General features: G+C 36.1%; 12 protein-coding genes across 18 annotated transcripts in view; 5 read left to right on the top strand and 7 right to left on the bottom strand.

Moving 5' to 3' along the window:
* The window catches only part of LOC121406801, a gene marked incomplete at its 5' end in the record, with an annotated part of 3,700 nt that extends 461 nt beyond the window's left edge, over positions 1–3,239 (top strand). The window contains 2 exons of the mRNA XM_041597671.1: positions 1–1,204; positions 2,534–3,239. The exon at positions 1–1,204 is cut by the window's left edge and continues 9 nt beyond it. Of these exons, the coding sequence (XP_041453605.1) occupies positions 1–1,204; positions 2,534–3,015 (1,686 nt within the window). The remainder of the gene's footprint in view (positions 1,205–2,533) is intronic.
* Positions 3,240–16,752: 13,513 nt separating this feature from the next.
* On the bottom strand, positions 16,753–21,456 carry LOC121409453. The gene is made up of 3 exons (XM_041601384.1): positions 21,044–21,456; positions 19,518–19,727; positions 16,753–17,287 (listed from the first exon to the last, which is right to left on the bottom strand). Exons 1-3 carry the CDS (start codon positions 21,300–21,302, stop codon positions 16,902–16,904), a joined length of 855 nt encoding a protein of 284 aa, XP_041457318.1. The 5' UTR covers positions 21,303–21,456; the 3' UTR covers positions 16,753–16,901.
* A 9,607-nt stretch (positions 21,457–31,063) lies between these two features.
* On the top strand, positions 31,064–67,154 carry LOC121408030 (vacuolar protein sorting-associated protein 35-like). Its single transcript, XM_041599334.1, has 17 exons — positions 31,064–31,151; positions 35,099–35,197; positions 35,830–35,926; positions 37,137–37,260; positions 37,623–37,805; positions 38,295–38,517; positions 42,082–42,165; positions 42,683–42,792; positions 43,693–43,789; positions 46,511–46,659; positions 50,048–50,318; positions 61,138–61,227; positions 63,195–63,317; positions 64,028–64,207; positions 65,119–65,358; positions 65,671–65,814; positions 66,461–67,154. Exons 1-17 carry the CDS (start codon positions 31,149–31,151, stop codon positions 66,635–66,637), a joined length of 2,394 nt encoding a protein of 797 aa, XP_041455268.1. The 5' UTR covers positions 31,064–31,148; the 3' UTR covers positions 66,638–67,154.
* A 3,687-nt stretch (positions 67,155–70,841) lies between these two features.
* On the bottom strand, positions 70,842–82,020 carry LOC121409452 (cystine/glutamate transporter-like). The gene is made up of 6 exons (XM_041601383.1): positions 81,906–82,020; positions 81,327–81,430; positions 76,058–76,154; positions 74,722–74,868; positions 73,201–73,375; positions 70,842–71,019 (listed from the first exon to the last, which is right to left on the bottom strand). Exons 1-6 carry the CDS (start codon positions 81,975–81,977, stop codon positions 70,943–70,945), a joined length of 672 nt encoding a protein of 223 aa, XP_041457317.1. The 5' UTR covers positions 81,978–82,020; the 3' UTR covers positions 70,842–70,942.
* Positions 82,021–82,609: 589 nt separating this feature from the next.
* LOC121406800 (b(0,+)-type amino acid transporter 1-like) lies at positions 82,610–89,353 on the bottom strand. Its single transcript, XM_041597670.1, has 4 exons — positions 88,378–89,353; positions 86,657–86,782; positions 83,296–83,398; positions 82,610–82,658 (listed from the first exon to the last, which is right to left on the bottom strand). The coding sequence occupies exons 1-4, from the start codon at positions 89,024–89,026 to the stop codon at positions 82,610–82,612; spliced, it is 927 nt and encodes a 308-aa protein (XP_041453604.1). The 5' UTR covers positions 89,027–89,353.
* Positions 89,354–94,491: 5,138 nt separating this feature from the next.
* Positions 94,492–97,197, bottom strand: LOC121408029 (Y+L amino acid transporter 2-like). Its single transcript, XM_041599333.1, has one exon. The coding sequence runs from the start codon at positions 96,584–96,586 to the stop codon at positions 95,087–95,089; it is 1,500 nt and encodes a 499-aa protein (XP_041455267.1). The 5' UTR covers positions 96,587–97,197; the 3' UTR covers positions 94,492–95,086.
* A 7,487-nt stretch (positions 97,198–104,684) lies between these two features.
* LOC121408027 (solute carrier family 66 member 2-like) lies at positions 104,685–119,999 on the top strand. Of its 2 annotated transcripts, XM_041599331.1 has the most exons (6): positions 104,685–104,922; positions 106,465–106,959; positions 108,346–108,479; positions 110,338–110,484; positions 112,144–112,360; positions 112,761–119,999. In XM_041599331.1, the coding sequence occupies exons 2-6, from the start codon at positions 106,721–106,723 to the stop codon at positions 112,963–112,965; spliced, it is 942 nt and encodes a 313-aa protein (XP_041455265.1). In that variant the 5' UTR covers positions 104,685–104,922; positions 106,465–106,720; the 3' UTR covers positions 112,966–119,999. The 2 variants fall into 2 exon arrangements, with proteins under 2 accessions (XP_041455265.1, XP_041455266.1); XM_041599332.1 differs by lacking the exon at positions 110,338–110,484 and having other exon boundaries at positions 104,694–104,922.
* Positions 120,000–121,161: 1,162 nt separating this feature from the next.
* On the bottom strand, positions 121,162–138,603 carry LOC121408025. Of its 2 annotated transcripts, XM_041599328.1 has the most exons (12): positions 138,477–138,603; positions 136,960–136,980; positions 135,711–135,993; positions 133,721–133,896; positions 133,251–133,352; positions 132,707–132,828; positions 131,624–131,863; positions 129,720–129,838; positions 128,837–128,898; positions 124,663–124,813; positions 123,816–124,122; positions 121,162–123,251 (listed from the first exon to the last, which is right to left on the bottom strand). In XM_041599328.1, coding segments are annotated over exons 2-12 (2,292 nt in total). In that variant the 5' UTR covers positions 136,962–136,980; positions 138,477–138,603; the 3' UTR covers positions 121,162–122,523. The 2 variants fall into 2 exon arrangements, with proteins under 2 accessions (XP_041455262.1, XP_041455263.1); XM_041599329.1 differs by lacking the exon at positions 136,960–136,980.
* Positions 138,604–139,047: 444 nt separating this feature from the next.
* Positions 139,048–145,846, top strand: LOC121408026 (6-phosphogluconolactonase-like). The gene is made up of 4 exons (XM_041599330.1): positions 139,048–139,478; positions 141,035–141,250; positions 142,383–142,523; positions 143,894–145,846. Exons 1-4 carry the CDS (start codon positions 139,218–139,220, stop codon positions 144,011–144,013), a joined length of 738 nt encoding a protein of 245 aa, XP_041455264.1. The 5' UTR covers positions 139,048–139,217; the 3' UTR covers positions 144,014–145,846.
* A 1,276-nt stretch (positions 145,847–147,122) lies between these two features.
* Positions 147,123–172,714, bottom strand: LOC121408024 (HEAT repeat-containing protein 3-like). Its single transcript, XM_041599327.1, has 17 exons — positions 172,457–172,714; positions 169,664–169,836; positions 169,005–169,092; positions 167,231–167,343; positions 166,563–166,672; positions 162,865–163,008; positions 161,810–161,958; positions 161,307–161,369; positions 160,218–160,317; positions 159,538–159,641; positions 158,869–158,931; positions 157,976–158,058; positions 155,683–155,819; positions 152,696–152,784; positions 152,225–152,368; positions 150,374–150,550; positions 147,123–149,909 (listed from the first exon to the last, which is right to left on the bottom strand). Exons 1-17 carry the CDS (start codon positions 172,616–172,618, stop codon positions 149,781–149,783), a joined length of 2,028 nt encoding a protein of 675 aa, XP_041455261.1. The 5' UTR covers positions 172,619–172,714; the 3' UTR covers positions 147,123–149,780.
* A 172-nt stretch (positions 172,715–172,886) lies between these two features.
* LOC121408023 (importin-4-like) lies at positions 172,887–221,827 on the top strand. Its single transcript, XM_041599326.1, has 25 exons — positions 172,887–173,069; positions 176,947–177,033; positions 182,636–182,712; positions 183,522–183,563; positions 185,463–185,595; positions 187,559–187,695; positions 188,201–188,243; positions 188,493–188,660; positions 191,663–191,746; positions 192,438–192,587; positions 193,134–193,297; positions 194,086–194,336; positions 194,735–194,839; positions 196,034–196,159; positions 198,151–198,274; positions 198,927–199,038; positions 202,944–203,071; positions 205,037–205,114; positions 208,314–208,474; positions 211,423–211,616; positions 212,389–212,574; positions 213,456–213,664; positions 214,897–215,029; positions 216,522–216,696; positions 218,690–221,827. Exons 1-25 carry the CDS (start codon positions 173,004–173,006, stop codon positions 218,821–218,823), a joined length of 3,267 nt encoding a protein of 1,088 aa, XP_041455260.1. The 5' UTR covers positions 172,887–173,003; the 3' UTR covers positions 218,824–221,827.
* A 6,390-nt stretch (positions 221,828–228,217) lies between these two features.
* LOC121408022 (epithelial splicing regulatory protein 1-like) lies at positions 228,218–270,590 on the bottom strand. 5 transcript variants are annotated; one of them, XM_041599322.1, is made up of 15 exons: positions 270,194–270,587; positions 269,700–269,846; positions 267,727–267,855; positions 258,102–258,324; positions 241,987–242,082; positions 239,534–239,588; positions 237,834–237,944; positions 237,479–237,611; positions 236,383–236,425; positions 235,904–236,001; positions 234,908–235,114; positions 233,987–234,247; positions 233,542–233,725; positions 232,663–233,087; positions 228,218–230,338 (listed from the first exon to the last, which is right to left on the bottom strand). In XM_041599322.1, the coding sequence occupies exons 2-15, from the start codon at positions 269,823–269,825 to the stop codon at positions 230,204–230,206; spliced, it is 2,226 nt and encodes a 741-aa protein (XP_041455256.1). In that variant the 5' UTR covers positions 269,826–269,846; positions 270,194–270,587; the 3' UTR covers positions 228,218–230,203. The 5 variants fall into 5 exon arrangements, 4 of the variants coding, with proteins under 4 accessions (XP_041455256.1, XP_041455255.1, XP_041455257.1 ...); XR_005968977.1 differs by adding an exon at positions 231,684–231,816 and having other exon boundaries at positions 230,313–230,338; positions 269,700–270,590; XM_041599321.1 differs by having other exon boundaries at positions 269,700–270,586.
* Between the last annotated feature and the right edge of the window lie 17,768 nt (positions 270,591–288,358).

Genomic DNA, 288,358 nt, shown 5'->3' with positions numbered 1-288,358 from the left:
CCAACTGCAGAAGGAGAAAGTGAACCCGAACCAACTGCAGAAGGAGAAAGTGAACCTGAACCAACAGCAGAAGGAGAAAGCGAACCTGAACCAACTGCAGAAGGAGAAAGTGAACCTGAACCAACTGCAGAAGGAGAAAGTGAACCTGAACCAACTGCAGAAGGAGAAAGTGAACCCGAACCAACGGCAGAAGGAGAAAGTGAACCTGAACCTACTGCAGAAGGGGAAAGTGAACCTGAACCAACTGCAGAGGGAGAAAGCGAACCTGAACCAACAGCAGAAGGAGAAAGCGAACCAACTGCAGAAGGGGAAAGCGAACCTGAACCAACAGCAGAAGGAGAAAGTGAACCCGAACCGACAGCAGAAGGAGAAAGTGAACCAGAACCAACAGCAGAAGGAGAAAGTGAACCTGAACCAACTGCAGAAGGAGAAAGTGAACCAGAACCAACAGCAGAGGGAGAAAGTGAACCTGAACCAACGGCAGAAGGAGAAAGTGAACCTGAACCAACAGCAGAAGGAGAAAGTGAACCAGTACCTGAACATGAAGGTGAACCAGAACCCTTTTCAAATTCAACCGCTGAACCAGAACCAGAAGGAGAGCCTTGGCCCGAGCCTGGACCAGATTGGAATAAAGCTTTTGACTTGCTTGGACCGGCTTGGGGCTTACATATATATGGTTTTGCCATCGGGTTTATACTTGTTGGGACGTATGCCAGTCATGTTGTCATGAGTGTCTTTGGAGACAGGCATCGTACGGGCTCCAGGTCACTTACTGCAACCTTAAACACACTTCTCTTAATATTTGGGGTCACTCGGTCCATCTCACTCTTTGTAAATCCATACGGAGCGCGAGAAAATACACCAATTCTCCTCTCCCGCATGATGTGGTCCATTGGGTTTCCTTGTCTCACAGCTGTTCTTTCCACACTGTTACTCGTTCTTATCGATACAACAAAGGTTTCTTTGGCGCCTCCTCGCTTTCAAAAATTCTCTGCTGTTGCACGAGTTTGTGGTGTACACTTCTTAGTAGTTCTAGGAACGGACGTTCTCGTTTCATTTTTCATCGACATGAAAGGGTTGCTGCTTATGTGTCAAATAATCTACATAACATGGAGTGCACTTTTAGCGGTTGGTTATTTCAGGGTCAGTCAACTCATCAAAGCGAATTTCAAGTCTAGTTTGAGTCAGAAGAAAAACATGCAAGGCGAGTATACAATATTATATATTTATGAAGCTACCAAAATGATGTTTGTTAGTTGAGTTCGGTTGTGAATATTTTTCAATATTTATATGTATATATATATATATATATTACAAAGGAAACAAGCATGTTTGCTGTGTAATTTTTCCCCATGTTGGGCAAAATGCAAATTTAAAGTGTAAATGTCAAGGCAACATTGCATAAAATTCACAAAGTGTTTGGTTCTATTTTACCCAGCAAGTATACATGTATCCATTTCACCCGATGTTGGGAAAACTGTTTTAAGAGTGCATAGATTGCGGGTGCCTTTTTTTTTAGTTGATTGCTCTATTAAACTCCACACCAGTGAGGCATACATTTAAATCACCATGGAATATGATTATCAATTCCTGTTTTGATGCTTATACACTATTCTCAGTTGTTTCAAATTGGCTCTCCAAACACAAATACACCCAAAATCACAAATAAACTCACACATGCACCGCACATGCACACTCCTACCCGTTTACAGTCTTAATTTTCGAGCGAAGTCAGTTTTGGAGTGTAATGCAAACTAAAATGCCAACATGGTGAGCTAACTCAATGACTGGAGTTGCTAGGTTACTGATATTGGTATAGATCATTTGAATGTGTACTTGATGAGCTAACCAAGCACTTCACCGTTTATTTCAAATAAAAACACTTTCCGTGGATGGCCTAATTCAAACGGCATTGTTCAATAATCTCCCTACCATTGTAGAAGTTTATACACCTTTCCCTTCTCTGTCTGTTCTAGGTATGTCAAATAATCAGACCTTGTTATTACTCAGTCGTACCATTAAATTAAAGATGACTCCACACAAAATATTCAGTCTGAACTCTGTCGTTCTATACTATAAATGCATTGATATGATATTGATTACCTTTCGGGTATAACTAGTAGATCAATATGCAGGTGACTCGCATGTGTCGTGTAGACAGTATAACTACATGGGCAAACTTGATGGATCTCCTTAACGATGCATCGAGAATCCCACATTCACACGAATTGTGAGGGACAAGCTAAATAACATGGTCTGCATTGCAATTTAAGGTCATAGCTATGAGCATCAGCCATGCATTATCATGAAGTATGATTTTTATTATTCAATTTTACTTGATGAAGCAAATAAATCGACGCCACGGAGAAATATTTTTGGGTAGATTTTTGTCATATAAAAAAGAAAAAAAAGAAAACAAATTTGAAAACTAACTTAAAATATAATTACACGTGAAATATTGACTATACAAGGATTCTAAAGGCAATTATTATTATTAATACTGTTATTGTTGTTGTTGTTGGTTTTTATACAGGAAGTCAAGATAAGAAAGCCATGCGTCTTCATCGCAACATCATGGTATGCAGTGGGATAGCCGTTGCGAGCTGCTCGACTCACATATACGGTGCATTTGGTGTGTTTGGTATCTTCTCTGACCTGGTGGTGGTACCAGCCTGGCCTTGGTGGGCGTTCCAGAGTCTTATGAGACTTGAGGAAATCCTCATGGCTGTTCTTGTATTTATACTCGCGGGTAAAGCGAAGAAGGTGAACGACGTCCGAGACGCAAAGAGAACTGGTATCTCCAAGATTTTCCATTCAGCCATTGAGCGTTTCAATCCTGGCGGGAGATATGCCAGAAGAAAGCAGGTGTCGCCACTGACGTCAGCAACAGAGTGTAGAGGGACGCCCTCTCAGGGTAGGGTTAAGAGGGCCTGGCCCAAGGGAAAAGAGGTTACTAGTTGTGTTGGTAGTGTTACTGTTGGAGACTTCGGTGCCCTACCTCCTGTTCGGTCATAGGTGCAGCTGAAGAGACATGTTTACCAATGCACTCATTAATGACTACCTTTTAAAACCAACGTTCTACACGACAACCTGAAATCTAGCCATAGACTTGCCAGACGTAGCAACGGGTAATATCATATTGAAATATGCTTACTTGAGTTCAGCACGGATGTTCTGTACCATATTATCAATGCGAACCCCACTCTCCAAAATAAAGATAAGGGCACTTTGGTTGAATAATTTAAAGGAAACCAAAACCCAAGAAGAGAAGCAATCTTATTGGAAAGAGTAAAATGAGAGAAACAATTAAAAAAAAGTTTCATCAAAATCGATTATGAAATAAGAAAGTTACGGACGATTAGAAAGTCTTGTTGTACTTACTATGTGGATCCTCAAATTGGCAAACGTGCTTCAAAATGGCTGAGTTTGTGGACAACTCTCCATTTGTGTTCTACACAAATTTTCAGATTTCCCCCTCTATTTTACATATTTCATATTTTCTCCTCCTGACCTTGACATATATGGTGTGGATTATATTTTCCCATGACATCTTGTGGTGCTCAGTAGGAGGCAAGATGTAATTTGAAAGATAATGAGGAAACTCTGAAAATTTGTGTACAAAACAAATGGAGAGTTGTCCACAAAATCAGCCATTTTGAAGCACGTTTGCAAATTTGAGGATGCCCATAGAAAGTTCAACAAGAGTTTTCATACTCCCATAACTTGCTTATTTCATAACCGATTTTGATGAAACTTTTTTTAAATTGTTCCTCTCATTTTACTCTTTCCAATAAGATTACTTCTATTCTTGGGCTTGGGTTTCCTTTAATTGCATTACATTCTAAAAAAAAACCTATTGGGTAAGAATACTCCATGAGGGTAATTATGTGTCCAGCCAACATTAGGAATTTCTTTTTGGCATTTTTATCTATCCAGTGTAATGAAAATTGTGCCCCTTCTGAAAAAATTCCTGCTTACTTTTTAACCTTACTGGACAATATTCTTCCTGCATTGGGTAAAGTACTGCCCCTAATTGGTTGGACACATAATTACACTCGTGCAGGTTTAATATTACCCAATATTCTACGTTTGTCTTTCAAAAGCTGGCAAATCTTACTTTTCTGATGAAATTGAAAATAACAAAGATAATAAAAATTCATTATGGAATTCTGTAAATGAGATTTTAGGTAAGAAAAAAGAAAACTATGATAACATCAATTTCGTAGAAAATGGTCAACACTTGCGAAACCCAAATGATGTTGCTAATGCCTTTAATAACTTCTTCAATAATATCGGTCCAAATTTAGCTTCAAAAATAGTATCTAATGATAATGATTTTTCTGAATACTTAAACGACTTTCCGGAACATTCTTTATTTTTTAATCCGACTAACACTCATGAGATCTTAGAAATTGTTAGGTCTTTGAAACCAACTAAATCTTTAGGGCATGATGGAATAAGTGTCTGTTTATTAAAACAAATAATTCACTTTATAGCTTCACCGCTCATGCATATTTTTAACCTCTCTCTGTATCATGGCATTGTTCCCGATTCACTTAAGATTGCAAAAATAATACCAATATATAAGAAAGATGACCCATGTCTCACTTCCAACTACCGACCAATATCTTTATTACCGAGTATCTCTAAAATTCTTGAAAAAGTAGTTTACAAACGATTGTATTCCTTTTTGAACAATAACAATATATTATTTCCAAATCAATATGGTTTCAGAGAGAATCACTCAACCAATTATGCAATTTTACAATTATTCGACAAAATATCTGATTCTCTCTCTAAAAAAGAACACAATGTTGGGGTTTTTATGGACTTATCAAAAGCATTTGATACTATGGATCACCGCATTTTACTTTCTAAATTAAAGAGATATGGAATCAGGGGGGTTGTTTTCACTTGGTTCAAAGATTACTTAAGTAATCGACGCCATTATGTTTCTTTCAAATCAAACACATCCAATATTTGTACTATGAAATGTGGAGTACCACAAGGATCGATTTTAGGTCCCTTGCTATTTTTGATTTATATGAATGATATTGTAAATGCATCTCGAGAATTAACATATGTTTTATTTGCAGACGATACAAATGTCTTCTATTCCCACAAAGACTTAAGTATACTCGTCCCGACACTTAATTTAGAATTAAAGAAATTATCAAAATGGTTTAAAGCTAATAAACTCTCCCTAAATATAAGCAAAACAAATTTTATGTATTTTAAACACATTCAAACTAAACATATGTTCCTTAATATATACATAGATGACATCCCTATCATTGAAAAACAAGAAACCAAATTTTTAGGTGTATGGATTGACTCAAATTTAACCTGGAACAGTCACATTCACAATATTTGCATGATGGCATCCAGAGGAATAGGAATTCTGTTTAGATTAAAATATTATCTCTCCCAAAAATAATTATTTATGCTTTATAATTCGTTCGTTTTATCTCACTTATCTTACTGCAACTTAAAATGGGGGTATGGTAGTAAGGTAAAAATAGAAAGGATTTTCCGTCTCCAAAAGAAAGCACTCCGCATATGTACTCATTCACATTTCATTGCACATACTGATCCAATATTTCACAACTTAAAAACATTGAAAATTGAAGATATTAACATTTATCAAACGGCCATATTTATGTTTAAATTTTCATCCAATACAATCCCGATTCCATTTCGCAATTTTTTTGTTTACAACAAAGACATTCACAATTATCCAACACGGCATTCAACAGATCTCCACTTAACCAACCCAAGAATATTACTCGCTCATAAGACGATACGCCACCGTGGCCCAGACATTTGGAATGCATTGCCACATGATATAAAACAATGTACATCTCTCTATTCGTTTAAAGCTTCGTTGAAAAAATTTCTTATTTCTAAGTATACCTAATTTAATTCACCTGCACTCACCCACATGCACACACTTGCACTTCTTTTTACCAATTTTTTTTTTATATACCAATATGTATATATATATATATATACAAATCTTATATTTCGTGACGATCAGTTTATCAAATATAATTTATGATGGTTTTCATGTAGCCCCCTCTCCTGGTTGCTATTGCTTCAAGCACCTCTGTGCTTATAATAGCTGGCCCCTGTATTTTACCGAACTATATCACATGCTTAGGTATGATTTAATTACCAGTCTTGTTTGTATTATTTACATTGTATCTTTTAAATTGTCACATTTAATTTGTATTCATTCAATTATGTGAACATGTTAATCTATCATTGATTTCTGAATAAAATGCAGAAACTCCTGCAAAAAAAAAATAATAATTCGCGTTGAATTTCCATCTGGCCTAATGGACCTAATTCTATAATGTTATTTCGCCGGGGAATCTTTTTGGCCATTTGCTATTTTTTTCAACGTGTCTAAAGTTATTCAGAAGAGTAAATGAATATATATGTTTTGTAGAAGCCCTTCATTAAAGGATTATTGGGGTGTGACGCTAATTTGAACACTGGTGAACATGACACTGGAAAGGATGATGCGTGTGCTATTTTCCATTGGCAGCACCCCTTGGAAATCTGATAGGCATGATAAATCGCAATAATGTAACCAAAATGTCAATTTTTTAGGGACCAAAATGACATATATTTGATGGTAAATCTTTATTTTTCCGCTTGTCAAATTTCTTGGCACCAAAACGACCTTCATTTTGTTGTGAACTCCTTTTTTCCTTTTTTACTTGTCAAAGTTACTTGAGAACCCCTGTAAAAGAAAATCGTTCCCAGAGCACTGCTATTGAAGATATGAAAGATGCCCAGGTGAGAAAATAATTTGAAATAAATAAATGGCTGAAATTTTCATTTCCATAGGATTACCAAAAATGATAAAAATATGGAACTTTCAAATTTAAAGGAAAACGGCTATATAATTTTCAGAATGGATATGCAATGGGTGGTTATTCTTATTCTATGAGTAACATACATTTCAATGAAATAAAGTTTTGAGTTTCGGGTCGGAATGCTGCTTTCATAATAGCTTGATTAGCGGGTCTATTTTATTTGATTATGTGTTTTGTAGGTTTTTGTAATAACAATGTTTTTAAGAAATAATATCTTTCAACCTGTTGACTTAAGATGACTTAAAATACCATAACTACGTCATATTTATTGCAATCAAATAGGGCCTTAGAGGTGTGCTCCCTTTGCGTGCCATGGACACATTTTCGTTAAATTATCTTTACACTCGTAATCATGATAAAAATGTTTTTTTATTATTCTTTATATTATCTGAACGATTTAATAAAGACATGTAAAAGTGGGATCATGAAGTAAAAAGATAAAAGTCACAGAGCAGAGGTGATCATTGTTTTAATCAAGCGAGCAATAAATGTTCACTATTCATATTTATCATGCTTTGAGAGAGTTTTGTTGGGAAGATTGTTTTACCTTTCTTCCGTTTAACCTTTTAATTTTCTTTCCAAGAGTGCTCCTATGTGAACACGAACTTGATCAATTTAGAGACTACACTAAAATCGAAATGTAATGTTTACTCTTTATAAATGCAGTACATGACTGTTGCAAATTCACCTCGCCTATCTAAAATAAAACATGTCACTTTGTGAATAAAGCAGCAACCCCAACACCTTTTTTTCCATCTTCTATCCATCGTCGCATTTTAGTTTCAATTGATCAGTCCTTTGAATTGACTTCTTCGGAAGATTACAAGCAGGTGATATTTTGAAAGCTTTCAAATCAACCGATGAAATCTTTGCACTTCTTAACCTTATATAATTCAACTGACTGAGGTCGGGCTTTGATTGTTACTTCGCCAACGTCGGCTTGGGTCGAGAGACGTATGTGTATGTCTTTTATTCCAAATGGTTGTGTTAATATCTCGAGGGCTTTTTTTTATTATTCAACGTATTGTTTTGTATAGACCTTATAAAAAATATTGTCACCTAACAAAGTCTTGTCCGCCACCTCGCTCAAATAGAAACATTCTAAGCCCATCTGTCGTGTTTTTTTAAATAGCTGTATTTGACAGTTGTTTCTTCAGATTAACCTCTGTTTTCTCAATTTCGCAAACTTTAACAGGTTTAAGATAACAATTTTACCGTTCTTGTTCTTACTCGTTTGAATTCTTGACGATTTCTTTTGTAACGTAATACAGTTCGATTCAACCTAGTCAGCCAATTGAAAGCTAAAGACTGGCTTGAAAGTATCCATACACTGATTTTAAGAATATCGTCGATAAATAAGTCTTTGTTACTTCTACAGTGTGGTCAAAATTCAAACTTGACGCTTAACCAAACAAAATAAATATTAAGAAAATAACATGTATAGCAAATGAGAAAACCGTAAAACCTGTACGTTCAAAACCATATACTTTGAAAACTTAATAACTCTCATTAACAGAAAATCCTATCCCTGAAAGAGCATTCACAACGTTGTACATTTAGAGTATTGTTGTGGCAGAAGTGATATGACATCTTTTTTATATCATGGATAAAACTTACGTTAGGGACCTTTACACACGTTTTCGGTCATATATTATTTCTAATCAGATTGATTTAATCGCCACTGAGCCCCTGAAAAAGATATCATTCCAATCCCACCACAGTAAAAGGGATATAATTCACCCGTTAGACCATTCTTGGTATACAATCACATTAGTCATGTTAGTATACAATAGATCCACTTATTTTAAGACACCCTTAACTGTTGGTGTAGAATCACATCAGTTTACTTACTGAATTGATCCACTTATTTTAAGATACCCTTAATTGATGTTGAGTATACAATCACATCAGTATATGTACTGAATAGATCCACTTATTTTAAGTCACCCTTATTTGATGCTGGGTATACAATCACATTAGTATACAATAGATCCACTTATTTTAAGACACCCTTAATTGATGTTGGGCATACATTCACATCACTTTACTTACTGAATGATCCAATTATTTTAAGACACCCTTAATTGATGTTGAGTATACAATCACATCAGTATATGTACTGAATAGATCCACTTATTTTAAGTCACCCTTATTTGATGTTGGGTATACAATCACATTAGTGTACAATAGATCCACTTATTTTAAGACACCCTTAATTGATGTTGGATATCACATCAGTATACTTACTGAATAGATCCACTTATTTTAAGACACCCTTAATTGATGTTGAGTATACAATCACATCAGTATATGTACTGAATAGATCCGCTTATTTTAAGACACCCTTAATTCTTACTGAATAGATCCACTTATTTTAAGACACCCTTAATTGGTGTTGGGTATACAATCACATCTATACTGAATAGATCCATTTACTTCAATACTCTCTTTTGATGTTGAGATATATTTGTTACAATGCTACCCATAACGCTGTTTCTATGATAATAAGATTGATGTACAGAAGGTTTTGGATATTATTCATCAATATGAATTATAAGTTCACATCTTGATTAGATTGTAAAGGGAAGCTAAGCGTTTCAAAAATATTTTAACACAATACTATGCTGTATTAAGAGATGGCGTAGTTAACATTTTACAAGCCATTGTTGGAGTTGTATAAAAATTTGATTCTAGCTTCTTGGGAAAAAACAAATTTATCATATTAATTTTTCAACCAGTGCATCTTTTTTTGTCATTAAGGCTTGTCATTCTATCTCAATTCTGATAGTAACGTATTGGCCGGTATCTAAAAAAAATATTACTTTGCAGCAGAGCATCGGTAGCATTGGATAGAGGGCTTTGTCGTAGTTTTTTCAGCAATTAGCATTAAAAATGAAACATGTGTATTAGACTAATTGATGGATAAAATAAAAATTCCGAGGCTAGACAGTCGATCTGTCTGTAATAACTCTTATATAAGCAACACATTGAATATCCTGGAACGACTACTTTGTGACGCGAATCGTAGTATACATTCAGATTTTGCTTCCATTGTAATATTATTTTTTCACATTTAAAAACATTGATATGTACTGTTCTTTAGATAATCATGATTTAATTATGGTTTCGTATAAATGTCTGCCAATGACATCCACCTACAGAGCTCAAGGATGATACATTAAGAGGTGGGTGTGATGCTAACGTGCGTTAGAGCACAAATTTCCCCACATTTTCTCTTTACTTTTGTTTTTCCAATAACATTTTTTTTAATACTCGAGTTATCAGGCATGTCGGAGTATCAGAATGGTATCCAGTGACAATCAAACGACAAGATGAATTCTAGAGGTTGTGTAATACTAGAGACAACAGATATATAATAGAGTGGGACAGCGTAATGAATCACCAGCAAAATGCATACACGTTTACTTGAGGAATTCATAGTCACCTTTCACAGTAATTTATGAGAAGTCAAAATTTTCAAAATTTTCAAATTTATATTGAACTTTACTTATTGGTTTTAACGATGTTGGGGTTGTGGCTAAAAATTAAATATACTGTAAATGAGTAGAATTTGAATGCGAGAATGTGGTAAATGCGAAAGAGAATTGTATTCTTTTCGTGAAATCCGGTTGACATTTTAAAAGGCCTGTAAACAAGATGATATCGGCTTATGCGGTAAATATTATGTAAGCAACGTCATTAGGAAACCAAGTATCTATTTTCATTCTCATTCATTTCTTCTTCATTCCTCCATTTTTTCCCAATGCTTTCCGCATGGTGAGCTCATCAGTTAGCCTTCAAAGAACTTCTAGGTGCAATATATCGGTGATCAATCCCCAAATCACTTGTCAGGAAACCAAATCCCCTTTACATAGTTGCATTCACATAACCCCTGAAAGAGATATTCAAAGTGCCTATATAGGTTCAGTGACAAGATAATCACTTAGTTCATATATCAGTGAAATATTCATAGTCGCATCGATTTCTTTACTTAAAAAGTTAAAAATGTGAAATCTGCCCTTATGTTGTCACAGTTCTTCGTAGCGTCAGATGTACTTGTGACATGTGTGAGGTATTAATAAAAAGCTGAGATAAAAGTGATATTGGTTATGTTGCAGCTTAATTCAAATTCTTAAATGTCTCATTATGTTCTCCCAATATCCCAATTTCATTTAAATTTAGAATGAACGGTTCTATTGTAATACAGACTATGGGACTGTGCTATTTTATACCATTAAGGCGACCGCACACCTTACGATTGGTCTGCGACCCGATTTCAGAATAAAATGTAGTAGAATTTGATGCTAATATTGAGACTTGGAATATCTTACTGTGCAATGTTTGAAATCATCGTACGAATACCCATTTTCTAATCTGTGACTATGCTATCACCCTTCTTAGAATAAAAGCGAATTTTATATCTAGCCGTAATGACGTCATAAAAGTCGTTTGATTGGCTACGATTTGAAACCAACTCGGCCTTTACTCCAAAATAAAGGCTTGCAATCTTTCAAAATGGTTATATTAGTATTCTTTCAATTAATTTTGTCCTCAAATAAATTGATATGTTCCATTCACATTTTCAGAAAATGAGAAAAATGCAGAAAATCCTATCCCTGAAAGTCTTCAGCATTCACAACGTTGTACATTTAGAGTATTGTTGTGGCAGAAGTGATATGACATTTTTTTTATATCATGGATAAAACTTACGTTAGGGACCTTTACACACGTTTTCGGTCATATATTATTTCTAATCAGATTGATTTAATCGCCACTGAGCCCCTGAAAAAGATATCATTCCAATCCCACCACAGTAAAAGGGATATAATTCACCCGTTACACCATTCTTGGTACACAATCACATTAGTCATGTTAGTATACAATATATCCACTTATTTTAAGACACCCTTAACTGATGATGTTGGTGTAGAATCATATCAGTATACTTACTGAATAGATCCATTTATTTCAATACTCCCTTAACTTAAGTTGGGTATAGGCCTACAATCACATCAGTTTACTTACTGAATTGATCCACTTATTTTAAGATACCCTTAATTGATGTTGAGTATACAATCACATCAGTATATGTACTGAATAGATCCACTTATTTTAAGTCACCCTTATTTGATGTTGGGTATACAATCACATTAGTATACAATAGATCCACTTATTTTAAGACACCCTTAATTGATGTTGGGCATACATTCACATCACTTTACTTACTGAATGATCCAATTATTTTAAGACACCCTTAATTGATGTTGAGTATACAATCACATCAGTATATGTACTGAATAGATCCACTTATTTTAAGTCACCCTTATTTGATGTTGGGTATACAATCACATTAGTATACAATAGATCCACTTATTTTAAGACACCCTTAATTGATGTTGGATATCACATCAGTATACTTACTGAATAGATCCACTTATTTTGGGTATACAATCACATCTATACTGAATAGATCAATTTACTTCAATATTCTCTTTTGATGTTTAGATATATTTGTTACAATGCTACCCATAAACTGTTTCTATGATAATAAGATTGATGTACAGAAGGTTTTGGAAATTATTCATCAATATGAATTATAAGTTCACATCTTGATTAGATTAGGGAAGCTAAGCTTTTCAAAAATATTTTATCACAATACTATACTGTATCAAGCGTAGTTAACATTTTACAAGCCATTGTTGGAGTTGTATCAAAATTTAATTCTAGCTTCTTGGGAAAAAAAGTTATCATATCATTTTTTAACCAGTGCATCTTTCATTCTATCTCAAATCTGATAGTAACGTATTGGCCGGTATCTAAAAAAAATATTACTTTGCAGCAGAGCATCGGTAGCATTGGATAGAGGGCTTTGTCGTAGTTTTTTCCAGCAATTAGCATTAAAAATGAAACATGTGTATTAGACTAATTGATGGATAAAATAAAAATTCCGAGGCTAGACAGTCGATCTGTCTGTAATAACTCTTATATAAGCAACACATTGAATATCCTGGAACGACTACTTTGTGACGCGAATCGTAGTATACATTCAGATTTTGCTTCCATTGTAATATTATTTTTTCACATTTAAAAACATTGATATGTACTGTTCTTTAGATAATCATGATTTAATTATGGTTTCGTATAAATGTCTGCCAATGACATCCACCTACAGAGCTCAAGGATGATACATTAAGAGGTGGGTGTGATGCTAACGTGCGTTAGAGCACAAATTTCCCCACATTTTCTCTTTACTTTTGTTTTTCCAATAACATTTTTTTTAATACTCGAGTTATCAGGCATGTCGGAGTATCAGAATGGTATCCAGTGACAATCAAACGACAAGATGAATTCTAGAGGTTGTGTAATACTAGAGACAACAGATATATAATAGAGTGGGACAGCGTAATGTTTCACCAGCAAAATGCATATACGTTTACTTGAGGAATTCATATAGTCACCTTTCACATAAGTAATTTATGAGAAGTCGAAATTTTCTAAATTTTCAAATTTATATTGAACTTTACTTATTGGTTTTAACGATGTTGGGGTTGTGGCTAAAAATTAAATATAAATGAGTAGAATTTGAATGCGAGAATGTGGTAAATGCGAAAGAGAATTGTATTCTTTTCGTGAAATCCGGTTGACATTTTAAAAGGCCTGTAAACAAGATGATATCGGCTTATGCGGTAAATAATGGAAGCAACGTCATTAGGAAACCATCTCTTTTCATTCTCATTCAATTCTTCTTCATTCCTCGATGTTTTCCCAATACTTTCCGCATGGTGAGCTCATCAGAAAGCTAGCCTTCAAAGAACTTCGAAGTGCAATATATCGGTGATCAGTCCCAAAATCACTTGTCAGAAAACCAAATCCCCTTTACATAGCTGCATTCACATAACGCCTGAAAGAGATATTCAAAATGACTATATAGGTTCAGTGACAAAATAATCACTTAGTTCATATATCAGTGAAATAGTCATAGTCGCATCGATTTCTTTACCCAAAACGTTAAGAATGTGAAATCTGCCCTTATGTTGTCACAACGATTTATTCAGTTCTTCGTAGCGTCAGATGTACTTGTGACATGTGTTAGGTGTTAATAAAAAGCTGAGATAAAAGTGATATTGGTTTATGTTGCAGCTTAATTCAAATTCTTAAACTCGTTAACTTATGAGCATAAGCTCTTTCATGCTCCTAATTTCATTTAAATTTAGAATGAACGGTTCTATTGTAATACAGACTATGGGACTGTGCTATTTTATACCATAAAGGCGACCGCACACCTTACGATTGGTCTGCGACCCGATTTCAGAATAAAATGTAGTAGAATTTGATGCTAATATTGAGACTTGGAATATCTTACTGTGTAATGTTTTAAATCATCGTACGAATACCTATGTTCAAATATGTGACTATGCTATCATCCTTCTTAGAATAAAAGCGAATTTTATATCTAGCCGTAATGACGTCATAAAAGTCGTACGATTGGCTACGATTTGAAACCAACTCGGCCTTTACTCCAAAATAAAGGCTTGCAATCTTTCAAAATGGTTATATTAGTATTCTTTCAATTAATTTTGTCCTCAAATAAATTGATATGTTCCATTCACATTTTCAGAAAATGAGCAAAATGCGATTTGTTCCAAAATCGGATCTCGAACACAGTCGTAAGGTGTGCGGTGGCCTTAATACGCCTCAAGATGTCAATATACTACTTGAACCAAATTGTTGAATATGTATTATTTTACAATATTTTATGAATAGCTTGAAATTTGTATGTGTAAATATACGGTACATAGAGATGTGAATAATCAGTACTAATAGTACTAATAAAGTCCTTCCCTTGTAAGTATTAAGAGTGGATGTATTTATTGGATATTTGTAAAATTAATGTACATGTCTTCGGCAGCCTGTATAAAACCTAGCATTGATGGCAATACAGTGAGGCGTGTATTTGATTGGATGTTCGAATGATGTTATTGTAAACACCATTGACGGCTTGTGACGATCGTCTGCGTTAGCGGAGCGGGGATGGCCGCACCTGTCATTTCGACAAAACCGGGTGAGCTTTTCTCGAAAGGGTTGGTTTAGGGAGGGGAGACAAATTAACGCACCAGTCCTTTTCGAAACAACCGGGGGAGCTAATTTTCGCGAAAGACTGTGCTGAGTATTCTATCAAATTGGTTTATTTTTGTAACTTTGTAAGTAAACTTGTGCGTGGGTATGGAGCAATTAGGTTAGGGTGTGTGCGTGCGAGTGTGTGTGTAACATTGTGTGTAACTAGGGAAGAAAAGAAGACGAAGAAAAAAGTGCATTTTAGTTTCAGGCTTATTTTTCAGTAGTCTCGGCGGCGCATACACGGTGTGGACTCGCCGGTATCCGCCGGATTGCTACACATGCAAACTACTAGCAGCTTGCGATGGAAGCCAGTTTTAAGGTAGTTTGCTTCACCATGTTCACCATAAATTCTATCAGTTCTATGCAAATAAACAATTATTCAAAATAGAAAACACGCTATTTCTCTTAATCCAACTTTGTTGAATTGTAATTTTATTCAAAAGCAAGAACACTACAAGTTCTCTTCTTTTCTCCTAACAATCAATTTATTGATAAGGGGGCCAGCTACGGTGTTTTGGGAAAAAAAATCACATTCTTATTGCAAAAAAAATTGTATCAGATTTCGACAAAATATTAAGAAAATATTATATTTCACCCCCCCCCCCCTCTCTTTCCTTTTCTTTTTTTCTTGGTCGTGAAAAATTTGGGAGGGTAAGCACCCCAAGCCCCCCATACGCCACTGCCAATAATCTATCAATATTATTGTTGTTTATTATATTGTTATTATTTAATGAATAGTTTTAATAGAACCGACTGGTTCAGAAAAATACTAAGCACAGCTTTTCGATAAAAGCTCCCCCGGTTTTCTCGGAAGGGTGCGGCCATCCCGCTCCGCGAACGTAGGCGATCATCACAATCAAGCCCCATTGACGATAAAACATGCTACAGAATAATCATTATTAACTGAAAAAAAAGATTTTTTTTTTCATTTTTTGCACTCTATATCTGTTTGAGCCCAAATAAATTTAAATCATGATTATAAAGCTGAAGATCTAAGCGTTAATATGATATAGATTGTATAAAAAGGGGTGTTGGAAATGGAAATGGGTCAGGATCCACCTATTAATAGGCCAAGTACATTTTTACAGCTTAAAAGCAAGAATACTGCACTCTGATTGGTCATAGAGACCCCACACCCACCGAAACTCCAACGGCTTCCACTCCAGGGCCTCTCCAAGGTCACACTTACCACGTGGTAATGTTGTGATCTTTACCCAGCCAATCAGAACTCTAGATTTCACGCTACTCAGAAATTTCAAAAATCTCGTCTTGTACATGTATATTACTGTTCATTGCTAGCTGGATTCTGACCAATTTCCAATTAAGATGCAACATATCAAGAGTGACAGTGTGAGAAAGCGCATAGAATGAGCTATACGATAATATAGATAATAAATTGGCTCAAAATGAAAGTTTCGCACAATTTGCAAGAGAAAACAGAGGAAGGCAATTCTGTTTTAAGATATCATTCCAGGCCTAAAATTCATTATCAAATTATTTCATTCAAAATGAATGACAATTATAAGAGTAACATTTACTCTTTCCAATGATGCAACAAAATTTAATTTCACTTGAAGATAAAGTGGTTGCAAAATTCCCTACTGTCATTCAATTTCTTCATCCTGCTATTTAAGGCATACTTGCGTATCATCTTGCTTTGAAAATTCGCCTATCATAATGAAAGAAATGAAAGGCCATTTGATTAAAATAGTCCATGAAGTAAACTACGAACTGGTTACTGGTCTATATATACGCTATACACCATGAAATCGCAACGTAGAAATGTTAGTATGTGAGTACTTTTTACTTAAACCCGGCAGCCACCTGTTTTTCGTTGCCACTTTTTTTTTAATTTTCTTTAATTTCCTTTGACTAAATATAGATTGTTACTCATTAAATCTACTTTAATCTCATTTGGAATAGCTTTTGATAGAGAGGCAAAGCAGCTCCGATGCATTCTCTTAAATCTGTTGTCCAACTGCTTTCATCAAATGATTTTTCCGTTCTGCTACCAGACGGAGTAAACTTCGAACTTTTCATAGCACTATCAAACAGTCCAATTTTATCGAAATCTGGCATACTCTCTGCAAAGTGCCAGTTCAATTCTTTCACATTGGTCTTGCCCCACGACAGCATCTTCGGGTTGTACTCGAGTCCTGCAGCTCGGCAATACATCGGAAGAATTCGGTCAGGTTCGGAAAGCAGTTCGTCTGCATCAATAATGACAGGTTTTTGTCCCAATGTTTCCTCGACGTATTGCATGACATCAATTATTTCTTGATATCCTGAAACAAATATTAATGGATTGTAAGTAAATGTACGTTATAAATGAACCTACTTTTAAAGATATCATGAATTGTGATGGTGCCGATATTAAAGGGGGAGTTCAAATCAACAAAACACGCAGAATGACGAAAAATAGAAACGTCAACCAAGCTGCACACAGAAAATTTCATCTAGATCGGATTTAAAATAAGAAAGATATAACAATTAATTTTTCGCTTGAATAAACAAAGTGATATGTACACCCTTGTAGGTATGCAAATGAGGGAAACAATAGCATCGCCCACGCGCTATACTCATTTTGTATTTTATGATATGAAATATTTTTCTCCTATCCCCCTGCATTATGTTTGTCACTGTTTTAAACTTGTGTGGTTCAATCAAGAGGGTCCATTATTGTCAAATCTGCAAAAATAAAAATATTGTACAATTCATACATTAAAAAGATTAAAGAAATAGAGAGTGATATCGTCGAATCTCTTATTTGTAATCACTGACTTATACGTTATAATTGGTTTGTGTTAAAATAAGCGAACTTTTGAAATATCATAACTTCTTATTTTGTTCCGATTTTGATTATCTTTTAGCATTGAGCTTAGATTTATTTCTCTATTGTTTCAAATCAATCATTTTCTTGGGCGAAATTGGCATTTAATTATAATCATGAACCAAAAAGGTCGCTAACATCATGTGTATCAAACTATCAATCTATTCATAGCCAGGGGCGGTATTTTGAACATTGACTTTTCTCCATATTCTATCTCATCTCAGAGATATGACAAAATCGGTATTCAGGGGAGCATTTCATCAATATTTTCATCCGACAAATTGTCAAATCTGACATCTTTCCATGATTTTGATTGGCTCAGAGGCACTGTTCCTATGGTAACTGTCGGATAAAATGGGATTTGTCGGATAAAACGTCTGACAAGTCCTTTCATGAAACGCCCCCCTGGTGGATGTCATAACTTTTGTCACAAAAATTGTCGTAAATTTTGTCTCTTCTCTTTAGCGCGCAGCAAAAATACGCGGCTTTAAATGCGCGTAATCCTTTTATACAAGCAAAAGATATGACAAAATTTATGACAGGTGAGTAGCAGTCATAAATTTTGGCATATCTTTTAGTACCAAATATCCCGATACCCTGCCGACTGAATGTCAAGCAAATAATTATATTATTTAGATTAGATTGTGGTATTAGTTTCACTCATCTTCCATGACAATTTTAAAAATTATTTTTTCATGCTACAATTAGTTAGGCCCTACATATTAATTCCTCCTTTTTTTCTCTGTTTTCCTTACTTTTCTACTTCTCTAAAATTCTTCACAGCTCCCTCAGTCTCTCTTTGTAATTAAGCGCATCAATATACGCGTAGTTGCACGATGCCAGCAACTGTTTCGGGGATACGCCCTACCTGCCATGGGGCTTTCCTATTTGCTAGAAGGGTTCCAACTGGGAACTAACGATGATTTTGATTGGTTCGCTTCCGAAAAGATGGGTGGGAACTTTGAGAGATATGTCGACAGGGAAAAGACAATGTTCAGAATACCGATTTGTGACAATCATAGCGGTGTCACATCTCGGAGAGAAATGACAAAATTTATGACAAAAGTTATGACAGAGTTCCAGAATACCACCCCAGGAATGTATGCTAGAATACTAATTTCAAAATTCACAACATAATAAGATATAAAAAATTGTTTTTCAGATAGTTTTACTATACGTGTTATGTTCAACGTACACTGCTTGTAATGCATATGTATGCTTAAAAATGAAATTTATGATGGCCGTCATCAAAAGATTCGGGCTGCTTGATACCGTTTAGTTCGTGACGTTCGGACCTTTCGTTAGAGAACGCAAACGCTTATTTACTTATAGGGTCTTGAGGTATTGCTTGCTGTGATTTCTACTGGCTCTAGGCATATACAGTATATTTATAACGATTTTCAGGTGAGCGTTTCATCAACATTCGTGTCCGACAAGTTGTCAGGTCTGACATCTTTCCTAGATTTTGATTGGCTGAAAGGCACTGTTGCTATGGTAAGTGTCGGATAAAACGTCCGACAAGTCCTTTCATGTATCACTCCCCAGGTTAAAGGTTTTCTTTCAACGATATAATGCTTATTCTTTAATGGTCATCGAACGGACGTGCGCGGCCCCTGAATCGGTCACAGTTTATTTTAAAAAGTTGTGAATTAGAAAAAAAAATCCTAGATGTCGAAAATCGTCACCTTTTCCGTATTCTTTCTTCACATCAAAGCGATGTTCCTCGGGCAAGGTATCTGATAACCGCTGGATAGAGAGGAATGTCTTCCTGGGATCTCGGATGAGAAATGTATGTCGGTAGGTCTTAGGAATGAACTCAAACTTTCCCATGATACTAATAGTTACGTCCTTGGCGAACAGAAGCTTAGCATCAGGGAAGTCCCCTTCCAAGAAATCTGCGTTATAGGGAAAAGAGTAACATTTGTAAAATGTCAAGGATGGTGTGTAGTGTTTCTTGCCCACGGCGCAATATAACTTCTCCAAAGAAAAAAACACACACAATTATCCAGAGAATCTATTTAATCCGTTCAATTTTGTACTTTCTTCTCCCCCCCCCCATGCGAGCGCGAAGCGCGAGCTCAACACTTTGGATATTATATATTACTGTGTATATCGAAACCAGAAAAATTGAACATTCTGAATAGCTTTTGTAACCATGAACTAGATGCGTATCTAATACCCCTTTCACAAACCCAATTATGCGGATAATATCCGCATAATTTGTTTAGGGCAATCAAATGTATTGCTTAATACATGCGTGACCAAAATAAAAAACGCGATTAAAGTGTTTTTTTTTTCAGTTTTGGACGCGGGCCGCCAAAACACCGTTGTTATGAAAAAAATCATGGTTTTGAAAAACTGGTCAATTGTCAATCGCGGGGTCAAAAGTATTTAGATTATTTTTTTAAAGAATTGCCAAACGTGCTGGTATGCGTTTTTTCACCAAGCTCCCCCCCCCCGGCCCTCCTTTTATCACACAGAGTTATTTTGGGGTTATTTTGCACACAGAGAAAAACTCAGGCATGTAAACTTGGCATAATGATATACAAGAAATGTGTAAACTTCATGACATTAAGAAGAAAAAATCATTGGGTCTGTGTTTTCGATATTTTGAATAGACTGTATAATTATGTGCGTATGTCAGTTTGGGTGCTTATCTGTTCGAGGCGGTGGTCTGGGCTCTGTGTTTTCATGACCCCCCTCCCTCCCGGTATTTTCACAGATGCATTATAATCACCGGGGGGGGGGGCAGTCAAATGTAATGCTGTACACACACGTGGCCAAATCATTTCCAAACACCCCCGAAACTATTTTTTCTCTGTGTATGGAAATAACAAAATCAAATTTGCGGGCTTTATTTACACATTTTAGCCCGTTGTCGCCAGAATGCGACCAAGGGAAAAAGCTTGGGGGAGGGGAGGGAACATACCCTAAACACATTTGGCTAAGCTTTAGAAAAAAGTACCCTAAATATGTTTGGCGCTGCAGTTTGAGTCTAGTTTGCCATTGACCAGTCTTTTAAAACTAACCCCTTTTTTGAAAATTGGTGTTTTTTAGTCCAAGCGCGGCCCGCTTCCAAAACTGAAAAAAAAACACCCAAAACGTGTTTTTGGGTCACGCGTGTGTACAGCAATACTTTGGACTGTCCCCCCCCCCCGGGGGGGGGTTATAATCAATAAAATAAGCTTATATTATAATTAGTATACTCTACCTCTGACATAGGCGAATGTATATTTCTCTTGAAGAAGATGAGGGCTGTCATTCGCGAAGAAATGTCTTCTTTCCGGTCCGTAGAATTCACTAGATACAAAAGGCTCCCAGAAAATTTCAACATTAGGTTTCCCAAGAGCTTCCATACATCGAGTGAATACTGTAGTACAAGAGCGTGGCAGACTCCATAGGAATACGCGATTTGCTTGCTCCTCTGTTGCAGACGTTTCACTGACCCGTTCATTCAAAGCAGTCGCCATATTGTTTCCCAAATGTAGCAAAATAATAATATGGGGTAAATATGGTGTTATATTCGCTGATGAACTATGCCCTTAGCATTCGTGATTCACTGCACATGCCGATAAAGGCAGAAAACAAAAGGTGTCGTAAAGTGCAAATAAACCCAGTAATGGCTCAAAATTGACTATATATGATTTTCTTCGGTTACTGGCTTATCGATATATACACAGAATATGATTTCACGGTTGCTTAAACTTGTTCAAAGGTTGTTCGACCGGACGAAGGTGATATAGACCATAATGTAGGGCCTATAACAGACAAATTAGTGTTCAGTGATATCAACTTCAGTACATAATGGTTAATTTTGTTCAGGAAAACGGATTAATAATGTATCACTTTGAAAACAATCATTAGCTTCAGTAACTAAGACCATGGACCTATTTGTAATAGGTCCATGCTAAGACTCATACTCGCTCAGATCCTGTCATTGATATAGGTTGAAAATATTTAGTTCAATCTGATTTCAATTAATTTTCTTTTATGAATATTGTGTGTGTATGTGTGTGTATTTGAGTTTTGTCTGTATCAATCAGATATGATTATTTACGTCTGGGACCGACCTTTAACGTCACCATCCGAAAGACGTGACCAGGGCTCGAACCTCGAACCTCTGCATCAATTTGTAACTTCCCCACAGCTTGGATTAAAGGCGCACACCACAACGCCCAGTAAAAAATGAAATGTTAATTTAATGCTCAGCATTCAAAGTTTCGTAACAGTGAAGAACGTAGAATAGTGTATAATAGGGAAATTCAGTAATCGTTTGTAATCGATTATGTAGGCTAAATAATGGCTCTCCACTCACTTTTACGAATATCAATTCGATATATATCTATCCAGGCGCGGATCCAGGAGGGGGCCGAGCCAGGAGGGGGCCGAGCCGGCCCCGGCCCCCCTTTTTTTGACAACCTGCAGAAAAAAGTGTACTCTTTATCTTGATAGAAACTACGAAAAGCAGGAAGAAAAGTAAGAAAGAGCTATTATACCCATGATGTGTAATTTACAGCCTCGTACCGGCCGGCCCGACCCCGAAAGGAAACAAGAAAAAGATGAGCCTTTATATAAAGAAATTTCGCTCGCGCATCGCGCTCGCATTGCCTGTGTAATGAATCCCATTCAAGAGGATTAAATGGCACTTTATATATCCAGTTCTGAAATCAATTTGCACACAATATTTTAGCTCACACATCAAGCTTTCATTATTTTGTTTGATTTACACAAATTGTTATATCAAAATTTTCAGCTCGCGCGGTGCGCTCGCATTGTTTTATTTGTGAGATACCTATCCTCTTTGGAAATTCTTTCCAAAATTTGTCAAAATGCTCCTGTATCATGTCAGTATATCAACAAATTAAGCTCATGCTTCGCGCTTTTATTTAATTGTTTGAGACACACAAGCTTGTTCTTTAATTTTAAATAAAAACGCGCTTAGACCGTCCAGTTTTCAGGTCGGAATAATTTATCACTCTCATTATTTAATTGGTGATTGTATCCTCTTCATTAATCACTCAAAGCAGTCCTTATTGAGTCCCTTAATTTTCACTCTCGCATTGTTTAGTTGGATACTTATCTTTGTTCATGATTATAAAAAATGCTCAGAATCTTCAGTTCTAAGGACATAAAATATCAAAGAATTTTTTGCTCGCGCTTCGTGCTCGCATTATATATTATGACAACATGAGATACCTTATCTTGTTTATAACAATAAAAACTAACATATACTTAAACCTTCAGTCTTTAGTTAGGACTACCCCCTGAAAAAACAACAAAAAATAGAATTATGGCGGCCAATCGAGAAAAATGTTGCTGAAAATATTTTTCGGCCCCCCTATTGGCGAAAGCTGGATCCGCCCCTGCTATCTTTATATATATGTATATATTAAGATCAAAATCAAATCCTCACACAATACACACTCACAAATGCACCTACTACACTCTTTCAAATGCATTGATTTTTTATTTCATCCCAAATCGAATATATGAAGTCAAAATAAATAATGACAACAAAGTTTATAATTTCCATTTCATATTCCTAAAAAAGTTAAATCCTTTTGCAAGAAAGAACGGTTGACTAATGATCCCCCCCAAAAAAAAAAATAACAAAGAAGAGAAGCATCCCAAAAATAACATACACAACAATTTCTTTCCCGTTCTAATTCCCACAAAAACTTCATCTTATCGAAACGAAAAGGGGTAAACAAATAACATAATTACAGTTTAAATCGAATGATTAAAAGTAATTTATCAGTGTCATTTCCATGTACTAAGCAATCACAACTTAAAAGACTTGCTATGTAAGAGGAAAAAAAAATTCTGAAAATTAATAAAATATTTATTTGTATCTATCCCATCACCTTTTCTCTAATTACTCCCCTCCGATCCCCTTTTACCCTCAAATTCATACCCACTTTTAATACTGACATAATATCATTACATACCCACAACGATATAGACACGTCATATCTATTTACATTCATATCCATACTTCGAATTCTCCATGATTTGTTTTAGTGTAAGTTTAAGTTTAAACTTGCTTGTTTGGTTTCATTGTAAGGCCCTCAGACTTTATTTTAAGTAAAAAAAAAAAGATTCATAAACGCTATGAAGAAGAATTAAAAAAAATAGGGGGTCTACCTGAAATTTTGTGATGGACACATGTAAAAAAAATGACAAGTAAAAAAAAAACGGTCATCAACCTAAATTTTAGGGGGGGACAAGAAACATTTTAGGAAGGGTCCACCAGAATTTAGGGGGGACGCAGGAAACAAAATTGACAAGCAAAAAAAAAAAAGGTTATCAGCTAAAAATTAAGGGGGGACCGCCCCCCACCTCAAATTTTTGGGGGACCTGCCCCCCCCCCGCTTCCGCCGCCTATGGGAGGTATGGATAGCCAACCTGTTCACAAAATGCATGTAGTGACGCCAAGAGTTTAAGACGTATCAAATGACAAAATCGCGTAATCACCATGATCAAAATACAGTCAAACACAAAGTGACTTGCGCTTGTTTCTTTATTTTTGAATCTGCTGTGCTCAAACTTGGTTCAATTGGATCGTTCCAAATGTTTCTTGATGAAGATGGGGTGGCCATTCGTTATCTAGGGGTCAAAAGGTCAATTTTTGTACATCCTATAATATGCTTGTAAACGTTTTCAGTGGGTAGTAATACATTTTTGATGAGGGTAATTAGGCCTATATATTCATTCTTTTTTTTTCATGTTGCTGCAAAAATTTAATATGGTGAAAGATTTTATTTTTACAAGTCTTCCCCTCACCTACCTCCTCGAGGATCCTTTTCCCTTCTTTTTCTTTCCCCTTTTTTATTTGCTCCGCAAATTTGGGGAGGGGGGCTCGGACCCCCTGGATTCTGATGAACAGGATACATATCTATTTAAAAAAAAACGTGCGCGCGAGCTGAAACCGGGGCTGAAACTTTTGAATTAAAGGCCGGAAAAGAGGCCTTTTTTAAGGATTGTTTGAATTATTAAGAAGCTCCGTATAGCAATATTACCTTGATCATAATAAATTCCCTTTCACTGATAAAAAAGGGAAATAATAATAACATACAATAAGACCGGGTTACCTGTTTCAAACGCACATGATACAGGGCAACAAACATAAAACAAGAATGAATACATTACCGGGGGGGGGGCACTTCCATTGATGAGTGGATTGATTGATTGCATTTATTCTCTTTCATTCCAAAATTTAACAAAAGTTACAATGTAACGCATAACACAAAAATATCATGTACAGAGATGAAAAAGGGGAACCCACTGGAAAGCAAAGCTTGTTAGTATGGGTTCCCTGCAATAAATAGTTAATTAAAGTATATCTTTGATCAATGAAATTCAATTCGTAAATTAAAAAGGTTTGTACAATGAAAAAGAATACCAGTGGGGTCAAACTTTTTTTATGTTTACTCACTAAGTTACGATTAACAGAAAAAAATGTTATATCATACCCCTGCTGTATAAAAAAAACCTGAGTTCAGGAGTGTGTGAACAGACAATCACTTGGACAAGACAGGACGAATACTAAAAACAAAACAAATGGATACTATATGCGCGACCATGGGGTCTCGAAAAGCACGTACCTAAGACGTATTTTCCATATTCTGAAAATGCACCACTTATCAAGTATAGCGTGTAAAACCCTCCCCTTAAGGTCAAGTCCACCTCAGATAAATGTTGATTTGAATCAATAGAGAAAAATCAGACAAGCACAATGCTGAAGATTTCATCAAAATCGGATGTAAAATAAGAAAGTTATGACATTTCAAAGTTTCGCTTATTTTTAACAAAATAGTTATATGAACGAGCCAGTTACATCCAAATGAGAGAGTCGATGATGTCACTCACTCACTATTTCTTTTGTTTTTTATTGTTTGAATTATACAATATTTCAATTTTTTACGAATTTGACGATTAGGACCTCCTTGCCTGAAGCACAAAATGTTAAAATAATGGAATTCCACGTGTTCAGGGAGGAATGAAACTTCATTTCACATGACAATGACAAGAAAATCAAAATATTTCATATTTCAAACAATACAAAACAAAAGAAATAGTGAGTGAATGACCTCATCGACTCTCTCATTTGGATGTAGCTGGCTCGTTCATATAACTGTTTTTGTGAAATGAAGCGAAAATTTGAAATGTCATAACTTTCTTATTTTACATCCGATTTTGATGAAATTTTCAGTGTTATGCTTGTTGTTTTTTTCTTATTTATTCAAATCAAGTTTTTGTTGGGGTGGACTTGTCCTTTAACAAGTATTGGAAAGAAAACAATACTCTTGCCAAGTATTCTGTGCATTGACCCCGGCCTAAATAAGTAAAGCGATATTTTTGTTATGTCGCGGACGTCGGTCGTATAGGTCGTCGGTTTTAGCTTCACCTATATCACCCTCGCAAATATGACCCTAAATCACGCCCACTAGCTTTCCTAGCGAAAATACATGCCCTTTTTTATTATTTTAGTGTTTTTGACACCCTTCTTGCGTTACGTACGTAACGTGCCCTATCTTGAAATAGACATCCTTTTTACGTGTTCCGGGGGTCGCGCATGGTATCCACTCGTCAATGTAAGTGCCCTCTCCCCGGGATACAGTACGATAGGCATATAATCATCCTCCTCACCAAAAAATGAATTATTACAATGAAAACGTTTACAAGCATATTATAGGACATGCAAAAATTGACGTTTTGACCCCTAGATGAAAAATGACCTCATCATCCTTATGCAACAAACATACAAACATGCGATACTACCCATTTGTACCAATTAATTTTGAGCACATCAGATGCAAAAAACAAACAAACGCAAGTTATAGCTGCAGTAAATACGTCACGTTGTGCCTTAGATACGTATCTGTGTTATAGGCGGATCCAGGAGGGGTGCTGAGGGGCCCGCCCCTACCCCCTATTGGCGAAGCAATAAAAAAGAAAGAAAAAAGGAGAAAGAAAGAAAAAAAAAGAAAAAGACGGGAAAAGAGGTGAGAAAAAAGAAGGAAAACCATAAGAAGAGGAAGACGAGTGAATAAAATAAGATGAGGGGAAGACTTGGAAAATAATTTTTAAAAATCTTTTATGTCAATATATAATTTTTTCGCTCGCTCTACGCACTCGCATTGCCTTTTGGGTGATTTACATATCTTGCTCAATATAGAGCTCAAAATATCAAACTTTGAAGTCAATATACAAAACATATTTCAGCTCTGAAATCGAACTTTCATTATTTTGTTTGATTAACAAATTGATTTTTAAAAAGTGTTCTGTAAAAAATTTTGTTTTATGGTCTGAATGTTAACATTTCTGCTCGCGCTGCGCGCTCGCAAAATTTGATTTGTCAGGTACCTATTATTTTTCTGTATTCCATAAAATTCTCAAAACATCCCCTTCGGGTCATATTTTCAAAACGTTTCAGCTAGCACTGCATGCTAGCATTTTCATTGGTGAGTTATGTTCATCTCAATATTATCAAAAATTTCGGCTCGCGATTTTCGTTCGCATTGATTGCTGAAAATATGTTAACTCATGCTCCTTTAAAAAATTACGAAAGTGCTTTAAATGTCAATTTTCAGGCCATAATATTAACAGATTTTAAGCTCGCTTTATTGATTTTCTTGATAAAAAGGGCATTTATAGAATGATCAGATTCTAGGTCGTAATCTAACACGCGTGCGCATGTTTATTCAGATACGCAGCTATATTTAAATCATTATCCAGTTTCAGATCATAATATCAAAAATTTTGTTATGAAATAATGTAGGAGAATGTCCAATTACTCAAATTTTTCATTATTTCAAAACATGAATAGATTTTTTTTCGCGCTTCGCGCTCGCATCAATAGTTTAATTATATACTTATCCTTTTCAAGGTTACAAAAAGTGCTTAAAATTTCCATTCTTCAGGTAGAAATGTTAACATTTTCAGCTCGCGCTTCGAGGTGGCATTATTTGATTGTTGAAATATGTAACGTCTTCATGGCTAACTGCAAGCAGCTTTTGACAGATCCCCTTTTCATCAGATCAAAACGTATATTAATAATATTCTGCTCACGCTTCGCGCTCGCAGTAATTCTTTAGTTGGATACACATCTCGTTTAGGATCACAAACATCGCCAAGAATGTTTAAATTTTCTCGCACTATAAGGCTTATGAGATTATTATATATTTAGGTTTATTTATAAGAATAAATTTAGAAGTATATACTTTGAAGACTACCTCTTCAAAGTATACTTTGAAGACTACCTCTTCAAAGAACAAACAAAAATCAACTTCGAGCTGCCGATCGGCAACAATGTGGCTTAAAAATCCCCCCCCCCTTTTGTGAATGCTGGATCCGCCCCTGCTGTGTGCTTTATTTAGCACCTATTTGCATCTATTCATTTAATACGTATTGGTGTGTTATTCAATACTTCACGTTGTGCAAATTTTATTTGATGCTGCGTCACTTTGTGTTTTACTGTATTATACTATACTCGTTCTGCACCTTTTCAGCAAAGTTGAAGCTTACTCGCACCCCTATTCCTGACTGAGAACTTTTTGCAACGAAAACTTGTGACGAAAAAAGGCAGCCAAAATAATTTTTAGCAGTTGACTGCAAACTGCGCAGCAACATCGGCATTATGAGGCAATAAAAAATCATTCTTTGTTGCATCAATGCCTATCCCCATCATTCCCAAACCAAGGGTTGAAATCCTTGGTTTAGAGTCAGGAATGTCTTTCCATGTTTTGGGTCAGTGGTGAGAGGGGTAAAGACAATACTGCAAATTTTCGGCGCGCTCTGCGCGTAAGATTATAATGCAGAATTTTGCACGTGAAGCACACCAAAACATTTATAATTTTATATCTTTGATGGTAATTTATGTCAAGTTCGATGGTTTTATAGCGCTTTCAGATGTTTTCCAATCCTAAAGTTCATCTTGAAGTGCTCCACTTGCAATTCACTTCAAACATTTTATCCCTGGTAGCTATCTGGTACATTCCCTCGTAATATTTTTAAGGGGTATCCAATGGGCCGCAGAACGGTTTTCAAAGTGGGGGGGGGGGGGGGCTGACCATGCAAAAAATCACAATCATAATGGTCAGTTATACGTTTTTGTACACGGTTTTGGAGAACAGGGGGGCTGAAGCCACCCCCCCCCCCCGCACCCCCGCTTCCTCGGCTCCTGCTATCATTGGCATTAAAACCCCATATCTTACCATGTTCTCTTTCACCCTTCTACGTTCAAAGTGTCTAAATTTTGAGAATAAAAGAGTTGCCAAAGCTGTTGTACAGTACACTCTAAAAAATGAAGTGCTAATTCATCTCTTAAAGAACGTGTATAGTGACTGCACTTCGGAGTGCTGATTTGTCTAGTTCAAATTTAAACGAGAAAAATCAGCACTCCGAAGTGCAGTCACCATACACGCTCTTTAAGAGCTGAATTAGCACTTCATTTTTTAGAGTGTATAACTTCACACATTTTTATACTTTCTCCCATACGTATACTGTATCAAAGCAATATAGCTTTGATCCAGCTGAGGCATGGCGGCTTGTCATTGTTCAAAACCCACCTTCACCCGACAAAGGAAATTATAATTGGTATGGTGTCAAAATGTCTGACTGTTAATCGGATCGGGGTCGCCCTAGCCACTAACCCGTCTCTGTGGTCTAGTGGCTAAGGAACCGGCGTTCAAAGCTGGGGGCCCGGGTTCGATTCCCGGCAGATACAATTTTTTTCGGCATCACCAATTTTGCAAAGGGTAGATAGCTCTGGGAAACCTCAATTTAAGCTAGGCCTACCATATTGTTCTCTTCATCCATTTCTTTACAATATTTAAATAAAAGAGTTGCCAAAGCTTTTGCTTCAGCATTTGCTCTGTGAATTTTACTCTGTTTATTGAAATATAAATATCTTCAGCCTGGAGCATCCCTTATAATCAACACCTCTGCTATACCGTAGCCACTGGGCTGCATGCATGAGGACGTTAAAACTGAAATTTCAATGCCATTTTTAAAGACAAATCCAGATCGAAACAATCGGATTGTATTTAAATCCTTTAAGTTTCTTTCTTTTATCAAATAATTTACATTCAAATCCTGAAATTGTTCTAGGATTTGGCAGTTCAAATGTCATTTTTATATCATAACCCATAATTAAGTTCCTGATCATTCTTCAAATTTAACCGGGTATATAATGATAATAATAATACTCAATATTTATAACGCGCTTTTCCCAAATGGCCCAAAGCGCTCACAATATCAGTTAACATAATTCATGCAAACAAAAATCAGAATGACATGAAGACATGTTGCCTAGAGCAAAAGAGTTTTAAGGGACTTCTTAAAGGACTTGATTGTTGGGGATTGTCTTATTGTGAGAGTATATTTGACTTTGTCAATTTATGTTTGCCTGTATCGTGCTGTTTTGAAGTGTACATTACAAGAAAAAAAAGCATAACCGAGAAATAACAACGATGATAAATTTTTTGAACTTAGTTCAATTTTTATGTTTAAAAATAATGAACCGGGCTGAAAGGGATTCGACGGCTACAAAAGTACTATTTTTGAATGCATGGATGATTTGATACTCGAGTATATATATCTTATGTTGTCCCGATTTAAACGTCGATCTTATTATAATATTTTATTTCAGTTTTCATTGGAGAATATGTTCAGCGGATCAAAACTTTCCTCTGCTATATATAGACAAAATCCTATAAAGGCAGCCACACCTTACGATTGGTCTGCGACTCAATTTTGGAATAAAACGTATTAAAATTCGACGCTAATATTGAGACTTGGAATGTCTTATCGTGTTCGAAATCATCGAACGAATACCTCTATCTGTTCAAATATGTGACTATGCTATCATCCTTCTTAGAATAAAAGCAAATTTAATATCTAGTCGTAATGACGTCATAGCAGTCGTACGATTCTCTACGATTTGAAAGTAATTTGGCCTTTACTCCAAAGTAAAGACTTGCAATCTTTCAAAATGGTTATATTAGTATTCTTTCAATTAATCTTAACTTAATTCATTCACATCATAAAATGAGCAAAATGCGATTTGTTCGGATTTGTTCCAAAATCGGATCTTCTTCTTCTTCGCGAACAGTCGTAAGGTGGCCTTAATGAACTGAGAAAATATTGTAAAAGAAACCATCGGCCCATGAACCCGCCCCTTCTTATTTTGCATGAATATCATATACACAGTTAAGTTAGCTATAGCCTGCGCCTACGCACGGTACGTGCGCATGACCCTCGTTTGGTATTGTGACTGGTAAAGAGATCGGAGATTTTTCCCCGCAATCAACAAGATGGTAAGACTTATTTGGGATTATGTGTATTTTGAATAGGTTGAGAAGATCTTGAACAATTAATACTACTAAAGTATCTATTTATGAAATATGTATCCCGGGCTGTAATTTTAAGGCGGGGCCGGGTTTTTTGTTCATGCCATGCATGCACAGCGAGCAATACAGCGGACAGTGCAGTGCCGTGTATGTAGCGGCAGTGGCCGGTGACATGGCAAGCGATGGTTCGTTACATGTATATGGGGGTCGGGTGTCCGGACACTTTATACACTTGAAGCCTTCTTTTTTATCTTTGGAATATGCTAAAAAATATGAATTCATTGGTTGCAATCATCTTCTATTTTGTTCTCTATGTCGATATTTGGCGCTATTGCAGTTTCGCACCGGCCGATTACCAGCACACCTAATCACCAATACTTGTTCCCAAAATGTCATGACAAGTCTCTCACTCAGTCAATATATCCACCACTTTGTGATCGGGAATGGCTGTATTTCGGCTTCGATCTCAACGTCGTTGATCGACACGGCGTAGACATCGCTTCGTGGATCGCTTGGATTCACCGTGCACCGTAATGTTGATATGAACTGAAGTTAGCAACCAAATCATGCGAAAATGTGGCGAACGAACTGCCAGCATGCTGCATGCGAATCTATGTTCGCATGATTTGGTTGCTAACTTCAGTTCATATCAACATTACGGTGCACGGTGAATCCAAGTAATCCGCGAAGCGATGTCTACGCCGTGTCGATCAGACGATCAACGACGTTGAGATCGAAGCCGAAATACAGCTATTCCCGATCACGATATTTTGAAAAGTGGTGGATATATTGACATCGAAATGTGACTGAGAGACTTGTCATGACATTTGCGAACAAATATTGGTGATGAGGTATGCTGGTAACCGGCCGGTGCGAAACTGCATTAGCACCTGATATTTCCTAAATATTGTACCGGTACTGAAATTGAAACTTCACTAACCAGTGATTTTTTTCCAAATCCAAATCCGATACTAGTTTAATTACTACTAATACTAGGAAGCAATACAGTGTGGTAGTACCTAGCCAGGCGGCTTCTTGAGAGTAAAAATCATTTACTGATGTAGGCCTAGGCTTACTCTCAATGAAGCCAGGTCTTCCTTCTCATTCACCTACACAGAGGACGCCAAAACCTGAAACTTTAACCCCCGAGATTTCTACTTTCTAAATGATCTAGCCCTCAATCATGTATTGGATAAAACATTTCCAACATTTCTAAGCTCGTTGTTATTTTTGAACAAGAATTCATTAAAAAAAATGAGAAAAATTTCCTATTCTTCGCCAACGTTACAGATGTGTGCGTCGGGTAACGTTGGCGAAGAACAAAAGGAAAATAAAATAGACCAGGAGTCACAAACATATCAGATCACTTGGAATGTGATGCGTCCCGGAGGTATAAACCAGGGTATGAATTATAGTCTTAAAATTGTTGAAGATTCTTAACATATTTGTAAAGAGTTTTGATGTGATATCAACATGATTTATGACATAAAATCACTCTCTGAAAAGCAAAGTGAAGCTCAGCTCACAGCCAAAGCAAGCGATACCTTGTTGGTCATAAGGTACATTGCATAATACCTTTGGTGACCCAGCTGGGCCAGATCTGTCATCAAGTATTCAAGACAACAAATTGAGATAATCTGCCGAGATTTGCTGAACCATTAAATCAGGTAAATTCACGATAAAAATTGTTTCTTTTGAGACTCATTTTGGCAGCCACTGAGGTGAGATTAAAGCATGAACCATGCAAGCAATTGCTTTGGGTGGTGACGGACATTTCATTGATTTATTTTTTAATCAGCGACTTTACAAAAAAAATTATACAAATTCCAATAAATTTTTAAAACTTCAATGATGGATTTTCCTCAAACTTTCACTAATTTACTTATTATTTTTTCTGCTATCTTTACAATAAACTTTTTGTCTGGATGAATTAACACCCCCTGTTTGGTCATTTGAAAATGACACCTACGTATCATGAACGCGTGTTTCAGTTGGGAAAATTTTATCTTTATCAGTTTTATTTTTTATATAGAAAATTGAGACCTCGAAAAATTTGTTTTTGACCATTTTTCATCATTTTGCAATTCAAATTTCCTTTAGAAAGATATTGCAAAGGCCTAATGCATATTTCTGATCTGTATGGTGCAGCATCTTTGGGGGGGGGGGGGGGGGGGGGTGCTGCCCCTAGAACATTAATCAATAGGAGAAACTGTACACTCATGTGAAAAACAATACAAGAAATTATAGTCTGTTTTAGATGAAAGAAGGAAAAACAAATGTTGAAAACAAGCATTTTAGCCATCAAACAAATTACATTAACTCTTGCCATACGTCCAGCCAACACTTATTTAGTAGTAACTTGTGACATGACAGCGGATCAGAATGACATGAGAAATTGAGAATGAATGTTAAGAATATATTCAACTCACTATTGATGCAAATTTCATTTTGTAAAAAGACATACATGTAACAAAAAATATTGCAGAAGAGTAGGGACAGTGATTTTTCGCGATAGCGGAAAACGGACGGAATTCACGGAAAAGGCCTTTTGAAACGGAAAGTGGCATTTCAAACGGAAAGTGGCATTTCAAACGGAAAACGTATTTTCCCTCAAAATACACAGAATAGCAACAGAAATTACTCCAAAATAACAACAAAATGAGAATACTAAATGGCCACAAAACCCCAGAAAACACGATCTCACTTTGCTACAAATCATGACAATTCACACATCGTGACTGCTCTTGACATCAGCACACTCGATAGTACCCCGCGCCCGTACCCGGGTTGAGCTTCACATCACTTCATATCGCTCTACTGCACCGTCTGCACGGTCGTGTGTTGCTGCCTTCTACGTTTGAAGATGTAACAACACGACGGATTGGCGAAAGTCGTTGACTGATGATAACAATGTCCAAAAAACCCCAAAATTATCGATGAAATTTGATTTTACCGTAAAATAATGCTAATAATGTGAAAGGTGAGGATGTATGCATGCTAAATGTCTTTAGAAAATTAGTAAATTCACGCGCATAGATCAGATTAGAACGGATTCTATTGTGTTGTTGGTACATAAGCAGATACAAATTTTGGCCAGTGCGAGTGTACATGCTGTGATTTTGCTATTAATGTGTAAAGGGAAATGTCTCTTTCCGTGTGTACATAGTCTATGGGGAAACAGAATTTCCGTTTTCTGACATGCTGAAACGGAATTTGAGATTTTCTGAAACGGAAAAGGCCATTTTTTGAAACGGAAAATCACTGTCCCTAGAAAAGCTTTAATACATGTCGAATTTCAGCAGGTCACTCTGGCATTCAATGAAGAATCATGGCATTAATTTTATCATCTTGAAATTATGTGCCATTGCAAACCATATTGAGAGTTGTGATCAAACGCAACTCTAAAAATAAAAAGCAACTTGATTCTTAGCCACAGATATGCATTGGGCTTCTTGTAGCTAGTTATGTGCTCGAATTGTTTAGTTGCGTTTTGACACTACTCATTCTGCAACAGGCCTTGTAAACATGCAGTTATTTTTGGGGGGACGTGCAACTGATACAAACGGGAGCGTTTTATCAACATTTTGGTCCGACAAGTTGTCAGATCGTACACCTTTTCTTGATATTGATTGGCTGGGAAGCACTCTTACTAGTATGGTAACTGTCAGATAAATCGTCTGACAAGTCCTTTCATGAAACACTCCCCAGGTGTCTGGTGCTTTTGGAGAATAACCTGGGCAATCTACTGTAACTGTAGACAGCACCGGTACCTGACGGCAGTGTTCTCGATGGGCTACAACAAACTAAATTCTTGGAAGGAAAATGAAAAATGTCATCAAAAGACAGTTCATTGATATAATTTTCATAGAAATTATTAGAACATTGATGTTCCACATGTTTCCTTTAATGTCTAGCCTCCAACTCAAGCTGTAGGTTCTGAGGATCAGGAGAAGCTGCTGGAGGAAGCCCAGCAGGTTGTCAAGGTTCAAGCCTTCCAGATGAAGAGATCTCTTGTAAGTAGTACAGTCATGCAGTCAATGATGATTAAAGCAAATATATTTTTTGTGGATTATGCATATTTATTTCATTATCATCACATTGAAGCAGATTGTTGCCCTGATCGATATGATACAATTTTTAAGAAAACCTGGTGAAAATGGGACAGTGAAAAAAAAAAAAAAAAAATTGTATGAGATAGTTAACATATTATTGTATGAGCAAATCAAGCACCTTGTAATTTGTCATTGGACTAATTGAAATCAAATGAAGTAAAATTATAAATAATCTTTAACAGTCACTTATATAAGACAGTGCATTGAAAAGTGCGCTCAGCTAATTAGATGCTGCAAAGATTTGCAGTAGCTTACAACATCTGTGTGAAAATTTCTGACAAATCTCTTTATGATATGCTCTAGGTTCTCCAGGTGGGTGTTTCATAAAGCTGTTTGTAAGTTGAGAACAACTTTAAGAACAACTGGTGATCCTTTCTTGTGGTAAATAGTATATAGAATTGGCGATGGTTTAGCGCATAAGAAGGGTTCACCAGTCGTTCTTAAAATCGCTCTTAACTTACCAACAGCTTTATGAAACGACCCTAGAACTAAGATTCATCTTTGTTTTTTCTCTGTCTCTATTCGCTCTTCAGGATAAAGGAAAGTTGATGGACGGTTTGAAGAATGCATCCAACATGCTTGGAGAGCTACGTACGTCTCTCCTCTCACCCAAGGGTTACTACGAACTATGTATCCTACCTACCACCTGCAAAGTCTTTGTGTTGAATTAACACTAAATAAGAATTTGTACTGTTATTGTTTTGATGAAATAGATATTTGATTGATAAATTTGATATTTAATTCAACATTACATGTTTGATTTGATATTTGACTTCATATTATTAATTTTATATTTTATTTGACATAAAGTGTTCATGTACAGTAATTGTACTGTTTAAAGAGAAGTTGAGGTGGGAAAAATGAAAATAATTGTGTGCTTTTTTTTGGGAGGGGGCGGCAACACAAAGAGCTCAACCGTGATAGCCATGTTATGAATTATTAATGCATACTATAGTGTACTATTTTTATCTAGAAGCCATCTATTAAATGTACTGTACCTAGAATAAGAAAGAAATTACAAGAAATGTTTTTTTCTTGAAATGAGACATTTGAAGTTAGTGTTGATCCCATACTCTACTGATTCCTAATTCCTTCCCATTTCCAGGATAGCTATATAAAAGTTTAGACATGCAAGTTGATCGATACATTTAGCTCCTGCCATATACGTGTAACCAGTAGTTCAAAATTGCAAAGTATTCATGTTTTTTGTATGATAACTATTCTTAAGACCATTGACTGGCTTTGAGGGAGATACCCTATATATTTCCCGAAGTAGTCTCGCATTAATGGAGTCTTGACAAGGGCAATATGGGCCTCCTGAGGAAAATAGAATGTGGTATCTTCCGAAAATTAAGCCAGTCAATATTATTATTACCTATAGGCCTGCAGCTGTATGATGTGTAATATAAGCTTTTATTTGTAGCAATTGATGTCCGTTTGCCTGTTGGTAGTTGAGAATTCAGATTTTTTGTGAACTGGATAAAGTAATAATCCTGACTAAGTAATTGTACATTAAAGTGTAAACAGCACAGACATGCATCATGCATGGCACGCAGATACACTTCACGCATACACAAGTCTTGCTCTTCAGTTTGATGAAATGGGAATACGGAGAGAACAGGCCTATAATTTTTTTACTACGAAGGCGCAATAGAAGAATGACAAATTAGTGAAGTAGGGGTGTGGATATTATGGTCCCTAGTCATTCAGCTGAACCCTGGCTGGACCATTGTGATGTAATTTGTGTTGAGTTAATCAATCAGACAGACAAAATACACGTTTATATACATGTACCTCAATCAGGTAATATATTACTGCCTTAACAACCATGATTTTATAGATATGAGTGTGTGTGATGAATTACGTCATCTAGAACAGTACCTCCTTGATGAGTACCAGAAAGGTCACAAGATTGCTGACCTCTACGAACTGGTCCAGTATGCAGGCAACATTGTCCCTCGACTGTAAGTATTGTGCATTTGCTGTCTAAAAATAGAATGTTTATTGATTGTAAGGCTATGATGCATAATGATTGGCAGCTTTATCTGTGCTGACTGGTAATAAGTTTTCTGTCAGGACTGTGAATTCATTGTTTTGATTTTTAGGACCTGATGTATTAGCAGTGGTAAGGTATCATGTGCCAAAAGAAATAATCTATTTTCATGTTATTGTTAAGCACTGATTCAATCTGAAAATAGTTTTAACAACGGGTCCAGTTCCAGGAATTCTGTGTTCTTCCTGAATCAATTCCATGAAACTCATTCCATTTTCCATATTGCACATAACTGGGGCCTTGAAACTAATGCAATTGCTGTGCTTCCTCCAGGTATCTGCTGATCACAGTAGGTATCGTCTACATCAAGGCGCACCAGAGCTCTAGGAAGGACATCATGAAGGACTTGGTAGAGATGTGCAGGGGTGTTCAACACCCACTCAGAGGACTCTTCTTGAGGAACTATCTCCTGCAGTGCACCAGGAACTACCTGCCAGACACTGAAAAAGATGAAAGGTAGGCCAGCCAATCTTTGATTTATGATCAGGAGATGATTGTTTTCATGAAACAAATAGTGACTTTCACTAGCTTTTAGCCAACCATGTGCAAGGATTTCAATAGCTTGGGTCGCAGTGTGCAAATGTGTGAAAACAGAATTGTTTACTTTTAAACTTGAATGTTGTGATAATAGCAAATACTAATAATAATATGTTTTGAAATTATTGAATGTCTTCCAAAATTCATACAGATCTGTTGCAAAGCAAAATTTTGTATTGACTTTGACATCTCTTCCAGTAAAATTTAGTTATTGATGATTTTTTAGCAACCATGAAAGGTGCACTTCATGATGCCACTCTTCAAGTGAGGCCTGTTGATGATATGGTAAAATGAATGTGTTTTCTGAGTGACTGAGATGGATAGAGAACTTTTCCTATTACCAGTCAGTTCTATTTCTCTATTAACCTAATGCAAAGAGAACATGTCTGATTTTCTTTTTTTTTGTAGTGATAATCCTGAGACTGCTGGAGGGAACATTGAAGACTCCATTGATTTCATCTTATTGAACTTTGCCGAGATGAACAAGCTTTGGGTGCGCATGCAGCATCAGGGTCACTCTAGGGATTGGGAGAAGAGGGAAAAAGAGCGTAACGAGCTCCGGATCCTGGTGGGGACTAACTTGGTCCGCCTCAGTCAGCTGGAGACTGTTGATGTGGAGAGGTATAAGAAGGTGAGTTATGATCCCTTTCTTTGGATTGTGGTCCTGGTTTGGATCGATCTGATCTGACTTAGCTGCAGCCTATAGTATAGGAGGAGGATTCCACTATATCTTTACTGTTATGCTAATCGTAAGCGATGTGTTGGACGCAGCAAGAGTATGAAAAGTTGCTGTGGAGTGTGGAGCTGTACTGCCTATACTCTCTCCTGCTTTAGTTGTTTTCTCTTTATGGACTGTGATTTGATGCAAAAAAGATATTTGACCGATATTTGTAACCTAAGGTTTAGTGAATAGGCAGTAGGTGCCTCGCACCCACTCTTGCATCCGAGGTGTCTTAATGCGTTAAACGTAACATCAAAGATGGTGCTGCACCGTACACCTAGATTATTGGCTAGCTTTAATAGCTAAAGACCAGCAATGTTGAGAGGTACAAGAAGATTGTTATGAGCCCTACAAGATCGAAAAAACACTAAATGTATCTTATTAGATAAACTGGTAATATACTAAATGGTTATGCGATAAAACAAAGGCATTGAGATCACAAGTTGGGTCAAATGAAATTCACTATATCTTGTAACAAGACAATCTAGGAATTATTCTAAGTGGAGAAATTTCTCTCTTTCTGTTTCTGAACACTGTCGATGTCGAGAGGTCCAAGAAGATTGTTATGAACCCTGAATGTTAAATACCACTATAAAGTATTTACGAAATTCTCCATAGTGGATGACAAGACAATGTAGGATTGTACCTGCAGTCAGGGTTCCCACAGTCATGGAAAAACCTGGAAAATCCTGGAAAAATTTGTGGTCCTGGAAAGTCAGGGAAAAGTCAGGGAATTTGGAATATTTGTAAAAAGTCATGGAAAAGTCATGGAATTGCATTTACCTCATGGCTATGGCAGCGTTCCGTTTTGTCGTGTCTCGCAAACTTCTCTCATACTTAATTATATCCACCGGTGATATATGATTTTGGTGTCTAATAGTTTCAAGGGTCAAATTATATATAAGGACAAGCTACAACGACACAAAGATGGCTTCCGAAAATGGAGTACAAAACATCTGATGTTACTTTTTTTTTTATAAAAGGACCTAGTTTGTTCAATATCTGTCTGGGGAATATAGTGCTGTTGTCGGGAACAAAAATCCATGTCGACATGTCGATTAAAAATTAATCCCGACATCGACAATGTCGACATGAAAAAGGGACCGTAATTTAGCCTAGGGCCTAGGCTCCCTGTAACAAAAAAAATCATTCGATCGTGGAACATTCAACATAACACTCTCAATCAAACGTATTCACCTTGACACGAATGATATCCCCACACTAGATCTATATAATACAGGCTCAATTCGGGAAAACATATTTTCACTAAGCTAGAGTGAATTCACTTTCGAAATCACCGATTTAATCCACATCTTTTTCTGGAGAATCAAGTTTTGTACCACGATCCGGTCTCGAAAGCATTGTGCAATAACACTCGGAGCCAATTTGAGAATCACCAATTACAATAGTGATCATTGCGTATTATACGCTGGTACACATGTGCTGCAAACGCAAGCTCCTCAAATTGACAGTAAAAAATAATGAAAATCGACCGATAATTTCAGTATCACTTCCGCGGCGATCCGTGCAACGATCTCCAAACGAAGGAAGGGAAGTTTTCTGTGACTTCGTGATTTGAAATAAGCGCTCAATTGCGGCGGTCACAACTTTGACAAAAACGTTTATGTGAAAAGTAATGCATTGAGGAGCATGAGCAACGCATTATCAAGCACGGTTAATAGCGATGGGTACAAATGGATGGGTACAGTGAATGCTAACTACGCTACGCTAGCTAGATCTAGAGCGATCGTCGAGGGGCAGCTCGATCGGGCAGGCCGGCCCACACTCAGGCACTGACGTATTTCTGCTGCCGCCTGCCGCGCAGCTCGCAGGTATTCTTTTTTCATTTAATGTGCCGCTGAATAAACCTTTTAATCGCGCCACTTACTGTGGATAAAAGCTTCCAACTTTTCAGCTAAGCTTTATACTCGTGACTTTAGGCTAGACCCCTTTTTATTTTATGTTTGCATGTCGATGTGGGTGCGTGCATGTCGACATGTCGGAAACATTGAAAATCCTTCGTATGTCGACATCAATGTCGATATGAGGCCTATCGACAACAGCACTGGGGGAATATGAGTTTGGTGTCTAAACCATGGTTTAAAGGGTCAAGTAATACACAAGGTGTTAGTTACAAGATGAGTCAGTTGTCTGTATGTTAAAAAATCCAAGATGACTTAGTGTTAGGGAAATAACATTTAATGAAAAAAAGGTTTTTGTGAATACATGTATAACACAGCCACAACCCACATTCCTCACTCAAAATACTCGTGGCCATGAATAATTTGATTGCTCCTGACATTAAATTGGGACATCCAGACTCCAGAAAATTTCATCTTATTTGCATAATTGCAATGATATAAGATGCAAATCAGTCAATGTATTTTTGATATGTCCCATTTTGTAACCAGTTTTGCATTCTTAGTTGTTTTTAGAGAATTTGAATTTCAAGTTTTGTACAATTTTACTCAACATTCATGGCAATTAGTTGACATATCAAGTCGCAACTGATCAAGCACTACCAGCATGGCTATCAGAACACAATACATTCAAAAGGTTCTGAATCTCTTAGTTACACAAGATGTTTCAATTTGCTATTTTAGCATCAAATAACGTGTCCTCTCTGGAAAAGTTACTTGAATATGAAGTTTAATGAAATACCAAAATAGGCATCAAATGTCCAATTTTCAAGATATCTGGAGTATATAGAGATATACACTAGTTAATTTAGCTGGTGTCCTCAAGTTGTATCACAAATGGCCTCATTTTTTTTGTAATGTAGAGTGAAATGCAGCACTATGTTGAGAATTTTAGGATGAGGATGCCTTTGTTAGCCCTTTTTTTTCATGTCACATTATTGTAAAACCTAAATGTCACTCCTTTGTAATAATTTGCTCATGTGTGACATATGTAAAGTGTTTCATCTTCATATAATTAAGGGTTCCCCCAGAAATTTGAAAACAGAATTCCATGACTTTCATGTGGAAGTTTTGTAGTAAAGGTGAATTCAGGATCCTAATTTCAATGTGCCAGAAAAATTTGACATTTACATCTACATGTATTGTATCGTTCACTTTTGTGACAAGATCTGAATACTATGCTCTGAAAATTTGGAAATAGTTCATGGAAATCAGTCAGTTCAAGAAATTACATGAGTTTGTGTTCAAGACAATGTTGAATTTTGATGTTGGTGAAACGAAAAATGGTACTGTACCCTGGTCAGAAACAGACCATATACCAATGGTAATACATCTATGTACATGTCATGAGTAAGGTAGTGGGTGGAATGGATGGCTGTGAGGGGAGGTTATGGAGGCCATCATAATGTGTCTGATTTTGAAAACGGTGCCAGAAAGCAAGTCATGGAAAGCAGCAATTTAGTCATGGAAAAGTCATGGAGTTCTGTTCTCAAAATTCTGTGGGAACCCTGCTGCTGTGGAAATCGCACCTTTGATATCTGTTTATTTGATCCAGGACATCTTGCCTGAAGTGATAGAGCAGGTGGTTAGCTGTAGGGATACCATTGCACAGGAATATCTCATGGAATGCATTATACAGGTTAGTAGACAAATAGTACACACCTTAAAGGGAATTAATAAGAAGTGCAGGTAACTATGATAATGCCCAAACAAGGTGATTTTAATTACATATTTTATGAGATAGTGATGCGGATCCGTGGTATTTGATAAACCATCCCCATCTCAAAACCCTAGCCGGGACACATATTGAAAATTATATGTTGAAATATATCTGTTTAGATAGGGGGAAAACTGCTTCATAGAAATAAGTATCAAGAACTCTTATCCAGTACAGGTGATTATATTTCATATTACAGCTGTGCAATACAAATTTATGAATAGATGAATAATTTATGAATTTAAGAATCAGAAAGATCCTTCTCTTGTCTTTCTTTTTTTTTTTTGGGGGGGTAACCTCCAACAAAATCATTGTCACAGTACTCATCCTTTAAACTGTCAATTTATTTTATTTTAGATTTTTCATAGATTAATCAAAGCATGTGTGCAGACACAATTGAAGTATCTGGAATAAGTACATTTTTTTATCCCATTTGTAGGTATTCCCAGATGAATTTCACCTCCAAACGCTGAGTATGTTCCTGAAGGCATGCGCTGATCTTAATACTGCTGTCAATGTCAAGAATATCATCATCGCCATGATCGACAGGTACACTTCCTATTTGGAAAAAGGGATTATTTTGGTGATATTTTCTCTTAGAGTACAGAAAAGTAAAGCCTGCATGCATAATCCAACTTTTTAATGGGAAAGTATTTAACTTACAGAAGCATTTTTCATACCAGAATTTAAAGAATGTGTCATGTACATCTTCATGTAAGTCTAACGTATATCTCTTGTCCCAAGAGATTTGATTTATGTAGATTCTGCCAAAATTAATGGGTTTATGACTAAATCTTGAGTTACAATTTGCAAATCATTTTGATTTTAAACACATTTAAATGGGTACTCAAGCCAGAAATCGATGTGAATCTTCTAGTTGATTTAAATTAATTATAAGTGGATGAAAATTATTGAAGTTATGGTATTTTATTCATTTATTATTTTTTGGAGAGGTCCATGCATGACATCCTGGTTTATGCAATGTACGATTAATGAATATGTTTTCTCCCCACCTTTTGTTTTGCATTTTATCTTATATGAAATTATAATAATTAAATCCTTTGGCTGCAAGTTGCGGAGAACAAGAATGGCACTGGTGTGTCTGTGTTTGCATGCACTGAAGTAAATCTTCCTTCTGTCACCTTTTGGTGGAGTTTTATGGTCCAGTGGATTAATTTCTGGACTTTGAAACAGAGGGTGCTGGGTTCAAATCACAGCCATGGCATAGTTTCCTTGAGCAGGACATCATCCACATTGTGCTGCCTTCATCACCCCAAGTGAGGTGAATGGATACTTGACAGGAATTAATTCCTTGAAATCCATGTAGGTTATGAATGGCTTCCATGGTGAAATGCCAAGATAATGGTATTCAAGTACTTTGAAAGCCCTTAGAGATATTATTTGATCATACTATGATATGCACCATATGTTCTTGTGTCCTCTTTTCAGGTTAGCATTGTTTGCCTGTCGCGACGACACTGCAGGTATCCCATCTGATCTCAAACTATTTGACATATTCTCGCTTCAGATTGCTGGAATCATCGAGGTAAGTTACACCCCCTCAATATTTTGCTCTGAGCCAATCAGATGCTAGAATTTCAGTGCCTTGTATCAAATAGACCATGAAAATTACTTTTTTTTCATAAAATGCTACCATATATTGTTCTCTGCGCAATAAAGCCTGGGTCCTTGATGACATATGAATAATATGCAATCAGTTGTAGGCCTACAATTTAAAATCACAGAGCCTTCGGCACACCTTGGTCAAAAACTGAAATGAATTGTAAATGATGAATAATAATAAAGAATATAGGATTTGTATGGTGCATGTGGTGCTCAAGGTGCTTCTTTAATACCCCAGCTAAGCTAGTCTACCTATTCCGGTGCTCGTAGCTTTTAGGGGAATTGCTTCCTGCTGGTACCATGTGGGCAAATTTCTTGCTGAATGAAAACGCGCAATGGGTAGGAGTTGAACCCGCATCCCTTAGATTGTAAGACGAGAGTCTTAATCACTGGACCACGACGCCCCACATATTGATTTAATCTCTGTATTCTACACCCAGGTGGACCTTGTAACATGAAAATATACAATTAATTTTCCAATTTAGTTTAACGAAGTCTATAGCACACCATGTACAAAAACTAAAAAAAAACAATTGGAAATATCAATTGTATAATTTATGTATGCTACACCCCTCATGTAATCACAAAGCATTGTTTTGACAGCCAAATGCCATAATTCTGTATCCCTCCCCAAACAAAGTTTGAAGTGGGTACAGGCATATGGGAATCCCTGTATGGGTGGGTGGATTGGCAGTCTATTCCTGTGTGTATTTCAAGTCTTTGTTTGTCAAACCAATTCCTCAGGTCCTTATGCTCGTGAGACTTGGCACATGCAATTATTCGGAGTGAAAAAAAGTATTGATTTAGGTTTAAAAATTACATCACAGGCAATACGCTGCCAACTTTCATTTTGATTCTGCAGTCAACAGCCAAGATCGTCCCCACACTTGTTTTAGGTGTCAAAGTGACCAAGTCTTCTTTAGAGAATAAGAGATATGTGCATTGTAAACTGAAGAAGTCTTTCTCCTTTATGGATACTGCATTAGAGAACAATCTGCCAGTGCCTAAGTATATTGATTATATTTTAAACAAGGAAACAAATCAATGTTTTCATTTAAATAATGATAAGTATATAAATAAAAAATTGATTTATTTCCTTATTTCCAAATATGATTTCACGTAATGACATAAGAAAAATGAAAGTGGGGATACATACATTTAATATTTATATAGCGCTTTTCCATGTAAACATGCTCAAAGCGCTTTACAGTATCATATTATAATTATGTTTAAAATTCTGCTCTCCAAGTGCTAACAATATTAATCAAATGGATATTACAATACAAAGAAAATAAATAGGTCTTTAGTTTGTTTTTGAATAATTGCAGTGAAGGACATGAGCGGATGTTGATAGGGAGATTATTCCAAATACTGGGACCTGTGAAACCTATCCATTGTTGACCTTTCTTGGAGTTCATTCTTGGGACTTGTAAAAGAAAAGGGTCTGTTCTAGAACGTAATGAATATTGACTTTGTTGAACTGGAGAAAACAGACATGATATGTATTGTGGTGTTAGGTTATTCATGGACATGTAAACAAGCAATGCAATCTTATATGTAATTCTCTTTCTTACCGGTAACCAATGAAGTTCTTTGAACAAAGGAGACACATGATCATATTTTCTAGCCATTGAAATAATACGAGCTGCACGATTCTGAATTCGTTGTAGTCTATCTAAGTCGGAAACATTAATATTAATCAAAAGAGAATTTGCATTATCCAGACGGCTTAAAACCAGGGATGATCATGTGACATCATAAGCCCACCTGATGAAATATTCATGGTGACATGCATATAACTGTTTGAAAAAAATATTGCTAAACTCTAAATTCAATAACTTTATTATTTGAGTACCGCTTTAATAAACCAATCAATAGTAATAAAAAAAATTCAGTGAACAAAGGAGTTATTTTATTGTGGAGTTATACCAGCACTTTTTTAGAAAGTAGATTATAAATCATGCTGAGAGTGTGGGCTAAAAATAAACCTTAAGTGGCATATCTCAATTCATGATACATTGTTCTATGAAATATTTATAATTTGGGGCTGTTATTTGACTCACATTTATGAATATTGGTATAGATATTAATCACTTTCATGGTTCATAAATTTCAGTGTTTATGTTATTTGTGCTAAATAATCAACATGATGAGGATTATAAAATTTGAAATATTCTGTTGCAGTAATGATAAGAAACACATCAGGACTAATCAGGGGATTTACAGAATTGATATTCATATATCGTTCTAAAAAGAAGTCATTATTGTTTCTGTTATGAATGGAGTATAATTGATGGCAGACATAAAGTGACATCATAATCATGTCACTTTAGTAAGCCTAACAGATAGACACGCACATTATGAAGTGCTGGATCGCACAGAAAACTCTTGTTGGAATAGACTTACCCTTTGGGTAGGTGTTACACACCCTATGACGGTTTTGCAATGAAGTTGCTTCAAATTTATGGTGCAGAACATCTTTTTGTGTTCTATTAATAGGCAATGGTACGTCTTTATGTGCAATATTTTCTGTATAATGCATTAATCATGCATCACTCTGTTATAGTCATGTATGTGCTGTGATTGTTGTGAACACACATGAAACAATAAATGAATAAAAATCATTCTCATTGTGTATTTCCAGGCCCGTAGTGACATGCCCACCGAGGACATTGTGGCCCTCCAGGTTTCCCTGATAAACCTGGCTCTCAAGTGCTACCAGGACAGGGTAGATTACATTGACAAGGTTCTAGAGACGACGGCAGCCATCTTTGAAAAGCTCAAGCTAGAACAGTAAGTATCACTAAATAGTGCTGTAATGAAAAATGTTAGTATGCAGAAACCGACCATCGTTATCTGTAGTACCAAGTCTCAATGAGTTCTCTCATGAGCTTTTAATCCATGCCCAATTTTAATTCAGTATTTTCAGCTTAAATGTTTCTTTATCTGTATATAGTTTTGTTGTCTCACCTGCGAAGCAAAGTGAGACTATAGGCGCCGCTTTTCCGACGGCGGCGGCGGCGGCGTCAACATCAAATCTTAACCTGAGGTTAAGTTTTTGAAATGATGTCATAACTTAGAAAGGATATGGACCTAGTTCATTAAACTTGGCCATAAGGTTAATCAAGTATTACTGAACATCCTATTAGAGTTTCATGTCACATGACCAAGGTCAAAGGTCATTTAGGGTCAATGAACTTAGACCATGTTGGAGGAATCAACATCGAAATCTTAACCTGAGGTTAAGTTTTTGAAATGTCATCATAACTTAGAAAATATATGGACCTAGTTCATGAAACTTGGACATAAGGTTAATCAAGTATCACTGAACATCCTGCATGAGTTTCACGTCACATGACCAAGGTCAAAGGTCATTTAGGGTCAATGAACTTTGGCCGAATTGGGGATATCTGTTGAATTCCCATCATAACTTTGAAAGTTTATGGATCTGATTCATGAAACTTGGACATTATAGTAATCAAGCATCACTGAACATTTTGTGCAAGTTTCAGGTCTCATGATTAAGGTCAAAGGTCATTTAGGGTCAATGAACTTTGGCCGAATCGGGGGTATCTGTTGAATTACCATCATAACTTTGAAAGTTTATTGGTCTAGTTCATTGAACTTGGACATTAGAGTAATCAAGTATCACTGAACATCCTGTGCTCATTTCAGGTCACATGACCAAGGTCAAAGGTCAATGAACTTTGGCCGAATTGGGTGTATCTGTTGAATTACCATCATAACTTTGAATGTTTATGGATCTGATTCATGAAACTTGTACATAAGAGTAATCAAGTATCACTGAACATCCTGTGCGAGTTTCAGGTCACATGATCAAGGTCAAAGGTCATGTAAGGTCAATGAACTTTGGCCATGTTGGGGTTTTTGTCTCACCTGCGAAGCAAAGTGAGACTATAGGTGCCGCTTTTCCGACGGCGGCGGCGGCGGCGTCAACATCAAATCTTAACCTGAGGTTAAAGTTTTGAAATGACGTCATAACTTAGAAAGTATATGGACCTGGTTAATAAAACTTGGCCATAAGGTTAATCAAGTATTACTGAACATCCTATTAGAGTTTCATGTCACATGACCAAGGTCAAAGGTCATTTAGGGTCAATAAACTTAGACCATGTTGGAGGAATCAACATCGAAATCTTAACCCGAGGTTAAGTTTTTGAAATGTCATCATAACTTAGAAAATATATGGACCTAGTTCATGAAACTTGGACATAAGGTTAATCAAGTATCACTGAACATCCTACATGAGGTTCATGTCACATGACCAAGGTCAAAGGTCATTTAGGGTCAATGAACTTTGGCCAAATTGGGGATATCTGTTGATTTCCCCTCATAACTTTGAAAGTTTATGGATCTGATTCATGAAACTTGGACATAATAGTAATCAAGCATCACTGAAAATTTTGTGCAAGTTTGAGGTCTCATGATTAAGGTCAAAGGTCATTTAGGGTCAATGAACTTTGGCCGAATCGGGGGTATCTGTTGAATTACCATCATAACTTTGAAAGTTTATTGGTCTAGTTCATTAAACTTGGACATTAGAGTAATCAAGTATCACTGAACATCCTGTGCGCGTTTCAGGTCACATGGCCAAGGTCAAAGGTCAATGAACTTTGGCCGAATTGGGTGTATCTGTTGAATTACCATCATAACTTTGAAAGTTTATAGATCTGATTCATGAAACTTGTACATAAGAGTAATCAAGTATCACTGAACATCCTGTTCGAGTTTCAGGTCACATGATCAAGGTCAAAGGTCATGTAAGGTCAATGAACTTTGGCCATGTTGGGGTTTTTTGTTGAATAACCATCATATCTCTGTAAGTTTATTGGTCTAGTTCATAAAAAGTGGACATAAAAGTAACCATGTATCACTGAATATCTTGTGCGAGTTAGAGTAGTATTCAGAGTCAGCAATGCTGCTATATTCAACCGCGTGATGCAGGTGAGACGGCCAGAGGCATTCCACTTGTTTGTTGAATAACCATCATATCTCTGTAAGTTTATTGGTCTAGTTCATAAAAAGTGGTCTAGTTCATTAAACTTGGACATAAGAGTAACCATGTATCACTGAACATCTTGTGCGAGTTAGAGTAGTATTCAAAGTCAGCACTGCTGCTATATTGAACCGCGTGATGCAGGTGAGATGGCCAGAGGCATTCCACTTGTTCTTTAATATATTCCTTTTATCATGTATGATCAGTCACAAAAATCAGCCCCACAATCGATCACTATGCTTTTTATTATTTCTCGCATAATTTGCAGGCCAAAATTCTGAAGTCATATTTAATTCAAAATCTGGTCTCAAGTTGTGGTTACAATATGGATTGCCAAATGTGACACAGATCTCTTAGAGTAGAGGTTCAATTTATCTACTAATGTTTCAGGTGGTAACTAAAATAGTTTCATCCACCATTGGATTATAAGGAAAAAGCACAAGTAAACGTAAGAAACATAAGTGATAGCAACATTTTCAAGGTTTTTGGCTTCCGAGAACTTTTGCACAGAGCGAGACCGTTGCCAAAGTTAAACCAGACTTCAAGTAACGGGCCATAGGTTTCCCCTACTTTTCCTCCACATACATGTAATCATTACGAGCTGATTTATTGTCTCACCCACCAGAGGTGAAGGCGAGACTTAGGGATCCAAATGTCGTCCGGCGTCCGTCTGTCACAAACCTGTAATGACACATAACTCCACAACCGTAAGTCGCTTTTCAACCAAACTTGGATGGTAGATGGACTTGGGGGACCTGCATGTTATGCTGCAGTCGGAGGTCACATGGTTAGGTCAAAGGTCATTTTCAGGTCAACGTTAAAGTTTACATGCAAGACTCTCTTATGACACCTAACTCCGCAACCGTAAGTTACTTTTCAACAAAATTTGGATGGTAGATTTACTTAGGCGACCTGCATGTTATGCTGCAGTCGGAGGTCACATGGTAAGGTCAAAGGTCATTTTCAGGTCAACATTAAAGTTTATGTGCAAGGCTCTTATGACAAGTGTTATTCCATCCCAGTCATTTCACAATGAAGTTCCGATATTCTCTTCCGTGCCCTCGCAAATTACAATATTTCTGGTTATTTTCATAAGTGGGCGAGACACAAAATCAATTTTGCCTTGTTAGAAAATGTTTTTCAATTTCTTCTCACCCGATGCAGTCTGAAATACAACAGTGCCGTTGCCAAGGAGCTGCAGAGACTGCTGAAGATACCTGTGGATTCCTACAACAACATCCTGACCCTGCTCAAGTTACAACACTATGTGCGCGTGGTGGAGTACCTGGACTACGAGGGCCGTAAGACAATCAGTGCGTACATCATCAACAATGCCATTGATAACAACCTTCCTGTGCCCAGCCAAGAGCAGGTTGACCAGATCTTGACATTGGTGGCGCCCTTGGTGAAGGATCAGCCAGATCAGCCTGACGAGGTGAGTGCTATAGTGTGCAGTGTGGAAGGGATAGTGGTGACAATTACTGTTATCAGGGAGGTGTATTAAGGAAGGAGCTGGGTCAAGCTGCTCTCCGTTGATCCCATGCTCCAAACTGCTAATAATTTTAATGTGCTAATCTGCATCTGTTAACCAGGTGGTTAGATAACAGAACACATGAATGATGGATGTTTAAAATCCTGCACCAGAAAAATTGTATCATCTCAACTGTTTGCTTTTCTTAATGATTCCTTTTCAATGGTCAAATATGTAATGTGCTTCATGAGCAAATGCAAACATGTTTAATGTTCTTATATGCAAAAATAAAGCAGAAACATGCACAAGCAAAGTTCCTTCTATCAAAGATTTTAAATCATAGATTAAATGACAGGTCATTAAAATGTGTGCAAAAGAGCTGAGGAGCATTTCATCAACATTTTCTGTCAGACACTTTGTCAGATATGACGTTTGTCCTTGATTCTTATTGGCTGACAATTACTGTTAAAATTGGTTGCTGTGGGATAAAACAGGTTTTGTCAGATAAATCATCCGACAGGTCCTTTGATGAAACACTCCCCCAAAGTTAGGACTTTCTGCTCCGATGGATTTTTTTTAGTGCTGTCAAACATATAATACCTGACCTCAAATCCATCCCTAACATCATTCCTAATCCTTATCCTCATATTATTTTGAAATAAAGATCCTATCACAACATGAACCCTATATCTTGTAGGGGGAATTTTCATGAAGAGTTTTTGTCAGTTATTTTCATCAACAGATGTTATAAGCTTCTGCAAATCTTGGCCTCTGATTGGCTGAGAGCAAATAGTCAGCAAAAATAAATTTGATTCAATTCAATTTATTTCCACTTTAAAAAGCAACAATATATAAAAATCAATACAATGTTCAATATATCTCAATACTAGTATAGTGGGGGTTATTAAAATCACATATAATGGCTTATTAAAAATGACCCCTTACAGTACAAGTAAACATACAAAGATAAAATAACACGAATGACAACAATGTATAATATAAAATAAAGGAGGGAAAGGAAAAAGAAAGATAGAAAGGAAACATTCGGTATGTGCATTCTGAATCAATCAGGTAAAGTAAATAGGAGGTGTCTTTTATACAGATGTTTGAATTGTTTTTCAGTCTTACTATTTTTAAAATGAAATGGGAGATTGTTCGAAAGCATTGGACCATTAAAGAAACTTGACCTTCGTGCTATCGATGTGTGGTTAAGAGGAAGATGAATATTTCTAGCATTCCTGATATTATGACTATGAATGGAACAGTTCAGAGTATCTTATCTTTACACCTTTCAGTTTCTTTGTCTTTCCTTTCTGCATCACTTTTCAACTCATTCACCTTGAATACTTTCTATGCTTGTCGTAGTTTGTCCCATTTTTTGTCTCACCTGCGAAGCAAAGTGAGACTATAGGCGCCGCTTTTCCGACGGCGACGGCGGCGGCGACGGCGGCGGCGGCGTCAACATCAAATCTTAACCTGAGGTTAAGTTTTTGAAATGACGTCATAACTTAGAAAGTATATGGACCTAGTTAATAAAACTTGGCCATAAGGTTAATCAAGTATTACTGAACATCCTATTTGAGTTTCATGTCACATGACCAAGGTCAAAGGTCATTTAGGGTCAATGAACTTAGACCATGTTGGAGGAATCAACATCGAAATCTTAACCTGAGGTTAAGTTTTTGAAATGTCATCATAACTTAGAAAATATATGGACCTAGTTCATGAAACTTGGACATTAGGTTAATCAAGTATCACTGAACATCCTACATGAGTTTCACGTCACATGACCAAGGTCAAAGGTCATTTAGGGTCAATGAACTTTGGCCGAATTGGGGATATCTGTTGAATTCCCATCATATCTTTGAAAGTTTATGGATCTGATTCATGAAACTTGGACACAATAGTAATCAAGCATCACTGAAAATTTTGTGCAAGTTTCAGGTCTCATGATAAAGGTCAAAGGTCATTTAGGGTCAATGAACTTTTGCCGAATCGGGGGTATCTGTTGAATTACCATCATAACTTTGAAAGTTTATTGGTCTAGTTCATTAAACTTGGACATTAGAGTAATCAAGTATCACTGAACATCCTGTGCGCGTTTCAGTTCACATGACCAAGGTCAAAGGTCAATGAACTTTGGCCGAATTGGGTGTATCTGTTGAATTACCATCATAACTTTGAAAGTTAATGGATCTGATTCATGAAACTTGTACATAAGAGTAATCAAGTATCACTGAACATCCTGTTCGAGTTTCAGGTCACATGATCAAGGTCAAAGGTCATGTAAGGTCAATGAACTTTGGCCATGTTGGGGTTTTTTGTTGAATAACCATCATATCTCTGTAAGTTTATTGGTCTAGTTCATAAAAAGTGGACATAAGAGTAACCATGTATCACTGAACATCTTGTGTGAGTTAGAGTAGTATTCAAAGTCAGCACTGCTGCTATATTAAACCGCGTGATGCAGGTGAGACGGCCAGAGGCATTCCACTTGTTTCTCAATGGCATTACCAACAGTTGACTCCAGTAAGCAGATGAACTCTTGAATCTCATTTCAGTCTCCTTTCTCCACACAAACAAAAGCAAACAAAATTGTTTGTTATACTTGTAATCAATTTGTTTAATTATTGTTTTACACTTGGGAGAGTGCGGTCACTGACACCTCAAAAACAAATAATAATAAGATCATTCTCAAATTAACGACAGCTCAAAAACATAATGCAACAACTGACGTCTAACACAGCTTGCATGCTGATTTGAATTACTAAGACTATACTAGTAATTGTCAAATTACATATTCTGAAGTTGCTCTCATGTATAACATGTACCATGCTTACATATTCATGAAACATCAATATTTGAGATATTGGTCGTATGTCAATCACACTGATCGATTACGTGTGAATTTCCTTTATAGTTAGAATGATGAAACGATAATCAGAATATTAAATTATCGAATTTTAGAAATTGAGTTATCATTCAATTTGATAACTACTAAGATTTTGCTTGCATAAACAAGCAAAACCATGATCCTTGAGATAGGCGAAAACAGAGATCAACCTAATAAAGAAAATTCTCTGAAATTCCTATCTGACCCCATTAAGGCGATCGAGCATACACAGAAATTAGCTCCAAGGTCAACCTAAATTTTTCATTAACCATATCCGTCATTTGAAGGTATATAAATTGTTTGACCTGCTGAAATACGGTTTTATAAATCTCCGTAATAAAAGAAGTAAGGGGGAAAAAATGCTTCTGTCCTGTATGGTGTGATGACCGCGACTGAAAGCTAACCCGAATTCTCCTTTCCACCTAACATAGCAACAATAACATGTTGCGTAATCACATGCAAATCAACATTCCCCCTCAAATGAGATAGCAATTCTCTTTCTATACAATGCTAAGAGAATTTCACATTCTTCAGCAAGTCTTGCATGACTTGACTAGCAACAGCTGCTATCTGTCTTTGACTAGCAACAGCTGCTATCTGTCTTTGACTAGCAACAGCTGCTATCTGTCTTTGACTAGCAACAGCTGTTATCTGTATTTGACTAGCAACAGCTGATATCTGTCTTTGACTAGCAACAGCTGCTATCTGTCTTTGACTAGCAACAGCTGCTTTCTGTCTTTGACTAGCAACAGCTGCTATCTGTCTTTGACTAGCAACAGCTGCTATCTGTCTTTGACTAGCAACAGCTGCTATCTGTCTTTGACTAGCAACATCTGCTATATGTCTTTGACTAGCAACAGCTGCTATCTGTCTTTGACTAGCAACAGCTGCTGTCTGTCTTTGACTAGCAACAGCTGCTGTCTGTCTTTGACTAGCAACAGCTACTGTCTGTCTTTGACTAGCAACAGCTACTATCTGTCTTTGACTAGCAACAACTGCTATCTGTCTTTGACTAGCAACAGCTGCTATCTGTCTTTGACCAGCAACAGCTGCTATCTGTCTTTGACTAGCAACAGCTGCTATCTGTCTTTGACTAGCAACAGCTGCTGTCTGTCTTTGACTAGCAACAGCTGCTGTCTGTCTTTGACTAGCAACAGCTGCTATCTGTCTTTGACTAGCAACAGCTGCTATCTGTCTTTGACTAGCAACAGCTGCTATCTGTCTTTGACTAGCCATTGTTCCACGAGTCTATCATTCCAGTTAGAAGTGAAGGGTTGAAGGGTCATTGAACTTTGAAGATGAGCTGATTCAATGTGGTCCATGTACTTTTTATTTAGATCAAGGCCTCGTGGATCTAAATTGGAGAGTACATCACAGAATTGTATGTATGGGACCAAAGACATAAACCAGCAGTCTCACAATGAGGAGTCCCAAATCTGATCCAAATTACTCCACACTGACTGATAATCTAAAGATGTAACATTGTTCTAGAGTACTAGGATGTTATTCCTTTGAGGTAGTCAGCATCAAAATATGCATCACAGGCTATACAATGTTGAAAAGAAGAATGAAACAAGAGCAAAAAAATGGAGCAAACAATGTCAAACTCTTCATGAAAAGTTCTGCTGATAGATTAAAACAAGAAATTGTCCCTGACCCTCAAGCAAATGTGATCGTGAGAATAATCATAGTCCACAGTATCTTTCTTGTTCATATCTGTCCTAGATGTAATCTCTGTCTTTTGACAGGTGCAATTTCAAATTAAAGCTGTTTTAATAGGAATGTGTGCTTGATTTAAAGTGATGCTTTAGCTCAAATATGTAAACAGGTATTTTTTTAACACCATAACATTATTATCCATAACACAATCTTTTGTATTCTGATATCTGATTTAATAATAATAATAATGTGCGATATTTATATAGCGCTTAATACAAATGACATTTGTCTCTAAGTGCTGCATACTATTACCCTGGTTTAGCACGGCTATCCTGATCGGACGTTCGAGCACTCAAGGATACTCATTCACTACACCTGGATGGAGAGTGGCAAATGTAGATAAACGCCTTGCTAAAGGACGCGAGTGTTCCGGTGGGATTTGAACCCCGGACCTTGCCATTCAAAGTCCGGAGACTTATCCACTGAGCCACTATACCTTTTATAATATATATCTTGTATGACTAAATTCATTCCTTCATAAGTGTTGGGCTGGGGTTGAAAGATATGGATGAGTCATGATTTTCATGAATTGTGATACATTTCTGAACACCCCCAAATACTGAAGGTTCATCATGATAATGATGAATTAATTGTGCTCAGAGTCTCAGACCCCATGTCGAATAGAGACCTGCTACTAGCATGCCAACAACTTGATTTCTGTGCTAATTCAATGCAGTAGACTTTATCTTTTTTTTTTTTTTTTTGATTTGTCATTTTGAAGGTACAATCATAAATTTGCGCGAACATGGAACAAAATCACAGATTTCTTCATTTTTAGCACATTTTTGGGCAAACCAGCTTATTAAATTTGAGCTAAGCCACCGCATGCTCTGGAAATATGGCGCAGATTCGGCATTTTTAACATAAAATTTTGACTTTTAAAATGAGATTTTGAAGTTGAAATCGAAATGGACTTCGCACATTTTACCTTCCGAAAAATTTTCAAGCCCTGGTACCATTTGCTGCCGGCATCCCTGATCTTTAAAATTTCTTGAAAGTTTATAAATTTCATAATTCTTTAGGTAAATTTTAGCTGGTTTGATTCTTCAGAAGTTACATGTTAAGATGTGACAAGCAATCTTTCTTTCCAAACAATTTTCCAGTTTTGTTGGTTATCTGTAGTTTTTCTTAATGCAGCATTGTTTCATAATCTATGTTAAATTTTGGTATAGTGTACAGATGGTTGAATGTTGTATTTTGTCATACCAAACAATTTCTACAATATGCATCCTCATACATACATACATGTAGTATTCAGTAGTAAAGCAGTGTAAATGACCTTACTGTTATTACTGTATATAAGTATATGTATTCAAACAGTAGGATATGTGGTGTCGACTTGAATGTTGCTTTTCTTTGTTTGAATTTTAAGTGAAATGCACTTCAGGCAAATTACGTGTAGGCTATTATTCATTTTAACATTCCAATAAATGTGTTAGGCCAAAGTAGCAATGTCTTTGTAAGTGCATGTCAGAAACCAATTTAATTTCTCTAAAATGTGATTTCATGGACAAATATCCAATGCATATTGTTTTTCTTGCCAGCCTTCGTAATACATCATTATTTATATTTTGCTGATTAAAACTTATTTGTTGTTAATGATCAGAATAATATCGACAACGATTTCCATCGAAAAAATTAAAGCAGAACAACCGAAAGCGAAATAAACCCCTCAAAAAAAAGTTTGGAAATCTGTGTTTGGCCATTAATTTCTCCCAACTCCCAATTTTACACAATGCATGTTTTATATCATTCAAAAGATTGTTGAATTCTCTTTAAAATGATACCATGCTTGTTATGATCATGCCATCAGAAAAAGAGCAGGATTCAAAAGTGTTGGATGATGTCTGAATTGAAAAGCTGCAAAACGAGCAAAAAAGGTTTGGAAATCTCCGGGAAATCTGAGTTTGACCATTAATTTCTCCTAACTCCCAATTTTATACAATGCATATTTGATATCATTCAAAAGATCATTTAATTTTCTTTAAAATGATATCATGCTTGTTATGATCATGCCATCACAAAAAGAGCAGGATTCAAAAGTGTTGGATGAGGTCTGAATTGAAAAGCTGCAAAACGAGCAGAAATAGTCATGATGGGTCAATACAGAACATGATTCTTTTGTCTGTGTAAAAAGAGATGAAAATCCATTCAAATCAAGTCAAGCCCCCTGCGTCTGTATAGTGATGGTACTGTGAGTCGTGGTTTTAAATACCCATGCCTGTTTTTTGTTTGTTTATTTGTTATGTTTTTGCTTGTGCAGAGGTGTGTTTGATTCCATGTTAATGGTGATGTTAAGGTGCATGAAAACTTTTAACAGAAACTGCTGAGTAACTCACTCATTACCACTGAAAAAAGAACAGTAACTTTCACTATTGTGTCATTTTGCAACTTTTGAATTTTGACCTTGGCCCACATTTCAAGGCACTGCACCTACATGCGAACCATAATCATATCATGTAGGGTATCATTTTAAAGAAAATTAAATGATCTATTCATTGCTATTAGTAACACATTGATATTTACTAAAAACCGATGAGGAATTATCGATCAAATTAAAAGAAAAACGCTGAGAAACTCACTCATCACCACGAAAAAAAAGAACAGTGACTTTAAGATTCAATATTGTGTCATTTTGCAGCTTTTGAATTTTGACCTTACCCCTTATTTCAAGGCACTGCACCTCCATGTGAACCATAATCATATCATTTAGGGTATCATTTATAGAGGGAAGTAAATGTTCTATTCATTGCTATTAATAACACATTTATATTTACTAAAACCAAGGAGGGATTATCGATCAAAGTCAGATTTCCAAACTTTTTTTGAGGAGTTTACATATGGAACTTTAACAAACGATAGAATACCGGGTACATTTTTTTTTTAAAGAAATCATTCATGTATTGAGGGTTTTTTTTAATTACATATGATCAGAATTCCTTTGAGTGTCTCAAAACAAAAGTAGCTCAGGGGCTTTATTCATAGATTTTTGTATTCCGATTTCAATTTTCATGCTTGAATCAGTCAATTTCATAGAAATTTTGTGAAATTTGGTTTTACAACCCTGTAAAACATGCCATTTTCTACTATCATACAAGTTTTTTTGTACCAAGTAGGCCTACAAGATAGGCATAGATTATTTTTGGCAGTAGACAAATTGGCAATTCACCATTTTCAAGTACTGGTACTTTTTGAGTACTGTTGGCTAGCTAGGAGTAGCACCCCTGCATGACCCTGTTTGACCTGTTGAATCCCTGTTGAAGAGACTGGTATCCTTTCTCTGTTATTGTTCGGTCCCACCTGTTCTCTCCATCACAACCCATAATCCCCACAGGAACCCTAAACCCTGTAGTGATATGAACTTTCACCTAATAACTGCTAGTCTCAGATTGCAAACCCTAATACACCAACCAGACATTTTAAATGGGACATTCGACCCGACTATAATTCAGATTTGATAAAAGCAGAAAAATATAACAAGAGTTATGAATTTCTCAAGTTTTCATTTTATAACTTCACAGATGAGAATAGCCCCTCAATATGTTGTGTGTTATGAATTCCTCAAAATGCAGTTAATTAAAAAAAGTGAAAGATACTTAATCAATTCGCAATGGCAGTGTTGAGAGCTTTTCTCTTATGACCATTGACCAAAAATGCTATTCAAATTTGTAGAGCAAAATTATTCCCTGAAGGGCTTGACTAAGGAATTATTCAAGTTACAGCATATTTTGGGATATGCTCTGAAATGCGAAGTCCACTTGAAAATTGAATTGAAGTAGTAAAAGGAGTAAAATGAAAGGAAATCGAAGGATTGATCAATCATCAAAGGCCATTACACTCTAGGTTGTTGTATCATGGTTACATTTTTTTCATTATCCTGATTTTCAACATTTCATTCTTCTGTTAGCCTAGTTCCAATATGCCATGCACTGTGGCTTTTATAAACTACCATTTCGCAAGAAAAATTTGAGATGATTTATACTTGTGCATTCAGCTGTAATCATCTATAGTTTTGCATTTATAGTATATATGTAGGCCTACATGTAGATACTATTAAGGGGAGGGGGACATAAATGGTAATTTATGGATTTTTTTTATACACATGACAGATGGAGTGTACAGTGCTTCTTATACCCCTTTCATATTGTGCTTTTCACCGGCGAACTTCGCCAGCGAAGGGGAAAGTGCCCAGTATGAAAGGTACACAGGAGAACTTCACCGGTGAAGTTCGCCGGCGAACTTCTCCACCTCTAGAGGTGGAGAACTTTGCCAGCGAAACTGTTTCACTGGCAAAGTTCGCCGGTGAAAAGGCCAGTATGAAGCAAACCGGAGAACTTCTCCTCTTTAATGACTTCAGAGGTCAGTTTTTTCTCTCCCAAAGTCCCCTGTACCGAGATTCCGTGTGCGATAGTTGCAAGCTCAGCTGAATGCTATGGCCAAGTAGATATCCTTGAACATATATATATTTTTTACTAACAATATGTATTAAAAAGCAATTTTTACATGTATAAAATGCGCTAAAATATAAAAAACAAGGTGATATTGTTTGTTTTTCTCGTAATACTTCCAAAATATGTTGTAATTATTTTTTTATACCTTTTGTAAGTAATGTTTACAATTTTTTTTTCGTTTGTTCTGCAATCGCCTGTTGACTTTCGCCGGGGAAGAAATGTCAGTGCGAAAGGGTACATCTTTTTTTTCGCCGGGGAAGTGAGGAATGCGAGGCGGAGAAGTTCACCGGCGAAGTTCGCCGGTAAAAAATGAAGAGGGCAGTATGAAAGGGGTATTACAAGTGACGTTGGAAAATAAAAAACTTAAGTAACCATATCTCATCTACATGAACATGTACATTACCTGTAGATAGAAATCTACATAGATTTTAGAATTCAGATTTTCACCATCAGCATGAAGGGTTCTGTTTCAGTAGACTAAGATGATTTCCTTTCAGTGAACTTTGTACAGAGTAAACCAAATGAAGGTTTCTTTTCACTTTACCTCAGAAAGTTCTTGTCCAAGTTTTAAATTACTTTTCATAAACTCTCTTGGGTGTCTTTCTTTTATCTGTTCTCATTGTAGAGAGAACAGCTCATGTATTCTGATATGAGTATGGACCTGTGCATCAAGTTCATGATGTCTATTTTTATCATCATTGAAATGCTCAAGTTACATTTTTTTATTGGCTTTCAATTTTATGTACAGAGGTTTCTTATGCTTACATTTGTATTTTTTAAGTAAATTAAATTTTATAGGTAGGAAAGATATAAAAATTCTACAGATATCTTTCTATTAAATTTCCGGTACATAACTGAAAGGTTCAGGGTGTGTAGAAATAGAAAAGGCCTTCTTGTTCTACCAGAAACTACAAACATGCTTCATGAAAAGATCTATTTTAAGCACCTTGAAGCAGCACTCACACTGGAAGAAAAAGAATTTAAAAAATTCACCAAATAAATGTGCATGAAATATCTGTAAATCACCCCTTGGTCACAGGGCAGAGCAAAACCTTTAACAGCCATTCAAACAATAGCATGAATGTTTGATCTTGTCAACCATTTTGACCATTAGAAAAATTACTGTCCCCAAGTTTGCTGAAAATTTACATTACACATCACATCCCTAAAATGCCCATCTATTGTCCATACATATATTTCCTCAAAAGTATTTTGATTTAGGTGGAACCTACCAAGAAAAGAGGAATGTTTATTCTCCTCTTTCTTGCTTTTGAAAGATTGATTTGGGTAGTTTTAATAGAAGTTAGACTAATGACAATGAATGTGAGTGAGGTCAGCCCATAAAATTCTAAACATGCATGTAGGGTTTACATCTGTCATGAAAGATCAAGCTTTGCTAACCTTTCAGCTTTGTGGGCATTTCACTTGTGTGAATGAAATTTTGACACTGTATATTATATACGAGTCAAGAGTAATTAGTTTGTAAGAACGAGAAAGGCTGTTTCCAAAATCCATAGCAACACTATTTATCCAACAAATAAGTAAAATTGAGATACATGTATCATCACTCAAATACTCTCCAAATATGTATAAAAAGTAAACATTGACTTATGACCCAATTTTGGCTATTCATGAGACCATGAAAAAAAAATATTTCTGTGATTTTCTGCCCAAACAACACATCTTTTTCATTTTGCTTTGAATTCTCTTGGTATTGCAGGAGGACCCTGAAGATTTTGCAGAAGAGCAAGGCCTGATGGGAAGGTTTATCAATCTTTTGCAAGCAGAAGATGCGGACCAACAATATCTGGTGAGATTTTGTATTTTATATTAGAAGTCGTTCTCATTTGCCTTTCTAAAACTAGTTTACTGGAAACCGGTTCAGGAAACCGGTTTGGAAGATCGTTTGCTAGCATTCCCATTTGATCACATGAAAGTGGCATTCTACACCTGTCGTGTGGAGGAGCGCAATCAAAATGTGCGAATATCGCTACGCGAAGAACAATCGTGTCCTCACACTAAAACCAGTTTAAGGAGACAAAGCAATCTTGAAAACTACATCGCGAGGTGGTTTTCTTGAACCGGTTTGGAAGATCACTTCTACAGTTCTTACTACACATTTAACTAGTTTCCAATAAACTAATTTTAGGAAGGGAGTGAGAACGGTGTCTTGGTTCCAGGGAATCCAGGCAGGTAAAGGGGTAGCCAAGCAAACTCTGGGTTTATAGTTCACAAGAGATTTATGATGAAGCTCTTAAAACGTGATGACAAGGATCATAAAATTTGCTGGTAAATGCTCACCTCTTGACATCAATTGTGATTCTACCTCACACTCGATGCTTTCATACCAACCAATCACAAAATTTACCCGTTTTTTTTCCCCTTGTGAAAGCAAAGTAATCTTGGTATCCCCCGAAGAATATGAAGAAAATAATAGCAATAAGAAGGGGTTTTTCTTTTTCCAAAGTTTGAAAAGTTTTGTGTGGTTCCTTTAAGACACGATCTGACCAATGTGGTCAAGCCTTTTATACCGTACACAACTCAGTTTTTAAGTGCAACTTGAAAACTTAAGATTTAAGTCGTACTTAAATCTTTGCGAAACACCCCCTGGATTGCTAGAGCCTTGCTACAGGTTCATTACTAGTCTGCAGGCACAGACCCTGATTAAATCTTTGATCAACACAAAGACAGCACATACAAAATTTGCTGTTTCAATTTTGACTGAGGTTTAAAGTTGTGGTTTAAGTATGGATAGCCACTTGTCACTAACATAAAGGTAAAAGTATCATATTTCAGCTCATTTGGCTCTTAAATCATTCATAATTGTCTAGGAAGTATGAATAGATGATTGTCTTCACCATCGGTGAATCAGGAAAGAGCACAGTAAACATAAGAAACATGCAACATATTTTTAACACTTTTGGCTTCCCATACTTAAACCACAACTTTAAACCTGAGTTTAAGTTAAACTCGACTTGAGAATACGGGCCAAGGTGTTTATCTGGTTCAGGTTGGTGTGAATGGGTGAAATCATGGAGGGTGTTTGAACAGGCCTGAATGAGTCCTCTTAATTTATAGGTATTTTCATGATCTGAAGGGTGTGGATAAAACTGCTGTTGCAAAGATTAAAATGAGTTGTTCAGAGTTAGTTCCAAATTCAGGGATGGGTTCTCCTTTCTGAGATAAATTTATGGGGTATTTTAATTCCATAGATTTAGGAGGGAATTTTATGAAGATTTATTCCATGCTTCGTGAGCAAATCTTCATAAAACATCTTTCATGAATCTATCAGAGAATTTGCCGCAACATCTGCTGACTTTTTTCTTGAAGCCTCTTGTAATCAGGTACATGATCCCAAATTTATGTAACTTTTTGTAAATGTATATCAGACCCATAAGTCAGATGAAGTTTATTACATTTTACTGGTGGAACTTGCTATTTTTTCATGGTGAGTTTTACTCAAGAAACTGCTCTTGTTTCATTTTTAGGGGGTATGGTAATAAAGTCTATGGTTTATTTCATACATGTACAGTAGAAATAGATGTGATATGTGAATGTTTGGAAGAAACTCTTTTTTTTTTTAAGTTCATATTTATTGGAAAAAGGTGTGTCATCTTATTAGCTGATGCATAGGGGTTTGATAAGAGGAAGGTTAGATGACTCGTGTTCTTTCGTTTTTTCTTTGTTTTGTTCAATTTTTTCCTCCTTTATTCAAATTATATCATTTCCAAGGCTTGATTCCAACTTCAAATGTCTGATGCCTGAATTCTCTTTCAGATTTTAAACACAGCAAGAAAACATTTTGGAGTAGGAGGAAACAAGAGGATAAAGTACACATTACCACCCCTGACCTTCTCTGCATTCAGGTTAGCTTTCAGATACAAGGATTTGGCTGAAGAGGTGAGTTCTCCATCGTCATGTTTGTTAATAGCGGACGATGTCAAGTTTGGTGTTAACCTTTTGGTGTTTGGTGTAGGGTCAATTTACATCAGCACAGCACCACAGTTGATTTGAAATTGATCCTGGGATGAATCTCATTGGGTTTTAGCTGTCAATAGTGAAATTTGTATCATTTATGTAGACTAATACCTTGTTCCCATGCCTCAATTGACCTTACATAACTGATCGCAAAAATTTTTGAACCGTTCAAAAAATTTCTATAACCAATGCAATTGCCATGACGATCTGATGCAGTCAGTATGATTATTCCACAATTAAGACCATCATTTCAATCATGGCGCAAGTCATGACAGCGGGAACCAGGTATTAGGTGTTGGAACTGGGAAAGGCACTCAAAATGTTTGCTTCCAACACACCAATACACGTACCTGCACAACTCCTGCACCATTGCCGAAATTGAAATTACCTCAGTTAATGTTTGCTAATTCTATGACCATCAAGGATTTCTGATTTGATATTGTTTACACAGAATATTTCATATCACAATTTTCAATGATGCTTTGTTTTTTCACAAAATATTTTTCTCTTTGTAAACACTATTATTTATATGTGTGAATGATAAGAATTTCCAATACAGTATGCATTATACATCATGGAAAATAATGATTGAATATAACATGATATGATGATGGTTCTTATTTGTTTATCAGGATGATAAATGGGAGAAGAAATGCCAGAAGATCTTCACATTCTGCCATCAAACCATCACAGCTCTGATCAAGGCCGAGCTAGCGGAGCTTCCTCTACGACTGTTTTTACAGGGCGCCCTCGCTGCCGGGGAGATTGGTTTTGAGAACCATGAGACTGTTGCTTATGAGTTCATGTCACAGGTACAAAAAAAAAACTTTGCTTAATTGCGTACATTTAAAAAAAAAGTTATCTCTGCTGCCTACAGCAAAATAACTATTGAGTCTTAACTTTTGTTTAAAGGGGAAGTTTACCCTTACAAAAAGTTTATTGTAAAAATAGCAGAAAAAATAATAAAAAAATTTCCGAAGGTTTGAGAAAAATTCATCGAGTAATTAAAAAGTTATTAGAATTTCAATTATTTGATTTGTGACGTCATATGGGAGCAGCATTCCTACGTAGCGAATGGTAAAAAATCAATGAAATGTCATTTTCTCAGAAAATTGAAAATGGTTTTCACTGTAACTTTTGTATATCAATAGACAAATCGTTTCACACCCGATCATGAAAAGAAAACAAAATTACGTCACCAGGAACCATACAAAATTACGTCATCAGGAACCATACAAAATTTGAAATTCATGCATTTTATATTACATAACACATGGGGCAGCTGCTCGTTTATGACGTCACAAATCCAAAACTTTGAACTATAATAACTTTCTTACTCTTTAATGGATTTTCCTCAAACCTTCACCAATTTTTTTACTATTTTTTCTGCTATTTTTACAACAAAGTTTTCTTCAGGGTGAACTTCCCCTTTAACTCTGTGAGGTATTGTATATTTCTAGCTTTAAACTTTTATGTAACTTGTCTCTAGATGAGGAATTGCTAAATAGCACTTTGGAGGCATCCCCCCCCCCACTTCTGATGACATACATGTATTATTTATCAAAATGGCCCAGCTTAATTAACATGCTCTTGCTTTCTCCCTCTTCTTTATCCTGTCTCTGTCTTTCTCTTTCTCTCTCTCTTTAATTGTCTCTTTATCCCTCTCCCTTTCTCTTTCTCTACTCTCACTGCCTCTGATTATCTGTCTCTGCCCCTCTGTTAGGCATTCTCTCTGTACGAGGATGAGATCAGTGACTCCAAGGCCCAGTTGGCTGCCATCACCCTCATCATAGCAACCTTTGAACGCATGAGCTGCTTCGGGGAGGAGAACCACGAACCCCTCCGGACACAGTGCGCCCTCGCCGCTTCCAAGCTTCTCAAGAAACCCGACCAGTGCCGTGGGGTCGGCGTCTGCTCCCATCTCTTCTGGTCTGGAAGGAGTACGGAGAGCGGGGGTGAAGAGGTGAGACATGCACTGATGTCTTTGTTGCTTAGGTCTAGTTATCAGAAGCTAACTTTTTTCAGACTGGACAACGGAATCTACCTGAACTTTGCATATTAAGACAGTTTCTGTTTCTTATAATAATAATTGTATTTACCACAAATTCGCAAATTCCCCTAACCGTTTGAAGTATAAAGGAAATAGATATAGATATACTTTGCACAACAAAATGTATCAAAACTAATATTACAATTTACAACATTTTCTCACCAGATCATGAATAAAGAAATACCATCAAATGGGCCAATAAACATATGATATGATTTCTTGTAGATCCATGATGGTAAGAGAGTTGCAGAGTGTCTCAAGAAAGCCTTGAGGATCGCCAACCAATGCATGGACCCTACTGTTCAAGTACAACTCTTTGTAGAGATCCTCAACAGATATGTCTACTTCTATGAACGTGGGAATGACCAGGTAAGAACCGAATTATGTAGCACAATGCATAGCGATCGATCTTACACTTGAATTTAATGACGTAGTGCATTGTGGTAAATAATATCAGTTGTAAATATTTGTTCTTGATCAATTGCTAAGCTTTGTGTTACGGGCCCAGCATAAATGTTTCGATAATTAAATTGTCATATCATGATTTAAAGGGGTTTCATTATTTGAATAAAAGGTACCTGTCCCCCTCTGCCACCTTAAGCCCAGCAGGCACTGAACAATTGGTTGCAATCCAATTTTCTAAGAAATTGTGATAGCATTTGATACTAATATTACAGCCTGTCATATCGTGGGGTTCAAAGTTCAGAGTTGTGATATCAGTACTAAAAAAAAACTGAGCCTACTTGTAGCCTCCCTGAACAAATGAAAGCAACTTAAATTTCAAATTGTAAGAATGTCATCAGCTGCGACTTGAAGCAAAGCAAAAATTGTGGTTTAGTATTCCTAGCATTGTGCCAAACTTGAAATAAAATCATTTTACTTCTTGGAACTTTCATATTTAATGCAAAATGTGATTTGTTCAAAACTTGCATTGTAGTCGGATCCTGTAAATGTGCGGCGGGCTTCATGTTCAGTTAAATTCCATTCTGGATATTGTTCTTGCTTTGCTGAACAGATCACGATACCAGTGCTGAATCAACTCCTTGACAAGATCAGAGAGGACATGCCGAACCTTGAAGACAACGAGGAAACAGAACAGATCACCAAGCACTACAACAACACCATCGACCATCTTAGAAATAAACAGGAGAGCGGAGAGGATGGGCCGTCATTCGAGGGACTGGCGCTGTAGGAGAGGCATAGGGATGAGGCAATCATACCGTGAGTTTTCAGCAACGGACATCACATCACCGTCACGGTCGCTCGTAGCTATTATGGACACCAGGTAGGGATGTAGCTGAGCTTGTGGAGGACTCTTTAATACCTGTATTAATGCTTATCTAGAAGGAGAATCTCATTTGGACTGAAATGTGCTGATCGAATCGGAACATATTGTATTTTCTGAACATTTTATGGAATGTAAACCTAGTCCTTGAGAAAATAAGGATGGCAATTTTATGGTGCATCAAGAGGACTAAAAACACACAGCTAAGCGATCAATTTTGCTGTTGATTTAATGGGATATATTGCACCTAACAATCAATGCAATCATTCATCAATGATAGCATTGCAATCAATTACTCAGCTTTGTGTCACATGACCTCATGGGGATCGAGGCTTCTTGATATTCTTTGTACAGACTGCCACTTTGTAATAATTCTTTTTTCTTCAACAATGTAAATTGAAAGAAAGCACTACGTTGTCAAGATCAAAAGTAATCAATTATAAGTAATATCCCTGGGGTAACGGCTAGACATCGTATCGGACATAATGGCTCAGTGGTTAAGTGCCCCCCTCATGGGTCATGGGTTCAATCCATGGCCTACTGCTGGGCATGATGGTAGCCCAGCTAATAGCAGAAGTGGCTACCCTAGGTAAATAATCATTAACATTATTTATTATTATTATATATGTATCACAACTGTGAGTGAATTATGTTTTGGTCCCATTGGGTTTATGGAGTCTGATTGACTACTAAATCATCTAATTCTTATAGACCTCATACAGAAACCCCCAGATCCATTGCACAGTTGGTATACAGGTATAATTAAATAATGAGGTCAATTGAAAGCTTGCCCAAATCCTGGCTCTCTTATTTGAAAAATAATGCTACCATGCATCAATGGGAATACATTTCCATTGGATATAGTTTTATGGCAGACATCATTTTGTAACCCTCCTAAATGGTAAATCGCCACTTGGTCCACTCTCGCTTCGTCTACTTTCCAAATGGTCTTGTCCCACATGGCCTGATCGTAGTTCGTCTACAATCAATTCGATTGCTGGGCCATTTAGCCCTTTTACCGTTTGGTCTAATATCCAATTGTTCTAACACCACTTGGTCTGTATTATTTGATGAACTGTTTGTGAATCTTCTGAATGTTTCTATGGCGAAGAAAAGTGTAGTAGGTTTCACGGTGCACCATGTGTCTTCATGGGGCAAGTGTTGGTACTGAAAAGGACCACCCAATGTTGATGTTTCGACAAGTGTGTTCTTGTCATCAGGAGAATGAGCAAAGTTTGTAAAAGCTGGCCTTATATACTCTTGTCAAAGCATGGCACCTTGTACCATGAAACCTACTAAACTTTTTGTTTGTGAATCATATTCTTATTTTTACAAAGTTCAAAATAGTAGACGAAGTGGAAATTAGACCAGCTGGATATTAGAGTAAATGAGAAATTTGAGTAAATGGTTATCAGACGAAGTACAATGGCATGAACAAATGATATTTTTCTTGTATATCCCAGAGACTAAAGCTTGCCATTTGACCGATTCGTAGGCGTAGTCTTTCAGCATTCCATAGTTAAAAGCTCTTTTATTTTCCATGTAATACTAACATATACATAATCAAATGAACTTGCAATATGTACAAATTGAATAGCATGATGAAATGAGATTTTTTTCTTATAAATTACAGATTTTGGTAAGTCAGGAATGAATATGGCAAATTAATATGCAAATCTGTAGAGGAGTTTATTGAAAAGTATTACTTGTATTTAACATTGACTGGTATAATTAAATAAGAATCCCATATATTCAATTTTTTAATAAAAAAAGTGAAATCAATTTCAGCTGAGAGTACAAATATCACTTTTTTTTACTTTCTGATTTTTTTTTATTTTGTGAATTATGTCATACTAGTGTATGTAATGTTCAGTCATCAGGAGAGGAAAATATGATACTATGAAAGCTAATTGGATATGGTGGATTTCAGCCCATTCGCATCATGGAAACGTCTTTTAAGATAATGATTATGAATCGAAGGTGAATTGTCTGTGATGTACAAACACAGTGTGCATATTTTCTTTGCCAACAGAAAGAATAGGTTTTTCACTTTGTATGTAAGCAATACATATTAATGGTTTTCAAAGCTTTTTTGAGATAACCAACATTTCAGAAGTTTTCAGTTTTTTCAAAAATGACATTATTTAGGAATATCCAAGTACTTTCTCTTAAACTTTTTTTCAAACCAAATAAGATTTTCATCTCACATGATTAAGTTAAAAAAAAGGAAATGTAACGTGACAAGCTTCTTTGTGTATATATATTTTCAGCATATATCTATATTTCCAATTTGATATTTTGTGTTTTAAATACATATTGATTATTATTATTAATAGTGACATGGATGTTGTAAAAATGTGTTTCTGTATAAGACAGGAGGATGCCAAGATATTTTCAAATAAAGTATATCAGATATATACTTACTGCGTTCCTTTTTTATTTGTTTTATTTGTTATGAAGATCAGGGGAGCATTTCATCAACATTTTCGTCTGACAAGTTGTCAGATCTGACAAATTTCCCTGATTTTAATTGGCTGAGAAGCATTGTGTTACTATGGCAACTGTCGGATAAAACGGGACTTGTCGGATAAAACGTCTGACAAGTCCTTCCATGAAACGCTCTCCAGGTCCCCATCTTATAAAGAGTTATGATTGTTCCAATCAATCCCAACTCTATGGAAATCCATCTTTACCATAATTTTTTCTACCTGTATTGAATTCCATCTTTACCATAATTTTTTCGACAAGACATTTGCACAAGTTCCTTAGTAAACAGAGAATCTCACTGAATCTTCAAGAGGACAATGAAGGTACATGTATGAATATACATCATGTCTATAAAATATTTGGAACAAATTGTCATTTTATTTATGTTGATGTTGCTGGCCATCCATAGTTGTGGTTGATTGGATCAGTAGCAACTCTTTGTAAGATGGGCACCCAGATTTTTAGTCTAAAGTGTATTTTTTTCTGTGTTCAACAGAAGTTTTGGACATTGATGCATGTCGCATCATATATGTGAGACTCAGAGCCAAGTCAGGGGCCTGCTTCATAAAACTTGTTAGAATTACAAATTTGCAATAGTTTAAACCTACTGAAATCATTCAGCCCCCTTCCCCTCCCCCCACAGAAACATATGCACTAACTCACCCTCACACAAACACACACACTCAAACACCACACACAAACACAAGATCTGATAAACACATTTTGCATTATCTAGAGTGCATTTTATTCTCTTGATCTTTATCACAGAATTGTCAAATTGTGATATTTTTGTCACTGTTATTTAAAATGTCACAATTGTGCTTTTCACTATATTTTTGTATTTGGTATGTTTATCAGTCAGAAAACAATGATAATTTATAAATCTTAAAGGTTAATGAATATTGTTGTACAAGAAAAAATACCAGGAAAAATTATTAAAATGCCCCATGAGAGGAATGTTATACAAATAGCGAATAGTGTGATGGTTCGAGATTTCGCATGAGGCAAGTTGAATAGTGTCTCTTTCTTTCACCCAATGTGATATGTCGCACCATTTCATTTATAAGAATGTTCACTATTTGTGTTGTACAACTCCTGTTAATTTAGCGAAAATATGAAGAAAAAATTGTTTTTTAGTCCCTGCATTGATCTATGAAAAAGGAGCAAAAATATAGAAAGCGAAAAGCAAAATCCCACAATACAAGCACGCATGACATCTAGGGCAGCATTTCGCATTCAAACAGCAGGCCATACACCTATTGCGCCTTCATTTTTTACTGAGCGCAATGAATTGAGTCATATTGAGATGTCGCCTCCTAATGGACGGTACAGAATGTTGCATGTTCGGCCTTCTCATTTGCTTGCGTATAAGCTAAGCAGGCATTGTGCAATATAAAATGGCATACGCAATTATTGTGTCGCTCGCTTTCAATATTTGGGAGTGATCAGATCAATCATACTCCTTTTTGAGACACAGACCTGGTGGGTGTTTCATAAAGCTGTTAGTAAGTTAAGAGCAACTTTAAGAACTACTGGTGATCCTTTCTTGTGGTAAATGATATTCATCATAAAACATTCATTGATGATTGTTTAGCATTCAAGAAAGGTTCAACAGTTGTTCTTGAAGTCGCTCTTAACTTACAAACAGCTTTATGAAACGGCCCCCAGGAAGCTATCAAACAGGAAAAGTTCTGAGTGAAGTACCAGTCTGTTCCCTTCTCTGGATTAAAGGTTTATGTCTTGCCCACTATCATCAGGTTTAGCAACCAGAAGCAGCTTCTGAAGAAATCGGGTCACATTTCCTGTAAATGTGAGGGAAACCAAATACGCACAGATTCACATCCAAATTGTTCATCTGTCAGATGAACAATTTGAATTATACAACAGTTGTGTCAGAACAGAAATGCAAATCAGGTGACGTCCTATAATTGGGAAGTTCATAGTTCTATGCTTATTTGGTTTTATACGGGAGGATCTCATCACATGACCATTCCATTAAATTAATGAATTTTCTTTTGTTATTTCAAGTGTGGAAAATACAAATTAATCTGAAACTGAAAACGATATACTTTGAACACAGAATAATGAGAAATGACTATACAGTGCGTCCCAGAATAAACGAAACCGAGATTTAGCGATCATTTATCATAACTTAATCATAAATAGAATAGACAAATGACCTACCAATTTAAAGCTTAGAATATCTTCTTTCATCTGATATTACTTAGGTTATTTCTTATTCACGCATGAGTGAGCAAAAACAATTTGAAGAAAGGATACCAAAACTCATTTGGCGGGGGGTATCTGGGTTTCAAAACGAAAACCACATTTCTGAAAAGTTCAATATCCGCTCTTTAATTTGGTACCTAAAGTACAGAAAATGGTCAAGAAATAAAAAAGTTCTGGTCATTTGAAATAAGGCTTGTATTTCCATAATTTTATGAGATAAACGTGTTTTCACTGGTTTCCCACAGAAGCTTTCGCATGGTGAACAACAGATTTAATGCATGGCTGATCGTCAACAAAACAGAGTGTCGAGTGAGTTTGAAAGCCAGCCTGGAGAACCTCTTTATTTTATGAAATTATTGAAATTCAAGCCTTATTTCAAATGACCAGAACTTTGTTATTTCATGACCATTTTCTGTAATTTAGGTATCAAATTAAAGAGGAGATATTGAACTTTTCAAAAATGTGGTTTTCTTTTTGAAACCCAGATACCCCCCGAAAAATGAATTTCTGATATCCTTTCTTCAAATTGTATTTGCTCACTCATGCGTGAATGAAAAATAATCTAAGTAATATCAGATGAAAGAGGAGATTCTAAGCTTTAAATTGGTAGGTTATTTGTCTATTTTATGTATGATTAAGTAATGATAAATGATCGCTAAATCTCGGTTTCGTTTTTTCTGGGACGCACTGTATATACTGTTGAAAGTTGTCAGCTTCATTGAAATGTATTTCAGTAATGTTTGAATATTTCTAGTCAAATTTTACAAGAACACAGTTATTTTTTACAAGAAAGTTTGACTAGACATATCACATCGCGTCTAGTCAGTCGTTTTTCTTTGTGTTTAGAGTGTATTGGTTGGTTTTGTTTCAGCAGCAGGTTCATATTCATTTGTATTTTTCACAATGAATATAACTCCTTCACACTTCAATGACTTAATTAGAAATTATTTGAAATGTACCTCAATTCAACAAAGTGAACTTAATAATCCATCTTTGTTTTCTTCATGTACTGAAGCGCACAGAGACAGAGTTAAATTATTGTGATGTGCGCTATGTAAAAATTGACTAAGGTATAATATTATTTTAATGATATTGGTTACAACAAGCTGACTAGTCATTTTAACTAGTGATAGGGATGCTTCAGGTTAAAAATAGTATGATATAAACAGATAAATAAAAATAAGGCAAACAAAACAATGAAAATTTGATCAAAACCAGACAAGGAATAACAAAGATATGGCATTTTAAAGATTTGCATTATTCTAGTGAAACAGTTCTAGGCATGTCTACATGAATTTTCAATGAGCAAATTGTTGATGTCATATCCTCACTTGTTCTTATGTATTTTATTATATGAAATAAGGTTCATTCACATTTTTTTCTACCAATAACTGAAAAAAATTGGATTGAAAACTGATTTAATGCATTTGATATTTATTGCCGCAACTTATAAAGGAGATACATTCTTCACACATGTATATGAAAAAATGAAACATTTATGATTTCATGTAATAACATAAGAAAAAGAAAAATGGGATGTGACATCATCAGCCACCTAATGAATAATCATGATGATGCACATATAACTATTTTCACAAAATATTGCTCAACTATTCAATAACTATGTTATTTGTTATCCGATTTTGATGAAATTTTCAGCATTTTGCTCATTGAATTTTACTCAATTTATTTAGATATAAACATTTTCAGCCCTGAGCATCATCCCTTTAGTATTTTAGTGCATCCTCACTCACCGACAGCTCTTAGAAATGTTCTTGGTCTTTGGAGTCTGATGAGGATGATCTGAAGTGGGAAGGCCGGGGCGATGATAGCAAGAACTAGGCCAAGAACACGAGGATTGTTGTAGATGGCTAGCGACGTCAGAAATATACAGTACAGGATGTAGATGAAAGGAAACGCCCAAGGAACCTATAAAGTAGATCAGACAAGATTTGTTTTGATACTTCTCTTTCAGATTTCTATAATTATCTTCTCTCCTGCTCCTGCCGCTATATAACTCCTCTCACCGACTCGAGCCAGCTTCTATCATCTAATCAAGCGTCTGTCACCTCTCCAACTCGTACCAACATTTTACTTAAGCCTTTCATCCTACCTACTACACCAGCTTTTCCACCCTTTTCTGGTTTACAGTTCTTTTAAGGACTATACTCCAAAATATCCTCTATTTTCAAACCTCCACTTTCTGGCATCTTCATTTCTCTTCTACGTCTATCCACTTCTCTTAATTCTTTCAGGACTTAACATAAATGCATGGTATACCACAAACTACTATTATTGGTGATCTAACGTCTTTTTCAAAATTTAAAGGCAGTTTTGTTACAAAAATAAAAATATGGGAAAATAAGTTCATAAAATCTGCATTGAACCGCACTTTACCCTGAAAGTAGTATGTCCATTTCAAACATTCATGATTTTGGAGTTGAAAGCAGCCAAACAATGAAATTATGAATAGGTAAATAAAGAAAATATGATAGAGTTCAGTACTTAGGACTAATAGAATAAGTAAATATTCAAAAATTAATACAAAAAAAAGAACCTTTAAAGTAGATCGGACAAGATTTGTTTTGATACTTCACTTTCCGATTTCTGTATCTTCTCTCCTGCTATATGACTCCTCTTGCCAGCTCAAGCAAGCATCTCTCACTTAATCAAGCCCCTCTCACCTCTCCAACGTATTACAGCCTTCTACTCAAGCCTTTCATCCTACCTACTACACCAGCTTTTCCACCCTTTTCTGGTCTACAGTTCTTTTAAGGACTACACTCCGAAATTACTTTACTTTAAAACCTCCACTTTCTGGCATCTTCATTTCTCTTCTACCTCTATCCACTTATCTTAGTCCTTTCCCGGACATAACATACATGTATGGTATACCATAAACCACTATTATTGGTGATAATTTCTTTTTCAAAATATAAAGGCGATTTTGTTACAAAATATGGGGAAATAAGTTTATAAAATCTGTATTGAACCGCACTTTACCCTGAAAATAGTATTGACCATTTCTTACATTCATTATTTTGAAGTTGAAAGCTGGCACACAATGAAATCATGAATAGGTAAATAAAGAAAATATGATATAGTACAGTAATAAGGAATAAGTAAATATTCAAAAATTAATACAAAAATAAAATCTTGGATGAATAAAATATGGCTTATTGAATATCCATAATTTGAATACAATCAAAATAATGACACAAATCGAATGAAATATAATATTGCAGAAAACTTTGAAATGATATAAGTCGTTATACCTTAAATGGTCTGTTCCGGTTGGGGTATCGTATTCTATAGATGAGAAGGGTAGCCACCACCATTGCACTGGTCAGCCATTGGAATGGACCAAGAGTGGACAACACTGGACTGATGTCCACTACCAGGAGAATGAGAGCTATGGGCAGCTAGAAGAATACAAAAATAGTAATGTCGGATAAAAAAATATTGGTTACATTACTAATAAAAGTGGTATTATATCCCTTTTCCCTCAATACCCAGCTGAATATAAGGCTGAAATAATCATTTGTGCTCATCAGAAGTATTTGCTATAAGTAAAATCAATAAACCAACAAATTAATAAAAAATACATTTAATTACACATTTGACAAACCTTTGATTTCACTGAACTGTTTTTCTGTAATATCGCTCTTTTCTAGAATAAGTCTGAAGATATCAGTACAGAATTGGAGGGGAGATATTTTTAACCTGAAAGCATGCAGGTTGGAATATACAGTTAAACTTTTGCAATTGTGATATATATATATATGTTGACACCGGAAAGTTGAAAGGCAAATTTGATTTTGACCATGGTATAAGAATATCAATATCATAGTATACTTTGTTTTTTTTGTTTTTTTTTGTTTTATTTCCGTATATAAAATAACAAATACAAATACAAAGTACATTCTCCTTGTGAAAAGAATGTTATCCAGATACTAAATAAAAAATTACTGCTGGAAAGAACTGTGTCCACAGTGTGAAACACAATTAGAAATTATCCTTACACTGTTAAATTTGAGCAGTCATATTTTCAAATAATCCATAATGTGAGCACACTGTGAATATTCACCCACTAGTGGTGTCCACAGTGTGAAATTATCTCCATGCACACAGTTAACTTTGAGCATTCGGATATTTTATTGTCAACTAGGTGCACACACTGCGAACACTCACTTTCTAGAGGTGTCCACAGTTTTGAATATCATATCCACAGTTAAATTTGATAATGCACATCTTCATATAGCCCACTTTGTGACCACACTGAAAATGCTCTCCACATTGTTAATTTGAAACATTCACATTTTTAAATAGTCCGCTATGGACGCACTGAGAACTCGCATTCTAGAGGTTTCAACAGTGTGGAATTATTTCCACATATTTATATATTAGCATTTTACATGTTTACATAGTCCAATATGTGAACTCGCTGTGAACATTCCCATCCTAGACATGTCCACAGTGTGAAATTATCTCCACATTTTTTAATTTGAGCATTTTAGCTGTGTAAATTGCATATTTACACAATCCATAATGAAAACACACTGTAAATACCCTGTGTGAGTCCTGTGTTCTGTCCAGTAGAGGGAATCTTACCATAACCAAAATAGCAGGGGATGGGGTGTTGTACCGTACATTCAACATTGCCCAAAGACTAGGGGACTGCCTCTCTCTACCAGCGGAGAAAAACATCCTAAAACAAGAAGATAATTATGAGGTAAAGGTAGCATTATTATACCATAGTCAGGGGCCTTAGGCCCGAAATTTGAAGTTTTGGGGACAGAGTTTACAAAAGCACCAAACTTTCCCTATGTTACTATTAGGTCAATAGCTTTATTTTTTCCCACAGAACATGGTGCTGAAAATTGCATCTTCATGCAAATATATGCTAATTTATGTAAATTAGCAGTAATTTATGCATGAAAGCCATATGCCAATAGGAATTAATTAATAAAACTTAATAAAAAGAAACCAAACTTTAGGAAAATGTCTATCAGGTCAATAGCTTTAATTTTTCCCACAGAACATGGTGCTGAAAATTGCATCTTCATGCAAAAATATGCTAATTATGTAAATTAGCAGATGCATGAAAGCCATATGCCAATAGGAATTAATTAATAAAACTTAATAAAAAGAAACCAAACTTTAGGAAAATGTCTATCAGGTCAATAGCTTTAATTTTTCCCACAGAACATGGTGCTGAAAATTGCATCTTCATGCAAAAATATGCTAATTTATGTAAATTAGCAGTAATGCATGAAAGCCATATGCCAATAGGAATTAATTAATAAAAGTTAATAAAAAGAAACCAAACTTTAGGAAAATGTCTATCAGGTCAATAGCTTTAATTTTTCCCACAGATCATGGTGTTGAAGATTGCATCTTCATGCAAAAATATGCTAATTTATGTTAATTAGCAGTAATTTATGCATGAAGCCGTAATGCCAATAGGATTTGATTAATAAAAGTCAATAAAGAGATACCAAAATTTAAGAAAGTCTCTTTTAGGTCAATGGCTTTAAATTTCCTTATCAAACATGATATTGAAAGTTGTGTCTTCATGCAAAAATATGTTAATTTATGTAAATAGGAAGTCGATTTATGCATGAATAGTAAAAATTAGTAAAAAGGAATAAAAGGAAACCAAACTTAAAGAAATCTCTATCAGATCGATAGCTTTATTTTTTCTTATCAAACGTGCTATTGAAAATCCCGTCTTCATACAAAATATGCTAATTTATGTAAATTAGCAATTATTTTGTATGTATAAATTAGTCCCATTCCATTGGGTATAAACAGTGGAAAAGGGGCCAAACTTTTGAAGTACCTTTATTAGCTCAAAAGTTTCAATTTTACCAGGAAAACATGCTATTGAAAATCCTATTTCGATGCAAAAGTGTGTTATATTATGTAAATCAAAAATAATATAAAATTATGTATGAAGCTGTATTCTAATGATTAAACAAATATAACATAAAGCATATAGCCGAATGCCAACCCAAACAGTAGCAAAAATCGAGCCAGAGCAGGCAAGAATCGAGTCAGAGCAGCCAGAATCGAGTCGAATCAGTAGCCCGAATCCTCTGATTATTGCCAAATGACGATGTGAATAACGATCCTAATCGAACGGCTCTGCCCGAATTCGCCAAGTACGCCACCGAATTTCCCGAAAATGCGCCAGATTCTTTCGAAATGGGCTTACCGATTCGGCAGCTATTCGGATGCAATTTTTTCTAATTTCTGGTCAATTCGTCTCGTCTATTTTCTTCTTTGTATTCGAGTAATGATTCGTACGATATGGGGAGGCAAGAGTCGGACCTTTACGACTGATACGAATAGGTCTTAATCTTCCCAGAGTACCCCCAAATGCCTCCCAAAATCCAGCCGAATTCCATCGGAATACATCCCGATGTGGCCCGAATGGAATTTGTCGTAGCCACATTCGGGAGTATTTTGGAGGTATTCGGCTGGTTTTGACCATTTTCATAACGAGCCGAATTCCTTCAAGAATATCTCCTAATCCCTCCTGAACTTTCCTGCATTCGGGGAGAACAGAGTGCTCCAAAGTCCATCCTTATGTGTATTCGGATGGATTTGCTGATTTGGTTCCGGTTTAACCCATGTTTTAAGTAGGCAATCCATTTCTAGATGACAAACCAGAATAGGATGCAACTGTGGTGAACAGTCTCTGCAAACATTCAGATGATAACCAAAGTACAGTCGCAAGAATACATTACGTCAGTCCTGGTTTAAGCTAGGTTTACACCAAAATCTAATTCTCCCGAATAAATTCGGACTGATTCTGCCTGATTCACATGGATTAGAGAAGTTCCCCCAAATAGAGAAGAATGGGTCCTGAATATGTCGCGATTCAGCGTAGAATCGCCAGGAATTGACCAAATCAATTTTGGCCATCCCCCAAAAAGCAGAATGCCAACACGAATAGTGGAAGACAGTGGTTCGGGACAGTTATGTCCAGAAATAAAACAAATCGTCCGAATCTGTCCAGACTCCAAATGCCTCCCCGAATCCAACCGAATGTCACCCGAATACATCTCAAATGTGGCCCGAATGAAATTTGTTTTGGTCACATTCGGGAATATTCTGGAGGGTATTCGGCTGGTTTTGAACATTTCAAAATGAGCTGAATTTCTCAACGAACGTTCCCGAATTTTCTCGCATTTACGAAGGCAAAACAGAATATTTCTGAAACCACCAAAATACGTGTATATGGATGGATTCGCAGCTGATTCGGTTCCGTTCTAACCCTAGCTTTAAAGGGGAAGTTCACCCTGACAAAAACTTTATTGTAAAAATAGCAGAAAAAATAATAAAAAATATTGCCGAAGGTTTGAGAAAAAATCATCAAATAATTAAAAAGTTATTAGAATTTCAATTATTTGATTTGTGACGTCATATGCGAGCAGCATTCCTACATAGCGAATGGTAAAAAATCAATGAAATGTCATTTTCTCAGAAAATTGAAAATGGTTTTCACTGTACCTTTTGTATATCAATAGACAAATTATTTCACACCCGATCATGAATAGAAAACAAAATTAAGTCATCAGGAACCATGCAAAATTTGAAATTCATGCATTTTATATTACATAACACATGGGGCAGCTGCTCGTTTATGACGTCACAAATCCAAAACTTTGAACTCTAATAACTTTCTTACTCTTTAACGGATTTTCCTCAAACCTTCACCAATATTTTTTACTATTTTTTCTCCTATTTTTGCAGCAAAGTTTTCTTCAGGGTGAACTTCCCCTTTAAGCAAAGGGTTACACCAAAACCAAATTCTGATCAATTCTGCTCAAAATGGCCTGGATTCAATACTTATTCATCTCGGATCCGGGGAGCTCCCGGAATCGATTCGGAAGGATCCGGGACTATTCTGTTCTCCCTCAACATCGGGAACATTCGTGGAGGGATTCAGCTTGTCTTGAAATGTTTAAAACCAGCCGAATATCCTCCAAAATACTCCCGAATGTAGCCATGACACATTTTATTCGAGCCACATTCGGGATGTATTCGGATGGAATTCGGTTGAATTAAATTTGGGGAGGCATTTGGACAATTATTTTAGGAAGTCAGTAGCTCTGATTCGGGAACTATTCCAGACCGAATTGACTCTGATTCGGTCTAAAATTGATTGGGAGAATTTGGTTTTGGTGTTACTTAGTTTTAGAGATAGAGATCAATTCATTAGCCAATAAAGAAAAATCACTGAAATTATTCAGGTCACCATCAAGGGACGACAGAAAAAGAAAAAGGATCAGGTCTCTTTGCTCAAATCTGATGTGTCCCTGTTCTAAAAAAAATGTACATTGTTGTCAGAGGGGCAGACTTGGACAGCTTTTTCTGACATGAGAATCATCCATATACCCTCCTCTTTCTGACAGGGGAAAACTCTACTTGGGAAAGAAATCTGACCTCTTGATTTGCTTTGTAAAGAAAGATGAAATACTGTTTATCTTTTCCATATGATTTCGGGGGTTTTTTTTATTGTGAAAGGGGTATGCACAAGATTTATAATTTGCATAAATTTGCATTTTAAACATGATACCCTCCTCTGGTTGCATGGAAAGTCACCATAATGAATGACTTGTGTTACAGTGTCTCATATGCATGGTGTTGTGCTCGTCCCTCGGTTCAAAACCTCAAAATATGATAGTTGATGAATTTTACACATATTTGCATAAATTTTGCATAAATTTGCATTAATTAACATTGAAAATTGATTCTTATTCTGGAACTGTATAGAATCAATCTAGATTTGATGCCCCATCAAAATAAATCCAAAATACCCCCCCCCCAAAAAAAAAGAAAAAAAAAAAAGAAATAGGCTTCTATAGAAATGTTTAAGTCTGTACTATACACATACAGTAATTTACGTTGAATAGTGTGATTTTGCATAATTTTGCATAAATTAGCACTGTGAAATATGATTCCAGTCATTGATATCGAGGCATCCTATCAAGAATTAATGCTTTTGATACCGGTGACACATATGGGAAAAAAATGTGATTTTGACAATTCTAAATGTCGACATATGATAAAATATGTGTTTTTACATATCATTTGCATAAAATTTGCATAAATTAACCTTAAGAATTAACTGATATTCACTAATGTTTTAAAAATCTACCTGCAGTTGAATATTTAGCAAAAGAAGACCCAAATACACAAAAATTGGGCATTCAAAAATTATTTTAGTGAGAAATGGCGAATTAGGAGTTTTTTGCATAAAATTTGCATAAATTAGCATTTAAAAATAGGGTGCCCTTCACCGATTTGGGGGCACCCTATCTAGAATTAATGCTTTTGATACCAGGAACCCACATGCAAAAAATGGCGCTTTTGTAAATCCTGTCCCCAAAATTTTGCTAAGGCCCCTGATTACCAGGGGAATTTCGTAGACAAAAGTTATGTATCAACTGGATGATTATTTTCCAATTACAAATCTTTAATATGAATCAATAAATTTGTTTTTCAGTAATTAAAAAATAACGATAACCTGCATGCTTCATTTTAATTCTCACTTATACAAATGATCAATTATCTTTCTTTCTCAACAATTATTGACTACCAGATTGTGTAATACTGTTTGAGTCATGCTATTTGTAAAACATCTCTATGCATTCAAATCATATGAAACCGAATGCATTGATATAATAAAAGGGATTTACATACTTATCAATATAATTTTCTTGGGTAAAATGTAGGGTTTTACGTTTAGGGATCAATAATTATCTAGTTCCTACAATCAAAGCCTGGATAATTATGATGTATTTATTGTAGAGTGCTTGGAGACTTCAATTTTAATATTTTGATGCAAGAAAGGGGATGATTTTCTAACCTTGAAACTATTAAGATGATAATGTTGATATCCGAAAGGGTGCAAATTAAGATAGGTAGATGAACCAACTTAGACCATGATCCTAGAACTTTATCACCGATCAACTAGAAAAAAAACACGTTTCACTGATATTTAATTTGAAAAAGACTATGTTACAGAGAAAACATAATGAATATACAATGAAAAATAGGAGTTCCAAGCATATAAAGTATAGATGAATTAACCAATTTGAAACAGTAATGATTTTCAGAGACTTCAAGATGAAAATGACATAAACATGGGCTTTACTAAATATTGGCAGATACACATAGTATGTCTGTATTCACTGTGCGTTCTTTCAAGGGATTTGTCCCAATGTAATCATTTTTATAACCATTTTACTATTTGAGTGTTTCTTATGAAAGTGGAAGTTCAATTCACTTTAGTGAAGTATATACACATGGACATGAGATCTAAGGTGAAAATATGGTCGGAAACAATAGGCCTATACCTTGTAAGGAGTATCTTTTAGTCCTATTTCAGATTGAATTAGGTTTTTTTATTTACTCTATTTATTTCATTTCATAAGAAAAACATTACCATTATAATCGGTTGTGATGAGAGTAGCTCTTGAGGCGTCAATAAAGTGGCATAGGATATGTTAAGAGCCATACATAAACCAATAGCAATCAGAACAGATAATGACGTCACGTATGGGATGTTTCTAGAGAGTGAAAAGACGAATCCGAAGTTAATAAAACATTTCATTTGTTTATTTCCTTCCCACAAATTTTAATGGTTAGAAATTTATTATAGGAAGGGAATTTCTGAAAGTTTCTAGAACGTATCGTTAAAGAAGCTCCATTGTAGGCCATATTTTGATGAGTTATGGTTTCTTTTGTTTGAAGTATGGGTCCATTTTTTCCAAAGAAATGTCATTGAATAGAAATTCATTTCTGGTAACTTAAGAAGATTTTTCTTACAGGAATATGTATCAAGGCTTCAAGTCTACATGGTGTCTCGCCATGAAGCCTACTTGAGAATTCGTTGCAGGGTAGCGTTTTATCCGATAATACATGTTATATCCAACAGTTACCATAGTAACAGTGCTCTTCAGTTAATCAAATCGAAATCAAGGAAAGTAGTCAAATACGAAAAATTTTCAGCCGACAAATGTTAATGAAATTCTGATCAGACGATTTGTTTTTCTGTTATGATTCATACATGAAATTCATATATCGATATGACTGACTTCGCTTGCCATCCTAATTTAAGCAAAATAGTTTATAAATCAAATTTCAAACTCACTTCTCTGGTTTCTTGACTTCTTCGGTCACAAAAGTAAGACTCTGCCTGAATGGGATATAAAACAGAACGATTTCAAAATTAATTCAAGGTACAACTTACAGCCGGGGCAATTAGAATCAGTGGTGTATCTTAAGAAAAATGGAACTTGGGGTCTCCCTTTTTTATTCGTTAGTATTTTTTCAACAAAATAAGAGATTGTGCCCTTTCCAAAAATCTGACAATAACATTAATTTCTTAATTAAGATTTTCATTATACAGAGTCAGACCTCGATTAATACCCTCTTTAAGAATGAATAAGGAAATGAATTAAACATATCTACGTTTGTTTGCAATAACTAGAAGGGATCTCTGATTAATAATATTATACATGTAATTGAAACTACGTTTATAAACATTTAAATTTACAATACTTCTATCAAATCTTTTATCATATTTCGTCAAATCCCAGGCCTCATGGACATAATCTTCAATAAATATGACATTATTGCTGCGGTAGTGTTATGACATGTGCGTGCACTTTTGCCGGACCTTGATCCGAACTCTAAAAAATGACGGGGATGATGATGAGGCTAAATGAAGATGATAATGATAATGGTGATGATGATGACGATGATGACAATGATGATGACGAAGACGACATTAATGATTGTGGAGGTGGTCTGATGCACTGCTAAAGACTTACCATCCCGTGAAAGACATAGAGGTGACAGCGAATGCTACCATGGGACTTGCCTGATTGGTCGGTAAGGGATACCACATGTTTTCTTTCAAGTTTGATGTCCGTCCTGACATAGAAAATATAAATGTATTTACATGGTGTATTTCAAGAGAGTAGGCTAGGGGTGCACGCTCCCGCTGAGGCAGAGGAGTTCTGACACTGGCAAGCAAAACAAAATTTGTACCCCTTCTGCTTTCAACGGCTGATTTTCACCTCACCAAGATGTGCACCCCCGTAATAGTTCCACCTCCCCATCAAGCCAGCCTATGCCCTTGTATTTCATATCCCATCAATACTGAAACACTACTCAAATATAACGAAGGGCATGGTATAAAAGAAAGTACATTCTCCTCTCCATCAGATCAATGCAGGAAAATACACCGTAAAACGCTGTTGAAGCCCGTCACTCAAACAACTATTGTTTAATGTTTAAACATGTTGTTTAAAGTTTTAAACAAGTTGCTTACAAGTTCCCCTCATTTTGCTAACATTTCCCCTCAAAAAAGTTCAACAATCGTTAAAAACTTTAAACAACTTTTAGGTAGATGACGGGCTTAAACAACGTGCTTAAAATTTTAAACAGCGTTTTACAGGGTAACACTTTCTTGCATGATCCTGTGCAATAATATGTCAATACAGGACTTTCTTTGAATTTATGTAAAGTAATATAATAACGTAATTGCTTTTAATAACCTATGTTTGACAGTGTTTGATGAAACATGACGAGGTCCCTACTAAATTGAAGTTTAGTAAATCCTCTTCACGTTGTCAAAATATCAAATCACATTATCTACAACGGGTGAATTTACTTCGGATGTTCTTAAATCCAAAAACTGTAAGATTGACAAGTTAAGAATAAATCGACCCCCCCCCCCCCAGTGTCAACAGCCCAGTCATCCTTTTCCCTGCAGTGAACTAAATCCAAGCAATGTTGTCCTTTTTTTTCATGTACAGCGCGTCCCAAAAAATGTCCCTCTGACATAGGGCTGGATTAATTTTAAAATGTGGTAGTATTCTCAAATAAATGTTCATGAGTAGAAAGTTCATTTCATGATCTAATTTCTATGAAAATTTAATTGGTCGCGCTTTTGAATACACACTCTGTTATGTAACAATGGTGCATTTTAGCCCATTCCAAGTTTGCAGCATTGATGCATTTCTGCATCGTCTATGGCATGTTAACCCCCATTTTAAATCCAGGATCTGAGCAGTGACATTTCCCTTACCATATCCAGGCTCATCAACTCATGAACTTGGGCATGTTCAGAAGGACAAGAAACATAGAACAAATAAGTTTGTATGATTATTGACAAGGGGAATCATTATCATCACCAACTTGACAGAAAATGGGAATGATGGATGAGTAAAATAAGTTGAAAAAAATAAAGGGGAATCCACAAGTTAATCACCCTATGTGAAGAGGATCTTTACCAGACAAAATCTTGACTATTTTCTTTTAAAAAGTTGTATTGAATTAAACTGACCTCAGTAGCTTATTGATTAAACAACTGGAATGCCTCTGGCCGTCTCACCTGCATCACGCGATTCAACATAGCAGCAGTGCTGACTTTGAAAACTACTATAACTCGCACAAGATGTTCAGTGATACTTGGTTACTCTTATTTCCACGTTTTATGAACTAGACCAATACACTTTACAGAGATAGGATGGTAATTCAACAAATACCCCCAATGTGGCCAAAGTTCATTGACCTCACATGACCTTTGACCTTGATCATGTGACCTGAAACTTGCACAGGATATTCAGTGATACTTGATTACTCTTATGTCCAAGTTTCAAAAGTCAGATCAATAAACTTCCGAAGTTATGATGGTAATTCAACAGATACCCCCATTATGGCCAAAGTTCATTGACCTTTGACCTTGGTCATGTGACCTAAAATGCGCACAGGATGTTCAGTGATACTTGATTACTCTTATGTCCAAGTTTTATGAACTAGACCAACATACTTTTAAAGTTATGATGGTAATTCATCAAATACCCCCAATTCGGCCAAAGTTCATTGACCCTAAATGACCTTTGACCTTGATCATGTGACCTGAAACTTGCACAGGATGTTCAGTGATACTTGATTACTATTATGTCCAAGTTTCATGAATCAGATCCAAAAACTTTTAAAGTTTTGATTGTAATTCAACAGATACCCCCAAATCGGCCAAAGTTCATTGACCCTAAATGACCTTTGACCTTGGTCATGTGACGTGAAACTCATGCAGGATGTTTGGTGATACTTGATTAACCTTATGTCCAAGTTTCATGAACTAGGTCCATATATTTTCTAAGTTATGATGACATTTCAAAAACTTAACCTCAGGTTAAGATTTTGATGTTGATTCCCCCAACATGGTCTAAGTTCATTGACCCTAAATGACCTTTGACCTTGGTCATGTGACATGAAACTCTAATGGGATGTTCAGTAATACTTGATTAACCTTATGGCCAAGTTTCATGAACTAGGTCCATAACTTTCTAAGTTATGATGTCATTTCAAAAACTTAACCTCAGGTTAAGATTTGATGTTGACGCCGCCGCCGCCGCCGTCGCCGTCGGAAAAGCGGCGCCTATAGTCTCACTCTGCTATGCAGGTGAGACAAAAACAGTAATGTAAAACAAATGCAATATTGTTTGAATTAGGCATGAAACAGACATGACCCGGTGTCTCAATTATTGTGCATCTCCCGTTATCAAATATGAAATGAACTGTCAAAATACTGTTTTTGCCATTCTGAACATGCTAAAGGTTGTTATTTGATGAGCCTGGTTAGATCATGGAGATTTCCCTTGTCAGATCTGGGAATTCCTTGGTCAGAATGGTCAAAGGGGGTTGATGTGCTAGAGAGTGCAGAACACACAGCAGTGCAGCATGCATGCAAACTTGGAATGGGCTAAAAAGCACCACTTTTACATAATAGACTGTGTATTCAAAACCACCGAAACGAAACCAATGAAATTTTTGTAGAAGCTAGAACCTGAGATGAGCTTTCTAGTTCCATAAATTTCATTGAGAATAATTTCTATTTTTAGAAGTAATTTGGCCGCATATCAGAGGGACTTTTTTCGGGGGACGCGCTGTAAATGAGATGCTGCCCGCATGTGACGTCACATATTTATCATAACCGATATTCTGAGAATGATTTTCTCCAATGAATGACTATGCTCCTGTCATTATTCTACTTTGTACTTTAATATTATATAGGTGAACTTCCCTTTAAATTTTCTGAACGCGAATCATGAAAAATTAATTATAAGGACTGATCATTCCGCTTTGCCCTTGAATATCCTGATAAAGGTGTCATCTACCTACCGGTGACTATGTGAACGAATCCGAGAGCGATGATAAAAGCGAATGATCCTAACTTGATACATGTCATTGATACCTGAAACCAGGCTGACAAGAGAGAACTGCGACAATGCATCATGATTAGTAAACCTGAAAATAGAAGAAAGCTTCACCCAATAAGATCGCATTACAGCCATTAAGCATGATGGTGTTATCATTCTTAAAACATAATGCAAGTTAAGTCTATTCTACTTCCTAAATTCTATTAAATATGATAAAACATAGAATGTTATTAAAAAATAATTTCTACGTTCTTGGAACCTATTTGATTGATTGTCAGCCTCTCTTAAAGTATTAATTATATTTTGATAATATCCGAAATCCCTTTGGCGGCAAATGTACGTTTAACGTGATACGCGCTATAGGCCTACACTAATACTTTGGAAAGTTATGCCTCAAAGTTTTTCGGCATGTCCCTCCAGGAGCACATCGCAGAAAAACCAAGTTAAAAACAATCCTTTCTTAATATTGTCAAAATCAAAGGCAGTACACGTATAGGCCTACCTAATACAGGTTGAAATAGGAACTAATATTTTAAGTGATTGATATCAATCAAATCAAATTATAATGGGGTATAAAAGACTAAAGAGTACCTATTTTCTGACTTTAGCACACCAATGCTGATTATTCACTCTTAAAAATATTGGGTAAAAATGCTCCATGATGGTAATTATGTATCCAACCAACATTGGGCATTTCTTTTGGGCATTATTATTTATCCAGTGTGATGAAAATTTGCTCACTCTAAAGTAATTTCTGCTTATTTTTTAACCTCACTGGACAATATGCTTCCCGCATTGGGTAAAATACTGCCCCAAATTGGTTGGATACATAATTACCCTCGTGCTGGTTAAAATTTTTCCCAATTTTTTTTTACAGTGTTCGAATTATATCAATACAAAAGAAATCAGAAGTTAAGTTTGTTCTTAGCATGTCAGAGTAGTAGGTACATGTTCTAAGCAAGGCAATTAAAGGGGAAGTTCACCCTGACAAAAAGTTTATTGTAAAAATAGCAGAAAAAATAATAAAACATATTGCCGAAGGTTTGAGAAAAATTCATCAAATAATTAAAAAGTTATTAGAATTTCAATTATTTGATTTGTGACGTCATATGCGAGCAGCATTCCTACATAGCGAATGGTAAAAAATCAATGAAATGTCATTTTCTCAGAAAATTGAGAATGGTTTTCACTGTAACTTTTGTATATCAATAGACAAATCATTTCACACCCGATCATGATAAGAAAACAAAATTAAGTCATCAGGAACCATACAAAATTTGAAATTCATGCATTTTATATTACATAACACATGGGGCAGCTGCTCGTTTATGACGTCACAAATCCAAAATTTTGAACTCTAATAACTTTCTTACTCTTTAACGGATTTTCCTCAAACCTTCACCAATATTTTTTACAATTTTTTCTGCTATTTCTACAACAAAGTTTTCTTCAGGGTGAACTTCCCCTTTAATGCTTACGGATTTGGCGTGTTCATCCCTGAAAGGATTTGTTGCTACTGAAAGGGATTCAAGGTCCAGGGTATATAAATAAACCAAAGGAATGATAGATAAATCCTGGCAAGTGACTTTGCCTAGCACTAAGCAACCATTAAATTGAAAATTGTGCTGATATTATTAGCAGACTGTAAGGACAATGATATAAATATTTAGTATAATTACTCACATATTATGAGGGCTGCGACAATGATGACAAGCGGTGAACTCCTGTCGATGCCATCACATCGTCTGCACACCAACTTAAGAAACTGGACTCCGCCCATCTTCCCAAGCGCCGAGATCGTCGCCCCAGAACCCATCACCAGTCCCATCCAGACCTGCATGAAGGCGGGCATGGGCGTGGGAAGGGCGTGGTAGAGGTACACAAAATCTCCACCCGACTTGGGAATGCATGTCGCTAGCTCCGCGTAACACTGCGCCCCGACAAACATCATCGCTCCAGACGAAATCCAAACAAAAAGGGCGGGAATGAGACCGCCACAATTGATGAAAATTTCCCTTACTGAAAAGAGCGAGCCGAAGCTAACGAGGACCCCCAATAGGATCGCTGTACAGTGCAAGGATCCAAACGTTCTTTCGACCACGAACGATTTATCCTCCGTTTTTCCTTGATCAGATTCTAAATAATGATTGGCATTATCCTTGGCATTTCCATCGGGATTTGGTCGACACTCGACGTCGGTTTCTTGTTGTGAGTAATCGTGTTCGATAAGCTCCAGGCCACCTGTCGACGTCGTACCATGTCGCTTTTGAAGTCGACGTAGACTGGATGACAGTGATGTCCGACGGTTGAATTCATTTTCGTTTGAAATCATTTTCACTATAGGATTCGATTGATATTCTTCCTCTTTTCTTTATACAAGAGATTGAAAGATGCGATCCATATCCAGGCCTGTCAGAGCTTTTCCGGCCGCAAGTTATTTGGCTTTACGAATAAAATCCCGAAACTGATTGTAAATCGCTAATAATGGCAATTTCTCCTCATTAAAACACGTTTGATGAAAAGCACTAATTTATGTGAGGCAAATAGAAGAAAAGAATGGCCGGGTTAGTAAGAACGGAACTCATTACACTTTAGTTTCTTTCTTTTTTTCTCCCAAAACTATGTATATTCATCCACGCTAGCTCCAGCATCCATGTCGGCTTACGTTGCCTCAACCTCAAAAATCTTCGCCAGTGCACTGAGAAGTCAAAAAAAAACTTACGTCGTAAAGAGAACATGAAATTCCAGGTAACTAGCCCGTCTTTTGACATTTAGTGACTATTCCATGATGAGTGTTTTCATAATAGATTTCATTTCTGAAATGAGGAACACATGCTTGAATTGATGATGTGTTCGGATACCAGTCTTTCTCCTGAACGCAGCGACTCATGGCTCGCATCTGCTCTTTCTGTGAAAGATCCATCGCTCCCATCTAATTTTCGTTTTATTTTGCCCCCCCCCTCTCTCTCTCTCACTCTTACACACACACACACTGCCACCCATTCCTCTCTCTCTGAGTTTGGGGGGCCTGGGTATTTGAGGGGGGGGGGGGTGATTAAGACAACCTGAATATTGCGTAATTTACTTATTATTATCATTATTGTCTTCTTTATTGTTATTAATAATATCATCATCATCGACACCAGTATCATTACTATCATTTTAAATGAATGATTTAAAATGTAACTCAGTAGTCGGTAAATGCTGCCATACGCTCTAAAATACTATTTCTCACATTCCAATACTTTCTCGCATATTTCTGTCCGCGCTTGCCCCAAACATTTTCTTAGCTTTCCACCACCCCCACCCCCCCCCCCCCCACTTTAAATATCCTGGTGCCGCCACTGATGAAGAAGAAAAATCAGTGGCTGGAAAGATGATGAAGTTCATCATCGACGAATCGAATTTTGAATTGTGCTTCAAGCTCCTTGAAGAAAGACCTGTAAGAAGTAATTCGGAATGGACTAGGAGAAGAGGGAGAGAGGAGGCGAGAAAGAAAGAGATTAGTTTCGTTTTAGCATGGACCTAAGGGAAGAAAGATCGGGAGATGGGGAGAGACGAGAGAAGAAGGCGTGGTCTGCAGAATTGGGGATATGGAATCGCACGGTGGGCTCCAACACTATATTTCGAACGGTACGTCACGCTGGCACTCAAGGCCTCCTCCATGAAAATGGCCATTAATTGACATGCTCAAGGGTTCTTCTTCATACTTGTTTCACCCCCCCCCCCCCCTCCGCCTCCCCGTCTCTCTCCCTCTCTCACTCGCTCTCTCTCTCTATCATTCAATGTGGTCTTCATAAACACACCCATTTCCTTCTTATCCAGAACTATTGTGAGTCAACTGGGCGATAATAGAAACAATATAGAGCGTTCACATAATTATTATTATGACTTCACTACTCATCGATTGTTCATATTTGTGCATCTACAGTTTCTTGATGCATTCTACCATCAAGGAAGGAAATCGACATTGTTTGCTGTGTCTTCGTAATATAGTGGCAGTAGCCTATATTACGAAATCGAACGCTTCCTTGCCACAACTATATTTTAACTATAAACCATCATAAAAATTAAAGAGTGTTACACTTTTCTTGAACAATCAATAGGGGTGGTGGTCTAGTCTGCAGGCGCAGACCCCGATTTGAACTTTGATCAACATTTTAGTGTTCATAAGTTCAATTTATTTGTCTTCCAACTTTGAATTTGAATAAACGATAAAACAAGTATACATAAAACAGAGTATGCAGAAAACATTGTTTTTTCAATACATTATTCAGCTTAAGACAGAAAAGAAATAATTTTAAAGGAAGGAAGTGTGCCTCCACGCAAAGACTAGCACATACAAAACTTGCTGAGCGAGAGAGCCTTCAGTACACGAGGCATGATTAGGCTGCACATTCAGACCCTTTGCCCAGCAGACTAGTGATGGTCCTCCCTGTCGATCATAGCCCGTCTTATCTCGGCGACCTGAAGGTTTAAAAAAAAATGGAGGAAGGGTGATATCGGGATAAAAAATAACACATTGGGCTTGCACTCATTTGCCACCGCTGACAGTGTGTGCTCTCCCGGTGTTCTTTCAGATGAGAGTGACTGAGCTATTTTCTGCCCTGAAGATCGAGCAATATCCTCCGCTTGTATAGCGAATGGCCTATTATAGCATGGACCATGCATGGGCCGAGTACTACAGGTCCATGAATAGCCTGCAGGCACATACCTGTCCTCGGCTTCAGGTCAGGTGAGGTCGCACGCGACAAAACGACTAGTTATCGCCTGTTACGTAACACGATGACAGACTCTATTGACGAGTGAGACACTAGCTTTGGACACTAGACTGATGCACGCATAAACAGATCCGTCATCAGCTTGAGGTCAGGTGAGGTCGCACGCGACAGAGAGGCCGCTATCCCTATTATCGCGGCTATTGTGTAACACGATGATTGACACTCTTGACCAGCGAGACCCTTGATTTATGCCAAAACAGATTTGTCCTCAGATTGAGGTCAGGTGAGGTCGCACGCGATAAAGAGGCTGTTATCCATATTATCGCGGCTATTGTGTAACACGATGATTGACACTCTTTTGACCAGCGAGACCTTTGATTTATGCAAAAACAGATCTGTCCTCAGCTTGAGGTCAGGCAAGCCCCGAGGCAAGCGACAGAATGATATCTATCCACCCCAGGGGGCGGCAGAGCGAAGTTGAAGGGAGGGGGCTTAGGGGAAAAGGGCGCATTTTCATTCGAAAAGGCACTGTAAAAACAAAGAAAAAAAGGCTTATCTACAGTGGCATAATGAGCCAAAACTTTTGAGGGGGTTAAATTTGTCGTATTAAGTAAAATTTAAAAGAAGTTCTTCGCTCGGAAAAATGTTGACCTTTTTTAACGAAAATCAAACTTTGTGATAGAGTTAGACATAATTTAGTCAGAAAATGATTCACCCTTCACCCAAGTTTCACCCTTCTCTCTTTCCTTTTCTCTTTTTCTTGGTCTTGATTTTTTTTTTTGGGGGGGGGGGGGCAAGAGCCCACCAAGACCCCACCCATCTGTACGTCACTGCTTATCTACCCCCACGTACATGACTCAAGAAACTTATGGCACATACTACTTGGTTTTTCCTTCATAACTACAGTAACATGTAGGCGTAAATAATGAGAATATTGTTTTCTTGTTTCAAAGGGGTTCTCGTTAACACATAAAACGGGTCCTTCTCGGGTGAAAGGGCACAGAAAACGTTCGTGGGTGGCACTTTAATTTAGTCAAATAGGGCACTGATTTGAGAAAGTGCACTTACAAGGAGGCAAGGGGCACTTGCTTACACATAAAGCGGGTCATTATCAGGTGAAATGGGCACAGAACACGTTCGAGAGGGGGCATTTTTTTGTAAAAAGGGCACTTGTTAACATCTAAAACGGGTCCTCCGCAGGTGAAGGGGCACGTTCGTGTGGGGTATTTTTCTTGCATAAAAAGGGCATTTTTCTTGCTTAAAAAGGGGATTTTTCAGTACTACAAAAGTGGAAGCATTGGGCCCCCACCCCCCATGATCGCCGCCCCTGATCCATACTATAGGGAGAATTTGGGGGTTGATGCCATTACATCCCCGGATGCCACACCAGTTACCTTATAACAAAACTGATCGGACTCCAAACCTCATGGTCCTGGGAATTTATAGATTATAGGATAAAATGTTAGAGATATGACCCAATTTTTTTTTTTTGGGGGGGGGCTTCTTATTTTTTTACCAAAATCACCTTCAATTTAAGGTTAAAGCCTTTTATTTATCTATTTATTTCTTTATTTATTTATTTATTTATTTATTGATTTATTGATTGATTGACTGATTTATTTATTTATTTATTTATTTATTTATTTATCATCTATCTATATATCTATTAATTCATCTCTTTATTTATCTATTAATTTATTTTTTCATTCTTTTTGGGGGCGGGGTAGTGCTAACAAACCAGCCCCCCCTCTATGAAAATCGTTCCCAAGCCCCTGCAAAACCAACACCATTATATACCACAATCGGAAACAATTGTTTTGGTGACGGCTCAAAGCGTGGCTGACTTTATTTCATTTCCACTCAATATCACGGTCATTATTCAAGGACGAAGAAGGCCTGCTAGAGACCGCAAGGTCTTTAGGGAAGATAAGTAAATCAAGGGAAAAATGACCTCCCGATTGTGATTGTATGCATGGTCTGCCCCCCCCCCTCCCACTTTCAAAACCGTTCCGCGGCCCCTATACTGTGGTTATATTTCGATCGCTGAACTCTTGTTAACATAATACACTCTTGATATTTTTTATTTCATGGGCCGAAAAGTCACCAAATCAGGGGAAATCTTTAATCAGGTCGACAGAACAAGCTTGAACAATATTTTCACTCAATAAAAAATAGACAAGTTTAGGCAAAGGATACTATTGAGAATACCATGTTTGAAGTTGGGTAGAAATGTGTTGGTCTATGAATTCTGCAAGTGTACTTACTGCATGGGTATATACAGCACCGAGAAGTAAAACATACATATCGAATGCATAAAATTAATTATCAGATATAACAAAAGGAATGGTTATAAATAAATCTACAAAGATTTTGTCACAAAATGCATAAAATCTTTATAGGGTGAAGTATTTAATATTTTTTAAAAGATACCTTGTATCAATGAAAACTCTATTCGCTTGAACCAAATTGATATTTAAGTAGGATAAAAGGATTGAATAACATGATGCGATGATGGTATATACAGGAGAAGACTCAGGCCTTGTTCATGATATTGTTGCATCGTAGTACGTATATGTTACACTCATTGTAAATTTTACACCTTGATATAGTTAGGGGACCCGTTAACAATCGTGCTACACTGGGGTCCCAAACCTATTATTCTGAGTTCTTTTATGTTATGTATTAAACTATCATTGTGATTGTCTTTGATCTGAATGGGATAAATTATACTAACTTCTTTTCTCAAGGGATCACAGAATGTTTGTTAATTTTCTTTTTATAGGAGTTAGAATAGAATCTACATCCACACAATGAGTTTTGAGAAAAAAGGTGAATAGCAATTCGTCTACCGCCAACTCGTCCACTGACATGGTCTGCCTTCATTTTGTCTAATGCCATTCAGTTCATCAACATTTCGTTTAACAACCATTTGGCCCAATCATCACTTCGTCTAATCACCATTTCGTCTATGACTTTTCGTCTCATAAACAGTCGGTCTAATATCAATTTTATTTTCATTCATTTTGCACAATTTAGCACTTAGATCAATAATTAGACCAAATGGTATGTGGACCAAATGGCCATTGGACCAACTGGTTATTAGACGGAAATAGACTAAATGAGAGTAGACCATGTGGTGAGTGGACGAACTGTAGAATGTAGACCAAATGCTAGTAGACGAGTTGGCAATGGATGAATTGGCAATAGACGAGTTGGAAATAAGGCAATAATAGGCTATACAGCAAATGGAGGTGAATGTTGGCAAAATATTTCCTGGGCAGTTATTGGTCGATTACAAAATCATAATTATCTTCAGCCTTCACTTAAGTAGCTTTATGAAGAACGTACTTCAGACTATTTTATTTACCTTCACTTGTGGGGCAGATTTCATTGGCGGATGACGAAACAAAACTGAATTCATTATGTGAAGAATAATTACGTTTCTTTATATTCTTCTGGTGAATCCAATAAAGTTTTTGTAGGAAGACTGATATTTCATTTCGCAACTGTCATTAAGAGACGTATGGATGACGAAAGCATTATGATTTAAAATTCGATTTAGAAATACTACGTTTCTTTATATTCTTCTGGTGAGGCAAATACATTTTTGTAGGAGGTTTGGTCATAGATGGGTGACGAAAATATTTTGATTTCAAATTAGATGAAAATTGTTATGTTTCTTTACATTCTTCTGGTGAAACAAATAAAAGTTTCTGTAAGAAGACTAATATACTTCTTTTCACGCCCTTCGCCCATTTACCTCTAGGGCTCGGTTGATGCACAAGCACAAAGTATATGGGAATACCGCTTATGATGATCGCAGTTGCGATGAGTGAATCCATGGGTGCCCCGATGAATCCTAGGATTGTTAAACAGATACACACTACAACAAATGTAACAGGGAAGAAGATGTTGACCTTGAAAGGTCTAGGGCGATTTGGTTCTTTGATCCTCAGATAAATCAGACCGGTGACTGCACTTCCGAAGAAGAACCACTGGACAAAGCTAAAGAAGTTGATAATGGTGAAGACGCTATCTACGAAACACCATGTTATTGTGATCATGGAGTTTAGAATGACACTAGGAATGGGTGTCTTGTGGTGAATCCCAATTGTTGATAGGAAACTGGGTAGGTGTCCTCTTCTAGCTCCAACGAAGAACTCCCTGGATGAGGATAGGATGGATCCGTTGAGACAACCTAGGGTTGACAGGACGACCGTGATGGGGATTATGACTGCAAACTTTCCAAGGACGAGCTGTGCGTAGCTGAAGGCTACAGCGTCAGAAGCTACCAACCCTGAGGGAGACAGAGCGGTGAAGTAAGCAACGTTGGTCAGAGTGTACACAAAGGATGTTATCGATATAGAAATGATCAAGGAAAGTGGAAGATTCCTTGAGGGATTCTTAAGTTCTTCAGTCACGACGTTGATTGACTGCCAACCATCGTAGCCGAACAGAGAGGAATAGAGAGCAGTGCCTATCCCGCTGACATCAGTGGACGCAAAGGGTTCCTTGAAGTTTTCAGTGCTCCCCATACCAATTTTCACAATGCCACTAATGAGTAAGATACACAGTGGAATCAGTTTACATATAGACAGAGTATTTTGTAAGACTGTCGTAAGTTTGACGCTCCAGCAATTGAGAAACATAGTGAACGAAATGCTCAAGATTGCAAAGAGTTTGATGGCCATCTTCGGAGGTGGGCAATCCGGGTCCGGATAGAAAGGTTCAAGGCAGTAGATTGAAAACATCAAGGCAACGACAGCGTTCGATGATGGCGAAACAATAACGGTATTCGCCCAGAAGTTGATAAACCCTGCAAAGTCTCCGAAACAAACTTGAATGTAGGTGTAAGTGCCCCCTGATGCAGGGATGGTGGTGCCCAACTCGGCGTAGCATAGTGCACCAAGGAGCGCGATGACTCCTGCAGCCACCCAAACACAGAGGGTGGCCCCGACGCTCTCTACCCCGGCAGCTACCCCCTTGGGCGATATGAAGATTCCAGTACCAATCATGATGCCGACGTTGATCATGATACCGTCGAAGACGCTGAGACTGCGTTGAAGCTGGACGATGTTTTTATCCTCACCATCCTCTTGAACGACATCGCTATCGATGCTTCTATGGCAATTACGAGTTATTTGGCCTGTCGATTGAATCTCCACATCCATGATTAGTGATCAAATCATGGATCCTAAAACCCTATAGTACTGTTGTATGATGACGTTGTGCTGGATAACCCTGACCATCAGGCCTGGGCCTGACCCTGACTGAAGGACGTGTAACGCATTTCCTGGATCGATCATTGGAACAAAGAAATTCGTCATTATAGATATAACTTACCACCAATTAGTAAATTCGACAAGGAGTTAATTTGAACTCATAATGAAAGATAGGCCTATATCTGATACCCATAACGCACATGTGCTGCATAGTCAATTGAACCTGACCTTCTTTCACTTCAAACTCGTTTCCAGGTTCCTGTCAGATGACATTTAATGTTTGTGGGCTATCCCGATGATCATAATGAAAATGCAAGTGTATTATTCATGTATATTAACGTGCCTTATTGAAATTGATATTTCAGTTAAGTCATGATGTACAAGTAATATCGCTTATATTTTTGTCGATTATTTTACAATGAGAGTCTCCATTGAGTGGACTTTAGACTAAACTGGACATCATGCATGTCATGAATATTCCAAAATGGTTAACTGCCCTTTGTACTTGGACTTCGAACTTTCTGCATCAAAACGGTCCAAAGATCGACCGTTCATTTTTAGATCCCGTGTAGGCCTATTATAATTATGCATATAGCCCCCCCCCCCCATGGTCTTAATCAGTTATTACAACAGCTCAGTGGTGTTTAGGCATGCGTGCATGGAGCCGGGGGGGGGGGGGTTATTATGTGCGGGCGTTAAAGGTGCAGCCCGGAATATTGCAACAAAAACGAGAGAGACAGACAGAAAAGGAAAGAACTGAAAATAGCTTCATTAAGGAGAGATGATTTTTATTTTGTATCCACACCTTCTAGGGGTTGTGGTTCTCCTCAGTCATTCTGATCAAGTTAACTCATTCAGGGGATCGGGGTCGGAGGTGCGTAGGCTCCCCCCCCCCCACACCCGACAAACACATTTTGAAGGTGTTACATGTACATAATTTATAGATTATATGCTGTATAAAAGAGCCAAATCACCCCTACAGGGCTTATACTAGACCTACGCCCAAAGACACAAGGTACACTTACATTGACGAGTGGATACCATGCGCGACCCAAAAAACACGTAAAAAGGATGTCTTTTTCACGATAGGGCACGTTACGTACGTAACGTGATAAGGGTGTCAAAAACACAAAAATAATGAAAAAAGGGTATCTATTTCGTTAGGAAAGCTATGTGTTTAGGGTCACATTTGCGGGGATGATAAAACATTTTAGAGTCCGATTTGCGCGAGGTGAAAGGTGGGGCCGTTCTTAACCAAATGGTGTGTAAAGGTAAAACCGACGACCGACGTCGACGGACATATAACAATAAAATATCGCTGTACTTGTTTAGGGGTTCATTTCAGGGAATACTTGCCAAGAGTATCGTTTTGTTTCCGAGACTTGTTAAGGGTAGGGTTTCACACGCCATTACTTGTTAAGGGTTGCATTTTCAGAATATGGAAAATACGTCTTTAGGGTGCTTTTCGAGACCCCTTGGTCGCACATGGTATCCACTCGTCAATGGAAGTGGCCCCCGGGACAAGGTATCAGCTAAAAAAATCAAACGCTAGCAGGGGCGAAAATCTCTCCCCAAAAGGTAGGGGGGACAAGGGGCTGGAAAATTTGACAAGCAAAAAAAAAGGGAGCATCCCAAAAATAAGGTCTTCTCGTCCTAGAATAAATGATTTATTTAGATTTTGAATTATGTATTTCTTACCATCATAGACCACAAATAGTAGGGGGAGGACATTTGATATTGTGTCCCCCCTACTATTTTGAGTGGGGGGTCCCCCTGTCCCCCCTCCCCCCCAGGGATTTCCGCCCATGAACGCTAGAATCCTACGTTAGGCCTAAAAGGGGAAAATAATCTGACCACAAAGTTGGGCGGCTTGGTGGGCCTATAATGACATTTTACATTTTTATTCATTATTTTTGCCCAATTTTTGTTTATAATACTTCCCCATATGAGAAGTTTGATGGCTGAAATTTTGTTGTTGATGTTTTTTAATCTTATTTTCCCAACTCACCAAGTAAAAGGAAAAAATCAATAATTATTTTTGAATGGTTATGCGGGTAGTAGTAGTAAAATGGTATTTATTGGCAAAAACAACACATCGCAGCCCAAAGGCTGAATTACATGAAGTTTACAATTGTAATGTTACAAATTTGATTACACATTATTTTCAAGATTCAATTACGTAATAATATGAAATAACTACATCTTAAGACTAAGTACAACTTTTAACAGACTAAGGGTTGAAAGAATGGCATAAAGAAAGAGAGCAAGAGAGAAAGAAACATAGAAATGAAGGAGAGGGATGAAATATATGGGATGAGGGGGAGGAGAGACAGAGAGAGAGAGAGGGGTTAAAGGACAAAACATAAGAAACAAAAGTGGACTTGGAATAGTTAATGGTCTGCTCGTCTAACTGGAAAACATGTACACAAATAAACATTGTAAATCATGCAAACATAGGAATATAAAGTAAAAAGGATCATGAGAAGTATGATAAGTTTGGTAAATTGATTCCGTCAAGAAAAAATCATTTAATTCCAGGGAAGGAAATAAGGGGTAAAACACGGCGAGGAACTCGAGGAGGCCGTAGAAAGAACTCTATTACACGTGATATTAAGCACCCAGGATCGTCATCATCATCTTCGAATCTTCAACTCTGTTCTGTAAACGTACAGTCTGTACGCAATAAGACTGTCCTCATTCACGATTTCATCTGTGACAGCAAAGTAGACGTGGTTGCCATTACAGAAACTTGGCTTAATAGAAATGACTCAGCAGTTCTGCACGAACTTACTCCCAATGGGTATCAATTTGTTCATCATCCACGAAGTGGTCGCCGTGGCGGCGGGACTGGCCTTGTGTTTAGAGAGACAATTGATGTCCGTATGGCAGCTGCTGGTGAGAAGAACTCTTTCGAGTTTGCTGAATATCTTGTCTCGTATCAGTCATTTAATGTGCTATTGATTAATATTTACAGACCGCCATACTCAGAATCTCATCCTGTAACAGTTTCATCATTCATATCTGAGTTTAATGATTACATCCAATGTCATTTGTTGTCTAATCTCCCATTGCTAATTGTTGGGGATTTTAATATCCATGTGGATACCGTCAAGGCAGAGGCAAGAGCTTTTTCGGATCTGCTCGAGTCTCTTTTTTGCACACAATTGGTCAATTTCAGTACACACATTCATGGTCATACCCTTGACTTGATGATTCATCGACAGTCAGATGAAATTATAGTTGGCAAACCCTGGCCACATAGTTCTCTTCTGTGTGATCATATTCCTGTTATGTGCACTCTTAACTCATACAAACCTCCACTGCCTTCTAAAGTAATGTCATTCCGTAGGCTTGGAGTAATTGACATTGATGCGATGAAGTTTGATATAGCCAGTAGTGATCTTTGCAAACATACACCTTGTGATCTTGAGGAATTTGTCTCATTATATGATGTAACACTAAATAGTATCTTAGATAAACATGCACCTGTTGTAACTAAAAAAGTTGTTCTGCGAACTCAAGTACCTTGGTTCACTGATAATGTAAGGATTGCAAAAATACAGAAAAGGAAAGCAGAAAAGCGTTGTTTAAAATCTAGGAAGATAAGCGATTGGATTAGGTATAAGTCACTGCGCAATCACATGTTGCATGTGTTAAATGAAGCTCGCAGAATCCATCACAATGATTTGATTATGGAAAACAAAGGTGATCAAAAGCAGTTATTTCGTGTGGTGAAGTCTCTGTTGAATATTGCGAATAAACAACCTGTAATACCATGCATTATTGACAAACAGGGCTTTGTGGATGATTTAGGCAAGTTTTTTCAGAACAAAGTAATACAGATCCATGAAGATATTGAGTCAAGATTGAATGCAAGCAGCAATCCAAAGACAAATTATCTTCAGGTCTCCTCCCATGACGTACCTGACTTTATTAACTTCACTCTTCTGTCAGAACAGGATGTTAAGAAACTTATAACTAAGTTCAGCAAAAAGTCTTGTGCATCTGACCCAATGCCCACAAAGATTCTTTTACAGTGTACGGACACACTGATTCCCACCATTACATCTCTAATTAATCTCTCATTGTCATCTGGTAATTTTCCTTCGCGGTGGAAAACCGCGATAGTTAAACCATTATTGAAAAAACCTGGTTTGGAAACAAAATTCTGTAATCTTCGGCCTGTAAGTAATCTGAAGTATATATCAAAGCTTGTGGAAGGTGCTGCATATACGCAAATAATGAATCACCTCGACCGCAACTCTCTTCTTCCAATTAATCAGTCAGCCTATAGACAGTATCACAGTACTGAAACCACACTGTTAAGAATTAAGAGTGATATTCTCATGGCTATGGATGATAAGAAAGTCACCTTATTACTTTTATTAGATCTTAGTAGCGCATTCGATACCATTGATCATACTAACCTATTGCATACACTAAATAGACACTTTGGTATTAAGGGTGTAGTACTTGACTGGATAGAATCATATCTAACTGACAGATGTCAGCGGATCCAAATTGATGAAACTGTGTCTGAAATTTTCTCAGTACCTTTCGGAGTCCCGCAAGGATCCCGTCTCGGCCCTTTACTCTTCACTTTATACACAAGTCAACTCATTACAAATATACATAGTCTATTTCCTAAAGTATCTTGTCACTGCTACGCAGATGACACACAGGTCTATCTGTCTTTTACGCCAGACTTGCTTGCTCAGCAGCAGAGCATCTCTCTTCTAGAAGATTGTGTTGGTTACATACGTGAATGGATGCTGCATAACAAACTTATGCTTAATGACAGTAAAACAGAATTACTAGTTATCGGCACATCTAAACAACTGAATAAGCTAGATTTTGACGGGATATCAGTTGGCAGTTCAGTCATAGAACCAAACTCTAATGTAAGAAATCTTGGTGTATTTTTTGATTCGCAATTGAATATGGAAGCACATATTACCAATGTGTGCAAATCTTCATTTCACATGATATACAACCTCAGACGTATACGAAAATACTTTGACAATGAAAGCATGAAAACAATTGTCCATGCATGCATTATTAGTAAGGTAGATTATTGTAACAGTTTGTTGTATGGGCTCCCCTCATCTCAAATTGGGCGTCTTCAGCGAGTACAGAACGCATGTGCACGGCTGATTTGTAGTCAATCTAGATTTTCAAGGATTACCCCTGTATTAAAAGATCTGCACTGGCTTCCAGTTCGCCAACGAATATCTTTCAAGATTTTGCTAATTGTATACAAGGCACTAAGTGGTCAAGCCCCCAGTTACATTTCTGAGCTTTTACAAAGAAAAGTTCACAGACATTCTCACAACCTGCGTAGTTCTAATGATAATTTGCTCCTTCACATCCCCGCTCGTAATACAAAGATAACTTTGGGAGATCGCGCTTTTGCCTGTGCAGCCCCAAAGTTATGGAATGGTTTGCCGTATGTTGTGAGATCCTGCCCATCAATAGAAACGTTCAAACTTAAATTGAAAACCTATCTGTTCAAATAACTCCCATACATTTCTTTTACCCCCCTTTTCTAATTCTGTTTTTCAAGCATTTCACCAGCTCTAAATTGCAGCGCAGTAGAATATATGCACATAGTTTCTGCGCTATATAAATTAGTATATTATTATTATTATTAAATACAGTAGCATACAAAACAAAACAAACGTAACAAACCATATATTGAAATCACATTTTTATCTCGGCATATGGTGAGCTAAAACTGAGTACATTATTACTTTATTATATTTAAAAGAATTGTTTTGATTAGGTTTCATTTAGTAGATCGATAAGATAGGACAGGGAACTATTAAGATAGCGGTTTGTTTTGCATTTAAATTGTTGGAATTTGGGGGTGTTTCTTAACGTCATGTAAACTTTCTTTTTAGGTGGTAACCAAGTGCAACAATGGGTGTTTTCTACCAGAGATTTGGCAAATTCGGTGCATAATATTTTTCTTCTAGATTCCAAGGTATCAAGGTTACAAATTCGGCAAGCATCGGCATATGTAGTATACAATGATCCAAGCATAATTCTACAGACTCGTTTTTTAATTCGTTCGAGGTCAGTGACTTGTTTTTAGTGAGAGATCCATTGAAGACAGGTACACAGTATTCCATGATTGGGCGAATATACCCCATATAAACTGTTTTCATATCATATAAACAAAGGCCATATTGTTTTACCATCCTGAACATGTACAATTTCTGGTTACACTTTTTGAGAATTTCTGATATATGCAAATCCCATGTAAGACTAGATTGTATTGTGACACCAAGGATCTTCATTGACTGGACATTCTTAAGGACTGAGTCATTGATAGAGAGAATTGTAGAAGGATTGGGAGTTTTGAGGAACTGAACATCTATGGTGAGACATTTTGTTGGATTTAGACTCATGTGATTTTGAGCTGACCAGTTCTCAAGATCCGATCCAGTACAACTTGCATCAATGAAGGATCTGAATGTTTACGCCAATCTAACAAGGTTAGGTCATCCACATACTAAAAATATGGTAACGTTACATTCATACAGGCATCATTTGCCATGACAAGGAATAAAATCGGTCCGAGTTTAGTACCTTGGGGTACCCCGGCATTACTGGTCATATAATCGGATAGGATAGACTGGTATTTTACACATTGTTTTCGAGATTTTGAGAAGCTGATCACCCATTCAATGAGACATGGCCTTACTTTAAGATCAATCAGTTTCCTAACCAAGATATTGTGGTCGAGCCTATCAAAGGCCTTACTAAAATCTGTGCACACAATCGTTGACAATGACTTTGGCTTGTCATTAGAATAAATAGATTGCTAAGAAAGAACGAAAGAAAGAAGTGAATAAAGAAAGAGAGAAAAAAAGAAAGAAAGAATGAAAGAAAGAAAGAAAGAAAGAAAAAAAGAAAGAAAAAGAAAGAAAGAAATTTTTTTGTTTGAATAATATTTTATTTTCTTCCTCTTTCAAATCAATAAGTTCACAATTCATATAAATAAAGATTCTTTTCATATATACAATTAATAAACAATCAAACAAATAAATATATCAATATCAATGAGATTACAAATATTTCTATAATGATTACAAATGAAATTAAACTGCCAAATGTCTCTTCTATAACAATGTGAAAGCAGAGGGGAAAAGCCATATCAATCGACAAAAAAAATACTTTGTAAAAGATGACCCTTTTCCCTGAAAAGAATAGAAATAATCTCTTTTGCACATATTAATAATTATTGTACAAGAATAAAAAAAGATAAAAGATTATTTTAAAGGTTAATCAGAGGAAGGTCAGTATTATCCCAAACGTCCCTACACACTCACTTTACCCCCACACCCCCTTCCCCTCATCTCTCTCCCCCGACACTCACACAAGCTCACTTCAACTCACCACCACTCCCAGCTCCCAATCCCCCCCACCCCTCTTCCCCGTCACAAAACTCACACATCCATCTACACACGTACACTCATATACGACGCATCCTACTCTGGTACAACTATCTGCATTTGAACAAATAAACAAAACAAAACAGAAACAAAATGAAGCAACCAAACATAGAAAGGTATATGCATAAATGCTATTTGATATTCCGTATCTCTATACTCTTTAACCAAATGTGTCCGACTTTTTGTACGGTTGGCAATATTACCTGTTTTCTTCAACTAAAAATGATATACTTAATTAAGAATATAATACAGTTTATTAAAGTTACTCTTGTAGTATTTCCAGATATCCCCATGAAAATTGTTTTCCAACTAGTCACTGCCAAGTTCATTCAGTTGAAATATTTTACTCATATCTTCCCATAATCGCTTAACTTCAGGACAATAAAAAAATAAATGTTGGTAAAACTCTTCTTTTTTACAAAAGGAACACAAATTATCTGTCTCGAAACCAAATTTAACATTTTCGTGTACACAGTCCCTTTGAAATTTTATGTGTTTATTGCATATAGCATTGCACATTGAGAAAGAAAGAAAGAAAGAAAAAAAACATTTGTCGCCCTCATCGTTTCAAACTCTTTAGGCGTGGCATTATTTTTGTTTACAAATGCTCGAAATGAATCGAAATATTACGTGTGTGCATCGTGGCAAAAACTAAAGTAGCAGATATCACGTCGGGTAAAATGTATGGCTAAATGTATTTCAAAGAATATCGATTGATGCCACATACATAACGAGGATCCACACCAAATAAATTAATACTTCTGGAAGTTCTGGAGAACAGAATTTAAGGAATGCAACTGCAAGCGGGAAATATTGGCAGCTCAATTGGTGAGTCAGTTTTTGACTTTAGTTTGAGTGGGTCGAGAGACATGACAGATGAGGACTCAGACTCAGAGGAGCTCCCCCGCCGCAGGCGGTGGAGTTTAGTTTACCTTAATGGCAGTGTATCCGGCGCTAATGCAGTTTCGCACCGGCCGGTTACCAGTATACCGATCGGGAATGGCTGTATTTCGGCTTCGATCTCAACGTCGTTGATCGACACGGCGTAGACATCGCTTCGCAGATCGTTTGGATTCACCGTGCACCGTAATGTTGATATGAAGTTGATGTTAGCAACCAAATCATGCGAAAATGTGGCGAACAAACTGCTAGCATGCCGCATGCGAATCTATGTTCGCATGATTTGGTTGCTAACTTCAGTTCATATCAACATTCCGGTGCACGATGAATGCAAGCGATCCGCGAAGCGATATCGATCAACGACGTTGAGATCGAAGACGAAATACAGCCGTTCCCGATCACAATATTTTGAAAAGTGGTGGATATATTGACATCGAAATGTGACTGAGAGACTTGTCATGACATTTGGTAACAAGTATTGGTGATTAGGTGTGCTGGTAATCGGCCGGTGCGAAACTGCATTAGCGCCGTGTATCTATTGCCGGACACCTTTATTTCAGTGCTTTAAAAATGACAACTAGAGGAAATACAATGAAGAAAAATTATACCTTGCTATTCCAAATATTCTGAAAATTATGAATATGATGAAATTATTTTATATTTTCCAACCTTTTTCTTTGCACCGCACTTGCCGCATACCCCTCCGCGAAAAACAATTATTTTCATGCGTGACAAATTACCTCATAATTCCGGACGCGTGACGGACGGGTAAAAATATTCTTGATTATAATGATGTAAGAAAGAGTTGGTGTGATTTTTTCATGATATATCATCTCATGAGTAAATTCTAAGTTTTTGTTTGCTTTCTTATTTCAATTTTGAGCAGACCATCACATTCGCAATCAATTACAGTATCGTCAAAAACATCAGAATTTAAAAGGAAAAACTTTTTTCTAATTATATAAAAAATGTTGATTTTTTTTTCAAATGAAGAGTCAGCAGTATAAAGAGTCTGTTGAATGATCTAAAAAATCAATTGAAATCATATATTTTTTAAGATAATCCTCTCTGAAAGCAAAGCCTCACGCAGCCCAACAGCATGAAATCTCATGGCAGGACACACGCACCCAAAATCATCCTTCCGTCATGCTCAACTATTAACTTTGTGATGCCATGCACTCAACATGCCACTCGTACCTCCCGATGCCCACATTTCAACAAAATAGTGGTACAAGTTTACTTAACAAGAAAAAACAATTCTAGGGAAAAATATCAAAGTTTGCAAATTTATATGAATGTGATTGGTGTTCCCAAAACATTTTGAAGGGCATTGTAAATAATATTTGATTGTATGTTTGGATTATGTTATAATTATGGTATAATCATTAGATCTACATTTCTATTTATATGATTGTTTTATATTTATTTATACTGTACATATCTAACATTGCTTTGAATTATTGTTTTCAGGTCCTGATCAATCGCGGATATCCAGGTCTGCAGGTCTGAGACTTCTACAGATGAAAGCATCACCAAAACTAAATATTGCATAGATTGCTCTCTACATTCTTAAAAAAAACCTTCAAGAATGCATTACGCATACCTACATTTCATAAAAAGCATTTTCTAAACTTACACTTGGTACTTCGCTGGCCACTAATACCTTAATCATTCCCAACTCACTCGAAGTCGGAGTAAACACAGACAAAAGGATTAAAGTGAAATCATGGAGGATGACTTGATTAAGGGGTTTGCTGACCTAGCAGAGAAAAAACTTCATCAGGTGCCGGAGTTGACACTGCTTAACCTGGTGTCATGGGGTGCTTCGGCAGCGATGATCTTTGGAGGAATTGTTCCATTTATTCCGCAATACTTGGACATCAGACGTTCAGAGAACACAGAGGGATTTTCAACTCATGTCTGCCTTGTTCTTCTTGTTGCCAACATACTCAGGATTTTGTTTTGGTAAGTTTTATTTTATTGCCTCATAAGAGCCCATTCCTAAGAAAGAAACCAATATAATCTACGTCTTCAGTCAACTTACTGCGATACCGTACACCAAACGATGGCCTGTACTTTGCCTGAAGATACCTACAGAGTTTTCCAGGTGAAAATGAATACTTTCTGGGGCTGGCTTTTTAACTCACCAGCCCCCCACCCCAAAGCTACATTCCATTACAGTTCCATTACAGTGGAACCTACATGTTACATGTATGGGAATTTCAGAGGGTCTTTTAGTTTTTCAGGGCTCTTTTGGGCATTTTCCGGGGGGGGGGATGATTGGAGATGAACCCCTGAGTACTGGTAAAATGGCATGTCAAGACAGTCTCTAATATGTGGTCACAACACCCATTAAAATAAGTACCGGTAACTGGAAATATTGTAATAGATTGGAAAATAAATATTTAAAGAAATCAGAGCGATGCAAAACCATGAAAAATATATCTAGATCATGAAATTGTTGACAAGATGGTACCCTCTTGATTTTTTTTTCAATTTGATAGCTTTCAAAGTAAATTGTATATTTTTTACTTGTGAAAGTAATGAATTATTGGAGTTGTGTCTTCGTTTTTTGTCTTGCCTGCATAGCAGAGCGAGATTAGGTGCATCTTTTCCGAAGGTCAAGTTTTTGAAATGACATCATAACTTAGACATAAGGGTAATCAAGTATTACTGAATATCCTGCCTGAGTTTCAGGTCACATGACCAAGGTCAAAGGTACATGTAATTTAGGGTCAATGAACTTAGACTATTCTGAGGGAATCAACATCAAAATATTAACCTAATGTTAAGTTTTTAAAATGTCATCATAACTTTAATAGAAAGTATATGAACCTAGTTAATGAAACTTGGACAAAAGGGTAATGAAGTATTACTGATTATCCTGCCGGAGTGTCAGGTCACATGACCAAGACCAGAGGTCATTTAGGGTCAATTAACTATGGCCAAGTTTGGGGTATTTGTTGAATTACCATCAAAACTTTGAAAGTTTATGGATCTAGTTCATAAAACAAAATTTAAAAAATTGAAAACAAAGCTTTTATTGGTAGGGTGTTTCATGATAAAGTCTTTTTATTCCTTACCAATTTCTATGCAATTCAATTCTAAACTTTCACAAAGAGAGCATGCACTTCTTTTATGTATTTCCATTTTATGTAAATATCTCCAGATATTCTTACTTGAGTGAAGTATATTTTTGGATTATGCCTCTCTGTAAAATCACATTTTATAGAGAAAAGATGGTGTATACAGGTACATGTATACATGGACAATTGTTAGGGGTATCACATGAAAAATTGTAGTCTTTGGTGAAGAAAGTTGAATTGTATCATATTTTTGTTTTCTTTCAAGGTTTGGTCATCCTTTTGAGCTTCCACTTCTAGCACAGAGCATCATTATGATATTTACTATGATGGTAGTATTACAACTATGTACGCGAGTAAAGTCTCTTCACAGTCTATCTTCAACCAAGAGATATGTCACAGGTGTGTGTATACATTCTGCACAATGGCTTCAATTTTGAGATCATATTGTTGTCTATTCAGTGTTATTACAAAGGAAAGTTCACCCTGACTATAAATTGGTTTCAATGAATGCAGGGAAAAATGAGAAAAATAATGGTGATGGTTTTATTAAAATCAGTCAAAGGATTTCAGAGTTAGGATTTTTTAAAAATATTTTGATCTTATGAAATCACAAAAGAGTATACTCCTCCATATGTCAGGTGATATATCCCCAAAATACAATATTGAAAAAAATATATATAATATTTTCTTTGTTCGGGGGATGTATCATTGATGCATCAATTCATATCCTCTTCTATATGAAAAATATTTATATTCATCATGAACCATGGGGTACATACATGTATAGTTGCTGGCATATGACCTCACACATCAAAAGCCCTAGAAATTTGTATCTTCACCAAGCCTTCACCAACATTTTTCTCCATTTTGTCTGCTTTTCTTAAAACCGACATCTTGTCAGGATGAACTTGCCCTTTTAAGGCGTTACAGGTTGTAGTTGTTTTAGTTGGTAAGTGTAGGTAAAATTGAGCAATAATGCTGTTGGTGGACTTTCACGGGTTTTAAGGGGAAAACGCATAACCAAGTACAGGAAGTATTAAACAAAAAGTCTCTATTCCTCAGAGGAAAGAGCCTTTGTTCTCTCAACAACCTGTTTAGTTTTTCCTCTTTGAGTTGGGATAAATGCATACAAAAACGAATGCTTCACAACTTTGTTCAGGAGAGACTGTTGATAGTGATGGAGAACATGTGAGGTCAAGTTGGGTTGTAATCTTTTCATTGATAACAGCTGAACAAATCATGACATAATTTAATGAATCTTTGATATGGCCTGTAAACATATGATACTCAATGTTATTGGGTGTGACTTCAGGCCAAATCCGCCTGCAGTTGTTCAACCCTGCAGTATGTACTCTACGAACCGACATGATTAAAGACATATTGGTTGATATACATGTATAAGCCAAATATATGAAGAAAACAAAGAGATTAAATGATTAGATAGGAAAATAAACTACTTTAGACTGCAACAAAACCCTTGAAATAATTTCAAACTTTTGCATCAATTTCTTCAGTGCTTTGTCTGTCAACAATGTGGTGTATGGATGCACATCAAATTATTTTTATTTATTTTGATGTTTTCCTATTTTGTTTTAAAACCTCGACGTTTAACTACAAAAGTGAAAGATTTTCTTCTGTTTATATTGTGGGAGTACTTTGTAGGTGTACATGTACAATTATCAACTTATTAGATTTTATAGGGAACAAGATTTCAAAGGTCAGTGGGTCAGATAACAAAGGTCACAAAGTTCCAAATCTTTTAAATGTCCTGAAGTTCTCTGAACATTTTCTGAACATTAACACCATTTACCTTACACTTTTTATCTCTCTTTTATATTCTCTCCCTACCTATCTATAATCAATCCATTTCACGCATGCATATCGCTTTCTGCCATGTTTTACTTCTCATTTTCACACCAATACTACCCTCTATGTTTTCTTCCAACACATATTTTTATTTCAAAACTAATTTTCAATTAATTTTCTGAAATCACCCATTTTCTCCTTTTACAAACACCTGTATTTCTTTAACTATTATGTTGTTCATTTTTATTTTTCCTGATAATGTCTTTCTGCTCATTCAATTCTTTGGACTACATGTGTATGTTATCAATAATTAATTTGATTAATTTCATACCCATCCTGAAACCATTGTATTTATCCCATGGCCCACCTACATGTACATCCTGCTCGTAAATACTGAAAAAAATGTGCAAATATATTTATTGGCTGAATGCATTGTGAAAACATACTGTAGCCGTAGATACTAAGCCATGTTCAGATCTACATCCTACCTGTATGACACATGGGGAAGGGCGGGTACGTCATTCCAGCGGCGTGGGAACACACTCTACTAGCAAGGATAAAGAGTTGGCCCAACGGGTCGAGAGGAGAACCCTATTCGGTATGATCATGGTAGGATGGTGTATTCAAACCTCTAGCAGTGATCTAATTATTTAAAGGTCAAGTCCACCCCAGAAAAATGTTGATTTGAATAAATAGAGATAAATCCAACAAGCTAAACGCTGAAAAATTATCAAAATCGGATGTAAAATAATAAAGTTATGACATTTTAAAGTTTCGCTTATTTTTCACAAAATATGAGTCAGTAACATGCAAATGAGAGAGTCAATGATGCCGCTCACTCGCTATTTCTTTTGTTTTTTTATTGTATGAATTTTAAATATTTCATTTTCTACAAGTTTGATAGTAGCCATCATTTCTATTGAACCATAAAATATTTCAATAGAAATGATGGCTACTATCATATCAAACTTGTAGAAATTGAAATATTTAATATTGTTACAATAAAAAAACAAAAGAAATAGCGAGTGAGCGGCATCATCGACTCTCTCATTTGCATGTTTAGAAAGGAACAAAACTATCTTTTACATGGCAATGAGGGGAAAATGAGTTTTATTTCATTTAGTAAAATACAAAAGATATATTGAGTTCGTGACGTCATCAGTTCCTTCATTTACATACAGCCCAGGGGCCCGTTGCAGAAAGAGTTGTGATCAAACGCAACTCAAAAATCTTGCGCAACTTGATTTTCAACCAATGAAGCACCCGCATTCGGAACTTGCGCTTGTTATTTTGACTTGGGTTTAAACGCAACTCTTTCTGCAGCAGGCCTCAGGGTGTGCACATAACAATTTTTTTAAATCAAGCAAGATTACAAAATATAACTTTCTTATTTTACATCCGATTTTGATGAAATTTTCAGTGTTATGCTTGTTGGATTTTCTCTTTTTATTCAAAACAAATTTTTGTTGGGGTGGACTTGTCCTTTAGTAATGAAAACAGGCCAATGATACAGTGGGACTAATTAGTTACACTTGTGGTCAAAAACTTGGGCATGGTCAAACCGGCGGATTCTTTCCAAATTTTGGTTGTGGGTGTTTTCCATCATGCTCTTTTTCAGACGTGTTATAAAAAACAATGAAATGCAAAGTCTGTTTTGTAATAACATCACATTTGGTACTCTATACATGAGCAGCATGAGAAAAAGGATCAAAACAGTTTTCACTAGTTTCCAAAGGAGTTCTTTGGAATGATTTAAATTCTAAAATTACTGTTGTTTACATGTAGATATTTAGTAGTTGTTTACGTAGAGCATTAAGTTCTCTTATCACATAAAATGGATGAGAGAATATGGTTGGTATTCTTTTCCAGACTGGAAGCTTTTCAGCTGAATTTTCAAATTTTTTTTTTGTTCTGTTGAAAAAGATTCATTTGAAACATGATTGATTCATATAAGGATCGGACATTGTTGCTGCCTTGGTAGTTACGCATGTGTGTGTTGTACATGAAGATGCACAATTGCACATCTTACAAAAATATATCGAATTTAATAGAAAATGCTCAGTGTCTGCTGTTAGTCGCAGGTTATACAGCAATGTAGAGAGATAGAGTAGTAGGACTAGAGTATGCATTGATTAATACTAATTGCTTGAAATAAAGATACTGTGCTGTTTCAGCAGTGACTTTAAATGTTTTTTTTTCCATAGTTGCAATATTTGTATCCGGTATATATAATATGATTTTATCTTGTATTCTGCAGATCTTGATTGGCGTTACTTCTGGAAGTGGACTCGGTTTGTCGACTATGTCCTCTTCATGGCGATATTCTGTATAGCAGGGGGTGTCGTGACGTACTTCCTGTCTTCCTTCAGCGTTTATGTAGAGACGATAGGTTTCCTGGCTGTATTCACTGAAGCAATGTTAGGATCACCGCAATTCTACCATAATTTTAGAAACAAGTCTACGCAGGGAATGAGGTCAGTGTGCCACCCATCGATAAGGATCGCATTTTAAAGAAATTGTAATAACATTTAATATGAACATTTCAACCAATAAAATCTTTGTGATAAGAGTTCAGAAGCTAGTAGGACTACTGAAATCGAAATTCACTTATTTCGAGCCTCCATTTGGGAGTAACAAGCAAATTCAATTCCAAATCTTAATGATGTCATCATCGGCTGTGACTTGAAGCCGATATTGACTTTATTTGGATGAAAGGGCTTGTCGCAAAGCAAACATATGACTTATTATTCCTAACGTTATGCCAAACATCAAATAAAATAATTTTACTTCTGATTGCCTTTTGTCTATTGTCATCAATGTTATTCAAACCATTTATGATGTCATTTTCTCTTTATGTTTTGTCTCCACATGCAGTGTCAAGATGGTGATGTTCTGGTTATCTGGCGATCTCTTCAAGACGGGATATTTCTTTGTGAACAGCGCCCCCATCCAGTTCTGGATATGCGGTATACTGCAAGTGTCTATTGATATAGCTATCCTGACACAAGTCGTTTACTATGGTGCTAGACCACCTATCAAGCTGGCAAAAGTTTCTGCACCGGCAGAACATATATCATGATCAAGAATACATATATCCCCTGTATAACAGTTTTATACGTTTGATGTCACCAAACACACTGCATAGGGGGGAACCAGTATTAGGAGAGTGTGCTTTGCCGTGTTTGTTTCATATAGAGATTGGTTACTCTCTGATGTGGGAGAAAAAAATGTAGAGAAGACTTCTTTGAACAAAGTAGAGGAATTGCACATTTCCAAATTGTACTAATTAATCAAAATACTGGTAGACGTCTTCTAAGGGTGGAAAGTTTTTGAAATTTGAAATACAGGACACCCTCGATTGACTGTTGTGTGCAATAAAGGTTGAACTCAACGTTGTTTGTGCCAAAGTTAAGCACATCTCTCTGATAGTTTGGTTTTACTCCTATATGTCAGAATGATGTAGATATTGAAAAAGTGGTCTGAAGATTTTGAGTCCTACTACCACCACCACCATCAGTATTTATTGCTACTAGTTGATTTAGCCAGAGTACGATAGCATGTGGCAAGTCATTTTACATTCAATCCCATCTCTTGATTACTAGAATTCATTTCTTGATATCACAAAATAAAAATAAAAATTCTTCATAATGAGAATTCATATTGTGTTATGAAAATATGGGAATTACTCGTCATGAGAATATATTTCTAGATATTTTCTTGAAGATATAGTGTATTAAGTGAAAGAAAAAAAGGCTTACCATACATTTGTCAGCATACGCTGGCTAATCTGTTCAGGTGTAACAGCCACTCTAGGAATGGTTAGGTGTGAGTTCAATTAGCAGTCAGTAGAAGTCTGAAGTCTAGTTTTATACAGACCACTTGAGGTCTAACTCTGGGCTAAAATTATGGGAAGCCGAAAGTGTCAAAATTCTGTGTATATTGCATGGTTTTCATGCTTACGTTGTTCTTTTTTCATTCTTTGTTGATGAAGAAATCTATTTTAGTCATTATTCCCAGACAGTTAAGGGATGATTTGGGTGTCAAATGTGCTGAAAATCAAACATAGACTGTCACATGTTTGGGTCACTAATATGGCTTTCCATAGTTAAACCACAACTTCAGACCAGATTGAATTAAACCTGGTTTCAGAATATAAGCCTTTGTGTTACATACGATCAGGCATTTAATTGAGATTGCCCAAGGGAAAAATTCTGCAGATGAGTTTAATAATCTGATTAGCCATGGGAATCAGACGTCCAGCTTCTTGAGAAAAACATGTTAATGACTGCTCAAGTGTATCATGTTATTTGTCTCTTTTCATGGTGATAACACATGGAACCCATTTCATTAAGACTTGTTATATACAGTGCGTCCCAGAAAAATGAAACCTGTTTTCAGAGATAAATTATCAAACATGAATTTGATACTTATGTTTAGGAGTATAATCTCATCTTTATTTCGATACTAACAGCTTAGCAAATCATCCACACACAACAGATTACGAAAATAAACATTGAGGCCTGTCAGAAACGATTTGCGCAGAAACTCACATAAGAATCTGCATCGACTCTCATTTCAGGGATCAGTGAGAGAAACTTGACAAAGAATACAAAAGAAATGCTAATGAGTCAATTGTCGAATAGGCAAAGTAGTCGTAGGATGAAGCAATCTTGTCAAAGTTTTCTGCGCAACCTGACTTGAAAGTTTCAAGCTCTTCTTGTTCATTAATGTGTGAAGGAAGACTTTGTCACATGATATTAGGTATCAAAATATAGAAGAATAATTGAATTGTATGATGATATAAATGAAATATAAGCAATTTGCCTTTGAAGAAACAAGATGTGGGAATCCTGGTTTCCTTTTTTATGGGATGCACTGTAGACATAATAAGTGCAATATCTATAACTAGTTTTCTAGTATTAGCCAATTAAATCAAAAGATTTCAGTAATAGCTTTGAACTGTTATTAAAAAGTTGTTATTATAACACGTTTTATAAAACAGGGTCCATATCCAGTCCAGGGAATAATTTTCCTGGTATCACATCGCAATTTGCTCAACAATTTTGAAAGACTGCTATGCATTTTTAAAGATAGGACTGTACATTACTTAGTTGAAAGCTATTCTTTTATGACCAAAAATGCTTTTCAAATTAGTAAAGTAAAATTATTCCCTACAGCCATCTGGAGACTGTTCCATGAAACCAATGGCAAGACAATGGAAATTCAGTGAAACTCAAATTAAATGAATAGATAAAGGCAAAATATATATGTATATATTGGGTAGAAAATAGCAATAGTAGATGCAATATGTATTTAAAGGCCTTGTAGATTAGAACATTAAATTCTGTAGAAATGCAAACTTAGGTCACTTCTAAAATCAGTACTTAACAGTTAAGATGTGTACATGTACATCAGATTGACGTAAAAACTATACGACGGGGGGAATTGCTTATACAACCATGTACTGAATTATCTCAGATATATACAAAAAAATATATCGGATTTTTTAAAGAAATAATGGGTTGTAACAAGAATGTATTTGCAATCATATGAAACTTTTTTGTCAGAATCTTTCAATTGATTGCTTGTGATTAATTGGAAGACATGATTGATTTGGGATCCTGAAATAGATTTACAATTGATTGTAAATTTCCTGTTGCAATTTTACAATTGATCAACTGCAATTAACTTGGAATACATGGTGATAGACTTCGGAACCCCAAGTAGATTTGCAATTGACCATAATAGACTTATGACCACCTTATGTAATAAAATGTAGGTCCTTGATGTTACACTTAAACTGTGCATATGCAGCTTGTATGAATTTCAGGATTACTGGATCAGTTTGCAGGGTCATTGCTATGTCAGTAAAGCCTTACTAAAGGATTACTAGTATTGAGTCTATGATAAAATAAAATGCTGCTGGTAGTAGTTAGGATATATTTATTTTTTATATCGAGTGTATGTGTGATGTAAATATAGAAATCAATATAATTTGAAACATTTCCTGGAAATTTATTTTTCTGTAACCTGCAAACCTTTGATTTTTTTAAAATTAATTAAGTGCCTTTCTTTTTTATGCTAGAAATGTTGTCAAACAGTTTAAACTGTTTCTGGTTCTTCAGAATGCAGAGGCGGTGGAACGTCAGGCTCATACAATTAAGTGGAGGGGCACCTATAGTTTGGCAGACAAAAGGTGCCCCTACACTTTCTTTGTCTGAGCCTGATGTTCTGCCGCCTCTGTCTGAATGTTTACCAATCACCCATACCCCCCCCACCCAATAAAGGGGATAAATTGCTGTTTGTTCAGATATGGCTCTAAAGCTAATAAGAAAGGATATGTCATGAAAGTAGGAAACACTTTTATTGGTCTCCGGACTTCAAACATCAGTGGTCCAATCCATTTTTTTTTCTAAAGTAGTTTTATCCAATGGTACAAGAATGAACCTGTGTCATCATCAAAAAAAGTTTAACCTTGGATTTTCAGACAAAGAGATTTTTCACTTGAGCATCAACATGTTGAATGTGCTCATGAAAAAAAAATCAAGATGAACGTTCACTTCCTTGAAGTACCACCTCTACTATCGCTATATTCCACAAAGCATCAGCTATTACAATGAAATTCTTTGAGGTTTCTTCTGACATTTATTAGCTTTTTAAAATTTGTTTTGTCCAGGTGCAAAATAAAACTTCAGACTAAGGGGCTACACATTTCATATTGAAATCAAATTGCCATCAGGTTAAACAGAAAAATTACATTTGTCAGTCTTTGGGGGCACCAAGAAGGACCTCCTTTTGCCCCTGTGGCAATAGAGACCACAAGTTTATGTGTGTGTGTGTTTTTTTTTTGGGGGGGGCATAGGTTCCTTGAATTCCTTGTCTTTGTTCAATTTCTCATTGAGATTTGATATTATATAACCCATGAGTTTGGATAGTCATTAGAGCAGTAATCCACCAATACATACAATGTGAATGTTGCATTTCATGATTTTGAACAGATTATCGTAATATTTTTTATACATTTTTATGTTGTGTGCCTAATGATTTACTTTTATATTTGTATTTAATTGCTTGTATTAATTTACTACTTTATTTATATGTATTCTCAAAGTGAAACAAAGTATTTTTTATGTATATATTCTTAAACGAAAGCAAATTCAACAAGTCTGTTGTAAGCTAGAATATTTTAGTGATTTTAGTCGACAGGGCCCTGTATTGCAAAACTGAGCAGTTGATTGTAACACTGATTTGTATGCTTGATTGCACATGATGAGCAATGTTATCAAGCATAAAATCAGCGCTATGATCAAGTTACTAAGGCTTTGTGATACTTGGACCAGGTGTTCAAAGTCATATAATGCTCAAGGCTCAACCTCATCCCGAGTTTGCAAATTATCCTACTATTTCTGGGCCCCATCTTACAAAGAGTTACAAATAGTTACAAATTTAATCAATCGCAACTCCATGAAAATCCATCAGTGTCATAATTTCTTCTACATGAAATTAGCAAAATGTCCTTTGTAAACAGAGAACACATCAAATTGTCAAGAAAACAATTAATTTATGAATGTACATATCTAGAAAACATTTTGAACTAAAATTCATTTTAGATGTTGATGTTGCTGGCCGTCCAGTTGTGGTTAATCGGACTAATCGCAGCTCTTTGTAAGACGGGGCCCCGATCTGTAAGGGCCCTTTAACATGAAGCTTAGTAATTGATTGCAGGACCAATTTCTTTGATTGATGGCATTAATAATAGTGTATGATCAACTCTAAATATCAGCCATACGATCAATCACTAAGCTATTTCATGGGGCTTGGAATATCAAGATTATATTTTCAATGCAGATGTTATTAGCTGGATATTTTTGTTGGCTTCATCTCAGATTACAATCCTGATAGGGCCAAGGATTCTGGTCTGAAATAGCACAGTATATGATGAATCATCCAGTCCCTTTGCAAAAGAAGATGCACTGGGCTATTGGCTCGGGTATCCGTTGCAGAAAGAGTTATGATGGCGCTTGATTTTTTTGCATTTTAACGGCCCCTTCGATAATCATTCATATTACAATACTCTCTACTCAAATGATAAAATTCAAAGAATGTGAATATTGATCATAAAGGGAGCAGATTGCGCTCATTTTACCCTGTAAAAGAAAAAAAGCTGTGGCAAATGCAGATGCCACCGTCTCTCATTCGATGAACACTTGATACATGTTTGCTTGCTGTATCACAAATGTATTGTGACGATGTACGTGTGAAAATATAATTAAAATAGATCCAATATGGATCATCCAATGCAAGTTTTTGTTAAGGTTTGGTGTGTTCTGTGGAGGAATTCCTTGTACCCTGAAATTGTGTTTTAGTGTAATGCTAAAATGGAATTTGATAAAGATATAAAGAGAGCGTGTAAATTTGTGTTGGGACAAAGAGGGAAAACGGGAAATAAATATATGAACCTACTGCCCCCCCCAAAAAAAAAAATGGACAAGTACTCTTCAGTATATTGAAAATCACTTTGTTTATTCAAAACAAAACGGCAAGAGTCAAATGATTCATATTTACACAATAAAAGTCTTGACCAGAATGAGTTAAGTAAGAAAAATAAAATACAATCATCGTAGAAACAATAAGCATTTGCAAATTTTCAAATGGATGAATTCAATGTCAAATTATGTAATACATTGTCTACCAGTAACACATAGAAAATACATGCTGGTTTGGTTTTCCACCTCAGGGAAACGAATGAATCAAAATACATTTTTGAAAATAAAATGATAAAAGTGTTATCGTTCAATAATAATTAACAAAATTTGAGCATTCCCCAATACATGCAACATCAACATTCATCATGATGAGAGGCCTCTTTTTCAACTTGCAAGTCAACATTTTTTCATTGATAGCGTGCACTGCAATGCAAGTGAGAATACAAAGTTGAGGTTTGTAATCACAATAGGAGAGAAACAGAATTGGAGATAACAATTGACGAACAACCTCTCAGGATTTAATGAGCAGGAATGATGTTGCAAGGAAGATGCAAAGTGCAAGCAGGATCATGAAAGCTCTTAACTGACCTGTTACCTTTCGAGAGGGATGCAAAATGAAAAGCTAATCTATCACAAATAATTTCTATTCCTTTCCATCTCCTTCCTTTCTGCTTTCACCTGAATGGATGTCTTGATATAAAACGTATTCATAAGGTCCTTGCCACAATAGGCTACTAGGAATACAGCCCCTGGGGGCCAGTCAAATGTATTGCTGTACATGACCAAATTATTTCCAAACAACCGCTAGACAAGTTTTTTCTCAGTGTGCAAAATAATCCCTTTAACAGGTTTTTTGCAGGCTTTATGTGCCCCTAAACAAATTGTTGCCAGAATATGACCTTAATCGGGGAAGCTTGGGGAAAAAAACATACCCTAACTATGTTTGACCCCGCGATTGACCACCGACCAGTCTATTAAAACCACCCTTATTCTTGAAAATCTGTGTTTTTGATAACCTTAACGAGTGCACACCCAGCCCGCATCCAAAACTGAAAAACAACCCTTTTAACACGTTATTTGGTCACACATGTGTACAGCAATATATTTGACTGCCCCCCCCCCCTTGCAGCCGTTCATTACATACCGACATGTCTGGTAACCTCTTTTTTTTGTCTTTATAAAAGACAATTTTCATGAAATATCATGCATAGATACATCTACATGTATGTTTAAAAATCATTGATTTTGTTTTTCATATCTGCGATAATGTTATATATAGTCACACAAGCGTTATCGAATTACAAGCAGAAATTTGACCCTGTTCTCCGAATAATGGTCTACAGTCACTCGGTCTACAAGCAGTGAGATCTATATGAATAAGGCCCAGTATTAGCAGTATAAAGCTAGACACATGTTTTTGTCTGTGTACAAACAAGGATTAGACCATGTGGTATGAGCCCAAACAGCATGCAGATAGCATGGGTGTAGACCAATTTGCGATATAATACCTGAATAAAAATCAGGAGAGACCTTTCCTGTTCCATCTCCATGGACTGGAAATACATTTGATTAAACACATTACCACATAAATGTGATAATTTATCCATAAGTGGAATGCCTAGGGAACGTAAGTAAGTAAAATTCATAAAATACCATTGAAGGACAAAGTCACCCTAACAAAAAATTGACTTGAATAAAAAGAGAAAAATACAAATTTCATCAAAATCGGATGTAAAATAAAGTTATGACATATTCAAGTTTTGCTTAATTTCACAGATTAATATGCACATCTTGGTCGGTATGCAAATGACGGAACTGATGACATCACTTTTTCTCATTGTCCTGAACATGTGGAATTAACATTTTTTGACAATTTATGGTTCAGTCAAGTTGGTCCTTTTTGTCGAATCTGTAATAATAAAAATATTGTAGATTTCAAACAATAAAACACAATAGAAGTGGTAAGGGACATCTTCGATTCTGTCATTTGCATGTGACTAAATTGTGCATATAACTACTTTGAGAAAAATAAACGAAACTTTAAAATGTCCTAACTTTCCCATTTTACATCCCAGTTTGATGCAACTTTCAGCATTATTCTTATCAGATTTTTCTCGATTGATTCAAATTCAACATTTTTTGAGGTGGACTTGACCTTTAAGTTGTTCCCAAACTACATGTATACTATTCCTCAGTGTGCATTATCTTTTAAAAAATCAGATTTCAAACAATAAAACACAATAGAAGTGGTAAGGGACATCGTCGATTCTGTCATTTGCATGTGACTAAATTGTGCATATAACTACTTTGAGAAAAATAAACGAAACTTTAAAATGTCCTAACTTTCCCATTTTACATCCCAGTTTGATGCAACTTTCAGCATTATTCTTATCTGATTTTTCTCGATTGATTCAAATTCAACATTTTTTGAGGTGGACTTGACCTTTAAGTTGTTCCCAAACTACATGTACTATTCTTCAGTGTGCATTACAGAGAACCCATGCATTTGCTTGTTTTTATGAAATCTCTTCTGCTTCCAGGAATAATTTTTTTTTTATAAAAAAAAATATATATATCAGGGTGAATATAAATATTATAATTTCTTAAATGATTTTTTGACATTTACATTCATTATCTCTGTAATTATATAATCTTTAGTACTGTATACTAATAAATCTCATTTCAAAGTGATGTAAAAAAAAAAACACAAGAAAAGCATGCATAATGAAGCTTGGAAAGGCTAGATCATGCTAGTAGATATAGCTACTTTGTGAAAACATGAGTGTGGATATGTCAATAAACAAGAAAAATAAAAATTTTTCCTCTCTATTTTTCTACCCTCTTCAGACTGCAATCATGAAATCACAGCACATATATGTAAAATAATTATAACAAAACAAAACATAGATGATTCTTAAATTATAATTACAATACAGAGAATTTACAGTATAAAAATGTATACTTTCAAGGCTTAATTACAAGAACATTGCACAGATAATTCTTTGGCAGAAGGTGTCACTGGTTGCTCATTGACACAAGTGAGAACATACATGTACATACATATTTAATAAATAGAGATCATGGAATCAATTTACACTATGTACATGTACACACAGATTTGAGTTTTCCTGGCTTTGAATGCCCTTGTATTGAAACTACTAAGGTGTGACATCACTTTCATAAGCACATTTCAGAAGAGCACATGATGAAACACATCCAAACAACAAATTTGACACAAAAAGTTTAATCACTAAACCATGGGGGACTAAACATGAAGTGGTTTATGGTGGCCCAAGTTATGGCGGAATGAATGCCTAAAAAGCCCATTAAAATCAATATTAATTGGCCTAGTTCACAATGCTTCAAAACCAGGCAAATCTACACTAATTTCTACGACCACATCTTAGGGCCCAATCGACCGATTCCTATCATATTTCGGTTGTGGATGTTTTTCATCATGCTGCGCCAAAACCACAAGCACAGAAATGCAAAAAAGAAAAGGTTTTGGTGACATCAACGCTTCAGTAACATATTATTCTTTTTCTTTCGCACGAAGGTCAATGAAAGACAAAACAACTTTAATTATATTCAGCAATTAATCCTGAAGATTATGTTAGAAGGAAAAGAAAATTCAAAGAAGCAGAAAAGTGAGTTTGTAAAAAATAGGATTTTATGAATCTTTTAATGTAATATAAGGTTTTAATCACTAAACTATGGGGGTTAAAACTACCAACTCTTTGTTTTTCAAACAAAAGTCTAGCATTGAAAGTATTTCACAATTTAACTGTCAGTTATGAGGTTTGATTGGTTTTAATTGAATGCCCCTGAAAAGTACATGTAAGCCAACGAGGGACTGATGGTTTTACAATGTCTCTTAAGAAATTGAGAGGGAGAGGGGGGGGGGAGCAGTGATTGTCATTTGATATCAAATATCATAATTACATGCAGCATGTATATGACACAGATTTTATGGCACAATGTAAATTCCATTGAGATTATTTGATTGAGAAGACATCAAATAAGCCTGGAAATGATAATTCAAAACCCCCTTTTCTGATACATTATTTCTCCAAAGTTTACAGAACAGAGATAGACTCTAATCTTAATGGTTCCAGGAGCCTACAGGTTTATATAGCATTGATCATGAGACCTCATCTCATGAGCATAAGGGATCTCCTTCTGTTTGCTGCCCTTAATAAGCTGTCATCATCATCCAGGTTGGTGACAGAATCATTAGGAGGGGGTACCGTCTTACTTGCTTCTTGGGAATCTTTGTTCTCTTCACTCGTCTTACTGTTGTCCCCCTCATTGTCGTCGTCCTCATCTTCCCCCCGTAACCCACTGAGGTCTAGTAAGGGAACAGTCGGTGCAGACGACTCAGGCTGTCTTTCATCGGCTGTGGCTAGCTCATGATATCCTTCACTCTGGGGGCTCCGGGATGCCTTTGAGTCAGTGACATCCCCACCCTGTTGCGCCTTCCGTCTGCTATTGCTCTCCTCCTTTTTTGAGTCTGCTGGAGATTTCTTCTTCTTCAGTTTCAATTTAAGTTTTGATTTCTTTTTCTTCTCTACAGGCGAGGAGGGGTCAGGAGCGATGCTCGTCGGTTCGCTCTGGATTCTCGAGGGGCTACGTTGGGCGGGTGGGAACGATGCAGAAAGGTCATTGGCTTCCTGCAGCTTCTTGAGGGAGGTTGTATTCTCTGATGTTGCTAGTTCATGGAGGGATTCAGCAGATGAGGAGTGGTAGTCTACGGCAGCAGTTGGTGGATCCAAGCTGATCTGCCTGGTGAGAGGTGGGAGAACTGCCCTACTGCTGATGGGGACGGGTGGGACTACACTCCTAGCACTGATGGGCATTAGTTCATTCACACTGTTTGAGGCTGAGGGGCAATGAAGAGAACACAGAATGTTTGAGAAAAGATATCAACAGAAGCATTTATTAGATGTGTTTATTAACGGGTAAACTCATGACCATAACATACCTTTTTCTGCAATGCAGCAAAGTTGATGTAATATATTCAAACATAAAGCATGAGAAATGATAAGTCCAAACAAAATAAGAGCGAGGGAGATTCATTCCATTATATTGACAAGAAAAACAATACAAATGAAAGAAATGAGAACCTGAAATTTTTCAGTGGCTGCTATTATTTCATAATCTGAATTTTGCTTCATCTAGGAATGTTCTGACTTGGAAGGAAGAAACTTTCGTAAGAACACTCTTCCTTACAGCAATATTGGCTAATAAAGCATTTTTCATAATATATATTTTTTCTCATTAGAAATCCTTTTGCTTTATGCCCCCTGAAGAGGGGAAAGAACTTCAATACATAACACACTTGATCTTTCCTACTTAAAAGACAAAGGCTTGGCTCCTTATTACAGTCTCATCTCTCTACTACTTTGGAATATGTATACAATGTAGAAGTTTCGAAGTGACTTACTATGCAGTGGAAAGGGCATAGGTGTAGCTCCGCCTCCACCCTGGACCATTGGTATACTGAACCGCCGCACGATGTGCTGCTCTATGTACGTCTCTGGCTGAATCATCCCTGCCCCCATCTTGCTCCCAAGCACCCCATGGGGGTACATCCAGGTCTCTTCTGTGTACGGCAGGGGGGAGGGGAGGGGGGATGGTTGGGCGGGGTCCCCTGAGGTCTGGTATGGGTTGAAAGTGGGTAGGTGGCGCTGGGGCTGGGTAGGGGGCGGGGGTGGCAGGGCTCTGGGCGTCGGCTTCTTCCGCTTCTTTTTCTGCAATCGACACAAAATAACTAAATAACTTTCTTACATCTCACACGGGAGAGCTTCCCACATTCATTATTAAGCATTTGTCAGTGACATCAACATTTAAAAATCTGGAGTTTATTATACATGTACATCAAGTATTTACATGTAGGAGTATGCATCATTACTGTATATAAACTATATCACCCATTCATCAAATGATTTTCCAGAACTACTGGGGCAGAGCTGCTGACCTGAAAAAGAACATTTCAGTATTCTTAAAGTTGAAAATCAGTATTTCGGTGAGGAAATCAGTATTTTCAAAAAAATACCATAGGACAACACATAAGGCTGAAACTTTCGAAATCAGTATTTTACATTAAACTATCGGTATTCTTCTCACTTTTCAGTACTAAATACTGAAAATCAGTACTACTTGGCAGCTCTGCTGGGGCCTTTTCAGCAATTATTTTATAAAAGTCCTGCATAACTTTACAAACCACCTTATAAAACACACTCCTGTTACATTGTCTGAATTTTTGTTGTGATAAAGCTCAAAATTATTACCTTGGTTTTACTTGAGGTAGATCTTGCACTCTTGGGTTCTTTGCCCTCCCGATGAACCATGACAGTGGTTTCTCTGGAGATTTCTACAATTGCATTTCTTTGATTTCTTAGTGGTCCTTGATGATTCTCCCTAGATTCTTCTGCATTGTGTCTGAGAGTGAAAAAAAGGATTATATTTCTAGTAAAAGAAACACTATATCTATAAAGACATGATAGCTCAGTTGGTAAAGCGGTGACCTTGTAATTCCCAGCAACCCCGGTTTAACACCACGTTGGTGCACTAGTGCATTTATCATCATTACCAGGTCCCCTAGAAGAATACTTTATGCCAAGTCATCTGCTTGCTTAATAGCAGTCAGGCAAAACAACCACTAACCATTATAATTTGGGCCTTAAATTTCTTTTTTTTTTAATGCAAGGCAACTTGTCCATCCATATGGTACATTTTATATACACAAATGGGGGAAAATTACCAAATCACCAAGGCTAATGAGAGGGGCATTTAAGTCCAGTCAATAGGGTACCCAACCATGGCCGTGGTCTTGATAACCTTGGATTAATTCAAGCCCTGATGTTTTTGACATGAACAGAAATGTTCCAGCCAATAGCGTATATTTCAGGGCTAAACAGTAATTGACATTTCTATATCAAATTTATCTTCAGCAATGTTTGATCCCTGGTAACTAATTGTCAATGTCAGAGCTGCTAACCTTAATTGTGAAAGAATCCTATTGAATTCTTTTTATCCATTTCACACCTGAAATCCTTCTTTCAAAAAACCTATTTCTAGGGGAAAAGTCTTATTTAGTGTCACCTTCCCCTTAAAAATTCTACTAAACAGGATAAAGTCCTACTAAATGGCAATTCTGCAAAGTAAAAAAACCATTTGTTTAGCTAAGGCTATTATATAAAGGCCACCGCACACCTTACAACCCGACAGGTCTACGACTGGCTTGCGACTGAGTGAGTAGACATGAATCACAAGGTAGTCATAAGCCTCGACACCAGACACCTTGCAATCCGACTACCATGCTGTCTGCGGCTCACGCATGTGCTTTTTGCCATAACAACTGAGAAAATGGTGCATACTACAGCATATGTGCATTGTATATCATATACGCGTCATTCAACTCTACTGTCTGATTGGCTGGAAGTTAGAATGAGCTTGCAATCCAGTCATAAAGATTCGACATGTCAAATCCTTACAATTTTCCTTGCGACTTGTCTCTGACTGGTCTGTGTCACAGCTGACAAGAGCTGTGATGTCACATCTCCCATCACTCAGTCACAAGCCAGTCGTAGACCAGTCGGGTCGTAAGGTGTGCGGTGGCCTTTAAACACATAGAATGGAGGGGGTGGGGCAAGTTGGTTATAGGCATGCCACTTTCGTGACCCTTTTAACTCTGATGAGAGAAATGATGCTATTGGATTTAACAGTGAATAACGCATTTTTGACAGATTTATGATTTCTCCTCTGAAATTTATCAAAATCTCAATTTTGTTTGCAAAACAATGAGAAGTGATACCAAAGATCAGCTATTTCAGAAATCGTGCAGCCTTTTGTTCTTTTATGAATTAATCTTATTATCAGCAAGTCTCATGTCCAGTTTGACTAAGTACATGCTGTCTATTAATGACACAATAATCCTTTAAATCCATTGCTGCTAGATCAACTAGTCACTCTGTATAATTCCCGATTGGGCTCAAGGTCATTTGGCTACTTTGGTTTGCTGATTCAATCTAATCATCATTTGTCATACAGTATTCTTAACCCTATCTAGGCCGGGGGGGGGGGGGGGGGCCTCGGAGGCCCCCCCACTCAACAAATCGCGCGATATTTTCACATAATCACTTAATAGCGATTCGCATGAAATAAATTACTGCACAATCTTGTAGATTATGTCCCAGGCAACCCGCGTGCCAATTTTCGGCGGGACCGTGCGGTCGACAGCCGAGATCTTAGGGGGGGGGCCTGGGAGGCCCCCCCCCCCCGGCCATAGGAACTCCCCAAATACCCCGGCCTAGATAGGGTTAAAAGGTTGTTAGCTAGAGGACAAGTGAATTTTATCTTTAAAAAAATATAATGGGCACAACCTATTGATGAAAATTAGACAAAACTGATAAAAGGCAATTAAATTCAAGATTGCCAGACAACTCGATAAGTAGAAAAACATATGATAAGACCAAGTGAAAAGAACTAGTAAATGGAATTTAAGTATTGTTCCAAGTGGCAATCTCATCATCATCATCTAAAGTTGTTGGTGTCAGACATTAGTTTGTAAGAATATTCAATGATTGTACCTACAGGTAACTGGAAAGACCACACATAAGTAAATCTAGTTGGGCAAAAAATAATTGCCTTTAGGCACAAAGGTGGATTAACTTTAACCAATATGTTAAATCCCTCAGTGTTGACATTTACAATACACAAAAAAGTGGATTATATAGGTATTCCAGGCTGAAAATAATATGATTTGAACCGATTTAATTCAGACAAACAAAACAGTAAAAATATCATCAAAATTGGACAAGGAATAACAAAATTTATGACATCATGACAAGTTTGGCACTATTTTGGTGAAAAGTTCTATGCATATCTTTATGAATATGCTATGAACAAGCTGATGACATCATATCGCATCTTAGTGTACATGCATTTTATTATATCAAATTATTTTTATTAAAAATTTTTCGTCCAAGAATGACAAAAAAATTGATCATTGCTGTAACATTTTTTGTTACAAGTGAGACATATCATACACACATGTATGAAAATATAACATGATTATGATTTCATGTAATAAAAAAATGATAAAGAAAAGTAAGGAATTATTTAATCGGCCAAGCTATTGCTTATTCATGGCAAAATGCAGTGAATCATTTTCACAAAATGTTGGTAAAATTTCAAATTCAGTCTTCTTCTTTTACCTTCTATCTCATATCAGATTTTGATTGAATTTTGTTAGTTCAATTTGACTTTTGCTAGTTCAATGACTCTATCTATCAAGATATTACGATCTTTAGCCTGGAGCTCCCCTTTAAAATTTGTTCCGTAGGAGCAGATATAATGAACAATACGAGAAGAAAACATGAGGTCAGTACCTATTTATGTTATACGGTTGACAGATGATTGGTACAAGTATGAGTTAGTTTGTTGAAACCCCACTACTACCAGGGTTAATGTTAGGCTGAGCTGAAGATTGTATCTCATTAGTAACACAATAATTGGTGCTAGCAGTGCTGTAAAATAGGAAAGAGGAGTGCAAATCATGCAGAAAAAGGATAGAGAATAAATTGATACAGGGAAAGTGTAGAGATTCTTAAGCAGAGAGATTATAGACAATTCTTCATCATTTAACAGAATTTACAAACTTGCCACAGGTAAAACTTTTCTTCATATATATAAACAAAGAGCAAAGCTGGCAAGAGTAATATAGACAGAAAATATGCAAGTACACACACAAACACTCATAAAGAATCATGATATATCCCCCATTCCTTGTAATTATGCTGGCAGTGTAAAATGGAGAAGAACGACCATAAGTAGAGAAAATGTTTAATGTAACTATGCATGTATACCAGTATCTGGCCCATAAAAGATCACATTTTTCAGTATGTTCAATTCTGCTATTAGAAAGTGCAGTGTAGAGTTTAATATTTGTATGGGTCTGATAAAATACACTTATCTGACTGTGGTATTAATAAAAGCAAATGATCTTGAAAAACAATAAAGAAGAATGATATTAAAAGCAACAGATGATATGTCCTAATTGTCATTTACAACTATATGAATGTGGACAAAATGCCCTGATGTCATCTGGAAAAGTACATCTACCAATCAAGGTGACCAGGGGTCCATTGCAGAAAGAGTTGCGTTTAAACGCAAGTGAAAAAAATCAATCGCAAGTCCCAAAAGTGCGCTGTTGATTGGTTGAAAATCAAGTTGTGCATGATTTTTAGAGTTGCAATTGATTGCAACTCTTTCTGCAACTGGCCCCAGATGCTTGTATCCTCATGGCTGAAGCGAAAAGGATGCACTTTATTAGTTTGCAGGCATTTTAAAGGTCACAGGAGTCAAACATTAATTAAAACCATGCTACACAATCACACAAGTGCAGAGTTGTAATGTATACAAGGTCTTTGGAATTTCACATATAAATTATTGAAGCCTTACCTTCTTGTGTTTCTCATTTCTATGTCTTCATTGCTTCCTTGAGTTGGTGCAACTCTACCACTCTGTAAAAAAAAAGAAAATAACGGTTCTCTGACTGATATGAAAAAGTAAGAACTCACCCCCTACGAAACAAATAAATGAAATAAAGGGATTGAACCTACATGCATACCTGAACATGATGTATAAATATTTCAGGTACACAATAGCACAGGAAATTAATATGCTGGCAACATGAATCTGATTTCTTGGGGATATCATCAAAGCAGACATGAAAATATATTTGAGTTCCATACCATACTTTCCATGTAAAAAGTCATTGAATTAACCTTTACAAGTTCGCTTTATTTTACAAAATAGTTATATCACATCCTGGTCTGTATGCAAATGAGAGGACTGATGATGTCATCCACTCACTATTTCTTTTGTATTTTATTATATGAAATATTCTAATTTCCTCTTCATTGTCCTGTGATACAAAGAAAAAATCCCCCTGAACATGTGGAATTAGCTTTATTTTAATACTATATGGTTCAGTCAAGTAGGCCCTTATTGTCAGATCTGTAAAAATGAAATATTGTATAATTCAAACAATTAAAAAAAACAAAAGAAATAGTGAGTGATGGACATCATCGTCTGTCTCATTTGCATGTCACTGAGTTGTGCTGATCACTGTTTTGAGGAAAATAAGCGAAACTTTAAAATGTCATAAATTTCTTATTTTTACATCTGATTTTGGTGAAATTTTCAGCAACATGCTAGTTTGATTTTTCTCTATTTATTCAATTCAACATTATTCTTGGGTAGACTTGACCTGTAATAATTAGCCACGGACAATCATTACATCTTCAATGCAGAACGATCGTAGCACTAGCTTCCTACTTACCCTTTTTCTTGAGCAGCACCCTTTGTTCTCCCTTGGTAGAGACTCAGATCTTGATGATTCCTCCTCTTCTTCAGCACGCTGCTTCATGATATAGTCGTAAGTACCTAGGCCTTGAGACACTGACAGTAGCAACAATATGAAACAATAAAATCATTACTGATGACAGATATAAGTATAACCAATTTTTTTTTTCATGTAAAACGTAGGAATGGTACAAATAATATTGACTGCTAACAGGAGCATTCTATGAGCATGCAACATATTCAGAGAATCACAGCAAAAATATGATCTACAGAAATTACCATATGTAATTAATACATTTGGCGAAACTAAAAACAGCCAAGCAGATTCATCACACGTTACCATTGTAGCAATTAACAGCAATCAGGGGTGGCCCAGATCGAGTGGCCCTGGAAATTCCCACAATTATGGATATTTATGCATTTAATTTCTTACAGAGTATATTCCATCATCAGGAAAACCAGCTATTAATAACACTAGTAGTAGCATCTATTGCCTACATGTATTTTATCCAAGTAGGATTTTTTTGTGCAATGTAAGTTTGGAAAATCAAGGCCATTCAACAGTTGTGGCTATTTTTTATGCATTGAAATTTCTACAATATCTACAGGTACATGCATTCCATCATCAGGAAAGCCAGCTGTTAGTAAGAGTAGCATCCATTGTTTACATGTATGTTATCCATATGGGAATTTTTGTGTGCAATATTACTTTGGAGAATCCTGGGGCCGATTGCACGAAAGGGTCTTTGCAAGGACGGTCTTTCGTGTCGCCCATCTTTTATGATGCGCCATGTGAAACGCATTTTAAATAAATCATCTCCAAACATATATCATTTGTCCGTTAAAATTAACAGAATACTTGTTTATAAAATGATATGATATCTTATGAAATTGTATAAAATTTGATTTAAAAGCAAGCTAACAAATCTTATTCTTTATCATAATTTCAGAAACACCCCGCTTATAGCGTATCATAAAAGATGGGCGACACGAAAGATGGTCCTTGGAAAGACCCTTTCGTGCAATCGGCCCAAGGTCTTCATTGGAGCAAGACCTCTATATTCTACACTGATGAACATATTTTTCAATTAGGTTGCTAACCATAGTTGAATACTGATGTTATTGAACTCCTTTTCACATTTGGAGGACTTATTACGGATTTCTGTGTCAAGCACATTAAGGCTGGTGAGTCTTGTTGTAAAAAAACCCAAACACTATATATATATATATATATAATGTAAGGGGGCCCTCAGCACAACGAGTGGTGCAGGTACTCATCATCTCATAGATACTTGGAAGACAAATAAATAGACGAGTGAGACGTAGCTCTCTTATTTCCTTTTATTTACGAGCTTTCGGCCATCATCGGCCTTCGTCAGGCCTACAAAAAACAGAATGAGATAAAACGAACATAACATAATTTGGTACGATTATCATATATGTATATATATATAACTTGGGTATAATGTTACATTTGTTTATAATGTTGCAGAATTACGTTTAAGATGTTTGCATAAGATATTTACCGTGATTTTATATCTTATGCAAACCTCTTAAACGTAATTCTGCAACATTATAAATAAATGTAACACTATACCCAAGTTATATATATATACATATATGATAATCGTACCAAATTATGGTATGTTCGTTCTATCTCAATCTGTTTTTTGTAGGCCTGACGAAGGCTAGCCCCCCCCCCCCCCAACTAATAAGTTCATTGTCAAATATGAAGTTAATCTGTAGATCTTGACAGTTCTTGACTTATCACAAAAAGAAAAGAAAAAGGAATAGTGGACAGACAACCCAGAAATATAAAGCCTCAGGGCACAGATTTTGAAGCTCCCTGCCTTTTTATTTTAAAAAAATGATGAAACATACTTAAATAGAGATGGAAGCCTAGAAGATGACCTAGAAGTAGCAGGCTGATGAGGAGAAGGACCACAAGAACAATCATGACAGCAAAGAAAGCTTGTCCAGACACTGGTCCAAAGATCTTCAGATTCTGGTGGAAGTCGCACACAGGAGTTGCTTGAGAGGTGACCGATTCATTGGTTGCAGTTGTTGCAGCAGGAGTTGTAGGTGTGGTTTGGCATGAAAGTGGTTCCCCATTCCTGTAAGCTGCAATTCCAAAGATGGGCAGATTCCATCAACTAGACTTTTAACATGTCAAGGTTAATAAGACTTATGAAAAACTTTAATTTTCGCTTTCATCCACAATAAAGGAATAATAAACAAGGTTATGATAATAGTCATCAATGATCCCTGGGACCCCCCCAAAGAAAAACAGTTACACCTTACGGAAGCGTCGTGGTGTAGCGGTTCTGACTCTCGCCTTGTAATCAGAGGGTCGTGCGTTTTAATCCCACCATGGCCTAGCGTCCTTTGGCAAGGCGTTAATCCACACTTTGTCACCCTCCACCCAGGTGTTAAATGGGTACCCGGTAGGATGTGAAAGCCTATATGTAGTATGCCTAGCAATTGAGTCTTGGAACTCTTGTTGGAATGCTCCCCAGAGAGTGGAGAAGGTGCATACATTGTATGTGGGCATGCAAGGATCCGATGGCCGGGGTAATATGTCTGTAAAGCGTTTAGAGACGTCGCTCCGATGTATTAAGCACTATATAAATGCGGAATATTATAATTATTACTGTGAGCAGGATCTGCATACCCCCATAAACACATGTGAAATAAATATTTTACAAGGCACAGATAGGATACATAACAGTTCTTTATGTTTATAACATGCAATTCTAAATTGAGTATGAACTGAATGTACAGTCATGCATTAAAGCTTAAATATGCAGAGCATTTTTATATTGACATAATTTGAAAAATTAAAAGATGCTGATTTCACAAGACTTAATAAAATGCTTAAGTGAAATGGAGTGACCTTCTACGCATGCATAATTAGTATATTACCGTAGTTGAAATAAGAAAAAGCAAAATCGCATATAGACTCACCTTTTAATTCATTTGGGTGCAGCAGCAATGGGTTGACTTGATACACAATTGTAATATACAAAGCTACTATACAGACCAAAAGACAACATACGAATGCTGTCACTAAACATCCTATAAATAACCTGCATAAAAGAAAAAGGGAATGTTAGATGCCATAGCGAATAACAGATTGCATGAACATTACATACAATACGTTCAGAATAATTGAATTTTCTTAGACTGATAATACAATCAAGAAGCTTTTCACTGAATCACAAAAGTTAAAATATAATGGCGATTCAACATGTTCAACCTGGAGTTGAAGCATGTTTTACGATAAAGAGAATAGAAAGTTGACATATTTCAGATAAATAATGCAATGTGATGTCCTTGGTACTACTACTGCCATTTGCATACTGCCTCAGTTGTGCATAATCACTGTTTATAAAATGAGTGAAACTTTTTCTTGTCTCATTTTTCTTTATTTATTCAAATGAACTTGTTGTTGCGTGAACTTGGATTTTGAGGTAATCAATTGAAGTAATTACAAGTAAATATGTCTTACCTATAATTCCTGGAACCGATGCAACTATTCAGCCACTTACAATGGTGGTCAAATCCAATGACACATTTATTACATGCACTGCAATGCTTTGATGATTTATGTCTGTAGAATGTAGGAAAAGACACAAAAATTACCGTACATGATAAACCATTTTCATTTTGTAATGCAGAAGATACCAAAGATGACCAGAATTATTGCTGTAGTTTTCAACTTATCAATGTTCTATCTTATAGTGAATGGAGTGGAACTTTGTCTTGGTAACTATCATGGCAAAAAATGCTAAATAGTCAATTGAAATAGAGGATACCATGAAAGTTACCATTCAATGGCAAAGTTCCCACAATAGTAATCCTACTTCTTTTATAGTTCATATCAAATTTACTCAAATAAATCTTTGTTTTTTAGTTGACAAAAATGAAATTTAACCAATAATATTCATCCTTCAAACCAAAACGCTTTTGAAAACTTACACATTAACTTCACAAAGATAACAGTGGTTGTTCTCTATAACATGTGCATGCAGCTGACGGTTGAAAACGGGCATCTCTCTTTCCGTACTCCTCTTGAAAGTGTTGGGGTCAGCAGGGTTGATTGTAAGACAAGTCACATGACTGATCACATGACACAGCACAAAAATGCCTACAATCTGGATTCAAATAAAAGGAACTGGTCAAGGATGTTTAACTTGTTAATGCTGACAAAAACATTAGTTTAAGTGTTTTTCAAAATAAACAACACATTAAAAAGCGGTACATTAATTTCACTTAGATATTACAGTGCTATAATTTGTCATTCATCTAAATGTCATGCATTCCCATTTTTTTTTCATGCGGGTGTGTGGGTGACCTAAATTGAAAAAACAGCAGACATTACAAAACCTCCTATACTTTTGTACAGACAAAGAACACAGAAAAAAAATCTGACTCTCACACCCCTCTACATGATAGCTGTTAGAGGACCATTTTTTTAATCATTCATCATGACGATGATATTTAGAAATTCTAGTTGTGTCAGTATCATTCCTATTTTTGTTGTCAACAACAAACTTACCTGATACAAATATACATCAAATACACCAAAATGGGAAGGGGAATTACAAATGTATTTGGAAATTTAAACACTGAATAGGATGTATACCTTTGAGGCAAAAAAAAAATCTATTTTAAAGGTCAAGTCCACTTCAGAAAAATAATGATTTGAATCAATAGAGAAAAATCAGACAAGCACAATATTGAAAATTTCATCAAAATCGGATGTAAAATAAGAAAGTTATGACATTTCAAAGTTTCGCTTATTTTTAACAAAATAGTTATATGAATGAGCCAGTTACATCCAAATGAGAGAGTCGATGATGTCACTCACTCACTATTTCTTTTGTTTTTTATTGTTTGAATTTATATACAATATTTCAATTTTTACGAATTTGACGATTAGGACCTCCTTGCCTGAAGCACAAAATGTTAAGATAATGGAATTCCACCTGTTCAGGAAGGAATGAAACTTCATTTCACATAACAATGACGAGAAATTCAAAATATTTCATAATTCAAACAATAAAAAACAAAAGAAATAGTGAGTGAGTGACATCATCGATTCTCTCATTTGGATGTAACTGGCTCGTTCTTATAACCATTTTGGTAAAAATAAGCGAAACTTTGAAATGTCATAACTTTCTTATATTACATCCGATTTTGATGAAATTTTCAGTGTTATGCTTGTTGAATTTTTCTCTTTTTATTCAAATCAAGTTTTTCTTAGGGTGGACTTGTCCTTTAAGGGGCTACTGAGTAAATCTGCAACATTTAATGAGCTATGTCAGCTTGTATTCAATGAAAGAATGTTTTCTCTTGTCAGATTTCCTTTTTCTTCTGGGAAATTATGATATTGTTACTTCAAGGTCCTGTCTTACAAAGAGTTGTGATTGATCTGATCAATCTCAATACGGAAATCCATCGATATCTTTTTTCTATGCACAGGTGATTTTCATTATGTTCTTTGTAAACAAAGAGAAGCACACTTAATTTTCAAGAAAAAGATGAATGTACGAAAATACACCATATCTAGAAGATATTTTGAACAACCATGCATTTTAGAAGTTGACATTACTAACTTTCTATAGTTGTTGTTGATTGGATCAATTGCAACTCTTTGTAAGACGGGACACTGATATTGAATATGGAACCAAGTTAACTAGGGCTTATGTCATATAATCCAAGACTGAATGGGTAAAAGTGTCTTATCCAAAATGGATGGAGGTGAGACCCCCTGGTAATCTTAACTAAAGACAGCCCAGGGGACCATTTCACAAAACAAAAATTCAATGTTTTTCACTGACAACTAATATAATGTGCTCCTGAAATCCTGTTATCTGATTGGCTAAGAACATATCAGTGAATTTGTGTATTTCATTAAACACTCCCCTGGAATAACCAATAAGGTCTCACTCATTCTAAAGGATACAATATACCCAGCTGGTTGCCACTCATAGGGAAGAACTGGAACCATCATACCAAAGTAGAAGACATTGAAGAGAAGGAGAAAGAACCAGGCCACAACTTGGAGGACATGAAGGGGGCAGCTCCAGCCATTTTTTCGAGGTTTTCGCCGATAGGGGGATGGGGATACCGCCTTTCCGTCTCCACCACCACCACCATCCTTAGTGCCGTTTGGAGCTCCGGATCCACCTGCAGCAGTTTTTCCATCTTTCTTCCCCTTGGATTTCATCATTGAACCGAAATGATTCCTGTGGCAAAAAATGAACGTACAAGGTACAATCATTTCATCATTTCAAGGAATCAAATATTCATTGTTGCTGATCACCCAAACTGACTCTTCATAGAGTTATAACTGTGCATCAGTTATCAGCAAAAAAAAAAAAAAGGAAAAGAAGGAGACCTGAATTTGAGTTGCACCTAACTTGAATGCTAGATGAACATGGCACCACTGACTTGTTTGAAGCAATAATTGTTTTGTTTTGTACAGGACAGCACAGGGGAGCATGTCATGAACCAAAAACTTAATGTTTTTCACTGACAACTGGGTTTTTTTTTTATTAGGTTGTTTGCAAATGTCTAATCGATGTTTCAACTTTTAACTGGTGGGGAGTATAAAAAAAAGGATTTTCTGTCATCAAGACAACTATAAATCATAAAATTAAAGCCAAAATTCTAGCTCTATTTCTAATAAATATGTAAATTCTAAACAGCTGGCAACCGTCTGTTTCGAGGAGTTAATAAAAATTGTAAACATTTTTTTAGCGGAGCCAACGGCAAACAGAGATCAGCGAAAAACAGAGACCGGGGCTTCTTGGTCTAAAATCTCATCATATTAAGTTAACTAGCACATCAATGATGTAGAGCTCATTCGGCATCTTCCAACAAAATTTAACACGATTTCAATTTCAGCCCAGTTGACACTGTAGTGAATTATATTGGTGACATTAATTGAGGATATAGAATTGAAATTAATGAAGAAATGACATAGAAGCATTTTTTGTGATCTATGAATAAATTTCATATAAATTAAGCATAAATGATTTTCTAGTAAAAATTTCTAAACTCCGTGTAGAACCTGGCTTGGTGAACCTCATGTAGCTCTCAGATGGAACAAAAATAATAAAAAACAATCAACAAATAAATAAGTATTTTTTTTAGTTTAGAAAATATGAATACATTAGTATATTTAACGAGTTTCAAAATGTTGCGTTTACATTTTGTATCACCACCTCGAGCTATCAGAAAAGCAAACAAAATTGAAATTGATCAACAAATGAAGAAGAAAAAACATTTTCTGTGATTTATGAATTAATTTTGCATTAGAATAAATAATTTTCTACTGAAAAATTCAAAAATGGTCAACAAATGTAGAAGATGCATTTTTTGTGAATTTTGAAAATTGTGCATAAATTAGCATATTTAATGAATTTCAAAATTCTGTGTAAAAGTTTTGAATCCCCCACCTAGTGCTATCATATAAAGCAACAGAATTGAAATCGGACTTGAAATGGCGAAGATGCCATGGCAAGCTCATCTGGCCCTTGGCTTTTGCACTCATTCAATGAACAAGGTTATAATATAACCTTGTTTCAGTTATATCTCCATGTGTGACAAAATAAGGGTGGCAATGTTTGGCTTATTTTCTCTTTTTCTTTGGGACAAATGCTTGATTTTGTTACACTGACAGTTTCCATTAGACCTGTTAATTCATACTGCTTGGCTCTTATTTAAATTTGATTCTTTATATCATTTATTCTTAATTAAAAATAGAGATAAAAAAATGAAAATTTTCTTTCCATAATACTTTCCACCAATAGAGGGCGTACACAAAAATATGCCCAAAATTCAAGTTTTTGAGCGCTCTGGTGAATACAAAAATTATTCCCACATTACTAATGATAAATAAATTGCAATTGTATGGAAATTAGTAAGTTTGGTCACAAAGGTGATATTTTAATAATTTTTTGAAGTGTGTGCTCTATACAGCATTGGCATACCATAGTCCTACCTGTAGATTCTCCACAGGCCAGATGGTAGCAGTGCCAGTGAACAAGTGGGCTTTTGGCCGGATGAGCTACTAACAAATAGGTCAACACTTTGGAATTGAATAGACCAAAAGCTTCTGTCTCTGTAGTTTAGTTGTTCCGCTGAACATGCGCCTACTCAACTGCACTGTTGGGTCATGTAGTTAAATGTCAGAAATTGTTAAATAATCCCCAGCCCAGTAACAACGGTTATTCCTGTCTAACTCTAAGTTACACTTGGAAGTGGAGCCAGGGCTTTACCAATTGCCTTGGCTTTGGAGCCCACTCCCTTTTTTTGGTCCTAGGAGTAGGACCTAGACCCTACTTAATAAGTTTATTTTAGTCATGTCCCCAGCTAGTAAGTTAGGCTATTAAAATAACTAGAAACAGTCGCCATTAAAAACATGTTCAAAATTTCTAATTACTAATGGGGTTGGTTTCTCGAAACCATCGTAAGTATAACTGTTCCGACAACCGATCCGTGAGGCGTTACTCTTAACGCATCTGTAAATGGGAGGTCCGGGAACCTAAACTTACGACGATTACGTGAAAACGACACCCAAACCTGTGTATGTAATTACACAGAACCTACCGCTGGTTGCCTAAAAAATCACGTCGAAACCTCAGGGAATCTATGATAATAATATTCAAAACAATTGCAAGCAGATGTTCATATATATACAGAGACCACATGTTGCTATATTTACCTCGTATAAGTATCATATTTAGATAATTTGGTGGCTAGAAATATAACAACAAGCACCGCAGTTCAATTCAGTACGGATTCCCAAAACCATAACATCCATATACAAACGCATTACTCACCTACATAGGTGCATGGTAGAAATAAAATAACACTGTGTGGTGGTGCAATTTTAAAACGTGATCTTAATTTCACATGATCAAGAAAATATGAAAAACAAACTACTTCGATGGTTCATTCTAAATAGGTTGGTTAAATGATAGATGTAAAACTAAAAAAGTACAAATGCAATTTTGCGGATGAATATTATAAGTAATTTTCCCATGGTATTTTTAAGATAGGGATAGCACGAGCGAGGTCAGCTCAGATACAAGTCGATTCGATTCAAGCTAAATAGATTTATGAACAAAGATTCTCAGATAGTCCTGTGAACTATATCTCAATAATCGAAATGAAGTTGAATTCATTCATCTTTAAAATAAGCGTATAATTTCAGGGCAACATTTGCCTTTTTGAACATCAACTTTGCACATTTTTAATAAATATTTGTCCCTCCAAAATATCCGTTAACTTTACCCCCTTGAGAAAGTTCACGTTCCAGGAAGGGAAATGACAAGACTTACTCTTTGGAAATTGTGCTGAATTCGGGCCTGAATTAATGCAAATTTGGTCGTTATTAGATATTCCTTTGAAGCAGTAACTTGGTTTTCCGTGAACAACACTGTAACTATCTAATTCGTAGAGCATGGAATGCAGAAAGGTACATATTCTGCCCACAGAAGAAATTCCTGCAGCGGTCTGTTCTTTTGTAGCAGAAAGCAGCCGAAGTGCTATCGCAGCTAGAGGTGCTTTCTACCTGGGAGTTTCGGGAGGAAGTGTGGCGAAGTTCTTGGGAGACGGACTGCCTGGAATTGGTGACCTGCAGTGGGATAAATGGCACATCTATTTCTGCGACGAGAGACTGGTTGCATTTGATCACGCAGACAGTACATACAGAATATATAAGGTAAACTGTGATAATGTGGTTACAGGAATTTTAACAAAATTTGCGGCTAGCCTGCTTGCTTGCGCGGCGGCGGCTTGCGCCTTGCCTGGCTTGCCAACTTGCCTGGGGATGGGGGGGAGGTGTGCCTTACAAGACTCTAAAAATTAAATGGGGTTCTAAATAGAATAAGGGTAAAAATTAAAATACAGGGTATTGGGAACTAAAGCAGGAGGTGCAGTAAAGGAGGCTTCGTAAAGACCTCTTCTGATTCTGTTAGCTGTTTTTAGCCGCACATATCGTAGTTTTGTAGAGATTTTTTCTCGCACTACTCATCTGGGCACTTGACAAGGACAACAGTCAACAAGTACGATGATATGCCAATGGCAGTCTGTACTTAATACAGGAAGGAGAAGAAGAAATATGGTATATTATACAAATATATGGCAAGTTCTGCCCAGTCCCCCTTGTCTGCGCACACACGTGACGTATCTGCGCGATTCTTGTAAAAGTAGGTAGGCCTATGCATTGAACACAAATTTTACACATGCAACATATAAACAGATTCATTAAAAAATCCAACTCAAAATGGTGGAAAAATAATGATTTTGGGCATTTCATGTGACGGCCTCAAAAATCAAAATGCAGCCTTTCTCATCAAAATATCTGAATCGTGTGCAAAGTGAATGGGTGCGCAGACATGGGTACCATTTTTTTTCAATCTGAAAATGACTGCCCAAGGTTTTTTCCAAGAAAATTCTATATTTCTTTGAAATATTTATGAGATATTTGGTACTCATGATAACCTAAGGAACATTATTAACAGAAAGATTTTGTAAAATAAAGAAATTCATGTTAAATCTTAACTCAAATCGTTAGGTGCGCAGACTTGGGGACCACCATCATACTATATATACAATTTCGGCAGGGCCAGGGCTAGGGAACTGATGTTTTGTAACCATGGTAACGTGGGTCTTGCGAGGGGGGAGGGGCAGCTCTTGCATGGAATTTTGTCATTCAACTGGGCGGAAGTTACAAGCAGATAATAAAAGAAGAAGATAACAAACTTAGGTGGTTTTGTTGTATATTTTTTTTTTATTAGTGGAGGGGACATATGGAAGTCTTTCCAAGGTCATTTTGGGTCAATGAACTTTGACCATGTTGGGGGTATTTTTTGAAAATTGATAAATTTGAAAGTTTATGGATCTATTCATGAAACTACATAATGTAATCAAGTATCACTGATTGTCTTGCAAGAGTTTCAAGTCAAACGATCAAGATCAAAGGTAAGGTAACTTATATTCAACAACTTTGACTATGTTGTGATATCAGCGTTAAAATCTTAACCAAGGTTAAGTTTTGAAATAGTATTATAACTTTGAAATAATGTAAATAGATCTATTGCATGAAACTTGGACATGATCAAGGTCAGATGTCATTTAATGTTTTTTTTTTTTCATTATTATTCATCTTAGTTTTTTCCTAAGTCTGCTATATTGAATCATGTAATGCAGGCAAGACTGCCAGAGGCATACCTATTGTTTTAGTAAAGGTCATAATTTCTTTAATTTATAACTCAGGAAAAGTTGATCGGAAAGACTAGTCTACCTGAAAGTCAGTTGTATGCTGTCAAACCTGAACTGCCTGTGGATGAAGCAGCCAAGGACTACGCAGAGATGATCAAGAAAGTTCCATCTGCAGAAGGATCCCCTTGGCCTGTATTTGATCTTCTTGTGTTAGGCATGGGCCCAGATGGACATACATGTTCACTATTTCCTGGTCACAAAGTTCTTGAGGTACATAGCCTACTGTAGTTTCACTTGCTAACCCATGACTGATTATATTGCAAGGTTAGATTATTCACCATTGGGCAATGAACTAACAAGGTGGGTATTTCATACAGCTGTTCGTACATTTACGTTAATACTATTAATAATAGCGACTTTACGAATGACTGGTGATTCTTTCTTAGGAAATAAATCAACGCCAGTGGAAATGTGGTGTGTATCATTTACTACAAGAAAGGATCACCAGTCTTTCGTAAAGTCACTTGTAACTTCCGAACAGTTTTATGAAACACCCACCGGAACCAGGATCCCGTTTCATTATACTTATTATCATTTATTAGCATGTTACAATCAGCTGAAATCATTTAATTAAAATTGTCAAGCACCCTGCGATTTATCATTAATTCCTTAACTTATGGTAATTACCTAGAACATATTTTATAAATTGCTCAGCTTTACAGGCAATACATTGCTGTACAGTATTCACTATATTGCTTCAAAGTAATATAAGATTGTCCAAAATGCAGCTGATTGCTGTTCTGCAACAATATTTATCTGTCAAATTTACTCCTGGTCACATTTCCTTAGCTCGGTTTCGTTTCACACTACATATCATAGCACCGCAATAAGCCAGCTAACCCTGCTTTTTTGCAGGGCCAGATAATACTGTACAATTTACAGTGCCAGCCCTCTTTGGTAAAACATAGTGTGAAACCGAAGTGGGCTAAGCTTAACCCTGGGAAATGGGGGGGGGGGTCGTAGTCCCCAATTTCCCAGGGTTAAGGAAAATGTATGCAGTGTGAAAAACATATAGGTGAGTGACGAACCAACCATTCTCATATGTGTATCCTTTTTTAAATTGTGACTATATGTGTATCCTTTATAATGTTACTATCAGCAGTAGATAGGAAAGTACTGATTTCTTATGAATCTTGCCATCATGTTTATGGGGTCCATTGCTGAAAGTGATTCAATCGAAAGCAGCTCAAATTTTTTTATCACCAATTCATTTCGTATTTGCATTTGAAGTTTTATTTTTGAACTGCATTTAAATGTAATTCTTTATACAAAGGGCCCCTGGATATATATTTTTTGTTTTTCATATCTCCATATATTTTCATTCTGTGTCATCTATTATTAGGAAACAGAATTAGTAGCTGCCCCGGTCACTGATTCTCCCAAGCCCCCTCCTTGCCGTGTAACTTTGACCTATCCAGTCATCAATGCAGCCAGAAGTGCCATGTATGCATCCGCTGGGGCCGGCAAGGCAGCGATACTTCAAGTAAGATTTCTTCCCCCTTCCACATCCCTGTCCTCTTTTCTTTTTTCTGTTAAATTTGCAGCCATCTTGAACTCTCTCCTATCTCACTCTCTTGATACTAGAGAAGAAGATTCTGGACACTACACTTCAGTTCAGTTGAAAGGCTTGGGAATATTGTTTATACGTCGTTACATATTCATGTAATTTCTGTATATTTCAAGTCATGATGCACAGTCAACCATGTCTATTCAGGCCATCCAAGGGGGAATAGAAAAAGTGGCCTCTGTAGACAGACGGCATGTATAGACAAGGGGCCCGTTGCATAAAACCTTTTACCTGAGAAAACTCAGGTTGTTTTTACCGGAGTTTTTGCACTGTGTTAAAGTCAATGGCAGAAGTCAGACTAACCTTAGTTTTCAGTTTTTACCAGAGTTTTCTCAGGTGAAAAGTTTTATGCAACAGGCCCAAGATATCCCTTCCCATTGGGACACAGTTTTGGTGGCCACTAAAGACAGGCTTTACTGTATGGAGTTTGATATAAAAATTTATCATATTGGCCTTGACATCGGTCACTGGTATGGACTAGTCTAAGGGCAAAGACCTTTGGCTTTTACATATTGCACAATGTAGAGTCTGAATGAGTGAGACTAGACTCGCAATGCGGCTGCTTCTGTTTGACACAGACATGAAGCTTGGAATCTAGTCTTCACTAGATAGACATCAGTTTCAAGGGGAGTGAGTGTGTTCACTCGCTACTGCTCGCCTTAAACCATTTCATGTAGAGTGAATTATTGCTCGCCTCAGCAAATTGGATTTCTTTGTGATAGGAAATGATAAATGCAGAAAAATTAGAAAACAAGCAACATCATACACATTAAATTGTTCGTACATTTCATTTCAATATGTTATCTCTGTTCTGACATCACATACCTGAATGTAAAACAAGAGTGTAAGTCATTGATCAAGCTGTGAAGGCCAACCTTGAAAGCATCTTTCTCAGTCAAATAAGAAGAGACACACACAAAAAAACACAACACACATTGCAAGAGTGAGTGACAATAAAAAACTCATTGATATAAAATATACATCTGATTGCTTTTCTCCTTAGTTGTGGTTTGTAACTTATTGTGTGTTCCTCAATTTATTTTGTAATCAGACAAAGAAAGTTCTCTTGTATGTCAAAGAAGAGCTTTGTGCAGTGCTTCCCTACCGCTCCCCTTCAAATTTATTGCTACCGTCATGATTATAAAACCGAGTCCCTGAGACATGGTATAATTTTCTTAAATTGTCAGATTTGGGTATGTGCTTGTTATGGATTGCAATGTACAATGTACATATATGTTCAACCTCTGTACCCTAATCTGTAGCTCCTGATTCTCATTTTTTTCCAGAGAGTTCTTGAAGGCAATGAAGATCCCCCTCTGCCTGCTTCAAGGGTAAAGCTAGCGAATGGAGTTGTACACTGGTTTATAGACCAACCAGCTGCAGCAGAGCTAAAGGCATCATATTGAAAATGAAAGTAGTTCTTGGGGTGTTTTATGGAGCTGTTTGTAAGTCATGCTTGGCTTTTCAAATGACTGGCATATATGAAGTGATTAGAAGCCCAAAGTTTTTCACGATACATTATAAATAGTGTAGGGTATCTTGAGATATCTGTGCCTAACTTGTGGGTAACTTAACAAATTCATAAAACAGCCCCAATGATTATCAGATTGTTGATGCCATTGGTAAATCCAAAATAAGCTTTCACCAAGGACCAAGATTCAGTACAGTGGTTCTGGTTAGAAGTCACTTTTAGTTCTGAACACAAGCTACTGAGCTTCTATGTTTATGTAGTCCGTCTTTAGCCCTTGAGGTAAACATGAAGAAAAATGGAGTACTAATAGTGGATTGAAAATACTAATGGGGTGATATAGTTCCCTTTTGTAATTGTAAAACATTATATGTCAAATGCTAGGAATCCTCAAGCTTCTTGTAAACATGAAAAAGAAAATGAGTCAACCAGAGAATAATACTCATAAATTAAGGTGTAACATTGAGGGATGTAAAAGAGAGATAGATTAACAGGTAATTGGAACTTTTTATTCATAGTTTCCCATAGACTTAAAGAACTGCTTATTGAATTGTATAATTTGTGTTACAGGGCACTTAACTTTCAATTATCATTGTATTTTTGGATGGATGCTTCAACCAAGGACCCTAGGAAGCAGTTTTATCAATGGTTTTCTCATGGATAGGTTTTGTTATGGTGATCAGTACTACTGTATGCATGTGATAGCCAGTCTGGTGATAGCTGAAAGCTGTTTTCACTTATTTTGATTTGTAATACTGGACAGTTATATAGCGCCATCTATCTCAACATAATATTTTATTTTGAGAAGCACAAGAAAAATAGAAAGCAGAGGCCTGTATTCTGAAGTCAGGCTTAATTTTAACTCGGGTTAAAAGTTGTGGTTTAAGTATGGATAGCTAATTGTTACATAAATCACTAACAGTAGAGATATAATATTTCAGCTCATTTGGCTCTCAATTCATTCACAATTGTCTAGGAGTATCTATAGATAATTGTCTTCACCATCTATGAATCAGGAAAGAGCACAGTATACATAAGAAACATACAATTTAATAACAGCTTTGACACTTTAAGCTTCCAATAACTTTAGCAGAGTTGGACCAAGGTCTTAGAAGTTAAACCTGACTTCAGAATACGGATCAGGGAGTTTGGATAAGTGTCATAGTGCTAAGTATTGTTCATGTAAAAAGAAAAAACTTCAGTTGGATTTGACCTTTTTAATGATGATAAGAGCCACTTGCAAGATTATAGATCTAGTAGCTATCCACTAGTGCTTTGGTTGGATATTTTGTTCATTTTGGTGGGTGTCCCTAGGGATCATTTTGTGAAAGGACCTGTCAAATGCTTCATCTGACAAATCCTGTTTTATCAGACAGTAACCATGGAGTGTATCTCAGACAATCAAGAAGAAGAAATTGTCAGATCTGACAACTTGTCTGGTGAAAATGTTGAAACACTCCCCTGGTACCAGCCTCTCAAAATTTCCTGATTGTATAACCAGAAGTTTCTTCCATGATCTAATCATATGCAAACACAAGTATCATGATGTAAATAAAGTGTACAATAAGATGTTAAAATTTATGTCAGATATGAATTTTAATATATTTTGATAAAATATACATGTATGTACAGCGTACAGGAAGAAAACTCGTTTGCAATATTGGGCAAGCTTTGAATTGAAAATTGCTTTATTAGGTTGTTTTGTTTGTACATGTGCTTTTTGTAACAATTGTTAAACAAATTGGCTTGATTAAAGAAGATAGAGCTTCTATTTTTCTGTTTTGTTTTTTTTGTGTGTGAAGAAATGCCCCAGGTGGCATCCCCCCCCCCCTGACTTGCTACATAGTTGAAGGGAATACTGATTACTAACATTACCCATTTCACTTCTTGTATGTTGGATTTATTTCCTCTTTATTCATATTTGCTCGAGGTAGTAAACAATTATGCTTGACATTTCGTCGCACGCAACACGAACCGTCTTCTCTGCGCACTTCGATGCGAAAGTTAGTTTGGCAGAAAACGCATCTAAAGAAAAGCTTTTTTAAAACCAGCAATAAGTGCAACTACAATGATAGCAAATTTACCGGTGTCTTCGTTCGATAGTTCACATTCTAAAGTTTCATCCCGTATCTTTTATTTTCTTGAAGTGAATTATTTACGCTACAGTGGGCATCGTAACAGAGCGGACGGTTCGTGGTGAAATCGCGAGGCGCAATAGCGCACTGTATCTTTTCCAGAGACGACGGTTCGTGGTGCGTGCGACGATTTGTAACACAATCCCCCCTCAAAAAAAAAGCAAACATAAATGATAAGTGCAATAATATTTTTATACACTTTATTTGAAATTTCATGTACATTATATATATATATATATATATGAACATAAACATACCAGTATGTTCTCTCTCTTATGCACGTTATTGTGAAACTTGCAAATGGATTAAATGACACGTTTAAAGCTAATTATGAGCCAACACTCGCCTTATCTCTGGATGTTTGGAAACAGCCTGCTTTTTGCCTCATCCTTCCAACAGGTTTCACAATGACACTGGCACACAAACACCACATGAAATTTGAGGATGGATTTTGAAATAAAAAGTATATATGTATATAACCGAATAATTCGAGGTGACCAGGGTCCCGTAACCTAATGCTTGATCATGGGGCCGACTTCTGTGATTGATCATACGTAATAATACATGCAATCAATTCTGGAAATTAATCCCATAATCGCTAAGCAATGTGTTACAGGGCCCTGGGTAACCTCTTTGGAACAGTTTAAACAATCAAAATCTCTCTGAGAACTCTGATCATTATGATCATCATAATGATTTTCTCAGGCAGTAATAAGACCCTGTAAACTACTGCTCTCCAGCAGTACTGCCTTTCATCACCTGCCTTTGTCAACAGTTACTGCTTCAGATAAAGTCTGAAAGGATTCACTTGTAGGCTAAACTCCATGTTCTGCAAATGTAAAAAGCAGTATTGTGACTTTACACACAATTAGAATCACATTTAGTTGAGACTTATGCAATGGGTTATTACACACAAAGCAAAAATAAAGTTGTGGTATCATTCATGATTTTCTTGTTTGGGAATCCTAGGGTAAAGTAACGAAATATCTCTACAGCCATCTCAAGACTTTGTATAAGTTTTCTTTACTTTCCAAACTCATTACTGCAACTTCACCACCGGTGAGTGTACTATTATCCATACAAGTCCCTCAGTTTTGCAAACATTGACTGACGTATGAAGATTACTAAACACATAATTTTGAAGAAATTTATTTAAAATTCAACTTTTCCAAGATTAGTTTCATTCAAATAAGCAATTTTGCCAATCATAGATTCAAGTCTAAAAGTTTAAATGTTTATCAATTCACTTGTAAGTATGATGATACAGTCTGAATTTTACTCTTTGATAATACTGGTAGCCTTCCATTAATAAGGCAATTGAGGCATTGGGGGATAGACAATATAAAATCAAATTAATGATAAGGTTACATGATGACAAAGACAAACCTGCAACTTTGACATTAGCAATCTATACTTCTACCCATTTTTGTCAATGATATACCAGAATCCTCATTTAATCAACTTTTAATCTTCAAATTGGTAGGACTATATTTCTTACATTGCTACATAATTTATTTTAAAGTTTAGGTACTTATACATGATACATGTATCAATAAAGAAGATGTTAATGTATCAAATATTTGCCAATAGGCATGGATGAACAATGATTTTTCTTATCACATTACCAACTTAGGGATTTCAGTAATTATTGTGATTATTATTTTTTTTAAACATTGAACAAAACCTGCTAATGTGGCAAAATGGGCACACTCTCTGTAGAGATTTGCTTACCCTTTCTCTATTCACTTTCTATGACCCTACAACTCAACATGTACAAGTTCATCAACAGTTGTCATGCAAAATCAGAAAATGTGGTCACCATTTCATAGACGGTTTAACACATTTCAAAGCCAGAAGACGATTGCCATCGTGGCAGTCTAAGCATCACTAATTCACACAAAATTCAAACTACACGTAAACTTGTCCATTATGTAAAATTTCAAATACCTCTTTAGGTTGAATCTCTCCATGTTAAACGGACATCTGTGGTTAAAATAGATTTGACATGGGCAAACCTACTGGTCAGTACTAATTAGAATTTTACATGACACCTCATAATCATCAATTTACTTATAGTTCGCAATAGCATTCTCAAAGTAATATGGATTTCCCACATGACATCTAATAAATAACCTTAGATTCATTCACATAATAGTGAATCTCTCAATCTTCTTGCAATACTATAACTTTAGGGTGGTTTCATTTTTGTGATTTTTCACAACTGAACTCTACCACCATTAAAACATTCACTTCTGTAAATAGCCATTAAAGCAAGCTCAAAACCAATAAAAACTAAGTCCTGTATGCTGAAAATGGTAAAAATTTAAAATACCTGAAATAAAAATATATGTATGTACAATATTGACAATGTATATTCAATTTGAAGGACATTCTTTTGCTGTAATGAAATAACTAATAAATAAACCCAAAACCTCATAAAGATATGACAAAGCTCAGCAACAATTTTTAGGGTGTTCAGATATATGTTAACAATATGTGTTACACATATATCATTGACTTTAAACCCAAAATATTGCTAAGCTATGCTGTGCCATGAGTGAAAGACAAATCCATTCATAACATTATGCATAACTTTATTAAAGACGTGAATACAAAATTCTATAAAATGAGATACCTCAAGTTTTTAAAGGAACAAAAATACAACATATTTTCAATTATTCCATTCAGATTGTGGCCAAAAAATACACCTTGTATTATCAATGCCTGCGAATCATTAACAAATATCAATCAAAATGTATCCCTGCATATTTCATGACTGCCAGATGCGGTTCAATAATTGAGAAATCAAATTACAGCTAGGCTTGCTATATTCAACATCATTAAAAGTATGCATGATTGTATGCAAACTTTCATTTGAAGCAAACCCTCCCCTGGTCACATTCTCATTATTACTTGGATTCTTTTTCATAAATTATTTACAATAATGATCTCACACATATACTTATACATGGAAGAATTAAGCCTGCATAAAACTGACTCGGGAAGCTTCTGTTTGGCAATGAGAAAAGTTAAAATATATCTCTTTTTACTATTCATATTTACAATAAATATTGCTTATTTACACACTCAAAGAAAAATCCAAACAGATTTAATGATAGGAAGTGGTACAGCGGTATCTAACTTGTACATGGTGATTAAAGGATGACAGGAAAAAAAGAGGGATGAAAATGATGAAAAGAACATCAGGACGTGAAAAGAAGAGTAACAAAAGGAGAAATGAAGGTTTGAAGGAGGAATCCAATAAGGTGAAAAAGAACAAGGGAGCATTTCATGAAGCAGCTATGTCAGTGATTTTTATTAGCAACTGTAATAAGCTACTGAAATCCTTGGATCTGATTGGCTCAGGACAAATTGGTGAGAATCACTTGCTTTATGAAACACTACCCTTGAGGGAATATAAAATTTGAAGACTGACAATTTGAGGAAGAAAATGGAAAAAAGGAATGAAAGTGAGCAAAAACAATGAGGAAAAACACAAGTATGAGAAGTGGGGGAGGGTTGGGAGAGAAGGGAAGACTGAAGAACTGGTTGAGGGAAGGTGTGACTGGTTTAAGCAGATGGATAGGTGCCAAGTAGAAGCTCTTGATTCTCTTTATACTTGATGAACCTTCCTAGGTTTGTCCTTGCATTCATGATGATGGGCAAGTGTTCACCCAAGGTTCCTCTACATTGCCGTAACTGAATAGAAAAGAGAAAGAAGGTGATTAAAGATTGGAAGGATTTCTTTCATATGAATTCTGACTGGGAAAACAGACACAGAATTGCTTATTATGGACTACAAACAACTTTTGGCCAGAAGCTAATTTGAGAAAATTGCCATATTTTTTAATATCAGGGTATCTTGGGAGTAACAATTTGAAGATCACAATTTTATTAGAACATTTCCCCTATTAACATGAAAAGAGTTTGAAATCTACCAATGACCATTTTCATCTTTCTCACATCTTCATTTCTTCCAACCTACAACAGACTCTTCATAAATCAAACTTCCATAAGATAAGGCGAATTATCACCAACTTGATACACAATTTTGAGAAAAATGCAGAACATGTAATAATAACATCTTCTAAGTAACATTTCACCTAAATTGAACAGATTCCTGTGGTCCCCTAAAGATTCAACTTAGGAAGAGTAAGCTGTACCTTTGATTTGAGCTGTGGCACCAAGGCTTTCAGACGAGCAGTCAGTCCTAGTTCGATGGCCACCCTATCGGCCATTACTCCATCACCAAAGGTATCAAAGATTGCATCCAGGGCCTCTGCTGCTACCCACAGAGACCCATCCTTAGTGGCCACTTCTAGCAGCTGGTTTCCAACAGCCTATAAAGATGAAAATCACCAGATCCTGTATTTAATAGATGTTCATCCACACATACCCATCTCCATCCTAAGGCCTGTTTTATAAAGAGTTCAAACTAGGGTAATTACCCTGGTATTACCATGGTAACAGGACTCAGCAGTCATTCACAATCAAGGATTTCATGGGCGTTACAATAATGCCAGTTACCATATCTGCGAGTCTTTAAGAAATGGGCCCCAATTGTAAAGTGTATACCAGGTAGATGTTTCGTAAAGCTGTTCATAAGTGAAAAGCGACTTTAAGAACGACTGGTGATCCTTTCTTGTGGTAAATGATATACACCAAAATGTTCAATGGGGATGGTTTGGCGCATAAGAAAGTTTCACTAGTCGTTCTTAAAGTTGCTCTTAACTTATACTTTATGAAATGGCCCCCTGCTACGTGTTTCATAAAGCTGTTTGTCAAGTTATGGACGTCTACACACGACTGGAACACATTCTTAGGTGCTATGTCAGCTACTTAGATTATCATGTACCATGAGAAAGAGTCACCAGTCATGTGTCAAGTTATTCGTCAGTTACGACCAGCTTTATGGAAACACCCAGCAGGTATGATGCAATCTTCACTGTTGTTGGCTAAGCAATATGAGTGACTTGACTACTCAAAGGAGTGGAGATCGGGGATCTGATGCAGGCAGACAAGCCAGGATCAAATGACCACATAGTTATATATATCGCTTCAAGAGCCATTTTATGAACTCAGGTTTAAATTAAACCCTGGTTTAAAGTTGTGGTTTAACTATGGAGAGCCAATTGGGGCACAAATCCCTAACAGTACACATTCCACTTATTAATTCATTTGACACCTAAATTGTTCATAATTATCTGGGAATGATAACTGAAGTATTTTTCTTCATTATGAGAGCAAAATGAAACAAAATATAAAACGTAAGAAATATACAATATTAACAGAATTTTTTAATTTTGGCTCCCCATAATTTTAGCATAGTTAGACCCGACTTCAGAATACAGGCCCTTGTTTGTAATGCATAAAGTAATACATAAACGCAGGATATTCATCATTACAGAGAGATAGGCATCAGCTTTCATGGTAAGGATGTTTGCTGACCACACACTTGATAAAAAGCATTGAACACACCTGTAACAGAGACATCTTTGGGGACAAGCAAACTCTGTGTACCAGCGAGAAATTCTTTGGCCAAGCCTGCTTTAGCCTCTTGCAACTCTCTCCGGCCAGGGAGTGAGATATTGACTTACCATAAGGCAATCTCCAATGGCATTCCATAACGTCTGCTGGGGCCCGTAACAAAAAAGTTGCGATTAATTGCTAAATGAATTGGCCTATCAAGATCATTGATGCGTGCGCATTTTGCTCTGTAGACTGATGAGATACCAATCAGAATGGTTCTTTCAAATTAATGAGTGATTGCTAACCTTTGTGTTACGGGGCCCCGGTCATAAATCTCATTCCAATCTGGGTGATTTATATCCTAATGATGTAAAATTCCCCATGAAATCATGAGAATCTTCCTTTAAATACAAGAGCAGAGAGATGTATGACACAAGTTGCAAAATGAGATGAATTAGCTCACGCCTTTTTAGGAAGAATTGAATTGGCAATGTGGCAGAGGTTTGAATACATAGCCTCACTTAAAAAGAGAGAAGTTCACTCACCGTGAGCAGTTCTTCTGTTCTATCTCTTTTAGCCAAGACACTACCTATGCTACCAAGCACTCCTACAAGGTTTACTTTGATTCTATTCGATGCGTTAGCCTCACCAAATGAACATAGCCTGGTCAGGTGTACCTCTGTCAATGCCTGATAAAACAAAGAGACAAAGAAAGCTTCAATACCATGATAAAATCTGACACTTCTTTTCAGGATACCAATTTAGAACCAATTGTGAACAGTTGAAACCAGATGAGGCTTACAGTGTGCAAGAAAATTGAAAATTGATTGCAAGCCTTTTGTCAGTAACAAAATCAACTGTTTTAATCATTTGTTATTTGACTGCTGGACTGCTTTTTCTATATTGATTTACTGTAGCTAAATATGACCAATCAATTTTATATTTGCAACAGAACAAATATTAATAACAACTTCATGATCCATTGTCAACAATTCAATATGGATTTCAATATTTACCTCTGGGACGTAATTATTTTGAGCCATTTTCTGAAGGACAGCTCTCAGTGCACTAGTCAAAGCCTCTATCAATTCACCACCAACTGGAACTGGGGAAAAAATACTCAATTACTCACAAACATGCTTCCATACATGTAAATGATGTGAAAGAATAATTTATAGTCAATGGTAAATTCCAAAGTACAAATCATCCAAAATGCCATTTCATGTGAATGGGAACAAATATATCTCCATCTCGAAATCAAATGTAATTTGGAAAAATAAAATTCCTAGTCATATCATAGTATGAACATGGAGAGGCATAATGAGGCAAAACAAATTTGAGGGAACCAGATATGGCATTTCCGGCAAAATTCATTTAAAATTGTTTGTTTTAATCAAAAAGTTGTGAGGGAGCGAGGCAAGCGAGCAGAAAAAATTTTAATTACAAAAATCCAATTTGGTGATAGATTTTGACATACTATTCATATCATATTTCACGTTTCTCTTTCCTTTTCTCTTTTTTTTCTTGGTCTGTACGCCACTGGCTGTGAACAAGATTTTTACATGATTGTGCGTGAGCATTAGGCAAAGCACTATGTGGCACTAGCGTGAGGAGTTCCAAAAAAAAAAAAAAAAAAACGGGCACAGTATGGCATGTGGCAAAAAGTTGCTTAAAGTTAAATTAAGAAGACGATTGCAAATATTGAGATATTTACATTAATAGCAACCTTACAACCCCCAAACACTAAGAGGTGATTCGAACCCCCCAATTTCTTGTTTTCAAAATAGTGGATTTGAACGATTTATCCCTACTAATTTTTCCTGAGTTCGCTCCTGCAATGCCTACCGAGACGGGTGTTCTTTGACTGTGACGTCATCTGGGGTATTCGGTCCCGGTGTAGTAAACAAGGCAGCTTGTTTTGTGTACTATGCACGTACGCCTTCGATCATATTTACCTTTGTGTCAAAACTTCATTTTATCGCTATTGATTTCATGTGAACGATATTGAAAGGAAGTAATAATTATTCAAAGACATATAGCCAATAATATGTCCCTACATTGTTAAAACTGTTCTTCTTTGTTGCGATTTTTAGACGGTTTTAATGCCTTGTTTTCGTTCGGGACTGTGTCCGTGGTCAAACAAGTCATAATGGAATAAACTGCAGTTGAAGTTGTATCTGCAAGCCGGAGAACTTGCAAAGGGGTAATGATTAAAAGTATATTTATGTATGTACTATTATTCCAAATATATAAATTTCCTCAGAATGGTACCATAGACCCTAAAGGAATAATTTCAAGGCGAATAATATGAAATTTGATCGAGACCTTCTCACCAGTCGATAACGTAGCAGACGTGTTATCATGACATATTTATCCGCGTGTGACGCGGCTCTTGAAAAAACACGGTTGCGGAATTGCTTTGTGCCGACCAGCCGCCCGCTCCGGTGCAGCTAGCTGTCGAGCTACCGGTACCGTATACCTTTCTTGCTGTCTTCAACTCGCTTGCGAATTGCGTTTGTATGTGTGACGGTGACGGTAATTAAATATAGAAAACAACTCGGAAGGCCGAGAAGAATAGTACGTACGTTTGATTTAAGATTGTTCTGTGGAATGAGTTGTGATATGATCCAGAGTATATAAAAATGGAGTCAAAGACAAAAGGAAAGAAAAAAAGACGCCAGGGGATCACTGCATGGTCATGAACTGCGGGTCGACAGTACATACCAGACCACTACAGACCCCACTACATACAGTGCACTCAATGCCTGGCCGTGTTGTGTGTATTGTATAGGTGTGCAGCACGCACAGAGCTAAGCTAGCTAGCCGCCGGAATTACTTTCCAGCTACTCACTTGATCGAACATCGTGATAAAATCAATGAGAAATAGTGAAAATATCATTCAATAACTCACTGTTTGCAATCTTACATCATGATTTAAGAGTTCATGATAGTTATTCATACTGTTTTTTTATACAGGGAAAGTAAAGATTTGTACATATGATTCCTCTTTGTTTGATTTGAGTTGCTTTGAAAAAAAAAATTAAAATCATCTTTGTCTCTCTGCATAGCATTTCTGTATTACACCCCGGCACCTCTTATCCTAAATTCCCCCCGGTGACGTCACACTCAGAGTGATTTTTCTGTACACTCGTCTCTCGGGCTCTGACAGGTGGCTAATTTCATAGACTTTCAAAGCAAAATATCGAGAAGGCAGAGGATTTTTGTGACATGCTATCTGTTTGAACAACTGATATATACTATATATTGTGTGTGGAACCCATATTTATGGAAACTCACCCCCTTCTTAATTCAACTTTAATATAAGTCACAAGCGAGCGAGAAACAAAAATCACCTTTTAATGTGAATCTAACTTTGAGATAGATTATTCTGTAAATATAATATTTTACACTTTTTCTTTTGAAGAAATTTGGGGGGCCATGGTCCAAACCACTCCATCTGTACGCCAGTGATATGTGGGTGGGGTCCGGGAATGGAGCCCCCGGAAACTCTTGCTAGGAGTCATTTTGAATATTACAGATGGCAGCCATTTTAATCAAATCACTGGTATAGCTTTCACACAACACATTGATTCAATGCAGTTGCATAATAATCCAAATATTTTGAGGTGACACAACATAGCAAATGTTTGAAAATTTGTAAAAAGTCACCAGCGAGCGAAGCGAGACAGACATTTTTATGTCTTCCTTTTCTTTCCCTTTTTTCCTTCTCCTTTTTCTCTTTTTCCTGTGTTTATAAAAAAAAATTCTGGTGAAATCCGCCAGGGAAGAGGGCAGTATGCCCCCTCCCCCCACCTGTTATGCCACTTGGAATACAAAATATGTCACTGTTCAATGTCTGAATCAAAAGCAAATCCACCATCCTAATTTCCACCCCACCCTCTAGTAGATGAAACTTGTGTAGACTACTCAGCAATTTACTGATTAACTATGATAAAATTCCATTCCTTAGAACCATTAAGAGTATTTTATTGTAATTGTATACCTGGTTCATTCATTGCTAGGACAAGGAGCTTATCTAGAAGCAAGGCCAGGGCTTGTTGACCCCCTAATGATTCCAGCTCCATCGCTGCAACCATGTTATGAAGACAAAGAAGGGCTCTGCTCTGGACTCTAAGGAGGCTTCAAAGTGAAAATAAGAAATTTGACATTTTGAGAATTAGTAATATTTACAATTTTATTGATTGATTACACTTTTACTTTTAAATTTATAAACATTATAATTATTATCTTTAGAGAAATTATCTAATTTCTTTTTTTATTTACTACATCACAGTATTTTTTTTCACTTTGCCTCTTCCTTGCGGATTTATTGTTTCAAAATATTTACAAATATACATATTTACATGAGAATAACTTTTTCACAAATTGATGTAACATTTATAACAGGAATTACAATATATCAATAATTTTTTGACCTCTAATACACAAAATTGTTTAGATCCGTAATGATTCAAATAAAACTTCAAATATGAAACAAATTCCGTGATCAATCTCTTATTGCTATGATTTAGTTTTTGAAGGTTGCATTTTACATAATGATTATAAACTACAAACTGGGCAACATTGATCGTCAAATTAATAAGATCAAATTTTGGGTTGTCTATTTTATACCCAATTAACAATGTTTTCACACTTATCACCATTTCTTCTTTGAAAATAAAATAAATCATCCTCGATATGATTTTCCAATAAACTACATCACAGTATGTTTACCCCACCCCTGTCAGTCTATAACATGCTTCAAAAGAAGTTATCAAAAGATTTTTCAGAAATGAAAATACAGCATTCTTATAATTTATAACCAACACTGCTGCCTAATAATGCCAACACTATATACTTTGGAAAACACATCACCATTAGATAAACACATTTGAATTAAAACATATTTGAAGAACTTTTAAGCAAGATAAGCAAATTGCAATCAACCATAACCACCGTTGATTTTATCTGGATAATTTACATTTTTTTTAAATACATGGACTTTTTATTTAATTAAAAAATATGAAATCAAAGCAATTCACATAGCTTTTATGCACCTCACAGTTGATACTTGGTATGATGTTCCTCCGAAATACTCTGAAAATAACTGGAGGTGTGTCAGAGAGTGTGGTCTAGTTTTTGTATATTATTGGGTCTTTAGTAAGGGCATTTTTTAAAGTTGTGGTTAATGGCTGGTCTACAGTTTCTGGTAGAAGGCCAGTTGGCTAAACTGATTTCAAATATAGTGCTTTCAAACAATGTGAATGATTTAAAGGGGAATGAAACCTTTGGAACAAATAGGCTTGTGTAGAAACAGAAAAATAAAAGAATAAGAAGAAAGTCTGAGAAAAATCGGACAGATAATGAGAAAGTTATGAGCATTTGAATATTGCAATCACTAATGCTATGGAGATCCTCCCATTGGCAATGCGACAAGGATGTGTGATGTCACTGATGAACAACTCTCCCTTTGGTGGACTATAAAATACCCTCAAAATGTCTCTTTTTGCTTTTTCTTATGATGATACAAACTCTTTATCCATGATGTATTCTAAAAAAAAAAATTACATGCCCTCATGTAGAAAGAACACATGATCTATGGATAGATGTGATAAAAGAGGCAATTCAAGTGAAATATATACTAAAGTAATGGGGAGAGTTGTTCATGAGTGACATCACACATCTTTGTCGCATTGCCAATTTGCTATCTCCATAGCATTAGTGATCGCAATATTCAAATGCTCATAACTTTCTCATTATTTGTCCGATTTTTCTCAAACTTTTGTTGATCTGTTTCTTTGATTTTTCTGTTTTCACACAAGCTATCTTGTTCCAATGGTTTCATTCTCCTTTAAGAATTGCCAATTTTGTGCATATTTTTTTTTTAATACAATTATGTAGAACTATGGCATTAAAATTCGGCAGGAAGCTTAAATGACCAAAATAAATGTTTGCTGAGAGTGGTTTATTACTATCATTTTCCTTCATTTCCTCCATTAACCAACCAATACAGATCATTTGTTTTTCTCTGACAAGTCTACACTCTATCATGTACAGAGGCATACTTGCCGAAGATTAATTTTTAAAACTAAAGACAACAGTCATTCCATTTAACTTGGCACCAAGAGCTTAAATTAAAAAAAAGTTTAAGCAATTAGTGAACATCCAGGTTTATTAAACACAGCAACATCAGAAAGCATTACATCTTGCGAGTCACAAATGAAAATGTGAGATATCTTTTGCAAGACCATAAAATGGAAGTTTACTAAAAAAAACATGAATAAGAAAATACCTACCCTTTGAATAATGGCTTGCCTTCCTTATGTGATATCAACTTTTGAAGTAGTGTTCTGTCAGGAAAATTTATTTTCTCTAGGATCTAAGTAGAAATAAATCATGAGCAGAATAAGCAATTGTATGGCTACTTTTTCCCTTTAGTCAAGATGATCCATATAAATTGGAGAAATAAGACTGGGGGGTATGTAGAAGCAAAATTAGCACGTCTTGGTTTGTAGAGGTGCTATGGCCGAGTGGTCTAAGGAATCTGAATAGACCGGAGTTCGATTCCTGGCCATGCTACCTATGTCTATGAACAAAGTCATTTAATTGACAGTTATCTTTTATCCTACATTCAAATAAATGGAAATGCTATATACTTTCTTGGTAACTAAATGTGCACTTTCTTGGTAACTAAATGTGTTGTTGTTTTTTTAATACAAGATGGCACAGAGTCTGTGATTAAGATATCTTTTACATTTTTAGATACATGTGAAACTTTCAGAATTTCTTTGGTGTATACAACTGATTGGATTTTCAACAGAAAAAAGAAACAATGAGTGTTTCCTCCATCAGATTTAAACCTCTAATATTCATATTCAAAACATCATTCCAAAGTGAATCATATCATGTATTTCCCCCTTGATTTGATGGGATGGACTTGCCTTCTATCATAGTCCTGATATAATCTGGATACTAACCTCAGAAGATATACACTGTGTTGTGCATGTAACAGCTTTGCGAAACCAAGCAAAACTTGATATGCTACAACAATATCTTCATCTGATTCTCATGATATTTTCAGCATTGTGCTCCTTTATTTTTTTTTCTCTTCACTTAAATCAACTTGTTTTGGGGTGGACTATACTTTTATCATGATAATCCCAGTTGTGAACATAATTTGAATACTTGCCTTAGTTGGTATACACTGGTCTGATAAAGCACTGTGAATTTCGGCTGAGAGGCATAAAGGAGACTACAAAAAAGACAAAAAATATCAAATGTATTTGACCTTCAATACAAATGCAATTCATACAAAATTATGTACATGTATACAAACAAAAATAAATTTGTGGTACATACTCACTGCCAACAGAGTAAACCATCATTAGTTGTAGTAAACACAGATTTCACAAGAAAGTCTGTAGAGCCACGATTAATATACAAATATACCAGGATATGAGGAAGTATAGTGGGAATTATCTGTCTGAGGTTGGACTGGCATTACTATTTTTCCCCGAGGGGTATTTTGAATGCTGGAAATATTGCAAATCTGGTCTCAAAAGTTGCGTGAAACTTTTAAAGATAGACTCATTGGAGTCCATGTGGTTTTCAATTATTTTCTTGAAAGAAAACAGTCATGAAACAATGCAGCATGAACATTTCACAAAGTGGGGGGGGGCAGTCCGTTTAAGCACTGATCAATGAGCTTTGTCCACATTCTGTGTGCAATGTTAACAGATGAGCTCAGAGCATGCAGATTTGATGAAGGTGAATCCCTTCAGAATACAATGAACATTCCACATCATATACTTTATATATAAAAGTAATGCACAAAATAAAGAATACACAAAAAACATACCATGATAGGTGGTGGTGCTACATCTTCTGTTCTTTCTTGATTGTCATCACTGCTACTACTGCTTGTACTACATGACTCCATATCTTCCCAATCATCATCATCATCTAAAACAAAGCAGATATTCAAAGCATTATCCTTACATCATAGATTTCAAGTTATGTAATTGCAATTGTGGGTGACGGGGTTCATACACTTCACTTGATGATTCATTTTTTTTAAGGTCTTCATAATTTTGACCATATTTGATATTTAATGTGAAACAAACACAATTCCTTAAATTGACTAATTTTTAGTGCAAAATAAATTACGAATAGTCCTCATGTTTAGTAGTTATTGCCCTCAGTGACATCATCAATCTATTTCGCTATTTATTGCAGACAAAAAATAATTAAATAAAAGCTGCATTAGGATTGTACCAGACGTGGGCCCCAGAATTTACATAATTATTTTCAAAGTGAAATTTTACAGAAAAAAAATGCCTTTTGTCAGCATAAAGCAGAGCTGTGTAACTGGCCATTAGAACACTCTACTGACTGCATGTGATTGTGTGTGTGTGCGTGAGTGTGAATGATTTTTTTAAATTGCATGTCCATGAATAGGATAACCGTGAACAATCATAAAAGAGCTTGTAGATGTATAGACATGTACATATCGCATGACTACCAGGGACAGTGACATACCTTCAGGACAGCACATATTTGAGATGATTTCTAATGCAACCTGCTGGGCTTGAAGTAGGGCCTCTGCTTCAGAAAGATCACTTTCTAGTTTCCATGGCAACTGAAAGACAAAACATGACCAATTAACTATTTCTTAATTGATTTAAATTGATTCGACGTGATATATTGTTTTCTTCTGGCATTAATAACAGTTCTGAATCATAACTAAAATGTATAGACTTCACCACCGGTCTGCATTAGGCTTAGGTGATTCCAAGTTTTTCCAGAAAAGACTCCAGTTCTGAGAGGAGTCAATTCCACTGTCACTTATTAACATACTAGTGAATTTCCAGATTACTCACTGATCTCGTTTCATGCCCGAATAGTAAATGGACCTAATGGCCCGTATTCTGAAGTCGGGTTTAACTTAAACTCAGGTTTAAAGTTGTGGTTTAAGTATGGACAGCCAATTGTAACATAATCGGTAACAGTAGAGATATCATACTTTCAGCTCATTTGGCTCTCAAATCATTCATAATTATGTAGGAAGTATAAGTAGATGATTGTCTTCACCATCGATTAATCAGGAAAGAGCACAGTAAACATAAGAAACATACAACTTAATAAAAATTTTGATACTTTTGGCTTCCCATACTTAAACCACAACTTTTAACCTGAGTTTAAGTTAAACCCAACTTCAGAATACGGGCCAATGTGTACACTACATATTCCAACTACCTTACAGTGAATCCATCGATTAATGCCATGAAACAATTAGGGTCGACTTCTCGACTCTGGTGATCAGAATCAGGTAGAATCAAGTACTCAGCCCATATGCCCAAGCCTAGTCTGCATCTACATCTAAATCTGCCATTCTCATTTTTTTCTTGCAATCCTAAAGCTTGAATGTACTAAATTGTTAATAGCAATATCATGAATTGTCCCAAATATGCTTTGAATTGGTATCTTCTCGCTCTCAGCACAATCTTTCACCTCTTCATTGAGAATATTCAATCGTGTAATTTATTCACAAAATTTAAATCCAAATTTTCATGACAGACGCTTGACCATCTGAAAACAATTTCTTATCTAAAATGAAATAATTCTTACCGTTTTACTTGTTGCTGCGTCGTCTTCTTCTTCTTTTCCTTTCTCAACTTCTCCATTCTGAACCTGAAATGAAATGAGCATCAATCTCTCTGTTACACTTTTATAACATGTAGAACTTGTATACAGGTTGACAAAGAGACAACCTTCACTTTTTAAGTGATTTTGAATACTTATTTTCCACCAGAGCAAAACTATTGACTTGTGGTCGAGAAGTAGCATAGATCAAAATCTCAAAATGGCCAAATATAGCTCTCTTTACTGGATGACACAACATTATTTGCTCCTGCAGCAATTGCTCCAGGTTTAATTTTATTTAAGATATAGAGTTAAGGTTGCAATAGTGTTTTATAATAGGTTTAGGGTAGAATACACTGTAAAATTCAGGGTTGAAGTAATTCATTTGATTATTGTGTGGAACTTATAGCAGAGCAATTGTTGCCGGAGCAAATGCATTGAACCTTTTCTGGTGGGGGGGGGGGGAGAAAGGGGGAACAAATACTTACATTTCCATTTGTTTGAATGCCAGGGACTAGGGATGAGATTGCCGCACAGTTATCAGGCTGAAGTGTTGTAGCAAGCACCTTCACGAGGGCTTGGAAACTCTGCCCTCTACTGGTGGCCGGCAAACAACCCCTGATATTGAACAAGATTCCTTCAAAAAATAATAATTAAATCATTCTATCAATGACCAATTTAAGTGATCTATGTCCTGCCGAACAGAAATTTCGGGAAAAAAGCATTTATTATTCTCCTAGGCACAGTTAAAAACCAGTGTAATTTTCAAACTATGGATCTGATGATTCAAATCTAAGTTTATTGTGCTATCTTATATATTTGAGGACTTTCACACATTAATATTTCACCATTATTGCAACTTATAATTTCTTTTTTTTTCAATAAAAATTGTGTATATAAACTTTTGTTATTCAATCATCACTTTTTGGATGATTAAGGTAAATGTTTATATTGTAATAAGAAGTAGAGCACCTCTGGCAGTCTTGCCCGCATTACGATATTCAATATAGCAGTGCTAACTTTGAAAATGACTATGGAACAATTATTCACCAAAAACCAGCATTCATAATAATGAAATACTATGTTCATTGACCCTAAATGACATATAACCTTGATCATGTGACCTATGGCTTGTGCAAGACAATCAGTGATAATTGTTACCCCTACGTCCACATTTCATAACCTATATCCATAAAATTTCAAAGTTATGATGGCAATTCACCAAATACCCCCAATATGACCAAAGTTTTTTTGTTATGACCTTTGACCTGAAACTCAGGCAAGATATTCACTGATACTTGATTACTTTCATGTCCAAGTTTCATGACCTAGATCCATTAACTTTAAAAGTAAAATGGACTTAACCATAGGATAAGGCTTCAATGTTGAAAACACCGCTGTCGGAAAAATAGCGCCTATAATCTCGCTGTGCTATGCAGGCCAGACAAAAATCAATATAACTATATGTTAAATTTCCAATAACTTTTCAAATAAAATAATATTTTCCATTTGATTTTTCTCATCAAATTTTAATGACTCTTACCAGCAGTCAGAGTCTGAAGTTGCGTCAACTTCATAGAGGAGTTCTCACACATGAGTGCACTCTCTAACACGGCTAGCCGATCTGGCTTGCAGAGTTCTTGTGCAGCCAATAGGTTGTCCTCTGTGAAGGTGTGGAGACATTGTGCTGTATAATAGACAAAGGAAATAAAATTCTGAATACGATATATAAATTAACATTTTTGAGCAGTAAGCAATCAGAATTAAACCAATTCAATACAATGACAATCAGGTAATTAAAAGGTAAACAATATGCAAGAAAATTCACAGAATATTTCACAATCTGCACGTGGATTTTGACACATTTGCAGATTGTTGAAATTAAGGAACCAGTGAATGATCTGATTATAAGAAGGAATCGCCCCGGGGGGGGGGGGGCACTCGACCCAAAAAGTGGTAGGGGTGTGCCGCGGGCGAGACGAAAAACGGGGGCCTTGGAGCGGGCTTATTGTAAAAAGGATGGTCCTCGGAACAGGCTTCGGAACTACAAATGTTTGTGAAAACGGGGGTCCTTGGAACGGATCGCCGAGTCCGTATGCATCCCCATGAAACGGGCTGCCGGGTGCGCTCGCGCAGAGGGCGATGGTCGGATAGCGCTCTGCGGCCGCTTTTCACCAAAATTGCAGCTCACTGCAGCAAATCAATGCGACCGGAACGGCGGAACGAAAAATATGCGAAGCTTTGGAGTGGATTTCTGTCTTATTTTTTTCTCGATAAGAAGAAAATGGTATGCCTTGGAGCGGCTTTTTTAGTGCTCTTTCTCAATAAGACAAAAATGCTATGCCTTGGAACAGAAATTTGAGTGTAAAAATGGGGGTTCCCTCCGCGACACATACCCACTATGCATTGTATACTGAGTGCCCCCCCCCCCCCGGGGGAATCGCAAAGTTCGGAATACATTTCACATTGTATGTTTCATATTTGAAATAAACTTTCATAGAAGAAAAAAGCCAAAAGTTCAGCAACCAAACATTATCTGTAAATACACATCTCTGCCAAAGTGACATTTGATGCAAATTACCAGTGCTAATCTTTGATGACTAGAATTTGCATTAATTCATTTAGCATGCAGCATTATTTTCTTATGTAAATTGCTAGACACATGAAAAAAAATACAAATAAGTGAAAGTGATACAAATTTCCAGTCTCAACTAAATTTCTCTATTTTCATACGCACAAGTGAACAAAAGAAGTGACTACAGCATCTAATAATAACACTATTCATGCTTTTAGACCGAAATAAAGATAAAAAATAAAATGCTACGCTAGATCTAATGGATTTATGTAATCAAGCTTTGAAAGATCATTCTCACTTGCATTCAATTTTTTCATTAAAATTTCAATTAGTGCAAGAAAGGTCAATTAAGACCTTTTTAAGGTCAACTACCACTACTGTACATAAAATACTGCTTAAATGAAAATATCCCATGGTCCCATTTACATCAATTTATAAAATCTAGTAACACTTTTGAATATAAACTATGCAAGATTCTATCTCAAACAAACTGACCACTCTTAGACAAATATGAATGTTCAAATAAAACTTAGTACGCTTCTCCCTTATATGTGTACTTCACACAGCTAGAATTAAATCCAATTAACTAATACTGCAGTGCTAGGTCTACATTTATGAAAGTTCAAATGAAGTCTTCTCACTCACATTATCAACTGCGCACTGCTGGTTGTATAAAATCAATCCTCAAAATATGACCTCACCCAACAAACAGAATTGCTTGGACATTCACACAAATCACCAATGACAAGCACTGCTTCAATCTGACTGTCCATGTGCGTTCACTATTACAACCTAATCACTTAACGATTAATCAAACGTTCTCTCAATGGGTGAGCGTTGTACAACACAAAGGTCATATCCCAAACATGTCCGGACTTGTCGCAAACTACAGTATATGAATGGAGAACAGAGCTTGAACCAAGATTTCACTATGCAAGTATCTGAATGTTCAACTATTAATTTATCTGTGGCTAGTTTACAGAATCAGACCCTTGCCTACATTTGAAATTAGGTCAATCTATTTGATGATTACAGATTTTTGTTTAAAAGAAATATTTCATACAACATCTGAAATATAAGAAAGTAGGAAAATCAGTATAAATGCAGTTTTCTCATAACTCTATTGCAAATTATACATTTATTGTTAAAGACAGAGGCCTTGTATAGCGACCAAGGTCTGAAGAATTAAGACTAGGTTGAGCGCATGTGCGAAAATAACCGAATATTTAGGAAAGCTATGAAAATTAGAAAAAGGGAAGGCTTGCAGAGTCCTTATTTCAATTATTCACTGCCTCTCTTAAAAGGATTTATAAAAACAACCAAGAATACTTTCAAGACGTGGTGAGTAAAGAAGATTTTCATAAAGGCTCTGCAAATTAAATTGAATGCTCATATGTTTGGTAGCTAAATTGCACACTGTCTGCACATGCGGCCAGCTCTGGCATGTAGGTGTATCATATATTGTGTACATAAATGTTTAATGCAGCTTGTATAAATCGGTCTTCTTCTTTTTATATCAGGTGAAATTAAATAGCTATTTCTCCTGCTTTTTTTTCTCTTTGTATTGTATTTCTACAAAACAGCCTTCTGTTCATTCAAATTACAAGTACTTCTTGGGTCTGTTAATGGAAAGACTTTTTGAATGGAATTCTTGGAAATTAAAGGAGTGAATATAGCTGACTGTACAAAATTATTGGACAGTGCACATATATTTACAATCGATGCACTATTTCACTGAGAACATGTCTTTCTTGTGAGAGGTTCATCTGTCATATTTTTCAAGCAGAAATAGCTCCCTCTACTCTTTGGGTCTATCATGTTATTTTTCTACTCAGTAATTGGGAACTACCTACATGTACGTATATACCTGGGCACAAAATGACCTTGGATTAGGTACATGGCTACTGGGAATGACACAATTTCAAGGTATTAAAGGAATTAACTATGAATTTCAAGAATTCAATTAACTACAGGTAGTCATTCATTCCGTATTCATACATTTGTTTCAACTTTGCATGGTTCATTCATTTATTCAACAATTAATCATATTCATTCAGTCAGTCAATTGTCATTTATTCACAAACTAATGAATGATTTACTCATACATAATTTATTCAGTAAACCGAACTGTCATTTATTCATTCATTTAGTCAGTCAGTCATCCATTTATTCATTTATTTCTTTCATTCAGTACTTAATCATATAATTAATCATACTATTCATTCAGTCAATCACACAGTCAGTCATTTATTCTTTCAATTAATCAAAACATTCATTTAGTAAGTCATTTATATATTTATTCATGCATGCATGCATTCATTCATGCATTCATTCATTCCAGATAAACTTGATTTAAATGAAACAGAAAATCCTTTTAAAATCACATTCATAGGAATCTGTTGCAAAAATGTTCAGGCATTTTAATGTTTCTTCTTAGATTTACAAAATAGCGATATAACATCCAGGTATCAGGTCACACACTCACTATTTCATTTATAATTAATACTAAATATTTATACTCCTTGATCAGAAATTTTAAGGAATTATAACAAAACATAAAAAAATATTACCTTGTTCAGAGCAAACCAAGAGAAAAAATATGCTGGGAAAAAAAGGGAATGTTTGGTATCTCTTTAGTTTTATGAAAGGGTGTGAAATAGACGTACCTGCACAGATGGCTAGATCCACCATAGTTTGGTGGGCTTGAAGACAGTGGAGGAAGACTGTGACTAAACCTTGTTGATTAGCTATGGCTACTGCTGTACTGTTACTCTCACTAAGAAAAGAGGAAAGTTCAAATCACAACCATGAACTTTCAAAAGAAACTTCACAACTCATAACTGGAATGAAATCTTATTTCATTTCATTTTTTCAAGCCTTTATTTTATTTTATTTTTAACAAAAGAAATGAAAAAAAGGGAGACAAATGGAAACAAGGATAGAGGGGGTGGGGGAGGGAGATTAGTAGAGGAATCGTTTGACCTCTGTCATATCATCATCACCATTGTCATCCCAACCATCACCCTGTATCATTACCCTCTGTCATCACCATCACCACCACCTTCATCATCATCATCATATTCATCATCATCATCATCTTCATCATCACCACCACCACCACCACCCCACCACTTCCTCCATTATTTTCACCATCTCCATCATTATCTTCATTATTATGATTATTGTGATCATCATGATCATAATCATCATAATCATCAGCACCATCATCACTATGATCATCATCAACATCACCACCTCCTTCATCATCAGTATCATCATCATTCTTACCACCACCATCATATATACAGTCCACAATGAAATCTAAAATTCTTACCATAAATTCCAGACAAGATGTACAGCTTGCACTAATGCTTCCAAACTTGAGTCATGCTGAGGCATCTTATTCTCTTTATGCTTTGTAGAGGTCTGTGGAATTCCATCTGAATACTTAACATAATTCATTGGCAAAAAGAATGACATTGCATATGAAGATCTTAGTTCTAGTTTATATTATAAGCTGTGACAGGACAAAATTCTGATTGAAACCCATTAAATTTTCAATTGGTTTCAATTTGGATTCAATTATTATCAATGGTTTTCAATAGGTCCAATGGGTCCAAATTGGATACCAATTGAGGTCCTATTGTATGGTCAATTGGTCTCAATTCGGCCAACTGGCCCCATTAGAATTCAATATGGGGACCGATCAAAGACCAATAACCATTGAATTTTCAATTGGTTTCAATTTGGATTCAATTGTTATCAATGGGTTTCAATAGGTCCAATGGGTCCAAATTGGATACCAAGTGAGGTCCTATTGTAGGGTCAATTGGTCTCAATTCGGCCAACTGGCCCCATTAGAATTCAATATGGGGACCGATCAAAGACCAATAACCATTGAATTTTCAATTGGTTTCAATTTGGATTCAATTGCTATCAATGGGTTTCAATAGGTCCAATGAGTCCAAATTGGATACCAAGTGAGGTCCTATTGTATGGTCAATTGGTCTCAATTCAGCCAACTGGCCCCATTAGACTTCAATATGGGGACCGATCAAAGACCAATACCCATTGGATTTTCAATTGGTTTCGATTAATTTTAATTTGGATTCAATTTGTATATGGGTTTCAATAGGTCCAAATTAGATACCAGTTGATCCTATTGTAGGGTCAATTGGTCCTAATTGGGCAAAGTGGCCCCATTAGAATTCAATGGGGGGCCAATTGAAGACCATATTCAGGGATGCCAGTCAGTTTTACTCACTGGGCCTGAAAAGCCAGAACATGTTAAAAGCCCATATGTTCCGTACAAAATAATAAAAAAGCCTGAAATGATAACTTGTCAGAGCCTGAAATCAGGCAATAGCCTAAAGACTGACATCTCTGACTATTGATGTATAATGGGTTCAATGGGTCCAATGTTTCTTCAATGGGTCTTAAATTGGTCCCTAATAGAATTATACTGGGACCCTGCAAATGCCCATTGTTTCACTTTCCATGTACTCACAATTGAAACCAATTGGTATTCAATTTGGATATTCAATGGGAATTCAATTGGAAATTTGTCCTGGGTACTGCTCTAAAATTATCATGGCATTAACAGTTTGTGGAGTGAAGTAAAATTGGACAAAAATGGGGATTGGACAGGTCTACAAAAAGGTTGATCATTTTATGGGATTATAACAGATTCAATGTTCATCATCTGATGTTGTACACTTTGCTATCAAGTTAACTGTACAAGGGAAATTCTCATCAATAACCCTGAAATGGCAAATAAGTAGATTCTTCAACAATATTACATCCTCATTTAACTGTTATGACAGAAAGACCAAGAGACTACTCTTATCACATTCCAACTAAGTCAATGTCTTAGTTGAAAATTCATTAACCTTTCATGATACTCCATAGCTTGAAAACTGACTAAAAAATTTGACCTGACCCTGCCAACAAAGTATCAACAACAACAACAAATGAAATGAACTTCATGTAATGAATGAATGAATCAATCAATCAATCAATAAAATGAAAATAATAATGAAAGAAATGAAAATAAGTGAAATATAATAATACATAAACTAAACACATTAACTCAACTCATGGATACTTACTTGAAGTAGGAATGCAACTAGAGGGGTCATGATGTCTTCATCTACCATATGGTCACAGATATCATGTCCACCTGCTACAGTCAGATTCCTGAACAATATAGAGCAAATAAAATAATATTTCATGATTCACATTAAAACAATCACTTGTGAATTTACAAAATTGGTAAATTTTCTAATTTGAATTTCAAAATTCTTCAGAAATTTACAAAATGTGTAAATTCTTCATATTTATCAATCCCTAATACCCCCTTTACACCAGACGAAGTTCCCGCTACGTTCTTGAAGTTCAGAAGAAACCCTGGGACGTGGTGCCAACTTTGTTTGAATTTCTCGAAAGATGTGAAATTGTCACGTGCGTGCTACGTCCGCATCACGTTAATGCTGCGTGTGTAGTGTGCCCACAAAGTTCATTTCTGCGTTCAGAAAGTACTTTGGTAGATTTAGTAAGAAAATTGACCCTCGAGTGCTTTGCAATTGCATTTTAATTTAAATCACTAGTTTTTTAACCCTTAACTTTGAAATAAGCCTTGGAAATTAGGACCATCTGCACACACATCCTAAATACAAGTAAAAATTACTTCTTCTTTTTTTCTAAAAGAGAGAGAGCAAGAGAGACAGACTGGGAGAAGAAAGAGACAGAAAGATAGAAAGAAATTTACCTCAAAGCTCCAGCTGCAGCTTCTCGGATACCTGATGATGGGTCTACAAGAAGAGGACCAAGACTACGCACTGCTTTCTGTTGGACCAAGGTCTGCAGTGCTTGGGGATCCTGGACCAAGTTTGCCAGAGATGTGCAGGCACATTCTCTCTCCTCAGCAGAGCTACTTTGAAGCTGAAAATGAAGACGGAAAAAGTTGTCAAGTGCATCCCAAGAGTATGTTTATCAGATTGTTGCATTTTATACCCATTTTTAGAACTACCATTTTTCTGCATTGTTTTTTTCCTTCGATTTTTTTTCAATCTGCTGGCCTGGACTAAAGGAGGAAACAAACAAAAAAAACATCTTCCAGACATATTTCAGCAGACTACTAATGACCAACATGACATTCATCATGTTCACAATTGATCAAAAGATCTGGCATATATGACTTTTGTTTTTTAGACTGATAAACATAGATGTGCTGGTCTAATAATTGAGATTGTCCCCCAAAAAGAAGGATACTCTCATAAAATGAGACAAATCATGTCTTGATAAATTTTATTTTCTACTTCTCCCTGCACAGGTGCAGGACATAAACCAAAATTAACCCTAAATCTCCCGGGGTATTTTTATTCTTGTCATTCCCGGGGGGGGGGGGCCATTATGGCCCCCCCTTAAGATCTCGGCCGCCGATCGCGCGAGCGACGCAAAAATTTGCACGCTGGTAGTGTGCGATGTAATCTACAAGGCTGTATGGTAAAATTTTCCAAAATAATGAGATTTTATTTTATATGAATTAATGATGCTAATTTATGCATAAATCATACTTTTTGCTCTAATTCACTAAATATAGCTCCTAGAATGCTAATTTTTGGTAAAAATTTTCTTTGTAGCATTCTTAACAATCATAATTCAAAAAAACTTTGGTTTGGAAATAAATTTCTTATTTTATTGTTTTATGAATTTCTTATGTATTTCTTTGTTTTTTACTTTGTTTTTTATTGTTTTTTCAATGGAAATTGTTCCAGACATAATTCTGATCGTAAACAAGGCAAAATTAATTAAGTTTAATCAGTAAAAGTAGAAATAATGAAACATTTATGAATTTTGGCTAAATACGCAATTTGCATTGGATTTGTACATGAAATCACGTTTATGAGCAATTTTGGGTCTGACATGCACTTGCATAATGTTGCGTAATGTCGTAACCGCGTATCCGGGCGTCACAAATTTGGTCTCAAAATTTGCGCGAGACTTGAATGTAAAAAGTCAGTGAGCTGCGAGGTGAAAAAATTTCGCGCAGCAGATATATCGCGAAAATTGTTGAGGGGGGGGCCATTTTGGCCCCCCCCCCCCCGGGAGAATTAGGGTTAAGGGGATTGAGAGTGCTAAAAATAATGTAGATTCGAGACCCTATTGTCGCGCATGGTATCCACTCATCAATGGACGTGGACCCCCCCCCCCCCCCCCCCGTTCTTAGGTAAATAAGTCTTTTATTCAAGTATTTTTTCTGAATTAGAAAAAAAGAGATTGAAAAATGAGAATTTTCTTAAAATTTTACTTTCAACCAATATAGGGCCCCGGGGGGGGGGGGGGCACTCAGTATATAATGCATAGTGGGTATGTGCCGCAGAGGGGACCCCCATTTTTACACTAAAATTTCCATTCCAAGGCATAGCATTTTTGTCTTGTTGAGAAAAAGAACAAAGAAAGCCACTCCAAACTACCAAAGCATAGCATTTTCTTATCGAGAAAAAAGAAGAAATCTGCTCAAAAGCTTCACATATTTTCCGTTACGACGCTCCAGCTGCATTGATCTGCTACAATGAGCCGCAATTTTGGTGAAAACCGGCCGCAGAGCACTTGTTCACTGCTACCATCTGGCCTGTGGAGAATCTACAGGTAGGACTATGGTATGCCAATGCTGTATAGAGCACACACTTTAAAAATTCATTAAAATATCACTTTTGTGACCAAAATTACTAATTTCCAAATAGTTTTTATTTATTTATCATTAGTAATGTGGAATAATTTTTGTATTCACCAGAGCGCTCAAAAACATGAATTTTGGGCATATTTTTGTGTACGCCCTCTATTGGTGGAAGGTAATATTGCAAGAAAATTTTCATATTTTTATCTCTATTTTTAATTAAGAAAAAATGATATAAATAATCAAATTTAAATAAGAGCCAAGCGGTATGAATTAACAGGTCTAATGGAAACTGTCAGTGTAAAAAAATCAAGCATTTGCCCCAAAGAAAAAGAGAAAATAAGCCAAACATTGCCACCTTTATTTTGTCACACATGGAGATATAACTGAGAACAAGGTTATATTATAAACTTGTTCATTGAATGAGTGCCGCAGAGCACTGTCCGACCGTTGCATCCGCGCTAGTGCGCCCGGGCTAGCCGCATGCACGTATGCCCGTTCCATAGGGATGAATACGCAATCACACGCAGGCGACCCGTTCCAAAATCCCCCGTTTTCACAAACATCTTTCATTCCGAATCCAAAGCCCATTCCTTTTCACAAAATTACAATAAGCCGCTCCAACTCCAACTCCAGTCCAAGGCCCATTTTTTTGTCTCGCCCGCGGCGCATACTCAATTAGGATTTTTGGTTTTTAAACTGGCATTTTAATCAATTTTTAAATCTTAATTGAACACTGCAGTGATCTACATTAGATCACACTCGAGTCAAGGCAGGGACAGGTGGGAGCAGCGCGACCCCACCCAGCCAGCCCGGCCGCAATCACGTCTCTTGCTCTCGACTCGACACACATAAAAACTACCGGGGCGGGGCCCCGCGCACCTTCTCCAACACTCCGACTGTCTTCAGCTGTACGGTGTCCGAGGAGGTCGTGGACGTGCCGCTGCCGAGTTCTTCTTCCTCTGCTTGTATTTCCTTCACACTCTGCAAACCAGTCGGCTGTGCCTTTTTTGAACGGAATCTCTTATTCTTCGATTTTCCCATATTTGATGCGTCGAAACCTCCTCAAAGTTACAATCTTACAAAGTCTGAGGGAAATACGTCGGTGTCAAAATAACATTAACCATGTGGACATAATGACCTTTGAACTGTTAAGACGTAGATGTGTTACCAGTTGTTTTATCATTTGTCGCTTGGTTTACACTCACACAGTGCATGTGCAAATACGTTCCGGTTTCTCATTTTTTCTTTGAAGAGTCTAACTTACTCATCACACCCGTGCATGCATACAGCAGCACACTTTCATTCACTTTACGTGGAGAATTGACAGGAGACAGGGTTGGGAGCTAAGCTCGCACCGTACTCGTATATAGGAAGTGCATTGGCATTTGAGTTTGTGTCAGGGAAGGAGGGAGCTTAGCCTGGAAAAATGTCGTCAGCACTTGAACAAATTCTTCTGAAACTTCTTGTGCCTGACAATGTGGTAATACAACAGGTAAGGAATACAGGCAAGATGTAGTAGCCTACGCCTTTGCCAAAATTGCTCAGCCTCAGCTCACTCAGGCTCAGATCAGACAAGACATTAGTAATACTAATAGTAAAATTAGAGTCTCACTCTCAGTCTCAGCTCCTCAGACTGACACTGTGAATCCTGATCTGCTGATTTGGGTTTTTTTTGCATGATGATTTCCAGCAGAACTTGAGAAGCCGAGGCTGAGACTGAACTATGTGTATGTCTGAGAGTGAGACCTGATTTTGCTTCTGTGACTGAATGATGATCATGATGGTGATGGTGGCGGTGGTGATGATGAGGATGTTGATGATAACGGTAACCATGATGTCATATGATGTCTGTGCCTCTGGCTCTGTGGTGATGATGATGATGGTGGAGATGATGGTGGCGGTGGTGATGTTGATTATGATATGATGATTAATCATAATTGTGATGGTGATGATATTGATAATGCAGATGGTGGTGGATATGCCTATACATGGAGCTATTTCATTTGTATAGTGCTAGTCATGTTTAACAATTTATTTTTTTACCAACACTTGGTGGTGATGTTGATGAAAAATTAATCTTGAAATAATGTTTTTTATTTATTTTTGAGCTTTGCCAAAAGTGTTCAACGTTTAGATCTAAATTCCTGATGAAACTTCTTTGTTGAAAGTTGGGTGAGAGAGTTATAGGCCCTACTTTCTTTACCTTCAGATCTCCACAGTACGAGCAGTATCTACATTTGTACGATTACGTTCTGGATTCATTTAAAATACAGTAACTGAACAATATTGATTGCAGGGAGATTTGTCTCTTATTTCAACTGAGGGGTGGGTTTAGTTGGGGTCAAAACTTAAGATAGGCTACTCTCGCAATAAATGTGAGTGCTTTTCTAAAGGTCAAGTCATCACAGATTGATATCAATTTGAATAGAGAAAAATCAAACAAGCATAACACTGAAAATTTATTTGAACATTCAGTTATAAAATAAGAAAGTTATGATATTTTTAAAGTAATATTTTTCACAAAACTCATTGACATGCAAATGAGAGTCAATGATGTCTGGCACTCACTACTTTTGTTTTTTATTGTTTGAATTGTAAAACATTTCATTTTTTACAGATTTGAAATTTGACCAATAAGTTTCAAATTGACTGAACAATAAAATGTTCAAACAATGGTAAATACCACATGCTAACAGCTCTAGAGTAAAGCTGTGTTTCACATAATCACATGACAATAAGGAGAAATTAGAATATTTCATATTTATAATAAATAAAATGCATGTACAAAGAAGTAGTGAGTGGGTGATGTCATCAGTCCTCTCATTGGCAGGATGTGCATATAATTTTTTTTTTGCAATAAAGGGAAGCTTAAGAATGTAAAAAAAAAAATTTATCTTACACATGATTTTGTTAACATTCTCAGTGTTACACTTGTTGGATTTTTTTTCTTTTTTTAATTTTTGTTGGACTTTTCCTAATTAGCTTTTCATTCTACATGTATATTGATATGTGAAACTAACTGAGAATGAGAAACTTCTTTGGTTCATTTTTTTTATAGACAACCTGAGGATGATCTGATCACCTTATAAAGTAATCAATTTATGAATGATGATAAAATGATGTTGGAGAAGGGAGATGATATAAGGAGAGGGGGATGCCCCTTACAGGTCAAGTCCATCCCAGAAAATATTGATTTGAATCAATAAGAAAAATCATAGAAGCAGAAAGCTGAATATTTTATCAAAGTTGGATGTAAAATAAAAAAAGTTATGACATTTTAAAGTTTTGCTTATTTTTCTAAAAATAGTTAAATGCACAACTCAGAGATATGAGAGAGTAGATTATATCCCTCACTATTTTGTTTTTTACTGTCTGAAATATACAATATTTCAATTTTTACAGATTTTACAATAAAGACCAACTTGACTCAACCACAAAATCTTAAAACAATGGTAATCCCACTTGTTCAGGGAGGACTAAAACTTGTTCACATAACAATGAGGAGAAAATAATTTCAAGTAATAAAATACAAAAGAAATAGTGAGTGAGTGATGTCAGCAGTCTTCTCATTTGCATACTGACTAGGATGTGAATATAATTTTCTTGTGAAAATGAGCAAAACTTTAAAATGTCATAGTAACCTTGCTATTTTACATCTGATTTTTATGAAATTTTCATTGTTATGCTAATTTTATTTCTCTTTTTTGTTTATTCAAATCAACTTTTGGTTGGGTGGACTTGTCAATGATTTCAAATTTGATCTAGAAGTTGTATTCATCCTTCCTTTAAAATTGTTTCCTTATCTTGTTGTTTTTTATTATCTCCAACACCTTTCATCAATGTATTTTATGATTTCACCTAATTATATTCAATTATGTTCACCAAACCCTTTTTATCATCAAACATGTTTTCTCACTACTGGTTTGGGGGATTCATGTATTCCAGATAAGTTAGCTTGTTTGTTATTGATATGCTATTTATTTTTGTAGTTGAATATATATGAACTCTTAAACTTTGATTCCTATTATCAGAAACAGACGTTCGTTGAACCAGTTATAAATAGAGATTTGTTTTTGAAAATATGAAAATGGCAGAAAATTTGAAAATTTTAATTTTTCATCCAATGAGATGAAGTGGTCTAATTTTTTCAAACTTAATAGCTGTGATTGTGAATACAGAATATTCAGTTTCACTTTCTGAAACATTTCATATTCAATTTTTTTGTGTGTAATTGATTTTCATGAATTTATTCAGACTCTCATTATATATTTCAAGCTTTATAATGGCCTTTTTTATCCTAATGGTCCTCAGTATATGGAAGTGTTATGGAAAGTTAGAGATGTAACTTGAGAGATTGTTGGGTGTTGAATGCCTTGATCTTTTCCACTTATTGAAATTTTTATTGCAATTTCACAGACTTGTACCTAGTTTTTTAAAGATAAATCATTAACAACTTAAGAAATCACCCATGAATCCACACCTGATTACGAACATACATTTCCATCCTGTTTTGTTTCAACCATATTTCCCTTTCATTTTATAACTTTATTTAATCTACAGTTCTGTTTCAAAGCTTTAATTATTGTCAGATAAAGATAATGTGAAAAAAATGAAATGTTTGAAAAACTATAAATGTCATAAAACAAAATGTGTGAAAGATGTGCAATAAAAATGATCACATTTTATAATTCTAATTTTTTATTGATAAATTTCCATTATGATATTTTTTCACTACAAAAACTGTACTTGGCATTACCCATTTTTTCCTAATTTTTCTTAATTTCCTTTGCAGTGATCTGAGTGATTTTTTTTTAATGTTCAATTTCATTATTTCCACATGGACATAATTCCACATGCTACGTCATTCCCTTTTTAATTTACCATGTTTTTTGTTTTCTGATTCAATCCCTCCCCCACCCCATTTCAATGTGCTTCATCACTTACTCATTTTCATTCTTTCTTTCTTTCTTTCTTTCTTTCTTTCTTTCTTTCTTTCTCTCTCTCTCTCTTTCTTTCTTTCTTTCTTTCTTGCTTTCTTGCTTTCTCTCTCTGTCTCTCTCGTTCTTTCTTTAAAAAAAATCTTTCTTTGTTTCCTCCCCTATCTCTTCCACCTTGCTCTTTTTGATTTTGATATCCTACTCTTTTTTTCTCATATCTCTTTCCTTGTTTTCTATTTGTCAACTTTGTTTTTTCCTGCCATTTCCTTCTTTTTGTTCACTTTTCCTCCTCTACCCCTTCCCCCTCTTCCTCCTCCCATCCCCATTCCCTTCCCTCCCCTTATGTCTTCCTCAACCCTTCCTTCTCCCCTCCCATCTTCCTCTGCCCCTCCTCTCCTCCTCCTCATCTTCCTTCTCCTTCCCCCACTGCAGGGCACAGAAGAACTGAAGCAAGCTTTGAAGAGCCCTGGCGTTGTGCCAGAGCTATGTTCTGTCCTTACGACGTCTCAAAACCCACAGGTACAATTTAGCCCTTTGCTAACCTTCTCCTTTCCTTCCGCCATTCTTCCTGTCTTTCCCACAAACTTCATAGACATGAGATGTTCGCATACATGAAGATTTAAGGGAAAACATTAATCTTGTACGCTGCAATCAGTTAAAGGTATAAGAGCACAAAAAGGGGGGGGGGAGTTGATAAAACTCTAGCATTTCTGCAATACCAGTCTTGAAAATCTTGCTTTCCTATACTAAAAAAAGGGAAGTTTTTTATTTTGTTTACTGAAAGTAACATTTGCTCATTTTAATTTGAAGCAACCTTAACTATCCTGTTTTCTCTGTTAATGTGAGAGGGAATCAAAAATACTTCACAGGTAATTATATTTTTTTGCATTGTTTCATATTTCTGCAAATTCTATGTCCCTGATTTTACCATTAATTCTCCCAAGCTTTATCAAAAATGCTATACGACTATTGGGCTTCATCTGCATCAATAAAAAAAATTAAAATTTATTTGATTGGTAAAATTTATACCCTTTTCAGTACATTGATTTCCAAACGTCTACGAAATGATCCCCCCCCAAAAAAAAAAATACTCTTAAAATGGGCGGGAGGGAGGATACATAAATGCCAAAATGAAACAACTAAGGAAACTATTCATTCTGATTTCTGGCATTTTTTCACCTCAGCATTAAAATTATCACATGAATTCCACCCACCAACCAGCAAAGACCATCCTGTTCAATGTACTTATCTGGTAGGAAACGTAAGCAGCAATATAGTTGTGTCTGGTCCCCACCAGGCACTCATATATCCCTGATTATGCCTTTAAGCTTTCTGAACTTGGCAAGGCAGGTTGTGAAACCTTTATTTTTGATGACTTCATAAACTTTTCTCCTGTTGCCGCATGGATTGGATTAACCAGTGTTTTCCCCCTCCCTCACGTTGACCCAGTTGCCATTTTCTCTCTTGGGGCCCTGCACTCAGATTATTTGTCTTGAACTAATTGTCAGGATTTTCATCATAGAGTGGCATGCTTACATGATTTCTTTGGTCATAATCTGTTCAGTTGAATTAGTCTGATTTGTGATATACAGTGCGTCCCAGAAAAAAGTGAAACCGAGAATCGTAGATGATTTATCATAACTTAAAGGTCAAGTCCACCTTAGAAAAATGTTGATTTGAATCAATAGAGAAAAATCAGACAAGCACAATGCTGAAAATTTCATCAAAATCGGATGTAAAATAAGAAAGTTATGACATTTCAAAGTTTCGCTTATTTTCAACAAAATAGTTATATGAACGAGCCAGTTACATCCAAATGAGAGAGTCGATGATGTCACTCACTCACCATTTCTTTTGTTTTTTATTGTTTGAATTATACAATATTTAAATTTTTACCAATTTGACAATTAGGACCTCCTTGCCTGAAGCACAAAATGTTAAAATAATGGAATTCCACGTGTTTAGGGAGGAATGAAACTTCATTTTACATGACAATGACGAGAAAATCAAAATATTTCATATTTCATATAATAAAATACATACATGTACAAAAGAAATAGTGAGTGAGTGAGTGATGTCATCAACTCTCTCATTTGGATGTAACTGGCTCGTTCATATAACTATTTTGTTGAAAATAAGCGAAACTTTAAAATACCATAACTTTCTTATTTTACATCTGATTTTGATGAAATCTTCAGTGTTGTGCTTGTTGAATTTTTTTCTTTTTATTCAAATCGAGTTTTTGTTGGGGTGGACTTGTCCTTTAATAACAAATATAATAGACAACTGACCTATCAATGTAAAGCTTAGAATCTCTTCTTTCAGGGGCCTGTTGCAGAAAGAGTTGCGTTTAAACACAAGTAAAAAAAAATCAATCGCAAGTCAAAAATGCGCGCTGTTGATTGCTTGAAAATCAAGTCGCGCATGATTTTTGTCTCACCTGCGAAGCAAAGTGAGACTATAGGCGGCGGCGTCAACATCAAATCTTAACCTGAGGTTAAGTTTTTGAAATGACGTCATAACTTAGAAAGTATATGGACCTAGTTAATAAAACTTGGCCATAAGGTTAATCAAGTATTACTGAACATCCTATTAGAGTTTCATGTCACATGACCAAGGTCAAAGGTCATTTAGGGTCAATGAACTTAGACCATGTTGGAGGATTCAACATCGAAATCTTAACCTGAGGTTAAGTTTTTGAAATGTCATCATAACTTAGAAAATATATGGACCTAGTTCATGAAACTTGGACATAAGGTTAATCAAGTATCACTGAACATCCTGCATGAGTTTCACGTCACATGACCAAGGTCAAAGGTCATTTAGGGTCAATGAACTTTGGCCGAATTGGGGATATCTGTTGAATTCCCATCATAACTTTGAAAGTTTATGGATCTGATTCATGAAACTTGGACATAATAGTAATCAAGCATCACTGAAAATTTTGTGCTAGTTTCAGGTCTCGTGATTAAGGTCAAAGGTCATTTAGGGTCAATGAACTTTGGCCGAATCGGGGGTATCTGTTGAATTACCATCATAACTTTGAAAGTTAATTGGTCTAGTTCATTAAACTTGGACATTAGAGTAATCAAGTATCACTGAACATCCTATGCGCGTTTCAGGTCACATGACCAAGGTCAAAGGTCAATGAACTTTGGCCGAATTGGGTGTATCTGTAGAATTACCATCATAACTTTGAAAGTTTATGGATCTGATTCATGAAACTTGTACATAAGAGTAATCAAGTATCACTGAACATCCTGTTCGAGTTTCAGGTCACATGATCAAGGTCAAAGGTCATGTAAGGTCAATGAACTTTGGCCATGTTGGGGTTTTTTGTTGAATAACCATCATATCTCTGTAAGTTTATTGGTCTAGTTCATAAAAAGTGGACATAAGAGTAACCATGTATCACTGAACATCTTGTGCAAGTTAGAGTAGTATTCAAAGTCAGCACTGCTGCTATATTGAACCGCGTGATGCAGGTGAGACGGCCAGAGGCATTCCACTTGTTAGAGTTGCAATTGATTGCAACTCTTTCTGCAACGGGGCCACAGATGGTATAACTTAGATCATTTACGTGTGAACAAGCAAAAATAATTTGACGACAGGATTTTCTTTTAAAGTCACTTGTTGGGAGGGGGTATCTGAATTTCAAAAAGCAAATTTTATTTCTGTGAAAAACTTTGTTCTTTATTTCATAGATTGTGAGGTGTTTTGGTAGTTAGTGTTTTGCACGATTTATTTTTTAATCTGAATTGAATGTGAATTCAATTTTTTTAAACATGCTACTCATGAACAATAATTATTCACGAACAATTAACATTATTTAAGAGATTATTGGCAAAATTTCTGTTTGTCGCTTGTACATGTATGAATAGAATATTTTGTGTTTTTATTTTGTACTTACAGTACCTAGAAATTAATTCACAATCATGATTTTATATAATAATGACATTTATGTATTTTGTAATTACTGTACCTCGAAATTAATTCACAATCATTTTATATGTTAATGATGGACATTTATGTAGAATGAAGTTATGGACTTCTCTACTGTATATTACCGGTAACATTTTCACAATTTACATGACAACAGCTCTCTGCCGCCAGAAAGAAAAGAGGAAATTTGGTTAAGTAAAGTCACAATGATGTCCTTTGAGTGTCTTTATTTGAGTCATAACCGTAATGGAAATGTTTTCTGACAACCACTCAAAGTGACATTAATCACCCGTTACAAAAGCACCAGAAGCCAAGTGCAAAGAATTAGCCTGTTAATGGGGTGCATGTGGGTCTATTACTCATCAGACAGACATTGTTTTCCCCCTCCCCCATCCTACTTAGTTGCAGACTCAGACCATAATATCGTTTGTTGAAAACAAGTGTCTGAAAATCATGCCATGCTAAGCCAGTAGCCTGAATTAAAGGGGTACTCCATGCTGAAAATAATATGATTTGAATGGATCCGATCAGGTGAAATGAGAAAAATAAAAGACTGAAAATTTCATCAAAGTTGAACGGAATTAAAAAACTTGCATTATTTTGATAAAAGAATTCTCTGCATGCCTTCATGAATATGCAATGAGCAAACTGATGATGTCATATCACAACTTGTTCTTGTATATTAGTAGAGCTTCAGTAAAGCTTCAGCCTCTGTGCATTGGTTGTTACGCTGAACTTCATTGGCTCTACTCACCAATGCAGTAAAATGTAAAAAATTGTTAAATAAATCCCCCAAAATGATGGTTATTCCTGACTAGTATACTAGAGTAAGTGATGTTTTTAACAGAAGGAAAGGGAAAGTGGGGACATGACATCATGCAGCCCACCTATTGTATTATGGCTTCAAGATCTGTTTTTGAAAAAAAAGACATTGCTGAATTTTAGAATTAAATAACTTTATTACAGACATTTCGATGAATTTTTCAGCATTTTGCTTAAGTGAATTTTACAGGTACTCTATTTCATATGTAAATACAATTGTTTTTATCCTGGAGTACATCTATAATAGGCATTCATTGCAATTTGGAGAGGGGCCTTCTCTTTTCTAGAGCCCGTAATACAAAGCTTAGCAATGATCGTAGAACATCTTGTAATGATTGATTGCATTGACTACAATGTACAATCAATGATTGAAATCAAGCAAACCTTTGTGTTACAGGACCCTGGTCTCTCACTAGCATTTTTTTGTTTATTTACATGAAATTCAAATTCAATTCATTTTTTTTAAAATGAAGTATGCAATTACTTTACTGTAACCATCAAAGCATACAGCTACAATAGTTGGTTCATTATCTGTCCTAATTATGCTCAATCTCTTCTATTCCTGATAAGCCAGCAGCCTAATTGGGGAGGGGGCTCCCCTTTTCCGGACTCTCACTGGCAAATGCAATGTCACGATACTGCACATCTGGTATAGTGCCGTTAACTCACATCATTGTCATGTAAAGTACAACAGGACAAACTTTACAAATGAACCACATTGTGCCTTGTGGGTTGAAGCTTGAAAATCCCTATAGGAAGAAGAGCAGAGGTCACTCTCCACAGTGCTGTGGTACTTTGGAAAATGGAAGCAAGTTAGAAAAGTATCATTGTCATAAATGAGCAAGGTGTGTTCGTCATTTACATACATGTAGGCGTCAATGCAATTTAACCGCACATTTTCTTCAATATCTGTCCATATAGAACGATCATTTCTTCCCAAATTTTGCCTGAATGTGCAACATACAAAAGGTGTTTCAGAAACAACAACTCAGATTTCACTGATGTGTCACTTGCTTCCTTTTGCCAAAGTTGGATCCATGTAGGGGCACATCCAGCTCATGCCCCCCCCCCCCTTTCATGAGGAACATAAAATATTTTTTTTATTGGAATATGCATACAAAAGTGAGAACTTTTTTTTTTTGCCGGGACATTTGCTGACCTGCAGTTTGTATGGTAGTGAAAGCCTTTTTTATCTCTTTTTTCTTTTTTTGCGCGTCAATTTTTTCCTGTACAAAAGTGCCCCCCCCCCCCTTTGGAAAATCCTAGATCTGCACATGATGTAAATGATCACAAGGAGGTATGAAAGTACAAGACTAATCAGTCCTGCTTTCTATTGTCGTTCCCATGGGGGATCCAGGTTCGACAATTTGCAGCTGTGCTTCTGAGACGGCTGGTCCGAAGATGGAAAAAATTCTCTCCAGATTTCCACATTAGGTAGGATATCCTGATAGTGGAGTAGAATGCATTTCAGGGTCTCTAACATAAAGCTTAGTGATTGATATTTGGGACTGATTTCCTTGTCTGATTGCATTGATTGTTGTGTAAGATCAATCTTTCAAACCAGCCCAGTGATCGATCTTTAAGCTTGATGTTACAGGGCCCAGAGATGTGTCTACTTAAGTTTGTTGTCATCCTGATACTAATTCCCAACATCTTTTCTTTTGTTTTTCTTTCATTGATCAATGACATCCATTATTATGATGCTGCAGGATAGTAATAGTTTCCTTGATAATTTAGAGTGAAGTGCAGAAGGTTATTCTTGTGTAGCATGTTTTTCTGAAACATTCCGCCATTTTTTTTCATTTTCTTTGATTCGTTTTTCAAAACATTTTCTTTTGAATTCAAACTGATTACAGATTTATGAGTAATTATTTAATCCCTCTTTAATTGTTAACAGGAAGCATTTCTGTCTAGAATTCCACACATCTATCACTGAGAAGAAATCAGAAATTATTTAGCGCCCCAGGTTTTTATCTGTTGATGCTCTATGTCAGATATTGAAATAATATTCAAAGGAAAATGTTAAGAAGTTCAATTACGAATGAAACAATGGCTTTAATTCAACAACACCATGAAGATTGAATATTTAAAGAAATGTCCCAATGCAATATTTTTCAGGTGTGAAAATGTTTTTCTTAATATTTTGAGTCTAATCTATCTTGATGATATATACAAAGTGTATGTTTCATCTAAAAATTCTATTGAATCTACTGACAATTCAATTTGCCTCATTCATGTTGCAGCCTGAAGCAAATATCATTGCAAGTTTTGCAGCATGAAAATGAGTGAGTATTAAACTTGAAATAAAATTGTATTTTATCAAAATGTAATATTTTGCTGAGTGTTGTGGACTGTATCTATTATGTATGAATAATTAAATGATGATAGAGGAATCCTTTTCAAATTAAACTTAAAGTTAATGTCATAATGGCAAAACAAGATTTTTTAACACTTTGAATAAAGCATTTCTGAATGCCTTTGTTATTACTTAGTGCCGAAAATATCTTTCACATATATGAATGTCTCAACTTGTTTAATTTTTGTCTTGAAATAAAGTCGCATGATTGAATTTTGTCTTAAAATAATTTTTCGCCTTAAGAGCAGAAGGGTTAAAATTTAATGAATGTTTTGAAAATATTCAATCAAATCAGATGAACTTTGTATGAGATGACCGTTAATGTCACAAATTATTTGATTTGATTGAATAAAAAAGTGTAATGCAGGCAAGACTATGAGAAGCATTCCACTTGTTAGAAGAATGTGCCTCAATGAATTCCTGGAAATCAGACTTCGGAAACATTAAATGTGCAGATGAGACTCTCGACAGTGCATGCCTCGAACTAATCCATCAGGCTGCCATACAATGAGTCTTGCCAAGATTGGGGTGGGATTGATACGTACATTTGTACTGGGAGTATACTTCCTCATCATTCAAAAATCAAAAGGCTAGGTTAATCGTTCTAGGATTAACAATTTCGAAGTGTTTAGACTTTTTAAGATGTATTGAAATGGAGTTGGAGGAAGTGTACATGTATGGAAATAAAAGTAGTTGAATGTAGGGGAGCATTGTGCACAGCCTTTTCAGAAAAGGTTATTTTTTAGAACCTAAAAGTATGCTATACATAACAGTATGAAGTTAACTAAATCTCACAGACTGGATTTTCCAACCATTTCAATTCTTTGTAACTACGTCTCTGGGAAGGGAAATTAACTTTGATCTGAAGTTCAGGTCACCCCCCCCAAAAAAAAAAAAATTGTTTGAATATGTAGAGGGGGAGGAAGGAAGTATATATGACATTGAACATTTCATTAAAATAGGATGTAAAGTAAGAAAGTTGTGATATTTCAAACTTCACTTTTAAGTTTTTTATAAAGATTCTGAGGGGATGAACTTTGTTTACCTTATTTATTTATTCATGTTTAACTGATTTTACAATAGGCTCTTCATTGAACAGTCTACAATATGGCAATGCTTCATGTTCATGGACGGAACAAACTTTGTTTCTAAAAAAAATAAAATGAAATGGTCAGATTTCATATGATTGAAGAAAAATAGTGAATGCATGATGCTGTCAGTTCCTTCTTTTGCATACCAACCATGATGTGCTTTTAACTTTAATATATTTCTTATTTTACATCTAATTTTTAATACAATTTTCAGTGTATTGCTTGTGTAATTCTATTGACTCAAATCAACTTCTTAAGGGCCGTTTGCACCAGCCAGAGTTTTCAAATTAGCATGCTATTTCTGATCCAGCAAATTATTCCAATCTGAACAATATTGCGATTATTTGTATTGGAGATGTAATTATCGCTCCAGTTCACTGGATTAATCTAGAGATTGCAATCCCAAGTCAACTTGGGATTATTTGCAAAATAGCGTGCTATTTTACAAAATATCCCGCTAATTTGCAGGTGCAGATGCACTCAGGATTATGTATTCACGGCATCACACCATAATGCAGCGATGCCTCACTCGAGAACCAATCACTCTTCTTGCGATGGTCGAGACGGGGTTTGTTGAATCTTGAGATTAATCACGAAGAGGGTTGATCAGGCTAAAATCTCGAGATTGAGAAAACTTGGGCTGGTGCAGCACTGCCTTTATTGGGGTTGGCTTTGCTCTAAAGTAGCTTCCTATGTGGTATATTTACTTTACTTGGGTTATGTTTTCTTGCTTGTAGGAGAGTCGTTCGTAATAGCGTGGCACAGCTGGCTGCGGCAATCGCACGCTATGAGCTTGCTGATCAGAAATGGCCAGAGATTCTACAGTACATTCAGGAAGGTGCCACCAATCCAAACCCACAACAGAGGGAGGTACATATGAAACTTTATCCCTTCTATGAATATTCATGAGTATATGGGCAATTCCATAAAATATTTGTGTCTGCCCCCTTTATGTTGGACCTTCATGGAATTTTCTATCTCTGATTCCTTTGACAGCCTTTAATATTCTCAAGAGACCATGACTTGGTCAGTTTATGAAATAAAGTAAGACATGAGAAAAATGGGGGTCGGACGTACAAAAGATTGATCATTTTATGGAATTGCCCATATATGATAGGTCATTTGGTGCTCATGTGATGAAATATATTTTTCACTTTTTTTCCCAGGGCAAACCTATTCAGAGCTCAATGAAATTTTGAGCTTGCTCAGTTCTCCCCTGGCAGAAGAATATAAAAAAATATTTGGAGCTCTTGCTCAATCGTGAAGAGAGTGTTGTCTCTAGTGGGGAACCCTTGCAATGTAGGGATGCTGACACTGATCAGATTACTGAATTAATTTTGTCTACAATAGGAATGCAAACCAATGGGGAAAAAATAACAGATTTATCCATCAAATTTAAAGAAGGGATATAAAGCAAATGTACCAGGTGTTTCTTTCAAAAGTATTAGTGGGAAGCATTCATCATCGGTTGTACTGGCAACAAAACTATTTTTTCCTCAGGGCTTCAACGGGAAGTTCACCCTGACGAAAAGGTTATTGTAAATATAACAGAAAAGGATTTTAAATATTACCAAAAGTTTGAGAATAATCCATCAAAGATTACGAAAGTTATTAGAATGTTAATCATTTTATTTGTGACGTCATATGCAAGCATTTTTCCTATGTATCGTATGGTAAAAAGTCAATGAAATGTCATTTTCTCAGAAAATTGAAAATGGTTTTTACTGTACCTTCAGTATATCAATAGACAAATCATTTCACACCCGTTCTTAAAAAGAAGAAAATTAAGTCATCATGAACCATTAAAAAATTGAAATTTATGCATTATAAATTGCATAACATTATGGGGCAGCTGATTGTTCATGACATCACAAATCAAAAACTTAAAATTCTAATAACATTCCTCAAACCTTCACCAATATTGTTTTTATAATTTTTTTCTGCTATTTTTACAACAAACTCTTCTTCAGGGTGAACTTCCCCTTTAACTCCTCTGAAAGAAGTACATGTAGTACTTGCCATTCCAAACTTGGATTAACAATTTCCCAATTTACTTTTACATTAGGGCCCCGTCTTACAAAGAGTTGTGATTGATCCGATCAATCGCAACTATGGATAGCCAGCAATGTCAACATCTATTATGCATGTTTGTTCAAAATATTTTCTAGCTATGATGTATATTCATGCATTCATTGTTGTCTTGAAATTTCAATGTGCTTATCTTTGCTTACAAAGGACATTGTTCACATTTCCTGTAGAAAAAATTACGACACTGATGGATTTCCATAGAGTTATGATTGACTGGATCAATCGTAAGTCTTTGTAAGACGGGGGCCCAGGGCTCTGTTTCATGCAATCAATTGTACAGTTAAGCATAACTTTTTAAAGTCTTTGTTAAGTCGTGTACAAGATCCCTATTATTACTTGTAAATACAAAGCGCATCTCTTTTATATATCATAAGCAAGGTAATTGCAACTTGTAGAGAAGTTAGGTAGATGGAAAAAAACAGATAAATAATTTCAACAAATTTGACTGCAAATAAGTCCAAAAGATATCCATGCCCAGCTGAAATGTCTAAGTAAAATTTCAGGCAGTTTTCCTTTTATATGCAAAAGTCAATATTTATCGTATATACCAGGGGGCCGTGGAATTGATGGGGCCTCTGAGGGGTAAGTGGCAAAATCCAAAACGGTAAAAATTACCTGCTGGTTGTGTCAGGTTTTTTTTTTTTTTTTGCTCGTTCCCCCCCTTACTTTCAAAACCATTCCATGGCCCCTGTAGATCACAACTGAGGTCATCCAATGTATAAATAGATATTTCTTTTAATTGCAGCTTTCGAGTCTTCTCCTGAGTTGCATCGTGAGTACGTCCGCCAACCATCTGCGACCTTTCTACAAGGGACTCTTCCACATGTTTGATACTATGCTTGTAGACACTCAGAGTAAAAATGTTCCCTTCTATGCAGTGAAGTAAGTGATAATCCATTTCATTTAAATGGAAAAGTGCAGTCAATATTAAGAATATGGTGTTTTATGGTAAATCCCCCTCCCCCTTGACAAAACAAATGAAATTGGGAAAGATATATATTGAAGTAGGCTCTTCCACATGTTTGATACAATGCTTGTAGACACTCAGAGTAAAATTTTCCCTTCTATGCAGTGAAGTAAATAATAATCCATTTTCTTCAAAGGGGAATTCCAGGCCATATTTTGAATTTAGTTATTCATGGTACATCCCCCCCCCCTTGACAAAAAAGAGTATACAATCCTCCATTTAAATGTAAAATTGTAGTCAATATTCAACATTTTAATTTGGGATAAATTTCTACTAGGTTGTCTTTAATAGGTACCTATAAACATGTTTTTATGCAGAAAATTATTCAATGCAAACCGAGGTAGTTGATAAATCAGGCTTGACTCTATTTGTATCTTATTGATTGTTGTTTGCCTATTTTTTTTTTACTACCCATGACAGGACTATGACAGCCTTGGTTCACTACACAGGAACAGATGAAATAGTAAGTTCGTATTTTTTATTTTGCTTTTCCAATATCTTGAAATCTAGTTTTACTATGATCATGGCCTATTGAAGCAGCTAACACGTAAGAAATCACCCACAAGATGTTTTTCTATACTTCTATCATAATTATTTGCCATTGTGGCCTTGTTCAGACCCTATTGTGTGTACAATATCAGCTTTAAAGAGGATTATTAATTGAATGCGAATTGATCATTTCATCCCATTACATGTATCATTCCCCATGCAGCCCCTGTTCAGACCACTGATACCAAAGGTTTTAGCAGTCATTGATGAGTTGCTGGTCAGAGATGAAGACCAGGGATGCGAGGCCATGGAGGTCTTCGATGAACTTGTCGAGTGTGAAGTATCCATCATCGTACCCCATCTCAAAAGTGTTCTAGAGTTCTGCTGCCAAGTGAGTTTGTGATCTCACCATTCAAATACTCATAAATTTCCTATTTTATGTATAAGTTTTGCAAACATTTACTGATTTTTTTCTCTCTTATTTTTTCTGATTTCACACAAGCAAATTTTTTCCAAGAGTTTCATTCTCCTTTAATTCAAATTGGTATCGGATTCGACTTCCTGTTCAATTAATGTATTAAAAACAGGTACACTTTTTGTGCTGTCATTTACTGGAAATATGCCAGTGATTATTTTTGGTCAAAGTTTGATTTTCGTCTCGCCCACTGGAGATGAAGGTGAGACTCAAGGATCCAAGTGGTGTTTGTCTGTCATCTTTCTGTCACAAATGTCAAAGTTTACCTGCATGACTTTCTTTTGACCAATGATTTTGTAACAGTTGCTTGGACACTATTAACAAAACTTGGCTTAAAGATACTCTTGGGACTCCGTCATGTGATGATTGTGTCAGTGGTCACATACCAAGATCAAAGGTCATTTGAAATCTTGTTTAATAAGCTCTTGCAAGATTCTCTTTCATTTGCTTATGCTCACCTGCAAGATTCAGATTCATATTTATTTCCAACAGAAATGACATAAATGTTGATACAAATAATTTTCACACGTTATAACAAATATTAACGATACAAATCATTGTCATTACAATTATATTCAAAAACATCAATGATAATTAACATATAAAGATATATACAAAATATGATGCATTTTGTAGACAAATATGATATGATTTAAATAGAAACAAGGCAAAAGCAATTTTGTGTCTCGCCCACTTATGAAAATAACCAGAAATAGTGTGATTTGCGAAGGCACGCAACAGAATTGTATCGAAACTTCATTGTGAAATAACTGGGATGGATTACACTTGTCATAAGAGCCTTGCACGTAAACTTTAATGTAATGTTGAACAGAAAATGACCTTTGACCTTACCATATGACCTCCCACTGCAGTAAAAGATGCAGGTGGCCTAAGTACATCTACCATCCAAATTTTGTTGAAAAGTGACTTACGGTTGCGGGGTTAGGTGTCATAAGAGAGTCTTGCATGTAAACTTTAACGTTGACCTGAAAATGACCTTATCATGTGACCTCCGACTGCAGCATAACATGCAGGTCCCCCAAGTCCATCTACCATCCAAGTTTGGTTGAAAAGCGACTTATGGTTGTGGAGTTAGGTGTCATAAGAGAGTCTTGCATGTAAACCTTAACGTTGACCTGAAATTGACCTTTGACCTTACCATGTGACCTCCGACTGCAGCATAACATGCAGACCCCCCCCCCCCCAAGTCCATCTACCATCCAAGTTTGGTTGAAAAGCGACTTACGGTTGTGGAGTTAGGTGTCAAAAGAGAGTCTTGCATGTAAACCTTAACGTTGACCTAAAGTTGACCTTTGACCATACCATGTGACCTCCGACTGCAGCATAACATGCAGGTCCCCCAAGTCCATCTACCATCCAAGTTTGGTTGAAAAAAAAACGGTTGTGGAGTTATGTGTCATTAGATTTGTGACGGACGGACGACACTTGGATCCCTAAGTCTTGCCTTCACCTCTGGTGGGTGAGACAAAAATGAATTTGTGGAAATGGGAGATTCACTCAAAAGCATAGCATGTATAATGTCAACCTCCCAAGACTCTCTTGTGACAAATAACTTGCATTAGAGGTCCATACAAACCAGGATGGGTCATTAATGCAGTTATGTTTGAGAAAGTGCGATGAGAGGTCACAGGTCATATGAGGCCCTCAGTGTCCAAGTTTACTTTCAAGATTCTTTTTGAGCCTGCTGCTTTGTATCTACAGCTCTGAAGGCTATCAAACAGGAGATATTTGATATACTGGGAGAACCTTCAGGTTGTGATGTTCTCGGAGGTCACACACCGAGGTCAAAGGTCATCTCGGTTTACCTGCAAGACCTAATTTTTTCCTGCTGAGATATAGTAAACAAGACACCCATGAATAGTGCCCTCTTTTGCAAGTAGACGAGATACATTATAACCGATCTATTGTTTTAAGATCTCCATTAAATGCTTATCACATAAACATGTGTATTCTTGATTTTTTACATATTTTATATAAAATAGCACTTTGAATGATTATCCCTGAATGCATAGAGCTAGTACTGGATTGCAAAAAAAAATAAATAGTAGAAATTGGTCCAATGAATGTTCATTTCAGTTAATAAATGAATGAACTCTATGTCTGAAAATGTATTGGTAGTAGTCATGTTGACTGAATCTTTAATGTGAAAAACATTGTTATCATATTACCGTGGTTTTGTTTCCCTCGAAATCCATAAAGCATTCCCTTATTAGTGAGTATGGGAATAGCAGAAGACACTACAGCTGGAACTCGTTATGCTCGTAATAATTCTGCCTTCCTGTTATTGTGATCCACACAATTCACTCATGTCTCTATTTTCTCTTTGTCTGCCACACCCCTTTTCACTCCTCTCCCCATTCCAAAATATGTTTTTGCACAATGCTCAACTCTCCTTTCTCCTCCCCTCCCCGTACCCCACCCACAACCCACTTAATTTCAACCTACCCATTCTACCATTTCCCACCCCAACCTGTCCTACCCTATTTATCCTTACCCCACACACCTTGACCTAACCAACCAACCCAACTCCATTCCACCCCATTCTACCAACCCTACCTTACCCTGTCCTTACGCCCCCCCCCCACATGCATACAATCTATCCATACCTATATTTACCTTACCACTAACAATTCAACTCCACTCCACACTAATCTACCCTACCTGCCCCAAACCAACCCCTAACTTACCCCCACCCCACTTGAATCCCACCAATTTTAACATTATTATAAACCTACCAAACCAACCTCATTCCATCCCATTCTACTATCCCCAACCCACGCCCCCCCCCCCATCCTACCTTACCAATGTTGACCTCAACATCAACCAACCCAACTCAACCCCATTCATTCCACTAAATATTTTATTTGAAATAATAAAATAACATCTCCTTTTGTTAGGTAGCCAGTAACGGAAACCTTGGCAACAATGCCCGTGTCAAAGCCCTGTCTTTCATCAGCTGGTTAACGAAGTTAAAAAAGAAGGTATGTGTCACCACATTCACTCTCGTTAGCACCCCTCTCTGAAGCTCATTGCCAATGCTATTGTTTCTGGCATCATAACCCATTTTTCATCCTTTTTGTTTGTCGTGTTGGAGATTGTGGTTTCTGATGAGAGGAAAGCGGGCCCCTTGTGGCGGTCCAATGTTCATGTATCACCAATACGGGGAATGAATCATGTCAAGCCTCAGTGAAAATTTAGAGAAATGTTATGATCACATCCTTTTGAAATTCATTACATGACTGTTTTTTATGTTGATTGTGAAAAAAATAATAAGATGGGAATTTTCTGTAAAAAATGTTATTCTTTTTGAAAAGCAATGTAACACAATTTGATGGGTGACTTATTAAACATGAATAAAGAACTAAAAAATACAATGACTGGTTATTTTAGATGAACAGCCAATTCTTCCAGAAGGGGAACACTTATATCTCTTTAAGAGAGGGATAAATATGTTCCTTTGCAAAAAGCTAAGAGGGCCTTTTACTCTCTTGTAATTTTTGTTGTTGACATGCTGAATTTTGTTTCTAATTGGAAAAGAAGCTGATGTGTTTGGAATTATAGGTTATTTGTGCCCTCTGTTTAAATGCAAACACTACCATTATTAAATATTTTGAAATGTGTGACATGAAGTTTCATATTTTTTTTCACTTTGTTTTGTTTTTTGTGTTTCAGACTATCTTGAAGAACAAATTAGTCATGCCTATTTTGAATATTCTTTTCCCGATTATGTGTGAGCCAACTAGTAAAGAAGAGGAGGATGAAGAAGAGGATGACAATGGGGAGGAGGTAGAGTCTTCTTCACCATCATCATATGCTGCACAGGTATAATGAAAATGGTGATGATGACGATGATGATGATGATGATGGTGATGATGGTGATGATGGTGGTGATGATGATGATGATGATGATGATGATGATGATGATGATGATGATGATGATGATGATGATGATGATGATGGTGGTGGTGGTGATGGTGATGATTGTGGTGATGATGATGATGGTGATGATGATGATGATGATGATGATGATGGTGATGATGGTGGTGGTGGAGATGGTGATGATTGTGATGATGATGTTGATGAAGGTAATCATGTAGTGGTGAGGGTGGTGATGACGGCTGTGGCGGTAGCAATAATGGTGATGATGATGATTATGAAGATGAAGGTAGACATCTTGGTGATGATTGTGATGGTGAGGATGATGAATTTAATGGCAAGAATGATATTCAAGGAAAAAGATAATAATATGCAACTTAACTGAAACTTTAAGTCATTCTTTGGTCACAAGTTTCATTGGGAAACCGCCTCTTGATTATTGCATTGTTCCCTTGACTTTTTTTTGTTTTCTTTCTGTAATCTTATATGTAGGTCTTAGACACAATGGCATTACATCTTCCACCAGATAAGCTAGTCCCCCATCTGCTGCAGTTAGTACAGCCAGCCTTGGAGAGTGAAGACCCTTATCATAAAAAGGCTGGACTCGTGAGTCTAGCTGTCTTGGCAGAGGGTTGTGCAGATTATGTTTGTAAAAAGTGAGTTGCCACAAATCTTCCAGTATATCAAGCCCTCCACACACCTTATCACTGGTCCATGGTCCAATTTTGGAACAAATCGTATTTTGCTTATATTGTCTGAAAATGTGAATGAGAAGTATCTTTTTTTATTTGAGGATCAAATAAATTGTATGACTACTAATGTAACAATTTTGGATTATTGCAAGCATTTATTTTGGTGTAAAGGCCACCTTGGTTTCAAATTGTAGCCAATTTTTATTATTTTCATTTTTTATTATTTTCATTCTGTAAATAGTATAATTCTATTGTCGTAATTCTGTACATGTCCAGGACCCCACTGGAAATAAGCTTTCCAGCTGTTATGGGTCATCCTGTGCAAGTCTGTCCATTCTTTTGTATATATGTTGCGGTGACTTGCCAAATCAAATCAAATTTGTACGATTACCGTGACATCACTATCAATAGATTGGCTTTTATTCTAATTAGGATGGTAGCATAGTCACAGATTTGAACATAAGTATTTGTATGATGATTTAAAGCTTTACACAGTGAGATGTTCTATGTCTCAATATTTGCATCAAATTTTACTACATTTTATTCAAAAATTGGGTAGCAGACCAATCATATGTTGTGTGATGGCCTTTAGGATATTGAAAGAGAATTGTTTGTGGGCTTGAGCATGCTTTGGAGATGTATATGCTCATTGAGTCTTCATTATTATCTGTATTGACAGTCGCAAATCTGTGACACTTGCCCTGTTCTCTAATACGTTTAACATCATTGTCTTACGTTTAACCCATGTGCAGACACCTTGAACAGTTCTTGGAGAGCATCTGTAATGGCATTCGTGACACCAGACCTCTAGTCTATAACGCGGGCCTGTTTGCACTGGGTCAGTTCTCGGAACATCTCCAGCCTGAGATATCACGCTACCACAATCAGCTCCTCCCCCTTCTGTTCGGTTACCTTGCCCAGACGTCATCCCAGAATGCTGAGCAGAGGCCAAAGGGCATCACAAGGATATACTATGCCCTTGAAATGTTCTGTGAGAATCTAGGTAGGGATTCAATTTTCTCTACACTTTTCCGGCGGTACAAAATTGTAGTTGATAATAAAAATGACTTGTGAGGCACACCTGAAAAAGCCTTTTGCAATTAGCAATCACGCTTTTTTACACAATCATTGAAATAAAAGTGTACAAAATAAAGCACTCAATAAACTTAACAATTTTCTAGTAAAAAAAACAAAACAGTTGTTTTTCTCCAAATTCAAGTGTAAGTTTTTCTCCCCATAGCAACAATATCTGTGTTTTATGTAGATTGTTTCTTCGAAAATTATCAAACTGCCTACAATTTGATAGACTCCATGTATAATAATGAATGTTATTGAATAGTTCACAGAATTATATATTTAAATGAATTTTATTGTTTGATCATATTTTGTTTTGATATTCAGGCACGGAACTGGTTCCATATCTACCTACCTTAATGGAACACTTACTAACAATGCTGCATAATGCACAAGATGTCCACATCAGTGAACTAGCCATTAGCGCCATTGGTAAGCTATTGCTCTTTTGATTTGTTTGTTTTTTTAAAGGAGAATGAAACCTTTGGAACGAGATAGCTTGTGTGAAAACAGAAAAATCTAAGAATCAGATCAATGAAAGTTTGAGAAAAATTGGACAAATAAGGAGAAAGTTATGAGCTTTTGAATGCTCATAACTTTCTCATTATTTGTCCAATTTCTCTCAAACTTTTGTTGTTCTTATTCTTTGTTCTTATTCTTTGATTTTTCTGTTTCAACACAAGCCTACTTGTTCCAAAGGTTTCATTCCCCTTTAAAGGAAGGGGGAGTAAACTGACAAATGCTTCCAAGTGGGCCTATATTACAAGACCACTCATCTCAGAATGTTGTATTGTGCTAGCCAGATGTGAGTAGTTGAGGATTTGAGGCGGCGCTACTTGGGCTGCTGATTCGTTTCTTTCTTATTACATGCCCCCACCAGCGTTCATCATCAATACAGGCCTTTTCTTCCTTGTTGGTCAGTGCAAGAAATATTCAACTGAATATGAATCCCAAGCACGGGGGAGAATGGGCATTAATCAGTAGACCTGCAAGTGAGATTCCTGGGAAACTATTGTAATCACAATCCATTTGAAAGAGAAGTACGTTGATTAATGCATGGCCCTATTATGGTTTACTGATGGGAATGAGTGAGTTCACAGTAATGGAGCAAATTTTGTGCATGTATAATCCTGTTCACAGTTGTAAATGAACGTGAGCAGTAAACCTCATTTGAGAGATAAACCACCATGGTGGCTTTCAAATTCACTAACATATTAAACCATTAGTGATTTGACAATTTGTTGTGTATTCCTGTACCTTTAAAATATTCTTTTTCATCACATCCAAGCTGAAGAGTAATAAAGTATTTTTTAAGCAGGTATTTCTGCATTTATTGATAAATCAAAATTACAAATTTATAACAATGATATAACATCAAACATACATAATGATCAAATTACAAAGGTGACAATTGTATAGTAGTTAAGTAGATATAGACATAATTCATGTAAATAATAAAAAATAAATTTAAATTCAGAGGCCAGCTATCGTAAGCTGAAAGCTTGAAATAATAGCAGCCAGTATTCATTCATTATCATTGGTATTTGATAAGAACCCAGACAAACGGACATTAAAACAAACAAGATCATTTTTAATAATTGCATTGTTTTACTTTGGTGTTGATAGGTGCTGCTGGAAATGCCGCATCTGAGCACATGTTACCTTTCTTTCATCCTATCATGGAGCAGCTGAAACATTATCTAACAAACGTCCACTCGGGAGACTCACTTATACTCCAGATACAATCAATAGGTTGGTATTTCTCTTTCATTTTGAGGCCACTATCGAATTTGAGCTTTAAAAATGTAAATCCAAATACCTGTAGTTCCAGCAACTTATAATTTAATGACAAAGTCTTCAAAGTAACAATAAATTGTTTCCACGTTATAATCATAGATCTAGGTCTGGTGCATTTATGTAATTCTGTGTAAAATCATGAAATCTAAGCTGATTAGAGAAGTAATCATACTAAAATTTACCAACACAAACAAGCACATATGGGACAGTGTATTATTATTGCTTGGAAACAGACCCAACACCTAGCTGGAATGCCATAATAGCTGTGTCTATTTCAAGCAATTACACATGTGTTACCAGAATAATTTGGCATATATTTTTGTTCATTTAGATAAATGTTTGTGTGACCACTTAAATTGGATTCTGTTTGAACTCATTTTTAAATTGTTACCACAACTGGCATTTATGTTGAAGTGGTGGTCTTTTTTATTTCTGGTTTGACCTAATGATGATCATTGGTCATTCTATCATGAACAAAAAATAAATGAACAAGAAATTTCTACAATTATAATAAATGCAATTCACTTTTTATTTTGTTTATTGTTATCTGTAAATCATTACTGAAAATTATTTATACTATGAAATACAAAAAATTAAATAAAATCTGACCCATTGCTGACATAGATAAGCACATATGGGCACATGAATTATTGATAGCTTAGAAAAATACCCAACTTCTGACAGAATATCAGGCTTACTTTACTTTCCATAATCAATGGAATATTATACAGATATTGACTAATAGGGTGTGTAATATACACATTCTTTGGACCGCCGGATTTGTATTTTCCCGAGGGGTTATATTTTCCCGAAGCGCGCAGCGCTGAGGGAAAATATGGTCACGAGGGAAAATATTAATCCTTTCGGTGGTCCAAAGAATGTTTTTTTTGCACATCCCATCAGTCAATATCTGTTATATTAGATAGCCTCTAATGATGAAGATAAAGTTAGGCCTAACGATGCGTGCAGCATGTTTATGATATTCACAGTGATTGATTGAACTGGTATAGATCTAACGTTAGATCTTGATCTATAGATATCTAAGTAACGTTAGTCTAACGCAGTGAATGACCCTATTCTATTCAAATAAACTTTGTTTAGGCCTAGCCCTAGATCTAAATCTAAGTTCGAGCCCAGTCCAGGTCCAGGTCCCAAGGCAGGCCGATGATGCATGGTAACATCCAATCCACAAGAGGGCGCCATACACGTAGAAAAATATATTCATGGACCGGTTGGTCAATATATTCATCGAAGGTGGACCGGCTGGGAAAATACATTGATTTCAATCATATCACGTGACGCGCTATGGACCAATCGCGCTTGGCTATCTGTCTTGGCTATCTAATATATAAATATAAGAATGACTCAAGTCTGTGTCTTGGCCAAATTGAGTTTAAAATGGGGTATTGTTTCTTGTATATGAGACCATCTTGTGTGTAATTTATATTCCTGGGGCCCGTCTTACAAAGAGTTACAATTGATCTGATCAATCACAACTATGGAAAGCCAGCAGTGTCAACATCTTAAATGCATGTTTTTTTAAAATATTTTCCAGAAATGATGTATATGCATACATTCACTGTTTTATTTACAATTCAGTATGCCTTTCTTTGTTTTCAAAGGACACTGAGCAAATTTTGAAAAGAAAAATTATGACATTGATGGATTTCCATATACTTAGATTGATCGGATCAGTCATAATTCTTTGTAAGATGGGGGCACAGGATTCCATCCAGAAGTGCCGAAAATAAATGGAAAATTACCAAGATCCTCATATTTACACAAAAATTTCTTTCTTTTTCTTGATTTACTCAAAATAAACTATCAAGGATCTACAACCTTCTTATATTCATTTACTAAATTGGTACCAAAGCTTGTATGCATAGAAACCTTTAAATGGTCATTGATATTTAAAATAGCACTTGCTTTCATTTGATCATTTACAGATACTTTGGGTGTTCTAGCAAGAAAGATTGGTAAAGAGAACTTCATGCCCTTGACAGAAGAGTGTATACTACTTGGTCTCAAACTTATAGACCAGGTCAATGACCCCGATCTTAGAAGATGCACGTAGGTATTCGATTGAAGATTGAATCAGATATAACTGTTTGACCCGGTCAAGCCCCTGTTTTAAGTTGGTTGAGCAATTTGGGATGGTGGACTGGTTAAAGCCTGTTAATAATTATAATTAGCTTTTTGAACTTTACAGGCTAGTAACTAAGCAGAGTAGATCCAAGCACTGTTTTTTTTTATACAACAGTATTAGAATTTCAGAATTTTTTTTTTCAAACTTCATCTCATACACATACATACAATTTTCAGGTATCAAAATAGAGAATGCAGAAATGTCAAACAATTGGCTTTGATTGTATTACTCAGAGCTTGATTGATTTATGGAACAACATTATGAAACCTGTTGGATGAATTTCATTGTCATCGTCATATGTACAATAGTAATAACTAATAGTAATATTCTCAAACATTGACTTGGCTTATTCACCCTCCCCAAAAGCCCCCAAAGAGCCCTGGAAAACCAAAAAAAAATCATGGATTCTCTTTTTAAGTTTCAATGTTTAATTGTTAGACAATGTAACAACATTTAGCTGGTGAGTTCAAAAATTAGCCCCAGAAGGTATAATTGATTTTACCGAATATTGTCTTTTGAAAATGATTTATTGAATTATTATTAAATGATTTCACCCATTCATTTTTTTTTGTACAGCTATAATCTCTTTGCATCTATTGCATCCGTCCTTGAAGAGAACATGTCAAACCATCTTCCTGCTATTACCCAACTCATGCTAGACTCATTAAGATCGACAGATGGAGTTGTAGTAAGTATGTGTGTTTGTCTGTGTGTGTATCCTTGTCTGGCTATATCTGCTCTGCCCAGCATGCATAGATTAATGTCGGCAACTGTGGACGTAAGTGTGACATAACACTATCAAACCGGGGACATTTGGTTAAAATGGATGGTGCTCATTTTATAAAGCCTCTCAATTCTCTTATGTAGATGACGCTGAAATATTTTGAAAAATTGCTCAACATTTATATGCACCCATAGCATTCTTGGTCAACGTTAAAGAGAAATGCCGATAGTTGCACTAAACACTGATTTCATGAGAAAGTCTGTAAAACCAGGCTTAATTGTCAGTATATCATTGAGGATCTACATCTGGTACAGTTACATAAACTGAACTTTGTGAAATCTTGAAATCTACGCTGAAAAATGTTCACGCTGAAGATCACCAACACAGATAGGCACACGTGGGACAGTATATTATTATTGCTGGAATAAAGACCTGACGGAAGTGACCGAATCCGCACTTATTTTGCTTATTTCTCAGCAATTACACAATTTCTTCCAGAATCCTTTGGCACATATTTTTTATTCATACAAACAGACACTTGGGTTGTCATTATTTTAGATTCTGTAAAAAGTCATTTTGAGATCGTTACCAGAACTGGAATTTATCTTTAGTCTGAAATTCAATACAAACGTTCCGGATACTTGTTGTATACAAGAGTGTGTCCCTCATTTCCTGCATTATGGCAGAGTGTTCGGGGTTCTTTACTGTGCAGGGTTGACACCATGAACACTTATGTGCGTTTTGGTTTGGACTTTGCAGGTGTGTCTCAATCAGATATGATAATTAACATCTGGTATAGACTTTACCATTTAAAAAAAACATGACCCAGCAAGGGCTCAGCCATAAGCCTCTGAATCAGTTTAAGGACGTTCCACAGTTATGTTTGTGCGCATTATGATCTGCGCATAGTTTACACTCTGCGCGCTGACGTCACAATGGATGAACAGGTGATTAATTAGCTGCGGGCATGAGCTGATTTTTCTCATCTTCTGCACTTTAACTGCAGATCCGATGCGTTATTTCATGAAGCTAAAAAATTGAATTATTCCATAGACCATTCAAAAAACAAATTCTCTACAATTTCAAAATACTTTACTCTGCAGTGCTGCCAAGAATCACGAATATTACCCCGAGTTTGAATAAATGGTAGAGTGGTTTTGATTTTTTCTTCACATAGATACAAAGCATTCGGCGCATTTTTGGTGTTTTAAGAAGCACATTTGCTCTAATGAAAATGCTGATAGTTTAAAAACAAGCACATGAACCCCTTTTTTAATGTTTGTACCTCTTAGGTATACCTTCCTCTACAACTCTGCAAATTTTGGTGAAAATGACATGGATTTTGAATAAAGTGCAGCATTTATTGTACGTTTGTAGTTTGTTACTGAAATTTCACATTTTTTAGATTGGGATTTTGTTATCTTTTACGCCATTTTTAAGAACTGACACTACTGTTAAACTTAAAATTGCAAACAAATAACACTATAAATAGATTCTCCATTCTAACGATACAATTATTAACTCTCTTGCGAAATTTGATGACTTTTTCATGTATTTGGACTGAGTTATAGAGAATTAAACTCATTGTAGTAATCTTGGGCGGTCTAAAAATGCCAAATTCTTTTGAATGCGCCATTCTTAAGAACATCAATTTGGGTGAACTTTGAAGCTCTATAACAAAAAATTAAGCACATAGATCTATGTTAATTTTTGCATATTTCGAATATTAAGGTTCTAAAGTATCTATGTGCAAAGTTTGGTGAAAATGACATGGATTTCACTTTAACTGTCGTGTAGGGTCGTTTACAGCTCACGAAATAAACTTCCTACACGGAGGGAAACTATAACGTTCTAACGCACACGAACTTGAAAGTCACCACGACGCTTAAATAATCACCACGAAGACCTTGTCTTAAAGTTCCAACCAATAAAGCCTTGTTGCATTTATTCAATGGATAAAGATCGACGAGCAATACCAAATGTCGAAGTGTCACTTTATTCCTAACATAAACTTGCGTGTGAACACGACTTGAACGTAATGTGTGAACACTGCTTGAGCTTATATGACGTAGGTGTAGGTGTGTGTAAACAGCTGAGTATGTGTGGCACTGTGTGTGTGGCACTGTGTGTGTGTACCACCTTGCGCGTGTGTCACTGTGTGTGTGTAGCTGAAACAAATAAACATAAACATAAATTAATAAGTAAATTGTATAAGTTAAATTAAATTGTCTTACATACACGCATGAATACTTTATGTTATTATACTTGTTTAACTACATGATAAACTCCAAATGTAATATAAACCAAAGTAAATTATTTGTGGACTTATCTTTCAAATGTGAATTGGGCTCTAAATAGTGATTAGATGCGTTAATGATACATTGATCATAACTTGTTATTCATGATCTATTCTATAAATTAGACAAAGAGATTAAACATCAACCATAAACATTAACTAAATACATGTATACTTCACACATGAATTATTCCTTTAACTTTTCTGTAGTACAACAACTAATAAGATCTTAAATCTAAACTTTCGTTTCTGTCTCTAAATGACATTCCTATAAACCCCGTTCACACTGACTTGAATCAGTGAGAATTAAGTTTGTGTAGGAACAGATCCTCAAACAGTGGTTTTCTCTGAAACTCTGCTCTGGAGTCTGATTCATCACCAGCCAGAGAGTGGCCTGCATCCCCTCACACACACTGGTATTGGTGTATTGCATGCATTGAATGCACAGTGTAGGGCTTCCCTTTGTGAGGAGATGCGAGCACTGTCCAGAGTATGATGATGAGTCATAAACTCCTTCTCGCTCTAAACTTACTTTCACTTCTTTCCCTAACTTGACTATATACACAATATGTGATATATAAAATGATGCTACTAATGAATACACAATCTATAACTCAAAACAACTTATCCCAGATAATATACAAGGATTGAATGAATCTTAAACTAAAATGAATCTATCATATAATAGAACATACATTAAATGTAAATTATATCTTGCTTGGTGTGCATATTATGCTGCACACATAATTATCTCGCATCACAGAAACATATATATACTCCATGAGAGAGTTGGTAGAATTATTGACCAACTTGCAATATGTATCTTCTAAGTGAAATCTTGCAATTAATACATTAATATCTAATTACAACATTATGCGATATAATAAATGAGAATAATTAAACTCACCAACTGTTATATACCCCAAAATGATGAATTTCTTGTCAACTTGCTGTGAGCTTCTTCAATAGCAACTGCATCCAACTTTCCTTTTCTAAGCAATGAGCTCTTTGTGCAAGTATGATGCCCACTCCTTGGGCTTGACCACAGATATGCAAATTAGGGGTTACACTCCTAACATGCCTAATAGGGGTGTTACTCATATATTCTTAAAGGTAAATTTTGGGAACTAATTCTGACTGGTAGCCGCCGTAACATGTGGAACGTCCTTAAACATCTTCAAATAGCTGGATCACAGCCACATGCTACCAAAGTTTATTAGCCTTTTAATGTAGACTCGAGACGCAAATATTCTTTTGCAAAGATAATCTCTTGGGTTTTCCCCCTCGGTGTTTATTTGTATTGTGCTCTAAAGTATGTGTGTGTATGTAAGATATTTAACACACTTAATGAATAAAATACTAGTACTTTTGTCTGGTAGTGACCTGTTATGTCCAAAAAATGTAATGCAAGGCTCAACCACAAACCTCGCAATTAAGAATTTTCCTTTGAGCAGCTGGATTACTGGTGCATGCTGCCAAAGTTTATCCCTTCTGCTGTGGAAAAGACAGGAAAATTATGTTCCTTTTCTCTGGGATGCATTATAATGATGTAATGTTATTTCTATTCCACCAGCCCCACTTCGACGAGGAAGAGAGTCGAGTGCAGAGTCTGTTTGAGGATATCAATGGTAATGGTACAGAGGGCGAAGAAGATTTTTCAGATACGGAGGATGAAGACGAAGATGATGATGAAATCCAAGGGTAAGGTCATCAGGTCACAGGAACAATACACAATGTCTCCAGGGCCCCCATGACATGAAGCTTATGCTATGGTCATATATACCTTTAAGAACACCATACAAACGATATTTATACACAGCAATAAATGGTATTGTTTGTAAAGGTATATGTGACCAGAGTATTAGCATTTGATTATGCGGCTGATTTCTTTGACTAGTCATTCATAATCTTCAACTTCTGCACTTCAAATATCTTTTGTTTATGCTTAGTTCCTTTGGTATTCTTATCTGCAAATGTAATGCCCTTTTTACACAGGATTTTCTTAACCCCGGACTATCGCTAACCCCGTACTATCCTTAACCCCGTACTATTTTTTTTCCTTTTCACACATGCCAAATTGTTATTGCTAACCCCGGATAAGGAATGCTTGCTTTTCACACACGAAACTCGCTAACCCCGGACTAGTGGTTTTTGTCGATCATTCGTAGTACAAGTACTTCACTCGTACACTTTTTACACACGCTACAATTTCCTTAACCCCGTACTATTGCTCTTAGCACCGCAATTGGTGGGATAACCCTGCTTTTTTGCAGGGCCAAATAATCCCGTACTATAGGTGGGGTTAGCCCACTTTGCAAAAATGCTGTGTAAAAAGAAAGTGGGCTAAGCTTAACCCCGTACTATAGGTGGGGCTAAATTGCCATTTAGCCCCACCTATAGTACGGGGTTAAGGAAATTTTAGCCCGTGTAAAAAGGGTATAATGCTATATTGTTGTCAATGTGAAAATTATTTTACATGGTGATATAATAATAATAATAGGCATTTATATAGCGCCATCTATCTAGAAATAATCTATTGCGAGGCACAGCGTTACTTCTTTTAATACCCCGGCTTTAGCTTGAGCTGCCTTTCAGCGTTCAGTGCATTCAAGGTATTGATCCTGCCGGGTACCAATTCACCTCTTCTGGGTTGAGTGCAGCACAGTGCGCATAAATTTCTTGCTGAAGGAAATGACGCCATTGCTGGGATTCGAACCCACAGCCCTCTGTTTCAAAGTCAGAAGACTAATCCAATGGGCCACAACGCTCCACATATAAACAAACAAACAAAATAGTAATCAATGCAATAAATTGTAGAAATCAGCATCATGATCAATCGTAAAGCCTTATCTTATCGGACCCAGTTATTAGGTGTGTATACCCTATAGAATAACAACACTATAGATTGAAAAATATGAACTGTGCTGGAAATCAGAAATTCCTAAACTTGCTATCATAAAATCTAATGAATTTGTATGTCATGTCAAAGAAAAAAATGTAGCCTTTGTTTTTACAAATTGGATCAGTCATGCATGAATGTTTATAAATCACTAAATGCATATTTTCAGACATCTCTGCAATTATTGAAACATGACTCGCATTGCTTCAATGATCATGGCTTTTTGTTCTTATTTCTTTCTGAGAGATTACATACTATCCTGTTGATTGATATACAACTCTTACTACTTCGATAGGTATTATTCATTTGGCACACATTTTTTTTTATAAGGATATGACTGACTGCTGTTGCCTTATTGAATTTAGCCCAGCACACACATTGCGATTCGATTGCACCAAGAACAAGTTGGCAATCGCATCTCAATGCAGTTGCTTCGCAGGCCAGTTGCACTTATTACAACAGCTCTGCAACACACTGTATCTACATACGACCTCCTCCATGCACTGATGCAAGGTCAATTCGATGCAAAGGTTTTTTGCAAACAGATCCTAGTGCAATCACGTTGCTTAGTATGCGTTGAGCTTAAGATTTGATTCACATTTCTTGTCAAAATTAATGAAACAACTAAAATTCTCAAAATTTTTTATCACATGAAAAGAAGATTATGAAATATTTCATATGATTATTAGGATATTAAGGGTTAAATGATGCAAGTATGTTAAAAATGGGAACTAAACTTCATATTTGTTTTTTGTTTTTTTGATCAGGTACAATGTAGAAAATTCATACTTAGAAGAAAAGGAAGATACCTGTAATGCTATGGCAGAGGTCGCACTTCACACAAAGTAAGTTGGATATGATGATGATGGTTGTGGAGGTGGGGTATACTTTCATCAGATTGTTTTCACTCACTCCTGTTTGAATGTGTAGTCATCTAAGCTATATCAGCTGAAAGAGGTCTCCTTAAGAGGCTGTTCTCATTATGTTTTCTAAAACTAGTTTACTGGAAACCGATTCAGGAAACCACTTTGGAAGATCGCTTTGCTAGCGTTCTCACTTGATCACACGAAAGTGGTTTTCAAAATCACTTCACGTAAATCGCTCTCAGTGGGGTGACACGTTTCGCGCGAAATTCGAAACCGCAGCATAGGCATTCTACACCTGTGGTGTGGAGTAGCGCGCTCAAAATGTGCGAAGATCGCTTCCCGAAGAACGGTTGTGTCCTCACGCTAAAACCACTTTTCCGATGCGAAGCGATCTTGAAAACTACATCGCGAGGTGGTTTTCCAAACTGGTTTGGAAGAGCGCTTCGACCGTTCTCACTTAGCGTTAAACTAGTTTCCACTAAACTAGTTTCCAGTAAACTAGTTTTAGGAACCAAGTGAGAACAGCCTCTAAGTTTGATAATGAATGGTCTATTTTTAGGTGGTCTGTCTTTGACAGATCACCTCTTAATTTCGTCAGAATTTTCTTATTATTTTTTTATTTATTTTTAACGATTTTTTTGTCGCCAAGATATCTTGAAATGGACTTGGTCAATTTCATTGAATTTTATGTCATTTATAGGATCTGTCATGGACACATCAGAATAAGCTTTTCAAGGTCATCAGGTCATGATGACGTCAGCTAGGCGCCATTTTGTAAAATCACATTATCAATCATATCTCCATTATCAATTATCAAAAATCGATCAAATTAACATCACATCAACTTCAGGTCAAGGGTCATCAGGTCATGTCATCAAAGGTCACCTGGAGGTCACGACGCGCGCGTCAAAATTTTAAAATACTCAAAATCACTTTTTGACCAAAGTACGTTTCAGGTCATTCTAAGCATTTCCACGCGTAATGTCTTAACGCAGTGCAAAAACACCGTTTTTTTTTTACATCATTGCATTGATGATATAATTCTGAGCAATTTGATACCCAATTTAGCTCTCTACGACCAATAATAACGAAATTAACACCCGTTAAAATTTGCAGCACGTGTGCGCACGAGCTCTCACTATAGGCCATATATGGGCAAAAACATGCCTATTGAAAATTCACTGTAGCTCTTTAAATAGTCCGTTGACCCCCAATTTTTTTTTCATATATCGATAGAGTATTAGTTGTAGATTTGATTTCATGTAACCATTGTCCCTTGATTTGATCATGACGTCATCAAAAAGGCATCGGAAGTCAAAATATCCATTTTCCTTGTTATGACGTCATAATAATTATGCAAATTAGGCTCTAACTCCGTGAATATTGGTCAATTTTCGCCCAATTTTCGATATGATGTAGCTTAGGTCTTACTCTTCATGATTTATTGCCTTTATTTTTCATTTTAATAAACGGATCATCCTGAAAAATTTCAAATAATAAAGGCATGTCATTTTTCCTCATTTTGCGTGTAATCTCTATGGGACATGACTTTTTCTCAAAACTAGATTCGACATTTCGTGAGCCATATCTCCATTTTTTCTTGTCAGTTTTCCCTGAGCTATTAATATGGTGTAGCTGAGATTCTAAGCTTTCGGAAGTGTGCCCTCCATTTTTTTATCGGATGCCGGGATCATGCCCGTATTTCGCTTGCAAAATTAGAATTGTAATTCTCAAATTTGCTTACGTGTAAAGTCTAAGGGAAATATTCTAGCTCAATCGGTTAGGCATCAGACTTGCATCTCATTCAATCATGCGGGCAGGGGTTCGAGTCCGTGGGTGAACATGATTTTTTTTTTTACTATCTTGCGCACGATCAATTATAACAATTCTAATAAATAATAGCTAATATATTGCAAAATAAAACAGATTATAATTACCTTTTTTCATATTATATCTATCTAGTCATATCCATCTGCTATCTGTTATAAATCTATATTTCTTTCTATCTATCTATCTATCCATCTGTCTGTCTATCTATCTACCTAGATGACATATATGTCTATCTCTGTCAAATATATATCTACCTGTTTGAATATGTCTCTCTCTATCTATCTATCTATCTATCCATATATATGTCTATCTACCTACTTTGTATATGTATCTGTCTATCTATCTCTCTCTCTCTGTCTAATATAATATATCTATCTGTTTAGATATGTATATCTATCTATCTATCTTTCTATATATCCATCCATCTATCTGCCTGTCTCTATCTATCTTTCTATATGTATGCCTGTCTCGCTATCTATCTATTTCTCTTATATATATCTATTTGAATATGTCTATCTTTCTATATCAATCTATCTGTCCTATCTATCTATCTTTATGTCTGTCTATCTATGTTTTATTAATATAACCACCTATTATTTATCTCTCAATCCATCACTTGATCCATCCATCGCTCCATCCATCTATATATATAATCATCTATCTTGTATACATGTATCTGTTTGAATATGTATGTCTGACGATTGTCATCACCACATTAATAATCACATTTAGCAGTGGTCAAAATTTATTCTTAGGATGTCTACGATCAAGATTATCAATCATATCTAAATGATTCATTTCATACATTAGCCGACACTGAATGAAATATCATGACAGACCACCTAATCTGTCCTCATGACGAATTAAAATCTAGTTTTTATTGTATTTTGTATTAAGTTATGATAAGCATCGATAATTGGTTTTGTATTTTGTATGAAGCACTGGATAGAGCCCACCCCCGTTAGAGAAATGCTCACAATTACACATTTGATTTCTTGACCTCCATTTGTTTCAACATTCTGTTTCAATAGAGGTAGAGGTTGCAGATTTTCTTTTAAAAAATAAAAAATAACCTATAAATTTGAATTCTCCATATGCACAAATAAATTCTGTTTCTTTGTGCACAGGGCAGCTTTTCTCCCATTAATAGAAGAAAGCCAAGATTTCTTGAAATTTTATATTTTGTTTTCATGTTGTATACAGGTAGTGAAACTGAAAGAGTTGGTTGAGACTACCAAGAGTGTTATTATTAGCCAATTATTAAACAATTGCATCTTTTCAAACATCCACACTGATTCAACATATATTTTACATTCACATATTGTCTCTATCTTTCTTTTTTGCACAGGGCAGCTTTTCTCCCATTTATAGAGGAATGCTATAATGAGGTGTATCGGCTGATGGACTACCCAGCCCCTGGTATCCGCAAGGCTGCAACTGTGTGTTCAGGTCAGCTCTGCTGTACTCTAGGACAATGTGGAAATATGACTGTGTCATCACAAGCAGATGGTAAGTCTGGTGTAGTTATAATAACAAATTTGTTAAAAGTAATAATTACATTCCACTTATGTATAGCACTTCAAGTGGGAGCAAACTGACCAACCCAAGTGTTTGGTCTCTCATGGACTGTGTGTTATATATAGCATACCTTATTTGCCGGCGTAAAGGCCGCGGCGGCGTATAAGCCGCACCCCCGATTTTGCGAATCATCTTTGAAAAAAAAAATGCATGACAGAATTCCCGGCGAAGTCGGACAAAATCTTGGTTGGAAAATTGTTCAACAATCGCCGCAGAATGGGAAATAATGAACACGCATGCTTTAATTCTTCTTACTACCGTATCTTTTTCGGAAGGCGACGCAAGGAGAATAATCCACCATCTACGTGAAGAAGCGGCCGTGGTAATCAAGCGCTGCAGAGGTAAACGAGAGCTGCGGAGGTAAACAAGCGCTGCGGAGGTAAACAAGCGTGGCGGAGATAAACAAGCGCTGCGGAGGTAAACAAGCGTGGCGGAGATAAACAAGCGTGCGGAGGTAAACAAGCGTGGCGCGGAGATAAACAAGCGCTGCGACGGTAAACAAGCGCGGCGAATGTTTATTTCTTTCAATTAACGTCTTCTTTTCTTACAAATAAAGTTGAATAAATACACAAGCACGGGCGGTGTTTCAATGTTTGTTTTTATTGAAGTCAACGATGTCGTATGAGAGAAATAAAGACCGAGAGAGAGGTAAAGACCAAGTGAAATAAAGACATTGGCGGCGGAAGCCCAAAAAATTAGAGGGGTCTACCTGAAATTTTGTGGACAAATGTAAAATAATTTGACAAGCAAAAAAAAATAATAAAAAAAAAAGTTCATCAACCTAAATTTAAGGGGGGGGACAAGAGACATTTTAAGGGGGGTCCACCAGAATTTAGGGGGGGGACGCAGGAAACAAAATTGACAAGCAAAAAAAAAAGGTTTAGGGGGGGATCGTCCCCCCCATCTCAATTTTTTTGGGGGACCTGCATGCCCCCCCCCCCCCCGCTTCCGCCGCCTATGAATAAAGATGAACACTGATTCTTTCTTGGAAGTTTGTGGTCTTGAAAAAGACCGTTATTAATTCACGCACAAAGCAATTTCAAATGACATACCTTGTCATGTTCCCTCGATCTCTTCCTGAGCGGGAAAATATTGAAGGCGGCATGATATCTTTTTTTAATACTTACGCTATTTTTCCACCTGCAATAGAATATTAAATTGCATGCAAACATCGTGTATCACCGTGTCATTATCGCACGCAAATCGTGCATCATCATTTACTATTGTCAACATAAACATGCTCTATCATCATCATCGTCGTCATCATCATCATAATCCAGAATGCCTAACAAGTTAAAATCTAAATCACTCATCTCAATGTTGTAACTTTAATTATCATTTTCAAATAGCAATTCATTGACACAATCGTACTTATATCATTATTGTCACCATTATCATCACATAATTCATCCAAAATATTATTCACAACCAACCAACCTAATCAGATCATCACCACTACCGCCATTTCCCGCAGCAGACCACAGCACACATCGCAAGGTAGGTTTTTATTATTATTTATTGGCCGATGAGACTTGGAGATGCAAAACAAAAAAAAAGATCAAAAGGTAAATATTTTCATTTTATTTTCCATTACGATCGATGACGATATAGGCCCTAAAAATAAATTTGAAAAATGTAGAGCGAGGTGCTGGTGCAGCTACCGGTAATCTTCCTGGCTCCTGCAAGGAAGATAGAAATGAAAACATGTTAAATCAATGTTCCACATAATTTCATAAATAAATAGTAATGACATTCATTACAATTACAATGCTTTTTGTCGACAAAAGTCTACCAATACATGTCTTGGATCGGCGCGAACAAGCTGCCTGCAATTGGCAAGTACCCGCGCGCAGCTACGTGGCAGTATACGGTACGGTGCGAGCGCTAGCTGATCTAGAGCGCAGATGCAGGCCCCGGGCAGAGTCAGATCGCTGGCACGGTCTCTGAGCTCTATTGCGTTTATGGAAACAAATTTGCACCTAAGCAGAATTAAATTTGAGAAGTAAGATATCACGTACCGGTACTGAAAATGTTTGATTAAATAAGTCAAGATTTTTACTGTTTCATCCTATAAACGCGCTGTTTTAACTACCATTACAATGAAAGCGTCACTGTAGTCCCATACATACACACACACGATGTTTTGACCACGTATTCAGCGTTCGCTGGACGCGGCTTTTGACTATCGTCACGTATAGGCCGCACCCCGACTTTGCTTCATTTTCTCATCAAAAAAAAGTGCGGCCTATACGCCGGCAAATACGGTAAATTGTTTGGATTACCAGTCGGTAATCTTAAATAAATCTTTTTGAGGTAACATAGAGAAAAATAAGCCTATTCCATTCATGTAGAGAAACCTTCCTATGTGAAATCTATAGGCCTATATAATGAAGACACAGAGGTGGTCTTTAAGAGCAAGTTATCTTCATGGACAATTTCATGTTTTCAATAGGAAAACCCAATGGCCCAAAGTCACAAAGCTAGTTTTTAAGACCATCGGTTGTACCCATGGTTTATGCAGATTTCCTGTATGAATTACGCTTATATACCAGGTATATTAACAAGATGTCCAATGCTGATGTGCGCTTTTGTCACAGTACACCAAATTGATGCCTGTTGTCATGGTTAAGTATGCTTATTTTATTCATGAGTCCACTGTTTTGAATTAATAAGTCCACTCTTAAAAACAGTGGACTCATGAATAAAATAGTAAACTTAAATAGTTTTCAAAACCACCTTTGTGAATTTGGGCCATTATGTTCAAGAGAGAAACCTGATTTGTAGACAGGGTAGTCTTTCTGTACAGATAGACACTACGGCAGGTTTGACTGTATCCTTGAGAAAGAATCACATATCCTTGTTATTCTGAATCACCCCAGTGCTATCCGAGATGCTAGAGCAGGTTGTGCCTCACTTTGTGGAGAACATCGACTCGGATAGTGAGAGGTCGGTTGTCATAACAACGCTGGAAGGGATGAAGGAGTTACTGGAAGCCATTGGTCCGGAGGTTGTCAAACATCCAGAGTTCTTCACCGCTATCACAGGGTCAATCAAGAACGTTCTACAACAGAAGGTGAGTCGAGATATCATCATTCATCATTGTAATTATTGCAGTCAGCATTTTCACTCTTATGAAGAGGGTTACTGACTCTCCCACCATGATGTCGGTCCCTCCTTCCACTTTTTCCTGTCTGTGTATCCTCCTTGTTCAGACCAACTTGATTGCTTGCCTTCTTCTACCTTATCTTTCCATGTAAGCTTTTGTCTTTTCTTCTCTCATATGTCATCCACTTCTACATCCCATGCTCTTTTTCTAGGTTCATCATCTATCCTCACATTTTGAAATACAAGTATTTATAAATAATTTGGTTAATATATGCATGTGTAATAATAATGATAATAATAATAATAATAATAATAATGATAGAACAGTTCATAGTTCTTTGCCCACCATAGACATAATCCTCTTGTGCCACATTACTTCAAAGGTGCAACCATGAGAGGGATTTTGCATAGAATTTGCTTCTTCAACTCACAATAGCTTCATTTGTTTATGGTATTTAATGCATTGTGTGTAGACTGATGTACACATTACTCAAGCACCGCGGAACGGTTTTGAATGTGGGGAGTTGAGGGCTGACCATGCAAAAATTCCCAATAAGATGCTAATTTTTACGTTTTACAGTTTTGGGGAAAAAGTGGGGGTTTGATATGGCAAATTATTCCATAATTTTGTAGATGCGCAGGCAAATGCATGATCTCCTTTTGTAGTAATCTTTAAGTGTTACCCTGGTCTGTGAGAGTAAATCTTACATCTAGTCAATCTCATTTCAATATTGCCCTAGACTGCTTGCCAGGATGAAGATGAGGAGGAGGAAGAGGAAGACGAGGGTGAGCAGGCAGAGAAGGATGCGATCCTCGTGGAATGCGCTGGTGATCTCATCCCGACCATCATCAAGGCATTGGATGGCAAGCAAGACGTAGCGGTCTCCTTGGTTACCGAGATGCTTCCATTACTGGTTTCCAGGACGGTAATTAAAGAAATCACATTTAAAATAAAGAACCTCACCATGTGGTTTAGCTCGGTGACTTTTTCCAGTTGGTCGGTCGGTTGTCCAGGTTGGAAATCCTGCTTAGTCCCCAGCTACAGAGGTGTCATTTTCGGAAGCCCACATTTGGTGTTGAAGCTACATGTAGCAACCTAATTCATGTTTTCATCATAAATGCATGTATAAACTCCAGAATCGAAATCGCCCATTGAGAATTTCAAAATTCTGAATGGAATAAGTTCATGGATATTTTGGCATGCATGTAGTAATTTGATGAATTTAGAATTCTACCACTATAGTCAGGCAGCATATGTCATTTACTTCGACAAATTGGCTAAGTCTGATTTTTCACTTTTATGTGATTGGTGACATCACAAGGAACGACTTTCTGCTTGATGACAAATTTCTAATGGTCATCTTGACCATGTTAGTGGTCAAAATGGGGTCAATAGGGGTCAATTTTTTTTAATTTGCCCCGATTCTATCGAGTGACACATCAAATTGTTTGTCTTGTTATACTGAATAAAAAAGTGTACACAACTATATACTCTTGACCTCCTGTTAAAAGGTTATGACCGGAAATGTCAAAGGTCAACAAACTTTTGTTAAATGGCAAATTACACTGGTGTTATGAGAGCTCATATTTTTTGTGTTTTTATGCATGTGTGTACATTTTCTTTTCGATTTTGATAAGTCCATCGTCAGAAGTCCTTATCCAGAAGATTCAAAGGGTCAAGACAAGGTCAGGGAAAGGTCAAAAGGTCAACAAACGTTCATTGGAAGCCATAATACATGAAATTATTAAAATGAAAGACTTTAGTTACTACAACTTACGATACTACTTCTCCCTCTTTTCCTTTCAGAAAAAGAGCTGTCCTTCATCGGACAAATCATTTGCTTCTGGTATCCTTGCTGAGACTGTGTGTGCCATGAAGGGAGGAATTGCTCCCTTTGCCGAAACCTTCTTGACTATCTTCATCCGTCTCACCCAGGATAGCGACGAGGAAGTAAGGAGCAACGCTGTCTTTGGTCTGGGTGTCCTGGCTGAACATGGCAAAGATATAATCTACCAGTATCCTTTGGCAACATGTTTATCTAGAGTTGTTGCTCTCCACCGAGGTGTGTGGGTCATAAAGCTGGTTGCAAAGTTACACACAACCTTGCACATGAATGGAACGTGTTCTTGGATGGCAAGTCAGCTACATATGGTTATATTATATACAGGCATGACATTCTCCCAACTAAAATCAAAATTCAGAATTTTTGAATAATTTTTTTTCAGATTTTTTTTTTAATCCTTTGCCCAAGAACATTGTCATGCTGTTTTTTACTGCTTTTTAAAGTCATATAATAAATCTATCATGCAGACTCTCCTTGAAAATCACTTTTAATTTCTTTACTATGCGAGAGCTTGTAACCCCGACTGGGGCACCTCGGACTTAGCAACCCTAGGCTATTTTTCAGATTTTTTTTCAGATTTTTTTTCAGAGGAGAATATGCATGTATATAGCACAACAAAGGGTCTCCGTTAATCCATAAAGTCGTACATAACTCCAAATAGCTCTATGAAATGGCACCCGTGTTTAGTAAGTGGGTACCCGGTAAGATAAAATTCCTTGAATGCTTGAGTGCCTTGTCAGGGTAGCCATGCTAATGCTGGGTAATAGTGTGTAGCACCTTAATAGAAACTTTATATTAAGTGCTATATAGACTTTGCATGTTATTTTATAATTTTGACCATATTTCTCCTAATTCTTCTTCCTCCTATCTTTTTTTTCTTCATCTTCCAAATTTCTTCTATCTTTTCCATTTTCCCCTTGCATCTTCCTGTCCTCTGAGTTCTCCTTTCCATCCCCTTTCTATATTACTTCCACTTTTATTTTCCACCTGGGCTCCATCTTAAAAAGAGTTAAGATCCATTCCACCTCACCTGTATGGAAATCCATCTATGTCTTTTATTTTTGGCTACAGGAAATTTGCAAAATGTTCTTTGTAAACAAGGAGAAGCACACTGAATTTTTAAGAAAATGATGGATGTATGAAAATATGTTATATCTAGAAGATATTTTGAACAAAACATGCATTTTGTATGTCGGCATTACTAGCTTTCCATAGTTACTATTGGTTGGATCAATCGCAACCTTTATAAGACAGGGCCCTTGTTCTTGACAGCGACAAATACTCTCAAGAAGGTCCCAATCATAAGGTTTTGAACATACATATTTTAAGGAATTTCCCTGTATTGTTGTTGTGTATCAACCCAAATAATAGTTATTTGAACTTTGACGCACGCCTGACCCCCAGACATTTTTCCAGTATTCTTCGTATCCTATCAGACGTAATGGGACGGGAAGCCAATGGACGTGTTATTGATAATGTGTGTGCCAGTGTGTGTCGTCTCATCACAGCCAACCATACTCTAGTTCCCGTTGACCAGGTATAAACAAAAATTTCTTTCTCTTTGGAAGATAAGTTTCAATTGTACTGCTACTTTTGATCAAAAAACATTCTGCAAATTTAAAGCAGCAATCATGTTTCTTTAACACTGTGCTGTCAACATAAATTTTATATAGAGCTTAAAGGAAACCAAAACCCAAGAAGAGAAGCAATCTTATTGGAAAGAGTAACATGAGAGGAACAATTTAAAAAAAAGTTTCATCAAAATCGGTTATGAAATAAGCAAGTTATGGACGATTAAAAAGTCTTGTTGTACTTACTATGTGGATCCTCAAATTGGCAAACGTGCTTCAAAATGGCTGATTTTGTGGACAACTCTCCATTTGTTTTGTACACATATTTTCAGATTTTCCCCTTTATTTTACATATTTCACACTATCTCCTCCTGACCTTGACATATGTGGTGTGGATTATATTTTCCCATGACATATGTTGTGCTCAGAAGGAGGCAAGATGCAATTTGAAAGATACTGAGAAAAATCTGAAAATTTGTGTACAAAACAAATGGAGAGTTGTCCACAAAATCAGCTATTTTGAAGCACGTTTGCCAATTTGAGGATGCCCATAGAAAGTAAAACAAGAGTTTTCAAACTCCCATAACTTGCTTATTTCATAACCGATTTTGATGAAACTTTTTTTAAATTGTTCCTCTCATTTTACTCTTTCCAATAAGATTACTTTTCTTCTTGGATTTTGGTTTCCTTTAATACATCACAACAATGTCTCTTAGTTTGTTAAAATTAGATGACTCATCACATTCTGACTTGTCCGTATTCACTGTACGTGTTTACTTCACCAAGTGATGCTGTTCGTGTATTAAATTTGTTTAACCCCATATAGCCCGGGCTACTTTGAGATTGCATAGTCTGAGTTGTTATGTAACTTTGGAACCACATATCCCCGCTTCGCTAATAAGGGGCAAAAATACCCCCCCCCCCTGGCTGGATAGGGTCAAAAGAAAAATAATTGTTATCGCAATATACAATAATTTTTAGTGTTCCTATTTTATGACAAATTCTTGGATTCAAATACCTAGCTTCTTTTACAGAATTTATGACATCAAATAGAAAGTATTAATGGTTCAAGGCTGCATAGATTGCATAGTTGGTGATGCAGTATGATGAAGTACAGACCATAGATGACAGGAGCAGAGGAAAATCATGCTAACTGACGAAGGTCTTATGAAGCTTGCATGTTTTTTATCATACCCGCCGAGACATGGTATATCAAAATGCTGAAATGCACAAAAAGAAATTGATTTGGTAGTCTTCAGACAAGAGAAAAGGTGTTTTTTTTCATAATCACTAAATGTCAACAGTTTGGTAAATGTTTGCTTGCGATGCTGGCAAGCTTCATCAGACCTTCAGCAGTTACTGATACAGCATGATAAGGCATTAAAATGAGATCATAGTGTTTTGTGTGACTTTATCCGCTTGGGTATTATTGACTTGTTTGCGTTGAATCTCTTGCAGTTGGTGCCGACACTCCTGAAGTACCTCCCTCTCCGTGAGGACATGGAGGAGAACTCTACGGTCTATTCTTGCCTTGGAAAGCTGTATGAAGCCAGTCAGGTCACCTTAGTCCAGTCTCTCCCACAACTCCTCAACATCTATGCACAGGCGCTAACCACCCAGGAAGTCAGCGAAGGTGAGTCTTGAAGGCCTTTTCACATCGTTCCGTGCAAGCCTTTTGGGTGAATTGCGGGAAATCACCCATAACCAAGTCTGACTTGCATGCAAGATACTGACAATGCCGGTGACCTGTGGGCAAACTGCGGGTAGCGAAAATAGTTACCTGTAAGTCACACGCATTGGGTACATGGAACAGTGTGACAGATCTTTACTGAAGAACCTGTCAATAGAGGCAACTTGAGGGAGACATTGAATGTTGTCTTTATAGAGAGGTAGCATGTGAGGGCAGATATCTTTAGTTAATGTTAAGGTGTGGTTGTACACATCATCCCTCTACTTGAAATTCTTCATCTACTCTTTGTCAAACTTTCCATCTTTTGAATGAGGTATTTAGCCATTAATACTTTTCCAATCCCCTGTTCTTACCCTATCGTCTTTATTCATTCCAGTATATACTTCAATATATTTTTTTTTAATGTATGAAAATACAAGTTTCCCGTTGCCTTTCTTAGATATTGTATATATCCTGTATTGAAGATCGCATTGCATTGGTCCAAAGTGCTAGATAATATTAACAATGTTAATTAAGTTAACAATATTAATTTAGTGACAAATCACAGTGTAACCTAAAATAAGAACCTCCTCCCCCACATGAACCATCCACATACCCATTTTTCATCCCTAAGGGGCTCCTCCGGTAGAACAGTAAATCATTGGGTGATTTCAAGTATGGTGTTAACCTTTTGGTGTTGGTGTTAGGTCAATTTTTACACCATTATAACACCAAAGGTAAAATGAAGATGGTCCTGAAAAGTCACTCACTAGTTGTTGAGATGTCAATAATGTGATCTTGATTAGTTTTACAAACTCTGAATAAGTTTTGGAGCTAAGCGGGGAAGCAATCCAAATTTCAACACCAAGGCAAACACCAGACTTGAAATCACCCAGTCTGTTGGGTCACTTCTATTTATTCTTGTAATTTGTCTCTGATGAGTGCTTGTTGAAGAGCTTCAGTATGTCTGTTTTCAATGCTATTTTCTTATCGTGCAGTACTGAACACGTATTGTCATGTTGGTGCAAGAATGGCCTTTACACAATACTTTCTTTCTTTTCTTTTTTTTTAATTATGTTTTTATTGTTTTCATAAATAATTACAAGAAATCACAGTATTTACATAATTAGACATGATCGTAAACAAACAAAAATAAAACAACAACATTGATAAAGAAAAAAAGAAAAAAAAATGGCAAGTAACATAATTCAGAACAAACTAAAACAATTAGAGTCTGAACACATACGTACAACCAATATATCAGGTAATGAGCCGTGGCAAAATATTAACCTGTGCTTGCGGGGTATACAAAAAAATGCAACGTGTTTTATAAGTGAACTTCTTCAAAGCTCAAATCTCTATTTTTTAAAATGTAAAGCGAGCTTGTTTCTTTTTTGGCCGTATAGTATTCAGTTTCCCTTTGAGATTTGATAAAATTCTTGGCATGTGCATACCTGCCAACTATTCTGATTTTGGCAGAATTTTTCTGATATTTTTTGGTAATTCAGTATTGTGTGGAATATAACAGCAGTGTGTGATTGATATTATCCAGGCTAGTTCTAAGAAAAGATGGTGTAGAATTTAGATCTTGACTGAATTTCTTGAACTTACTTGCATCAAAGTTTATCTTACAGTCACACACACATATCCACACTCACTGGAGCAGGGGAAAGGGGGGAGGCTCCCCCACTCAGGCGCTCCGTGCCCTTATAGCATTGATACTGATTTTTTATTATCAAAGGTTGGCAAGTATGCATGTGTGCAAAATGCACTTAGCAGCATACATAAGTGCATTGCACCAATGTGATGCATGAAAATTTTTTTGCTAATGGCGTTCTTGCATCAACATCATACTACATGGTATTGACGATGCATCCTGGGTAGGGAACCTATGCTAATTGCAAGCTACAGCAGCTGATTGATATTTATTTCATTTTCCTTTCTTTTATCATTGCAGAAGTAAGACTGACCATGGTTCATACCCTTCAGCTTGCAAAGAGCAAGCAACCGGATGAGTTCAGTTCCAGCGTATCGACCCTCCCACCAGAAGTCGTCAATCTTCTTAGTAACCTCCTCATGCAAGCAACTTAAAGATGATCCTTCTTCATTTATACATATCGCATTGTGTAATTACGCATTCGATTATCGAAATACAACGCACACAATGATCAATACAATGCAATGCGCAACATAGAGCGTAGTGATGAGGTCATGAAGAGCTATATGCAAGTCGCATTTCTATGATCAAACTGATCTTATGTAGTGAGACCCCATTGTGATAAAAGTGAGGTGATTTGCACAATCACCTTGTATTTATGGGGGAGAGTAGGTAATGATAATTATATTGGATGGCTTTATTTCATGGAATACCAATAGTGTTCTACTCATTGGGGCAAATGTTGCACTTGTCTCTCAATTCATGGAATATTTCCCCAAACTCTTGGAATGTCTCTGTTGTCCCATTCTGAGCCATCCAATATGATGTAATTTTATTCTATTGGACTTCAGTAATGATCAAGGTTTCAAAACTTCTGCAATGTCTCTTTCTATCATTAAAGCAAATGAAAGTCCAGGCAAAACAATGACAATTAGTCCAAATGGTCCTATACGGCTGTAATGAATGTACCAAGTGATACCAGTTAGTAAAGAATTTGCATTTAATCAAAATAACTCTATTACACTTGTTGGTTATAGACACAGGGTTCTTTATACCACATTTTAAAAAAATATCATTCCCTTTCGAAATGCAAGTGGAAATATAGAAATGTAAAAACATGATTTGATATTTTCTATCTTTCTTTTTCTAATCAAATGACAGTGACTTTCCTTGCAAATATGTGTGTGGAAAGTACCATAGAGTAAACATGCTATTTGGGTAGGTGAATTGTGAACAATGAGTGGTGGAACCAGGCAGGGCGGCAAGATGCACACGCCCCCCTTATATTTTGAGAATTTCCCCGTCAAACATACATACATTAATTAAATGATATAGCTAAATCTAAGAGATTTGCAATTTCCGCCCTCTCTATTTCAAAATCCTGGATCCATCTCTGTCATTGCTTTGTATACAAATTACAAGTACGCAAACATTTTGATGTGGGATTGGGTGAGTGTGTATGAGTGTGTGTGTGTGTGTGTATGAATGCTTTCTTCCGAAGTAAAGATGTCATTATTTATGCATGTGCAATATAATAGATACTAGATGGTGTATTACATGTAGGTTAAATGCCAGTTTCAGTGAGTTGAACGTTTATCTGTGATTCAAAAATATTTCAGGATTGCTACTTGAGTACTTGCCCGGTATTAGCTATTGTTCATGTAAAGTGGATGAGTGTCCAGTCTTTGAACCACACGGTCCAGGGTTCAAATCCGAGCTCGGGACTTGCATCCTTAAGCATTCATTTGCCCTTTTGTAAATAGATTAAAAATAAAATGGTATTACATAAAACAAGTCTGAAAAAAATTGCCTCATTATGGGTGACCTTTTTTACTTTCAGGTTAATTCATAAATGCATTTACAATGATGATATGTGTGACACTGCATAAAACAGCAAGTGAATAGTGTGGGGTATAAAAGGGATGGATAGTATGCCCAAATCAAATGCAGAGCTTGTAGACCACTTCGGTTTGAAAACATGAATTTGGAACCACACAAGTGGGCATTATTATCATTATTACTTTAGATATGATATGTAGGGCAAGTACTCAAGTTGATTCCCCCTACTTTCAACATCATATCAGTACAGAAACTTTAAAGGACTATCAAGATGTCAAGAAGTCGACAATCATAGAGTTGTATGTCAGCATGGCACAATTATCGTGCCACCAAGTTGACTTGGTCATCGAGGTGAGAAAAGTTATCTTGCCAAGTTTACATAAAAAGTAAATAGGGAGATTTAATATAATATCCACAGCATGCACACACCACATGCAGTTGGAAGGGAAACTAGGACCCAGCATCCCTACCTACAGATCAACATCCACTTGTGCGCATGCTGTGGATATAAAATCAGATCTCGCCATTTACTTTTTATTTGTCAACATGGGGAGATCTCGCCCTTTCCATAAATCAACTTGGCAACAAATCATATCTTGGCAAGCTGACGTACAACTTTTCATATGTCGACTTGGCGAGATAACATGTCTCACCTAGTCAACATATAACTTTGAAGATAATGTATGTTGCTATATTGACATAATAATGCTATTGTGTCGACTTTGAGAGATAAATTTTCTTTCCATCTAAACATGTCAATGGTACTTTGAAGATTCTGTATCTCTATGGCTTGATACGAGGAAGGGTGCCTTTCACAATGCTGTTCTTAAAGGTACAATTGACCTTCCAAACAACTTCTAAGTATTTCATTTGATATTAAGTAAAAGGGAAATTTTACTTAATATCAAATTTTATTTTTTTTTTACTTAAAATATTAATGTTAGCATAATATAGATTTATTAATAATGATATAGATCTATTTATAATTACATTTTGGGGATAAAAGTTTAGTCTACCCCCTGCATATTTCATATTAAGGTTGGATCATCAAGAAATTTGATTTGCTGTCCATATTCACATTGTTCACAAAGTCATTTGTAATGCAATGAATAGCCCTGTGAAACGACTCCCAGCTGCCTTGACTAGCACATGTTTAATAGGTATATCAAGTTTGATTTATATGTATTAATATGGCAAAGATAATTTGTGCTTGTGTTACATATCATAGAATGGCTTCCAACACTTAAATAAAGTGTGAAATTAGATTTATAACGAGTGCATATTTTTTGCAAAGTATTCAATAATGAAGAAAAACGTGTGTGCAGGCTCATGTGGTGGCCTTAAAATTAGATATTTGTAGGTAAGAGAATGTATTTTGAATGGAAGAAAATTTGTATTATTGCCAAATTATTGAATTGCTTTTTTGATGAGGTCACAATTACACAGGTTATACAACTGTGTAATGTTGTCTCGTGAATGTCTGCAACATCAGAATTTTTTTCTTTTAGAAGAAATTGGCTATGATTTATGTTGAATTTATGCTTTTTCTGTACTTTGTCAATCAAATTGAAAGCTTTGTAAGCTATGCTTTTAATAACAGCCATTTTGTGTTATATCTTGTTATTCAAGTATTTTCAGGAATGTGTGAGATTTACTGTGTGATGACTCCAATGGGTTGACCACCAGAAGGACTAGGCTAAAAAGAAGAAAACGAAATTGAGAAAAGTGATCTTTGATAATTTTCTCCCAAGGAAATGGGCAATGATTGCTTCTGGTATTTGATATGAGCTTAATGAGACTCGTACATTTGAGAAATGAATAGATGTGTATGTGAGAAGATTGTATTATGCCACTTTTTTTTAAATGTTTATGTCACTTGCAAGGCATTTGCTTGTTCATAAAAAGAAATAAAAAAGAAATGTGCGCCTATTTTGAGGTCATAACCCCCCCCCCCCTCCTGAACCTCAACAGCAGGCTCACACCAGTGCCCAATGGTGTCTCAAATGTCAAATTTAATTTCTAAGTTAGGTTAGTAAACTTTTTTTTAACAGAGTACACAAAAGCAAGTAAAATGCTAACCATATTCTCCAAAACGTTCCACCCTCTCGCATTAATAAATTCTGATTTTACCACTGATGTACTTATATTTTATTGACATAGTTGTGAACAAGGTCCAAAAATACGATAATCATGATGTTGATGGTGATAATTATGATGTTGGTGATTATGATGATGATGATGATGATGGAGATGATGATTAATGATGATGTGATGATGATGATGATGACGATGATGATGACGAGTATGATTATGATGATGATGATGACGCCCCGAATGTGCAGTTACCAAATGTGTTGTAACAATTACTGCACATTTGATAATTTACCAAGATGATGATGATGATGATGATGAAGCTGCTACCACTGTGAAGACGGTGATGATAATGATGGTGTTGGTGATGCTGCTGTTGATGATGAAAATGGTAGTAGTGGTGACAAATATAATAAAGGTGATAATGATGGAGGTGAAGCCATGCGTCTTGAACTCGACACGAATGAATGTACAGTTACCAAATGTGTTGTAACATAGTTACTGCACATTTGATAATTTACCAAAATGTGCCGTAATACACACTTCATTTTGGTAAAACTCGCAGAGGTATGTTTGCGCAGAAACCTGATTGTTCACTCTGTGTCTAAGAATAGAGGCGAAAACAAACTTATCTTCCTGTAAATTTCTCATACTTTTAGTCTATGAAAGTAAAAAGATGCCCTGTAACTTTTATAAAACAACTTTGCCACCCGAATGAGCATCTTAACCATAGGTAAAACACAACTTTTAGGTTATTTATTACCAGCTGGACATGAGGACATAAAATGAAAATAAATGCAAACAAAAGTTTATTGGAGACGTCTCCCGTATAGGCCTGGTCACACCGCCCGAGCGTTGTTGGAGCGGTCGTGGAGCGGTAGGGAGAGAGGGTTGAATTTCGCTCACAAAATTGGGGAAAAATCGAAAACAAAAAAACAACAATCGAAAATGGTGAACAGTAGCGAGCGGTGATGATATTTTTTTCTTATTTTCCTTCACGAACTTTGTCCACCCCGGGGGGGGGGGGGGCACTTCCATTCACGAGAGGATACCATGCGCGACCAAGGGGTCTCGAAAAGCATCCTAAACACGTAATTTCCATATTCTGAAAATGAACCCCTGAACAAGTATTGGCGTGTGAAACCCTACCCTTAACAAGTATTGGAAACAAAAACGATACTCTTGGCAAATATTCCCTGAAATGGACCCCTAAACAAGTACAGGAATGTTTTATTGTTACGGTTCCTTCGGTCGTCGGCTTTACCTTATTTGGTTTAGTACGACCCCACTTCTACACCTCGTGCAAATCGGACTCTAAACACGAAGTGTTGGGGCAAAAATGACATCCTTTATAAAACATTTTAATTTTGTTTTATCATCCCCGCAAATTAGACCCTAAACACGTAATTTTCCTAGCGAAATAGATACCCTTTTTTCATTATTTTTGTGTTTTTGGCACCCTTATCACGTTACGTACGTAACGTGCCCTATCGTGAAAAAGACATCCTTTTTACGTGTTTTTTTGGTCGCGCATGGTATCCACTCGTCAATGTAAGTGGCCCCTCCGGGACTTTGTCACAGAAAGGGTATGTATATTTCACATTTCATACTTGTTCTTCCACACTCTCTCCAAGCATTTCAATGAATTTTGGAAGGGGGAAAGTCAAGACTAAGCCATTTCATGCAAATCACTGCTTCATGTAAAGCAGATATCATCGCAATGGTGTAGGTGTGTCGGGGTGGGGGGGGGGGGTGGCAATGGTGTTCGAGAGTGTTTTAGCAAAGTAAGCATATGGAAAATATATCTGTAAATCAATCGTAGTTAAAGTCCATGTGTTCTCATTGATTATCATCTACTTTTATCCATATAACTATTTCCGATATTTGCGCAAATGATTCTTTATGAGCTTTTTAAAAGTAAGTGCTGATCAAGAGACAAAACAGGCCGACACGCACACCCTCATCCCACATATAAATAAATAATGTGTTTTTGTATAAACCATACATGCACATCTTTGGCGACTCTTTTTTTATTTCAATATGTTGTCTAATGGAATGAGGAAAGAGAACAATATACATAATTCCTATTATAAACCCGTCTTCCTCCCATCCTAGTCTGATGTTAAACACCTTTCTGAAAATCTCTTATCTCCCTCTCTCTCACGTGCGCGCGCGCACACACACACACACACAGTCTTGGAATTAAACAATCGGGGGAGCGTTTCTTGACGTTTTATCCGACAATTCCTGTTTTATCCGACAGTTACTATAGTAACAGTGCTTCTTAACCAATCAGAATCCAGGAAAGTTGTCAGATTTGACAACTTGTCGGACGAAAATATTGATGAAACGCCCCCCAGGTACTCACTTATCATTGAATCGCAAAAGTGGGGCCGTGTGGTTGTGACTCACCCGGTGCTCCTCGTAATCTGAATTTGAATTTAATCCACTAACCGGGCTCGGACATTCGCGAACAGGATTACTACCCATACATACACAACTTGGTCCTTATACTGAACTCAGATTTCATTTAAACTCTGGTTTAAAATCGAGGTTTAACTATGGATAGTATAGTGTAATTATTCAAACCAAATCAAACACAAAAAGGTGGTATAGTGCAAAATAACATTGAAGAACTCGGATTGATAGTTTTGGGACCCCAAACAACCTCCTCATTCTTCTCTCTCTCTCTCATGCACCCCCACATTCCACACTACTCTATACTTTCCACCCCAACGGAGCATAATAGGCGATAAGGAGGATGTTGACAGCGATAATTATATAAACAAAACAAACACACGCAATGCTTTTATCTATACATAATTTGTGAAGTTTTATTCGAAGCTTGCTAAAAAATGAATAATGCAAGGAATTCTCAATTAATAATCGGGACTAATCGAATGTAAATCAGTAGGAATTTGACTGTATCAGGATAGACATATTCACTTTCACAGCTGGGATTCTGCCAATATTACCCTTGCATTAGGTTACATTCATCAACATTTTGTTCATATCTACATCACGCCTGATATCTCAGACTGAACAGTCATCGCAATTCCAAATTATACTCACAACTCATTATTTAATTACATATGTTTAATAATAATACAATAATACTCTGTCGGTACATGCTTTCTTCAACATTAATTCTTTTAACATTCTATACGTTGAAAAAATATGTATATTCCATATAATTTATCATCTGTACTGGACTCTAAATTTAAACATCTTCCCATTCGAATTTTCTGTTAAAAATATCTGATACATAATTCAAAATCTTTCCCTGGCATTTTCGAGTTACTACAATCTCTCTATTTAATTATCTGAGCCATAAATTTCTCATAATTTCACCTTTTTTTCAACACGACAATATTGCACTATCATGCGTAGCACATGTGAATAGCGTCACTGCGCATGCGTGACCCAACACATTTTTTTAGTATACCCTGTATCCCTGGCGTTTCATTAAAAAAAAATATGGTCTATCCACAGTACCAACTCAACCCTACTACCAGGAAAAGAAACCCATCCTCAGTAAATTAAACTACAATTCAAATAGGCGCAGAAATAGGGAGCCAAACTTAGAATCGTTTCACGCTCTGAAGATCAACGATAAATCATATATTAAACAGACCATGAAACACCACATTTAAGAATATTAATAAAAAAAAAATAGAATCCGCATTACTGAAGTGTTGAATACATAGCGATGTAATGTTCTTCTTTCATTTCACAAAAGATGGACATTGCCCCGAAATTTTTACAGTCGTGGTGGTTTTATATGTTAATCTTCAGAGCGTGAAAAATGTGACATTTACTGATTCTCAAATGACGCTCCACATATTTCACCAAACACAATTTTTAACACGACAAAAAGTTTTTTCCCTAACCATTAAAAATCTTTAGATTTTATGTCTTTTTCTTGTGAACTGAAATACATTCCACTTGAACAATCAACCCTGTGTCAGCATCCTCTTAAAACGCCCCAGAAAATATAAGACGAAAAAAACTCCCTTAAGTTGGCCTTAGAGGTCGGGAGATAACGATTATAATAATTTCGATACACGACATCTTTATGAGGGATGTTGTATTCAATATGGTATACAATTTATGAAATTCCGGATGTATTTAGAAGAATTCTGATATTTTTGGGGTGGGAGTTGAAATGAGTTTTTTACGAGAGGTAGAGAAAGGGGGATGGTGAAAGAGTAAGTGTGTTTCATACTTAAAAGGGGGAGGTTTTTGCAATGATCATGATACTGCGGTAAAAATAGGGTAAATTTTCCACTACAAGGGGAAAACAGATGAAAACATAGACATATTGAGAAATATTCCAGGTATTTCTAGGTATCATCAACCTAACTATACTGTACCATACCTAAATTGAAGATTCAATTGACTAATAATAAAGAATAACAAAGCACTATAGCGACCAAATTAACATAATATCTACCGGAGTTGAGTACGTAACCATGTAATTAACACGTAGAGATGTAAAAATACCAGAGAGATTATGAACACAACAAATATTAGAATAATAATTATAACAAAATAAGGATATAAACTCTGATCCAAGGCAGATGAGTACAAAGAAAGTCATACTTTAACCCAAAGCACTTATTTCATGATCTAGTTTTCTAAATGTAACAGAGATCTCCAATAAGATATGAAGGAAGTATTAGAGCCCAATATTTTGAGCATAGTATTATTCGGGTCCATGTTTTGAGCGATAATTTTCTCCTCCTTGTGAATATCGGCCGTTGTGTGCTTACATAATCTGGCGAAATTTTACGTCACACAGCAAGAATGGTTCAATTTGCATAGACAAACTTATTACATCCGTTTCGAAAATTACACCTTTTAGTCATTATCAAGAGTGCGAGTTTATTTATTTCGCATGAATTTTTTTTGCACCATTAAAGGTTTTTTTTATTGGTTTCTGGGGGGCTCAAAGGGACTATGAAAATGCCATTATGTTTGAGCTGGAAAAATGTTTTAATGAATATAATCATTTGTTAAATGACATATATTTACAATGTGGATATGTTTTCAACCTCTTTTTATCTTAAACTAATAATTAAGAAGCAAAATAAATCTAGAAATTATATTGAATTTATAAACGACAAAAAGAAAAGTGCTATATAATAGAAGAGTAATACAATACAGACGAGAGTGTGTATACAATGTAAATGCGTGGCAAGTGCACTTTTAAAACAAAACAAAAATATACATTTGAAATCTCTATAGATTTTTTTGCCTTTCACATTTCATGCAAAAAATCAATGAATTATACAATGTAATATTCTAAAGCAATATTTTTTTCACATAATCGTAAGGCAATGATTACATAATATTCGCTCTTATAAAAATTCTAATAATCTAAATTTATATTCTATATTCGAAATTCATCGCGTACTTCATTCTAAATACCAATTTCTATACATCTAAAATTTTAATTCGAAATATACTACAAGTAATCTACTTATGTTCGTAATTTCAAATATCATACATTTATCTTTCTAGCTATAGAAGCTATCATCAACACGGTACCAATTAATAACCCTCCGCAGAGGTAAGGATTCAATGAATTCATTCGAGACTCTTGCCCAGTACATCACATGAGCGTCAAGGCGTTTTAAAAGAAACCATTTCATGATATTTATTTGGAATGTCAACAAATCTTTGAAGAACCAAACAATTGCGTATGAGCAATAATTAACATGAAGATCGCAGTATGAGCGTCCTACTTCACCCTTCCACAAATAAAACCCACTATCGCGGCCCCGCCTTTATTCAAATAGTAAATGTCTTTCTCTGCCCCAGCTCTTTTTTTCTTCTCATTATCAACTACCATTTTCGCAACGCTAACCCTGGAATGAACATAATTTTTTTTAAACAACTTCTCTTCCCTACTTTCATCTGCTATGGCTAAGTATGCAAATCAATGCAATAGAGCAAATTCTGTGTTGAAGAAAACAAAAACATTATTCGGTAGAATACTGCCCGGTTCCGAATGCTTGATTTGAATAAAATTTGATTAAAACAAATGCATCACTATTATTCAATATTCAATGCAATTAACAGAAAAATATTAAATTTACTCAGCGTATATTTATTGCTGATAATTCTACACATGTTATTACTTTGGAAGCCTGTATGAGCTCAATAATTGGCGTCCAGCGCTATAGGCACTTTAGAACCATATCAAAATTCATGATTATAAAATAATTATTACTTAATTATTCAAAGGCTTTTAACACACAAAGAGGCATACGTAAATGCAACCAAGTATCAGACGATATTGGTTAACTGTTAAATATCATACATTAGGAAGACGTACGGATTTTGTCGTACAAACACGCATTACAAAAATGCAAATTTACACATTCATGTGTACATATCAAAATAAGGAAGAAAATGACTATATATTTTACAAAATTAAGGAAGTCTTTCTTAAAGGAGCAGCTTGTTAAGGAAGGCAACCGTCTAATAACAATATAAGGCACATTTAGGTGTTGCCAACTCGCAACAAGGCGAAAACTATTTACAAAATGCAGAACTTGATAATAATGCTAGTACTAGTCTACAAAAACATAGCAATACATACTTACAACATTAATAATGTACGAATTGCTATATTTGTCTACAATGGTTTTATTCATAAGAGTACATTTATAAAAGTTATTATATTCTTCTTTAATAAACATTTTGTTTTCCATTAAACGGCAAGCCAGCCACACTCCTGACTTTAAAGATAAATCGGAAAGTTCATCTAAAACGTCAGAATTATTTCATTTGCTGGCAAGTCCTCTTTCTCCTTTAATTTTCATTTCTTTATACCGAGGGTTTCTGTCCTATTCTATTACTTTGTTCTATTCTTTTGAAGAATAAAATATTGTAATTTTAATTTTATTTGTACTGATAATGGACGAATACATTTACAATCAAGGCTAATACAATATATCAGAAGAAAAAAGAACGCATGCATGAAGAAATAACCTCTAGTTTGCAAATTGAGTTGTGTTTAAGAGTGGGTAGTGATGTACAACAGTGTTGTGTTCCTTTTTTTATACGTGGATGACACCATCAATGTTTTGAATCAATGAGAAATTCAATTTAAAAAATATGAGCTGAAAAATAAGGCTTCATTTGAATCAAAATGATTAATCTTAATCTTGCCTTAAAAAAAGAGATTTCAAAAAAACAAATCAAATTGGAGTAAAATGCTACATTTAAAGGAGTTGGATGAAAGGAGATGTACGCGACTAAAATGAATTTGAAACACAATAAAGACAATAACTTTGCACACATTTTAGCATATAGAAACACATCATTACTGTGTCGAAAAAGGTGAAAAACACTTTTAAAAAGAACAATGTATTTACTGGAAATGTAAACCAACCGAGCAAACCTGGCAAGCTCATTCTTTATTAAATAATATATCAGCCATTGTCATGGGTACCCAAACTCACTTTTATTTTGCATGAACACAATAAATGCTGAAATTTTCCAATCTTTATTGACAGTTTTGAAAATGTATACGTTTTGGCGCCAAAATAATAGTTCCTATATATTGGGCTCGGTAGGATATTTTTATTGCTGCGCAATGGCGTTTTGGCGCATGAATAAAGCACGTGATAATCAAAACTGGCCAATCAAAACTCGCCGGTGATGTCGTGTTACACACGCAAATGAGCAAAAGGGCTTTACCATACAAAAATTAGTAAGAGCGGTTGGAAAATTCAAGCATTTATTTCTCAATGTATTTGTTTGCAAATACACAAACGTTTTGAGTTTGAGCAAAGCGACCAAGCAAGTCATTTTATTTAGTCCCACACAATAGCAGACGATAAATCTTTCCCGTCTTTCCCCTCATACTCGTCTTTAGGCAACGAATAGTTCCATTTTGCCGGCGAATTGCCGTTGTCGATCTTGCAGGGCACGAACTGCAATGTCTTGAGAAGAAAATGGGACCACAGCCTCTCCGTTTTGACTCACTTGAACGCTTTCTGGAGGTACCTAAACATGCGAGAATTGCAAAAAGATATTTATTAAACATATGAATTCGAACTTTATGAATTAGTTGTAATCTCCATCCGGAAAACTTAAAACAAATCCGAAACATTCAAGTTTTGAAAACCTAAATGAAATTGCGAGTGCAAAATCTAGTTACCGAAGAAGGAATTTAATGGCAAAATTTTGTCCATTTGAAATTTTGGCTGTGAAATGAAACATGTTTTCTAACCTTTGTGATTTGTAAATAAAATATACAGAAATTCCCACAAATCCATTTGTTGCTGTTGTAGTAAATATATTTTGGTCATTTAAAAGTTTGAAACAATATCACAGCAATATCTGTATTGTTACTTTGGGTTGTTTCATGGAAATCGCCAACTAAATGATATCGCGATCTATAATGTATCGATGGATGTCTAAGAGCTAGTGAAAATAATGAGAGAATGTACATAAAAACAAGTTTGATGCCGATGACTGCTCGGATAGATGGCTTTCCAATATAATTGGGATATTCATTACAGAACTCTGAAATACCTGTAGATGAAAAGACTACTATGGTTTTAGAAAGGAATCGTTATTTTGACAACTTCAGCACTGAATGAAGACTGAAATATGCCACCAATTAATAAATATTATCCAAAGTTAAATCTCCCAAAGAAAAACATGCTAGGATTATGAGCTATCAATTTCGAGTATTGGTCAACAGGAAGTCTTCACATTTGTTTTCTCAAACTAAATGATAACAGTTATTTAAAAGGAGCACTAAACTAATATGAGGAATGACAATGTGATAGATGGCTACAATGTGAACAGGTTCATGGTATGTTCCAGAGTGAAACGCGTAAGGAAAAAAGTGCAATAAATGTGCCGTGTATTATTACTTCGTATATCAGAGCATCCGATTAACATTCCTCCACCAGCACATGATCATGACCAACACCAATGGCAACTCGTGTGTCCCCTTGTTCCTTCCACCTGAAACCTCAAATGCATGGTAGCACCCTGTCCCACAAAGAACCCAGTGGTATTGGGAGTGATAGGCATTATACCCCAACACCGAATTAACGCATTCAAAAACCCTACACCAGGGGTAAATCACCATTTCACACCAAATACATCAAGCCATGAAAAAATACACCTGATGCCAAGTAATTATGCATGACCAATATATACACCAGATCAAGGGGCCCATGAACAGTATACCAGACACCAAGACCCAATGAACATTACACCCCCAAACCACCAGGCACCAGTGACCATTATATAACCAAACACCAGGAACCCATGCAGCTTGACACCAGGCAACACCGTAAAGAAAGCACAGTTAGTGTTTAACTGTCTATTGTACCTATTGCATAGTTAGAGTTCATCACCCTGTATAAAAATTAGGAGCCAGAGAGGGGTAATAGGTTGACCCCCTCCAGGCCCCCCTGATCGCCACGTCATTGCCACGCCTCCGTTCCACGGGCCAATTGTAATCCCTTTGAAGGGGGTGGTTAGGAAACAATAATAGTGGTTGAAATGTTAATTATTTTCATTTTTTCTCCATGAGTAAAATGATGGTGAAATTACCCATACAAAACCACAATCCATACAAATACGATATCATCAGAAAATATAGTCTTGTTAGCATTTTGATGCATGCTGTGTTTTTCCTTATCACATTATCCACATGGTGATATTTCTAAAATCATTCCAACGAAAGAATGATTATATACCCTTCTTCAGAATAGCCGACATTATAGTTCCATTATAGTCCTTTATAATGTGCAGAGCGATGAAGGGTTGAGAACGTGCACTCATGCATTATGTATTATCAAAAAATAGAAGCTTATTATTCACGACAGATCAATCAAGTTTATTGAGAAATAGTGGGTGCAACCATTGTGAATTTCGAGCAACTCATGCACTAGTTTATTGGTTTTCATGATTTACACTAACACTTATTTCATCTGTAGAAATGAGCCCAATAAAGACAGTATTGTTCACATATGACAATTTTCATTGACCCCCAATTCTCTATTGCTATATAGCTAGGCTCTTTCGAGCTACACCAACAGATATCCTTTCCCTCTATATTGTTAATGATTCCTAGACTGTCACGAAAAAACAGCTCAGTGAAACAGAGTCTCTACCACTCAATTACAAAAGCATTCAAATTAAAGCATGGGGTTATGATATCATTATTGTAATTATTGCAAGTACAGCTTTTCAAAGACATTTATTAACCACAGTAAAGTTAATAACCTCACGACCAAACATTTTATAAACAAAGAACATTGAATCCGAGAATAACCACAGGAAGAAAGAAAACATTAATAACTTACCCCATAGCCCTGGAAGAACTTCGCAACATCTTGGGCGGTTGCGCCTGTGTGAAGTCCTCGTAGACGAATCATGGCGTTGCTCTGTGCGGCCGCAAACGCCGCGGCTGCAGCGTTAGTTCCGGTAGTGGCGCCTGGGTAGTAAAGTTGGTGCCCCGTTGGCGACACGGGCGGACTTGGGAACCCCGGATGTACGTACATCAATTGCTGTTGGTGCAAGAAAGTGGCGCCGGGTGGGAGCTGGGGATGACCGGCCGCTGCGGCTGCAACGGCTGCGGCGTGTGGACTGGCGTGACCTGGAATGTGTGGCATGGAGGGCACCATACCTGCACTCACCGGTGGCATCTGACCTGGGTGGGTGAGCTGGGCGTGAGGATGGTGAGGTGGTGGAGGGTAGGGGATTGGAGTGGTCGGGGATATTGCGTTTACTGTGGAAGAAACAAGAGTAAGAACAAACTGGTTAAATCGTTAACACTTTTCCATTATTTTCTTTGAAAGCAACCATTTTCCATTTTACATCTATAGGGGCAATAAACATAGACAGTCTTGAATTCAATATCATTTCCAGATTTGGAATGGTCGTTTAAATACTTTCATCTCAAGAACATGATTTTACTAATTTGTACTATTTTTAATCATTGTTTGACCACATTTCAGAATGCTAGAATCACAACTTTCTTATCTATTAGATATTTAGCTTTCGATAAATGTAATCATTATCTCGCTAAATGCGATATGTTCAAGTTTAGACATCTAAAAGACAAATGATAATCCTGTCTCTGTGGCCTAATATCTTCTAAAACCTTCCTAACTAAGCATGCATCTTGAACATCATGGTTATTGTATTGTTTCAGAACGTCTGCAAACGCTAAAAGTACTTACTTTGTGGCTGTGGTGCCTTCTCGTTGCGGATACCACTCGTCAGCACCATCTGCATCTCATCTCCCGAACACTGCATGACTTCTACATAACGCTCCCGCATGTACTTCATATGGCAAGTCTGTGCCGCCAAGCAGGCACGATCTGCAGACGTCATCTGGATAAACGCCTCACCGTTTGGCTTACCCTGGTACGTGAAATGATAATGTTTAAAATAGGTATTGAACGCTCATCATAATACTCTTTAGTGTAAAATAATGAAAATGTTAAATTACTTTTGAACAGGACAGACGAGTGGTTGCACTTTTAAAATGTTCTGATGATATACTATGAGAGAATCAAACTTTTGGCCCTATTGTATTAAAGTGAAGCATGGAGGTAGCTAGAAGCCTCAATGATTCAATCATGATCGTTTGGAACGGGTGAAATTATATTTGAAATATCTTACCTGAAGGTTTAGGACCATGTGGACTCCATGAGGCCGAATGTACTGGGCTGCCTCCCCGAGAAAGTTCATGATGTCTTCGATAGACGCGTTGTACGGGAGGCCTCTCATTCGGATGCAGTCACGCACTACCCCTGCAGTAATGAAGTGCTGGGGTGGAGGAGGGGGCATGGCGTGGATGGGGATGGGGATCATAGTAGGGGGCATGATCGGTTGCTGGGGGATGTCTGGCATGATAGGCTCGGATTGGACACGAGAGAGGACCTGTCAAACAAAAAAATTGAGAAAGAGATGCAAAATAGGAGTTTCATTCGAAATTCGCCTTATCATGATAGACTTACAATCTTTTTCCCTTCCAAGGCCTTTTTTTTAAATCGTTTAAGTCAATTGTGTGAAGTATGAGTCGGTATTTGGCAGTGGAAATGTGTACAAACGAATATAATCGAATTTTTGTTTAACCTAAGTCTATTCCAATCTTTATCCCGTTTATGTAAATAATAAAGGATATGTTGATAAATACAGTCAATGAGAGCCATCCAGTAATTAAACCTAAAACTTAACCATAGAAAACTGCGAACGTATATCCTTAAAATCGTCTTTGTAGATTCTGACCCTTATATTAGGTTTTCAAAATGAAGCATATTTGTTCCGACGATAAAATTGATTCATAGGCCTATTTTCCTTAAAAATCGTTTGAAAGAAAATCATCAAGATTTTAAAATAAACATAGGTTGGAGGTTTACGGAAAACAAACTTTTACTTCTCTTTGGATTGGGAAAATTATAGAGTCGCCTGTACTGCCCTAAGCCCTACGGTAAGTGTCTATCAATGTTACTCAGAATTAGTGGCATATAGAGAGAGAGAATGGGCACTTTATATTTTGGATTGGTTTGAAACACAATTTAAATGCCTTTGGTCACTCACCTGTTGAACTTCGGCAGTGGTGCTTCTGAAGATCTCAATATACCTGTTCTTTAGGTACTCCCGATGCTTGGCAAGTGCCTTGGACACCGCGTCCTCAGAGCCAAAGAGCACGAAGGCATCTCCTGTCATCTTGCCGCTCTTGTGCTTCACGAAGAGGATTCCGTCTTCTCCTCCTGCGAGGGGAATATCCGGTCCAAAGAACTCAACCTGCAAGGGTGAAAATCAGAAGTTGTTGTAGGTAAGTCAATTTAAAAAGTCCTCGCAAAAGTGTAGGTTTTGTTCCAAGTGACCGTCCATGATGTACACTCGCTAACACAACTGCACTATAGTTTTTTTTATACTGTCTTAATGGTTAACGCAATATAAATGACTTAAGACTCTAGATGTTGCAATGTCGAGATGAGTTTTCTCCACTATTTCAGCAGAAGATCCTTTAATACATCAGTAAAAGTTTTTGTGAGTAAACATATCCTTGGTAAATGGTTGGACATTATTTTTTACTCTTTGATCTGACATAACATCCGTGAAGTACACAAGTTGTGCGTACGGGGCTATTGAATGATGGGTTGGTATTTGAATTGACCAAATGGCAGTGTGCATGTAGGTCGACTTTCTATCCCGTTAGCTAATTCCGGTACTAGACAAAAGATAATGGTTATCGCAATACATTTCCTTTGTTGTTAGTATTCTATAATTACATTTTGCTAATTAGCCATGTAACATTAGTCTCGGTCTCTCTCTCTCATTTCTCATCAGTTGGTTTGATTCATGTTCAAGCACATACATTCCACCCCCCCCCCCACTCTCTCTCTCTCCCTTTCTCCCATTCTATCACTTCCTCCACCTTCGTTCATTACCTGAAAATCATTCACCACACCTTTTCACAACCATTCAGATATTTTAAACCACTGGTTAAGAGTGCTAGCTGAAACGTATCTTTACAAGAATTATTGTTTCCTATTTCGTTACGGAAAAGAAAATAATGTCAGTACATACCACATCTTTCTCTTCGATTTTAAATGGTAGACCACGCATGCGCACAATGATATGTCCATCATCTCTAGCTAAAAAGAGTGTTGCCTCTTTCGATGTCCCTGTAAATGGTAAAATAAATAAGTAATTTTGTCACTGTCAGTACTTCAATCTTAAGTATCAATATATTTCTTACAACGTTATATAATTGAAATTATTACGTAGTGCTAATGATTTGTTAGTTGCAGGTATTTTACATGATTTTTTTCAATTATAATGAGTACCTGCTATGTGCAGCTTATCTTCCATGAGGCCTATGCATGGAAAGAGAAATTCCTTATTTGAAATGATTTGGAAATGATTTTAATAAGATACACATATTTTACCATGAACTGACCAAAATGAGGGCGGATCAATGAAGGCAATATCCTGATACCATTGCAGTACAAAAGTATATATTTAGATAGAGACAAGAAAATACCTAGAAGTAAGGAAATACATACCAGCAGCCACGCGGATAAACTCGTCTCCCGTTGCTTTGAATACCTGCAAAAATTCAGACAAAAATGAGTGATTGCTTGAAACTGACCTCATAAAAAACGTAACCAGGTTTTTAACCAATCTACTTTTTAGGCAAAGAAAGAAGTTTCAAACAATCCTTTTTGTTACTGTACTGAACACACACAGCAATGTATGGGCCCCGTTTCAAAATGAAAATACTTATCATTTAGAAATTCAGAAATCTCAGTGATACATTTCTGTCAGCCGGCCACACCCTTCAATTTTAGTAGCTTTTAACATTTCGCAAAGTTTTAATTGATAAATAGTCGAGAAACAGAAATGATCAATTGTACATTAAGCTTGAATGGCAGATTTTATGAATTCTGCTCGAAAACATAAAACCGCAGTTCCTTGTATTCCGTTTATCTCTATTCTGATCGTAAACCATAAGTGGACTCCAGTATTCAAGGCATTATTAAGTCATAACTGTTTTTTTTAAGCAAGCGAGGATTTATGTCCGGTTTCATAGCAGACAATAAAATGTTCATGTAGGTGTCTACTCACTGATTACGCTGTATTTTGGGATAGTGCGTCGTGTTCTGTACAATTTACAAATTAAGAAATTAACATAATGCGCAATGATGTCTCTTCAAAGAGGTTGCCATGATCATAAAATTATCCATTATAAAATGAAATAAACAAAATAAATGATTAACCAATCGCACACAGGAAGATTTATATTTTCCTTTTTCCCCCTTATTTTCTCTACTTCATCTACCCGGGACTAGCACCAAAATATATCACCTAGGTTTCTTATTCATAATTTTCTTTTGTAAACTTAAATAATTTGTAATATGAATATATCTTCTGTTGAAATTTATAATGGTTCACATTTTTCGTTTCTTAACCATGCGTTTGAGAGTAAAGTATTACTGGTATCCCATTTTATCAGGAGTTACCAGGGAGTATAATGGTGCATCAGAATAGCTCACCCGGGAGAGTAACACTCTTCTTTCCTCAAAAGTTGGGTGGACTCTCCTCTTCGCGGAGGGGGGAGGGTGGTGCTCCATTTTTTTTTAAAGAAGACATGTTATTTACCTCAACGTATCTTTTTCCCAGGTTGTGTTTATGCCTCTGGAGGGCCATATCGCGCTGTTCTGAACTTTCGAAGTGTACCATCACCTCCCCATTCCTACGTCCGTGTGTGTTTAGGCAGAGGGCAACACCACCCCTATAAGACAAAAGAAATGTGACATTTTAAAGAAGGCTGATCTATAAAATACACAAAAATGCTGTGAAATTTTCAGAAAAAATGAGAAATCAACACCGAGTAGTGGAACTGTGTGTATTATACATTCAATAATTAGACAAAACAATTAAGGGAAGTCCGTGTTATTTTGTTTTAATCAACGGAAGGAAAATGGCACGAAAAGCGAGGAGAAAAGAAACTCACCTAGCAATGTTGAGTCCTTTGAAGAAACGGAAGACATCTCTATCCGAAGCTTGCCATGGGAGACCGCGGGCTTTCACCGCCGTATCATCCGGTATACTATCTGTCTTGTCGCTATAATGAAACAATATTACACTCTAGTTAGGAGAGTTTGTAATAACTTAGTATAAATCAATCTTTGTTTTGTACTTATCCCGTTTATAAATCGTCTTTCATCGAAATTAATTATGTCATTTAACAACACCTTTCCTGTCTTGAAGTACCTTTATAGGTGCAACTTTGTACCCTTTCAGACCAGGAAATTTTGAAAAAAAAATATAATCTGTAAATTCTGTCCCAAGTGTGGCAAACCTGAACCATTTATATCCAAAGTGTTTCAAAAACGTAACAATTTTCATTGAATGAATGACCTATGTGATTGATTGAAAATAGTAACCATTGCAAATGCAATCAATCTTAACAAATACAATGTAGGCCTGCAGCTCTAGGGAATGAAAAAAACAATCTGAAAGGGGGCCTAGCGAACATGTGTTCCAGTGTTCCGGTAAAAAAAGGCAACAAATCTCGATGTAAATATAGCAAAGAATGAATCAATATTTGCTATGAGAAAGCCGGGCTGAAGTACACTCCTCCGATGTTTACCTTAAACTCACTCTAAGACGATAGCTTTACACCATTTTAGTGAATGCCTGAGTGGAAATTAAATACTTATTAGATACATAAGTAGCATGCTCGTGCGATGGAAAGGATGAAACATAGAGGTCTAACCCCTCTAAGTGTGCTGCTTATTCAAGAAACGACCCGGCTCCCCTTGTATGTTCTCCACATGGGAAAAGTTAAGTAATTTCCTTTAACGACTTTTTGTTTTATTCTATTTCATTTATATTAATGGACGAATAAAGTTGCAATTACATTTGTACTCAAAGAGAATTGTGAAATACGATAATGGTCCACTCTCTATTGGCACACTCTATTACCAATCAATATTCTAAATTGCCATTTTCAATTATTCTCTCAAATTAGGCTGTGTACTTGAAACCAAAATAAATCAACGAACCAAATCTTAGGGAAAGAAAAACTCCAGCTGTTGAATATTGTTAAATTTATAACGCCTCACAGTACCTGACCTTAAAGGCGTGAAGGGTAACCTATAGGCTTAGTAAAATTCCCAACAAATATCGATATCAAATGAAGTCGCATATATTTTTCGTAATATATACAAATACAGTAAATCATTATTCAGTTAGGAATTTTGCATTAAATGCAGCAATAATTTTGAAATTAGATTACAAATTGGTAAACGTAATAATAATAATAATAATTGGCATTTATTTAGCGCTTTATCAATCTACAACTGTTCAAAGCGCTTCACAATTATGATTACCCGGTCACTGGATTCATAGCATTCCAAGCAGCGTATATGATAATGTAAAAGCTACATAAGTACTTTTCATACGTATATGAATACTTATCATACGTATATGATAATGTAAAAGCTGCATAAATACTTTCAATGATCTATGTTTTGGGTCTTTTTCTTTTAAAATATGTATAACTGCGATATCTATATTGTTAGTGCATGAATTGCGTCGATTAGAGTGACTTGTAACCTATAGAGTTAATCATTTTGTATAACATTTGACAATTTATTTTCATTATCATAAAATTGATTTTAATACGTTGAATGCATTTTTCCGACTTACTATGTTCCTGGTTCGTATTTCTTCGTGACATAATCCGGTTTGATGAACCGATGATCTGGAAAGAAAAAAAAGTAAAATTAGATTAGATTGAACCAAGAAATCAATTAATGACAGGTATGTCTATACATGATATGGGAGATGCCTTTTCTTTTCCCTAAGTACATATGAGATTTTTTGTCATTAGTGACATGGAAAACAAAAACATAAGGAATATCATATAAAAAATATATTCTTATCTGTTTAATCAAGCCTCTTTACCACGGTCAAGAATTGTAGCGTTGTTTTCAAGGATTTCATCCCCGAAAATACATCAAGCAAATGGGTGTCTTGAAACCAAATAACATCTTGCATTTTTCCCACAATCAAGTTTGATATCAAGATTAAAGTTATCTCGTTACCGCTACAGTAACTCGATGCACGTGTGAAATTAGGATTTTTCTATCATTTTCTGATTTATATATTAAAAAGAGAATCACTCATCTCTTGGTTAAAACAATATCAGTGATGCCTGATAGATAACAGCCCCCATGATTGAGCTTGTTTACACTACACGCTGTATAGACATGGACCTTTGTGTAAACTGGCCACATGTTGTAAAACGGCGCCTCGTTGCGGTGGGAAACCCCCAGCTGTTAACACGTGACTAGGCGAGACGACCAGTGGTTTGGCTAGAGCGTGGCCTAAATCTCTCACGCCGTGCCACGCCCATATCACAATCACCTTCCTGTTCTTTTTATATTTCCTTATAAAGTTGTACTACATTTAATTATTTCAAAGAATATTAGTATATGCATCAGATGCTATCTGAAATTGGTGATCCTCTTTTCTTAATCTTTTTATTCAATTTTTATTTGAGCTCATTTTTATGCAGATAATATTGCTCAAATTTGTATTCATCATGATTGTCTTCTTTATCTATTTTGTCTAGAATTCGACAAATACTTAATCACCCAACAACAGAATGAAGAGCAAGGGGTTTGGTGTGTATTGTATTCTTCCTTTTATCGCTAATATTTTGATGATTTTGCGGTTCGTGACTAAACTTGGAAGAAATAATATTTCTAATGGTAATCGATAGCATGGCCTGGGAATCCAATACAACATCGAGTTTTTGTGTTTTATATATATTGGGGGTCGTTCAAATCCTCCATATGAGTAGGCGAGTGATTCTCAGCATCATGGGATTTGAAAATCACTCGCAATCGATATGGCTAAAATTGCTCTTGGGCCACATGTCTTCTTCTCACGTCCATTCTCCGTTCATCCATTGCCGTGTTCACTACAATTTTAGAAGATATTTTTCAACACAGAAATCGGAATTATTTGATATAGGTACATGCGTTATAAAAGGAAGCACACGCATTTACATTATTTTGTAGGGGTCAGAACATTAAATGATATATGTACCCGTTCTTTTTGTTAAGAGAACAAAACAAGGTGGTGCCCTGCCTAAGGTCTATCTTCCCAGTCTCTTGGCTTTGGTTGACCTGGGGGCCGTTTCATAAAGCTGTTCGTAAGTTAAGAGTGACTTTAAGAACGACATGGTGATCCTTTCTTGTGATAAATATTCCATTAACCATTAATATATTTTCACTGATTATTTAGCGCGTAGGGAAGGTTCACCGGTCGTTCTTAAAGTCGGTCTTAACTAACGAATATAGCTTTATGAATCGCCCACCAGCAAAGTGATTATACGTAAGTCTATACTACTCTGTCAGTAGTAGGTCCATGGTTAGTGCAACGTTGTAGTAGTGCAGCCGCCTCGGGTCACGAGGCGGATGTGGGGGCAATTAAAGGCGAAGAAATTGTGACCACATTTTTAAAGTAACTAATGGGTATAACCAGCCGGTAGGGTGCAGTAAAAGTAAATATTAGTATAACTCATGTACAAAGAAAGAAGAAATGTAACTCCAACGTGATTACAGATTATATTCTTTACTTGCGGCGTAAAGGTATGTCGATTAACTTTTGATTGATCATATTCCATATAAAAGGAAATAAAGTTTGTTTTACCGATTGCAGTGTTATGATGGTGTGATTAGGATGATAAAGTATTGCCTAGTTTGATTGTATTTTACATTATTTTATTTACCAACAATATTCACATGTTTACAGGTTATGAAAAAAATAGCATTACAGTTACACGGATGTATCTATATATATGTTTCATTTCCAATAATGTTCATTTTTATGATGTTTGGTTTGCGGCACGATGAGTCGTATAATAAACGTGTCTGAATATTCTCGCTGCATAATTATGTCACAATTTTAGATCAAAGTGATCTCGGAATTGACCAATGGTACCGTTGTAGTGAATTATCCTTTATAAACTCACAACTAATATCCAGGTAAGATGGATTGTATCGTTTACGTCAGAAAGCATTGGTATAATATAATCCTCAAATTCTATCAGACTGAAGGAATTAATTGTCGTGATTAGATGTATTACTTACGATCTGAGATCATCTTGGTGACTATACTGGCCATCGTTCGGCACTCATCAATGCCGGTCTCTGTGTAGTTAAAGTTACCCACGTCTATTTTCAAATCTGAGAAAGGAGGCTGTCGTCAAGGAAATGCACTTCCTAAACAAAATAATACATTTCTAAGCATATATCAATATCAATCATTTAGGCCCGATAAACAAATCAGGCCTCATTATACAATGTTAGGCCATAATGTATCATCATTCATTTGGAGCTAAACTCAAATTAGCATTTCGCTATTATATTAGCTCCAATTACCTATACTTTGGTTCATAATACTGTTTTAAGTAAAATGTATACTTGACAGTGAGAATTGGTGATAAATACAATTCAGTTCCAATTAAAAGGTGTGCTTTAATGATTATATGTTGTTGAACTGCAATAATTTTATTGAGAGGCGAATTCAAAGCGCAGAAGATGTTAATCATCATAATAAATGATAAAGATAAGAGATGAATTAGTTGATGTAAGCCTGAGCAAATGAAAAGGTGCGACGTTTCGAATTCAATGTTGCTAGACTTCCTAAAAAAAGAGTAAATTATTGCATCAACCCTCCCTCGACATGTTTTCATTGCTTGAATATCAAAACGGGTCGCACTCCGTGACCAAGTTCACTTCAGATTATTCCACTGTTAGGCAAACATGATCTAATACAAAATACAAATAAAGGTTTGATAATACATATGAATGTTGACATTCCTAAACGTTACGTATAAGGCACAAATAAAATTTTGATGATAATACTGAATATTGATATAGCTAAAAGTCATCAATAAAACTATTTGATATGATAGACATTTAACAACAGAGGTGGGGCAGTAAATAGTACTGAGAGGGAGCTAGTGACAAAGTAACCTATAGTTGACTTCATTAAATTGTACGGTTTAAAAGAGGCAACACCCAACATCCTATTTAAATACTCATATTCCATAATTCTTATACCCCCTCCCATAAAGGAACCATACTGTCTCCCTTCACCTTGGCACCGCCCCTGATTATTAATGCGAGAAGGTAAGTTTGTTCCTGTTTGCATCCGGAATCGCCCGTTTGCACCCTAGCAAAACGCAACTTTTTACCCTTTAGTGTGCATTAATATTTGTTTTCAAAAGATACAACTACATGCAACCTAAAAAGGTGCAAAATACAGCTAACCCGAAATCCCCGTAGGTTGCAAGTGTCCACCAAAAAGGAGCTCCCGATGTTTGATAAAAGGGTGCAAATTGCTTTAATAACGAAAAAAGATATTCTATGTTTTATTGTCTCTTTTTTTTTCTTCAAAGTATTTTTGTTGCTGCCGTTTCATATACTTCTTAATCCTAAAGCGCCATAATTGATTCTTCGGAGAAGTTATATCTGCTCGTCGCGACAAATCGTCCCTAGCTGCCGTCGTATCCCTCGGCAAAGTTTCCGCTCACAGCATCCCTTGTGAGCTTTAATTATCTCAGTTTTGTTTTTCGTAAGTCACGAAATTCATCTCAGCAAATACTACTATTTCCCGCGTATCTATCATGTTCCAACTTAATGTGGAAAGCGTGAAAGTCACACGTTTTCACACTCCCAATGGGCATTTGTGGACTACTTTAAGTCCACTTTGACTTTGAACAGCGTATGAACTTGTGGCTCAACCAAACCCGATTCTCCGTAAACATCCCAAAGAGTGAAAAGGCAATTTACATCGTGGATACTGCAAAATGGTGACAAACAACTTCACATTAAACGTTCAACATGATTGATTCAGTTCGCACCATGATAATTAATCATCCTTGCCACCGTACGGCAAATCAAATCTGGGCTAGTATAGAGACCAAAAGAAAAATCAGAGAGGAAAGAGAAACGGGGGAGATAAAATCTAAATATATCATTCTGCATTGTTTGCATTTTCGTCCCCTTGATGTTTTTTTCATGCGCTATTGCACAACAGGCTGATCATTTTTCTATTGCCAATTTAAAGCGCAGGGGTGGAACACCATCGAAAATGCAAACTTGGAAATGGGTGCTAAAGGTATAATTGAGTGATTTTCATGCACTAATAAAACTTGATTTCCTTTTCTACTCCCCCCCCCCCTCTCTCTCTCTCTTTCTATCTCTTGCTCTCACGCTCTCTTTATATTTCTTTCGACCCTCCCTTTCCCAGTGTATATCGATAGAGTGTGTGTGTGTGTGTATGTGTGCGTGAGTGAGAGAATGTGTGTGTATTGCAAATCATTACTGAATCAAAAGAAACCTGTTAAATGTGCATTTTCACGTTTCATTAAATTTCACTTGGATCAAAATGAAAATTAATTTGTGTGTGTTTTGTGAGGGTGTGCGTGTGTGTGTATGTGGGACAAATATGTCCGTTTGTTAGTTTCCAATAATGAAATTGCTATAATTGCAATAGATTATGATTATCATCATTTTGAAGATTGTTATTATTATTTTCATTTCCATCATCATTGTCAGTATCGTTTTCGTTATGGCGTTTATTTAAAAAAAGCATGTGATTTGAGGACGAACTTCTCCTTGTTTGTTACATCTCATTTTTATTTTCCTAAACCTCCTCGAAATCCAAACATATTTTCGCCAATCAGTCTATAGCTCCATGTATTTCTTCTTCAATAATCACCCTGTTTTCCGAAGTATTCCTTTTGCCCTCCTTTTTGGTCTCCCCAGTTTATGGGTCCTTGCATTGTTACGCTTGCTCTCCCGTGGCGCTCAGAGAACAATAGTCAGGGATGAGACGGTGAGCGTGGGATAGGCCCCGGGCAAGTTCGGTATGTGGTTGCTGAATGCAGCTACTTCAACTTCTGTGATCTCAACACGCATGAAATACTTAAAGCAATACCTTTAAAATACCCAAGCAATGCCAAGTACAACTGGGGTAGTAGCCGTGATAATCATATAGATAAGACAGAATTATTAGCCATAATAATAATTCAATACATTTGCAAAAACATAAGCACGGGTTTGATTAAAATATTAATTCATTAAAATTAAATGAAGCAAGAAATATCTTCATTATGCTTTCCTGTGTCGAATTTCCTTGTACGTCCATGACTATCTTTGTAAATCACTCGATAATTATTTAAAAAAAAACACCCTGAATTGTATTCTCCCGAGAATCGTTATAAAAAGTTAAAATATTAAAAGCGTAGGATATTAATGTACAAATGACTAGGAGTGTTAGCAATTAAAAATTGCCCTCTAATGTGGAAAAGTGTTCTCTTATATCGACTGATGTATACAATATTTAATTAAACTATGATGGAAACTGATGAGAGCGCGGGGTAAATGTTTATGTAGTTTGTAATATGTTAATACCAGACATAGTTCAGCGTTACTTTCAAAAGAAATGGTTGGTTTGCTAAACAATTTTCCATGATTTGTTTTATCTTATGAAAAAATACCTCTTCTTGTTCGTTCTTCCCATCCGGCCTTTTATCAAACTCTAACATAACAACAACAGTCAAATAACAAATCAATATTTCAGTATTTATTCAATCACTGATTGCGGTTGGTAAGTCCATTTAGATCATGGGTTATGGTCGGCTGGTTACAATGTGTGGTTCGCTAAAGAATCACCGAATAAATAGCATTCCAGTGAATATGGATGCTGCTTATGAATTTATGATGCATTATCATGCTTCACAATAGCAAGTAATATGTGTACACCCGCAGTCACGAAACTACATGTATCTCACACACATTTGAACTCACTTAAACAAGTACTGAATGTGGTATGCTGTATTCATATGTAACATAATTATGCAAAGATGTAGGCCTATTGATTTGACGAATATCAAAAGTAAATATGAAATTACTACAAAATGAATAAATGTCACACGTACTAATATTGTGCATTTAACAAAGTGATGAATTTGTGTAATTCTAATTAACTAATCTCCAGGGATTTTCAGGTGAATCACTTAAATTATCCAACATTATTCATTATTGTTCTTCGATCTCATCTCTCTTTTGTAATACCTTTTCTAGATGTCATCAAACTGTTTAGAGAATGGCGGTCTAGTCACAATAAGTGCATGATTTTAATGTTTTAATGATAATGATTGAGAATCTTTCGAGTAGCTTTGCAAAAAAAAAGGAGATATACAGATTGAGGTACTACCGATTAAGAAACAGAAAAAAAGAAAATGCCTGCACATTGTCCGAGGTTCTATCAATACTAATCATCGCTTTTAAACAGGATTTAATCCTCGATTTTCTACGAATTTTCTCCAACATAATTTGTGTTGCAGAGTCTCGTTAAATTCATCAAAAGATGGACTCGAAACGTACATTGAAGAAAACCTTTCTACTGTGAAAGATTGTGAGATGTCTGGTGCATTAAAGTATTAGACGGCAGAAATATTTGCTTTGCCGCCTCCTTCCCCCCTCCCCCTCCTTTACATTCTGGCTAGCCTTGCTATCAGAAAGACCTACTTTTAATTATTCAATCTTGAAAAGGCCAGACAGATTCCACTTAACTTCAAAACACTCTTGATATGAGAATAAGAATGCATAGAAAACAAGCGAGAAACTGTTTCATGGACGCAGAGATGTGGGGTCATGCTTTACAAAATAATCAATTCGAAACGCCATTAAATGAATCCTTATCGGAGGTATGAATAAGAATGAGGCCAAAGCGAAATGAGAATATTTCCTGTCCAATCAGCAATGTGGGTGAGGAGTGTGATACAAAGAGTGACCATTAATCAAGGTTATGCCTGTAGTGTATGGAAGTCGTCTTTTTTGTAAGGACGAACTAAAAATCTTCACATTTATGGTCTTAGATTACACAAGACCAGGAACAACTTGAATCAAGTGTGAATTAAAAAAAAAACAGTGCTCGATAGCTCATGAAATAAGTGGGATGTTCATTTTTTTCATACATTTATTTTCATATATCAAAAGGAACAATGTATTATATTTCTAAAACTCAGGCCTAGAATGTATAAATCCGAATCTTTCATACAATCCGAGCTGATATTGTACTTTGGATGGTAGATTTACTATTTTGTAACAAGGAAGTCAAAATAATTCAGGTGCGACGCGATAAAATTACTTTTTAAAATGGTTTCATTGGTTAAAAGGTTCTGCAGAACAAAGCGCCTGAAGTCAGTGTCTGGTTGACAAGTAATGCGAAAGGAATATTTTATATCTCACTTGTTTAAAGACTGCAGAAACCATAAGACAATTAAGTTCGGATATCTATGAGAAGTCCATTGGCACTTATAGCGCCATTTCCTTCCGAAATATACTTGGCCCTGGCGCCAAATCAAAGGTCCGATTTTAAAGTTGAATCGAATAGGAAATGGCGACAAAAACGCTAGTTGTTTTGGACCACGCCCACCGTACACACCCTTTTAACCCCTGCATAATCTTCACACACTATTACACAAACAAAAAAGCGTACACATCTACACACACGCACAACCACACACCCTGTTACCCTTCCCCTTTTTCTAAATTGTCTAGATAATAGAAAACATGGAACAAATAGTGTCGACTCGAAGGGCAACATAGAATATATCATCAAATACTGTGCAGATTCTAGGTGAATGGTAGGTGTATTAAACTCAGAAATTGTAAATGCATTTTAGCTAGAATTTTCCCTGAGCAAACTTACGTTTGCTAATCCATAGTAATTTTGTTTTTACTCTTTACTCCAGAGTTGGTATCGTTGAGAATTTTACTTGCACATCGCACATACACACGCACTCGCAATCACCATCAACATAAACATCTCGTTATAAAGCTTTCGGGGTTGCAACAAATTCAAGATTCATGCTTTCCAATCATGCCGACATCCTCAATCATGTAAGTTGCACTTTTCAACTCTGAAAACCAACTCCATCGTGAACCCACCCCCTCACCCCGTGACTAGCCTCGCCCGAATACTGTCCTTTTACAGATCGACTACATGAATACATCGAGCTATTCATTTAATTATACCTTAATCCGTTTGTGACCTCGTTCGCGAACCTCTCACAAAAACGGACACAGGTAACATCCAAGTGGGCCATGAGAAAAATAATTCATTCACCTCCAAAAGAATATTCTTTTGAGAGTTCGATAATGCTTCTGAAAGACCGAGATGATAAAATCGATTATCTTTCCTCACGTGCATCATAATTCTTGCAAGAATTTGAGCTACCTTTTTAAGCACAGGTTCTCTTGTTGTGTGACCCCTGCCTCGGGTGCAATATCATTAACATACCATGTTTTGTCCTCTCCCTTCGGGTTTCAAATACATGCAATCATAATGTTTACTCGAAATGTTTGTTATTATTGTACCTCCTTTTTTCTCAAAGTGCAATGATATTTACAATAATCAAGCTAAGGTCCATCATATATTGTGAGCAATATTTTCTTTAGATTTTCGTCAAAAAATAGGCAAATTAATCATTATTGAATCGTTTTAATGGGAGATTCATACAGCTATTTCCATCAGTGGAAAATGTCCGCATCACACATACGTTACTCTTCCTTTTCGGAGAATAGTTTAATATTAAGGGTATGAAAACAAAATTATTATAGATAATGATTTTTATCCATCTGGCTTTATAAGTAAAGATTATTTGCTACCATACTCTGAACCATTCATGGTGTTTAAATTTCTACAAAACACTGTTAAAATTAAAGGGGCATTCTGTATAAATCCATACCAAATGCCGTATTTGAAAGAAAGATTTTTTTCTTATACACGAAGTATTGAACATTCAAGTAGCACTTTCTTTACACATTCAAATAGAAAATCAAACCCTCTTAAGACGCAAAGCTTCGTAGCTCATAAAATGCAAAATCCTTGAAAAGTACTCAACCCCATTGTATTAGGCAGGGGCACTTTTGGACAATACCGTACACTATCATCGCCCGTAATCTGACCCCTCCATCAATCCTACAATCCTATAATTTGGCTCGTGAAGAATAGAAACGAAGAAAATAACAAAGAGAGTGGGATTATCATGTTCGTGTGGTGAAAACAGCCAACTTTTTATGAGCCCTTTCCTCACCTCTTTCACAAGGGTCAATGCCGAAATTATGTTCATTGTTTACAAAATAAGAAGGCCTTTTCATTTTTTTTAATTATAAGACATCATTTATCATTCGGAGAGAACATGAAAATGTTATGAAAGGGAGAGGGGTCCCTTTCATCAAAATTATGAGTATTACTTGGCGAACCTATAGAGCGAAGAAATTCGGGGAATGTGTATTTTGCTTGCAACATGGAGTGCACCAACTTTTTTTGCTGCTTTGATTGCCTAACGTAGCAGCATTTTTTTTTGCAATATTTGGTATCGTATAAGGTAAAAGCAAATTACATTTCTATTTTTGCCATGTACTTTATCGCGAATCACGTTTTGTATTGCAATTCGCATTTATTGGTTTTCCTTGTCCTGTCCATTCATATCACTGTCTCGGAGAATTGGATTACCAATTCGTCATATCGATTTATCGATTGCGGTCAGTGAGCTGTGCAATGGACACACACCTATAGGTCAACACGGAGAATGAATACATCGTTGAACGCAAAAGCACCTTCCCGAAAGCGAAAGACAAAGTGAATACAAACATAACTTTATTCAAGCGACTTAGTCTTATCTAGGACGTTAACGTACGTATTTTTTTTACATGTTCTTATAAATTAAAAGAACAATGCGGTTATACTGTTATTCTTTAATGCATTGTTAAATTCGCAATAAGCGGAACCACTATGAGACAAAATCTTAAATAATGGAATATTTCCATTTCATATGAAGCTGTTTACGCGACCGCATGAAATCTTGTGTGTCGGGCTCCTGTCTTGTCGGTCCCAGAGCATGGCGTGTTTTCACGTTACGGCTCGTAGCTTTTTCGCGTGGGTGTATAAAATCAAATAAAATGACTTTTAAAAGTTGCACTGGTTAAACTTGGTCATTATAACTACATAATAAGTTCACGACCCATATCAAATGGAAGGGTCGCACAATAGATCGCAAGGATCAAGTCAAAATGGCTCCCCAAAGTTTTGATTTTCAAAGCCTAGAAATGGCGTCTTGATTTGTACGCCATGGTTATAGAGATGACTTGTATAATGTCTCCGAGGCCTGAATAAAGATGTTGCATGTGGTAAATTGGCCATCCGACGGTAGCTCCCATTTATTACTTTATCTAAATTGACTGTTGGGTACTGATGCCCTGGAAAGTACCTTTGGATGGCAAAGATACCATAAGGGAAACCCTTTTTTTTCAATACTGGATAGAAGTTAAACTGATCGGTATTGGATTACAATGTAATAAGTATTAATCGAACGGTGTGAATCGTCATCAATTACCATGCATGGTACATAAAGTTGTTGTTAATCCTCCCAGATTAAAATCATATCACTTAAGCTTTTATTAATCAATTTAACAGGGATTTCTTGGAAGGAAAGGGTTGATTTATTTCACAGGTTTATTCTCCCAAGGGGTTGTTACGCAATCATCTTTCTATAGAAGGGTGTGTATCATGCGCATTCAATTTTGTACGAAAATGGTGAATATGGATCCCGGGAAAGTTAGTGGAGGCAATTAACTGAAGAATAACCCTGCCCCCTCTGGCTCCCACGCCCCCCCCCCGCCATCTGTACGTACTTAGACCAAATGACGTCACTGATCTTCCGTATCGAAGTTATACAAGATGGCAGCCTCCAATTTAATTTTGTACAAAAATGATGAATATAGATCCCGGGAAGTTAGTGGAGGCAAGTAACTGAAGGATAACCCTACGGAGTGAAAGGAATTTCAATATGCAAGACTTCAAACATCAGATTAATAAAGTACAATCATAAGGATAGTCATAGTGCAGTACATGTAGCTTCTTTTCTTTTTGCTATCAGTGACGAGATCTGAAGACCTATCTACCCCTTCGTAACATTTAGGATTTTTTTTTTTTTTTTCTTTTTCTCTTTAGAGTTAACAAGAGGAAAATCAGAATAATTCTAGAATACACATTCGATTTTTTTTTCAAAATGTAAACTTACATCATAAGCGGTCAATGTCCTGTCTAACTTAACATTCAGAAATGATTTTTTTAAACAAAGTGGAGGGGTGAAGTTCCCTCTTATGCAAGGAAGTAGCCCACTCCCAAAGTACGATACTTAAACTTCTACAGAATGCCTTTCGTCAATTTTTAATCCGTTTCCACGCAGGAAATCCGTTCCAAAATCCGCGCCAAGAGAGAAAATGACAATTAATCATTTTTGGTATTTCGATATCCCATTGACATTCCCATTTAAGTAAAACTACCCTAGAACCCTGAAGATAATTCTTAATGCTTTTAACCGCGAAATAAAGGAGATAATGTTTACGATAATAACCACTGCACTCTGAAGATTTCTTTACGTCTACTGGATTTCATCATGACAATGGATCCAGATTACCAATGTCTTTGGGACAAGACATAATCGATAAATGCCCTTATAAGTTTCTTTCATGGTAAGAAAGGCCTCTATTCTTAAGCTGAGACTATGAGGCAAAGGCATAATTTGTGGGCCAAGGCAAGGTAAACGACTGACTTCAGTGGAAAGAAAAAAAAGAAGAAAGGTTGGACCAAGAGTTGGACATCGAGTCGTGCATCGGCGCCAGTGAACAGCCCACTCGGCTTTGAACCACAAATAATGTCGATTCATGAGATGTCTTCGGCAGTTCCTGGTTCCAAGGCTGTTTATAACATAAGACTGGAGACCTGGGAGGCAGGTGCAAATAACAGTAGCCTGCAAATAAGAATGAACTATACTTGGGGCGCGCTCCCTCAGAAAATTACACATGAATGCTACTTCCTGATAACAAAATCTTTCAAATGCAACCACTCTATTTTATTAAAATCTCGTTCAGTAACAAGTAAATGTTTTATACTATTTTTTTTACTGTATATTAGTAAGATCCAAATAAATCAACGTAGCCTACGATTTAGAAATTGCACTTCGAATCATAATTTAGGGGGGAATATTGAAAATTTGTGCTGTAGTATTATGCAAGCACCCTTCTCCGGCACCGTTCTCCGTCGTAAACCATTCCCATCTAGCAGCATAACATCTTCAAGGGAAAGAAAGGTTTCCAAATGGTAAGGAATTGGAACAAAGGTGAGATTAAGGTAACGAGGTTTCCTCGTCCCCTGTGAGAAAAACGTTCCATCACGTAAAAAGGTTGAGCTCCACATAAGCAGATCCCCAATCGATACAGCTTTTGTCTATAATTTCCTGGGGTGATGACCATTGACTCTCACGCGATAATTACGTGGGCTTCAAAGCAACATGGACAAGGAGGGTAATAATAGAAGTGCTTTTACTTGTTCCTGCTCGCATTCGGGAAGTAGAAAAAGCCACCGAATTAAGAGTTTGGTATTGTTTAAGTCGAGCAGAGATTTGAACTCTGCTCTGATTCTTTACCGAGTCAACTAAAGAACGTGTTAAGCTTTCTCCAAACCACACGGTAGTTGTGTATAGATTCGTTAGTTTTATTACTTTTTGGCCTGGGACTTCATTAAGATAGTACCCATTGAAATTATGCAACCATGTGAGTATCATCTTTAGACACTCTTTCTCCTTATTGCAATCTAATGTCGGGATTACGGCTTTATGACCCGAATCGTATTAAAAGAAATTTATAGCATCAAGCCGCCCCCAAAATAGTCTCATATACCGTATTATGCGATGAGTCCTGTTTTTTTTTTCAACTGAAATGTGAAGTTTAAGCTAAAAATTATGACTAAAGTTCTAAATCTAAATTGCATCTTTCCACCGTTGGTTTCCCTATTGAGTTTGGTCAAGAGCGGTAAAGAGGATAATTGGATTGTCAAACGCTCCACTCCCCCCCCCCCCGTCCACTTTACTGAAATCTAATTCTCAAAACTTCCTTTTGTAATTGAAAATAAGCCTGGATAAACCAAAATATGCCCCAATCATAATTCAGTATTGTATTCAAAGTGACATGTTATAGAAAATGTATTGCTTTATTGTTTCCTGTCATGGTATCACATTACTTAAGTATATTTTTTTCAAAAGGGGGATTCTTCAAGTTGTTGTCTTTTAAATCAAGTCACTTGTGTCATAGTTTTATCACCTTTAAAGAGGTTAAGAACCCTGCAAGAACTGCATAGTAGTCAACGACAATTAAGTGAAAATCATCTTTTGGTGACATCTATTCTTGTCATGTTGGCAGATCAAGGTTACAATAAAGCTGTTTTTCTCTCTTCATTTCGCTCCTGCAAGTTCTTAAAGTCGCGAAAAGCTTTATGTTTGCAGTTTCTTAACAATCGGCACCCACTGTAAAAGTAGGCTTGTCAATTCCTTTTCAAAATTACCCAGGGTTGTTTGAGAATTTCGACGATAAACTTCTTTTAAAGAAGCATCGATCGCTTCATTTTTTTTATCTCAGTGATTTTGAACCTTTGACTTCTGCTTGGTATTCAACAAGCAGTCAGCCGATCTCTCCTTTCTGACAAAAGTCAGCAATAGAACTGAAGCTATTTATTCAGATTGAAAAGTGGGAGAAATAGACAGCTTTTCAGTTTACCCAATTTCGACCTAACTGGTGACGGACAAGGATATGTTAGATGTGGCATAGTAACTGCTAACTTCAAATTTGTACTAAGAATCCGTTTCACAAAACTCGATTTAACTACACATTTTAAACAGTAAAAAGAATGACGAATGACAAATGGATCAATCCACATTCTCTTTTTCCCCTCGAAACTTATCAGGTAAAGACACGGTTAATTGATTCTTTACTCGGTTGTAAAAATAAAAGTAATCTACTCTTGCGAGACCGGTATACTCACAGTGATTTAAATCTTACTAGAGCATTGCGACAAGTAATTCATATTTCAAATATCTCCAACAATTGAAAACAACATTCTCTCTCTTAAAAAAAAAATCTGAATTGAAGATAATAACGTTAGTTTTTGTAAAGTGAAGTAATTAGTAGAATTAAAGTCTTCAACTCCATTGGAATTTCATGATATTTTTATATGAAAGTACATATGGAGTATGTTTGGATAATGAATGCACTTTCTCTATCATGACCAGGGGTGTATGGGGGTGCCCCAAAGTACATATTTCATACAATAAATATTATTGGAATAGTTTGGTATGCTGAAAAAAAGCTAACCTAGTAATATTTGATATTAACAACTATAGAACTATTATTGTTACAAAAAGTAAATACACCAAACGGTAGGTATGAAAATGCACATTTACACCTTACATTTCTGAAATAATAAATCAATTTGAAAGTAAGAGTAGTAAGGGACAAATCCCAAATTAGATGAGGACACGAACGACTTGTATTTTTATCTCCAGCTTCAATTAAACTATAGTGTAAATTTGTGATTGAATTTTTGGTAATAGTAAAAAATGTCTGAGAATAAAAAGTTTCTTCACAATTAAGTATAATGTTAAGAGCAATTTAAAGAAAAATAGAGAATTTAAAGAGTTTCGACGTTTTCGATATGACATAATTTTTCTACAGACTGAACCATTACCTGAATTAAACCCGAGCTCAGAAAATGGTCATACGATTATATTAGGTTGGTATTATCTACATGTATCTTCTTTTAGAAACGTTCCTATAAGTTTCATCCAAAGAAATGAGTATAGACAAGAAATATAAATGATACGATTTGGCTGGACAGTTTCACTATTGATGAATAAAAAAGAAAAACCAACACTACGCCTGAGAACAATCACAACAAATTATATTTTAAAAAAGGTACCTTAATTTTTGCTGAATATGAAAATAAAGTTGTTTGCGTTTTCAAGGTACCGATTCTCGAGGTTTAACCTGTTCGTGCGTAGCTACCTCTTTGATTAACCGCAAAAGGAGATAACAAAACCTAGAAATATTATTGAAATTCAAAAGCGTCGCCGCTATTGTTCATTTTCTATAACTCAGTGATAATGCATTGCCATAGAAAAGGACGAAATAACCACAATAATATACCATCTCCACAGGTAGCACGGACCAAATACGGTGATTGATTTGAAAAGGGGGTACATTGTTACCCCCAAATCATGGTATTTGGCATTTTCGAGACACCATTCTTTCCTTTCGAGTTGAAGTGGGAAGCGATGCACCATTTCTCAATGTAGCAGTTTGATTTGGTAAAGGAATTCCAGCCGTTCCCATCGGTGCACTATTGAATCCTGTCATGCACTCCATTTCTTTTCGCTCATAACTAGTCAATCTATCACTAATTGTCCATATAAAGATGAAATCGTGGTTCCTGCTTGCCATTTCATCTCGAGAAGGAAATCAATCAAAATACTCGGGAGATTATTAGAAACTCATTTACTTAGTTCAAATGGGGAACTTGAACGAATTTACGAAATCAACAATTTGGTAATTTGTTGTACCTCTCAAAATAAGGACTGGATTAATATAATCACAATCTAAATTCCTAGGTGAAAAAAGGTATTTTAAAATGTACATCTCTTTTCAAATAAGAAAATCTAAAAGGAAGCTGGGGATATATAAGTTTGCAAAATAATGTATATTTGATCGAGGAATTTATTTGCAGAATTAAATGAGTGGTATCAATGCTGGCCAGCGTTTCCTTGCGATCGGCTTGATTTCACATTTATCATTTTGTCCCAATTAACCCCCCCCCCCTCTCACGAGCCGTCGTTACCACAAAACATATATCAGCTTTTTACTAATCTCACAAAATAAGTAGACCAAATTATGTTTTATCCATTAGTCGTGACAAATTTTCATATTTTGCAGGTTTTTAAGTTGGGGGTTCAAACAATACCGTATAGAAACACTTCCTCCTTACTGTGTCGGAGAGAATTATTCCATAATATGACCCCTTGAGGGTATCTTCATCAGGTAGACAATAGAAATGAAAGATATTGAACATTTGCAATACAATACGAGAGTTTTGAAAATAAAGGATATACAAATAACCGCATTGTATTCGATGTTTAATTATTTAATCTTAGATAGTAGATGGGAATGATCTCATATCTTGCTAAGATAAGCAGATCATATAGATATAAGGAAAAATAATAAATGTAGAGCTAATATAAATTATAAGGTAAAAGAATGTGGAACGAAAGCTAAAGGATTAGTTAAAGTATAAATTAAAAACAAATCCTTAAGAGAAAGGGAAACTTAATTTAAACAAAATCAAAGAAATAAAAAATGAAATGGAACTTCTAAATAGAAAGCTATAGAGAAAAGGCTACACATGAAAGTAATGAGGAAAAAGTAAATGCTATATTAAAAAAAAGGGGAAAACTCCCCCATAAATGAACATATCCCATATGTGGTTACACAGCCTGGCTATCTTACCCACTCCAGAAAATGTTCAAAATGTGTTTTCTTAGCGCTAAGTGCAATGTTCTAAAAATGAGGCTTTTTCAAGTTATCAACCAAACGAAATAAAGCAAGTCATCACACTTAAATTTTCAATATAATATGTACACTTAGTTAGCTTAAGGTGCTTATTGTCACATTTTACGGGTATCAATTCCAGTTTCGAAGATATAACTGGCAATTATTGAGAAAAATTTCGTGAGAATTCTCAGCCGACGGGGCCTTTTCAATACTGTGCCCGGTAAATACATAAACGTCTGCAAAGGGAGGAATTGAAATAGGATTAATATATTATCATTGACAACTCGAATGGAATAGAGTAAATAGTATTGTGAATGAAGATATGTCAAGGCCAGACTGACTACAGAGGCTTTGAAAAAAAAAATATGCAAGGAGACGGGGTAGGGACTATTTGCTATTTAGAACTTCACGATCGATCATCCGTATAAAACCTCGCCAGGCTTGAAACCGTGTACTTATAAGGTCCATTTCTTGAACTACGTTATACAGATAAGGAAACTAATAATTCTAAGCTGTACCTTCAAAAATCAAGTGGAATTGTACCTGTATCCGAAGCAAGTAGGTGTATTCGGATGTTTGGTTGGTTCAAAATCATTGGTGTACAGACTTAATTAGTACTTAGCCTTATCTATCCGACTTCTCTACAAAGTTCGTGGAATGGGAATGCCTTAGGAACTATTTGAAAGACTTTCTTCAGATTATATCCATCGTTTCATGCTGTCAAGTAAAATTATAAATAAAGTCTCCAAGCTATTTTTTTTTAGATAAGAATAATTGTGATCCCCAATATTGTTGCCATAATCTAGATTAATTTGGGGTTATTCCGTTTGTAAAGTTGTTGCCTCAGTTTACCTATTTGGACCATCCCATTCACGCCATTCGGTCAAAACCGTACCCTACACACGAACTTCATTTACAAATGTCTCCTACCAATTTATCCAAAATCCATATTTTTCTAAGTTGTTTGAGGAATTCCGTGCATTTGGACTTTGGTCTCAAGAAAGCTGTCTTTGTTTGCGTAAGAAAGGAAGCTTTGGGAAGAAAATATTGTTTCTATTCCTCGGGGTGGCATTGAGAAGAAGAGAGATTTTTGTGAATACAAATATGATGTAGTAAATATAGTATTGGGGGAGATCACCTTAGATCTGAACAAGATAAGGACACAATAATAGTGTTGCGTGTAAGTCGCATGGAAAACAAAATGGAACCAAAGCTCTGTTCTCCAATCGCCCGTGCAGACCTATAAGACTTCTTTATTAATGCATAGTTCAATGGAAAACCTAGGAATTTGGAGTTGGTGGCAAGGGATGACTGGTGAAGCAAAGTAGAAAAAAAATGGTGGCTATTAATATTTCAGCTTTGTTGTTGCACTTAGGGGCTTTCATGTCACTACACTTTCATTTTGTACGAAGCTTAAAATACGAGTGACTCTAAGAAGTTTACAAGTCATGCATCGTGTATGCCCACTCCCTGCACCGTGTCTTTATCCCTGTTTCGTTAGATCTTACTGTTGTTTTGTTATGATGGCTTCGATTAATGTCTTCATAATAACGCTATTACTATTCAATTATAGGCCCCATCCCAATGCTGAAGTCGCATCAATGTAATTAAACCAAGAGCGATAAGAGCTATTGTAAGTTATTCCAAATGACACACCGTCGGTCGGTTAGAAGATGGTTTCGTTGGTGTAACTGTAGCATCAAATAGCACATGAAACATAACATTTGCATTTTTTCAAAGGATACAGGTCGCCATGTCCTTGACGTCTGTGATGTGTGGTGCGTTGGGGTACTTCCGGCGGAACTCCTTCCGGAGGTCGAAGAAGCTGTAGAAGTAGTCCGGGATCGCGATGCCCTTGTTGATGGTCTGTGGGTGAAGGCATTGTCGCACGTGGAGCTGGCCGTCAGTCAGAAGGCAAAATGTCTTCCCGTCCTCGCCTACGAGTTCGGTCGTCAGGTAGTTGTCGAACTGTAAACGATAATTATGAGAGATAAAAAATTTATTCAAAAGTTGCATTTTGTCATTCGTGCGATAGAATCTTATATAGAGAAGTGGATCCCTCAAGCAAACTCAAGATAGCCCGGAAATTTGCCTGTTAACTAAAAACAAAAATGAAAAAAAGAAAGTAAACGGAATACTGGATTTTATGTGAAAATGTATTCCGAATGTACTCTCGTTATGAGGATGTGTGCGTGTAACATTGAGGATTAATATGTGTATGCGCGCGTGTGGGTGGATGTGTGTGGGGAAAGAAAGGGGGAAGATAGATTAACAATTAGAATGAAATATTGCAATAGTGAATACGATAGTGACAGGCAGAGATCAGAACCATTTTTTTTAAATACAAGACAAAATAAGACGATTAGAGAAAACATCTTGACGGCCACTCTGACCTCTTGCTGTGCTAATATTAGGCCTATCCATATTTTCTATTTGTCTGTGCCACTACTGCATACAAATTTTGTTTAAATATGTCTCTTTACTTCGGTAGCATATACATGTACAATAGACTTACTTATTGTGAGCAATCCTACTATAAGTTGATGTTTACTCATGTGCTTCTTATTTACGCTTAATTCATTACGTTACTTGGAAGATCTTGTTATTATCATCAATTGTTATTAGGAAGGGGGGGTCATATATTCTTAAACCTATCAATGAGTATATATCAAAAGCTTTTATGTGTCTTCACGTTTCCATGAAAGGGATGTCAATTTCATATACATTGCAAAAAATACCGATGCGTCGTACTTTGTGGCAACGGGAAGGATGGATAAACCTTTAGCCTGATTAACAGTGATTGAAGAATGAAGAAGCTTCCATTCCTAATCACCTGAAAACCCTTGACCGGAACGGTCACGGGTTACACAGTTCGGACACGTAAGAAAAAGGGGAATAAGAAGGGGTGGAGACAGAGAGGGAAGGGGGCAAGGGATCGTCCTTGTTCTTCGAAAGAGATTTTATCCTATTTGTCTGGCTCGTTTGACTCAATAATAGAAATGACAAAAAGGTCTGAAGCCTATGAAATGAACATTCACCCATTGTACGGAGTGGCTTCCTCAATACGCGGTAATTCTTCTTCGGGGTCACGACCCATGGGGCCCAAGAATAAAAGACATTTACATTCATTCAATCCATCATATTCTTTCCATTAATAATTTCTATTCACCCACTTACCACTGGGGATATGACTAAAGTTGATACAAACGATACTTTATTAGCATAAGAATTCGCCTTATATGAGGTAATTTCTACAAGACAAGATTCATGTAGGGCCTATCCTACATGAATGTTGTTAACACAATTTGTTTTTGTTCATAAGTGACAACGTAAAAACTACAAATGAACACCATTTGTTAGGGATTTCATGATACTTAAGTATGTTTATACGGTAACATAATTTAATGTTAAATGCAAAATGGTTGTATGATTTTCAAGGCAATGTTATTTTAACGATTGTCGTATCGTACACTGCACCCATGTTGCATAAATCGTACATTTGGATACAGATGAGAGAAACCAAACGAAATTTCTGATCAGCAAGCGAATCGGAAGTAAGAATCATTTTTAGGAGTAACTTTTAAACCAACAACCCCTGCCATGATACCTGGTAAGACTATTGTAAGCGATAAAATAGTTATATTTTTATGTAGGTTTACTGTATAGGCATATACCCCTTCTTGCGTTAGTAAATCGTTATCTTTACACAAGCTCGCATTGCTTTATTAACAATCTTTAACAAAATGATCATTGTATGAATAATGTTTGAATAGCAATCCGCGATTATTTTAATATCAAAATATTCATAACAACATCATTTATTGTATCAAGTCATAAATATATAAGATTTTATTAATGTTCAATTAGTATACAAATCTTGCAGGCCTATATCACAACTTACTTCTTACATAGAACCAACAGAACACTTTAGGTTAGAAGGCCCAACAGCTGCAGCCACTCTCAGCGTAATTGCCGATACTGATATCAATTTCATATGAAATAGTAGTAAGTATGTTTCAGGTGTATTTATCATACGATACTGAAAAGGCGTTTCATTCAAGAGCAAAGCCGCACACTTCAACGACTAAAGTCATGACGAGTGAAATATTATGCAGATCAATATTTATACCATTCAATCATCTTTGTGATATATCTATGGTAAGAGTTAATAAATGCCTACATTAAAAGTTACGTTAATAAATATGTGATGGTGAGAAGATACCTGCAATTCAAGTTATTTTGTATATGATGCTCACAAAACAAAATGTAATTTCTAATAGCAATTTAGGTCATATGTCATTTTTTATGTTCATTTTTGTTTTGTGATGTTTAGCATATGGGGAATATACAGTGAAGAACATTCTATAGAACGTGTCCCCTGCACCTTCCGAATACAAACAAGTGTTCGTTTGATTCTATACATGATAAAGTTTAGTTACCAGTGACTAACATCGAGTCCTTGTATTACAGTGGCTATACGAGTACGATGAGTAAGGCCTTCGTATTAGGAGGATATAACGTTTCTATGAACGCCATTGTGCAGAAAGTTTGGTCGTCTACGCAATCAATGTGCTTTTCAGTTTAAAACTTTACGTGTTAAGTAGTAGGGGGTAATTCCACTCACACGTTATCCGCAATCACACATACTGTGTCGTCACAATGCCAGACTAGTTTGACGAATGGTCGCGGTGGAGAGCGAATCATGAGATAAGTCACGCAGCATTTGCCATATACCATGTATAATGAGAAATCATAGACACTTAACAACATGCCTTGCAGTAAATTAAACTCCCGAGTAGGGGGTAACCGGGAGGAATTGTGATGTGACCGTACCCGGCCACGCCCTTTTCTCATAAGCAAAAGGAAACATTGAATATTGGGGCATATGAGATTGTATTTATGCTAACTGTCAGGCGTTTTTCCTTGACAGAATGAAACTTGAGACACCCTAATACAACCACCATCGTGAAGGCAATGCCATTCATGTCCCAATTTTATGCTTTTCTGGAGCTTTCATATCAGATATTGTTATCAAAGACGAGTAATTTAAGCAGATTGGAATATAATTAGTGTGACTTTAAGTTCCTGCTCATTAAAGAAAGCTCTCATATACCAATGATCAAATGTAAACGTCAGAAATATACCGGGTAGAATAGTACAATATGAGAGTATGGTATAAGATTAAGACTATAAGATTTCTAAATAAATATATATTTTTCATATTGATCATAAATAGTTATAGACTTCCAATGAAACTATAAGCCGATCGTTGGATTCTATGAATTTTTATTCCTTATTTGCCCACATTTTGAATGACATCAGCAAAGTTTGGGTTGTATAAAATCAATATACAAGTGGATATTAAGCATGCCACCTTGAGATATACGTATACCCCAAAAAAATCCTTAGCTTTTTTCTGCAATAATTCCTCTGCATATACATGTATATTGCGCTAATAAAGCTTTACTTCCTGTATAATGGCTTCAGTCTCGCCTCTCGTCAAACTCGTGCAAGTTTTACTTTGGAAAATCTCATTATAATCACTACAAACAAATCAATAAATACACTGAAAAGGACATTTGTACGTGTAGGTCCCTTCAAATTCTCTGCACAAATTCCACGACACTGCTTTATAAGTTTTAGTCATGTAACATGGATGCCATATATCTCGCCTAAGATTTGTTTCTCTAGTGGTAGAGTATTTATACTTACAATGGAAAGTAGGCTACCATCATAATTTTCTTAGCATTATTTGAGGGGATACTTTGTCTCTGGAACGCATTTGCATATTGCAATAAATTCCACCCAGCTGTATAAATGCGGGTAGGAAACGATATATCTAATGGTATAATGGCGTCTTTCCATATCATATATCCATCTATACAAATGGCAAAGTTGCAATTATCATATTTTGGATTTTAACGTTCATTCATTGTATCTAAACACTGAGACTTAGATTATTGTCGTGGTTATAATATACCATGGCAGATGCGAAGTATTTTAAAGATTATCATGGTATACGTTATATACGAATCACAAAATACCCATTAAAACCCCAAACTATTTGCATTAAATATCGATGCGAATTGGTGTACCAGTTATACATAAATCTGAATATATGTTTCATATTACAGATGTGTGTGTATGCCTTTACGGTGAGGTATGATAGACAATTGCACACGATGACTTCAGTTTTTTATTCATATTTGAGCGTGTCAAATATCTACTAGATTAATCGAGAATTTCTTATATTAATCCATCACTAATATGCTTTTAAACTTATAAACCTGCACCTGCCAATTCTTGTAATTACTGTTTTCCCGATTAAAAGTTTTAGTTTTGATCCCATTTGAGAGCAGTTTTCTCTCACCAATGTTGACTTAATTGGGTAGTTGCTTGAATCGAAACAAGATGCGAAACCGTGTTATATGAGTCATAAACGAATATTCTTATGTTGGAATGCGCTTTATTGTGATAAAACAATTCCAAGTGGCATCACAAAAGCTGAAAAGGGATTTTAATATGTTTTGTGGTACAAGGCAAATGTCTCTGTTTAAATCGTATTCAAATTGCAGATGGATCATGTCGAATTTTATATACAGGCCTAATTCTATTTTTAATCTTAAAAAGTGTGCTCAGGCAAATTTTATAGACTTCCTGGCATAACAAGATGTAATATAGGTACAGTGGATTCTAACTTTGATAGGATTCAATTAGATTTATTTACTGAATGTTTTATCGATAGGCTAGCTAGGAATAAACACTCCTGATGTCTATGATATATATGTATTGTGAGATGTTCTAATTAGTTTATATTCATTGTCCAAGTCTCGAAATATATAAACGACAGAACAATGACTGTTTCAAAGATATTTTGATTGACCTGCCACGGAGTAATAAATAAAGGCCTATGATGAAAATTATGAATGAGAAGAGGATGTTATGATAATGTACAAATATTGTCCACCATTTTCCCTTGAAGATTAAAATCAATATCAGCTAGGTGATAATTATTTATGGTAACAAAAGTGATTCACCTTATGATGACAACAATCACTCCATTTTAGCTCATCATAAGTTCATCCGTGAATCAAGACAGCAAATCTCTACATTCGTACGCTCCTTTGGCGGACAGAGTATTTTGATAACATTCCATAAAATAACATTCATCGATTTTTCAGTTTCATATTCCAGCATACTCTTTTATTCCCCTTTTCAACCATTCGCATTCTCATCTCGCACAAACCCAACTCTCCACATATATTTCATTCAGTGACACACACGTGTGTGTCTTTTAAATCGGTGACTTACACCCTCCCACACCCACACACATTCATTTTCACTCACATCGATATAACCAAGGTAAATGTTATCCTCTGCAACTTATAAGCAATCTCATATATTTCAAGTACTGCATTTTAATTAGTCCCCGAAACACTCCTACGAATTTCACTGTCATTACTTCCTCGCCAGTAAATCCCCGTCATCATTCTTCAGTGCATTTTCTCTCCCTTCCTTTAGAACTCTAATCATCTTTTTGTCTTTTTGTGTGCCTTTCTTTGCAAGAGGAAGAATTTGACTCGATAATTCCCCTATAGATCATGAATAGGATTGTCTAGAAACACACAATAGGTATACAGTCATTGTGCCATGATGGAGGAAGAGGATAGAATCAGAAACGTACTTTGGTCATGAAATGATGCTACTGAAAACATACAGCCCAACATGCCTGTGCAATTTGTACATTGCCTCAATTGCTTTCTTGTGTTTCAAACAAAAACTATTCGTTTCACTTAGTTTATATCCCGGAATAGGTTTAAAATATGTTTTGAATCGAATTACTTCCCCCTACATTAATATAATTCAATTCTCGTTTGTCTCTACTGATCTATGGGTTGATATGTTTACTTAACATAATTGGGCATGAAAACTTTCGACAAATCTATCTTAAATGGCTGCCAAAGATAATTATCTCGGCCAAATCAGGCTGCCTGTGCCAAAATAATGAAGTGGGTATCAAAAATGAAAATCAGTCGTTTGCTTTCAATCTTTTGACAACAATTGAGCCCTAATTCTAGAGAAAATATCTTGTCTTGTAAATACTGCGCTTTAACGCCTCAAAGATGCTATGGACGTGCACACCGTTCATGCAATCGCTGCCGCTATATACTTCTTTTAATTAGCATGTTTTTGCTCAGCTGTTTCTTAAATCCAGCTAGATCGGGTGCATTTTTAGTAGTGGGGGAACCCATATTAACAACCATCGGAATATTACATCAAAATGATGCTATCAGTTTCGGTCCTATCGATCAGAAACTGCAACTGATCTGGAAAGAAATCTTTGGGCCATCACTTCGAGAGGTCCCTACATCATTCATAGGCTCAGTATTGGTCCCTCGTAGATGAGTTTCTAAAGGGTTCGCCTGCCTGTGTTTGTTTTATCTCCTATTCATCACTCGAAATTTAAAGAAAAAGGGGGGAACCACGAGAGAAACACGTGTCCGTCGGAGCTTTATCAAAATAATATCACATCTAAATGATAATAGCTGCCGGCTCTAAACGTATGGCCAGATCCTCGCGGAACAATATTGCGAGGAGTGGTAAAAAAAGGAAAGACAGAAATGTAAACAATATGATGATATGACGCACACGGTAGCTCACAATTGAATCATAATGAACGGTGGTGATATCGTAGAAATATTATGAGATACTTTGTAACATATTAGTTTCTGTATGCCTATGCCAGCGTTTCTATTTGGAGGTTATCATATGTTATTAACTAATTAATAGCTGTTCATAACAAAACGACAATAGATTCTTATAGATTCATTTTAATAATACGTACGGACACTCCTAACACCCACTTAATTACATAACAAATGTATTTGTAGCCACATGGGCTATTTCAAATGCTATTCGAGATTTGTTGGTTAAAAAAATCTTTGTTCTGTTTTCATTTGTGCCACTCTTATGATCTACATGTAGTTAAAGGTATATGGGCACAATGAGCTTTTGGGTAACCGAATGAACGCTTAGTATGCATTGTCCTATTAACGTTTCAATATCGATAGAATGATAATTTATGATCAACAGTCAAGTAGCACAAACCACAATATTTAGCCCAGAAGTTATATTTCATCGAAAATAAGTTGTTTACCTATATTTTGCGTATTATTTCCAACAATCACACTTATTCCTCTATTCATTTCCATAATCAAATTTGTTATAATGTGTGTTAAACACACAGTAATTAAAAAGGTATTTGACTTTTGTCATATTTTCATTTGAGGAAAAACAAATAGGACCTTAACGGTAGAGGCTATGGACTTCTAATTCTTCACACAAAGCAGAAAGTTTCCACCGATCATTTCCCTCTACAGCAATTCGATCTCTGTTACATGCTGTCACTTACTATGTACACTAAAATAGGCGATTGTATAAATAGTCGTTAGCAAATTTATATTGACTTTTCTCTTCAGACAACAAAGCCCTACGAGTGGGACTAAGGATACAGAAGAAACGGGAGTATCAAAGTGAGTGGGACCAAGGGGATTCCATGGGAATTAACAAGGCCCAACCGCCTGTTGATAAATAGAATCAGATCTCAAATGAGAGGAAGATTGTGTTTAGATTTTTAGAGCGATACAGCTTCTTGAACGAGGTTACACGTTGTATAAGAGCCCTATATACACATGATACAGGCGAAGATTTTTTTAAGTATACGACTAATTCAATAATGGGTTGAACGCGTAGTTTGTAAATGTGAAAGGGTCCACCCTCACCTCCCAAAAGCAAAAGAGGGTTATTTTGTGAGCATCTATCTATAATAATTTTAAATCGGCAAATAGATAATCATGGTAAGTAACGGGGTACACAATTTATATTTTCACCTCGTTTATCATTTTCCGAATCATGAGTTTGTATTTTGTTATGTATCCAACCATTATTGAAAACAAACTCCTCTCAGAGTGATATGAGGGACAAGTCCTGATGGAATGAGATTTCAATCTTTCGAGAGTGACTTTTTACTTTTTTGGAGTGAAAGTGCATAAAAGGGTACACCTTTTCATACAAAAATCACTCTTGAAAGATTGAAATATCATTCCATAAGGACTAGTCCCAAATCTCACTCTGAGAGGAGTGTGATTAGGGACCATAGCTTGGCTCCTTTGCATTATGTATTTATATATTATATTCAAAATTAAGATAAAGGCTTAGTGCCTCGAGAATAGACTGTTGAAATAATTTTGAATATATATTTATATACATATATAATATACACTAATTAAAGAAAAGAACAATATAAACCATGCTACCGATATATACACATATATCATGTATATATCCATTTTTTCTGTTCTCAAGTAAGCACTTCATTTGCAAAAGACCAATACAGCATGTACGTGTATATTTTGTAGGAAATTGATATTGCACCAAGCTTTAATTTTGTGACGTCATTTTGGTAAACTGGTGGGTAGTGTAACAGCTGTTGCATATATTGGTGCTGAGAAAATTACAAATCACACACCACTCTACAATCATTACAATGCATAGAGTATAATAGATTTTTTTTCTTCTTCTGTATAGCAAGGCCTCGGTGTAACTCGTTATTGTGTGTATTTTCCACATGCATTGTTACTGGAGAACTGATTATTTCAACAGTCTATTCTCGGGGCACGTTAAGTCTTTATCTTAATTTAGTGAACATAATAATCTGGGATAACGATGTTTATCGCTATTTACAGTTTGTATTAGAATTCGGTCCATGTTGATGATAATAGCACCACGTATTTTTAAACGGTGTGCATTGTGGATCTGTTTGAACCCTACACGTGTTTTAGCTATGCAATGTAGTGAATTGTGGTATAAACTGCGGTTGCATCTAGAACATAAAAATGGCGTCACAATATAAACACACCTGATTCATTCACGTTATAACTTCTTTTATCAAAGTGTTACTTTATGTTCCAAAATAAGTCCAACTTGATCGACATGGGGCTATGGCTAAGTGTGGGTAATAATACTGGACACCCCTGTTTCGTAGCTTATAACATGTACGAAATAGATACCAAGGGTGGGCGTGCTGTGATGAAAACAACCAAAGGGGACACAGTAACTTTGATGGGTTTAACGTTTTGATTCATAATGCGGACCATTTATGGCATAATGCAGATGTATTGAAATGATTCTTGGTAAATATTTATACAATAATAATAATCATACATATACACTTATGATACACACACCAACGCTCCCATACACATATTTCGGACCACTTTCCAGTTTTAAAATAAAAACTACCACGTAGCCATTAATGGACACCGACCATCACACTTTAAATACAACATAAAAAAATAAACTTGGACTCACCTCTGCTATGACTCGGCTTAGGTTGGCTGCCCCAGTAATAACCTCTGGCCTGATGTTGAGAGTGGTACATAGTTCTTCTGATAGTTCAGAGTTTTCAGGTCGAATGTAGTTCTGGTTGAATTTTACAACCTAATAGTGTCAGATAGAGAAATGTAAACCAACTTATTCTAAAACTCCCCTGATCGTCCGGAAGATATTTAAATGGAAAATGTCCAATTGTTTCCCAATTCTGCAGAACATATGTTTCAGAGCAACAAGGTGGATGCCTATGGGTACAACTTTGCTCAAATTAATGTGAATCCAAGATACATACAGACAGAGCCCAGATTTATATATTGCATTGTCCTTCATCTCGAGTTTCTACGACGATTAGATCACAGCCAACAAAATATGATGGTCTCTAAAACTTTCATTTCACATTTTCCGGGACAGTAATGTTCATTGTCTTTAGGCTGAGATACAATTTAATGCTTGAAATGGATTGGAATCTAACGATACAGAACTTTGGGGCCGAGAAAATAGAGCGAAATGCTACTGAGATTATGGCAAATTGGAGAAGTGATGGTCAATGTAAGATACAGATTTGTTTTAACGAAAGTCTTGAAATTAAAAGAAGACAAAAATAAAGACCGGATACGAAAAAGAGAAACACAAACTAAAGGACAAGTTTCGGGTGAAAATAAGAAAATAGAGGAGGAAGTGTATGAATGGAGGGGTATAGGTTGGTTGAGGAAATTTCGGTCTCATCCACTTCGTAGGGTATCGCTCTTAATCTAGACCTGTTTTCAAGGAAGGGTTGACAATAGGACTTGCAATTGTTAAGGTGCAACCAAGTATTCATCGGTCTACAAGAAATCATAATGCCGGATGAGGTAAAGCGTGATAAATAGCAGGTAAATGCCAAATCAGAGCTTGAGGAATCTTAAAACAAACCTCGAAGATATACAAAGTATCTAACGTGAAAATTGTGTGGGAAACAAATAAGAACCACTCCTTCCCCATCCATGCCATCCCGAAAGTTAACTCAGATCTAAGTCTACTGTCATTACCGATAATTAGAGATGAAAATAGAGTTGTTAGAATTTCAAAATTTCAAAATGGATTGTAAGCGCAATTATACCTCAAAACACCATTATCCCGCAGCAAACACAATGATTAGAATACCATACAATTGTAATGTGCATGGAATGGATAAGTATGAGAGAAGATGAATGCTATTTCCAACAAAATATGGATGTAATTATACTGTGGCAATGAAAAAACACAGAATTAACGAGGTAAATCGCACCAAAACAAAAACTTATTTCTAATTTATTGGACCTTTGGGTCTTGTGTAAGATTAAAAATATGAATTAAAATATAGAAAGTGGGAAGTTTTGAGGAAAATGAAAATAGTGAGAAATGGATATGGAATAAAGTCGAATCAACTTAAAAGAAAACGATGCAGTGCTTCGTTGCCACCTATTCACATGAGTCATTTTGAAGAAAAGGGAAGATCTATGGTTAAAAAAAAATAAAGAAATAGTGACTGGATAAAGTTGGTGATTAAGATTGAGGGGTGTTCTGAATTAAAGAGATTCAGTACATTATAGGGTGAGGTGGAAATGTATTCAAATATGTGATAAATGTAAAGGGATGAAGAGAGAAAGGAAGAGATGAAGAGAGGGGGAGAAGAAAGGTGTGAATCATGAGAAGATGATGATGATGAAGGATACGTGAATATAAAGATGAAAACATGTTGTGACAGAGATAGAAAGGAAACAATGGGATGGGCAAGAGAGTGGCAAAGGGAAAGGAAAAAAAGAGGGAAGAGAGAAAGATAATAACGGAGAATGTGAAAAAGGGGTGAGAATAAGGGACATGCACGGGATAATGTGACAGGCATAGATCTGGGTTAAAAACAGAAAGATATTAGTGGGTGAGAGAGAGAGAGGAAGATGTCAAGAAGATGAGGGGAAAGATGATGACCATACCTTATTGGTTTCAACGTCCACCACCACCGATACTAGGAGGACTAGGTCTTCCTCGTCTGTGCCAAGCAAAGCTCCTCTTCTCCCCGCTGTCGTGCAGAATACAATCACCAGATAGTTAAACGCCATTTTTCCTCCAACCAACTACTTCTGATCATAAACACCAAAAAACCGAGGTTCACAAGAAAAGGAAGAAGCCACAAAATTCCCCTGCGTAAATTTCAATCGGGTTTTCACTTCTAATTCAAACCCCCGCAATAAATACAACAAACAAATCAAAAATATAAGAAGAGATTCACCACTAAGAAATCTGTCACCACCACACCAAAAATGCACCCCCAAATGGTCTAAAAGTTTGTTCTTAACATAACCCAGCACCGAAGAAATGAGGAGAGCCCTGTACCGGACTCACTAGATCACTGGCCCAACTATCTACTGCCGGCGTGGACTTGGATGCGTATTTACCCCCGAAGATTGAGAACGGGAGAAATAATTACTGGTAGGACAAGTGCTCTCTGTAACCAGCCCTTCGCGTGTCCGTCCGAAGAGTTTTGTTAAGAGCCTATGGAAAAGGCGAGCTGTCCCAGTGGGATTTATCTACGAAATGCTGTCGCCACTTTGCGATGGTAGAAGTTTTGGCGACCAGCGATGCTTATTGGCCGAATCCGCCGAAACTCAGCTATATACGTGGCGTGCTGGTAGGGTGTATGAGACACACACACTCGGCGGGGCGTAGAGGATCGTGCGGTGTGGTTTTACCGATTGCTTTTACATGCCTGCTATCTGTTGCGTGCTGGGCATGGGGTGTGTTTGTGTGTGTATATGTTATCGTACCCGGATAATTCTATTCCTAATCTATCCTCTCATCTATTAAAAAGAAAAAGGCCTCCAAGCATATAAATCCTGATTTTCTTTTCTGCTCTACTTTTATCCCCTCTACTCCTGTTGTATCTGCGTGCTTTTATTGCTTTTGCTTTTCTTTCACACAGACATCCACAGTTGATTGGTGTAATACAAAACATTGAGGGCGAACTTATAACCTCGGCGTTTCACTGTTTCGCTTCTTTCCATTGTTATCTTCATTCTTTTATCTTTCATCATTGTGTAGGATGCTGTTGTGATGGAATGCTTTCAAAGTTGCAAAGAAGCCAATCAAGTATAGCTTTTCTTAAAGGATGAACTCCTTGGCGTATCACCGTGATTGCTTTTCAACAACGCCACCATTGGCGGGTCAAAAGAAAAAAGAAAATGACCCAAAATCTAAGCACGCCAATGCAAATTAAGACAGAGGAACCGGTCTGATTCCTATTCACCTTTTGTAATCCTGTCCCTATTTGCCGTTTTAATAATCCCAAATGCCAAAGTCAGAGTCAATTAGTATTCAATGTGTTTAGGATGAAACGAACAGGGCGTTGGTCTCTGCAGCAATACAGCCATCCTCCTTAAAAAGAGACAATTTTTTAACATTATTGATTTCAGATTTGAGCCCTATTATATTTTTCAGACTACAGAAAATGAATTGAAATAATGAAACTGATAACGCAACGCTTTAAAACACAGGATTTAAACCGTAATCTGGCGCCTTTTGCGCGTTGGAGTCGAGCCACTTTAGGCCAATAAACATTTCGAACTTTACCACTCTTTAGATATCATTCTTTCCTCCGTAACGAACGTTGAGAGCTTGAATCACTTTTGAATATATTATAATTATTAACTTAATACCTTTAATGAATCATGAATTACAAACGTCACGATTCGATAATCTAAAGGTCACGTTTCAAACTTGTCTATAACCACAACCTTCAAAAATCTGGTCAATACAGAGGCACCACGTTTCTTTCTTTCTTTTTTTTTTTGTTTTAGACTGAATCGATTTGATTTAAACTGATTCGAAATCATTGACAGGAGCTATTATTTTTCAATCTAATTTTGTTGTGGATAAGATTGTTTATCAAAATAGGACAATAAGACGGTAACCGTTGTTCGGGTGTGTAGAACTCTACCGATATGTAAATGGTTTAATGTTTTGATATTACCGAATTTCTGTGTGTCCACAGAGGGAGATTATCTTACGAATTAATTTTAATTTGACAATCATTCCCCACAGGTACTCTGTCATCCTTCCCCTTTCTCATTCCCGATTCATTTCTTTCTTGTTCTTTTTACTCCCTCCTTTCTTTCTTTTTTTGTCATCTCCTTCTTTATTATATTTTCTTCATCCCTCTTGTCTTCTTTCTTCTCGTATTTCTGCTCCTTCTTCCTCTCCTCATTTTTCTTCTCCTCATTCTTCTTTCTTTCTATCTTTCTTTCCTTCTTTCTTTCTTTCTTTCTTTCTTTCTTTTTTCTTGTTTTCCTTTCTTTCTCTTAATAATCTTCCTTATTTTTTTTCTTCTTCTTCTTCTTCTTCGTCTTCCTCTTCTTCCTCCTTCTCCTCCTTTCAAGTTTGAAGATTCATGCATATCATTGATCCAGTTTGTGCGCTGAAGGAAACTGAGTTTAGGTGCAAGTTAAAAAGTCATAGTTTTGGACTCGTCATTCAGTCAAATTAATAGGAAGGTTATTGGAGAAGAGAAGTGTGATAACACTTGAAAGAAGTTCATTCTTTGAGCCCAACCCGGTGAGACCTCTTTCCTTCAAACCCTACACGCCCTAATCATTCTCGATTTTTTCTGGCCCTGGTCTGTTTTTCCTTTCTCTGAAATGCATAAACAAATTTTTCATTCCCTGAAACCATAGAGCTAGCTCCATGCCTGAAACACCTTATTATTGATATCACGCACTAGATCCGCGATTCAGACGTTATATAATGATGCGATGCTTAAAAGGAGAATACGTACGAATAAGAGCAAACTATAGAAATATTTATTCCAATGATGGATAATGGATAGCTTTAAGACGTAAATATCGAAACTGGTCCTCTTTCAAATTACATCTGTATTTTACTATGAAATTAAAATCTTTAAAATGTCGAGTAAAATATTACCAAAGAAAAATAATAATGCTTGTTGGTTGTGTGGAATACTGAGGAAAAAAGTATCATATATGAAAATTCACAAAACACTGCGCAAAGTTTACACAGTAATTCTCGATATTTTAACCATTAAAATATATGTTCTTTTTCATCTAATATTTGAGTGAGGCTTGTAAAAGCATTTTAGCTGTAGATTTACCTTTTTATTCTCCTTAAAATCGATGCCAAAGCGTAAATATAATGTGATCTCCTTTTAAATGTTATATTAATGGTTTGGGCCCAGAACTATTAATAATTATATTATGCTTACTTATTTACTTGTCAATTTATTTATTCATTTATTAATTCTTTTAAGTAATTATCATTTTCATTCAATTTTTTATTTATCTGTTCATTAATTCATTTACATATTCCATTTGCTTACATACTTACTGTCTTACTTACATACTTACCTACTTCTTACTTATTTTAATGCGTACCTACTTACTTTCAAACTTGATGAATTACTTAATGTACTCGCATACTTACCGAAAAAAAAACTTATTTGGTATGTTTCGACTTCTTGTTTTCTTGAGACATAAAAAATGATAAGCTCATCTAAATATTAATATTTTAGCTTTTGTTTTGCGTTGATGGGGGTATCCTTTAGGGAATGGTGATGTCGATGCTTTTCAAGTTCATATTCAAAGCTGGATAGATATTGATAGATGGCGTCTGGGGAGATTTTCATCAACATTTTCATCTTACATGTTGTCAGATCTGCCAACTTCCCGCTGGGAAGCACTATTGCTATTGTAACTGTCGGATAAAACAGGACTTGTCGGATAAAACGTCTGACAAGTATTTTCATGAAACGCTCCCCTGGGACCCGTTAGCCAATCATAATCGGCAAAGTTGCCATTGCCATTATGGCAAAGTTACAACAGTTGCAAGTCCTTTGTGAAACCGGCCCCTGGACTGCCAATTCAGGATGCCTTCTCCATGCTTATATGTGCGGCATGGCAGGATCCGATGATATACGGGGTAAATGGTAAGTGCATATTTTTTAAACCAAGGGATCTTTTCCTAATACCTGGCTTAGAATGCTGCTTTTCATCTTGCACATGTGACTACGGGTTTTAATTCATTGTACGTTTTTGACAGTACAGTAAATTACTTAGAAAGGTCTCATTAAAAATAGATACAGTATGAATAATATTTCGTATTGACAAGCAGGACTTCTTTTACCATTACGGACTTTCTGAAATTCGCACCTATTATTGGCATTACACGTGAGAAAAATTTCATTATATAATGTAGAGCAATTCATTTTGCTGATAACTTAGTTTATTCCTTTGGGTTACCATATTTCAAGACGAAATTTTGCTTTTACTCGGAAATCCCGTGAGTCGAATTTTTCTCGCTAAGTGATATTTATACGTGATATTCATTTGACGTGTATATTAGTGAATGGGTTGGAATGAAATAAGTGGCTATTTAATGAAAAACTTTAATGTAAACATTCATATTTCAAAAAGACGTTAACGATTCGCCATTTGTTCTGACATCTGCCTGTTCAGTAAAGTTACTTAAATGATATAAACGTGACTTATGATTATAAATGCCTACCTTGGAGCTGGTTCGGAACTTAAAAGTCGGTTGGTAATATATCTGCAAGCGAACTATAGTTCAATAGAGCGTAGAGTGACCCCCCTGTCACGTATGGTTCCATATCTATAAACGCACTTATATCTTTAGAATTTACATAATACTAAACATGCAGCTGGGAAATGTACCCGGAACCTCGTGTTGTATTACCTCATTTTGCAAACACTGATGAATGAAGTAACATAGCTTTGGCTCGCCAGAGGCATTAATCCCAAACTCAACCAATTAAGACTTACAGGAAAACAATGTATGTTATCACAGAAACTTGCAGTACCGATGATGAATCAAATTTCTGTAATTATTGGTATTTCTACATTTTATTTGTCCCATCGAAGTTTGGTTTATTTCATCTAAACTCAGCTCGTTTTAACAACAGAGGAAACCATTACATAGTAATAGTATGATGAACATACCAATTAATATTAATGAGTATACAATGTATATCATGTGCAATTCCAAAGAAATAAGAAAATATTTTCAGTAAACAACACGCCATAAGATAATCATTCATCAACAATGATTTACTCACGTAAATATTCTCGATAAGACATTTGGCATGCATGGCTTTAATTTCATCCATTTAAATAAAGATGAGGAAATGGAGGGATCAACCAAAAAGCACAGCTTGTTGAGTGTGGATCTCTCAAAGAATTAGTAAAAAACGTTTAAAGTACGTGAACGAAAAAAAAATTAAATTTTATTGAATCAGGGGCCCGTTGCATAAAAGTAATGGTAACTTTGCCATCCAATCAATGGTAACCTCTGTGCAATCCTTGAATTTGATTGGCTACTTAGCATTGTTACCATGGTTTGGATGGACCACCTTTGGATGGCAAAGTTACCATGATGTTACTATTATGCAACGGGGCCCTGTTCTGTAATCAAACCTTTTTTCGTTGCTCTTTGGATTGAATAAAAACGAATATCAATCTGTAAAGCAATATTCTTGCTGTAATGTGGACCATTTTGATTATAATTATCCAAAATTCATAATGTTCTTTTCTCATGCCACGAATATAACAGGCCTGAAAAAAATGAATAGTAAACATGGTAAAATTCAATTCAAATAAAACATTTTCTTCCATTTCATCACATATTTTTTTCTTGTAAACATAAGTTCATACATAAATCAATATGTTATAAAAAAGAATATAAGTAAGTACATGTTGGGTTTAAGGAAGAAGGCGTATATCCTAAAAGCTGAGGCTTGTGGCAGGATACGCCTATAGACAAGCAAAATTGTGAAATAAATTTCAGGAAATTAGCATAGAATGTGCATGCAAGTAAGTTATGATGTCAGAAACCCTAAATCAAACGTTTTAACCTACCTGAAAACCCCTTGCTAATATGACTGAAGTCCGTCAAATATAATACTTTCGCACTCATTATCCGTTTATTTTGACAATAATATCCACAACAATATACACAGAAGATATAGACCCTATTTGCTTGACCCATGGATGCTAATACCATGAAATAAAAGATGTGTTCAAATCTCCAGGCATGCTCTAAGTGATTTTTCTGTAACAGTATAACGTTGAATTGTCGAGACAATTGCTCTTTTCTACTTTTACCTCCTAAATCACTTGTAAACCCGGACGATTCCCATGTCGATAATATTCCTGCTAAAACGGAAAGTCATCAGATGATATCGAGAAGAAAACTCGTTTCGATTTGTTCCACCTGAACATAGCAATAAGAGTGCCTTTAAAGTTTTAAGAAAAAGGCAAAACAATCAATGTCATATAACTTTTTTTAACATAGCTAAAATAATTTCCCCAATTTGATTGGACTAATTCATATCAATTTTTCTTCTTCATCCCTCCATGTTTAATATCACCTAACCTCGTTACAAGGCAGAAATCCCATATGCATTTGGCATGACACGGACGGGGACAGGACCTACGACCATCCATTTTCTTCTGCATTCATGACATTCGTATACAATACAATTTTCATTACGTAACAAACATTATATATCGGTAATTGATTTTTTTATGAATCATAAAGAAAAAATACACACATAAAAAAGTCATATGATCTACTACCGACAAAGAAAATTTAACATTTACAGTTTGCAGGAGAAGGATTGTCATTATAAGCAGACTGCTTGAAAATAAAATGATGGCACACTCGAGTTCAACTAAAAAAAAATAACAACCATCACTCTAAGAACAAAATAATCAAATTGACTAAAATTAAAGGATTATTCAGTAATATTTGACTAGAGCAATATTATTTCTTACAAGGAAATCGTAAATAAAATATATTATTATATATATACATACCACTTGCAACTGCAGACTTTTAATCTGCTCATTTTAACTAACTTTAGTTTGTTTTAGAGTGTCCAATTGCATCTACCACGTCTTGTGATTTAGAATTATCCCCAACCTCAATTCAGTTTCATAGTTTCAACCGTTATCTTTTAATTTCTTTTAGACAACGAACAAAAAACAATCGATCAAATTTGTGATTTTCGCAGAGGGACTATCATTTCCTTTCCGATTCTTCTATTACATTGGACCTCTTATCCTTTAATAGCTTCCAGCCCGCGGTCTTCCTCATCTTGAATTTCAAATGTAAAAGTCAAACCTGCTAGATATTGAATAACAGTACAATATTTGAAATCGGGATGTGTAATAACGCAACAATAATGTTTAACCGACAAATACAATATTAATTTTGTGAATTTTCTGCGTGGGGATTAGCCCCCATAAAACTCTACACCAGTGTGTCAGAGTGGGGGGGGGGTTATATACTTCACCACATGAATTTATCTATACAGTGCGTATCAAAAAAAAGTTTACACTTAGAAAACATCCTGTAAAATTATACATTTAGAATATTCTGAAGATTTTTCCACATTTTAACATTGGTACAGATCCATTTAATCAAATGACGATATAACTGTCGAAAAATATTTCCGCTTGAGTGAGCACCACTTAATTTTGAAAAGCTGGTGAAAAATGATTTGCGCAGAACTTTGAAATAGTTATGCAAATAAAAGTAGACCTTAATCATGAAGAACACGTGGAATTTAGCTAGTATGATTGATTTGAAGATCTCTTTAACCTTTTTAAACTAGTTTCCTTTCCCAAAACCCTCCGAAGAATGCATTGCGCCCCACCCAACTCCCCCACACACCGAGGCCATCGTAACGATATTTGCTTTACACTGAGCTGTGAATTACATGAAATAACTTAAGCTTGATTTTCATTGTGTTAATCATTTTCAGGCTTGGAAAAACTGTGGAGAAACAAGTATTAAATGAAAAATGAAATGTAAACCCACTTTAAATGATAAAAACTTAGTGAAAAAATGCTAGAGATGTCTGATTTTAACTTTTCTTCAGATTCACTTATGTCCTCAGATCCAGCTGGCACAAAAATGGTAAAGGTTGTGCTTACTAAGTGTTGAAATTTCAATTTAGGTGGACAATTGTTACAAAATGGTTAAATGTACCCGTTTTATTTCAATTGACTGAAAGTGCAAGAGAAATGTATGAGAAATGTTTCGCAGGGTAAGTGTGATTTCGCCCTTTCCCCTTGACACAGCGTGAAAACGAGCATTTCTGCGCAAACAGATTTCTGCGAGCTTTACAAAAATGGACAGTGCTCACTCAAGTGTAACATTCTGTCAAAACTTTTACTTTCATGTGATAGATGAGACCCTAACCCAAGATTATATGTCAAAAAATTACCCACATGTTGTATATTTTTTAATTCCCAGAGCTTTTTCAAAGTGTAAACTTTTTTTTGATACGCACTGTATACCCGTCCATACAACATTCATAATTACATTGTTTTAGAAATGAAAACACACATCTAGAATGACATAACGTAAACATAGCATGTTACAAGTGGATTATATGATGAAAACAAAAAAGATATTTTCATTTTTTTTTCATCGACAAAATAAAAGCAAGTGCTCACTAATCTTTGTGATAAGGTGTATATTACAGGGGAAAATACGAAGCAGATCTGCTCCTAAGAACGTGTCATCTACTGTACATGTAGACATACAGATTCACAGGAATATGGTATCAAAAATTTTCAGAGATATTTTGGAAGATTATGGCGCCTGTATAAATTGAGTATATGACAAGATAAACGTAATGTTATCTTGTAGCTGAGTGGGACAAAAGGATGAGTAATTATAAAAAATGAAAATCACCACAAGTACATTAATAGCGTTTGAAGACTTATTTGTTCTCCAGTGAAATTAAGACGGGCGAGGTGATTAAGTGGAAAAGAAAGAGTAAAAAAAAATAGAATTAAAATAGATTCATTGTAAACAGAGAATGCGCCATTTCAGAGGCAATGTACAAATAAGATAAAGCATATGAAAAGGGGGTACCTCGTGTCATTATCAGAATCTTATAATGTGTACTCCTATTAGAACTGTTTCCATGGTTACTTTAATACCAGATAATATTTGTTGTGTATTTAATGCTCATTAACAGATACCGCTGACTAGTAAGAAGACATGGGGGCGCTTGTGGGCAGTTATCCCCTTCCATGAAATATACGACCATGCAGGGAGTGGGGGGGGAGAGAGAATGGAAATAAACGGTTGAAGAGTAACGTATGAAACTATCTACGGGATGTTTTGTCAATATGTTTCAACATTAGATTTTCATCTTTAAAATATCATTTTGTTGCTGTTGCTCGCTTGTGACTATAATTAGCCATTTTTTCGCATAAGCCATGCTCACTCAAAAACTGAAATTTTTCAATCAACTGAAATGAACTGAAGGGTTAGAGGGGTGACAACCTTTTGCAAATGTTATATCCAACCTTGTATAATAATAATAATAAATGATAATAATAACAATAATAAATAATAATAATATCATTTCTATAGCGTCTTCTCTTGGAAATGTACAAAGCGAATTACACGTAAAGAATTTACAATGTAGTAACACATAAACATGATAATATAAATGCGAACGAAAATAAAAGAATATTGAAAGAACAATGCTGGCAAGCGGGTGTTAACGGAAAAGATGCGTTTTTAGATTTTACTTGAATACATTGAGTAGAATTGTGTTCTTTACAGAATTTCGGAGATTATTCCAGCTTCCAAGCTCTTGGAGCAGTGGCAAGGAACGCTCGCTTGTCAGCATTGGTTCTACATCTTGGGATATGGATAGCTTTATTGACATTAGAAAGCTGAATCTAACAATTTAATTGGTGGGTCGTACCATTCAAAAGGGTAAATGCAAAATTTAGAGATCACTCCGCCAACCTTTCAATATTGTTGAATCAACGTTTCAGTTTTTAGAGTGTTCTTCCCTCATACTCGTTACCCCACATTGGATAGACACCGCAAATAATAATTAGATGATGGATAAATCTTGATGAAATATCAGACGAGACTGAATAATAAAACAAACTCCACATAGATAAATATTGGATTTGCGTGGTAGTGCTGATGATATGAGATTTGCAGCCCATCGTCAAAATTATCTGGAATGTCATTTTTCCCAATTTCATCATCTCTTAATTCACCTGCTTGAACTAGGTGAATAGGTAGATAGCAGGTAGATTTTGGAAGTAACTATTTACCGAGAAGCTATCCTCAAGTACTAGATCATGTTAAAAGGAAAATTACATGGATCTCTACAAAACAGGATGAAAACTCTGATGATAGTTGGCTTTCTCCAATTTTCGAACTTGTTGTTGTGACACCAATTTATTTTTGCTATATACTTTGTTTTGGTTATATATCATATAGAATGTGTTTTCTATATAAGATTTTTTTTCAATAGAAGGCTGCACCCCATAAACTCAACTTTTGAGCAGTCTCCTTCATTCCAAACATGTTTGTATGATAATCTTGACTATAAAAAAAACGTAGACATTTTCTTTACGTTTTATTGCTTACTATTTCAAGATGTACGAAACCAAACATTATATTCAATCGTTGAAAAAGGAAATAAATGAAATGAAATGAATTTCATACTGTATAGAAACAGTTCTTGTCCACTATCATGAAGATGATCAATCTTAAGATGAGAGAAGCTTTAAATGATACTTCCATTTTTATTTTCTTCCTTGCTATATGCATAATAATGTCATTTGTGGTTATGGTAAAATAATCTGAAAGATTTTACTTATTTTTGTGAAAGTTTTGATTAATCCACAGAACTCATTTAAGGGAAATAAAAAAAATATCCAAATATATACCAACTCCTCGAGATTTGAAATTACTAGAATTAATGGAGAAAATTTTTACAATCACATTTGACAAAAAAAACAATAAGTATATATGAGTTCAGACTTTGGCTTATGAGACTGAAATTGACTGTGGTACTTCGACTTTTGTGAAACTGACATTTGGAAATGAGCCTTTTGGTATTGCTTATCTTTATTTTGCAGCAAGTTTAACTATACCAATTCATGGAGCTAAAAATTATGATTATAATGGGGGGGGGGGTCGTGCGAGAGAAATGTCTATGTTTGGCTTTTTGTACAAAGTTACGGTTCGCATGTTCTCATTTGGAATTAAAACCTACCCCACTGTTCGTGATTTGCCTTTCACCCCAAAAAACATCGACCACTCCCGACTCAAGATAACAAAAAACAAAAACAAGAAAAGGGAAATTTGTTACAGCATTGTGATACAGTCACACTCCAACGAAACCGACTCCAAACTAACCGATGATTGTGTCATTCGAAGACAACTTAATGTAATTTTTCTGTCTAGAGTTGGTATATTTGTTGTGACTGTGGCAGATACGAAATACAATTTGAATTTGAATTTTCCTATAAAAGATAGCGTGAGACCTTCTCCGTGAATCAATGCTTGATTAATGATAAAGCAGTTCAGTCACTCTCCTGAGGTCACGGTGATATAGCAGACAGTATAATATTGTCAATAACCTACGTTGATCGATACAGTAGTGACAGGTCAACGTAAGGTCACCAATTGACACGAGAGAGAGATACAGAGACGGATACAGAGAGGGAGAGACCGCGAATAAGGTATTTCAAGTGGATCATCACTATTCTCTCTCATCTAAACAAAATAAATTAGTAATGCCATTTTCCCCTTCGCCAATAATGACTATCGATTGCACCACGTCGAACTTTCTGTGATCAATCCCATCTAGTCAATCGTATAGATTGCAGTCTCAAGGGCAAAATGTCAAAGGTCACGAAAGCTGGATGACTTATAGGACGCTTGGACAAGGGGATAGGGGTTCCCTTGAGCTATTCTTACATCTACCTTCTGGCGTGATCGATTAATCAATTTGCAGACAATCAGGGATTTGTCAACTTGTCACATCGGTTGACGAAATTTTCTTTTGGTGCTTGTTGACTGACATGCATGGCTTGATCTTCTTCATTGGCCTTCTGTGGTTCTATTTCCCCTTCTCTTTTTTCCTCTCTCTCTTTCTCTTTTCTTCTCCGAGCTTCTTCTTTCTTTCAACCACACGTCACCCCCCACCCACACACACACACCCTCAACCCCCACCCCCTTCTCTCTCTTTCTTTATTCAGTTCAAAACCTCTTGATCCAATAGCAGTTGATCTACAAAATCGCCGATCGACACTTTAATTATCCAATTTGGTCTGAAAGAAATTTGGGCTAATTATCGTTTTGTCCACTCATATAATACCCATTTAAACCATATACCAATTCGTCTCATGACCGGATTCTCCGATTGCATTTTTTTCTTTTAACACTGAAAGATAATATCTCCTAAAAAAAAGAAAATTTCTTGAAGCAGAGTCCTGAGAGCAGTTGGAATCTTACATTATGTGAAATTACATGAAATTGGTATATGGATATCAAATCTTTTATCCTGTGATAAAGATTGTTTTGTTTTTAGAAATAGACCTGTTCTGTTAAATTCGCAGAAAATTTTCTGTTATAACAATTTACAGGCTCGCCGGAACAGTTTTTGTTTGGGGGGGGGGGCAAAATCCCGAAGGGGGCACAATATATTTGACAGCGTGAGATACCGAAGCGATCGAGCGGGAGAGGGGGTTGGACCCCCGTAAGGACTTTGTGTAAAAATGGAGTATAAAAGTTGCGTTTCTAAGAGAATTCAAAAATAATTTTTTTGAGAATTAAACATAGAATTCACTACGAAAGACTATACTCAGAGTTTATGAGAACCTATAAAATCTACGCGCAAAATGTGTTTTTTGTGTCTGATCAATTAAATTACGTAATACGCTTATATTGACTCAAAATACCAGAAATTACTTTTTTCATGCATTATCCTTTCAGAAATACTTATTTATGTACATTTACATACACGGACGACGCGAGAGAGCACAATTATCATAAGTTTCAAGGAGTGTATTAAGCAGAAGAAGCGTAACAACAGAAACAACATACATTCTAATGAATGTCTTTTCAAATTCAAAATGTCATACTGTTCTGACGTGGCAGACGTCGATAAGCACTTAAATCCCCATTTTATGCAAATCATTTCTGACCTCAGCATTGGAGATAGTCAGTCCTTGATTATCCATGCATAGGCAAAACGTTTCATATTTTGTAACTGGAGGAAAAAGAAATATGACCTGCTTAATTATTGTCTAACAATTTTATACTTTTCTGAAAATTTAAAACATTACTCGATTTATGTGTTTCCTTTGGCATGTTTTTTTTACTTATTTTTCTGGGGAAAATGTGACCATAACTAGGAAATGATGAATATCAAATTCCATGAAATATTCATTTGTAAATAATCATGAATTAACAAACTACGGCAGTTCATAATGTACATTATGTAACATTATTTAGAAGAAAACAATTACATTCCAATAGCGGATGTGGTTGACGGTACACCATGTGGAGTTTTCGAAAAAGTGGATAGAGGAAGAACTGAAATTGATAGGAGGAAGTGGACAGTTGATAGTCGAGTAATTTTTTGTTCAAATGAGCGTAGTCCTGATAAAGACAGTAAACCAGAAAAGGTTGAAGACTTGAAGAGGATTGATTAGTTGATAGATGAGTACTCCTGCTCTGCACTCCATTCGCCATCTCAAGCTAGCATCTTCTCATTTATCCAATAAGCAACTACTCAAGCCTCTATAACTCTTTAAACTTTTCGGTTTTACAGCTATTTTCAGATTCCATATGTTGCTCGAGTAACTAGCGTTCACGCGCGTTGGTGATATTGGGTCCGGTCTGAGCGTTTCTGGGCAAACGCGCGTTTGTTAGCCGACACAGCATTGGTGAACCACTTTCAATTTGCCATTCGGTTTTAGTCTGAAATGTATTCATTAAAAGGTTAAACGTTATCACACTGTAATAAGATGGAAAGGGGGCTTATCAAAGGTATGTTTCACAGAGGGACATATTCGTCAAAAGACGCAAGGCTTACTATGATGTGTAATTGCCCCGTCAGGGGCGAATTTTTTTCATTTTTGACAATGGAAATGACAATTCTTAGGCAGAAAAGTGCCTTCATCGTTTACTTTCGTCCTTAAATAATATAATTTTTCTACTTTTAGGGGGGCACATGGGGGGCAAAATCTCGTTTTGCCCCCCAAAATTTTCTTGGGGGGCAAGTGCCCCCCCCCCGCTTCCGGCGCCCTTGACAATTTATCCTACAGAATGATTCTGTTATTTTTTGATGTATATAAAATCTTCTTTTTATAGCAGTTTGTTTCGACCTTTTGTCTAACATTACTTCGTATATCACATTGCAATATACCAATTGGCCATAGGATACAAAGGCAACATACAAGATAGCAACCAGATAATTTGATTTCGCGATAAATGCTATACAACATCATTGGCAGTGGCATGCACATTAATAATAACTTGATCTAGCACCATATATGATAAGAAACTATATAAGACCAAGTATAAAGAGTGATGTCATCTTACTTTACTACCCCCATAAGCGCAACAAAACAGTAAATATAATTAGTATACCTGTTGTTGTTGTTGTTGTTTATGATGCATTTTTTTCTGTATATCTGTGCAAAATTTGAATGGATCGCGGCCCGCTCTCTGTGCCCTCTCTTCAACAAAATTCTGGACCTGCCTATGCTAACCCACTGCTCTCAAGTATGAGTATGGATGGTAAGCCATATATTTACGTTTGCATTAATCATAGTTATGAATTTGCTGAATATCATTATAGGAAACCAAAACCCAAGAAGAGAAGCAATCTTATTGGAAAGAGTAAAATGAGAGGAACGATTTTAAAAAAAGTTTCATCAAAATCGGTTATGAAATAAGCAAGTTATGGACGATTAAAAAGTCTTGTTTTACTTGGATCCACAAATTGGCAAATGTGCTTCAAAATGGCTGATTTTGTGGACAATTCTCCATTTGTTTTGTACACATATTTTCAGATTTTCCCCTTTATTTTACATATTTCACATTATCTCCTCCTGACCTTGACATATATGGTATGGATTATATTTTCCCATTATGTTGTGCTCAAAAGGAGGCAAGATGCAATTTGAAAGATAATGAGGAAAATCTGAAAATTTGTGAACAAAACAAATGGAGAGTTGTCCACAAAATCAGCCATTTTGAAGCACGTTTGCCAATTTGAGGGTGCCCATAGTAAGTACAAGAGTTTTCAAACTCCCATAACTTGCTTATTTCATAACCGATTTGATGAAACTTTTTTTTAAATTGTTCCTCTCATTTTACTCTTTCCAATAAGATTACTCCTCTTCTTGGGTTTGGTTTCCTTTAAATTGAATTGGATTGAATAATCTAAAAGTTCACGATCTATCTATTCCACCATTTTTTTAATACAAGGCCATTCTGCCTGGTTGTCTTTCATAGACATTCTTATATACATGAGAACAAAAAATATGGCTGGACTAATTTTTGCTACTCTTAACAGCTTAATATAGGATATTTATATTGCGCACATATCCACCTTGTTAGGTGCTCAAGGCGCTCCTATATTACCCGGCTAAGCTAGGCGTTCATAGCGCACACAGCTTCGGAATTACTTCCTACCGGTACCCATTTACCTCACCTGGGTTGAGTGCAGCACATTGTGGATCAGTTTCTTGCTGAAGGAAACTACGCCATGGCTGGGATTCGAACCCACGACCCTCTGTTTCAAAGTCCGAAGACTAATCCACTGCTGGGCCACAACGCTCCACAGCTTAATCAGTATCGCATTAGCATCAGTAGAGTTAAATCTATCCTTGAACTTGAAATGCATATTTATAAAATTTATGCAAGCAGGGGCAAAATTTATTTCTATAAGCTGTGTTTTATGGGGCGTATAAAACAAAATAGATCTATCGTGTCAAACATATTTATGGATACTACACTTTGAGCTAGGCTCCTCCCATAATAAACTCACCTTGTTACCATCTCCAATCCGCCGCCGCCCCCCCCCCCCCCCCTCCTCCCATCCATCTAAAAATTAAGTTATGTTTTTTATTTCTACACCCTTATTTTGTGTCATACACATAGGTCTCGGTTTGGGGTCCGTTAAATCTCCAAATCCTCTTAAAAATTACGGACCAATTCGGCCTTCATTTGTACTCTATCCCGATAAATACTCAAAAGTCTCCTGACAGCCTCAATAATCAAAATCAAGACAGTGAATTAGTCCCGGTTTTAGAGAGTTGTAACTGTATTTGCCTACTAGTACTTATGTCGGGAAACATTTTTTTTTTACATCGATGCTGTTTTGGGAAAAGTGATGCGCAGAATTTGATTGTGTTCCGTTGGACTTTGCAACAATCACATCAGAAGATTTCAAAAGAAAAGCTTTCACGGTATCAGACTACTTTAATGTTCGATGAACTCACCCGAGACAAAACTTTCTTGTCACAATCTATTATAAGCTGGCATTTTCCGCCGAAATCGGGGCGACTTTCAGTAACCTTCTACTTTTCAATAGTAGTTTATTTTGCCTTGGTGGAATGTCTAAAAACAGAAAATGTTTGTAACTTTTTAAACCCGTTAGGGGCAGCCTTTTTTGCCATAAAATCTCAATTTTCCGGATTAATTTTCATCACAATGAATCTGCTACGAGATTGTGCCTAGATTTCTTTAGATCTGATAACTCTTTTATCAAGATGACAGCCCGGTCTTATTCTAAGTTCCCTTTTAATCTGACATTCTTGACAAAATAGGTACCTTTCAGGATTAATTTTGTGATCATCTGTATTAAGAACGATTTTCTTCCTTCATGATAATATTTCTGTCTCGTAAACAAAATAAAATAACAATAGTCGATGACAAAATCTTCTAATAAGTTGCCATAAATATGGACCTGATTACAAATTTAATTTCCATGGTGTCTCTATCGCAAAACCTATATTTTTTTATATTTTTTCGTTCACCTGACATGAAATTATGAAACAAAAAACGAAAGCCAAAAATACTAATAAAATCTAATCTGCATAAATGATATGGTTGTCACGGGTGTAAATCTATTTTATATACGTTAGCAATATTTAGGGAAAAAATTTAAATTTTTGGGGTACCTCAAAGCATGGATCCTACTAGATCCATGCTCAAAGTCAGGTATAGACCTTCATGTGAAAAGGATGAACCCTTTAATCGTGATATTGCTGCAAAATATTCCGTAAAGTTTTACCTTAAATATTTTGATAAGCCTAAAAGGAGAGAAAGGGGACAAATGACATCACATATATTTCTGACATGCAAGAAAGAAAAAAACATCTCCCATCAAATATACGTTTTGAAAATAAAAATCTTGGGTGGGGAAAACAGGCTAGTTCTCCCCCCCCCCCCCCCCATCGAATGCCAGTCTGGTTATGGCCATTTTCTGGTTGATTTCAGTCTAGATTTCTATTGAAATACTGACCTACATTACATGTCCATTCGGGCAGCGCATGCAGACGGCGCATATAAAAGCTTCCCTATACAAGCGTTTCGCTAAAACCTTTTTTTTTAATTCCTTTTATTTTCATCAGGTAGCATTTTCTCAGAACCAGATTATTCATCGTAATAAGCACCGTTAATATGGAGCAATTGCATAATCAAAGATCGTATCCAATTCGGGATCGAAGACAGATCCAAAAATAGGTATTTAGTTACACTACACTGCCATGACTGCTACAGCTCCGCCCAACATTCCTTTGATGCCGGTTTTTCTTTTTCTTATTTTTGATTAAAAATCCTTGCTTTCTCGCATCTCTTTCTCCATTTATTTAGCAAAAATAATATGGACATGAAATGATTTCTAAAAAGAATAATATAGGTCATCGTTGTAATACATTTATCCATTTCAATTTATAAATAATAGTAATACAGACATTTAATTTTGTAAAGAGTCGATATTCATCGATCCTACAAAGCAAAAACTGTGGTGTTAACCGGTGTACATAGAGGACCACACCAGTTATTTTACACCGGTGTTAAATTGGTGGTGTTAGTTTTACAACTTTAGGTGTTATTACAACACCTTTTGTTGTTTTATTTACACTCTTTGGTGTTACGTTTAATCTCTAGGGTGTAATTTTAACACCTCAGGGTGTGGTCCTCTATTAACACCAATTGGTGTCAGTTTTAACACCGCAGTTTTTACAGTGTAATATGCTTACTGCGCAGTAAAGAAAAGAAACTCAATGGAAAGATATTACAGTTTTCAAGTTTCAAGTTTATTAAAACAAAAAAGGTCACATTGTAATAAATATGTATATACATAATGCATAAACACGTATCAATTCGATTATAGCATATAGACAAACTGGTTTTAGGAACCCTTTAAAAGCAAGGCTAGTGAGCGGGGCCCTGGAATACTTCAAAAAAGATTAATAACATGAAATATAGGATACTAGTATACTAAGGAGAGAGAAAAAAGTTTATATTAGGTTAAGATGCTAAACATGACTGGAAACTATTTACAAACACAAATACACGCACACAAATACATAAAATTAATGAGTAGGTCATCAACTTTGTATGAATAACCAGGTTTTTGTGAATTTATTATTTATTTTTTTGGGGGGATTCTGTTTTTAATGATCACGCAACATAACAATCATAAATATGCAATCGTAAAACATACCATACCTACCTATTTATGGAAAAGAGAAATTTTAGTTCAACTAATCTC

Source organism: Lytechinus variegatus, chromosome 2 (genome assembly GCF_018143015.1).
Source record: "Lytechinus variegatus isolate NC3 chromosome 2, Lvar_3.0, whole genome shotgun sequence".
NCBI lineage: Eukaryota > Metazoa > Echinodermata > Echinoidea > Temnopleuroida > Toxopneustidae > Lytechinus > Lytechinus variegatus.
Note: the sequence above shows the minus strand (reverse complement) of the source record. Positions and strands in the feature narration are given on the sequence as shown.

Coding starts and splice junctions, on each gene's coding strand:
- LOC121409453 (XM_041601384.1), bottom strand. CDS start 21,302: ATGGCGACTGCTTTGAATGAACGGGTCAGTGAAACGTCTGCAACAGAG. Junction 19,728..21,043: donor TACATTCGCCTATGTCAGAG/GTAGAGTATACT, acceptor CCTATAACGCAG/ATTTCTTGGAAGGGGACTTC. Junction 17,288..19,517: donor GAAGAAAGAATACGGAAAAG/GTGACGATTTTC, acceptor TATTTGTTTCAG/GATATCAAGAAATAATTGAT.
- LOC121408030 (XM_041599334.1), top strand. Junction 37,261..37,622: donor GGCAACATTGTCCCTCGACT/GTAAGTATTGTG, acceptor TGCTTCCTCCAG/GTATCTGCTGATCACAGTAG. Junction 38,518..42,081: donor ATGTGGAGAGGTATAAGAAG/GTGAGTTATGAT, acceptor TATTTGATCCAG/GACATCTTGCCTGAAGTGAT.
- LOC121409452 (XM_041601383.1), bottom strand. CDS start 81,977: ATGGCTCTTAACATATCCTATGCCACTTTATTGACGCCTCAAGAGCTA. Junction 73,376..74,721: donor ACCGGAACAGACCATTTAAG/GTATAACGACTT, acceptor TCTACTTTATAG/GTTCCTTGGGCGTTTCCTTT. Junction 71,020..73,200: donor AACATTTCTAAGAGCTGTCG/GTGAGTGAGGAT, acceptor TCACATTTACAG/GAAATGTGACCCGATTTCTT.
- LOC121406800 (XM_041597670.1), bottom strand. CDS start 89,026: ATGATTTCAAACGAAAATGAATTCAACCGTCGGACATCACTGTCATCC. Junction 86,783..88,377: donor TGTCGCAGCCCTCATAATAT/GTGAGTAATTAT, acceptor TTCTATTTTCAG/GTTTACTAATCATGATGCAT. Junction 83,399..86,656: donor ATTCGTTCACATAGTCACCG/GTAGGTAGATGA, acceptor TTTCTATGTCAG/GACGGACATCAAACTTGAAA.
- LOC121408029 (XM_041599333.1), bottom strand. CDS start 96,586: ATGGATGTGGAGATTCAATCGACAGGCCAAATAACTCGTAATTGCCAT.
- LOC121408027 (XM_041599331.1), top strand. CDS start 106,721: ATGGAGGATGACTTGATTAAGGGGTTTGCTGACCTAGCAGAGAAAAAA. Junction 106,960..108,345: donor ATACTCAGGATTTTGTTTTG/GTAAGTTTTATT, acceptor TTTTCTTTCAAG/GTTTGGTCATCCTTTTGAGC. Junction 112,361..112,760: donor AAGTCTACGCAGGGAATGAG/GTCAGTGTGCCA, acceptor CTCCACATGCAG/TGTCAAGATGGTGATGTTCT.
- LOC121408025 (XM_041599328.1), bottom strand. Junction 128,899..129,719: donor GGTGCTGCTCAAGAAAAAGG/GTAAGTAGGAAG, acceptor TTTTTTTTACAG/AGTGGTAGAGTTGCACCAAC. Junction 124,814..128,836: donor GAAATGAGAAACACAAGAAG/GTAAGGCTTCAA, acceptor TTTCACTCTCAG/ACACAATGCAGAAGAATCTA.
- LOC121408026 (XM_041599330.1), top strand. CDS start 139,218: ATGGAATGCAGAAAGGTACATATTCTGCCCACAGAAGAAATTCCTGCA. Junction 139,479..141,034: donor GTACATACAGAATATATAAG/GTAAACTGTGAT, acceptor TTTATAACTCAG/GAAAAGTTGATCGGAAAGAC. Junction 141,251..142,382: donor CTGGTCACAAAGTTCTTGAG/GTACATAGCCTA, acceptor ATCTATTATTAG/GAAACAGAATTAGTAGCTGC.
- LOC121408024 (XM_041599327.1), bottom strand. CDS start 172,618: ATGGGAAAATCGAAGAATAAGAGATTCCGTTCAAAAAAGGCACAGCCG. Junction 150,551..152,224: donor GAACAGAAGAACTGCTCACG/GTGAGTGAACTT, acceptor TCATCTTTATAG/GCTGTTGGAAACCAGCTGCT. Junction 149,910..150,373: donor TGCCACAGCTCAAATCAAAG/GTACAGCTTACT, acceptor TTTTCTATTCAG/TTACGGCAATGTAGAGGAAC.
- LOC121408023 (XM_041599326.1), top strand. CDS start 173,004: ATGTCGTCAGCACTTGAACAAATTCTTCTGAAACTTCTTGTGCCTGAC. Junction 194,337..194,734: donor AATGTTCTGTGAGAATCTAG/GTAGGGATTCAA, acceptor TTTGATATTCAG/GCACGGAACTGGTTCCATAT. Junction 211,617..212,388: donor AGAACGTTCTACAACAGAAG/GTGAGTCGAGAT, acceptor ATATTGCCCTAG/ACTGCTTGCCAGGATGAAGA.
- LOC121408022 (XM_041599322.1), bottom strand. CDS start 269,825: ATGGCGTTTAACTATCTGGTGATTGTATTCTGCACGACAGCGGGGAGA. Junction 236,002..236,382: donor GTTTATCCGCGTGGCTGCTG/GTATGTATTTCC, acceptor TACCATTTACAG/GGACATCGAAAGAGGCAACA. Junction 234,248..234,907: donor CCACTGCCGAAGTTCAACAG/GTGAGTGACCAA, acceptor TTTGTTTGACAG/GTCCTCTCTCGTGTCCAATC.